The 245,060-nt window shown below is 39.8% G+C and overlaps 6 protein-coding genes and 1 long non-coding RNA gene across 18 annotated transcripts; 6 read left to right on the forward strand and 1 right to left on the reverse strand.

Moving 5' to 3' along the window:
- Nucleotides 1-29,162: 29,162 nt before the first annotated feature.
- Nucleotides 29,163-50,938, forward strand: LOC125246008 (ubiquitin carboxyl-terminal hydrolase 15-like). Of its 6 annotated transcripts, none has more exons than XM_048156845.1 (22): nucleotides 29,163-29,322; nucleotides 29,447-29,574; nucleotides 29,983-30,113; nucleotides 37,894-38,020; nucleotides 38,791-38,936; nucleotides 39,022-39,083; nucleotides 39,210-39,299; nucleotides 40,153-40,300; nucleotides 41,382-41,555; nucleotides 42,074-42,235; nucleotides 43,743-43,967; nucleotides 44,039-44,122; nucleotides 44,195-44,289; nucleotides 44,359-44,547; nucleotides 44,642-44,754; nucleotides 44,852-45,130; nucleotides 45,209-45,279; nucleotides 45,360-45,475; nucleotides 49,382-49,531; nucleotides 49,605-49,708; nucleotides 49,946-50,034; nucleotides 50,128-50,938. In XM_048156845.1, the coding sequence occupies exons 1-22, from the start codon at nucleotides 29,234-29,236 to the stop codon at nucleotides 50,335-50,337; spliced, it is 2,982 nt and encodes a 993-aa protein (XP_048012802.1). In that variant the 5' UTR covers nucleotides 29,163-29,233; the 3' UTR covers nucleotides 50,338-50,938. The 6 variants fall into 6 exon arrangements, with proteins under 6 accessions (XP_048012802.1, XP_048012803.1, XP_048012804.1 ...); XM_048156846.1 differs by having other exon boundaries at nucleotides 44,642-44,730; XM_048156847.1 differs by lacking the exon at nucleotides 39,210-39,299.
- A 149-nt stretch (nucleotides 50,939-51,087) lies between these two features.
- Nucleotides 51,088-103,314, forward strand: LOC125246006. The gene is given in 7 exon segments (XM_048156838.1): nucleotides 51,088-51,353; nucleotides 76,394-76,777; nucleotides 77,007-77,347; nucleotides 78,038-78,130; nucleotides 78,321-79,721; nucleotides 79,724-80,011; nucleotides 98,566-103,314. Coding segments are annotated over 5 exon segments (3,591 nt in total). The 5' UTR covers nucleotides 51,088-51,353; nucleotides 76,394-76,777; nucleotides 77,007-77,280; the 3' UTR covers nucleotides 100,308-103,314.
- Nucleotides 103,315-104,038: 724 nt separating this feature from the next.
- On the forward strand, nucleotides 104,039-115,760 carry LOC125246029. 3 transcript variants are annotated; one of them, XM_048156877.1, is made up of 3 exons: nucleotides 104,039-113,408; nucleotides 113,730-113,839; nucleotides 114,090-115,760. In XM_048156877.1, exon 1 carries the CDS (start codon nucleotides 111,098-111,100, stop codon nucleotides 112,169-112,171), a length of 1,074 nt encoding a protein of 357 aa, XP_048012834.1. In that variant the 5' UTR covers nucleotides 104,039-111,097; the 3' UTR covers nucleotides 112,172-113,408; nucleotides 113,730-113,839; nucleotides 114,090-115,760. The 3 variants fall into 3 exon arrangements, with proteins under 3 accessions (XP_048012834.1, XP_048012833.1, XP_048012832.1); XM_048156876.1 differs by having other exon boundaries at nucleotides 104,039-112,616; nucleotides 112,818-113,839; XM_048156875.1 differs by having other exon boundaries at nucleotides 104,039-113,839.
- A 1,342-nt stretch (nucleotides 115,761-117,102) lies between these two features.
- Nucleotides 117,103-198,091, forward strand: LOC125246012. 2 transcript variants are annotated; one of them, XM_048156854.1, is made up of 4 exons: nucleotides 117,103-117,224; nucleotides 128,729-128,824; nucleotides 186,961-187,509; nucleotides 194,821-198,091. In XM_048156854.1, the coding sequence occupies exons 2-4, from the start codon at nucleotides 128,779-128,781 to the stop codon at nucleotides 196,638-196,640; spliced, it is 2,415 nt and encodes an 804-aa protein (XP_048012811.1). In that variant the 5' UTR covers nucleotides 117,103-117,224; nucleotides 128,729-128,778; the 3' UTR covers nucleotides 196,641-198,091. The 2 variants fall into 2 exon arrangements, with proteins under 2 accessions (XP_048012811.1, XP_048012812.1); XM_048156855.1 differs by having other exon boundaries at nucleotides 194,824-198,091.
- A 10,962-nt stretch (nucleotides 198,092-209,053) lies between these two features.
- On the reverse strand, nucleotides 209,054-211,872 carry LOC125246058. Of its 2 annotated transcripts, none has more exons than XR_007179702.1 (3): nucleotides 211,832-211,872; nucleotides 210,893-210,997; nucleotides 209,054-209,259 (listed from the first exon to the last, which is right to left on the reverse strand). It is a non-coding gene; the product is annotated as an uncharacterized LOC125246058 (long non-coding RNA). The 2 variants fall into 2 exon arrangements; XR_007179703.1 differs by lacking the exon at nucleotides 209,054-209,259 and adding an exon at nucleotides 210,617-210,751.
- A 2,835-nt stretch (nucleotides 211,873-214,707) lies between these two features.
- On the forward strand, nucleotides 214,708-216,848 carry LOC125246025 (piggyBac transposable element-derived protein 2-like). Its single transcript, XM_048156870.1, has 2 exons — nucleotides 214,708-215,085; nucleotides 215,240-216,848. Exon 2 carries the CDS (start codon nucleotides 215,404-215,406, stop codon nucleotides 216,796-216,798), a length of 1,395 nt encoding a protein of 464 aa, XP_048012827.1. The 5' UTR covers nucleotides 214,708-215,085; nucleotides 215,240-215,403; the 3' UTR covers nucleotides 216,799-216,848.
- Nucleotides 216,849-217,576: 728 nt separating this feature from the next.
- LOC125246026 lies at nucleotides 217,577-236,851 on the forward strand. Of its 3 annotated transcripts, none has more exons than XR_007179678.1 (6): nucleotides 217,577-218,098; nucleotides 218,308-218,357; nucleotides 218,628-218,876; nucleotides 218,958-219,086; nucleotides 219,184-219,207; nucleotides 233,200-233,257. XR_007179678.1 is itself a non-coding variant. In XM_048156871.1 (6 exons), exon 6 carries the CDS (start codon nucleotides 234,248-234,250, stop codon nucleotides 235,610-235,612), a length of 1,365 nt encoding a protein of 454 aa, XP_048012828.1. In that variant the 5' UTR covers nucleotides 217,586-218,098; nucleotides 218,308-218,357; nucleotides 218,628-218,876; nucleotides 218,958-219,086; nucleotides 219,184-219,207; nucleotides 233,369-234,247; the 3' UTR covers nucleotides 235,613-236,851. The 3 variants fall into 3 exon arrangements, 2 of the variants coding, with proteins under 2 accessions (XP_048012828.1, XP_048012829.1); XM_048156871.1 differs by lacking the exon at nucleotides 233,200-233,257 and adding an exon at nucleotides 233,369-236,851 and having other exon boundaries at nucleotides 217,586-218,098; XM_048156872.1 differs by lacking the exons at nucleotides 218,308-218,357; nucleotides 233,200-233,257 and adding an exon at nucleotides 233,369-236,851 and having other exon boundaries at nucleotides 217,586-218,098.
- The last annotated feature ends 8,209 nt before the right edge of the window (nucleotides 236,852-245,060 follow it).

Below are 245,060 nucleotides of genomic sequence, written 5' to 3' on the forward strand. Positions count from 1 at the left end.
TGTTTTCAATAAAACACTTTTTGTTTTATGTTTTACGCATGTTTAGCCTGAAGTTTTGTTGCTTCTGATGCTAACAGCAGTTTTTAAAAGACCCGCCGTTTATCAAAGGGAATGACAGATGAACTGTAATATTGATGTTCTCCATCACAGGATAAGAAATCAATCAATCCATTTTCCTTCCATTTCTTCAATTATTTCATTTGCATGTTTACTGCACTTTTGTAAAATGAAAGAGCTCAGTGTTTTCTTCTTCAAGAAACCCATTCTGTTGATTTAGATGAAAAATTCTGGTCAAACCAGTGGGGAGATAAAATACTTTTTTCTCATGGCTCAAATTGGTCAGCAGGTGTTGCTACAGTTTTATATAACTTTCCTGGGAAGAATTTAACAATTGTTAGGTATACCTAATAATTTATGTTTCTGAAATGGATGAAAACTTTTTGATTTTAAGAAATATATATGGATATAATAGTCATAACCAAAACAAAACCCTAATTGATCAGGTTACAAGGGTAGTAAAGGATTTATCTCAGGGGTATCCTACTGCAGACTTTACTTTTGGAGGGGATTTTAATGTGGTGATAGATGAATGGCTTGATAGATGTCCTTCAAAATATCTGAGACATCATTATAATCCCATATTGCTTGAGTTTTGTAATGTGTTTAAACTGATAAATGTATTGCGCACTAAAAACCCTAATACTCAAAGTTTCACTTGGTTTAGGCCAGATGGTTCAAGCAAACCCAGAATAGATTTCAGGTTAGTCTCCGAGTTTAAATCTTGTCTGGAGTCAAGCTCTACAGTTTCTGCTGCACCTCTTACTGACCATTGCCTGAATAAACTTACTCTTAAACCTGATGAATCATATCAGAGGAGAAAAAGATACTGGAAATTTAATTCAAATCTTTTAAATAGTGAACCATTTGGTAAAAAAATTATCGCTACGATTAACAACATAAGTCAAGTCAAGTCAAGTCACCTTTATTTATATAGCGCTTTTTACAATGCAAATTGTATCAAAGCAGCTTTACATTGATAACTGGTACATAATTTTTCAAGAATAGTGTCAAAGCAGGCAGATCAAAGCACTGTTGAATAAATGTCAAGAATACTGTTGAATATCGAATGTCAAGTCAAATGTCAAGTGTCCCCAACTAAGCAAGCCAAAGGCGACAGCAGCAAGGAACCCAAACTCCAACAGGTGACATCAGGTGGCAAACAAGTGGCAAATAGGTGTTAAAATGGAGGAAAAAAAAACCTTGGGAGAAACCAGGCTTAGTCGGGGGGCCAGTTCTCCTCTGGCGAACAGTGCTTTGTTATGAATCAGGTTGCTATCATAAATCTGATAGGATCGCAACATTCAAAGTATATATTCCAGTTCCATCCAGTTGAGGATCGTATTCATCACGCCGGTATGGCCGGTCTGTTGAGGAACTGTGGCACTGGCTGTCGTGTCGATGATGTCTTCACAATGGATGATCTAGTTGACTCGATCTCTGCTGATACTTCAGGGCTGCGTTGTGGTCGTGTCCAGTTGAGGATTGTATTCATCACGCCGGTATGGACGGTTTGTTGAGGAACTGTGGCACTGGCTGTCGTGTTGATGAGGCCTTCACAGTGGATGATCTAGTCGACTCGATCTCTGCTGATACTTCAGGGCTGCGTTGTGGTCGTGTCCAGTTGAGGATTGTATTCATCACGCCGGTATGGACGGTCTGTTGAGGAACTGTGCTACTGGCTGTCATGTTGATGAGGCCTTCACAGTGGATGATCTAGTTGACTCGATCTCTGCTGATGCTTCAGGGCTGCGTTGTGGTCGTGTCAAGGCGCAGGTTCTCGGTCTCATCTGGATACGGCCCGGATCCGGTTTACTACGGTAAACCTCAGGATTAAACAGAAAGACTAATATTAGCGTAGATGCCATTCTTCTTCTGATGTAACGAGTACATCTGGTGTTATAGGAAGTGTTCCCGGTTCCGGCTGACCTAATTTATGCAGCCTAATAATCCTTTAACAGATTTGAAAATATAAATTTATAATGTGTTATGTGTATGCCAGGTTAAAGAGATGCGTTTTTAGTCTAGATTTAAACTGACAGAGTGTGTCTGCATCCCGAACAATGCTAGGAAGATTGTTCCAGAGTTTAGGTGCCAAATAGGAGAAGGATCTACCGCCTGCGGTTGATTTTGATTTTCTAGGTATTATCAGCTGGCCTGAATTCTGAGATCGCAATAAACGTGAAGGACTATAATGCATTAAGAGCTCGCTTAGGTACTGGGGAGCTAAACCATTTAGTGCTTTGTAAGTAATTAGCAAGATTTTAAAATCTATACAATGTTTAACAGGAAGCCAATGCAGTGATGACAGAACTGGGCTAATATGGTCATACTTCCTAGTTCTAGTAAGAACTCTAGCTGCTGCATTTTGTGCATTTAACAAAGCACTGTTCGCCAGAGGAGAACTGGTCCCCCGATTAAGCCTGGTTTCTCCCAAGGTTTTTTTTTTCTTTATTTTAACACCTATTTGCCACTTGTTTGCCACCTGATGTCACCTGTTGGAGTTTGGGTTCCTTGCCGCTGTCGCCTTTGGCTTGCTTAGTTGGGGACACTTGACATTTGATATTCAATAGTATTCTTGACATTTATTCAACAGTGCTTTGATCTGCCTGCATTGACACTATTCTTTGAAGAGCTGCTGTGCAGCAAAAATTATGTACCAGTTATCAATGTAAAGCTGCTTTGATACAATTTGCATTGTAAAAAGCGCTATATAAATAAAGGTGACTTGACTTGACTTGACGGTTCATGGGTTCACTTACTCGCCCTCGTGTGGTTGTGGTGTGTGTTGCCTGTGGTTACTGATTGTGTGGGCGTCACCCACCTGTCTGATTGTGATGTGCTGCCAGCCGTGTCTTGTTCTGTGTTTGCTATATCTCGTGCGTGTCTACATGGTGTCTTTGTCAGTTCGTTGCAAGCTGTCCCGGTGTCATGTTTCTGTGTTCACTTCCTGATTTCCTGGAGTTCTGGACTTTCGTCTTGTGCCCGCATCTGGGTTTGATTATTCCTTGGTTTCTGATACCCGTTGCAGCCCTGCGCCACCCTGTTCATCTGCCTCAGCACGCCATCGCTTCAGCACGTCTCTGTCACTGCAACGACTGTCCATTTGGAGTGAAGTTATTGTACAGCGTATTCTGTCAATAAATACTGTTTTACTTGCACTTGGATCCTCTCTCCGTGTTAATTTCCTGACATTAGATTGCATTAATGAGAAATTGAACAGGTGTTCCTAATAATCCTTTAGGTGAGTGTATATTCATTGCACAATAACAAATAAACCTTTTTTTTTTTAACTCAAACCAAATTTTACCTTTTATACCAAACGACCCATCACCCTTAGTCTTAATACAATCAATCTTTTAACCCACCCTCACATTCCCTTTTGTTCATCCTCATATCCTTTTAATAACTCGTTTTTATACAACTTTTTAAACTGTTTAAAGTTTGTACAATATTTTAACACCTGCTCCAAATTATTCCACAACCTCACCCCACATATAGTGATGCACATACTTTTTAGAGTTGTTCTTATGTTGAGCTTTTTAAAGTTTAATTCATCTCTCAAATTATACCCACCCTGCCTCTCCATAAATTTTTTTTTGTAAATTTTCCAGAAGTAAATTATTTCTTGCTTTAAACATAACTTGTGCTGTCTTAAATTTAACCAGATCAATAAAATGAGTGTATCTGATTTCAAGAATAGTGAATTTGTATGTTCCAGATACCCTACATTATTTATGATTCTGATTGCTCTCTTTTGTAATGTGCATAACGACTGTAGGTTGGTTTTGTAAGTATTTCCCCAGATTTCCACACAATAACTTAAGTATGGCACTATGAGTGTATTATACAGAATATACAATGATTTATTATCCAGAATATATCTTGCTTTATTTAATATTGCTATAGTCTTTACCAATTTCTCTTCAATGTGTTTTATATGTGGTTTCCAGCAGATTTTGTGGTCTAAAATAACAAATAAAGTCTAACACGAGTCTTTCTATACTAATATTATCAACTTCTCAATTCTACTTCAGGTTTAGTATACTTTCCAAATAATAATCTTTGTTTTAGCTATATTTAATGATAATTTATTTACATCAAACCACCCGTTTTAGTTTAATCATTTCTTTTGCGATTGCCTCCAAAAGCTGCTGTAAATTTTCCCCCGAACAGAAAATATTTGTGTCATCAGCAAATAAAATAAATTTTAATATATTTGATACTCTACAAATATTCGTTAATGTACATTATGAAAAGTTTTGGGCCTAGGACCGATCCCTGTGGTACTCCATGTTATGTCCATGCATATAGATTTCTGATCACCGATTTCCACAAATTGCTGCCTGCCTCTCAAATAGCTACTTACCCAGTCCAATCCAACTCCTCTGATTCCATACCTCTCCAATTTCTGTAATAAAATGGCATGATTTATGGTATCAAATGCTTTCTTCAAATCTATGAATATTCCTAACACATATTTTTTTAGTATCTATACAATTTGCAAATTCTTCATTTAATTCCATTAGAGCTAAAGATGTTGATCTGTTTGTCCGGAATCCGTATTGACTTTCCACTAGCAGATTGTGTGTTTCAATAAAATCATCAAGTCTTTCTGTAAACAGTTTTTCTAGGTTTTTGGAGAACTGGGGCAGTACAGAAACAGGCCTGTAATTTATGAAAAGGTGTTTATCCCCTATTTTATATAATGGTATTACTTTTGCTACTTTCATTTTTTTTTGGGAAATTTACTGAGTTGAAAAGACAAGTTAGCGATATGAGTTAAAGTTACTGCAAGTTTCTTCAATTACTTTTTTTTTACTATAATCATATCAATATTCCAGTCCACGGAAGATTTGTTTTTACACTTTCTGTTACAACTTCCTAATTTTGGTCTAGGGTTAGAAGGGGTAACATTGAGACTGTGACCATTGCGTGTGCTGGTGATGGTGGCAAAAGACAAAACGCTACGAAAAACTGCCAATAAATGTAATTTATTTCACAATCAGAGAAAGGGAAAAAGAAGGCGTGAGATAATAAGGATAATAATAAAAATAATGGAAGAGTAACAGAATAGCAAAAGGAAAAATAGAAACAATATTTACATAATCAAAAAAGAAAACAAAAGTAATAAACCGGGGAAAGGACAAAAGAAGGCGCCAAAGAAAAGAAAAGAACAGAACAAAACCAATCTAACTCAGGTTCAAAAACTAACCTGACTAATGAAAAGAAAAATAAGAAAAGCAAGTCTTCAGCGTATTGTAGCTACGCCATAACTTACCTACTCTTTCTACCCAAGCAAAACATACAAAAGTGGTGCTCACTTCTAACTGATGTGTCTAGGAAAGAGGAGGAGGAGAGAGAAAAAGAAAGAAAACACACAGAGGCACAAAACTACCAGGACATAACACTTTCTTACAGTATCTATTATCTCATTCCTTTCCACTGCTCTAAGAAAAATAGAGCTGTTAAACTGAATATATGAAGCAAAGCAAGCTTTTTTCTTAAATATCCACAACACAAACAACAAATTGCTTGTCACTATAGCAACAGTAGACTCTCTGAGCTGGCGCGAGCGAGTGGAGGCGGGACTAATTTTCATATTCATTAATCCTTGTATATTACTTGAGGCAAGGATGTAGAGTTACATTCAAGCTATTTTAAGGCATGAAGACATTTTTTTCACTTGAATTTTTTTTCAAATATGTCATTTTTGTGAATTAAAGATGAGTTTTAAGAGATAAAATAATTGACTACAGGGGGACTTTAATCTGTTTAATTGTTTTACAGGTAGTCATGCTGATGGAGAGCACACAAATGTTTGGAGCAGACACAGCTGCAGGCAGATTGTCCCGCACATCTTCTCCCACTCTTGCTTTCAAGGTTGTGGGGTTCAGGGGTCCATCATCATCATCTTCCTCATCCTCTGGATCTGTCAGGGAGTCTACACAGCCACCACCATCTCCACCCACCACAATCACCAGATCCCAATCACCCGACTTCTAATCACTTACACCTGTCATCAATCACTCACCAGCACCATAAAGCAGCACTTCTCCCCTTCACTCACTGTCAGGTCTCAACCTTACCTGGTCGATACTCACCAGATCCTTGGATTCCCCTCTGCCTTCGCTTAGCGATCGTCATCAACCTCTTCATCTCTGCTCCATGCCCTGGAATAGAGAAAGACTTCAGTCTACAGATAAGACATTATCAAAGACTTTCCATCAATATGTTTGCGTACCTGGATTCTCCTTAGTTTGTGTTTATTTCTGCTGTTTACAATAAACCTGCCATATTACCTTCACTTACCTCTGTGTCCCGTGTATACCTGCTGACAGGATCAACGATGTTCCCATTGAGAAGAGCAGCAGTGAGGGACATGATGGATGAAGGTGTTCACGGTGGTCAGCTGCAGAATGGGCACAGCTGCAAATGCGTGATTGCCACCTGCAATACTGAGAAGTTACTTGTTGCTCCAGTGCAATGGGATATCATGACCGAAATCACGCAAATCAATGCTCAGAATCCGCCACCTCCTGAATGCCCCCAGGACCGCACTTTCATCCCTGGTTCCCTGCGCACTAAACTACTCCACCAAGTTCATGCTGTTCCCAGTTCCGGGCATCCAGGTATCACAGCTACTCAAAAATCGTTTCTGGTGGCCCACAATGTCGGCAGACACCACTCAATTAATTAACAACTGTACAGTATGTCATACCTCCCAACCATCCCGTCAGTTACCAGCTGGTCTCCTTCAACCACTACCCATTCCACAACGCCCTGGTCTCACATTGCCATTGACTTCAACACAGATCTCCCTGGCACAGTCATTAAAACAGTCATTCTCACGGTCATTGATCGATTCTCCAAATCCTGTCGACTCATTTTACTACCAAAATTGCCCACGAATAGTGATACCCTGGTGCTTGTGTCAAAATGATTGATGACGACCTTTGACCTGTATGCTTCACCGACCTCGGATTCAGAATCATAAAAACTCTGATTGCCGTACTTCTGCAACATCTCATCAGCGAAAAGCTAAAGGATGACTGTGAAGGCTGCGCTATAAATCATCCGAGCCAACTGCAACATTCAAACTGTCTGTTTGAACCACCGCCGTACTTCTTCGACGCCCACTTTGACGAGCTGACCCGCAAACTGTTTAAACCTGATCTACGAGCCATCATAGCTTACACCCTACACCGGTCTGGCTTAAAGTCTCATCCTCAGCGGATTCAAGGAACAGCCGGAGCTATTCTGCATGAACTAAAAGACGAACCATTCATCACTGCAAAACTACAAGAAATCAGAGACAAACTTCTGGACAAATCCTGTGAGAAAGTTGTGCACGATCTCTGGCAAGGTTTCTCAATTGTGAATGGAGAGTGAGCAAGACCCCACCTGCCACCATGGGTGCTGTATGTAGCCAAAGGAGCAGAAACTTCTGTTTAAAGGTCATTACAGAAGCCAGATGAATGCGTTATTGGAAAATTTGATCGATGAAGCCCTCGATACGTATGATGATCCTACTTATGAAGATGATGAGGATGATTCCTCCCGCGAAGCAAAATTCAGGAAATACTGTGAACAAATAAGGGGGCTATCTCTTTCATGGGAGGATTTGGGAAACATATGTATTGAAGGGACTGTACCATATTGCGATACAATACAAAATGTTCTGGAAGTGATGACTCAAAGTACCAAATGCTTTCGCATCAATGACATCCTCTGTATCTACACGTATGTAACAGATGTTTGTGTGGAATTGGCTAGATTCCATAATGTTGATTCTGTCACCATCACTGCTATTGTTGAAACAACGGGCAACTATGTCCTAGACCAGGGGTGGGGAACGTTGATCCTGGAGGGCAACCCTGAAAAAAACACTCACCTGCCTGTAACTTTAGTAATCCTGAAGACCTTGATTAGTTTCAGGTGTGTTTAATTAGGGTTGGAGCTAAACTCTGCAGGACAATGGCCCTCCAGGATCAACGTTCCCCACCCCTGTCCTAGACCATGATTGGAAGTCATGCCGTGAATTTCTTTTCTGGCTAGACAATCACTAATCTTTTTTTACATTTTACTGACTTACTTAGAGCATGCGGTCATCTTACATCATTATAGCGGTTTACTTACTGTGTAGAGCATAACGATGTATTCTTATTTAGAGTGTGCTGTCATTATGTAAACCTATTTTCAATTTATTTTGTGTTACCTATGGTATGTTGTCATTATGTAATCCTATTTCAATTTATTACCTATGGTATGATGTCATCATGTAATCCTATGGCATGTTTATGGAAGTAATTTAATGCCAAATGTTTTTGAAATAAAAAGCTTGTTGAATTGCACTAATTGAAAAAAATATGTATTACATTAGCTGTGCTTGCATTTTGATACATTGTATTTTAAGGCTTGAGTTTTTATGGGCTGAAATTCAACATGGTTGTATATTTAAGCTGTGAATATTTCAATTAAAAATATTTCACACATATTTTCATTATTAAAAATTCAATAATTTATTTTCACCTTTCAGATTTCACTTCCAAAATATTCATTATGTTTAAAAATACAACCTATAAAATTCGACTAGCAATTTTCAGTCCATTTTATTTCGCTTTACAAATTCGCTTCCACAAATTCAGTGGTTCAAATTCGACAGAAAATTCAACATTTCACATCCGGGAACTGCAGGAAAAGCAGTAGAGTGCCGATGCATGATCTCTATCTGCTGTTAGTCTTCTTCACCAGCAGGTGTCGCTAGCGGCTGTTTAAGACGAGATCACGGCTAGTAAGTCATCATTCATTCATAAAAACGGTATTTACAGAAATGGAGCAAGCGGTAAGTGAATGTGTGATGATTATCAGAGCCAAGTATAAATGCAGAAAAGCTGATAAAGACACAAAAGCTGCATTTGTGATTAATTCAGTGTCTTTATGGTTACCTGTGTAGGCTACATAAGCAGCTTTCTCTCCAGTGAACGAGATTATAACGTTATTCCCCGATGCTGGTGTACAGATCAAATGTTAAATCTTAGGTAGACATATATTTCTCTCTGTTGTTTAGTTTCCTTAACTTTATATAGCGGCGCTGTGTTGTAATACTAGGGTTTCCCTCATCCGTCATGGATTCAGCTGCCATCAGGACATATAAAAAGCTTAAAAGAGCTTAATGGACTCGTACAGTGATATAAAACACCAAACTCGCACCTCATTTGTGATGTAGGTTATACTATATAGGTTCCAAGAAAGCAGATACTCGCATAAAGTTGTTTTGACGCTGAACGTTTGATATTCCGCAAATTTAGGGACCGTCTCTAAAGTTACAACATTGGTATTCATGTTTCTACCTTCAATAGCGTTTAAAGAGAATGATTTACAGTCACAAAACCAACTGTAAAGTGTTCATCTAGGTCTCAGGTCGAACAGTGATGTGCCCTACTCTCTCTCTCTCTCTCTCTCTCTCTCTCTCTCACACACACACACACACACACACACACCTGAACTCACACAAACTCTTGTAAACGCACATACACATACATATTCAAACACACCCCACTCAAAGTAGCCTACATACACATATCCTTTTTTTTATTTATTTATTTTTTTAGACATTCATCACACAGTTCGTTCTACTTGGTTCATTTTTATTTTCCTGCTCATATATTATCCTGCTTATACAAATTTTACGTTGTTGCTAAAGCATATGAGCAGGAAAAATAAAATTAACAAAGTAGAACAAATTGTGTGATGAAATGTGTAAAAAAAAAGTAAAAAGTATTTTAAGTTGTGTGTGTTTGAATATGTGTGTGTGTGAGAGAGAGAGAGAGAGAGAGAGAGTAGGGCGCATCACTGTTCGACCTGACACCTATGAACACTTTACACAGGGTTCCTACACATTTTCCATTTCAAAATTCCATACTTTTCCAGACTCAAATTTCCAGACCTCCTTCCAAACGATTTTCTGCCATTGGTAAACCTCTGTCTCCTTTTCTATGTTTTCTCTGCTTCATGTTTGTAGTAGGGGTCTTACAGTCTTTTAGTGATTTTTAAATCAGTGTTTGATTGTTGAAATAAAGTTTTGTATTTAGTAATCACGTCTAGGCCCTTCTCTTCTTAAAACTACGTTCCTGTGTGACTTCTGCTGGGGATTAATCTACAAGTACTAATATATTCTCTGTTTAAAAGGTTGGCGTAGTGACTTAGTTTGTTTCCCTTTCTGACCATACCACTCGCTACATAGGCGTAAATATTTAATTTGTTTAACATTCTAATAATTCGACACATTTACTTCATAGACATCCTTCTCTGATTTATCCATTCTGTTCTGTTGTCAGTATTTGTTGGTATCAAAACATTTCTATAGAGTAGCCTACGAGTACGAGTAGCCTACACAAGCGCAGTATCAGTTTCCGTAATATTTTAGAAATTCATAAGTTTATAAACATCTGCAAAGTAAAAAGAGGTGTAAAAGGTGGTGTGTAGGTGGGTCTGGGGGCATCCTCCCCCAGGAGAAGATTTTTGTGATTTTAACATGTAAATGAAGCATTCTGGTGCACTCTGACAAGAACATAAATGGGAAAACCAACATTTGCTTCAAGTAAAAAAAATAAAAATAAATAAAATTAATAATAAATTATTGACAGTAGGACTGAGAATTGACACAAATTTCACAATTGAATGCGATTTTGATTCAGAAGCTTGCTTGATTTTGATTTTGAAAATTTTGATTTTGAAAATTTGATTTTGATTTGATTACCTTCGATTCAATATTGATTCATTTGGGGCCTATCAGGTCAGGTACATGGCAAATTTCCTCAAAGAAAAAAAAAATTCTCTCAACTAATGCTGTAAATTATACAAGGAACCACAGCTGGTACATCATTATAATATTAGATTAAAACTGATTTGCAAGCTACTTTCATATAGGCTAAATTACACATAAGGAAGTTTATATAACTTTTTAATGACAATTATTTTTCTACTCTTTTTTTTTTTATTTAGGCCTAAACATTTAAATGGTGGCTGTCATGAAACAGATTTATACATTTAATATCGAAGCACATGTTAAGTACAAATACAATGAATATGCAATAGCCTATAGTGCATATATTTAGCAAAATGCTCCTCTTGAAGTTCATTTTTGTAGCTGAATAATGAGTTTTTGGACATTGAACGGCTTTTCTGAGGTAGGCTAAATGTGATATTTTTACATGCTGTTTTATTGATGCCTTTCTGCAGTTGAAACAACGATTGATCGATTGCATGTGATACAGATTTCAGTAAGTTGTACTTTATCTTTCAACATACCTTCGGATGTTCAATCATGTTTATTTTGTGCTAAACTAAAGCAGAAGAGATGGTTGGTTCACGAGAGCTACAGCGATCTATCATGCCATAGAGCACCAAGAAAGATCACGACTCACTCCAGTCTATGGGAAAGTAGCCCATTTTCGATTCTTGTGAGAATCCTGAGACACGCACTCGCCCTGAAAAAAACCTCTTCGGATCTACACGATTCACATAAATTATGTATTTTGATTCAAAAGAGCTAATTTCGCTGTAAAGTGTCTAGTTTGCAGGTATAATAAATTAGAAAACTGAATAAAGACAATAGTCTGGAAACACAAATATTTTTCCATACTCTGATTTCTTTTTTCCATACTTTTCCAGACCTGGAAATTACTCAAATCAAATTCCATACTTTTCCATACTTTTCCAAACCACGTAGGAACCCTGTTTACAGCTGGTTTTGTGACTGTAAATCATACTCATCACATGCTATTGAGATTTAAATTATGGCATTTTTTTTGTATGATCCCATACAGTAGTGAAATACATAGCAATATTTACATATTATTTGACAGTTTATTTGGAAACACTTTACAATAAGGTTGATAATGTATTAACTAACGTGAACTATCCATGAGCAATACATTTGTTACTAATGCAGCAGTTCATCGTTCATGTTAGTTCACAGTGCATTAACTAATGTTAACAAATACAACTCTTTATTTTAATAATGTATTAGTAAATGCTGGAATTAATATCATTAACAAAGATTAATAAGTGCTGTAGAAGTGCAGTTCATTGTTAGATCATATTAACTAGTTAATATAAAGTGTTACATTTTATTTTAATAAACATCAAAAATCTAAAAGGTTTGCATTATACCTGAGACCTAGATGAACAACTTTACAGTTGGTTTTGTGACTGTAAATCATTCTCTTTAAACGCTATTGAAGGTAGAAACATGAATACCAATGTTGTAACTTTAGAGACGGTCCCTAAATTTGCGAATATCAAACGTTCAGCGTCAAAACAACTTTATGCGAGTATCTGCTTTCTTGGAACCTATATAGTATAACCTACATCACAAATGAGGTGCGAGTTTGGTGTTTTATATCACTGTACGAGTCCATTAAGCTCTTTTAAGCTTTTTATATGTCCTGATGGCAGCTGAATCCATGACGGATGAGGGAAACCCTAGTATTACAACACAGCGCCGCTATATAAAGTTAAGGAAACTAAACAACAGAGAGAAATATATGTCTACCTAAGATTTAACATTTGATCTGTACACCAGCATCGGGGAATAACGTTATAATCTCGTTCACTGGAGAGAAAGCTGCTTATGTAGCCTACACAGGTAACCATAAAGACACTGAATTAATCACAAATGCAGCTTTTGTGTCTTTATCAGCTTTTCTGCATTTATACTGGCCCTGATAATCATCACACATTCACTTACCGCTTGCTCCATTTGCTGTAAATCCGTTTTTATGAATGAATGATGACTTACTAGCCGTGATCTGGTCTTAAACAGCCTGCTAGCGACACCTGCTGGTGAAGAAGACTAACAGCAGATAGAGATCATGCATCGGCACTCTACTGCTTTTCCTGCAGTTCCCGGATGTGAAATGTTGAATTTTCTGTCGAATTTTAACCACTGAATTTGTGGAAGCGAATTTGTAAAGCGAAATAAAATGGACTGAAAATTGTTAGTCGAATTTTATAGGTTGTATTTTTTAAACAGAATGAATATTTTGAAGTGAAATCTGAAAGGTGAAAATAAATTATTGAATTTTTAATAATGAAAATGTGTGTGAAATATTTTTAATTGAAATATTCACAGCTTAAATATACAACCATGTTGAATTTCGCCCATAAAAATTCAAGCCTTAAAAATAAAATGCATCAAAATGCAAGCACAGCTAATGTAATGCATTTTTTTTTTTTTCAATTAGTGCAATTCAACACGCTTTTTATTTCGAAAACATTTGGCATTAAATTACTTCCATACATGTTGTCATTATGTATCCTGTTTTTAAAAAAAATATTTTTAATAAAAGATTGATTCTCCCCTTTTTCACGTCTTATTCTTTTGTGAGGGTTGAAACGGCAACTTGTCGGAGCTCATGAAAAAAGCTTATTACACACCATCCAACCCCAGCTCTTTGGGTGGTAAAAAGCGATTAAAAGAGTCCGTCTTAAAGGATAGTGGAGTACCTCTAACCGATAAAGAGGTTTCGGATTGGTTGGCCGGGGAGGATGCTTACACATTACACAGAGCCGCTCCTATAAAATACAAACGCAATAGAGTCGTCGTGTACGGAGTGGATACCCAGTTCCAAGCGGATCTCGTTGACATGTCAGCCTATTCCAAAGACAATAACAATAATAAATATCTGCTAACGTGCATCGATGTATTTAGCACGTACGCATGGGCTTGTGTGTTTAAGAATAAGAGCGGGATCGAAGTAACTAAAGTGTTTGAGTCTATACTCCAAGATGGCCGCGTACCTCAGAAATTGCAGACAGACCAGGGAAAGGAATTTTTCAACAAACATTTTCAAGATGTGATGAAAAAGCATGACATTAATCATTTTGCAACGGCTACTGATTTGAAAGCCAGCATCGTTGAACGATTTAATAGAACATTAAAAAGTCGAATGTGGCGATTTTTAACGGCCACAAATTCCCGGCGTTACATAGACGTTTTACAAGATATCACCTCATTTCAAATAAGTAGAAAAAAAGAATGGTCTGTGTCTATAGGGGATGTCCCATAGACTATGCATACCTCATATGATTACATTTTACTGCAGAATTTTGGAGATATGCCACATTATTTGACTTTGGAGGCCTATAAAGACCTCATTTCAAATAAGTATAAAAAACAACAGTCTGTTTCTATAGGGGACGTTCCATACAGTATGCATACTTCATATCAATCCTTTTTACTGCAGCATTATGGAGATATGATACATTATTCAACTTCAAAGGCCTATAAACACCTCATTTCAAATAAGTAGAAAAAACAAACGGTCTGTTTCTATAGGGGACGTCCCATAGAGTATGCATACCTCATATGAGTACATTTTACTGCAGAATTTTGAAGATATACCACATTATTTGAAATTGGAGGTAAAGACCTCATTTCAAATAAGTAGAAAAAACTAATGGTCTCTTTCTATAGGGGACGTTCCAGAGAGTGTGCATACTTCATATGAGTACATTTTACTGCAGCATTTTGGAGATATCCCACATTATTTGAATTCAGAGGCCTATAAAGACCTCATTTCAAATAAGTAGAAAAAACAAACGGTCTGTTTCTATAGGGGACGTCCCATACAGTATGCATACTTCATATGAGTAACATTTTACTGCAGCATTTTGGAGATATCCCACATTATTTGAATTCAGAGGCCTATAAAGACCTCATTTCAAATAAGTAGAAAAAACTAATGGTCTGTGTCTATAGGAGACATCCCATATAGAGCATGCATACCTCATATGAGTACATTTTACTGCAGCATTTTGGAGATATGCCACATTGCTTGACTTCAGGGGCCTATAAACACCTCATTTCAAATAAGTAGAAAAAAATAACGGTCTGTTTCTATAGGGGACGTCCCAAAGAGTATGCATACCTCATATGAGTACATTTTACTGCAGCATTTTGGAGATATGCCACATTATTTGACTTTGGAGGTCTATAAAGGCCTCATTTCAAATAAGTAGAAAAAAAACAATGGTCTGTTTCTATAGGGCATGTCCCATACAGTATGCATACCTCATATCTATCCTTTTTACTGCAGCATTTTGGAGATATGTCACATTATTTGACATCCTGCCGAGGCAGGGGCTGATGCCTTGGGAGTGGAGACTTCACCTCGTGGTGGTGGAGCTCCTGTGGGAGCACTCTGTTTGCATCTCGAGAGATAACACACTGTCCATTGTTTTGCTCCCTCACGTATCTGGCCCCTCTGGGGTTGGATGCAATGGTACAGATATGGCAAAGGCTGCGCCTGTATATAAGTGGAAGAGGTTGTATGTTGGTTATCTCCTTCCACCTTGAAGGTATATGTGGCAGCCATCTCAGCTTATCATACTCCTCTGGATGGTACGTCAGTGGGGAGACACCCGTGGGTTACTCGCTTCCTTTGTGGCACTTTGAGGCTAAGACCTAAGGCACATCAGAGGGTGCTGACTTGGGATTTGGCCATAGTCTTAGAAGGCCTATCCCTTTCTCCATTTGAGCCCATTTGAAGAGGTTCCTGAGAAGTTCCTCACTCTCAAGACTTTCTGCTTGCTATTTCTAAGTTTCTGCTCGCTATTTCGTCTCCAGAATTGGAGACCTTCAAGCTCTGTTGGTTTCTCCCTCCTGCCTGGACTTTACTCCAGGCATGGTTAAAGCCTTCTTGTTTCCTTGGGAAGGTTATGTTCCTAAGGTTCCCACTAATGTGGCAGGCCCTATTATGCTGCAGGCTTCCTGTCATCCTCCTATCCATTTCACACAGACAGGCACTTGGTTTCATGGCGGTGTGGGTATATTGTTCCCTAAAGTGCTTTACGCAGCGCAATGTAAGGACTGAGGATGAACCAGACAAATTAATCATTTAGATGATTATTTCAAAACATAATTCCAGAAACCCAAAAGAATCTAACTTTCGGCTCCAGTCCATCTACAGAACAACCCATGTTACCACCTGACTGACACCCATGCTTCCTGACTGAAGGAGAGGAGACAAACCTTTAAGTCATTTGTAGAAACCAAATGGTCACCACAAAATAAAGAATCTTTGATCTCCAGATCAAAAGAGACAGAGACTATGCAGGCCTGTTTCTCTGAGTGACCTAACTTTACAGAAAAACACACAGAGACTGTTTCTACAACTAAAACAGCATTGAATTGTTCCAAACAATTTGTATCAAACATCTTTCAACTGCATAAATTTTATATCATGTCTACACATGCTACATGTAACCTGTTATGCTTTAGAACAACCACAATTCATGAAAATGTGATAACTTTTGAATGATTGATTGAAAGTATGTCTGGTCTGGTTTGAAAATGAATTTAAATCTCGAATGTATGTTTAAATCATGGCTTGAATGAAATCTGTGTAAAATGTATCATATTCCACATTTAATAGAAATCATGTCTAAATGGTGCTCTCTGGCGAAGCCAGCGATTCCAGAGACCAGAGATAAAGGTTATTTTATGATTGGGGGTGGAGAAAAGCCACCTTTGAAACAAGATGATACCTGATTGGTCAGAACTCCTAACAGAGGTGGGACAAACACATAATAGTCACATCACAAGACAAAGAAGTAGTAACAAAAAAGGTTTCGACTAGACCAGAAGAAAGAAGAAACAAAGAAAAAGACCAGACTGAGCTGAAGACAAAGGACAGACAAGCAGCTCATTAAAGCCATCCAACTTCTTCTCACTTTTCATTTCTTTCACTTAACTTTCTTTTCCGTTGAGAGTCTTGTGTTCTAAGTTTTGCCACAAGGTTTAACCAACGACTTTTGCCACCTCAACTTTAATTCCAGCCACAACAAGAGACTTAATTTCATTTGCTAGCACGCTCGAACGTGATTGGTTTTTACCTAAGCACAATCCGGACCTGAAAAGATTCTGAAACAAATCATTGACTCTGAAAAACCCTTCTCTCCATTTGAAGTCGACAAGCAAGTACCACCAGATTCTAACACTGAACTGGTGCATTAAATTAATGATTCATAGTTCGTTCGGGTCAGGTCTTTTAAAGTGCATATTTTGCTAAAAATCATGCTCATAATTTCAATCTCTCTCAAAACTCTTTTTCTCATTTCCTTTCTTTCTGCAACGTGAATGTTTGCATGTGTTTGCGTGTTTGTGTTAGACTAGTTTGTGTTAGAATAAATAAAGTCTCTTGTAGATTTTAAAAGAAAGTGTCTTGTATTATGTGCTCGAAAATGTAATGTCTGAAACTGTCAATCTTAAAGTTACCACACTCTAATTAGTGTTTTTACAATAGTGGATATTAATATCCGCTACAAGAGCTTATTATGGCCTGAGCAGATGAACGCTGTATGATTCAGTTGCTCGGCTGTAAATTAAATGACTCTTTATAATTCACTATAAATCAATTATTTAATTTGAGCTGAATTTGGCCCTAAAATGAGTTCCCTTGAAAGGGAACATCTCAGGTTACGTATGTAACCATGGTTCCTGAGAGGTAACAGGCGTACCTGTGACCGACTTCGACCTATCAGAAGCTGACTCTGTGTGGTTTAGATGTGCTTTATAGTTTCCTGGTCATGACGTCATCTGCCTATGATGCCATTGGACTGATTTCACATGTGCTTCATGACGCAATCATGCAGAGGCATTCACAAAGCACTTGATGCAGCATCTTGTTCCCTCTCAGGGAACCAAGGTTACATACGTAACCTGAGACGTTTTTTTAGGTCCTATACAAGAGCTGACTATGTATTTTTTTATACTTATAAGGACTTCATAATGTCCTTGAAAAATTGCATATTTCTCCCAAACACCACAGTTAGATTGCTACATGTGAAGTGCGTATATAATGTGAGATGCCCCCTACAGGAATATACCATCCATTTTTTTAGACTGATAGGAAACAGTGATTGACTGGGCATTACTGCCTGACACACCTCCACTGAAACTGACCATTAGTTTTTCTGTTACTTATTAGAAATGGGGACTTTATAGGCATCTGAAGTAGTAAAATGTGATATAGCTCCAAAATGCTGCAGTAGAATGGTTTCATATGTGGTGTGTGTATATAGTACGGGATAAGAACTGGCCATTAGTTTTTTTCTACCTATTAGAAATGATGTTTTTATAGGTGAATAAAGTAGAATAAAGATGCGTGTCTCCAAAACGCTGCAGTAAAATGTGTTGTGCATATAGTAAGGCACATCCCTTATGAGAACTGGGCATTATTTTTTCAACTTATAAGAAATGAGGACTTTATATGCATTTGAAGTAGTAAAATGTGACATATCTCCAAAACGCTGCAGTAAGATGTTTTCATATGTGGTGTGTATTTGGGATGTCTCCTATAGAAAGTGACCTTTATTTTTTTCTACTTATTTGAAATGTGTCACGGTTGCTGATCCGCTCTCTCACCCTGTGGTCTTGTGTACGTGTGTTTTGTCACGTAATCAGTTGTGTGGGCGTCGCCGCTGATTGTCATGATCAGCGGCAGCTGTTTGTCATCATTACCAGCCTATTTAATGCCCTGTCTTTCGTCTCACATTTGTCAGATCGTTGTTTGGAGTGTCTTGTGTGTTTTCCCCCGTGTTCCTCGTGAGTCTTACCTGTGATTGGAGTTCTTCGTGTCTACATGTTCCTGTCTCTTGTTTCCTCGTTGGATTTGATTCACCACGGACCTCATAAGACTCTCACTCACCACGGAACACCACGGATCTTCACCCACCACGGACCAGATTCCACGATCTCCACTCACCTGCTCCACGGCCCATCGAAGTCCCTGCGATCACCACTCTCCTGCTGTCTACCCAAGACTACTTGTGTTTTCCCTGGTGTGAAGCTCAATAAATGAGATATTAACTTGCACTTGCATCTGCCTTATTTTTCTGTGACAGAACGATCTGACCATCATGGATGCAGCAAGTTCAACGGCGCTGACTGAATTCATCAACCACAGTATTTCACGGATGGATCAGCAGCAGGAGAGCATTTCATCCACCGGCCGCGCTGTACAGGCCCTGGTGACGCAGGTGTCCGAGCTCTCCCAGCAGCTACAACAACTACGCAACCCCACTGCGCCACCCGCGCCGTCCGTTCCCCCTTCACCACCGGACCAAGGCGATCACCCAGAGCCTCGACTGCCTGTCCCCCAGCCTTACTCGGGTGAGCCGAACTTCTGTAGAGCCTTTCTTAATCGGTGTTCCATGCATTTCTCTCTCCAGCCTCGCACCTTCGAGAGAGAGGAGACCAAGGTGGCATTCGTGCTCACCCTGCTCACGGGACAGGCAGCCTTATGGGGAACGGCGGTGTGGGAGAATCGGGATCCTTGCTGTTCCTCGTTCCAGGCACTCGCCGCAGAGATGAAGAGGGTCTTCGATCGTGCGGTCGCGGGCAAGGAGGCGGCCCGCCAACTCACGGAACTCAAACAAGGTCATCGCACTGTTGCCGAATACTCGATCGAGTTTCGCACCCTCGCGGCGGAGTGCCGCTGGAACGAGGAGGCGCAGTGGGACGTCTTCCTGCATGGGCTGGCTGACCGTGTCCACAAGGAAATCTACGTCCTGGACCTACCACCGGATCTAAACGGCCTCATCGAACTGGCTCTACGGGTGGATTCCCGACTCAATCGTTTAGCGCGCCTCTCCCGACCACACGGTGGAGCTAGTGGCTCAGAGGTTCGGGCAGTCGGCGGAGGAGACACGGTCAGTCCCGCTCTCGATCCGGAGCCCATGCAGGTTGGGAGGGCTCGGCTTTCCCGGGAGGAGAGAGAAAGGCGGAGGTCCCAAGGACTTTGTATATACTGTGGTGGCTCCGGGCACTTTCTGAATACATGCCCGGTAAAAGGCCGAGCCCGGTAGTAAGTACGAGGCTACTATCGGGTGGGATCTCCGCGGAAAAGTCCTCTCCATCCACTCTCCTTCCGGTAAGACTTAGATGGGCCAATCACTCTGTCACCTGTCAAGCCTTGCTGGATTCCGGAGCAGAAGGAAATTTCATGGACACTCAGTTTGCACGCAGATTTCAATTATCCACTGTTCCACTCACCAAACTGATTACTGTCAACGCACTCAACGGCCAGAACCTTCCTGACATTTCATTCTCCACCAAGAAAATAACCATGATCACCTCTGGCAACCACACCGAACGCATTCAGTTTCTGCTCATGGACTCTCCCCTCGCACCCGTTGTACTTGGACACCCCTGGCTCACGGAACACAATCCCAGGGTGGACTGGCGGCAGCACTCGGTGTTAGAATGGAGCACACATTGTCATGAGTCTTGTCTTGTCTCTGCTGGTTCGTCTGTTTCTGTTTCTGTGTTACAGGAGAAGGCAGCGGATTTGTCAAACGTGCCCGTAGAGTACCTGGACCTGAAGGAAGTGTTCAGTAAGTTCCGTGCTGCTTCTCTCCCTCCACATCGTCCCTATGACTGTGCTATAGAGTTAGTGCCTGGTAAGTCTCCGCCTAAAGGCAAGTTATACTCTCTCTCGGTTCCGGAGAGGGAGGCCATGGAGAAATACATTTCTGATTCTCTAGCAGCGGGGTTCATCCGTCATTCCTCTTCTCCAGCGGGGGCGGGATTCTTTTTTGTGGGGAAGAAGGACGGTTCCTTGCGGCCTTGTATTGATTACCGGGGCTGAACAACATCACGGTAAAGAATACTTATCCTTTGCCGTTGATGTCTTCAGCCTTCGAGAGGCTGCAGGGAGCGTCCATTTTCACGAAATTGGATTTACGTAATGCATATCATTTGGTTCGTATTAGGAAGGGGGATGAATGGAAGACCACCTTTAATACCCCCAGGGGGCACTTTGAATACTTGGTCATGCCCTTCGGGCTGTCCAACTCCCCGGCGGTCTTCCAGGCACTCGTCAATGATGTGTTGAGAGACATGGTAGACCAGTTCATATATGTTTACCTGGAAGACATATTGATTTTCTCCTCGTCTCTCCAGGAACATGTTCAACATGTCAGACGAGTGCTTCAACGACTGTTAGAGAATGGGCTTTTTGTCAAGGCGGAGAAATGCGATTTTCATGCACAGTCTGTTTCCTTCCTAGGGTACATCGTGTCGTCTGAGGGAATTCGCATGGACCCTGACAAGGTTAAGGCTGTGGTGAATTGGCCAAGTCCAGATTCCCGTAAGGCCCTACAGCGGTTTCTGGGGTTTGCCAATTTTTACCGGCGTTTCATTCGCAACTTCAGCCAACTAGCCGCACCTCTGACCACCTTGACCTCCCCCAGGATGACGTTCAGGTGGTCTGACGCAGCCGAGGCTGCGTTTTCCAAACTTAAGAGCCGCTTCGTTTCGGCTCCCATTCTTATTGCCCCTGATTCCTCACGTCAGTTCGTGGTGGAGGTCGACGCGTCAGAGGTGGGGGTAGGTGCAGTTCTGTCCCAGCGTTCTCCTTCAGACGATAAGATGCATCCCTGCGCGTTTTATTCCCATCGTTTGTCTCCAGCCGAACGTAATTATGACATTGGTAACAGAGAGTTGCTGGCGGTCAAGTTAGCGTTGGAAGAGTGGCGACATTGGTTGGAAGGTTCAGGGATTCCTTTCATCGTCTGGACTGATCATAAGATTTTAGAATATATCAGATCTGCTAAAAGACTCAACTCCAGGCAGGCTCGGTGGGCACTTTTTTTCGGACGTTTTGACTTTTCCCTCTCGTACCGCCCGGGTTCTAAGAACATCAAACCCGATTCTTTATCTCGTATTTTTGATCCATCCGAGCGCCCGTCTACTCCCGAGTGCATTCTTCCCGAGACATTAGTGGTCTCCACTCTGACGTGGAGTCGAAGGTCAAATCGGCCTTAGAAGGGGTAACGCCTCCGCCCGGGTGCCCACCGAACCGGTTGTTTGTGCCGGAGGGGTTAAGATCCGACGTTATCAGATGGGGGCACTGTTCCAACGTGGCCTGTCACCCAGGGGTTAATCGCACCAACTCTTTGGTCAAGCAACGATTCTGGTGGCCTGCTATGGCTCGTGACATTCACAGTTTTGTCTTGGCTTGCTCGGTTTGTGCCATTGGTAAGACTTCCAATCGCCCTCCTCATGGGTTACTTCAACCGCTGTTTGTCCCTTCGAGACCCTGGTCCCATATCGCTCTAGATTTTGTTACCGCCCTCCCACCCTCCCAGGGGAACACAGTCGTTTTGACTGTGGTGGACCGGTTCTCGAAGGCGGCTCATTTCATCCCTTTGCCCAAATTACCCTCTGCGAAGGAGACAGCGGTAACTGTCATAGATCACGTCTTCCGGTTACATGGCCTCCCGATGGACGTGGTTTCTGACAGGGGTCCCCAGTTTGTGTCCAAATTTTGGCAAGAATTTTGTAAATTGTTGGGAGCGACTGTCAGTCTGTCCTCAGGGTTTCATCCCCAGAGCAATGGTCAAACCGAGAGAGCCAACCAAGATTTGGAAAGAATGTTGCGATGTGTGGTCTCCAAGAATCCTCCCTCCTGGAGCCAGCAACTCTCTATGATCGAGTACTCACATAATTCGTTACCAGTGTCTTCCACGGGCCTTTCACTGTTCGAGTGTAGCTTAGGTTACCAGCCACCTATTTTTCCCAGTCTGGAATCCGAAGTCGCTGTCCCCTCCGCTCACGCCTTCGTCCAGAGGTGTCACCGCACATGGAGTAGAGCCCGCGAGACTCTTCTCCAGGTGAGGGCGCGCACCAAGGCTAAGACCGATCGCCACCGGTCGAAGCCTCCCGTATACGTCGTGGGTCAAAAAGTGTGGCTTTCAACCAGGAACATTCCTCTCCGCTCCGTTTCTAATAAACTTGCTCCTAAATTTATCGGCCCGTTTCCTGTCACCAAGATCATTAGTCCGGTGGCAGTCCGCCTCAAACTCCCTCCAGCGTACAGGAGAATTCATCCCGCCTTTCATGTTTCCAAAATCAAACCTGTGTTTCATTCACACGTTAATCCGCCTGCTCCGGTTCCCCCACCGCCGCGACTCGTAGACGGGGAACCAACTTATTCGGTTAACCGTATTCTGGACTCGAGAAGGAGGGGACGCGGATTCCAGTACTTGGTGGACTGGGAAGGTTACGGTCCGGAGGAGAGAAGTTGGGTACCTGCTAGGGACATTCTGGATCACTCCCTTATCGATGATTACAATCGACAGGTAGGTGCTCCTGGGAACGCCATGAGGCGTTCCTAGGAGGGAGGGTACTGTCACGGTTGCTGATCCGCTCTCTCACCCTGTGGTCTTGTGTACGTGTGTTTTGTCACGTAATCAGTTGTGTGGGCGTCGCCGCTGATTGTCATGATCAGCGGCAGCTGTTTGTCATCATTACCAGCCTATTTAATGCCCTGTCTTTCCGTCTCACATTTGTCAGATCGTTGTTTGGAGTGTCTCGTGTGTTTTCCCCCGTGTTCCTCGTGAGTCTTACCTGTGATTGGAGTTCTTCGTGTCTACATGTTCCTGTCTCTTGTTTCCTCGTTGGATTTGATTCACCACGGACCTCACAAGACTCTCACTCACCACGGAACACCACGGATCTTCACCCACCACGGACCAGATTCCACGATCTCCACTCACCTGCTCCACGGCCCATCGAAGTCCCTGCGATCACCACTCTCCTGCTGTCTACCCAAGACTACTTGTGTTTTCCCTGGTGTGAAGCTCAATAAATGAGATATTAACTTGCACTTGCATCTGCCTTATTTTTCCGTGACAAAATGAGGACTTTATAGGCCTCCAGAGTAATGTGACATTTCTCCAAAATGCTGCAGTAAAATGGTTCCATATGAGGTATGCATATTGTATGGAACGTCCCCTTTAGAATAGGGAACCCAAAAACGGAATCCGACGGCCTGGGCGAAGGTTAACGCGTGTATGCCTTATCAGTGCCCCTGTGAAGTTCATTTAATTTCACTCGTTTAATCTGACATTTCAAATGATTATTAGTCTTAGGTTGTGTTTCCAATAATAAATTAATCATTGGTTATGTATTAATTTAGATATTTGATTATTCTGGGTATCCCATACTTTAAATTATTCGTTCATCAAGGACCCAATGCCACACAGAGATACTCTTCCCGGGTTTTGCAGTAAACTCATGAACATAAACTCGCCAGTCTGATCTTCGTCAGAGGGTGTAATATGTTAGCTAAACCTTTAGTCAGTTGCCTACTGCTCACTCGAACAAAAGTGCATTTTAATTTAGCCACTTCCATACACCTTACTAAATCAGCGGTAAACTGAAATCAAAAGGTCTTCAGATAAAGTGCCTACTGCTCCTTCATTCATGCACCTTCAGTTTGTTCTACCCTGGACACTGATTTATGGTAACATTAGCCTCCCATAATTTACTGGTAATACTGATATCACAAGAATCCAGAGTAAATCAAATATAACATTTTATTTGTCAGGTAAAAGTGTATCATGCCAATTACACAAATAACCAATTAGAAGCCAATTCAGAAATCATAAATCATAAATAATAACATCAGTTGCTCAAAGATGACTCTTAGAGTAACAATTGCATATACACACAGTTGTGGATTAGTGTTTTTAAGGCACGCACCCATCACTGTATGGGGTTTCTGGCTACAGAATGACTGATTTGCACTTTACCTTATATACACAGACCAGAACAAAAGGGTTGTAATTTTTTTTACTACACCAACATCTGTTTTAGGGGGAGAAGAATGGGTTTTCACAACACCACCCAAAAAGAGGGCTAAATTCTCCTTAGTTTTCAACCTTCTTCATAATACTGACTGCGGTGAAATTGAGACAATTTTACCAACTGCACTGAGACATTTAAAATGATACCAAACATGAAAGGAAAAAAACAATAGATATAACAGATACATTATACATCTTGGAGAACTTTCAGTGACTTGTGTCAGGGCGAAAGGAAGGAGAGCTTGTGTGTGTGTGTGTGTGTGTGTGTATGTGGGTTTCCTGTATACGTGTGAGGACAGTTTAGGGCAAGGCATTGTCCTATGCTATTTCTCTGAGTTGTATTGCTTTATTGCAGAGTGCTTGATCTCAGTTTTTGTCTAAAACTGAAAATCAAGTCTTACAGAACCATTAGTTTTTTTCTACTTATTAGAAATGAGGTTTTTATAAGTGTATAAAATAGAACAATAACAAATAATAGATGTGAGGTATGCATACATCCCTATAAAAGCAGACCATTGTTTTTTTATATATATTTGAAATTAGGTGTTTATAGGACTCTGAAGTCAAATAATATGGCATATTTCCAAAATCCTGCAGTAAAAACAGTTTCATTTGAGGTATGCATACTCTATGGGATGTCCCCTATAGACACAGACCATTCTTTTTTTCTACTTATTTGAAATGAGGTCTTGTCACGTTCGAATCACGGAGACAACAGACAGATCCAAGTGCAGTAGAGTTTAATGGGTAATCCAAAGTCGTATCCAGAAACAGGCAGGGGTCAAAATCCACAAAGCAGTCAAAAACAGAAAACCAGAAAACAAACAAAGAAACGGGTGACCAGAACTGAAAACTCCATGACAAAAGCAGAAACAAACAGGGTATAAATAGACAGACACTGATGAGAGAACTCAAAACAGCTGGGTGCAATGACATGGTGATAATGAGTCCGGGGAGTGCGTTATGGGTAATGTAGTGAATGCAATGGGTGGAAATGAGAGTCCGGGATGGAGTGCCCTCTAGTGGCTGATAGGGCACTCTCACTGGTGATCGTGACATTACCCCCCCTCAAAGGAGCGGCTACCAGATGCTCCACCAGTCCAAAACAAACAAAAACACAAAAACTCAGGAGGGAGGTGGACAGGAGGAGGATCAGGGGGAGGGATGGCGGGCCAGATCCAGGGTCCCCCACTGATAGCCAGGGTGGTGCTGGAGGAACTGACCAGGTTGGTTCCAGCGGTTCTACAGTCCTGGCTGAATGCCAGGGCGGCGCTGGAGGAACTGACCAGGCGGGTTCCCTGGGGTCTGGAGTCCTGGCTGGTTGCCAGGGCGGCACTGGGGGAACTGACCAGGCGGTTTTCGACGGTTCAAACGGCCTGGGCGGTGGCAGCAGGGCAGAAGACTTGGATGGCGGTGGCGGCAGGGCTGGCCAAGGGTGCTTCATGGCCATATCAGGGAGAGCGGACAGCTCGGTGACGGCCTCCGTGGCCGTATCAAGGGGAGCGGACAGCTCAGTAACGGTCTCCGTGGCCGTATCAGGGAGAGCGGAGGACTCAGGGATGGCAGCGGGCTCAGACTGGAACTGCTCTGGGACGGCAACGTGTTCAGACTGGGGCTGCTCAGGGACGGCAACGTGCTCAGGCTGGGGCTGCTCTGGGACGGCAGCGTGCTCAGGCTGGGGCTGCTCTGGGACGGCAGCGTGCTCAGGCTGGGGCTGCTCTGGGACGGCAGCGTGCTCAGGCTGGGGCTGCTCTGGGACGGCAGCGTGCTCAGGCTGGGGCTGCTCTGGGAGCATCCTCCAGGCACGCAAGACTGCCAAAACATAGAACGTGAGGACAGCCCTCTTGGCCATCACCGGACTGACAGGGAGAGCATGCCGCACTGGAGCGGACTCACTGGCTGGAGCGGACTCACTGGCTGGAGCGGACTCTGGAGTGGACTCACTGGCTGGAACGGGCTCACAGGCTGGAGCGGGCTCTGTAGTGGACTCACTGGCTGGAGCGGGCTCTGTAGTGGACTCACTGGCTGGAGCGGGCTCTGTAGTGGACTCACTGGCTGGAGCGGGCTCTGTATGATATTGTATTTATTTCTTGTATTTATGAGGTATGCATACTGTATGGGATATCCCCTAAAGAAACAGACCATTGGTATTTTCTACTTATTTGAAATGAGGTCTTTATAGGCCTAATCAGACAGTAATCCTTATGTAGTAAGACAGTAACACAAATATACATATACATACATACATACATATACATACATATATATATATATATATATATATATATATATATATATATATATATATATATATATATATATATATATATATATATAGGTATACACACAGTACAGTCCAAAGGTTTGGAACCACTAAGATTTTTAATGTTTTTAAAAGAAGTTTCGTCTGCTCACCAAGGCTACATTTATTTAATTAAAAATACAGTAAAAAACAGTAATATTGTGAAATATTATTACAATTTAAAATAACTGTTTTCTATTTAAATATATTTCACAAAGTAATTTATTCCTGTGATGCAAAGCTGAATTTTCAGCATCGTTACTCCAGTCTTCAGTGTCACATGATCCTTCAGAAATCATTCTAATATGCTGATCTGCTGCTCAAGAAACATTTAATGTGTACAATTGTACAAAATATTTGTGTACAATATTTTTTTTCAGGATTATTTGATGAATAGAAAGTTCAAAAGAACAGTGTTTATCTGAAATCTAATCTTTTGTAACATTATAAATGTCTTTACTGCCACTTTTGATTGATTTAATGCATCCTTGCTGAATAAAAGTATTCATTTCTTTAATTTCTTTTCAAAAAAATAAAAATAAAAATTCTTACTGACCCCAAACTTTTGAACGGTAGTGTATAATGCTACAGAAGCTTTGTATTTCAGATAAATGCTGTTCTTTTGAACTTTCTATTCATCAAGGAATCCTGAAAAAAAAAGTACACAACTGTTTTCAACATTGAAAATAATCATAAATGTTTCTTGAGCAGCAGATCAGCATATTAGAATGATTTCTGAAGGATCATGTGACACTGAAGACTGGAGTAACGATGCTGAAAATTCAGCTTTGATCACAGGAATAAATTACTTTGTCAAATATATTCAAATAGAAAACAGTTATTTTAAATTGTAATAATATTTCACAATATTACTGTTTTTACTGTATTTTTAATTAAATAAATGTAGCCTTGGTGAGCAGACGAAACTTCTTTTAAAAACATTAAAAATCTTAGTGGTTCCAAACTTTTGGACTGTACTGTGTATATATATATATATATATATATATATATATATATATATATATATATATATATAGAAAGAAATATTAGAAAGACATTAGAAAGAACAAAAGAAAGAGATATATTAGAAAAAAGAAAGATATAGTAAGAGAAAGAAACATTAGAAAGAAAAAGGAAAGAGATGGATAATCGAAAGAAAAAGGTAGATATATTAGAAAGAAAGAAAGAAAGAAAGAAAGAAAGAAAGAAAGAAAGAAATAGATAGATAGATAGATAGATAGATAGATAGATAGACATGGACAACTCAAGCGCTCTGAAAGCGCGTTCTCTCTCTGCTGTTCCTGAAATTACCGTATTTATAGTAAGGCGCGCACACTTTTTTTTTTTTTTGGCGGCTGGCTTGACCGTGTATTTTCAAACCGCGGCTGGCTTGACCGCAGTCTTTTACTGGGGCAGAAGATGTAGCTATTTTTTGGAAGAAATTTTGTTTATTTTGTTTATTTTGCATCTTTTAAGGATGTATTATTTGGATTATATAACTTTATATAACTTTGGTAAAAATCTAAAAGACAAGTATTTTCTTATAAATCAATTTATTTTTCTTGCCAAGTTGTTTATACATAAGTGTAAATGTTTGTCTCTTAAACCTCTTTTTATTATTTTCTGTCAAGATTTGAAATGTTATTTGGGCAATTTCCTCTTCCAGCAATGTCAAAGCCCTAAAGTCCAATTCGTTGTGCACAAAGTATAATATTTATGCCTTTTTATGATGTTCAAGGAAGAAAAAAAGGGACCCTTCTCTTCTTTTTTTCAGTATAATTTAAGTTATATTACCTCTGACTCATAGGGTTTTTTTGTTTGTTTTTTGTTTTTTGTTTTCTCCATTGTTCATATAATTATTTATTTTCTCGTTTGTTTCCTTACTGTTTTTGTGTTTGCTTAATTCTATTGTTGTTAAATTCTTTGAACTGTAATATTTGTCTTTATATGTCAATTAAAAAGAAAAGAAAAGAAAAACAAACAAAAAAAAGATGTCACTTTAAGATGACGTGTTTCCTCACATAAACACTGTTTAATCGTGTAAGTTTTAATAACACTACATGTTGGAAAGCTCTTCTTTAGGTTCACAATTATTAAATTAAACATTATGCTCACAACGCTCCTCCGGTTCAGAGGCGTCGTGACGTCACACAGATGCGGCGGCGTGCGTGGTGACGCCAGCGGCTCTTCCCAGCATGCAGTGCTCGAGTGAAGATGGCGGAAGGCGGCGCGGCGGATGTGGAGACGCAGAGAGGAGAGATCGCGACGCTCCTGAAGACGCCGCTGCGCAGAGCAGACACCTGGTGAGACGCGCGCGATGATGAGTCGCGTCAGACACGCGCTCTGTGAGGAACACGAGCTGTCATTAGAGATCACGCGAATCAGACGATCGGTCAGTCAGTGTTGATATGATGTCACTTCCTGCAGGTATCTGGTGGACAGTCACTGGTTCAAGCAGTGGAAGAAGTATGTGGGCTTCGACAGCTGGGACAAGTACCAGATGGGTGAGCAGAGCGTGTACCCGGGACCGGTGGACAACCGCGGGCTGCTCAGAGGTGCGTGTCCCTCCCTCCCTAACATAACATCACTCACTCCATCCCTCATGACACTCTGCTCTGTCCTGACAGGGGTCACACACACGCTTCAGCTCTGTCCCGTCTCCATCCCTCCTGACGGGTCACTCAAACACATATCCCATGATATAAACAAACATAAGCACTGCTGATCAGTCATGTGTTCGTGTTCCTGTGGGATAAACGCTGCTGAAGATGTTGGTCCTGGAACACATGAATGACCAAATCCACACAAATACGGGTTTTGCTCTCAGTCATGAGTGTGCTGAATGACCGTGTGATTAGGGGACACGTTGTGTCATCTGGGGGGACACTGCCTCCTAACGCCCCCTCCGGCCTGCTCTGTCCTGACACGGTCTCTAAAGTAGTTCTGCTCTGTCCCGTCTGCAGATGGGGACGCCACGGGCATCAGAGAGCACCTGATCGACGAGCTGGACTACATCCTGCTGCCGGCCGACGGCTGGAGCCGCCTGGTGAGCTGGTACGGCCTGACGGAGGGACAGGAGCCCATCGCCCGCAAGGTACACACACACACACACACACACACACGTTTGTTTTTGTGAATTGTGGGGTCATTCCATAGGCGTAATGGTTTTTATACTGTACAAACCGTATTTTCTCTCCCCCTACACTACCCCTAACCCTAAACCTAACCATCACAGGAAACTGTGCACACTTTTACTTTCTCACAAAAGCTCATTCTGTGTGATTTATAAACCTTTTGAAAAGTGGGGACATGGGGAATGTCCTCATAAGTCACCCTCTCCTTGTAATACCTATGTCATACCCATGTCATTATACACATTTGTGTCCTGATATGTCACAAAAACACACACACACATATGAGAACAGAAAGAACATTTAAATAGGTAAAATTAAGAGAATAAGAAGTAAAATTAAATAAAGTCATACTGGTATATATCTGGAACACAAGACAGATTTGAGATTTGTGCAATATGTATTGTATCTACAGCAGCGAATATATATATTTATGTACATGTACACAATATAAACGAAAATGAAACAGAATTTCACGAGTGTGCCGGCACTTTCCTCGTTTGCGTTGCTTGGAGCGCTTGTATACGATTGCAGCTCCTCCAACTACAATGTCCAGTAAAACGTCTGAATGTTTAAAAGTTATTAGGTGTGTAATTTCTGATGTCTAGGAGTTTGTCCCTAGTAAAGCTGATCGGAAAAAAGTTACTCAAAACACGACAAACAAACAAAAATAACTTAAGTACCAAAGACACTACAAACCGAGGCGGCCATCTTGCTTATACGAGATATAACGAGTCTGTAAAAGCGACTGATCTTACGTGTTCATCATGACATTTAATGATGACGTTTAATGATGGTGTTTAATGATGACGTTTAATGATGACGTTTAATGATGACGTTTAATGATGACGTTTAATGACGGCGTTTAATGATGACGTTTAATGATGACGTTTAATGATGGTGTTTAATGATGACGTTTAATGATGGTGTTTAATGATGACGTTTAATGATGACGTTTAATGATGGCGTTTAATGATGACGTTTAATGATGGTGTTTAATGACGGTGTTTAATGACGTTTAATGATGACGTTTAATGATGGTGTTTAATGATGGTGTTTAATGTTTAATGATGACGTTTAATGGCGTTTAATGATGACGTTTAATGATGGTGTTTAATGATGGTGTTTAATGATGGTGTTTAATGACGACGTTTAATGATGGTGTTTAATGATGTTTAATGTGTTTAATGATGACGGCGTTTAATGACGTTTAATGATGACGTTTAATGATGGTGTTTAATGATGGTGTTTAATGATGACGTTTAATGATGACGTTTAATGATGTTTAATGATGACGTTTAATGACGACGTTTAATGACGGCGTTTAATGACGGCGTTTAATGACGGCGTTTAATGATGGCGTTTAATGATGACGTTTAATGACGACGTTTAATGACGGCGTTTAATGACGGCGTTTAATGACGGCGTTTAATGACGTTTAATGACGGCGTTTAATGACGTTTAATGATGACGTTTAATGATGGTGTTTAATGATGGTGTTTATGACGGTGTTTAATGGTGTTTAATGACGGGTGTTTAATGACGTTTAATGATGGTGTTTAATGACGGCGTTTAATGACGACGTTTAATGGCGTTTAATGATGGTTTAATGACGGCGTTTATGATGTTTAATGACGTTTAATGATGGTGTTTAATGATGGTGTTTAATGATGGGTTTAATGTTTAATGATGGCGTTTAATGATGGCGTTTAATGATGGTGTTTAATGATGGTGTTTAATGATGGCGTTTAATGATGGCGTTTAATGACGACGTTTAATGACGGCGTTTAATGATGGCGTTTAATGATGGCGTTTAATGATGGCGTTTAATTATGGTGTTTAATGATGACGTTTAATGATGGTGTTTAATGATGGTGTTTAATGATGGACGTTTAATGATGACGTTTAATGTTTAATGACGACGTTTAATGACGTTTAATGGCGTTTAATGATGACGTTTAATGATGGTGTTTAATGATGCCGTTTAAATGGTGTTTAATGATGACGTTTAATGATGGTGTTTAATGATGGTGTTTAATGATGGCGTTTAATGACGCCGTTTAATGACGGCGTTTAATGACGACGTTTAATGATGACGTTTAATGATGGTGTTTAATGACGGCGTTTAATGACGACGTTTAATGACGACGTTTAATGATGGACGTTTAATGTTTAATGGACGTTTAATGATGACGTTTAATGATGACGTTTAATGATGGTGTTTAATGATGGTGTTTAATGATGGCGTTTAATGATGGTGTTTAATGACGACGTTTAATGACGGCGTTTAATGATGACGTTTAATGATGGTGTTTAATGATGGCGTTTAATGATGGTGTTTAATGATGACGTTTAATGACGGCGTTTAATGACGGCGTTTAATGACGTTTAATGGACGTTTAATGACGACGTTTAATGACGACGTTTAATGATGACGTTTAATGATGACGTTTAATGACGGCGTTTAATGACGACGTTTAATGACGACGTTTAATGACGACGTTTAATGATGACGTTTAATGATGACGTTTAATGACGACGTTTAATGACGACGTTTAATGACGACGTTTAATGATGACGTTTAATGATGACGTTTAATGATGGTGTTTAATGATGACGTTTAATGACGGCGTTTAATGATGACGTTTAATGATGGTGTTTAATGATGGTGTTTAATGATGACGTTTAATGATGACGTTTAATGATGACGTTTAATGATGGTGTTTAATGATGGTGTTTAATGATGGTGTTTAATGATGACGTTTAATGATGACGTTTAATGATGACGTTTAATGACGGCGTTTAATGACGACGTTTAATGACGGCGTTTAATGACGGCGTTTAATGACGGGGTTTAATGATGGTGTTTAATGATGGTGTTTAATGACGGCGTTTAATGACGGCGTTTAATGATGGCGTTTAATGATGGCGTTTAATGATGGCGTTTAATGATGGACGTTTAATGATGACGTTTAATGACGTTTAATGACGGCGTTTAATGACGGTGTTTAATGACGGTGTTTAATGACGGCGTTTAATGATGACGTTTAATGATGGTGTTTAATGACGGCGTTTAATGACGACGTTTAATGATGACGTTTAATGATGGTGTTTAATGATGGTGTTTAATGACGGTGTTTAATGACGGCGTTTAATGATGGCGTTTAATGACGACGTTTAATGATGGTGTTTAATGACGGCGTTTAATGATGGCGTTTAATGATGGCGTTTAATGATGGCGTTTAATGAAGGCGTTTAATGACGACGTTTAATGATGGTGTTTAATGATGGTGTTTAATGACGGCGTTTAATGAAGGCGTTTAATGATGGCGTTTAATGATGGTGTTTAATGATGCCGTTTAATTATGGTGTTTAATGATGGTGTTTAATGATGGTGTTTAATGATGGTGTTTAATGATGGTGTTTAATGATGGCGTTTAATGATTGTGTTTAATGACGGCGTTTAATGACGACGTTTAATGATGGCGTTTAATGATGGTGTTTAATGATGACGTTTAGTGACGGCGTTTAATGACGGCGTTTAATGACGACGTTTAATGACGACGTTTAATGACGACGTTTAATGATGACGTTTAATGATGACGTTTAATGATGGTGTTTAATGATGACGTTTAATGACGGCGTTTAATGATGACGTTTAATGATGGTGTTTAATGATGGCGTTTAATGATGACGTTTAATGATGGTGTTTAATGATGGTGTTTAATGATGGCGTTTAATGATGACGTTTAATGACGGCGTTTAATGACGGCGTTTAATGATGGTGTTTAATGATGACGTTTAATGACGGCGTTTAATGACGGCGTTTAATGACGACGTTTAATGATGACGTTTAATGACGGCGTTTAATGATGGTGTTTAATGATGGCGTTTAATGACAGCGTTTAATGACGGCGTTTAATGATGGCGTTTAATGATGGCGTTTAATGACAGCGTTTAATGACGGCGTTTAATGATGGTGTTTAATGATGGCGTTTAATGACGGCGTTTAATGATGGCGTTTAATGATGGCGTTTAATGATGACGTTTAATGACAGCGTTTAATGACGGCGTTTAATGATGGCGTTTAATGATGGCGTTTAATGACAGCGTTTAATGACGGCGTTTAATGATGGTGTTTAATGATGGTGTTTAATGATGACAGCGTTTAATGACGGCGTTTAATGATGGTGTTTAATGGTGTTTAACTCTGGAGTCGGGAAACACGCCGGCGCGTTTTGCAGGATTTTTTTCACATTGCAGCAAAAACAGATTTAAAATACTCCGTCATTTTTGTCATAGAAGTAATATATCAATTGAAACTATAGAATATCTTCCTTTATTTGTGTACACTCAGAGTAAAAACAAAAAGTTGTGCTTTTTGTAAAATAAAGAAAACTAACATGATGCGTGATCTCTCGTCTCCCTCTGAACGAAGTCCAATCTGATAGTTCTCAGTAAATGAACTGTAACTTAGTGAATACTAATCACAGAAAAATTAGACTTGTGTCTAAAGAAACGTTGAAATGTCAGGTTTTAAATCGTGCACGTAAAATCGAAAACAAACCTTCTGTGTTTATGTAATCTGTATAAAAAGAGAGCCATGTCAGAAATCCGTGATTCAGCTCATTATCCGCTAATGCGGCCACGCCCACGGAGCCAGCGCTATTCAGACGCAAATTCAGTCAATACATGCATACATCGTCTCAATCGTGTATGTGACGTCATCACAACGTACATTCAGCCAAAGGAAAGCCCACTTCGAAGTAGAGTACGTGCTTTGAACTTGAATCGATCAATAAACAACTGTTTGCGGCGTTGCTTCGGCAATGCATCTGTCAGTCAGTCAACCACCGCAACAACCCCGCTCCCGCTGTAAGCGCACAACTCTCTCTCTCTCACACAAACACACACACACGAGCGTGTACGCTCTGAGTGACATCGTTTCCATCAATGCTTAAGTTCACGCACTCTGTAAACAGCCCCAAAATGGACGAGGAGCAAGACGGAACAAGTGAAGGAGACGCTGAATGAAAATGTATTCGATAATATTTCCAGGGTCACCCCTAAAAACAGCAGGAAACTACTTCACCTTTCTGACACCGCTTGTCTACTGATTGTTTACATTCGAACTATATAGTTATGTTCTTTTGCACTTTAATCTGTTTGAGACATTTGTTTGCTTTATACATTTTGTGTATTACTTCAAAAGTAGGCCACTGTTATATTTGAGGTTCTTTTTTGTTGTATTATAGCTAAAAATACTAATCAACCCAGTAAAGCTTGAAATAATATAATAGTCAGAAAATAATTCATTTTTTTAAACATAAGTTTTTTGAATCTTTATACAAAAAATAAAAGAAGTTTGCATGTGTTTTATGTTTTGTTATAATATGATACACCAGGATTTTATGGCCCATATAGTATGATATGGTTAGAGTATGGAGGGGGAAAACAGCTTCAGAGCCCAAAACTGAGCAAAAATTGCAGTTTGCTGCAGTTATTTATGTAAATCAATGAGATCTGTATAACAGTACAGCAGACTACTTTCATAAAATGCATATAAATATAATTTGTCACTATATCTTTTACAATATGTCTTGGTAAGAAGATATGCTTTACGATGAAAGCTCTATACTTTTTATTGTGGGGGGCAAAACACAATGCAATGCAATGCAAATGCATACAATGATGATTGAATGATGAGAGATGAACAAATAAATGTTCCTCAAAGCCTGTTGTATCATATTTGATATATAAAATATACAAAACCTTCTAAATGACAACCGTGCCCCCATAGTTTCACAAAATCCTTTGGGAAACACTGCAATGTAACATTTCATATATATTTTTTGTTTTATTTGGTGTTACATATGAAATAAAATGTTTGTTATATTTTAAGTTATTATCAGTGTTCTCCTTTTCAAAATTACAGAGCCCAGTGGTTCTTGAGCTCAGAAAAGTAATAAAAATGTTAGAAGAATATTGATTCTGGTGTATTTTCACAAAAAAAAAAATTACACAAGAAATGCTGCAAATATTGCCGCAAATTTTGAGAAATGCCGCAGCAAAATCAGTCATTTTAGGCCGCAGAAATCAGAAAAAAGTCCCGCGAAATTCTGGAGGGACTGATTATCATCTCAAAACTACCACGCTTATCAAAGATTTTAGAGAAGGTGGTTTATTCACAGCTAATGTCATTTTTAAGTCCTGGATAATTAAGAGTCTCACTCTTAAGAGAGTTAATGACCTTCTTATAATCAGAGGTAACGCTGCAGCTCTGATTCTACTGGACTTGAACGCAGCATTTGACACAATAGACCATGTGATTCTTATAAGGCGGTTCTCCCATTTGATTTGGATTTGGTGGGACGGTTTTAGAGTGGTTCAAGTCTGTTGAATAGATCATTCGTAAGTGTGTTTCAACAACAGCGCCTGTCTCTTGTGGGGTTCCTCAGGGCTCTGTTGTTGGCCCTCTTTTATTGTCCTTGTATGTGTTGCTCAGTTTTTAACAAATACGGCATGTCTTAGCATTTGTGTGCTGGTGATACACAGATTGAGAATCCTTTCATTTGAACCTTCAGTATCACAGTAACGTTAGCATCACCTGACTCTCTCATAGTTTCTGTGTTAGCTGAGAGAAGTGTCTTTGTGCTGCACCTGATGTGTGTCTGAATGAACGGATACTGAATATAATCACACGCTGGTGAATGGGAATGAATGGTGAAGTGTGTGTCAGTGAAGAGAGGAGAAGAACAGTTCATGCGGCTGGACTGTGATCAGTTTGACTCTTCTGCTCTGGTTCAGATCAGACCGGCTCGTCCACCGCCCCCCTCTCTCTGTGTGTGTGTGTGTGTGTGTGTGTGCTGAGGGTGTCGGGTGGCTCTGAGCTATTCCTGTGCTGACCGGAGCAGCACATGACCGACTGCCGGACACATGGACTCCAGCATGCAGCAGGTTCGGACACTGCTTCCTCTCTCTTCTGGGCTTTGGGACGAGGTTCGCGCGGGTCCAGGGAAGGTCGCGCCGGCCGAGGGCGGAGAGGGAGGACTCTGGGTGAAGGAAGGAGCGGGCGTCCGGACAGAGAGACGAGCGTGGGGTTTTCCTGCCGCGTTTCAGGCCGCGCGAAATAAATAGTCTGGAATCCTTCAGCTGTTGAGCTTCAGCTGCTGCTAAAATAGACGTTCCTCCGGCTCGCCTGTACCAACAACACGCTGACGTCTGACAAAAACCTCTGATTTATCGCTCTTTTCTGATGTTCTTCATCATGAGTTCCAGTACAAACATCTGAACTTGAGCTCAATGCATCAAAATGATTGAGTCTGAACAAATATCTGTCAGTGGAGCCAGAAAAATCTTGTTTTCTCTTTGAATTAAGTTTGTTTTTCTGATGGGCAGATATTTGTTCTTGTTTTAAGCACAAACTCACTTCATTTTGAAGGTTTTGATGTGTCCAGATTTAAAGAATGTTTAGATATTTGTGCTGGAAAAACCCTGAGGAAGAACATCATGTTTATCAGTGTGACACGCAGAGACGTCACATGATCTGAGGACTCGAGTCCGCTTTATTTCTACAGGCTTAGATTCAGAGCAGCTTCACAGTGATGAACAGGAACATATGATGAAGATGATAGAGTCATTGTTCAGATCAATCTGATCATATCAGCAGTGCAGTCGAACCTGTCATGTGATGCTGATTGTCTCTCGTGTGTGTGTGTGTGTGTGTGTGTGTGTGTTCCTCAGGTGGTGGAGCAGGGCATGTTCGTCAAACACTGTAAGGTGGAAGTCTACCTCACCGAGCTCAAGCTGTGTGAAGACGGAAACATGGACAACATGGTCACCAGACGCTTCAGCAAAGCAGACACTATAGGTACTGAACACAGTCTGAGATCCTGTCCATCATCTGATCCACTGACACAGCGTCTGGTTTCAGTCAGTCACTATCAACTTTATCTTTATCTTTACACTTTATCTTCAAGTCATTTATCATCTAGTTAGTTTAATCTGAAGCTACTGTTGTTCATTCATTGAATATGGAAACATGCTTCAGTTCAGATGTGTGTGTCAGACACTGATCTGGTTTCATTCAGCTGATTGATGATGAATGTGAAGCAGGTCAACAACTCTCTGTGTGATGAAACCTGTGGAATACAGTTAGAATTACTCTAAAATTCAAGATTTCAGGGCAAAAATTGTTATATTTATAGCATGATATAATGCACGAGTGATGTTTCTGTCCCGAATAACACAAGTGCAAATGTGATTCCATACACCAGTTCAAGAAATAACAAGTTAACATTGTGTTATATTTTAGACACAATATTGTCTGTTTTTTAAGGTATAGTTTCAGAAATGTAAGTTTATGTCACCCTCATGTCGTTCCACACCCGTAAGACTTTCGCTCATCTTCAGAACACAAAATAAGATATTTTTGATGATATCTGAGAGATTTCTGTCCCTCCACTGACACTAATAAAACGCTTCATGAAGAGATCCATGTGAATCGAGTGGTTTAGTCCAGCTCTTCTGAAGAGACACGCTCACTTTATATGATGAACAGACTGAATTTAGGCTTTTATTGTGAATGAATGAACTAACCTGTCGTCTCTGATTGAGATCTTTGCTCCTCTGTCCCGACAGACACCATCGAGCGAGAGATGCGGAAGCTGTTCAGTATTCCCGACGAGAAGGAGACGCGACTGTGGAACAAGTACATGAGCAACACGTTCGAGCCGCTCAACAAGCCGGACAGCACCATTCAGGACGCCGGGCTCTATCAGGGACAGGTGAGGCGCTGTCACCTGCTCATAGTCCAGTCACCACAGAGTTCAGGGGTGAAATGTGTGCTTTGAGCGTGTCTTCTGTCCGCAGGTGCTAGTGATCGAACAGAAGAATGAAGACGGCTCGTGGCCTCGCGGCTCTTCGGCGCTCAAGTGAGTCGCTGGGACGTACGGATCGTCACACGGATCATCAGATGCTTTGACACTGGCTTGTTTGCTTGATCTCTTCCCGAGGGTTGCGTCATTTCCTGTAACTCATGCTCTTCTTGTCTTTTGAAGGTCATCTGGTGCTTCCTCTCTCTCTGCTTTACCAAAGATCTGCCCTTCATCTCTCACAAACAATCATAACAGCAGCTTCAGCGGCCGCAAGTAAGCCTGTGGGGGCGGGGCTTATGAGTGGGTGGGACTCAGAGGAGGGGCTTATGAGTGAGTGGGGCTCGGGAGGGGTTAATGGTGGGCGTGGCTTGGGGAGGGGTTGTGAATGGCTAGGCAACGTCGCTCCTGCAGAGTTCACCTCCAACCCTAATCGGACACACCTGAAGATACTCCAGCTCTTCAGGATCACTAAAGCTACAGGCAGGTGAGGTTTCCTCAGGGTTGGAGATGAACTCTGCTGGACAGTGGCTCTTCAGGACTGACATTACCTGGGTTAGGCTAATGAATCAGTTCCAGTGTCATGGGATACCTTCCAGTTTTCTCCATTTCTCTCTTCTGCACTGAATTTCTTGCATCTTTTGGGTCATTATCATGTGGGAACCATCCACTTCCAGCTCTGCTCCAGTTCTCGCAGAGACTCTTTGGTGTAATGTTGTGTTGAGTGTGGGCTCGTTTGGATCCAGACATGCTCGTATTTTACATCATCAGATTGTGATCAAACTGATCCTACTCTCCGGTCACTCTTTTGATCTCTTGGAGGGACCATGACACTAAATCAGGGTAGTTTATATAAGGCGTGGCCTTCCTCTTCAGTTGGTGTGCTTGTTCTTAATGTCAGACCCATGATGTAGTGTTAATGTCATTAATCTGTCGGCGTTGGTGAAGTGAATCCAGACGACACTCTTGTTGTGATGTGTAATATCCGTCAGGGAGCGGACAGCGAGGCGTCTCTCTTCTGCTTTCCCTGCATGTTTTGAGCTGCATGATCCTGGATCATCTGCTGTCACCTGCTGCTGTAGCCGTGTCGGGTCTCTGTCCGTGTTCAACCGTCTGCGTGTGTCCACAGCCTGAAGAACTCCAGCTACGGCCTGCCGTCCTACCCTCCGTACAGCAGCAGCTACGAGTACTCGGATCAGGGCCGGCGCTCCGAGAAGGCAGGCCTCTGCGGCCTCTCCAACCTGGGAAACACCTGCTTCATGAACTCGGCCACACAGGTGACCCTGCCTGACCTCCTCATGTCCTTCCGGTTATAATCCGTGTCAGATGACTGATTTAAAGACAGCCTGAGCACGTATTTCGACAGAATCCAGCTGTGCTTCAGTGTCCATAAGTGCTGGGTAAAAAATATTGATTTCTCGATTTTAATCGATTCTCATTTTTACGAACCGATATCGATTCTTAAATCCCAAGAATCGATTAGTCTAGTCTGTTTTCAGTTGAGCAGAATATGTAGCTCCTCCCATCCAATAAATCACAATAATCTTTGTTACTTTTGATATGAAACAAAGTCTCAGATTTCAAATGACGTCCATCTTATTATGAGATTCAAAAAATAAACACCGTTTTGGCGCTGTTTAATGTGGCGTGACAGATCGCTTTAGCGCCTCAGTTAAAGAGAAGCATGTGATCATCCTCTCCTCCGCTTTAATACCAGTTACAGCGAAATAAATCATGAACATCTGAAGGTATGTTAAAATATACAGTACAACTTACTGAAATCCGTATCATGTCTCGTGTAATCGCTCAATCAGTGCTTCAACCTCGGAAAGACGTCAATAAAACAGCTTCAATGTCACGTGACGTCACATTTACCTCAGAAAAACATATTCAGTGACCATAAACTCATTAGTCAGCTAGAAAAGTGAACTCTAGAGAGCAGCATTCTGATAAATATAGCTATGCACCGTTACATATTCATTATAATGTTCTTCAATATTTAATGCATGTTTGAATAAATCAGTTACGACAGCCGCGATTTAAATGTTTGCATTTCAAAAAAACAAGTATTTCTAAACTTTATTCATAATAAAAACATCATTGAGTGTATTTTAAGTGTTTGTATATAAATAAGTTAATTTAACCTTCAGTATTATTATAGTAGCACCAGCTGACTCTCATGTGTAGTTTACAAGCATTAGTTGAGATTTTTTTTTGCCATGTACTGGAACTGAAATACTACATCCAAAATAATCCAAATCCGAATCGAATCAAAAGCATGTGATTATTAATCGAATTGGAATTCTGAAAACTTGTGTCAATACCCAGCCCTAGTGTCCATTGTTGATTTTGTCGCAGTGCCTGAGTAACGTCCCTCCTCTGACCGAGTTCTTCCTGAAGGACAAGTACCAGGAGGAGCTGAACGAGGACAATCCTCTGGGAATGAAGGGAGAGATCGCCAAGGCCTACGCCGAGCTCATCAAGCAGCTGTGGTCGGGGAAATACAGCTACGTCACGCCTAGACCCTTCAAGGTAAAGATGAGGAGGTGTTCTGACATCCACAGACACAGATGGTAGGGGTTAACCAGCTGATCCATGATCCGTACGGACCAGGCCCCATGCTTCGACACGCATGACATTCACGGGTTGATTGTGTAGAGTGAAACATTTGCACGTTTTGTCTTGTCAGTTTACATATTCAAGCGATTTTAACCAACTCTAGAAGAAGAGGCGAAAGAGAACTGAATTCAGTACTGTAATCTGTGCGATAACTTCATCTAATATGAGACAAGTTCTGCTGTGAAGAAGACAGTTCAGTTCAGTTATATATTGAACACATGTGCATGGATAATCTTACTTAATTATCCAGAGAATAATGATTCATCTTATTTTTGGTACTTGCAGATATTGACACCTGTATTTAATGCAACACTATCACTGACATTTTCTCAGCCATTTCCATTTTCCTCTTTCCCACCTCCATTGTTGGGCTGCTGGATGTTTGTTAAACGTTTGGTTGGATCTCTCGGTGTCTGTGTTTGTGTTTTCAGACTCAGGTGGGGCCGGTTTCGCGCCTCAGTTCTCGGGCTACCAGCAGCAGGACTCTCACGAGCTGCTGGCCTTCCTGCTCGACGGGCCTTCACGAGGACCTGAACCGCATCCGGAAGAAGCCCTACATCCAGCTGAAGGACGCCGACGGCCGACCCGACAAGGTCCATCATCACACACGACACGAGTCAGACGCTAACTAACGCCTGAGCTCACACACGGATACGGCAAGAACACGCTTTCACTGTCCCTTCATGAAGTAGATATTAGAGCACTGATGAACAGAAGCACATCTGAAGTGCAGTTATCAACTCATTCTCAATATAATATCATTATAATATCATTCTGAATATGTCCCGTTTCATCAAGCAGAAATATGAACATACTGTGAGAAATATGGAACATATCGCTCTCTAATATGCCACCACACTGCAAAATATGCTGTTTTTTTCTTGTTTCTAGTCAAAATATCTTACAGTTCTTGAATCAAGAAGCATTTTCTTGACAAGTAAAAATTATTTTCTTGTTTTCAGAAAAAATAAGTCAAAATTGAGTGAGTTTTTCCTGAAAACAAGCAAAATAATCTTATTTCAATCCAAAAATAAACTATATAATCTTGTTTTCAGTTTGGATTAAGATTATTTTGCTTGTTTTCAGGAGAAATAAGTCAGAATTGAGTGAGTTTTTCCTTAAAACAAGTAAAATAATCTTATTTCAAACCAAAAATAAACTATATAATCTTGTTTTCAGTTTGGATTAAGATTATTTTGCTTGTTTTCAGGAGAAATAAGTCAGATTGAGTGAGTTTTTCCTTAAAACAAGTAAAATAATCTTATTTCAAACCAAAAATAAACTATATAATCTTGTTTTCAGTTTGGATTAAGATTATTTTGCTTGTTTTCAGGAGAAATAAGTCAGAATTGAGTGAGTTTTTCCTTAAAACAAGTAAAATAATCTTATTTCAAACCAAAAATAAACTATATAATCTTGTTTTCAGTTTGGATTAAGATTATTTTGCTTGTTTTAAGGAAAAACTCACTTAATTTTGACTTATTGTTCCTTAAAACAAGCGAAATAATCTTATATCAAATAAAAAATATGCGATATAATCTTGTTTTCAGTTTGGATTAAGATTATTTTGCTTGTTTTAAGGAAAAACTCACTCAATTTTGACTTATTTTTCCTGAAAACAAGAAAAGATTTTTACTTGTCAAGAAAATGCTTCTTGATTCAAGAACTTTTAGATATTTTGACTAGAAACAAGACAAAAACTCTAAGTAAGAACAGCATTTTTTGCAGTGTTAATAAGGTTAATAATGATTTAGTAAAATCTGATTACAAAAGTCTAAATTAATCATTGTGGTCGACTGTCTTAAATTAAGTTTTCTCTCATAAACACACCGTCTTGAGTTTATGTAGGCCAAATGTAGGCCGATGTGAAGGCCAAATGCTAAACATTAGCTTTGAAGGCCACTCATCTTAACTTGTGCTGTGGATTAGAAACATTTTTCAAGTGAAAGTAGAAGATAAAATCATTTGTCACTGCAGAAGAAAGTGAAAATTAAAGAGGAAACGACGCAGTCATTATTTACTATATGGATTTCAAACACAGTAAATGTAAAGTTGAGTGATGAGGTGCGCCGGTGACATGTGACCTGTGATCTCCTGCAGGTGGTTGCAGAAGAAGCCTGGGAGAACCACATCAAGAGGAACGACTCCATCATCGTGGACATCTTCCACGGCCTCTTCAAGTCCACGCTGGTCTGTCCCGTGTGCGCCAAGATCTCGGTGACCTTCGACCCCTTCTGCTACCTGACGCTTCCTCTGCCCATGAAGAAGGAGCGGACGCTGGAGGTGTATCTGGTGTGGCTGGACCCTCTGGCCAAACCCACGCAGGTACGTCCGTCAGGATCTTCTGCAGCGCTGCGTGAGCCGTGTTACACATGTGACTGATGTTTGTGTTCCAGTACAAACTGACGGTGCCTAAGGTGGGCTGCATCTCGGACCTGTGCGCGTCGCTCTCGGCACTGTCGGGCGTCCCGGCTCAGAAGGTAACCGCCGTCGGCATGAAGAAGGTATTTCATCTTCTTCACCTCACTCACTGTGTTTCCTCTCCCGTCCAGATGATCGTCACGGACATATACAACCACCGCTTTCACCGGATCTTCGCCGCCAACGAGAACCTGAGCAGCATCATGGAGCGGGACGACATCTATGTGTGAGTGTCATCACTGAGGTCACTGTGAGGTCAGTGCGTGTTTCTGATATCCGTGTCCGTGTGGAGCAGGTTCGAGCTGGCCGTCGACCGGCAGGAGGACACGGATCACGTGGTGATTCCCGTTCATCTGCGGGAGAAATACAAGCAGTCGGGCTTCAACCACACCAGCACGCCGCTGTTCGGCCAGCCCTTCCTGCTCAGCGTGCCGCGCACCATCAGCGAGGACAAGCTCTACAACCTGCTCCTGCTGCGCCTCTGGTGCGTACGGCCGCCCACAATCACACAAGCCTTGGTCTGACGTGATGTTTGTTTGTCATCATGAGCTGCAGGCTGAGAGTTTGTGTCGTTTCAGTCGCTTCGTGCGGCCGGCCGCTGAGGACGAGGAGTCGGAGGAGACGCTCTCGCCCAAACATCACTCCATCAACGGCAGCGCCACCAATGGTATAATGGAGGAGGGGTCGCCTAGTAAGCATGCTGTTTGACACGTTCTCACTAACGAACCTGCGCCGCCCGCCGTGTGTCGACATGTTTAAGAGGTACTGAAGCCTGGCTCGTCCCACAGGTGAGATGGAGACGGACGAGCCGGACGACGAGTCCAGCCAGGACCAGGAGCTGCCCTCGGAGAACGACAACAGCCAGTCGGAGGACTCGGTGGGCGGCGGGGACAACGAGCTGGAGAACGGCGTCCTGCCGGAGAACTGCAGCAAAGGCCCGACGCTCAACGGCCAGAAGAAGCGCCTCTTCACATTCCAGTTCAACAACATGGGGAAGACTGACGCCAACTTCATCAAGGGAGAGGCGCGGCAGATCCGCTTCGACGAGGACCACACCAGACTCAGCGGTGGGAGCCGTGTTGTTGTTGTTGTAGAGAGCGTGTGATTTGACCGTGAGCTGACATGTCTGCCTTGTTCTCCTGCAGATAGATGCTATCTCTCCTTGGACTGGGAGCCAGAAATGAAGAGGAAGCACTTCAATGAATCGGCGGCGGAGGTACGTCATCTCTCATGTTTCCTGTCAGAAGTCATTGGTGTCATGAGACGCTCGTGAATCCTTGACCGTTTCCTCCGCAGGACTTCGAGAAGCACGAGAGTATGGAGTATAAGCCCCAGAAGAAGAGCTTCTACAAGCTGAAGGACTGCATTGAGCTCTTCACCACCAAAGAGAAGCTGGGAGCAGATGACCCGTGGTGAGGCTCAGCTGTTTCTCATCTTAACATCGCTTGAGACACTAATAAACAGAGCAGAGTGAAACGAAGAATACACACTGACAAGAAGCGACACTCAATGTCATGATCCAGTTTCTGCCATTCTGGGGTGAAAGCGAGTGTCAGTCACTAGTTTCTATGGCAATATCAGCTGCTTTGATAAAACAAAATGTACATTAAAGCTGAAATCCAACAACACAGAATAAAATACTATCACTAGTGATCATCAAATCCTTTATACAGTTTATTTTACACACTTTGTGTTTAAGTCTTCCACTTTTTTCACAAAACCTTTGCTCTCTAGAAACCCAGTCAGTTTGGGTTAAAATTCTTTAAAAGGCTTATAAACACTGAATTAATACCGACATATGAAATTAAATTAACTCCCTGAGGTCTGAAAACGCGCCGGCACATTTTGCAGGATTTTTTTCACATTGCAGCAAAACAGACTTAAAATACTCCGTCATTTCTTGTCATAGAGACATAAGTAATATATCAATTGAAACTATAGAATGTCTTCTTTTATTTGTGTACACTCAGAGTAAAAACACAATGTTGTGCTCTTTGTAAAATAAAGAAAACTAACATGATGCGTGATTTCTCCTCTCCCTCTGAACGAAGTCCAATCTGATAGTTCTCAGAAAATGAACTGTAACTTAGTGAATACTAATCACAGAAAAATTAGACTTGTGTCTAAAGAAACGTTGAAATGTCAGGTTTTAAATCGTGCAAGTCAAATCGAAAACAAAAATTCTGTGTTTATGTAATCTGTATGAAAAGAGAGACATGTCAGAAGTCAGTGATTCAGCTCATTATCCACTAATGCGGCCACGCCCACGGAGCCAGCGCTATTCAGACGCAAATTCAGAGGCAATACATGCATTCATCATCTCAATCGTGTATTTATTGTCTTGAAAAGTGTTTATTTGGATGTTAAAGCAATGGTTAGCGATCTCTAGAAGACATGCCGTTAGTTCCTAGTTCCTTTTCTTCTTTATATGAATTTGTGGCCTAAAGGTGTACAGAGCGCCCTCCGGCTGCAAGTATGAATTGAAAAAACAGTATCCAGCACTCATAGTGATGACAATAAATATTACTTCTCAGTATAGAAAATTGACATAAATATATAAGAATCCATCAATATTTCTCCAAATGTGCATGCTTTTAAGCTAAAAGCCTATATGAAATGCCATAGAGGTAACATAACTGTTCAGACACTTATTTACATTTACATTTATTCATTTGGCAGACGCTTTTATCCAAAGCGACTTACAAGTGAGGAATATCACTGTATCACAGAAATACATTATATTTTAAAGAATATAATAGAATACCATTATTTTAAATTGTAATAATATTTCACAGTATTGCTGTTTATGATGAGCTGAGACATTATTACAGAGGTTTTTTTTCACAGCCTACCTGACTGAAAGGCCTCATTAATATGCAAGTCATTTCAGGTCATTACTATGCAATTCTTTTGTCTTCTCAGGTGTAAATGACCCATTATTCATGATGATTCACGCCTCCACGCATACTGTTTCTTGACAAAAAGTGTCTTACAAAAACTAAATCAATATATTGTTTTATATGAAGGAGTAGGCAGCATAATTTTTACATAATTCTGAAGCAAAAACTCTAGTCTACAACCTCCAATACCCAGAAGTCTTGTGAACACAGATTTAATATACTTTTTTTGGCCTTATTTCAGTGACTTAAGTTTTTTGTTTTTTCAATAACCACGCATAAACATTATTCCTTCAAAAACACAAACATGTACATACATGTTCCTCACATATTATTGTAGCCTAGTTTGTGCTGAATACAGTGTAATGACACTTTTGTCATTTATATGTTTATGAACAACTGAAAAAAGCACAAATGTCAGGGCATGTCAAAACTTCTCCAGGCCCCAAATCAGCCTCAGACTCCAGAGGGTTAAGGACATGCATCAGAAAAATTGGGAATGTTGGACAATAAATATATGAATATAACAGCTTGATTTTGCAGTGTTGTCTAATGTCCGTTAAAGCAAAAGTGTCCAAAAGTGTGAATTATGGGATAACGGACACAGCAATGCATCATGTATTATAAGATCATTATGTTTGTAGCGTGATCCATTAAAACGTACAATATATTTCAATTCAGATCTAGATATTATTACTATTACTCCACTAGGTCTGAAATATATTGTTCGCTGCAAACATGATGATCTTAAATGTATTAATTATTCATTTACTATTAATAAATGTGTAAAGTTTCATAAAATGGAAATACTCAATAAAGTAGGCTAACTCAGATGGATGAATGGTTGGACTCCACAACTGGTAAAATAAAACATATAAGACAATACAACATTTACTGTCGGATCATACAATTTACTGGTGACTTCATTTAAAAACTGTTCTACTGCGCTTCTGATTTGGCAGTGAAATTCACCGATTTTGGGTGTGTAAGATGTGAAGGATTCAATGGTCCAGTTAGTATTTTCACCCCATAATGGCGGCCGCGCTACCGGAGCGCCATCTAGTGGCTGTTACCCAAACAGTATCAGAGTGTCGGCTCTTGGGTTGTGAGCTCTTTGGTGAAACCTCCAAACACTAAAAGTGAAGGTGCGGTTACCATTACTGCGGTCATTCCAGTATGAATCCACACAACAGGAGTGTCATGTGATCCAGCCGGTCATGTGATTACAGCATGTTGGCCAACAGAAAGCTGCTTGGTTTGCATTGAATTCTGTGTGAGCTGAGCTTCATTCAGACTGACTTCTGTAGAACAGATCGCATCACTTCCGGTTAATTAAATAAAGAGCCGTTTTACTCGAGGAATGAGCAAAGATGAGCATAACCAGTGTCCCTTTAGTTTTCTTCTCAACAACATCCAGATATTTACATCCAATAAAACATCGACATTAAAAATAACTAGCTAGGTCAGCTGATTACCTTCAAAGTCCATAGATGTCTCTGTCAGTTCGTACTGCGCTTAAAGGATTAGTTCAGTTCAGAATGAAAATGTCCTGATAATTTACTCTCCTCCATGTCATCCAAGATGTTCATGTCTTTCTTTCTTCAGTTGGAAAAGAAATTAAGGTTTTTGAGGAAAACATTCCAGGATTTTTCTCCATATAGTGGACTTCACTGGGGTTCAACGGGTTGAAGGTCCAAATGTCAGTTTCAGTGCAGCTTCAAAGAGCTCTACATGATCCCAGACGAGGAATAAGAGTCTTATCTAGAGAAACCATCGGACATTTACTAAAAAAATACTTTTTAACCACAAATGCTCGTCTTGCACTACTCTGTGATGCTCCACGCATGACGTAATCATGTTGGAAAGGCGAAAAACTCCATCTCATTTTCTCCTCCAACTAACCCTTTTTTTGTAAAGGTTGTTTGACTTAGTCTTTGACGTTCACTTTGTAAACACTGGATCGGTACTTCCGTGACCTTTCCAAAATGATTACGTCATGCGTGGAGCATCACAGAGCAGTTGCAAGACGAGCATTTGTGGTTAAAAAGTATATAATGTTTATTTTTTTTAGAAAATGAGTGATGCTTTCTCTAGATAAGACTCTTATTTTACTATTACACTACTTTAATGGCCGTCTTTATGGGCAATTCTCAAAACGGCCACAAGATGGAGCCATTTATGAGTGAATCTGATATTACAAAACTGATACCCGATTATAGGAAAATGCTGAAACATCAGGAAAAATATTGGTAAAACTGACGATCTCTAATAAAAGCCTGTGCCACACACGTGTGTCTTCATATGATGACAGATCATGATGTTTCTAACACACGTGACATCTAAAGACCTGATCTGAGCCTCCATGATGCCTCTCTCGTCACGTCTTCTACCTGTGTGTGTGTCTGTGTTTGTGTGTTTCAGGTACTGTCCCAACTGCAAGCAGCACCAGCAGGCCACGAAGAAGCTGGACCTGTGGTGTCTGCCGCCGGTGCTGGTGGTCCATCTCAAGCGCTTCTCCTACAGCCGCTACATGAGGGACAAGCTGGACTCGCTGGTGGACTTCCCGCTGCGGTACGTCACGAGCTCGAGCGAGACAGAAGCGTGTGTGTCCGTGTGTAAACACTCTTGCTCTGTTGATCCTCAGGGATCTGGACATGTCGGAGTTCCTCATCAACCCGAACGCGGGGCCCTGCCGCTACGACCTCATCGCTGTGTCCAACCACTACGGAGGCATGGGAGGAGGACACTGTGAGTATCCCGAGCTGATCTGCCTCACCTTCAGGGTGTGACGAGACCGTTAGCTCACGAGAGTGACGACGAGACAGTAATACTCGAGCACTGTCAAAGGTTTAGACACTAACGGGCTGATTTCAGTCTCTTCACACCTTACTGTAGATGATTTATGAGCTCCTACAGCTTCTGATATATAGAAATAACAGTTTCTCTTAGTATTCAGAGCAGAAACTGCACTGTTGGTGATTTCAGATACCGCCTACGCCCAGAACAAGGAGGATCACAAGTGGTACAACTTCGACGACAGCAGCGTGTCTCCAACCGGCGAGGAGCAGATCGTGGTGAGAACCTGTCGGTGACAGTGATGGTGTCTCCAGCGCCCTTCAGTGAGTGTCCATATCTCTCTGAATGATGTTCTCTCTGTGTCTGTTCAGTCCAAAGCGGCGTACGTGCTCTTCTACCAGCGGCAGGACACGGTCAAAGGCACGGGCTACTTCGCTCTGGACCGCGAGGCTCCGGACGAGACGGACGCTCCGCGGGACGACGGCGCCGCGGCTCAGAGCGAGGAGGAGGAGGATCTCAACGACAACGAGCAGGAGGAGGAGCTCGGGCCCCACCGCGACGTGTCCATGAACACCAACTGAGGAGGAGACGCGCCCATCCAAAGCCATATCTGCACCTGACGGCGGCACGAATGTACAGACGGGAAGAGCGTGGGATGGCAGCGCCCGTGCTTTAGTTTGGCATGAAGAGTGAGAGTATCTAGAGGACGCTTGTTTGATCCTGTAAATAACACTAAACAGACGTGTCCACCGCTGACGGCTCGTGTGTTTGGTGTGTCGTGAGAGCGAGTCTGACACGTTTTCTTTCACCTCAGCCTTATCATACTCTCAGACCGATGCACACGTCTCCTGTCCGTAACTCATCCGAGCTCGTCACAGACGCGTGTGTCCTGACGGAGCAGCGTTTCCCGCTCTGCCTTTGGTTTAATGAATGTTCTCGCCTTCGACGGCAGGCTTGGGCTCTATGAATACTGTACATAAGAGTTCACTCTGTGAGTGCACATTTGATAAAGCTATTTATTTATATGGAGATGACCTGAACGTGGCTTTGGTGGAGGACTGGATCATCGGACGTCCTGCATGATACGGGGATGTGGTGTAGCTGCACTCGAGTTCACTGGTTTACATTTGAAATGTGCATGTGTATTTATATACAGACTCCAATAAACTGATAAAGTCTTGAGTCGTGTTGCTCTTTCTTGATCAAGCTCTGTCAGAGGCACTTCCTGTGAACGTGTGTTCATATATAGATCTGCTGCTAATGCAGGGCTTGTAGCAATGTGTTGTCTTCAAAAACAGCATATAAAAATATATATATATATATATATTACTTTTTTACGACTTTTATCTCATAATTCGGACCTTTGGTTCTCAGAATTATGATATATGAGATGAGTTATGAAGTCAGAAGTGTGAGATATAAACTCAGTTCAGTTCTCGTCCAGTTCAGTTGAACAGTAATGAACTAAGCTGTTTTCAGTCCGTCATTAAACAAGAGAAGAAGAAGAAGAATCGAAACTGAAAGTTTGCCTTCATCTTCAGAGAAGACGCCATTTTCAGACTAGCGAAAACCAAAACAGTTTCCATCCTAACTACTGGTGAGTTCAGTAATATCCTTCTCTCATAATAACTTCCATGATGTTGTGGTGTGTGTCTGTATTAGATAATCTCTGTTTTTCCTGACGAGCCCGACTGCGTGTTTGATTATGAGAGGCATTTCCGGTTTGGGGAATTTCCGCTCAAAAAGACTGAAACAAATCATAAATTTGCTCTACAAATAATCCTCATCTGTCAGTTTAACTGAATGAGCTGTAAGATTTCCTTCATGTTTAGACTTTAGGAGAATGATATATAGCGCTGGAAAATCAGATTTATTTCTCTGAATCGGTTGTAGCTTCTGATTGATTCTAGTGAATCGGTTCATCTCAACGGTCCTTCATCTCTGTGCGTAGCTTTGGAAAATCTGATTCGTTCTAGTGAATCGGTTCATTCAGAAGATTCTTAATGAACAGATTGACCGATTCCGAGTCCCTTATGGCATTTCAGATCTTTTTTTTTTTTTTGTAGCAGAATATTTAGTTCATCATGTCTAATTAAATATTCCAATATTAAGTATTCTAGTTTTATTTATGTACTATTATTATTTAGTATAAATGTCTAGTTTAGGCCTATACTAAACTAGCTATATATATATATATATATCAGGGGCGTTTCCTCCGAGTAGGCGAGAGAGGCAGTGCCTCTTCAAAAAAAAATAGGATAAGAAAATAATCCATATTACATATAAAACAACACAAATATTACAAATTATGACATTAAAAAGAGCGCAAGTCACTCATATTTCTTAAGGAACACTGCCCAACATGCTGCCCCACGTGAAGTTACAGCAGGAGTCATGTCTCCCTTTGCTCTCATAGAAAACCATAGAAAATCATCAGACCATCAGATCATCAGGAGTGCGGTGGGTTTTGTGGGGGGTAATTGAGAATGAATGGGGGAAAGTCACGTGAGAGGAGGCAATGTCTCCATCGTTCTATGATTGGATGTAATTGGTTATGATTGGATATGATTGGTTTGTGCGATAAATCCCGCCTCTCGTTGACTTGCTCGTTCCGTGCGTCAGTTTGACTGAACAAATAATTGAAAAGTAAGTAAGACAGATCACCGAGTTAGATATCACTGCTTTATGTCACCTCAAAATCAAACTTGAAATGGACTGAAAGCATGATGACTGCGGGGGTTTTTAGTGCAATCAGCTTGGTGAAATTAAAAATACAATTCGTGTGTGTGACAGACGGTGTTTACGGAGCATGACTGATGATCCAACATAGCCTAAGATGAAAAACATCAATACACAAATAAAATATATTGTTTAAATCATTATTGCCTTCAGTTATTATTTTGGAATGAATGTAGTAATGCTTAAAACACTAACTTGATGAGATTGACTTGAGATTTTGATAAATAGAACATTTATTACAATACATTGTTACTGTAAAATTACAAAATAGAATTGTCTTTGGTTTCTCTTTTTCATTTTTGATGTAATGTAAAGTAGGGTTGTGCCGATGGACGATATCATTTTGACCGACATCACGATGGAGAGACACCATCGTGATGCCACGCCCCCGCCCCGCCCTTTTTATTCCCCTCACGTGCAACCTATTGGAAAGCCCGATGAGTCATTAGTTGGGAAATAAAATAACCCTTTCGCACGTAAGTTTAAAATATTCTGGCTGACCCCCCAGCGTGAGTTTTTCAAGGCGACCGTTATTTAGAACGTATCACTTTATTGTTTCCATGGTGATGCGTCAAGATGGACGACGCGACGCCGCTTCCTTCCATTGTATTGAACTGAAGCCAAAATGGGCCGATGAATGGGCGCCGACACGTTACGCAATACGTCAGAAAAAAAAAAGTTTGGAGCCTGGGCATGCGCAGAAGGAATCGTCAGTGGAGCCGGAGGCGGAGGCGCGATATCAAACTCGTGCCCAGACGCGCGTCATCATTCATGTATTTTAAATAGACTATAAAAATTATACACAATTTAAAATTCTACCTATAAAATAATAGGCTATTATGTTTCTAGAGCAATAATATTTTTGAAACAGCAAATTCAGTAGATAAACTCAATATAATATGCCACTAGAAACAACTCTAAATCGTCAGAAACGGTCCTGCCATTTTAAATCAAGTTCAACTAACGTTACAGGAGATCGATTGCTATAATTAGAGTAAGCTATCATTAGTTTTGTCCTGCTAATTATTATTTTATACCCATAAAAATAATTAGTAACTGCCAGATAACGATCACCTGCTTTTTCCTGTCATGGATAATGTTAGGCGTGTTATCTTAACTAATAACATTTATTAATTAGCTTATAACGCCCACATTTAATGTGACTGAGAAAAGTTCAGTGATACAGTTTACTGCTGAACAACTCATTTTGTTGGTGTTAAATAACAAAGAAATCGAAAATTAACAGTTAGTTATACATCTTCAATCTCCCCTCGAAGCTCCGACAGTCCTCAGACAAGCTGTCAATCAACTTCGAATCACGACGACACGCCCCGTTTTTATAGCATCAAATTGCTAGCTAAATTCTAAATCATCACAAAAACGAACAATTGAATATATATCAGCGTGATAACAACTACCTTAAATGACCAGAACCATCTTTCAGAAAGTTTTATTTGAAGCAGAATTTATTTTTAAGTTTTCACTGAAGTCTCATTCGACTGCATTGAGAGGGCGGGGTTTATGACCTGTACTGCATCCAGCCTCCAGGGGGCGATCAAAGAGCCCGCAGTTCGGTTATTTTCCGCGAACCGGTTCTTTCAGAGAGTTCGATTCAATAAACTGGTTGAAAAAAACGGTTCTTTTACGCTCCGACGTAATGACGTCATCCGCGATGACGTCGTCTATCGCGGGCCGGGATGAAAAAAACTTAACACATTCAAATATATAAAGTCAGTAATCATAACATCAGTCAACTAAAACATTATAATCTGAAGCGTTTCTTACAATTTAGTTTTGCATCTAAAGCATCCAAACACATGACATATACAGGCAGTGATGTGCAAACAAAGTTTTACAGTTATAAAGTAAATAAATTAGTCTTCATCAGAGCAGAAACCATGATCCTCTTACATTACAATTTATTTGTAATTAAATAAACTTATGTTTCACCAGAGTCCTCTCATAGCATCAGTTGTCATAGTTAACCGGTGCTGTGATCATTACTGTTCGGTAGCTTCAGATCACACGCTGAATCACGCATGCGCAGTATCATCAGCTCACCGGTTCTCAAATCGGACACGTCCGAAAGAAGCGGTTCTCGGTTGTGTACTGATGATCCGAAAACCGTTGCAACCGGTTCTTGACTCGAGAACGAGATTGAGATTCGAGAACTGCGAGAGCGATTCAAAAGGAGTCGCTTGTTTGCTCTTGCTGTAGTTATCTTTATATCACCTTGTTTAGAAATTAAATAAACTGTCCATGGATTATTTATGAAATAAATAAATGTTTCCAATCTTTAAAAAAAATTAACTTGAAAGCACAACTGCACAACTTTCACTATATTGCTTTTTAAATAACATTAATATAGAAAAATACATTTGTACAACTATTTCTGAACATTAGTTTGATCTGTGTACAAAATATTATGTTCATGTTGGCATGTAGTTTATTATGTACAGTATTATGTACAGTATTTTATGCTATTAATCTGCTATGGTGTATTTGGAAAAGCACAATAAACGTTTTGTATTTTGAATTAAGTCATAAACATATTTACAGTATGTTTTATATTAACACACTGTCCGATGTTCAACAAAACTTGACTAACGTGCTTTTCATTCTCTTGAAAAATTGCACATATGTGCAGTATCATCAGCACCGGTTCTCAAATCGGACATGTCCGAAAGAAGCGGTTCTCGGTTGTGTACTGATGATCCGAAAACCGCTGCAACCGGTTCTTGACTCGAGAACGAGAGGCCGTGTATGTTCGTTCGTGTGCGCCGCGCATGCTCACTCATATCAGCTGCTCTGCAGCTCGTGCCCGTCATCATCAGTTCTCTCTTCACAGCAGGTTAAGTCACTGTACTGCTGGAGTAACTGAATAACTCCGGGATGTTGGTTTATTTCGGAAGGTAGTGTCAGGCACGTCAAAAAGTGAGTAACTTTAGTAATTTGTGGATTCGTGTTTGCTAACTGGAGATGTTTGGAACGATTCAGACCGATTTGGTGAACTGGTTCAACCGGTTCACTGAAAAGAACCGGTTAAAAAGAACGATTCGTTTGCAAACTGGACATCACTACTTTTCAGGACGTATGAGACACACCCGGTCATGTCACACACCGCAGCGCTGTATGACTGATGATCTGCTTTTATTTCAGTTTTCCTTTTTTATTCAAAATATTCACTAATTTGTTAACTATAACATGAAATATCTGATATTCCGATTGTCAAATATGTGAAAGTGGATGTGTTTTGCTGTTTAAACAACTTTATAATGATTGCGTTAGTTGAGCTATACACATTATGGGCGTCGCCATGTTAGTTTGTGCCACAGGTTCTGTTGGATTCACAACATCTTATATGTATTTAAACATCCAAAAACCTAAAATAAACATTATGTGGTTGAAAACACTGCATATTTGTGATATATGAAAAGTGCTGCGCGCGTCCATCTCTGGTTTAGAGATGGACGCGCACATTTGAATTTGGCAATTGATCACGTGATGCACTGCACTGAACGTTCTAATCACACCGGTGTGATTGTACGCGTCAAAGGGATAAATAAAGTAATAAAGTAAAATAATGAATAATAATTATATAATAACGAAAAATTAAAATACACCCCCCACCCCCGACGATATCATCGTCCATCACGATGTTTTACTGTAAACATCGTCAACTGCCAATTTAGGGGACATCGCCCAACCCTAATGTAAAGTAATGTTCATTTAACAAGGAAGATGTGTCAATGTTAAGAGTAATGCACATGAATTTACATTGATTCATATAAAAAATGTGCCTCCTCATTTCAGAACACCACTGCACGCCACTGAGATATATATATATATATATATATATATATATATATATATATATATAATTATCAAGACAGAAATTGTTTTTCTTAATCCTTGGATCAATCATTCAAACCTATTTTTTTTTAAATAATTAATTCAGAATAATTAAATATTTTTAAATAGACTGCAGCAATTATCATTTTGTCAGACTCTATAGTATCTTATATTATTTTGTTTAGTTGTCTAAAAAAGATCCAGAATATAATCCAGAATTGTGCAGAGGTGGGTAGAGTATCCAAAAACTGTACTCAAGTAAAAGTACAAGTACTTATAGAAATATTTACTCAAAGTAAAAGTGAAAAGTTATAATCAGAGTAAAAAAGTATCCAATGAAAAAACGTAAAAGTAAATGTTACGAAGTAAATGTAGTAACAAAGTACGTTTTTTTCGTTACATTTACTTGAGTATTTTTTGGGAAAATTTGTACTTTTTAGAGTAGATTTAAATGTGGGTACTTTTACTTTAACTTGAGTACATTTGTAATGAAAAATCTGTACTTTTACTTCGCTACGTTTGGCAAAGTTCCTCTCGTTACTTTATTTTAAATAGCCTACTGTACATGTTAAGAAATGCGCGTGCAACAGTGCATGTGCAAGCAGAAAAGAAGAGTCCACTAGGTGGCAATGCACACAGTACTGAGCACAATGTGCAGTCGTCGAAGAAGAGTGTGTGAAGAGAGATTCAAATACAAGACGAGTAAACTCAGAAGCATGCCTTCAGTCATGTCTGCATATCTTACAAAGTATACTAAACCAAGGATGAGTTCTCCTCTTATAGAGACAGCAAGTTGTTCAATCTTGGAGTCTATTATATCCCCAATATCAGATTTGATTGAGCGTATTTCAGAGCACAGAGAGGAGATTGGGCTAAGAACCGTGTCCTGAGTATTTTCAGCCTGTGCGTCTTCTGTAGCAGAGTCCGAGGTGGAGGTGGGCACAGGCGCGGCCTGATCCGCTGGTTTACAAGGCTTGGCTGGAATATACCAAATTGTCAATACGGGTAAATCAATTATAACTCAAAACTTGGTTCCTTTCCTAACAATAAGTGGTTATTAAAGATGTTCTGAACGAATTCTACTGGATTTGGTGCGGAGCTATCTTAGAACACATGCTACCCACTCATGATGAAACCGGAAGTCCCACAACTGGATTTTTTGAAGTGAAAGAGAATTTTACTTGCCTAACCAGATAAGTAGCTTGATTAAAATGTCAATAACAACCAATACATTAGAATGATTAATTTAGCTTAAGTGGCGATTGATAGTGGATAGTAATGTAGGGGGCGCCGCTAGCCATTTTGGGCCCTATGAAAGAATTTAAGGTTGGGGCCCCTACCACACCCATTCTACACTAAACATACAAACCAACCTAGCTATCCAAAATCTTTGTCTGCAACTTAATAATGCTGACCTATTACTTTTGCCATTGCTTTTGACCACTAGGAATCAGTGTTTAGTCAGAGACCTCCCATGGCTGTAGCTAGCAGATGATTTATTATGCAAATATAAATGAAATAGAAAAATACAATACATATATTCATAGAAAATGCAATATTCTTAAAACCAATTGTTTAGTCAAAAATTCAAGAAGGTCCATATTTTAAAGCTCTTTCTAACCTGTACTCGTTCTTAAAGTAACATAGTTCTTGTAATTGTTAACTATAGCATTTGTTACAATAAGGATATAATTACAGGTAAGACCATTGATGGCTCCTCATTGACCATTTTTTCTTTTTTTTTTCTTTTTATAGCATTTGTTATGAAAAATAGCAACACAGTTAGAAACTATAGCTACAACATCCCACAGTTGTAATATAAACCTTTAGTGAAAAATCTATTCCCTTAACAGATTATCTATTATAAATTCTAGTAAAAAAAAAAAAAAAAACTAGTCAAAATTTGCCAAGATAAATACAATAGAACATGATAAATTCTAGTAAATGTGGTCATCATGAGTTTAAAAAGCTTGCAGGATGATATTTTCCCCTCTTTTTAGTCATTTTAGTGGCTGTTTTAGATCATGTTCGACTTTCTCAGCAGCGTTTTACTACATTCTCAATAGAATTCAAATGTGTGGCACATTTTATGATCAGCGTGGCATAGGAACGGCTTGTGCGAATCTTAACACTTTTGGAGCATGCTTGTGAACGTGCCTGCAGTGATTCACATGCCACTCATGCAGAATTAAACAACTGGGCTTCAGTCGCAGTCAGACTGCGGCGACAATTGATCCTCAGTTCGTACAGCTTATAAAAGCTCAGATCGTGCAATGTATTCAATTAATTAATAGTCAGATGATTCTTTGTTTCGGTGTGGGTGCTCAGAGTACCGGCAACATGTGAGAAGTGCCAGTATGCAAAAAAAGTAAGGGTATGCTACTGATTAAAATAGGGAAGTAACGGTGCATACCGGCGCACTGTTACTACTGTGACCGAGCGTTCGTGCAGGGTTCGCCTAAAAATACTTGGAAATAAGAAAACAATAAACGACAGTCGTCCGAACTTTCTTTTACTTTATTCTCTGCCACACATGTATATTCACCTGAAAAACCTGCGGCACTCCAGTACCCAAAAAGTGCGCATGCCCCAAACCTATATACGGCAAGCCCCGAGGGGAAAAATACTTTGCACACACAAATACACAACGAGCGCCAGAACATACAGAATTAATACATCATGACAGAATCAAATAAAATCACAAATTTAAAATCAAAGTTACATACGTCCCCCCCTCACAAAATAAACGTCCCCGTTTATGTATCAGAATAACAACATTCACAGTCATAAACAATAAACAGCTGTGAACAATGAAACAGAGTACAAAGCACTTTTGTCTTTTCCCTTGTTTTCCCAGCAATAACATGCTCAGCAATAGAACAAATTCTCATTCACAGAGAAAAGCAGCCCTTCAATACAAAACAAAATCATTTAAATGACTAGGAGGTCTACGAACCCTCCCAGTTCTACTCATGTCTGGTACAGACCCCTTAACTGAACACGGTGGGTCAGACAGCACACTCAGATCCACCTGTGGAGGAACACACACCTCTCCACCAGAAACTCCTGACTCCAGGGAAAGAGACTCGGGCTGTGAGTCCTGAGCATCAGACAGTGTCCGGTTCTGTGACAGAGGAGACACAGGCAATGTGTAAGGCCGCAACCTATTATAGTGTACTACCTGCACCCTTTCACCAGAGTCAAAAGGATTTTCAATCCTGTAAGTCAGTCCTTGTTCCCCACCTGAGTCCATGACCTGTGCAATTTTATAAGGTCCCTTCCAGTGGGGTGCCAGCTTCATGCGGCTCTCCACTGGGTTGTGGAGCCACACCATGGCACCTACATCATAAGGCTGGTGACGTAAGCCAACATCATGGTATAGTTTTTGACGGTCGTGAGCTGCGTCACCGTGCATCCTTGCACTGCTAAAGGCAGAGTTCAGTTTAGTCAGCAACGAGGAAACAAACTCAGCATGAGATGCTGACATCTGAGAGTCAAGAGCACGAGTGGGTAACAGTACATCAGCAGGGACTCGTGCTTCCCGACCGTGGGTCAAGAAGTAAGGTGTGAAACGAGTGGTGGAGTGAGTCGTTGTGTTGTAAGCAAAAGCCACATGCTTCACATAATCATCCCATTCCCCTCTATAGGTCAAAAGAGTCTTAGCTAGTTGATCAATCAAAGTCCGATTAAAGCGCTCAACCATACCATCCGACTTCGGATTATAGGAAGTGGTGCGTGTCTTTTTAATGTTCAGCAGATGACAGAGATTCTGAACCACCTCTGCCTCAAACTGACGACCCTGGTCCGAATGTAATGTCTCTGGAACGCCGTGAATCAGAACATAGTCCTCAAACAGACAACGAGCCACTGTCTGTGCTGACTGATTATGCAAAGCATACAAATTGACAAATTTTGTGAAATAGTCCTCGACAACCAGCACATACCGGTTGCCTTTTGAAGTCACAGGCAGCTCTAATATGTCCATAGCCACTCTTTCAAATGGCCGCACTGACTGGGACCCACCCATAGGTGCACATTGTGTTGGAATCGGACCGCGTTGTGTTTGACATGCTTTGCACTGCTCACACCATGCTTTGATGTCCCTGTGCATGGAAGGCCAGTAACAAAATTGTCTTCGCACGTTCCCACACACGTTCAGAAGAGAAATGGGCAAAAGCTGGGGGCCCCTTCCAGCTGCAAAAGAATATCAGATATTAAAGCAGAGGGAACAACCATTTGGACTACAGGGCTACTTGTGAGGGGACAGAAAACTGTGCGGCATAACAGTCCATCTCTGATAGAGAGACGGTTAAATTCCGTCCAAAGCTTCCGTAAACTACTGAGAAGCCCCTTGTAATTTTCTCCTGGATGGTCTTTGAGATTGCATCACCCAACTCAAAACAGTCTCAATATCGGGGTCAGCCTGCTGCATTGCCCTAATATCTGATAAGCTGTGAGACAAAGCATTCACGGAAGACATACTGTCTGAATTGTCAAGTGAGTCCTCAACAGTCGCATCTCCTGCCGAATCAGTGACTTGAGATGAACATTGAATGTAGTCTTTTTGATTAGAACTCACCACATTCACTTCCAGTACCCCCACAACACTGGCCTCTGCCTCGCTAGGGCCAGGTGTATCAGGGCGGCGAGAAAGCGCATCAGCATTCTTGTGCTGTTTTCCATCTTTGTGCACAATGACCACAATTCAATGGATCAAGCTCCAGAATCCATCTCCCTCTTCTTCCTGTTGGATCATCATCAATGGACAAACGCCGAAGTGCTAAGAGTGGTCGATGGTCTGTGATAATGGTAAACGAGGCAAGTCCAATGTAATGCTTGAATTCCCTCACTGCCCACACAATAGCCCACAACTCACGATCGAATGTGGACCAACGTTTCTGAGTGGAATTCAATGCCCGGCTGGCGTACGCGACCACATGCTCGAGTCCATCTCTGTCCTGGGCGAGAACTGCACCAACGGCCAAGTTGGATGCATCAGTGTAGATTTTAAATGGCACGCTGAAGTCAGGCAATATTACCACAGGATCGGATGACAACACATTCTTCAAAAGGTTAAATGATTTGTCGCACTCAGCTGTCCACAGAAAGGGCACGTTTTTCCCAACAAGTTGATTTAGTGGAGCAGCGAGTTTAGAGAAATCCTTGACGAAACGTCTGTAATAGGAACACAGTCCCACAAAGGCTCTCACCTCAGAAGGAGAACGGGGAATAGGCCAGTTTAAGACTTTCTCCGTGTTCTTTGGATCAGGCTGAAGACCTTTTTGAGAAACGACATGGCCCAGAAAGACCACGTGATCTCTGGCAAAGTGACATTTGCTTGGATTCAGTCTCAAACCAGCAGATTGGATTCTCAAAAACACCTCTTTCAGACTTGACAGGTGCTCTTCAAATGTTTTGCTATAAATCAAAATGTCATCGAGATATACCATGCAGATGTGCCACGGGAGCCCCCTGAGGACCAGCTCCATCAAACGTTGAAATGTGGCGGGGGCGTTGGATAGGCCCATCGGCATGGACCGCCACTGATAGAGGCCCTGTCCTGTCGTAAAGGCTGTCTTTTCACGGTCCTCCTCAGCAACTTCCACCTGCCAGTAACCGTTAGAGAAATCTAGTGTGCTGAACCACACTGCGCCTGCTAACGCGTCCAGTGTGTCATCCACACGGGGTAGAGGATGAGAGTCTTTAATAGTCACACTGTTTAAGTGTCTGTAGTCTACACAAAAACGCCATGTGCCACACTTCTTTTTCACCAAAACAACTGGTGACGCCCAGGGACTACAGCTCTCCTCAATGACGCCATCCGCTAACAGGCCAGCCACTTGTTTCTCTATTTCAGCACGTTTTTCAGGGGATGCACGATATGCACGCTGTTTGATGGGAGTCTGCTCACCAGTTCTAATGTGATGTTTCACTAGCGTACATCTACCAGAATTCCGTTTGGAGGAGCTGAAGATGTCATTGAATTCCAACAGCAATGCTGAAAGCGCAGCTCTCTCAGATTCAGAAATAGGTGACTCATCCAGTGACATTGGAGGCGTCACACCAGAAATGGTTGCTGTAGTTATATCAGCTGGAACATGAAACAGCTGAACATCAGAGTCATCAACTGAGTAAAACTCACCCAGGTGCATACCTTGTTTCAATGAAATGTCCTGTCCAGTAGGATTCAAAATCCGAGCTTTGGTCAGTCCATTGTGAACCGTGGCCACTGTGTGAGCAACCACTAGGCCGGAAGAATCTGCCACATTGGGTTCCAGATAGCCAACAAAGTCACTCGCCAAAAGGGCTGCATTGGGTGAACACACTTTAACTGCCACAACTGACTCACTGAGGGGTGGCAAGTTCATAGCGGTGGCCAGCGACACGTTACAGCACATCGGAATGAAATCTTTGCTGGTAAGGAGAGGAACTGAAATGTCCCACAGTTGTAGCTTAGCATGGCTGAGATCCATCAAAGCATGATTTTTTAACAGAAAATCCCAGCCCAGCAACACAGTCTGTGTGGTTTCTCTTAGCACATGAAATACATGCTGCCACGACTCAGCACCCAGCTGAAATGTTATAGTGATGGTGCCCAGTGTATCTAGCATTTGACCATTCACAGCACGGGCTGACACATAGTCTTTTTTCAGTGGACGATTACGAAGTGTTGGAACTGACATACGGAAGCCGCAACATCAGCTAAAATCCGTTTCCCGGCCCATTGCGGCGCTCTGCTCCGCCAGGAGACATGAAACGCACACCCCGCTTTCTGGAGTCATTCTCATAGCTGTTCCATCTGCGAGGACTGGGGCTAGGGCTGCGTTTAGCAGGGGACCGAGCAGAGTATGAGTCTTTATAACTACGATCATCCATACCTGATGTGTGCTCATCATGCTGTTGGAAATATTTTTTCTCAGGTGAACGACCCCTCCGCGCGGCAAAGACACGTGACTGGCATCCACGACCCCCGCAGACACACTGGCACATTCCACTAGACTGAGAGCGATCTCCACTCCACTCATCCATAGCTCTAGGACTCGCTCTTGCTTTCAGTCTTTGGTTTTCGTCACCCAAGCGCATCAGTTCCATCCTCATGTCTCTCATTTCTTCTGTTAATCTATCCATTGCTCTGTATAACCCTCCATTATCAGTCACAGAGTGAACAGCAGCCACTGCTCCTCCATCATTATTACCGTAGGCAGCATTAACAGGCATGTAATCAGTCTTTATCGAGTCTCTGGCATTTTCACACCGACCTGCGATTATCACTGCCTCCTCCAAATCAGTTGCTCCTTGTTCATGACATTTAGCCCTGAGCACAGGATCCAGACCAGCCAAGAAACGACGAAACTTTTCTTCTCTTTGGGCCTTGTCGCCATACTCGGGAAAAGCCTCGTCCACTAATCTGCTGATCTCTGCCGCATACACTTCCAAACTTTCGCGCGGAGCACGAGGGCGGGCTGATAAACTGGCTCGGAAGCGATCCATAAACTGCCTCTGCCCGAAAGCCTCTTTTAGTCTTTCCTTCACAGTTTTATAATCACCCTGAACAGTAGCAGGAAGACTGTCCCACAAAAGAAATGCCGCGCCGGCCAAACGTGTTGGCAGAATCCTCACCAGCTCATAATTAACTGACGCAGCGCCGTCTCCCTCTGTGATCGCTCTGACTGCGACCTCAAACTGCCGCGTCCAGCACAGAAAGCTCTGCTTCTCATCACCGGAGAACGGCGGCGGTAGCTCGATTTTCACGTGTCTGTTGATCTTGTCGCGGTCCCGTCTCGAATAAAAATCATTCTCGTCTTTAAACCACATGATGGCCGCGTTGAACCCGCGCGTGTTAACTTGGCTAAGAACTTGTAACTGCAAACTAACTAGTTAAACACACGCCGTAACACTGAGCCACGTAAAGCAAATAAAACAAAAAAAAACCGCTGCCACCAATGTGACCGAGCGTTCGTGCAGGGTTCGCCTAAAAATACTTGGAAATAAGAAAACAATAAACGACAGTCGTCCGAACTTTCTTTTACTTTATTCTCTGCCACACATGTATATTCACCTGAAAAACCCGCGGCACTCCAGTACCCAAAAAGTGCGCATGCCCCAAACCTATATACGGCAAGCCCCGAGGGGAAAAATACTTTGCACACACAAATACACAACGAGCGCCAGAACATACAGAATTAATACATCATGACAGAGTCAAATAAAATCTGTTACACTACTAATAAAACCGATCTATGGGGGCCTCAAAAGTGCATGGCCCCTTATAATCGTCCTAATTTATCAAATGTAAGAATTTGAAATAAAAGATGAAACATAAATTTAATTAGATTGGGAAGAAAATGCTCTTTATAAAGGTAGAATCTATAGAATGATTTTGATCAGCATTTTAGTGATCATAGCAGAGGGCTCTCTCAACTATATTATATTTTACAGTTTGTCAACTGATACGATTTTGTAGTCTTTGCATACACATGCACCCCTCGAAAGCCTGAAACCACAGAGCCCCCCCCCACATAACAAATCCCAATTTAACCCGTCAAAGATGTTTTTATAAATATGAGCGCTGGCGTGGATTTAAGTGATTTAAGATCAAATCTGTGCGTACGCATGATTTATAAATGAGGCTCTCTGTTTCTGTCTATCCCCTTACAAGACAGACTTGTATCTGTTAAAGGATTGTTTCACTTTCAAATTAAATTTTCCTGATAATTTACTCATCCCCGTCTTTCTTTCTTCAGTGGAAAAGAAATGAAGGTTTTTGAGGAAAACATTCCGGGATTTTTTCTCCATATAGTGGACTTCACTGGGTTCAACGGGTTGAAGGTCCAAATGTCAGTTTCAATGCAGCTTCAAAGAGCTCTACATGATCCCAGACGAGGAATAAGAGTCTAATCTAGAGAAACCATCGCACATTTTATACATTTTAACCAGAAATGCTCATCTTGAACTAGCTCTCTTCTTCTTCTCTATTAGAATTCCAGCAGTGTAGACACTGCTAAGCGTATTACTGCCCTCCACAGGTCAACGTTTTGAACTCATTTTTATATGCAATATGCTAGTATATAACAATTAGTTCAAACTTTGACCTGTGGAGGGCAGTAATACGCTTAGCAGTGTCTACACTGCTGGAATTCTAATAGAGAAGAAGAAGAGAGCTAGTTCAAAATGAGCATTTCTGGTTAAAATGTATACATATTTTATTATTTTTTTTTAGAAAATAAATGATTGTTTCTCTAGATAAGGCCATTATTTCTCGTCTGGGATTGCATAGAACAATTTGAAGCTGCAGTGAAGCTAATTTTGACCTTCAACTGTTTGGTGCCCATTGAAGTCCACTATATGGAAAAAAATCCTGGAATACTTTAATCAAAAACTTTAATTTCTTTTCGACTGAAGAAAGAAAGACATGGACATCTTGGATGACATGGGGGTGAGTAAATTATCAGGAAAAGTTTATTTAAAAGTGGTCTAATCCTTTAAAACTAAGGGACGTCACTTGTAACGTCTATGCTTTAAAACTGGACTCACTGTTCATAAAGGTTTGTATGCAGATCACATGCTCAATTACAAGAATGCTCTCTTTACGCTAAATCTGATTACTATTCTACTATAATTAGGTCAGATGAATGGAACACTAGACCCTGTTTACTACAGTAAATAACATCTTACAGCCTCCTGATACCCTTCCTTCACACCTATATTCTAGTGATTTATGTAGCAAATTTATGACCTTTTTTATAACTAAAATTGACAATATCCATCAACAATTGACTCTTCAGTATAACATAGCATGTGATCTATTGTATCTGCCTTCCCATGACTTTCTTCTTTTTTCATTTCATAGTTTTGAACTTTCGACTGTTGATGAAATATTAGGTCTTATCCGACAATCTAAGTCTTCCACCTGTCAGTTGGATCCAGTCTCTACTCATTTGGTCATAGCCTGTTTATCCTTATCTGATATAGTAACCAATACTATATAGTATCTCACAGAAGTGAGTACACCCCTCACATTTCTGTAAATATTTTATTATATCTTTTCACGTGACAACACTGAATAAATGACACTTTGCTACACTGTAAAGTAGTGAGTGTACAGCTTGTATAACTGTAAATTTGCTGTCCCCTCTAAATAACTGAACAGACAGTCATTAAAGTCTAAACCGCTGGCCACAAAAGTGAGTACACCCCTAAGTGAAAATGTCCAAATCGGGCCCAATTAGCCATTTTCTCTCCCCGGTGTCATGTGACTCGTTAGTGTAACAAGGTCTCAGGTGTGAATGGGGAGCAGGTGTGTTAAATTTGGTGTTATCGCTCTCACTCTCTCATACTGGTCACTGGAAGTTCAACATGGCACCTCATGGCAAAGAACTCTCTGAGGATCTGAAAAAAGAAATTGTTGCTCTACATAAAGATGGCGTAGGCTCTATAAAGATTGCCAAGACCCTGAAACTGAGCTGCAGCACGGTGGCCAAGACCATACAGCAATTTAACAGGACAGGATCCACTCAGAACAGGCCTCGCCATGGTCGACCAAAGAAGTTGAGTGCACATGCTCAGCATCATATCCAGAGGTTGTGTTTAGGAAATAGATGTATGAGTGCTGCCAGCACTGTTGCAGAGGTTGAAGGGGTGGGGGGTCAGCCTGTCAGTGCTCAGACCATACGCCGCACACTGCATCAGAAGTCCCAGAAGGAATCCTCTTCTAAAGATGATGCACAAGAAAGACCGCAAACAGTTTGCTGAAGACAAGCAGACTAAGGAACCATGTCCTGTGGCCTTATGAGACCAAGATAAACTTATTTGGTTCAGATGGTGTCAAGCGTGTGTGGCGGCAACCAGGTGAGGAGTACAAAGACAAGTGTGTCTTGCCTACTGTCAAGCATGGTGATGGGAGTGTCATGGTCTGGGGCTGCATGAGTGCTGCCGGCACTGGGGAGCTACAGTTCATTGAGGGAACCATGAATGCCAACATGTACTATGACATACTGAAGCAGAGCATGATCCCCTCCCTTCGGAGACTGGGCCACAGGACCCCAAATACACCTCTAGATGATCACTGCCTTGCTAAAGAAGCTGAGGGTAAAGATGATGGACTGGACAACCATGTCTCCAGACCTAAACCCTATTGAGCATCTGTGGGGCATCCTCAAACAGAAGGTGGACGGAAAAAACGGAAAGCTCTGTGATGTCATGGAGGAGTGGAAGAGGACTCCAGTGGCAACCTGTGAAGCTCTGGTGAACTCCATGCCCAAGAGGGTTAAGGCAGTGCTGGAAAATAATGGTGGCCAGACAAAATATTGACACTTTGGGCCAAAACCGGGCGCCGACCCTAATAATTTTTCCAACTTTCGCCCAATTTCCAACCTACCTTTTCTTTCAAAAATCTTGTAAAAGCTTGTTGCATCTAAGATTCATGCTCACCTTTTAAAAAAATAGCCTGTTTGAAAAATTCCAGTCTGGTTTTCGCCCATTGCATTGTACAGAGACTGCCATGGTAAAAGTTGTCAACGATCTTCTAATGGCAGCTGAATCTGGACTCTTACTTGATCTAAGTGTGGCCTTGAATAGTATTTCCCATCAAGTTATTTTAGATAGATTATTTTCTATAGGTATCACTGGTGTTCCTCTCACCTGGTTTAGATCTTATCTCTCCGGGCGCACTCAATTTGTCAAGCTTAAAAATGTTAAAAATATGTTACCATTAGTGTTCCTCAAGGCCTCTTTTATTTATCATTTACTTATTACCTGTTGTGTATATTTTCAGGAAATATGGCATTAGTTTTCATTTTTGAACCTTTTCAGTCAGGATTTCGCTCTTCACATAGCACTGAAACTGCTCTTTGTGTGGTTAATGAAATTTTTTCTTGTCCATGGATTCTGGGTTAATAAACATCCTGATTCTTCTCAATCTAAGCTTTGCATTTGACACAGTCTACCATGAAATACTCATCTCTCACCTTTCTGATATCAGTATCACTGGTTCAGCTCTTTCCTGGCTCATTTCCTACATCAGCGACAGAAAATATTATATCGCCATACAAGGGAATAAATCTGCCATTGCTCCGGTCTCACAGGTGTTCCTCAAGGTTCAGTTCTGGGTCCACTTCTGTTTATCATTTATATTTCTACACTTGGCGACATCATACGCATGCATGGACTTCAATTTCATTGCTATGCTGATGACATTCAAATCTACCTTACCACCAGCTCTGATAGGCTATCCCTGCCTGACTCACTTACTGCATGCATCAGGGATATCAAGCATTGGATGTCCTTGAATTTTCTTTAACTAAATAATAACAAAACTGAAATATTGATGATTGGCTCTGCTACCTCAGTCAAAAGGATGGACCTGTCCTTTGAAATTGACGGGGTTCATGTTAAGCCTTCTTCATCTGTCCGTAATCTTGGTGTCTTATTTGACTCATCTCTATCTTTTGCCTCTCATATTTCCTGTCATTAAAAACTCTTTTTTTTCCATCTTCGTAATATTGCACTCTAGCTGATGCTGAAATCTTAAATTATGCATTGATCACATCACGTCTGGATTATTGCAATGCTCTATTTCTTGGTCTGCCTAAAAAAACTCATAGCAAGGTTCCAGTATGTTTAAAACTCAGCAGCAAGAGTTCTCACCTCTACCAAGCGTTCTGCTCACATTACTCCTCTACTGCATGATCTTCACTGGCTACCTGTGGCATCACATATTCACTTTAAGATATTCTAACATTTAAGACATTAAATGGTCTTGCACCTCCATATCTGTCTGACCTACTCTACTCCTACTCTCCTGCCCGGTCCCTCAGATCATCTGAGCTTGGTCTTTTGTCCATTCCTCGTTTTCGGCTGTCCACTGTTGGTGGTAGGTCATTTAGTGTTAATGCTCCTAAATTATGGAATTCGCTACCCCTTACATTTCGTAATATATCATCTTTGCCTACTTTCAAAACTCAGCTAAAAACTTTTAGCTATATATTTTTTGGATATTATGGCTAAATCTGGCCTTATGTGTTTGTATTGTGGATGTGGATGTGCAAATATATTGTATAGCACTATGTGAAGTGACCTTGAGCTATGGAAAGGCCCTATATAAATAAAACTTCTTCTTCTTGTAATGCGGATGACACCCTTTATTTGTCATCCAAGCCAAATTCTACTTTTCTGTCTTCCTCTTTCTTGGATTGTTTAGAAGAGATTAAATCCTGGTTTTCGCACAAATTTCTCAAGTTGAATACTGATAAAACAGAGGTTGTTCTTGTTAGCACTAAATCCAGTTTGTCAGAATCCAATAGCTTTTCACTTTCCATTAATAATTCTATAATCTCTCCATCTTCTCAGGTTAAGAGTCTGGGTGTCGTCCTTGATAGTACTTTGTCCTTTGAAACGCATGCAAACAATATTACTCGGTCTGCATATTTACCGTAAAGGTGTAGCCCAGGGTCCTCTGGTTATCTTAATGCACCCCTGCCCACGCCATCAGGTGCACCCTTACCATGGGCTTTCTCAGAGAAACTCCAGGTCACCCCCTCGAACCCCAAAATAAAGGGCAGTTTGGTCGGGAGATCGAAGTTGTGCTTATTCCTATACTGGGTAACAGGCCCATCACTCATGAAGTGGATGGTTGTAAGAGTGGGCTTTTGCTCCTTCAACTTCTTTAAAATTGGCTCAATGTGTGCCCAATAGGGGTGCGACAAAATATCGATATGCCGGTATATCGTGATATTTCCGGCCGCGAGACGTTATCGATACTCTGGCGCCAAGTTTTTTTAGACATACGAAAGATTTAAATTAATGTTTCTACATTGCGGCTGTTTACCACTTTGGCTTGTGGTGGTGCTTCCCAGATTGCGGATAGTGGTCAGGTGTAATTCACAGTGAAGAAGAAATGGCGTAATGGCGGACCAACAACAAATCAAAAATGCACCCGCGTGTTTTAAATCAAAAGTTTGGGCCCACTTTGGATTTCGTAGTGACGATACGAAAAAGCTCACTAAAGACTACGTAATCTGCAAGAACTGTCTCAGAAAAATAAAATACAACGGCAACACAACCAACCTGCATTCCCACCTCGTGCGCTATCATCCCGAAATGTGTGGGAAGACAACGAAGAACAACACTACGGCTACAGCGAATCAGCCAACGCTGGATGACATTTGTAAGGCAAAGCTTCCTTTTTCGTCGCCAAGGGCCAATAGCATTACAAATTCCATTGCCACGTTTATTTGTAAGGACCTTCGTCCTTACAGTGTGATGGAAAATGAAGGTTTTCGCCGAATGCTGAAAATACTGGAACCAAGATACGAAATCCTGAGTAGAAAGTATTTTACCGAAACGGCAGTTCCAGCGCTGTACAAAGAGACCAGAGAAAAGGTTGCACTCGAATCTTCTGAGAGAGTTGCCCTCACCTGCGACTCGTGGACGTCCAGGGCCACGGAGTCCTACGTGACAATTACTGTTCATTTTATTGACGAAAAGTGGGAGATGAATGCTTACGTTCTTCAAACAAGGGCAATGCATGATAGCCACACCGGCGCTCATATGGCAGAAGTGTTGCAGCGGGCCGCAGAGGAATGGAGTCTAACAGAAAAAGATCCTGTAGTTGTTACAGACAATGCAACCAACATGACTTTGGCTGTCGAGCTGACAGGATTCCAGTACATACGATGTTTTGCACACATACTGAACCTTGTGTTACAGCGTGCTTTAAAGCTACCTGCTGTAGCTCAACTGCTAGCGAAGATTCGGAGGATTTCTGTGTTCTTCCATTGGAGCACCAAAGCAGTGGGAGCACTGAAGAGGAACCAGACAATGTTGGACCTTCCACAGCACAAGTTGATAACAGATGTTGCAGTACGCTGGAATAGTGCATATGAGATGCTCTCCCGTTTTCTCGAGCAGCAACCTGCCATCTGTGCTGCCCTCTTATCCCCTGAGGTAAGCTGGTTATTATAACTTTATTTATTGTTACTATTAAAGTGCCTTCCCTAGTGAAAAAAAATATGCTAAGTATATTTGCAGCCAGACTAATTATCAGTATATTTCAAGTGTGTTAATGATTAGTTCATTTAAAGTGTGCTATTTTGAAACAACTAATTTTGTACTAAGTATATTTTAGTTGTAATTAAGTTGTATAAAAACAAAACTTTAAGTACACTTCAATATCACTAATCAAGCATATAATTAGTCCCTACACAGACATATACTTAAGGTGTACTAAGTATACTTGAAGTTGTTCCAATTTAGCACACAAAAGTACACTAAATATACTTAATTTGTGTTATAAGTTTACTTTATTTGTGTTATAAATATACTTTGTGGTATAAGTATACTTTATTTGTGTTATAAGTACACTTTATTTGTGATTTAAGTACATTACAAAATAATTACGAGTGTCTTCCCAACACACAAGCAATATACAATGAATATATTATTTTACAGGTAATAGTATATACTGTATAGATAGATAGATAGAAATCTTTATTGTCACTGTACAGCTGTACAACGAAATTTAGTTATTTAAGTGCACCCACATACAAATAATAAACGTAAATAAGTAATAAATAATATATATTCTTTATGTTGAATAAACTTTCTTGCATATGTAATGTAACATTATGCTAGGTGGCATTTAGAGCTTGTACAGCAATTGGAAAAAAAACTGTTTTTGAGTCGGTTTGTCCTTGTTCTGATGGATCTATACCGCCTGCCTGAAGGAAGCAGACTGAAAAGAGAGTGACCTGGGTGAGATGTATCCTTTATAATGCTGTAAACTCTCTTGAGGCAACGAGAACTGTGTAGATCCTCCAAGGTTGGGAGGCGGCACCCAATGATTTTCTCAGCGGTCCTGGTGACCCTTTGAAGCTGTTTTTTGCATGCCACAGTGCAGCTGGAAAACCACACACAGAGGCAGTAAGTGAGAATGCTCTCTATGGTGGAGCGGTAGAAAGATACCAGCCGACTCTGAATGATGTTGTTCTTCCTAAGGACCCTCAGAAAGTAGAGTCTCTGCTGTGCTTTCTTCACTAATTCTGTGGTGTTCATGCCCCATGTTAAGTCCTTTTCAATATGAACTCCCAGGAAACGAAAGGCTGTTACCCTCTCAACACTGTCCCCGCCAATGAATATGGGATGTATGTCCGTTTTTTTCCTCCTAAAATCAATAACTAACTCCTTTGTCTTTGACGTGTTCAGGAGCAGGTTGTTGTCTCTGCACCACACTGACAGCTGCTTCACATCATCCCGGTAGGCTGACTCATCACCCCCTGAGATGAGCCCCACTACTGTAGTGTCGTCAGCAAATTTGACGAAGATGTTGCTGGAATGGAAAGGTGTGCAGTCATATGTATAGAGGGTATAGAGCAGGGGCTCAACACACAGCCCTGAGGGGAGCCAGTGCTGAGACTAAGAGCTGTAGAGATGTGGGGGCCTGCTCTGACCCTCTGTATGCGTCCTGTCAGGAAGTCCTTAATCCAAAGACATATGGAGTTAGGCAGACCCAGGTCCAACAGTTTACCCACTAATCTGTGGGGGAGGATGGTGTTGAACGCAGAGCTGTAGTCCACAAAGAGGAGCCGAGCGTAGTTCCCCCGCTGCTCCAGATGTGTCAACACAGTGTGAAGAGCTACAGCTACTGCATCCTCTGTGCACCTATTTGCCCTATAGGCATACTGATGTGGATCAAAGTTGGGGGGCAAAAATGATAAAATGTGTCTCCTCACCAACTTTTCGAAGCACTTCATTACCACAGGGGTAAGTGCTACTGGCCGGTAATCATTGAAGCTGGTAATGGATGATCTTTTGGGCAGTGGGACTATAATGGAGGATTTCAAGCAGGGTGGTACAACAGCCAGGGATAAGGATTTGTTAAAAATTGTAGTGAAGATCCCAGCCAACTGGTCTGCACAATCCTTCAGAACACGTCCGGGGATACCGTCAGGACCCGCCGCTTTCCTGGGGTTAATGGCTCTCAACGTGCGCTTCACCTCATACTCCTCCACAGAGAGGGTGGATTTGAAGTTGTTGTGGGCCATCGGGTGCTGTGTGGCTGTATTGTTTAATTCCACCTCAAAGCGGGCAAAGAAGAGGTTCAGCTCCTCTGCCAGCGAGGCGTCACCCTCAGCAGCTCCATGGCCAGACCTGAAGTTGGTGAGATACTGAACTGCCTGCCACACCTGCCTGCTGTTTTTACTATCCAGATGGTCATCAATCCTCTTCCTATAGTCCGCTTTGGCTCTTCTGATGCCTCTCTTCAAATTGGCTCGGGCTGTGCTGTAAAAAGCCCTGTCGCCAGACCTGAAGGCGTTGTTTCTCTCCTTCAGCAGCCGCTGGACCTCCCTGGTCATCCAGGGTTTCCGATTGGGATAGACCCGGATGTATTTATCCACTGTGACAATGTCTGTGCAGTTCTTTATATAACACAAGACAGTGTCTGTAAACACTTCAAGGTCCTGGTGTTCAAAGATATCCCAGTTGGTTCTGTCAAAGCAATCCTGCAGCTGTTGAGAGGCTCCAACTGGCCAGGTTTTGACAGTCCTGGTGGTGGTAAGAGCAGTTTTCCTGAGAGGGGTGTATGCCGGGATTAAGAGCAGGGACATATGGTCAGACTGACCCAGATGTGGTAATGGTCTAGCTCTATAGCCCAGTTTTATATTTGTGTAGACCTTGTCCAGTATATTAGCTCCTCTGGTAGCACACTTTACATGCTGATGAAATTTCGGGAGCACTGCTTTAAAATCTGCATGATTGAAATCCCCTGCAATTATGTGCACGGCGTCTGGAAACATGCTCTGCTGTAAACTAATGTTGCTGTACAAGTGTCCGAGAGCCGAGTTAGCATTAGCATCCGGTGGAATGTACACAGCAGTTATCATGACCACAGTAAACTCCCTTGGTAGGTAAAAGGGTCTGCATTTAACAGTCACACACTCCAAGTCTGGGGAGCAATGACTGACTACAGTCTCTATGTTAGTGCACCAGTTGTTATTAATGTACACACAAAGTCCCCCTCCCCTGCCCTTACCGGAGTCACTGGTCCTATCATGACGTTGTACCGTGTAGCCTGTTAGCTCGATAGCAGAGTCCGGAATGGATGAATGTAACCAGGTTTCAGTAACAAGTAAAATGCAACTGTCCCTACTGGCAAAGTTCGTAGCAGCCAGCAGTCTCAATTCATCCATTTTATTTACGACGGATCTTGCGTTGGTGAGGAAAAGGCTGGGAAGTGGTGGTTTATATGGCTGCTTACGTAGCCTCGCTAGCACGCCGGCCCTGCAGCCTCGTCTTTGCCTCCTCTCTCGCCGCCGCCTCCGCCTCCTTCCCGCGGGGATGACAGTCCACGGAGAGCCGGGACTCCTCGCTATATCCACCGGTATGTTGTGTGAGCTGAGAAACTCTGCTGTGATGCTACTCTCGCTCAAAACTCCTATCTTTAGGAGATCATGCCGGTCATAGACATTGTTTGCCCAACAAAATGTATTGTGAATGAGAAGCACATAACCCACTAATAAAACAAAAAACCGAAACAAAACAAAACACCGAAAGTGAAAGCACTGAGCCGCAGTGTCTATGCGCGCCGCCATCTTAGATTATCTTCTCAGTATGCTCAGTACCTTTGGCTTATTCCAAATATTAAACATTACACACTTTGCAGTCAATTACAATACACTTTGTTATTACTTATGCTCTATATAATAAAGTCAACATTTGAAGTGGATGTCATCAATGTCCTAAAACCTTCTTCTTAGGACAACTTTGCTGAACTTTGATCCACTTCAAATGTTGACTACTGTACTTTGAATTACATAATCTCACACAATACAGTATTATAATTGTGCTGCTATTTAAATACAGTTTAACAAATTTTCAATGCAACAAAGTTGAATGCATTTGTTTTCAAGGCCATTAAAATAAATAAAATGTAACAACATCACTAATGAAGAGACATATTTCATTGACAAATCCAATGGTTTTTATTTAAACATAACATAGATTCAGCAAAACTTACCATGTTTTTCATTAAAGAAAAAAATAACTGAACTGGTCAGAATCCCCAAGGTTGAGCGATGTATTGCGCTTTCAGTGTTTAATTAAATAAATTATACATTGCGACAATATACTTCACCTGAGTGACTGAGCGAGGGGATTCAGGCGAGGACCGTGACGTCAGCAGCTCTGATTGGCTGAAGGCAGTGAGCAACAAAATCTGATTGGTCACAGATCAAGTTGAAGAGACATTTGAATTCCGATAAGTTCAACCACTCAACATATTTTTTTGCATTACTTGTGCTGCTGGTGTGTTGTTCAATATAGATTTGTGTGTACGATTGTAAAATGATTCTGCCAGTGTTAACTTAATAAACATTTTTACTCATATTTGGAAATTGTATAGGCTACACTGCATAATTAAATGGGGTTATAATGCATTAGCCATTCTGAAATAAATAAGCACAAGTAATATAATGAATTCCAATGAATAAGTAAACTTAAAAAATATACTCAAATTTAACATTAGATACACCACAACTTCAGGATATTAAATAATGTATTTTTTAAATATACTTTCAGTGCATTGTTACAATGATCATTTTCAGCACACAGTTAAAGTATACCTCAGATATATTTTTATAAAGTGCAAATAAATACACTTTTAAAAAATAAACTGAACTTACACTTCATGTATTTTTTGCTAAAATATATTTTTTAGAAAATATACTAAAGTACAATTATATTAGTGTGTTAAAAGTTGTATTGTGAAAATATGATGCTAATATACTTTTTATATATTTAATGATAGTACATTTTTTGTTAGTATATTTGCAATGTGTTATAGAAAAAGGAAATATATTTGAAATACAATAAAGTATACTTTTTTTTCACTAGGGTTAACCAAGATTCAATTTTTTGTGAATTGTATTGGTTTCATTTCATTTTTGATGTCGCTAATGTGTTATGTCCTGTTATTTAAGGTTTAAGAAAAGTTTCTTATGAATTATTAAATACATCTTTTAATTAATGTTGCACTCTGCTGTTTTTTAAAAGGTGAGAAAGAGTGTCTCTGACATCTGCACCTTGAATGAGATGGAAATATCAAATGCTGAAGATGTCGTACAACCCCTTAAGCCTATGCTGGTGGCAACAAATATCATGTGTGAGGAGAGGACCCCAACAGTTTCTATCATTGCTCCGCTTCACACCCAACTATTGAGTGACATGAGCAGCACTGCTAAGGACTCCCCTCTTATCAAAGAGTTAAAGAATGCCATCTACCAAGACCTCTCAAAGAGATACAGTTCTTCAGAGGAGAAAAGCAACCTCTACATTTCGTCAGCCTTAGACCCGAGGTTTAAATCTCTGCTCTTCCTATCACCAGAGGACATGCATGAGACATTTACCAAAGTGGTGTCAAAGGCAGCTGCTCTTAAGGTAAATTCATTTATTAATCATAGATGATCCTTTAAATGTTCAGTTCAAGTTTTATACTTCAAAACCATGAAATTACTGCTAAAATATACACCATGTATTTTATTTAGTAAATATTTTTATTTTATAAAATATTTTTAGCTATTTAAATGTAAAACTATATAATTTTGACTGCTGAGCATTTTTTTTTTAAATAATAATGCAACAGGTGTCCCACTGTTTTTTCTTTCAGGAGTCTGCAGACTTGATGGACAAAAGATTTCAGAGCACTCCTCCTCCTGACCAGGAAGGAATGTATGCTGCTGTTGATTAAATGATAGACTACAGTGATCCTGGAAAAGATATTTCCACTGCACACTGCCCAAAGTGGAGGAAATCTGCGCTTGCTGATCTCCTTGGGCAGACGTTCAACAGCAGTAATACTAGTACGTCCATGCCTTCAGCTGCCACCATAGCTGAACAAGAGATGAAGCGATACCAAGAGGCTCCAGCTTTACCACGGACAGATGATCCATTGCAATGGTGGAAATCTCAGGTTCATGGGTACCCTCTCCTCTCCAAGCTGGCACAAAGGTATTTGTGTGTCCCGGGGACAAGTGTATCAGCAGAACGAATGTTCTCAACTGCCGGGGACATCATCAGGTCTCAGAGGAGTCTGTTCAGTTCTGAGCATGTTGATCAGTTGTTGTTTTTGAAGAAAAACATGATTATCTGATTCCCACCTTAATCTACCTTAATCTAAATGCATGCTTTTGCATTAAGGTCTAAGCATTAAAATGTTTACATAAAATAAGTTGTTTTCAGAATCAGAAGTTGATGTACAGAAAAGTTTACAGTTGCATTGTGTACATGTTCAAAGAATATACGTTAATAAATTAAATACATAATCTTATAACTTTCTGATGCATTTTTTTCTTAATTTACAGATATCGTGATATATAGTGGATGATTTTCTTACAATATATCGTCTGTCACAGAATCGCTGGTGTGATATATCGTTATCGTGGGCAAAATATTGTGACAGTATCATATCATGCATTAACCTGTGATTCCCACACAGCTCTTTCATCATGATGTAGGCTGTCTGAGATTGTGGCTTATGATTGGCTCCCATCTGAATTAGATTATATTTTAAGGTTTTTTAAAACAATGTGAGAACTTAATGAAATCAGTAACAAGCAAAAAGAATTTTAGAATGATGAGTAGTCATTATTAAACTTCATATGTATAAATATCCCCATTGTTCATTGTTATTTACTGCAGTCATGGCATCAAAACCCATTGAAGTGGCAGCTCTGGGAAGACCTCTGTATCCTGGTATGCTGTATGACTGCCGCAGTGATACCTTCATTCCAGGTGCTGTAAAATGCTTTTTATTCCATTTTTCATCCAAATGTGAATCAACAAAACAGTACATGTGTGGTCATTTTGAGACATAAGCACACAAATATTAAATTATTAGTCTTATAGATACAACATCAGAATGTTACCTTCAACAGTACATTGTGTCCTCATGTGTAACTGTTGAAGCCATTTCTCATTTCAGGTGTTACTCTGTGGGATAAGAAATCATTGAGTGAAGATTTGGACAGGCGTTTACAGCTCATGACAGATTTGAAGTTCAGTAGCTCCGACTCTCTCTCTAGTAAGTCCAGTGTCCTGGATGTAAGTGCTTCCCTGAAGGCCAGCTTCTTGGGAGGGCTGGTGGAGGTGGGAGGATCTGCCAAGTTTCTGCATGACACCAAATCCTCAAATCAACAGTCCAGAGTTACAATGTATTACAAAGAAACCACAAGATTTGAACAGCTCACCATGACTCATCTGGGCCAGATCACCTACCCTCAGGTGTTTGAGCAGAAAACTGCAACTCATGTGGTCACGGCTGTACTATACGGAGCTCAGGCTGTCATGGTGTTTGATCGGACATTTTCAGAAGAGGAAAACAAGCAGGAGATTGAGGGAGAACTGAATATCATGGTCAAGAAGATTCCTCTATTTTCCATTGAGGGAAAGGGAGATGTAGATATGACAGATGGGGATAAGAAAGTGACTGAGAGAATCTCCTGCACATTTTATGGTGACTTCCGCCTTGAGCAGAGCCCCACCACTTACATGGAGGCCCTGGAGGTGTACAAGACGCTCCCCACTATCCTGAAGGAGAATCCACAGAATGCAGTTCCAGTAAAAGTCTGGCTCTATCCTCTCTCTCTTCTGGATTCAAAAGCAGCTCAGTTGGAGAGAGGAATCACCACACGTCTGGTTTCCAACACTGAAGATATAATAGAGGGGCTGTTTGAGGCAGAGAGGACATGCAACGATCTCTCTGGAGAAAAACTGGTAAATGTTTTCAGAGACGTCAAAGAGAGGCTGCGCTTATTTCAGGGCTCTCTTAACATTTACAAAATGGTGTTCCTAAAGGCAGTGGCCAAGGTCTTGCCTGCTATACGAGGAGGAGGGATGGACGAGAAGTCGCTGGAAGACATCCTGAAGATCCACTACAGCTCCCCTTTTAATGCTGACATGCTTAACCAGTGGTTAGATGATGCCAAGTCTGAACTTAACCTCTTAAGTTCTCACACCATAATGCTGGAGGGAATCAAAATTGAAGACTCAAACCATCTCAACACCATCCTGCTTAATTCTGATATTGATGTTGTGGTGTGCCTTACCTTCACATCTCTGAAGTATGACCTCTATCCTTCAATCCTGAAGGAGTTTCTGGAATCTGACAAGTTTAAAGAGCTAGATGGGGAACAAAACATGGTTTCTGTGGCAAATGTCAAAAAGTGGTCCAACGATCCTGATGTTGTCTCAAAGATGAGAGAGAACTTGCATCTTTTCAAAAGTTTTTCAGAGGCTAACAATGATGAAAAGAGATACAGATTCATTATTTCTGCCATCTCCGATCCATCCAGTCCAGGCTCCTCCATCTATCTGTATGAAAAGGGAAGCTGACAGACACACAGTTCCAGCCCGTGTCGAAGCCTCCCCCACCAGAAGTGAAGGAAATGAAGGAGCGCAGTGTGTCCCTGAAACTGCAGAAGTCCCCGACTGGAGAAACTGTGCAGTACAGAGTGGAGTACCAGCAGGTGAAAGAGGAAGAGTGGCTTGTCAAAAACACACCTGATGAAGACTTTACTCTGACTGGATTGGAGTTAGGAAAGCAGTACTTGATCCGCTACAGGATTGTGGGTAAAGTGGGAGTGAGTGAAGCCAGTAACACTATCGGCCCCATAAGTAAGTGTCGTATTTTACATTAATCTTTATCTTTTTTAAATATATATATATATATATATATATATATATATATATATATATATATATAATTTTCTTCATTCACACAGTAACAGTTTGTATTGACAAAGTCTCAGTTACAAAGGTAACCCTCGTTCCCTGAAGGAGGGAACGGAGACATACGTCGGACAGACCGACGAATAGGAATCTCGCTAGAGAGGCCAATCTACTTCGAGTGTAACTAAACAAGCCAATGCACATTGGCATGCAATCATAAGCATCAGCTGCTCGCCTCGCAGCGCGGGTATATAATGAGCAGCAGGTGCGTTGCATCTTCAGCTTTTCGCTGAGGAGCCGAACAGATCAGGCAGCAGCATCAGCGGGGTACAGCGACTGTGGCGACGGGATGTACGTCTCCGTTCCCTCCTTCAGGGAACGAGGGTTACCTTTGTAACTGAGACTTTCCCATTCAGTCTGTCACGTTCAACGTACGTCGGACAGACCGACGAATAGGAATCCCTACCAAAGCTGCCCCCTTCCAGCGCTCTGTAGTAAGCCACCTGAATCCCCTTGTCTGAGAACGGTGGGACAGGGCTAACACAGAGAGTGTCGATCACTTCTGTTCCCCAAAACCCACTCAGTGAGACTATTGGATAACACTGGGAAAGCGTACCCTTTTGCTGGGAAGCCACATCCTTCCCGGAAGGAGTTATGTGGATAAGTACATATGGACTAACCCTGTAAGGCTGTACTACATATGGAAGAACTGGGGTGACTCCAACCCGATGAGAGGTGGGTTCTCCCAGAGGGAAAGACACGGGCTTCGCTTAGGAGCAACCATGGAACTAGACATATGGGATCCCTATAGGGTCACACATATGGTACCCAGCCTAAACCCGGTTCTCGAGGATACAACGGAGTATAGGCCTGGCGCCAGACGCTCCGCCACATCGGCTGCCGAAGGGAGATCAGAGGACTCTCCGTGCCTCTGACCTGAGGTGAGAACACGGGAGGAGACCGGCTCGACACGAAGGCTATAGTATCTAGCGAACGTGTTAGGTGTCGCCCAGCCCGCAGCTCTACAAATGTCTGTCAGTGAGGCGCCACGAGCCAGCGCCCAGGAGGATGCAACACCTCTCGTGGAGTGAGCATGCAACCTGAGTGGGCAGGGCACGCCTTGAGCTTGGTAAGCCAAGGCGATGGCGTCCACTATCCAGTGGGCCATCCTCTGCTTGGAGACAGCCTTTCCCTTCTGCTGGCCTCCATAACAGACAAAGAGCTGGTCTGAGGTCCTGAAGCTTTTGGTTCTGTCTATGTACAAGGCAAGGCAAGGCAAGGCAATTTTATTTGTATAGCACATTTCATACACAATGGTAATTCAAAGTGCGGTAACACTTTATAATAACGTTCAGTTATAAGTCATTTATGAATTATTAGTTAATGATTAACAAATCATTTACAAAACATGAATATACATTTATAAATGATTTTTAAGTGATATACTAATATTTTATGAATGTTTTATAAATTCAGTTATAAGTCATTTATAAATTATTTGTTAATTATGAACAAATCATTTACAAAACATGGCTATACATTCATAAATGATTAATAAGTTGTAGGGAAAACACCCTAGGAAGTAAAATTAGCTCAAATGAATAAAGAGTTGTTTAGATTACGACCGAGCAACTGATTCGTCCAGCGTTCATTTGCTCGAGCCGTAATAAGCTCTTGTAACGGATATAAATATCCAACAATCGTGAAAACACTGATTAGAGCACGGTAACTTGAAATCGACAGTTTAAGATATTAAATCATAAAGCACATAATACAAGACACTTTCTTTTAAAATCTACAAGAGATTTTATTTATTCTAACACAAACTAATCTAACACAAAGGCACGCACATACACACACACACACACACACACATTCATACGCGTTGCAGTAAGAAGGAAATGAGAGAGAAAGATATCTCTCTTTTGAAAGAGAGAGAGAGAGAGAGGGAGAGAGAGAGTGATCTGATTAACCGAATTCCTATCAATGCATTTCAAAGACCAGAACGAGCCATGAATCATTCGTTTAAATGCACCAGTTCAGTTTTCATCTGGAGGTACTTGCTTGCGTTGACTTAAAGGTGAATTTCCCTCGTCGTGCAGAGGAGGGTTTCCCAAGTCGATGATTGGTCCAGATCAGGTCCGTGTGGGACAATGAAACGAAGTCTCTTTGTCGCTGGAGTTGAAGCGGCAAAAGTCGTTGGTTGAACTTTGCGGCGAAACTTAGCACACAAGACTTTCAGCGGTAAAGGAAAATTAAGTAAAGAAAAGAAAAGTGAGTGAAGGTTGGATGGCTTGAATGAGCGGCTTGTCTGTTCTTCTTGTCACTCCATTGTTCTTGGTACTTGTCTTGGCTTCTTTTCCCAGAACAGAACCAACTCCCTGTTCGTTTACTAACCAACTTCTCCCCTTCACTATCTTGCAATATGATCATTTAAACTTAGTTGTTTGTCACCCCTCTGAGGAGTCCTGGCCAATCAGACATTGTCCTGTTTCAAGCGGGCCTTCCTCTGCCCCCAATAAAACATAAGTGTTACATCCTGTTTCTGCTTCAGCAGAGAGTGCCATTTTAACCTAATTTCTATTAAATGGAATACAATACATTTTAAACAGATTTCATTCAAGTCAGGATATAGGAAAGGGGGAAAGAATCAAATTAAGTCCAAATAAGGCATACTTTCAGTCATTCAGTCAAGAGTTAACACATTTACATGAATTGTGAGTGTTCTAAAGCCTAACTGTTTACAGGTAGTACTTGTGGACACATAATGCAAAATGTATGTAGTTAAAAGATGTTTGATAAGTCCGTTAAAATTGTTGGAACAATTTTGAGGCAGATTTATTTGTTCAACAGTCTCTTTGGCTTTCCTGTGAAGTAAGGAAACAAAAGGGTCTGGATTGTCTCTCTGTCTTCTTGGGTGACCCTTTGGTATGTCGCTTCTTCTACTATCAGGAAGCATTTGTCGTAAAAGTAATCAGCCTGGCTTTATCTGCAGACGGGCCGGAGCCGGAACCTCAATTCTGAATTAGAATTATGTTTTGAAAGAATCATCTGAATGATTCATTTGTCTGTTCGTCCACAGTTCCTACAAAGTGATATGTTAACATTTTATGAATGTTTTATTATTTCAGTTATGAGACACTTATAAGTTATTAGTTAATGATGAATGAATCATTTACAAAACATTACAATATACATTCATAAATGATTAATACGTGTTATGCTAACAATTTACAAATGTTGTAAGTTATCTCAATTAAATAAATCAAACAGATCATTAGTAGATGGTTTATAAGTTATTAGTTAAGACATTATCACTTATAATAACTGAATTATTGGTAACACTTTATAATAACGTTCAGTTATAAGTCATTTATGAATTATTAGTTAATGATTAACAAGTGTTATGCTAACAATTTACAAATGTGTTGTAAGTTATCTTAAATAAATCAAACAGATCATTAGTAGATAGTTTATAAGTTATTAGTCAAGACATTATTTATCGCTTATAATAACTGAAGTATTTATGACAAAATTGTTTTAGTATCATTATCTGAATAAACAATTGTTAATCATGAACAAATGAAGAACAAACCATTAGTAAATGCTCAGTATATGATTTATTGATGAAGTTGTAAGCTGGTCTGTGTTCAAAAGCACAAACATGCAGGTATGCTAAAGCACTATTTTTAAGAAGAGTAATTTATTTGTTCTGAAGTGGATAAACATTTATAAATGCCTTACAGTCAGGTGATTCCAGTGGATTATATTAAATCCTTTCACTCATCCGCACAGACTTGTGTTCTGTGTGGAGTGTGTGGGGTCTAGTGATGAAGACAACCTCTGATCCAGATTTACCTTCCACTGAAGCTCACATCAGGTGCACAGAGTTAAACACTCCATGTGTGTCAGAGAAGACAGCTGTCTATACCCTCACCAGTCAGCACTTACACTGCAGTACACACTACAAAGTGTTCAAGACCTGTTATAGATGATGTGTAAACACATGAATAAATCATTTACAAAGCTTTCTGCATCCCCTATTCTAAAGTGTAAACTATTCTTCACTTGTAAATGTGTTATGTATCATTTATAGACCTTTCTTACCTGTTACAAATTATTTGTACATGCATACAAGTCATTTATAACACTTTCTGCATACCCTATTATAAAGTGTAAACTACTCATCACTTATAAATTTGTTACACATCATTTGTACACATTTCTTTCCTGTTACAAATTATTTGTATATGTATACAAGTCATTTATAACACTTTCTGCATACCCTATTCTAAAGTGTAAACTATTCATCACTTATAAATGTGTTACACATCATTTGCAGATGTTCCTGTTACATTATCATCTCACTCCATCACTTTACCCAAGCCTAAAATTTACATTATTTAAAAAATAAAAAAATAAAAAAATCAACACTCTGCCACCGTTTAACCAGCACTTAATCATTTAATTTTTATCTTGCTTTTCATGGAACAGCTCCTCACCATAACATGAAAACGCACCATAAACTGATAATAAACGTAGTCCATTATTTTGTGCATTATTTTCAAGTCTTCAGAAGTTGTACGATGCCATCGTGTGAGGAAAAGATTCTTATAACGTAATATAACCATTATACATTAATAATCGTATTAATCCGCCGTTTCATAACTTTCAAATTAAAATTGGCGCGTCTAACAAGACAACACAGGTTTGCGGCAGCAACGTCAAACCTCGCTCACATGTGATTTGCGACTACCATAGAGTGTTTGCGACATGCCGAATTTGAGTTGCTGTGTTGAGTTAGATCAGCACGACGCTTAAAAGGATGGAAATGCAGATCAGAGGAATGTTTGCACCGATTAAACACTTTAATTTCATTCTGTTACTCACACAAAATTATGATTTGCTGTCATTTCGCTGGTAATGTAGCACATGCGTCGTTTTGTCTGTTCTGTATACTGCTTTTTGTAATGTTTTAAATAAATTATTGTGACTAACGTAAAGTTACATTTATCTGCCTGTTACACTAACGTTACGTATATTGTCAAAATGGTTATGCTTAAGGTAATAGGGTGGAGTAGGGAGCTTAAAATTATACTTTTTATACAACAGTATATCAACTAAGATAACAGTCACTGTAAATATATCTGTATTGCGTTTTTATTTTTGTGAAGTGGCGGTCATGTTTAGGTATAAGGGGTGAGTTAGGGGCTCAAAGTAAAATATAGTATATAGTAATAGCAAAATATATTTGCATAAAATATCATAATTTTTATATAAAAATATATAATTTAAATATCAGGATTCGTATAGATTTTTATATCCTGTAACTGAAAGATATACTTTGCATATGGCAAATAAATGGTAAATTTACAAATTGCAGTTTGTAAATAATTTATAAAGAAGGTCTGCAAATGATATGTAAGATATTTATAAGTGATGAATAGTTTACACTTTAGAATAGGGGATGCAGAAAGCATTATAAATGACTTGTATACATATACAAATAATTTGTAACAGGTAAGAAAGGTCTACAAATAATATGTAAGACATTTATAAGTGATGAATAGTTTACACTTTAGGGTATGCAGAAAGTGTTATAAATGACTTGTATACATATACAAATAATTTATAACAGGTAAGAAAGGTCTATAAATTATATGCAACACATTTACAAGTGAAGAATAGTTCACTTTAGAATAGGGAACATCATCTATAACAGGTGTTGAACACTTTGTAGTGTGTAGTGCAGTGTAATTGCTGACTGGTGAGGGTATAGACAGCTGTCTTCTCTAACACACATGGAGTGTTTAACTCTGTGCACCTGATGTGAGCTTCAGTGGAAGGTAAATCCGGATCAGAGGATGACTTCATCACTAGACCCCACACACTCCACACAGAACACAAGTCTGTGCGGATGAGTGAAAGGATTTAATATAATCCACTGGAATCACCTGACTGTAAGGCATTTATAAATGTTTATCCACTTCAAAACAAATAAATTACTCTTCTTAATAATAGTGCTTTAGCATACCAGCATGTTTGTGCTTTGGAACACAGACCAGCTTACAACTTCATCAATAAATCATATACTGATCATTTACTAATGATAATTTAATAATAATCATTAACTAATCACTGATCATTAACTAATAAATTATAAATGACTTATAGCCAAATTAATAAAACATTCATAAAATGTTAGTATATCACTTATTAATCATATATGAATGTATATTCATGTTTTGTAAATGATTTGTTGAACATTATCTAATAATTTATAAATGACCTATAACGGAATTAATAAAACATTCATAAAATATTAACATATCACTTATCAATCATTTATAAACATATAATCATGTTTTGTAAATGATTAGTTCACCATTAACTAATAATTTACAAGTGACTTATAACTGAACGTTATTATAAAGTGTTACCGTAGCATTAAAGCGTAAAGCAGTGTTGTCGGATCGAAAACGTAGAAGTGACTTAGTTTTTCTGAATGAGCAGCAGAACAATCGAGCATGAATATAATGTGTTTAATATATGAAACTACTAATACAAACATCAAAATATACACAGAGGATATACATATATACAAAAGCAAAAGGAGGACTTGAAAGTTTGTTTCGCCGGAGATGGTTGTCCCGAAAGAAGATGAGCACGTGATGGAAGCGTGCACAAGAGGGCGATGGACAATTCAGAGACAATCGAGAGACAAAGCAAAAATGCTTGTGCTCGTCTTTTATGGACAAACAAGCCAACACGCCTCCTTGGGTGAAACACCCAATGATATAGGTGCAATATTGGCGGGCAAACATTTTCTTTGTCTTGTCTTGCGGCTCGATTTGCATAATTTATGAAGTGGTAGATCAGAGTACATTTTTCTTCGAAGTACCATTAAAAATAGAATAATGCATTTTACAGTAATGTGACCTACATTGTTGAATAAGGCATAAAGAGAGCTTTACAAAGAAACCAAACTTGTCAGGTGGCAAAAACATAAAAGGGGAGGTACAGTTTATACTCTAATTTTATTGTTTAGAATGAAACTAACATCACTACAGTCATAGCTAAGCTTATACACTAGGGATACATACATGCCCTTGAAATACAACGACGGGTAAACTTTGGCACAGTCATATTTTGTACATACAATCTTCATGCGTGTTTGTGTGTGTCTGTGTGTGTGTGTGTGTGTGTGTGTGGTGTGTATTGGGATTTGGCTGGTCTGGCCTGTGGCCACATGGCTTGCAGTAATTCGATCCGAGTTGACCATGATCGTTTGAAGTCACAAGGGAGATGTTCAGGAATCTATCGAAATAGCCATAAAACGTGTCCGGTGATCTGTTAGTGTCCGCCAGGTTGGAGCCAATGCGAGATTTACAAACTAAAGTTCAATGAGTTGAGGCTTAAACACAGTTCATGGTGGGCCTGCTAAATTTTGATCCTGTGCAGACCTTACAAAACTCACTTGACACTAGATGCACCATAACCAAGTTTACAAAGCGTGACTTTTTTTTTTTTTTTGCTGTTAGACAACGAGTCCAACTCCGTCATATATATGCCATTTAATATCTGCATTTCCCTTTTGAAGGGAACTTCAACTCTGCGTTCAGTCACGCTTTGGGGAACGTCACACGTGAGCTGATGTCTGAAAGCCAAGTATCAAAAAACTCCAATCATATTGGCCGGCGACAGCCTATGACATCATCATAGCATGACCCGGAAGTATATAAGGAGCACCTAGAGAACCAGTCAGTATCTTTTCGTCTTTCGGAACTGTTCTGTCTGATCACGATTGTATCGACTCCGGTAGGGTTTTTTATATATGCCTTACAAACGCTCAAGAGAGTATGTTCATCCGTGTCCCAGGTTTTGACACTTGATATACACATTTCTGGGCATTTTCTGTCTGGAGAGGAGTGCACATAGACGGTGCTTGAGGGTGCTGTCTGTGTGTATTTCTGTTATTTACTGTGAGCGTCTCCCTATCGGGACACTCCGTTCTCATTTGGCACTCTTCTTGAGGGAAGAGGTGTCCGCATCTGTGCCTGGTGATTCTGGGCCCCCGTTTGTGCTGAGGCAAAATGGCGGCTGCAATCATAGGGCTCGCAGGTGAGCTCGTTGGGAAGTTTGAGAAAGTTGTATTCTCTCTCAGCTCCCCCGGGGCTGATGAGGATGAGTTGTTGGATGACGATGACGTCCGTGTTTGACGTCATTGCGTCTGGCAGCGAGCGCTCCTCTGGCTGCTGTGTATGCGGAGCTGCTGGTGTTTTTGGGACACGCTTCTGGCAGGCTGCAGCTGCCGTGAGAGCGTGTTAAGAAAGGGGCCGTGCGGTTCCTTTCTGTCCATGAATGCTGCAGCTCCTATAAACTTTCCATTCCTTCCTGATCTCCACGTTTGAGATTGGGAGGGCATGGAAAAACCCCTAGCCATTCAGATTTGTATCTGAGCCCAGACAGACGGGAGGAGGAAGAAGCGAGAGTGAGATGGGTGATCGATTGTAAACACCGCTGCGTTTGTAATCGATCCCCCAGCTACATAAGGGACTTTTTTTTAATCTACCCTCTCTTCTTCTTCTTTCACCTCCTATATTTTCTTTTTTTTTTCTTTAACCTTTATTTAATCAGGTGAGTCAATTGAGAACCAGTACTCATTTACAATGACAATTATATATAAGTGTAGTCAGAAAAAGTATGGGGTTTTTGGGCAAACTGAAGTTGATAGAATGATATATTGTGCAGGCCCCAAAATGGCCGCCTCTTAGCCACCTATTGTTTAGAGTAGCTTCTCATCTCATCACATGTTCTAGAGTAGTTTGAGTTAGCACTCGTCACTTCAGTTAGTATGTATGTTTAGGTCGGTCTTTATCGACCACCTGACATTGTTTGCTTGTGAGCTTCGCTTTCTTTCTCTTTTCCATGAGATTTGGAGGTGAAGCCCAGGCTTCACTAGGCTTGTGGCCCTGTAAGAAGGCCCGTAGCTTAGTGGCTAGGCTAGAGCTAGATTAGTTGTGTTATATGTTAACCCTATGTATACTATCCCTTGTCAGGTGGTATAGTTTCTAGTTCTGGCCTCCTCCCGAGGGAGTTGTTAGGCCATATGCCCATTGTCCCCTTGTTTATGTAGGTGCAATTGTTGAGTTTAACAGCTAGGTTGTAGACTGTTTTTAGACTTCCTGATGCTGTTTTTCTCAGGTGGTAGGCCCTTATCTTTGTGTAGATAAGTTATGCAGGTGTATGCTAGGCCCCACTTTCTAGAACTTTTCATGCTATGGAAAATATTTTTTCCTCTGAGCCACTTGATTTTCTTAATCAAGTTTGAGTTGACGGTGCTAGCTTTTTAACCTTCGTCCTCTAGGGCTTAGTACAGATTTGAGAATCTGTGTGGAGAAAATGTTTATCCTCATTGGAAACAGCATGTATGTCAAAGCATTACGTTTGCTTTGAGTTCTAGACTTTTGCCCTACATTTGTATGTGAGCTTAGTTTGCTCACATAGTTTACACTGCCACAGGCTTTTGCTATGTGTCCGTTTGAGGTAGTAGGCCATATAGGCCTCCCTTAGACCATGTTGGCATTATTTGGATCCCTTTAGTCACATATGATTTAGGGTACATTGCCTGTTGGAATGTGTAGCCTAGCTCAGTTTCAGTTAGCTTCCCACAGCTATTGTTGGGTTAGAGCTGGTTCCCTGTAGCTTGGTTCCTTTTATTTCACGAGCTGAAGCCACGTGTCATTGGAATGGTAGGTCCCAACAGGCCTCCTTTCTAGTTCACATGTTGGCACAGTTTGTGTTTTTATTCTGCAAACAGGCTGAACGCCACTTGTTGCTGAGATTGTAGGCCCCACAAGGCCTCCTTTTTAGCTCACTTGTTGGCAGGATGTCTGGGAATCCAAGAACCCATACCACCATCGGCCACACCCCACCTCTGTTGAGTAGGCCTTAAGCAGGCCTCTCGTGGAGTATGGCGGCATAATATGCATTCCTTCTCTCAGTATTATACATGAAAGGTTTTCCATTGAATGCATGGCCTGTTGGTTGGTATGGTCTTGGTCTGGCGGATGCCATGTGTTTACTAGGGTAGGCCCTAATTAGGCCTCCTTTTAGTTTACATGTTGGCACAGTTTGTGTTTATATGGACAAACGGGCTGAACGCCACATGTGGCTGAACTTGGAGGCCCCATAAGGCCTCCTTTTTAGCTGACATACTGGCAGGATGCTTGTGAATCCAATACTATCATCGGCCATGCCCCACCTCTGTTGAGTAGGCCTTAAGCAGGCCTCTCATGGAGTATGGTGGCGTAATATGCATTTCCTTTTAGAAACTAAATCTTTGAATGCATGGCCTGATGGTTGGTATGGATATGGTCGCCACTTGCTGATGCCACGTGTTTACTAAGGTAGGCCCTATGGGCTTCCCGTGTAGCATATTGGAGTTCAGTTATGTACTTCTCTTGCTTTGAGAGTAAAAAGGTGCTTTTTCCGAGTACTCTTCTGAGTGGTTGACCTCTCAGGGGTGAGTTTTTGTGGGAAAACCTTACTGAGGTTTGGTTTTAACTACATCAGCCTCCTTGAGTCTGGGTTTCTACTCTAGTTGGGCTAAATAGCTACCTAGTATCTAGGTTGGTTCTATTTTTTGCTCCTAGAACCCTAATGGCCACCAGAATAACGCCGTTTGTCATAAAGGTATTTTTAGAACCTTTTTTGAACATACTAGCGTATGTTGTAGTGTAATCCTCTTACTAGAGAGCTATCAGTATCCTACTGAATACACTTCTGGTTGGCCAGGGCCACGAGCTGATGCCACGTGTCTGCTGAGGTCATCGGCCCGTCAAAGGCCTTCCTTAGTGCGTGTTGGTGTACGTTGTACTCCTCTTGCTTTAAAGAGAAAAAAGGTTCTTTTACCAAGTACACTGCTTGTTGGATTGTGTTAGGTGGATTGTCATGTGGGCACTTTACAGTTTAACTACTGTTACTAAGTCATATGTCCTGCTTCCAGCAAGACAGGGGTTCAAGGTGGCCCTCACAGGCCACAATTGAATGTCCTTCTAATATGACAAAATGCTTTCCATGTGTGAGTCATGCTCCATATAGCGGTATTATCATAAGGTAGGCCCCTTCTGGCCTCCATGATTATGTGCCCACAGTATGGTCTACCTGTTAGGATGAGCTTTGTACTTCCCTGCTAGGGTTGTCGGTGTAATAGTGCTTAGCTCCCTAAGCTGATCATGGGTGGTAGGCAGGGTTCTAAATTAACTTTTTTGATCACCAGCCAATGTGGCTGGTAACTTTAGGAAGTCAGAATTTCCACTAGCCAAATTTTTTTCCAGTGAAAATAAGAGAAATTATGAGTGCCACTGAATGCATTTTTATCATTTTATTAACATTGTTGGCATGAAAAACACATATAAAGTACAATGCATACAACAAAATATGCACAGAAAGTGCAAACATTTCATCTATCTATCATTTGAATCACATCATGGTCCTTTACTGTCTCAACTTTAAAATTATTAGTTCCCACCATGAAATTGCTCGTTTTGTTTTTTCTTTCGCGTACATGGCATGCGGCAATCCTGACAAAACATGACGACATTTTCGTGATCAAACACAAGCCATTCACGACCCGTCAGCCATTTGGCATTAAATTTTCTTTTCTTCGTTTCTCTGTCGATATCCTCATCCCCTGCCTCGTTCCTCTTCTTGCCCCCAGAAATCTGTCCCAACCACCGCCGCATTTAGTTTAATCTTAACTTTTTCCTTTACTAGCTAACTCCTTCCTCTTTCAGTCTATGCTCCTGCTCTGGCTCCGTTCGTTCTTCTTCTTCCTTGTGTTTTCTGATGGACGCTCCGTTCGTTTCCATGGTTTCTTGTGCTGGTTTCACTGCAAACTGCGCACAGCCAATGGGCATATGAAACGTCATCGCGTAGCATTACGGCACAGTGTTCATGGGAAATGTAGGAAGTGCTGCCAGGGGGAATGACAGAGAACAGAGCCTCATGCATCACCGGCCAACCTGGCTAGTAAGTTTTTATTAACACAAATGAATTTTAACCCGCATTTGGCGGGTTGGCGGGTGTTAATTTAGAACCCTGGTTGTAGGCCTCCATGAGGCCTCCTCCTGAGGTTCAGCCCCAGGCTGGTTTGTGCTCCCCTCTATCAGGGTTCTCTAGCACACAGCCTCCTCAGTGCAAATAATCAAAGCGCTGAGTAGATCCTAGGATGAGCGGATTATACTCCCCTCAGTACGAGGGTTTATAACACTCAGCTGAGTTCTGCTCTCCAGGATGCCCATCTCTACGTGGCCACTAGACTAACGCCGTATGTCTTACAGATATTAGGCACTCTGGGCCACCTTTTGAACATACTGGTGTAGTGTACTTCTCTCACTGAGAGAGTGTTTTATTGAGTACATTTCTGGTTGGCCAGGGCCCCAGGTGATAATTTAACCTTGTTATGGTTGGTTGTCCTTCCTGGTGCTTAAAACACTGCCACGAGCTGATGCCACGTGTCTGCTGAGGTCATAGGCCTGTCTTTGGGGCCTTCCTTAGTGCGTGATGGCGTATGTTGTACTCCTCTTGCTTTAACACTCTGAGGTCTGAGGTATCGCCGGTGATACCACCGTGTTTTTTTCTTACCAGTGTGAAAGAGACTCAAAATACTCTGTCAATGTTGCACATACAATTAAGAGTTATATACCATTTTAATCTGTTGAATATCTTCTTTTATTTGTGTACACTCAGAGTAAAAACAAAATGTTGTGCTTTTTGTAAAATAAAGAAAACTAACATGATGTGTGATCTGTCATCTCCCTCTGAACGAAGTCCAATCTGATAATTCTCAGAAAATGAACTCTAACTTAGTGAATACTAATGACACAAAAATGAGACTTATGTCTAAAAAACGTTGAAATGTCAGGTTTTAAATCGTGTAAGTCAAATCTAAAACAAATATTCTCTGTTTATGTAATCTGTATGAAAAAAGAGCCATATCAGAAGTCCGTGATTCAGCTCATTATCCGCTAATGCGGCCACGCCCACGGAGCCAGCGCTATTCTGACGCAAATTCAGTCAATACATGCATTCATCGTCTCAATCGTGTATTTATTGTCTTCTATGTTTATGAACAACTGAAAAAAGCACAAATGTCAGGGCATGTCAAAACTTCTCCAGGGCCCCGAAAATCCTCAGACCCCAGAGGGTTAAAGAGTAAAAAGGGTTCCTTTTACCAAGTGCACTGCTTGTTGGATTGTGTTAGGTGGACTGTTATGTGGGCACTTCACAGTCTCATTTTGCTGTATACTGAAGTCATGTTTCTTGCTTCCAGCAAGATAGGTGTTCAAGGTGGCCTTCGCAGGCCACAATTGAATGTCCTTCTAATATGACAAAATGCTTTCCATGTGTGAGTCATGCTCCATATAGCGGTATTATCATAAGGTAGGCCCCTTCTGGCCTCCATGATTATGTGCCCACAGTATGGTCTACCTGTTAGGATGAGCTTTGTACTTCCCTGCTAGGGTTGTCGGTGTAATAGTGCTTAGCTCCCTAAGCTGATCATGGGTGGTAGGCAGGGTTCTAAATTAACTTTTTTGATCACCAGCCAATGTGGCTGGTAACTTTAGGAAGTCAGAATTTCCACTAGCCAAATTTTTTTCCAGTGAAAATAAGAGAAATTATGAGTGCCACTGAATGCATTTTTATCATTTATTAACATTGTTGGCATGAAAAACACATATAAAGTACAATGCATACAACAAAATATGCACAGAAAGTGCAAACATTTCATCTATCTATCATTTGAATCACATCATGGTCCTTTACTGTCTCAACTTTAAAATTATTAGTTCCCACCATGAAATTGCTCGTTTTGTTTTTTCTTTCGCGTACATGGCATGCGGCAATCCTGACAAAACATGACGACATTTTCGTGATCAAACACAAGCCATTCACGACCCGTCAGCCATTTGGCATTAAATTTTCTTTTCTTCGTTTCTCTGTCGATATCCTCATCCCCTGCCTCGTTCCTCTTCTTGCCCCCAGAAATCTGTCCCAACCACCGCCGCATTTAGTTTAATCTTAACTTTTTCCTTTACTAGCTAACTCCTTCCTCTTTCAGTCTATGCTCCCTGCTCTGGCTCCGTTCGTTCTTCTTCTTCCTTGTGTTTTCTGATGGACGCTCCGTTCGTTTCCATGGTTTCTTGTGCTGGTTTCACTGCAAACTGCGCACAGCCAATGGGCATATGAAACGTCATCGCGTAGCATTACGGCACAGTGTTCATGGGAAATGTAGGAAGTGCTGCCAGGGGGAATGACAGAGAACAGAGCCTCATGCATCACCGGCCAACCTGGCTAGTAAGTTTTTATTAACACAAATGAATTTTAACCCGCATTTGGCGGGTTGGCGGGTGTTAATTTAGAACCCTGGTTGTAGGCCTCCATGAGGCCTCCTCCTGAGGTTCAGCCCCAGGCTGGTTTGTGCTCCCCTCTATCAGGGTTCTCTAGCACACAGCCTCCTCAGTGCAAATAATCAAAGCGCTGAGTAGATCCTAGGATGAGCGGATTATACTCCCCTCAGTACGAGGGTTTATAACACTCAGCTGAGTTCTGCTCTCCAGGATGCCCATCTCTACGTGGCCACTAGACTAACGCCGTATGTCTTACAGATATTAGGCACTCTGGGCCACCTTTTGAACATACTGGTGTAGTGTACTTCTCTCACTGAGAGAGTGTTTTATTGAGTACATTTCTGGTTGGCCAGGGCCCCAGGTGATAATTTAACCTTGTTATGGTTGGTTGTCCTTCCTGGTGCTTAAAACACTGCCACGAGCTGATGCCACGTGTCTGCTGAGGTCATAGGCCTGTCTTTGGGGCCTTCCTTAGTGCGTGATGGCGTATGTTGTACTCCTCTTGCTTTAACACTCTGAGGTCTGAGGTATCGCCGGTGATACCACCGTGTTTTTTTCTTACCAGTGTGAAAGAGACTCAAAATACTCTGTCAATGTTGCACATACAATTAAGAGTTATATACCATTTTAATCTGTTGAATATCTTCTTTTATTTGTGTACACTCAGAGTAAAAACAAAATGTTGTGCTTTTTGTAAAATAAAGAAAACTAACATGATGTGTGATCTGTCATCTCCCTCTGAACGAAGTCCAATCTGATAATTCTCAGAAAATGAACTCTAACTTAGTGAATACTAATGACACAAAAATGAGACTTATGTCTAAAAAACGTTGAAATGTCAGGTTTTAAATCGTGTAAGTCAAATCTAAAACAAATATTCTCTGTTTATGTAATCTGTATGAAAAAAGAGCCATATCAGAAGTCCGTGATTCAGCTCATTATCCGCTAATGCGGCCACGCCCACGGAGCCAGCGCTATTCTGACGCAAATTCAGTCAATACATGCATTCATCGTCTCAATCGTGTATTTATTGTCTTCTATGTTTATGAACAACTGAAAAAAGCACAAATGTCAGGGCATGTCAAAACTTCTCCAGGGCCCCGAAAATCCTCAGACCCCAGAGGGTTAAAGAGTAAAAAGGGTTCCTTTTACCAAGTGCACTGCTTGTTGGATTGTGTTAGGTGGACTGTTATGTGGGCACTTCACAGTCTCATTTTGCTGTATACTGAAGTCATGTTTCTTGCTTCCAGCAAGATAGGTGTTCAAGGTGGCCTTCGCAGGCCACCACTGAATGTCCTACTGTTGTGACAAAGTACTCTAGCTTATGTGAGTCTTACTCCACATAGAACTACTATCATGATGTAGGCCCTTTCTGGTCTCCATGATTATGTGCCCACAGTATGGTCTACCTGTTAGGTTGAGCTTTGTACTTCCCTGCTAGGGTTGTCTGTGTGATAGTGCTTATCTCCCTAAGCTGATCATTGGTTGAAGGCTTCCATGAAGCCTCCCATTGAGGATCAGCCCCAGGCTGGTTTGTGCTCCCCTGTATCAGGGTTCTTTAGCACACAGCCTCCTCAGTGCAAATAATCAAGCGCTGAGTAGATCCTAGGATGAGCGGATTATACTCCCCTCAATACGAGGGTTCATAGCACTCAGCTGAGTTCTGCTCTCCAGGTGCCCATCTCTACGCGTGGGTCTGAGTTGCTTACTGCCCTTCTTGCAGTCGCTCTTACCTGCTCTCTTCTCTGAAGAATGTGTTATGGAGATTCTGTACTCAGACAGGGTTGGCTAAGACCAACTTTGTCCTACATCAGACCAGGTCGGCCTCCCTGGTGGCATTGGGGGTGACTTCGTTCCCCTCTAGCTCCTTTCGGTTCCCTGGCCACATTCCCTTTAAGGGACCACTTTTCCTCAGAAAAGTTGGTCCCAGATGCCTTGAGCGGCCTTAGTAGGCTTTCTACGGAAGGCCTCTTTGAGGCTCAGCTTGGGCTGTTGGCCGTAGGGAATGCTGTCACTGACAGCCTTTGTGTGACCCAAGGGTGAGTTGCTATCTGGCATTTAATTCAAAACTGCTTGATGTTTGTCTAGCCATCTTTTGGCATGCACTCTCCTTAAGCATGGCGGCGTGGGTATATCGTTCCCCATAGCGTGATTGAACGCAGAGTTGAAGTTCCCTTCGAAAGGGAACGTCTCAGGTTACGTATGTAACCATAGTTCCCTGAGAACAGGGAACGAGACTCTGCGTTGCCCTGCCATGCTTCGGGGCTGCCTGCTGAACAATCCCTCAAGACGATAAGGTACTGACTGGTTCTCTAGGCACTCCTTATATACTTCCGGGTCACGCTATGATGATGTCATAGGCTGTCGCCGGCATTTGATTGGAGTTTTTTGATACTTGGCTTTCAGACATCAGCTCACGTGTGACGTTCCCCAAAGCGTGACTGAACACAGAGTCTCGTTCCCTGTTCTCAGGGAACCATGGTTACATACATAACCTGAGATGTTTTATCTTCTTTAACTTTTTATTAATATCATAAATATGTTTATTTGCACTACCGTTCAGCACAAGCACCACATACTATCAGGGAGTGAAAATCTAATTTTCTTGATTTTTTGCAAGCTTACGAATAGCTGCCAATACAACCTCATTCCCATTTCCACTAGATTCAGCGCATTTAGATTTGTTTGCAGCTGGCTTCTGAGGAGTATCCAAGAGGGATGCAATAACAACCTCATTGTCAAAATTCGGACATGTGTCAAACCACTGTGATTCCGTATCTTTCTGAAGTTTCAATCCCGAGCTACTCGAGGCTGATGCTGAATCCTCAAACTGATCGGCTGTGTCAGACACGTTAGAAGACATGGGTTCAAGCCAAAGTTGTTTAACTTTCTTTTTGCCTCTTTTTCCCATACATAAAGATGTCAAGGCGAAGTTATATACTTTTTCACTTAATTTTTACAACAGATCATTACAACATGATAACAAAGTATGTAGCATTTCTTTACCGTTTTTAAGGACATATATCTTAATTTATACATTAAATAAGCTACCATTGTTCAGAGATTCTGAAATGAACACCTGCGGTTGAGCAGTGGTGGCGTCTGCGATTTGTTAGTCTTGAAAATGAACGCCTTTGCATTGACACAGTTAACCAGTTTACACGCGCCTGCAGAAATATACATTTGATTACATTTTGGAGAACAGACGAAAGAAGATCCGTCAATGTGTATTTGATCATTGTTTGTGTTCAGAGGTTATGAGCGCGAGCACATGTAAAGAATTTTCTCTCTTCTTTCAAATGTATCTGTATATGTTATTATTATACAAAGTAAAGGACATGCAATGATATTCGGGTTACAGATGCCAGAAATAATGCTTGTCTATATAATAATGCGTGTTTGTTGCAAAGATATCTAATTATGATAATAATTAAAATCTTAATAATAACATGCTATTGTATTGATATATATATATATATATATATATATATATAGTTACAAAGTAACTAGTAACGAGCTACTTGAGTAGATTTTCATTGGATACTTTTTTACTCTTACTCAAGTAACTACTAGGATTATTACTTTCACTTTTACTTTGAGTAAATATTTCTATAAGTACTTGTACTTTTACTTGAGTACAGTTTTTGGATACTCTACCCACCTCTGCACATCACAAACATCACTACATAATGTATTAGTAAAAAATCATTTTTAACTAGATTTAAAAAAAAAAAATTAAGAAAAACATAAATGCTGTTAGAAGGTTGAAAAATTGGTTGAAAATTAAGGAAGTTATGGTGTTCACAAGCAATTATAACCAGGTTTGTGCATTATAAATCACAGGTGTACTCAATTTTGTTTCAGTGATCACAGGTTTTCTAACTTTTGTGCTAGTGATCAAATGTGTGTTAGCTTTTGTTGCACTTTCTACCTGTCAATTATGAAATAATTCAATTATTACAATTATTAATAGGTGATACAATTTTGAATCATTTGACATTTAAGTGAAACAGAGTTGTACTAATTTATTTTGTATACTGTTTTTATAAATGGACACAAACAATTATTTCCTTTTCCTTTAACCAGCAGAGTTGGAAAAAAGCAAAACCATGGGAAAAGACCACAGTGATGGAAAGAGCTTAAGGGTTACACATGATATAAAGAACAACTGGAGCAGTAAAATGGCTGATGGAAGCAATGAAAACCTGCCCATGTTTAAACTTCTCCTGTCTGAAACATGGAAGAACAGAGATGGATTCTGCAGAAGAAGCACGTTTGGGAAAGAAAACGTCACAAAAGAGAACAAGACCATCATGATGATCGGAGCCACGGGTTCAGGAAAAACCACTCTAATTAACAGCATGATCAACTACATTCTGGGAGTGAAATGGGAAGATGACTTCCGGTTTGTGCTGATAGATGAAGGGAAGCAGAAATCCCAGGCTGAAAGTCAGACTTCAGAGATCACGGCATATCAAATCAATCACATGTATGGTTTCCAGGTCCCTTATTCTCTGACCATAGTGGACACACCAGGATTCGGTGATACCAGAGGAATCTCACATGACCAGAAGATCACAAAGCAGATTCAGGAGTTCTTCTCTAATCCAGGAGGGATCGACCGCATTGATGCCGTGTGTTTTGTAGTCCAGGCTTCACTTGCCCGTCTGTCACACACACAGAAATACATCTTTGACTCCATTCTCTCCATATTTGGGAAGGATATTGCTGAAAACATCCTTGTGCTGGTCACCTTTGCAGATGGGAAAACACCTCCTGTTCTCGAGGCCATCAAAGTCTCTGGCGTGCCCTGCTCCACCAATGAGTCTGGAGAGCCTCTTCACTTCAAGTTCAACAACTCTGCTGTGTTTGCTAACAATAATCAGTCTGCAGGGGATGAGGATGAGGACTCTGACTGTGAAAACTTTGACCAAATGTTCTGGAAGATGGGATTTTCTAGCATGAAAAAATTCTTCACATCCCTTAACACGATGGAAACCAAGAGCTTGTCTCTGACACAGGAGGTCCTGAAAGAGCGACAGCAGCTGGAAGTACTTGTGGAAGGCCTTCAGCCCCAAATCAATGCTGGTCTGACAAAACTGGATGAAATCAAGAAGACAAGAGCAGCTCTGGAGCAGCACAAGGCTGAGATGGAGGCAAACAAGGATTTTGAGTATGAAGTAGAAGTAACTGTCCCAAAAGAGATCAGAAACAACACTGGCTACTACTTATCCAATTGCCAGAAGTGTCACTTCACATGTCATGAAACATGCCAAATTGCAAATGACAGTGAAAGATATAAGTGCAATGCCATGAAAGATGGAAAGTGTACGGTGTGTCCAGGAAAGTGTGCTTGGAATGTGCACTTCAATCAGAAATACAGATGGACTTATGTCACAGAAAAGAGAAAGGAAACCTATAAGGATTTAAAAAAGCGATATGAGGCTGCACATGGACAGGTCATGTCAAAAGAAAACATCTTTGAAGAACTTGAAAATGAGTTTCAGGTTGTTCAGTCAGGTGTGACCAGAGTAATTCAAAGATCTCAAAAGTCCTTGGAGCGACTGCAGGAAATCGCCCTCAAGCCCAATCCTCTGTCCACCCCTGACTACATTGATCTGATGATTGAGTCTGAGAAACAAGAAGCCAAGCCTGGGTTTAAAGATCGCATTCAGTCTTTGATGGCTGTCAGGAAGAAGGCAGAGATCATCAGTAAGTTTTCCACAGGAGAAGTGCTTCCAGAGGATTGGAAACAGTACAAACCTGCAACAAGAAAAAAAGCTTTCTATGATCCAAGAACCTGGTTCAGTTGGCCCAGTAATCACTAAAGCAATAAACCAAAACATGTGGTTCTGTGGTAAGATGCTCTGAATGCATTTTTTATTATACTTACACACACTTTAATACTTTAAAAATACTTTTATGGTGTAGATTCCTGTATTATTTAGCCTATTTTTGTCAGTCTTTTTATTGTCATTTAGTAATACATACAAAGACTCCCATCCCCACAGAACAAGCTTTCACTGCATGTTAAAACATAGTAAATAAAATAAATAAATAAAATCCACATAAATATACATTTATATACATACATATACACATACATACATACACATCAAAATAAATAAATAAATACAAATAAATTAGCAACTAAATAAATAAAATCAGTGTGTGTTAACAGAGGGTAGGCTAATAACAAAAATTGATCAAGACATAATTAACTTGGGATCCATGTTATATATCCAAGTCAAGACCGGCTGCCAAGCAACATTGAATTTACAGCTATTGCCTTTTACTGAGAAACAAATTTTTTCCAGTGTCAAATAGTGCGTAAGATCTCTAATCCATTGTGCAAAGGTAGGTGGATACTTATCTTTCCATTTTATAAGTCTTCTTGCTAAAAGGGTGGCAAAGGCCATCACACGTTTAGCACTGTTGTGTAGTCTAATACCATATTTTGGCACTCCAAAAAATTGATTTCCAAAAGCCTGTAAATTTTGAGCATGACCAAAACACATGCGAAAGACTGGCTTGTTCCATTCTACACATATCACATATTGCATCTACTTTTGATGTGAATTTGGCTGGCTTCACCTTAGACCAGTGCAATCTATAAACAATTTTGAATTGAATGATTTTGTCGCATACAAATTGAAGGAGAATGTATCCTATGTATAGCATCTTGCCAAGACTCCTCTGTCATTTGCACTTCAAGCTTATCTTTCCAATGTTTTTTCAGTGAGATCATAAAAACTTGATTATCTGAATTCAGTACTGAATAAACTGTTCCAATAATCTTCTCAGCATATGGTTTAAGTTCTAGTATAGTTTCTAAAGTAGATTTAGGTGGTGGTAATGGATATGTTTTTGAGCATGATGACAAAAAACTGTGTAATTGCCAAATCCATACATTTAAAATTATGGATTATTTAAAATTTAAAATTATTTAAAATTATACATTTTTTATACAAATGGCCAAGATGGCGCCGGTGTTTGTGGCTTGCCGTCTGCTTCTCAGTTTGTTTGTCTTCACTCTGTCTGCTGTTTTGTGTTCCTCTGCTACGAGCTTGCCAACTCTGTTACAGTACGATCGTCAAACTTTGTTGGAGATTAGATCTTCGATGGGAAAGTTATATACCGTTTTGCCGAGCGGATTTGATGCCCATCTTCCTCCTGCTCGGTGTCAGTCGCCGTCCTGTTTCTGCCGGCTACCCTTTATTCCTCGCTGGAAAAATCGCCGAAGAAGACGCGGAACTCGTGGTGGCTTTTTGGTCAAGTTAAAGGCAAGTTTATTTTCGCGGCAGTTGCCGTTTCAACGCTATTCCTCTGATGGATTCTTTGAAGGGAAAGGATTGCTCTATAACTTTGCGCTCTATGGAAATACCATATCAATGGATTACTCCTGTGCTCCCTGCTACTTGCAGTGATTCTCCCGCTGTCCCGTCTTCCTAAATTTCGCTCACGGAGAGTGAATTTGCAAAATCTACGTTCCCTGCAGTACGAATCGGGTGAGCAGAAACCATTAGCAAAGTTAAAGTTTGCTCTGATAAATGTGCGGTCACTCGCAAGCAAAACTTTCATTCTCAAGGATTTTTTCGACACTCAGAACTTAGACATCTTATTTCTAACAGAGACCTGGTTAAATACTGGTGACTTAAGTTCATTCTCGGAGTTGCTACCATCTAAGTGTGGTTTTTTGAACTCCCCGCGGGCCTCTGGTCGTGGAGGTGGTTTGGCAACTATTTTTAAGAGCAGCTTGAACTGTCGGACTCTGAACACCACGTATTATGCTAGTTTTGAGCTGCTGTTGTTTCAGTTGAATTCCTCAATACTCTGTGCTGTGATATATCGTCCTCCAAAATTCAACAAGGATTTTATACAGGATTTTACAGACTTCTTGGGCGATATGTGTTTAAAATATGACAAACTTTTATTAGTGGGGGACTTCAATGTGCATGTCTGTTGTTCATCAAATCCACTGGCTAAAGACTTTTTGGATTTAATTGACTCTTTTAACTTTGTTCAACATGTTCAGGGTCCTACCCATGAAAAAGGCCACACCTTGGACTTAATTTTATCTCTGGGCCTGTCTGTTGGGGATATTGAAATTCAAAATGCAGTCTTTTCAGACCATATGTTTATTTGTAGTAGCATTTCTACATCATGTGTCACTCAGTCTATTTAGTTCTCCAGGTCGTCAGTTTCGTCATGTAACTCCAGCTACCACTGAGAGGTTTAAGACCTTATTTTCTGCATCAGACATTTTTGCTACTCTTGAAGGCTTTTGTGATGTTACTGCAGCCTTTGATAAATTTAATTCTACATGCTCCTCTATCTTAAACTCCATCGCCCCATTAAGGGCTAAGAGTGCTAAGACCAAATCTGATCCTTGGTTAACTGAGCATATATGTAATTTAAGACGAGCTTGTAGGAGAGCAGAGCGTAGGTGGAAGAAGGATAAGTTACAGGTGTCGTACACCATTTTAAAGGATGCCTTAGTTACCTATCAGAATGCTGTAAAATCTGCTAAAATGAATTACTTTGATGGGCTAATCTCAAGATATCATGGAAATTCAAGAGTATTGTTTAATACAATTAATTCTGTACTTAATCCTTCTGCCACTGGTTCTGCTCTTCCTGCTACAGCGTGTGATGACTTGTTGAATTTCTTTGTTCAGAAAGTTACTGATATTAGAATGCAGATTGTGCCTGTTTCTTTTAATTCTTTATCTATCTCTTGCCCATCAGTAATATTTAATCAATTTTCTCCTCTTTCACTTCAGTCGTTATCAAAGATAATTGGCCAGTTGAAATCTACAAATTGTTGTCATGATGCCATTCCTGTCAAAAATTATTAAAGAGACTTTTGAGATTATTGGCCCAAGCCTATTGACATTAATAAATAAAAGTCTTACAGCAGGAGTAGTTCCTTTCTAGTTTTAAGCATGCCATTGTAAGAACCCCTTTTAAAAAAATCAAATTTAGATCCAAGTGTTTTTGCAAACTATCGTCCCATTTCTAAATTAACCTTTTCTGTCTAAGGTCTTAGAGAAGGCTGTTTTAAATCAATTACAGGCCTTCTTAGTCAATAATGATATTTTTGAAAAGTTTCAATCCGGATTTAAAACAAACCACAGTACAGAAACAGCTTTGCTCAAAGTATTAAATGATATTTTGACTTCAGTTGATTCTGGTGATTCGGTGATTTTAATCTTATTAGATCTAAGGGCAGCATTTGATACTATTGACCACAATATTCTTATTAGTCTTTTAGAAAAGACTGTGGGTATCCGAGACACAGCTCTTGAGTGGTTCAGATCTTTTCTTTCTGATAGGACTTTTTCAGTTAACATCAGTCAATCCTATTCAAAATCTGCTCCTCTGAATTGTGGTGTTCCTCAGGGTTCAATCCTTGGTCCGGTCTTGTTTCTGCTGTATGTGCTGCCCTTAGGTTCTATTTTTAAAAAGCATGGAGTTTCCTTTCATTGTTTTTGCTGATGATACTCAGGTGTATCTACCTCTACAGAAACACGACAAGACAATAATTTGCATCCTTTACTGAATTGTTTGCATGAAGTTAAACTTTGGATGAGCGCAAACTTTTTAAGTTTAAATGAAAGCAAGACAGAGATAATTTGGTTCGGAAAATCTGAGCCTCAAGGCCTTTCCGGTCTGGGGAACCTGGCTCCGTTCAATAAAGCGGTAGTTGAAAATCTTGGGGTTCAGTTTGACGTCTCTCTGAAATTTGACAAACAGATCAGCTCGGTGGTCAAGTCTTGTTATTTCCAACTGAGATTACTATCTAAGGTTAAACCATTTTTGTCATCTAGCAATCTTGAAAAGCTTATCCATGCTTTTATTTTTGTAAGATTGGACTACTGTAATTCCTTGTATGCAGGTGTGAGCCAATTACTGTTAACCCATTTGCAGTTGGTGCAAAATGCCTCTACTAGATTACTGAAGGGTGTTCGTAAACATCAACATATAACACCTATTTTAGCTACTTTACATTGGCTTCCAATTCACTACAGAGTTGATTTTAAATTACTTATTTTAGTTTATAAAGTTCTACATAATTTGGCTCCATCTTATTTAAGTGATCTTCTGCATCTGCATAAACCTCAAAGGAACCTAAGGTCATCAAACCAGATGATTCTAGATGTTCCTAGAACTAGATTAAAAATGAGTGGTGACCGGGCATTTTCAGTAGTGGCTCCGACGCGCTGGAATAGCTTGCCTCTGTATCTTAGACTTTTACCTACATTAGGTTCTTTTAAAAGAAACCTGAAATTGTATTTATTGGAGTTGGCATTTGGCTCAACGCCTTGAGTGAACTAAGTGGGTATCTTTTTTTGCCTATGTTGTTTGTTTTATTTTGCTTTTCTATTTCTCCTTGTGCTGTTGGTCTCCTCTTTCTAATTATTATTGTACAGCACATTGGTCAACCTGGTGTTGTTTTAATTGTGCTTTATAAATAAAACAAACAAACAAACAAACAAACAAATTGATTTGTTGTACAGAATGAGCTGAATATGTCATGTATCACAAATGATCAGATTGTATCAGAATGCTGTTTTGGGATGATGTAATTTTACTGTCACTGAGCGTTTAATCGATTCTGCTTTATAGATTTTGTATCTTTTTCACTTTCAAATATATGATCTTTTTCTAAATGTATTAAAAACATTGACATTGTCAAGTACAATTCAGTTTCAAATCAACATATCTATTTCAGCAAAATACAGTTAACTTGGAAGGAGAACAAAATTCTGAATTCAACACAATAAATTCTCGTTTTCACATTCAGTTGTCTCTCTGTGTTTTTATTCTATTCATCAGTTTCTTTAGAATCAGTAGAATCTCGAAGTATGCATCAAATAAGGTTTTCAGATATTTTCCTTTTGTTAATATTAGTAACACAGTTACAATAACTGTGAGAATAAAGTGAATTCCATTAAGGATTATTTTCCATTCTAAATTCAGTTTCACATGGCCGAACTGCAAAATTCACATGTGCTGGTTCTTTCTTGTTCGCTGATCAAGCAGTATCATGGGCACTTCATATTAATGTTTTCATATTAACAAGTTTCTTGTGTTCATATATATACAGCTGGCACTAATGTAATGGATCTAGCAGTGCTTGAACATATAAATGTTTTTAAAAAGGGTTTGAACACTAATCAAAATGACCTGCATTTGGCTTATAATTGTCTCTGTCACCAAACTGTGTAGTTTCATTTACGTGACTCACATTCATCACAGTTCGTGTATTCGCGAGGAATCGAACCTTGGCCTCGTGGTGTTCGTCCCATGCTTTAGTGCTTTTAAGGGATAATTCACCCAAAAATAAAAATTCAGTCATTATTTACTCACATTGGTGTTGTTGTTCCAATGCCATATGAAAGGAGAAATAAAAAAAATGTCCTGCTTGCTCTCATACATATAATGACAGTGAAGAAGCTTCAGGCTTACAGTTTTTTACAGCAGGACCCATTTCTCAATATTTTCAAAACTCTTCACACAGTTATCCTCACTAACTTTCAACTTGGCACAGCAGTGAATCCGAGAAAAAGCACAAGTTGTGAGAAATCAAGTTTACCAAAAACATGACATGAAATACAATCCATGTTCTTTCTTCTCTGATGTGAATATATGCGTTCACATCTGATAAACGGAGTTCTGGTCTGGTGATGTTCAACTCAGTGAAGAAAGAACAGGGATACTTTTATCCTTTTTTGGGATTTCTAGGCATTGTATTTCATGTAGTGTACTTATTAATCTTGATTTCTCACAGCTTGTGTGTTTTTCTGTGAGTGGGAGTGAACTGTGACGCTGATAAGAGTCTCATGGGCAGGATTTTCATGAAAAAATACATCAGATTTCAGTTTGTTTTTCACCAAACCCTATCATAAACCCCAGAACACCTGGAATATACGCATGTGTCGCATGGGGTCATTCTGTGATACTTTTACATCATTTTTAAAAATCTTGAGCCCGAGCGGGACACTTAATAAATTCTCCTTTTGTGCTCCATAAAAGACAGAAGGGTGTACAGCATTAGATCAACAGCAGGGTGAGTAAATGATGCCTGAATTTTCATTTTAGGGTGAATTGTCCCTTTAAGAGCCTTGTTGGGAAGAGGAGGAAAATTAAAATCTTCCGATGGACCATGATACAGAAAGCCACAGAACTTAAAGTTACTCAAAATGGTAATACGACCGTAGTTATTTCCAGACACCACAGCAGATTTTACATTGTTAGAAAAGAAAAACAAGGAAAAGGAGTATATTTCACATAGTGTACAGGCATATGTTAATGGGTATTAGAGTTACGTTTAGATCTACACAGATTCTTCAAAGAGGACAGACAATAAACATAGCAAGTGGATAGAGAAGACCATTGATATCAGTTGTTCAGACTTGAGTTCATCATTGGATACTTTACAATACAGTCACTCAGACATTTTGATAGAAATACAGCAAACATTATACAGAATTCAATTGATGGGACTTACAGTAGTGTTTTAATGGACAAAGAAGAAACAGTGGAACTGTCAGAAACATGAGGCTGAAAGAAGGATTCTGACTGAAAATATCACAAAAAGATATTCTTAAGAATTTAAATCATCACTTTAACCATTGTTCTACCACACAAACGTGACTTAAACTAACTCGTTAGCTAGCTTGTAAAAATGTAATTGTGAGAAATAAAATTACATCTTTCTCTCTTCTGACTGCCGTTTTCAATCACTCTCTATTCATTCCTTCTTAATGGAAGGAACAGAAGATAAAACACTGTTGTTGAGTTTTATATATATATATAAAATATATATAAAACCCTTCTACCCAGGCCCTACTCGGTCCGCTCTGCGCAGGCCTCGAACCCGTTCTAACAAGGAGGCTAAAGGCTGTGTTGAAAAGGCCCAGTATTTTCCATACTATTTACCGACGCCATCCTTTAAATCTATTCAACATGGTCCATGTCCAGAGCCAGTGAAATGACAGAGTCTGATCCTGATGTCCGCAGCAGACGGGTACCAAGGCCCCCACATCACTTGGTGGATTACGAGGTAGAATACAGAGGCTTCCACCACACATACCCACCTGTTTCCAGACTGCAACTCGCGCACCACAGAGAATCAGAAATGCAAGGTGTACTTTATCAGAGGGAGCTACGGAGATGACACCCCTTACCCGATGGCAGGAGTTGGAGCAGGAGGAAGAAATTACTGGAGAACCATATGCAGGCAAAGATGCTTAAGCAGCGATTCAGCAGCTCAGAGAAGAGAATCAGCAACTGCATAAAACCATTAGAGATGTTACCATGTTACGTCCCCCTTTTGTCTAGGGGTGGTGGGAGAGTAACATATAGAAATAAAAAGTAATAAAGATATGTCCCTTCAAAAACACAGGGCAAAAATGAGAGAGAGTTGGTTCAGTCTGCACTCCCAGAACTCACACGAACACAAAATATCTCTTCAAAAGGTTTATTTAACATAAAGTCTCTTATAACAATCAAGAATAAGGCAAAAATAATAAGGATAACTAACAAGACGCTTCTAGCTTTGGGAGGGGGTTAAAGCCAAAATAACAAACAAAAGGAGTAAGCTAACTGGAGTAAGGGAGTCTAAATAACCTATCAAAACAAAACATCAAAATAAACAACAAATCTGTTACCTGACTGCCTCACTAACCGAAAACAGGGGTTAGTAAAAACAAAAGGGCACCCACCTCCCTACTGCGTCTGCAACATTGATAATGGGGCAATTACACACTGCCACAACAGCAGATACAACAGATGTCTCTTCAAGGAGCTTTCACAACAGCAAATACAACAGGTTTCTCTTAAAGAAGCTTTCACACCGGCAAATACAACAGGTTTCTCTTAAAGAAGCTTTCACACCGGCAAATACAACAGGTTTCTCTTAAAGAAGCTTTCACAACAGCCAAGACAACAAAAGTTCTGGGAGGGAAGACAGGCCACACTCTCTCTGGGGAACAGCCAGCTCCCTCGGTGTAAATGCAAGCTCCTCTCCATACTCTAACAAGGAACAGGTGGCATCAATTGGGCTCCTGCAAGAGGACAGGGAGGAACAGAGGAAATAGGGGAAAAAAACTACACTTCCCAGCAGGCTGTTGGGCATCAGAGAGACAGTGTCACATACACATTCACAGAATTACAAAACAATAAACGATATACGTCCTGGGACGTAACAGACACAAGATAGAAATGGTTGAAACAGCCTCATCTCAGAGTCCCGTCCCTCGGCCCTGTACCAAATCACCGTGTGAGGCCTCTGCAACTCAGACTAAACTTAGACCCATACCAGCTCCATGATCCCACAAGTCCATTGCAGATTGCAGTAGACAGGCTGCTAAAGAGACTGATAATACAGAAGCACGCTATGAATCCCCCAAGTCTGTAGATGATAAACAGGTTAGTACCTCTGCCATTTCAGATGACCTGTGTAGAATGAGTCTCAAGTCACCACCAGAGGGCAAGCCACTATCGCTCAAGTTCCCCTAGCCATCCTCAGTCAAAGCGTTTGACCCAGTCTTATCCAGCACGCAGCCCAGAATGCTACACAAACTATGCCCTACATCAGCAATGGCTGCCTTATCGTGCCCCCTCACCTGTTCTTAGTTTTAGAGAACAGCCAGACTACACCATAAGGCCTTATCATCCACCCAGAGACTTTATCCCTGATGGCCGCATGCCTCCTAATAGAGAGAGCATCTATAGAGGTCCTACACCCTCTATTCCTGACTTTACAGCAGAGGACCCAAGGCAGTTTGCAAGGCTGAAGATATCGCTCAAGAATTTGCTGTCACATGATGCCAAGGAACAGTTCAAATACCAGATTCTGATAGAGCATCTGAAATTTGAGGAGGCCCTTCTAATCGCGGACTCCTATAGTAACTGCCGTTATCCCTATACATACACCATGCAATCACTGTCTGAGCACTATGAACAGCCCCACCAGCTGGCATTAGGGAGAATTGCAGAACTGATGGGTGGCCCTAACATTTGTAGCGAAGATACCCAGGCATTCAGGAGGTTTGCCCTCAGAGTCAGAGCATTGGTGGGGATGCTTGATCAGTTGGGTGACAAAGGAAGCATTGAGTTACAGTGTGGTTCACATGTAGCCAGACTCATGTCTAAACTGCCTCACGATCTTAGAGCCAATTTCAAAAGGTAGGTTCACCCTCTCAGAAACCCCATACCAAACCTGCTTGATTTCTCACACTGGCTTGAGTTTGAACTGCAGGTTCAGCCCACAGATAGTAGAGTTAGTATAGGTGAGATGAAGGGACATGGTGCTTTGCAGAAAGAGGCCCAGCGACCACGCAGACACCCTCTACAGGCAGCTGCCATTTTGCACAGTGCAGAGCAGTTCACAAGCATTACAGCTGCCATTAACTCAGAGAAAGAAACCACTGGCAGGTCTGTGTACTGTCACTACTGTAACAATAAACAGCACTTCCTCAACCAGTGTAGTAATTTTGCACAGTTAACAAATGAGTTGAAAACTAACTGGATTAAGTTGAACGAGATGCTGGAGGTGTGGACGGAAACATCAGGCAGCCCAGTGCCAATTGAAAGTCACATGTAAGGTTTGCACAGGAAAGCACTTAACAGCCCTGCATGACATAAATAGCAGGTCCATGGTGACAAAGAACTTTGAAGTTCAAAAAGAAAGTCAATACCTGGACCGTCCAGTAGGGGGTAGCCAAGTTCTCCTGAAACTCAGCAAGGTGCTATTACATCATGGCAAACATACTTTGATGACCTATGCCACTTTGGATGATGGTTCGGAGCGTACCATCTTACTTCATGATGCAGCACAGCAACTCCAACTCAATGGGCAGCCAGAGAATCTCTCCTTGAGAACGGTCAGACACGGCACTCAAGTCATTTCAGGCGCCAAGGTGTTCTTCACACTTTCCCCTGCCTTTCAGCCCAATAAGAGATTCAAGATAAGGGGTGCATTCACTGCAGAACATTTAGGCTTAGCCAAACATTCACATCCAGTGCCAGCTCTATAGGAGAAATTCAAGCATCTCAAAGGTCTGCCTCTTCAAGGCTTTTCTCAAGTGCAACCACTGTTACTCATTGGCTCTGATCACCACCACTTGATTGCCCCTATAGAGCCAGTGCATTTCAGACCACCAGGTGGGCCAGCTGGTGTTAAAACTAGGTTAGGCTGGACACTGCAAGGGCCTGCAAATGTAGTTCAGCACCAGTTACCAGCACAGCAGTGTCTTTTCACATCCGTTGCCTCCCCAGCATCAGAGCTCCTGCAACATGATGAAAGACTCTGGCAGTTAGACACTTTACCTTACCGTAATGAGAAAGTGGTGACATGGTCATGATGTTATCAAGAGGCCATAGATATGCTTGAGGCCAAGACGGTAAGGGTGAATGTAGATGGAGTGCTCAGGTATGCTACACCCCTCTTGCGCAAAAAAGAGATGCCCAAGCTGACAGCACCGAAGGAGGCAGTCCTCCCCCACCTCAGAGGTTTGGAAAAGCAACTTAGTAAAGATCTAGAGTGGCACCTAAATGTCAGTTGTCTATACCGAGATTAGAACTATGTGCAGCACTCACAGGGGCCCAGATGGCAAGGCTTCTAGAAAGAGAACTCACCCTGGCCATTCAGCAGCTGACCTTATGGAGTGACTCTAAAACAGTGCTGACATGGATTCAGTCAGAATCCTGCAGATACAAAGTGTTTGTGGGCACGAGAGTTGCCGAAATTCAGGAGCTGACTTCTCCTCAGGCATGGCGGTATGTTAAGTTTGAAGACAACCCTGCAGAGGACATCACTCATGGTAAATCACTCTGGCAGCTCTCTCAGCCTTCTAGATGGAACCAAGGGCCAAACTTTCTTTGGCAGGACCCAAAATCCTGGCCCAATAACCCAGTGGAGCCAGCCACAGAGAGCACAGAAGAAGAGAAAAAGGTGAGCTTCTGTGGTCTTACTACAATAGATCTTTCTAAGACTATGCAAGACTTCTCTCAGTTTCACAGTTTCATAGAACTGGTTGAGAAAAGAGTACTAGAACAGTATGAACAAACGAAACAGTCAGGAGATTTATCTGCTTCAGACTATGCAACAGCTGAGATCTCTCTTCTAAAGGAAGCACAAGCGACATGCTTCCCTGCTGAAATTGAGGCATTAACGGCTGGCAAACCCTTGCCTTCTAACAGCCGGTTACTCACACTTGCCCCAGAGCTTGAGAAGTCTACTGACTTCATAAGAGTAGGTGGCCGTCTGCGTCACAGTGATTTGCTTGACCAAGAGACTGCTCACCCCATAATCCTTGGACCCAAACACCCCCTTAGTCAACTTTTAATCCAGCATTTTGATGAAAAAAAATTACATCACCCGGGGCCAGAAAGAGTATTTGCTGAGATACGACGCCGATACTGGATTCTGAGAGGCCGAGAGGCTGTACGTCGACATCAACAAAAGTGCAGTGAGTGCAGAAAATGGCTTGGGAAATCTGAAATCCCACGTATGGCTGATTTGCCACCTGCCCGTCTTCACCTCTACCAACCTGCATTCTATTCAACTGGTGTTGACTGTTTTGGGCCTTTCACAATTAAAATAGGACGGCGCAATGAGAAACAATGGGGAATTATTTTTAAATGTATGACCACTAGAGCAGTATATATATTGAAGTGCTGACCAACATCGGCTCAGATTTTTTCCTCATGGCATTATGCCGATTCATTGCACACAGAGGAAAACTCCATGAACTCTTTTCGGACCAGGGGACTAATTTCAGAGGAGGTGAACAAGAATTGTCAGAAGCATTCACAGCCCTACAGCCCACCCTGCAGAGCCAACTTGCAACGCAGCAAATCCAGTTTCACTTTAATCCCCCAGGAGCTCCCCACTTCGGTGGTATATGGGAAAGAGAAATCAGGTAGCTGAAAGCTGCACTCAACCAGACTCTTGGAGCACAACATGTGTCTGAGGAAGTGCTGACTTCAGTCCTTGTAGAAATCGAAGGAATCCTGAACTCTAAACCCTTAGGGTATGTGTCTTCAGATGTGGCAGATGTTGATCCTATCACTCCAAAGATCATTCTCATGGGGCGGCTGGACTCCGACTTTGTCACGGTTCGCAGGTCTGTGGATTCTTCCTTGTCTTTGTGTGTGTGTGTGTGTGTGTGTGTGGGTGTGATCACCGGGATTGCTGGGCAACTCATTGTTGCTGATTAGCGATTAGCCTCAGCTGGTGCTGATCAGCTATGCTTTATATTGAGTGTGTGTTTGTTCATTCACTGTCGGATTGTTGTTGTTGTTATTCACTCTTGTTCCTTGTCTAGTGTTTCCTGTTCTCCCGTGTGCCGTGCTCCAGTGTTCCTGCTGTGTTTTGGACTACCTGTCATTGTGGATGTTACTGCCTGTCGTTTGTGGATTTCCCCGCTGTTGTGGATTGTACTGCCTGTCGTTTGTGGATCACATTGTCACTGCACTTCTGTCTCGGATTTCATTTGTCCACCCCTTGTAGTCCCTGCGCTACCAAGGACACCTTCAGCACCCACGATCTGCCTTGTTCACTGCTGTTGTTCACGTTATCTTCCTTAATAAATATTTATACTGAATTCCGAGTCATTTAGCCTGACATACTTACCACAAGTTGTATACCCCAAGTCAGAACTGCTGAGCAGGAAGCGCTGGAGACACAGTCAGATCCTCGCTGATCATTTCTGGGCACACTTCATAAAGCAGTATCTACCTGAATTACAAACCCGTTCAAAGTGGATGACTGAACTGGAACAGTGGTGATGATAGTTGACCAGCAACTTCCCAGGGCACTTTGGCCAGTGGGTAAGGTCATAGACACATTACCAGGAGCTGATGGTCAAATCAGAACTGCTGAAGTGCAAGTGGGTGATCATAAATATGTTAGACCAGTAAGTAAGCTAATCCGTTTGCCAGTATTACCAAATGATGACAAAGACTCTTAAGCCTTTTCTGTATTGAATTTACTATGTGTATTGGGGCGGCTGTTGGAAAGGGCCAGTATTTTCCATACTTTTTACTGATTTGATCTTGATATGTGATTGACAGATTAGTTTGGCCCGCCTATAAGAAGGACGACATTTTAGTTCTTACAGCTCTGTCAACTGCTTGCTATAAAGTTGCTTTCATTGTGTGTGCGTTCAAAAGAAGTTAGTGTGTTGTTTATATATCTTATGCTTCTATGATTCTAACATCTTGTTTCTTGTCTTTAGTGTGAGAATTTGAGTTTTAAGCTGTTACCGGTCCATTTTATCATAACCGCGTCATCTTCATAAGTGCGCGAGTCCGGATCCAGCCATCTATAGCGCGCACATTTAATACAGTGAGTTTGTGTATTGCATTATGATTATTAAGATATTAATATGTTAATCAGAATATAGGGTTTTTGCTTGTGAATAACCCTTTCAGTCAGTATTGTTTGGCATGTTTATGGCTGTCGTTTCTACTTATGCGCCGTTAAATAATGGCGCTCTGTCTAATTGTTTTATTTAAATATTTACTGCTGCTGATCTTATGTATAGTGTATTTATTTCAGTTGTGATTTATTATGTATATTTCTTTATTTATTTTAGACACCACACACGTGCCATATGTATGTGAGAGCGTGCATAATAAACGGAGCTTCAGTTGAGCACCGACCTCTGGCTTTGTGCGTTCTTACCGACGCCCCCTGGTGATCACAAATTAAAATAACAATGCCAGTACAGTCCTTTAAAAGCTATTCAACAGGCTGCAACCTCTAACGTCAGTCGCTAGAGCATCTCTTGAGATCAGAGGAGTGAGGTTTACTCACACAGCGACTACTCTCCTCCTGACTACCAGGGGAAAAAAGTTTTGTTTATCTTTTATGTCATTACATTGTTTAGAGCATATGAAACAAAATGGAAAAATAAAGTTTTTGAAAAAATGTCCTCTGTAGTGGACACCAGGACTCCAGGACTCATCAAATTAAATAAGACATGAATAGACATGGAAAGGTAAAAACAATGGGATTTTTTTAAAATCACCAAACAATTTTTGGGTTTCAGGATCTTTTATACCAAACGTTGTATAAAGATGATTCTCAACTATGTTCTGAAAGATTTAACAGATATACCATTTTGCTTTATGCAATAGGTGTGTAAAATGGATATAATTTTTTTTTTTTTTTTTTTTTTTTTTTTTTCCCATTATATACAATGTATCTACACACTGTATGTAATTTGCATATTAATGTGTTCTTGGAGCAACATGTAATGGGAAAAGAATGTTATAATGGGAGTAATAATTGGCAAGATTTTCATAATATCTAATATTTCACAAGAATGTCTATTTTAGTGAGTGTGCACGCTTTCACTGTGTGATTTAATCTATTGAAATGCATTCAGAATACCCCCATGATTCAAGATAAAAAATGCCCCATTGTTTACTACATTGTTTATATATAGAAAATTGAATATAGGTATACGAATAGTGCTGTTTTTCTCCAAGTATCAGTATGTTTAGAAATGTGATAGCTATTTATACAACAATAAACAAGAAGTTAATTAGAGACTTACGTTTTACCCCATAATACCTGTTTTTGGTATATTTCTTCAACGAAAGTAGTTCCAAACAAAGACCACCACAGTTTTGAGTCTCTGAGCAACACGCAACAGTGAATGAATCAGCTGTTTGAACGAGTTGAATGAATCGGTTGAATCTCAATGACTCCCACATTAAGGCTATCCTCAAACTCAGGCAAATGTTTAGTTTCTGAATGAATCAGGTGTTTGAATGAATCGGTGTAATCTCAGTGATTAACTCATTAACAGTGACTTGCTGTCACCTTCTGGCAGTTTTTTAAATTTTTAGTTAAAGTGATGCTGGTCTTTGTATAAATATAAAAGTTATATTAAATATAAAAGTTGTGATACTGTTTTTTGAAACCCTGGATAAAAATGCACATTTTTAAAACTGATTTTGTGGATGTTCATTAAATAGTTATTAAATAGTGATTGTGTGCTCCACATTTTCAATGTATCAAGTGAAATGAGTTAAGTGTACTGGTGCAGCCCTCCACAACCACCCCATTTTCTCATGTGGCCCCTTGGGAAAATGAATTGCCCACCCTGATGTAAGTCCCGGTGTCCTCTACTGAAGACATGTATGAAATCAATGTCCTGTTTCATAACAGAAAGTCATATTTTGATTTGAAACCCCATAACATTTTCCTGAGATGTTGATTTATAACAAACAATTTGAAAATTATTCAGATGTAAACAGTGTAATTATAATTAGTTATAGTTACTAGTTACTTCTCACAAATAGTAACGGAGTTAGTAACTGAGTTACATCATTAGAAAAGTAACTAATTACCAGGGAAAGTAACTATTGCGTTACTTAAAAAAATTAAAATATGTCAAATAACTTGAATGCCCCCAATATTAAATATAAGTCTAAGAATAAATAATTCTTGATCTGACTCTGACTCGTTTCTCTGTACTGTCATTAAAGAAAACGTAGTTTCATATTTATGTTTAAATAGTCCTATGTTATGTTTTAAATTCATTTACTTGATTATGAAAAGTGAACAGCATGAGTAAGATGCATCATAAGATGCGCAATATATCGGGAGTCATGGGGTGGGTCAGACATGATTTTGACCACTTCATTAAGTTTTGTTATGTAGAAAGCCTTTCTTTAAAGTGAATTTCGTTTTGTAAAAATTGTATCTTAATTTTAATTAATGTTTCATCAACCAATTGCCTGGATTTAATAAATAAGAAGCAAATATAGCAGACAATTTAATCATGGCAGGCGTGGGCGCGATCACTGCATGGCTCGTGAACTGGAGCGCGTCTTATTGGCTAAATGAACCGAAACTCAGCGGCTGCTTGCCTCGCAGACATGAGAAATATATCTATAGAAAGCTTGACATATCTACTTTAAAACGAAATAATTAAAAACGAAAAGAGTCTACTCTGATTGTGTAATCCGAATGAAATGTGCATTTTCTCTCCAGTATGCGGAGATGATTAGAGTCAGTAATGTCAACTTCATCTTCGCAGCGACACTGATTCAGAAAACATTACTTTATTAATAAACAATTAAAATGTCTCATTGCTGTTTTTTGTCATATTCATAATCATTACTTTTGCCGGTTCTTTATGGCAAGCGTTATGTGTGCGCTATAGCCTATTACGCTCATTATTATGGTTTATTCTCTCCAGTATTTAAGAAATTAAATTAATATAAATGTGATTAGTCAACTAAAAGCTTTAATGAATAACTACTAGTCGACTAGAACAACTTATTTCACATATTATCGATCCAGCATGTCACAAAGGGTGTTCTGGTTTGAGCTCGCGGTCCGCTCGCATGCTGACACACACACACACACACGCACACACACACACACACACACACACACACACACACACACACAGAGCATCGTTCATTATTATCAGTTTAAAATTATAATTGTGTATGACTAACTGCAGCACACATCAGAGAAAAAATCTTTGCAGGTCCTATGAGAGAGAGCTGGATGAAAACCACTTCAGTGAGCTCTATAAGGTCTCAGGTCTATATATATATGACGACTTTCGCTTCTGAGAAACCCGGAAATGTGAAAAGGGTCGTTAAACAAGAGAAGAAGAATCGAAACTGAAAGTGTGCCTTCATCTTCAGAGAAGACGCCATTTTCAGACCACCGAAAACCAAAACGGTTTCCATCATAACTATTGGTAAGTTCAGTAATATCCTTCTCATAATAACTTCCATGATGTTGTGATGTGTGTCTGTATTAGATAATCTCTGTTTTTCCTGACGAGCCCGACTGTGTGTTTGATTATGGGAGGCATTTCCGGTTTGGGGAATTTCCACTCAAAAAGACTGAAACAAATCAATAGTTTGCGCTACTAATAATCTGTAACGCTATTTTAATGTGACGTCACATTGTATGACAATCTGTGGCTCTTTTCAGTCGCTGCGTTCTGTTCCCCCTGATTATTTTCTGTTTTCTTTTGTATCTCGATGCGTTTGTGGTTGTTCTCCCCATTTAATTTCCTATATATTCGACTAATAATTCACTGAATGCCCTGAGAATCTCTCATTTATATCTCCTCAAATCCTCACATCTCTTTCCAGGTTTGTTTTCACACAGATGCTTTAAATGTAATTGTCTTTCACCTCTAAACATATTAGCAGTTTTTACTGGAATGTTTTTCTAAAGCAGGTAGATATGATAATGCGGGACCCAATGCAACAGAGTGCGGCGCGGGACTAGATTTGATTGGCGGGTGCGGGCGGTTAAGTACTTTGGGTTGCGGGAGAATAAAACGATAGAAATATCTCAAAATAAAATGTCTAAAAACAAAATAACAAATAAATGTTGGTTCATCTATTGCACAAAAGCAACAAGAACAAGTAAAACAAAATAAAACCTATAAAACCTATGTTTTTGCGCCACCTGATGGTGATTTCATGAACAAGCGTCACATGTGACTGTTGCACTTCTGATGATGCATGAAATACAGATGGAGGGAGGAAGTGAAAAGCAGAATGGACGAGGTGGGGGAAAGTCCTTAATGTACTGGTTTAGACACAATTACAAGAGAGGTATAAACAGAAAATCACATGATTCTATTTCTTACGTTATAAAGAGGAGCGATTTTTCTACTGAATTGGACTATAAGCAATTTTTCCAAGTTTTTCCCTTAAGTATGAGACTTAAAGGGATAGTTCACCCAAAAATGAAAATTCTGTCATCATTTACTCACACTCAGATTGTTCCAAACCTGTATGAATTTCTTTGTTCTGTTGAACACAAAGGAAGATATTTTGAAGAATGTGGGACACTGAACAGTTCTGGGTCACCATCATACCTGTCAACATATGGGTACCATAATCCAGGAGACCGGGGGTGGGGGGTGGTTTGGGTAAATACATTACACTGAAGGTCATAATGGCCAGTGTGCCTCTCTGTGGGGTGAAAAAGGTGACACTAAAACTAAATAATTGGAGGGGGGTCTGGGGGAATCATTTTTGTGATTTTAACATGTAAACAAAGCATTCTGGTGCACTCTGACAAGAAAATAAATGGGAAAACAACATTTGATTCAAGTTAAAAAAAATATATATATATAAATATACACTACCGTTCAAAAATTTAGGATCGGTAAGATTTTTAATGTTTTTAAAATAAGTTTCATCTGCTCACCAAGGCTGCATTTATTTAATTAAAATTACAGTAAAAACAGTAATATTGTGAAATATTATTACAATTTAAAATAACTGTTTTCTATTTGAATATATTTTACAAAGTAATTTTGTTACAATATAGCCAGACGGAGACAGCAGGTAAAAGTTAAGGTGGTTTATTTGACACAAACAGAGTGGATTCAGAAGACAGGTGAGTAAAAGGCAATGGTAGTTGAGATGAATGAATGGATGATAATACTGTCCTTTGTATTTGCAGGAAGATCACTGGAGAATACTGAAGATGATGCTGGCGGAAGACACTCACACACAGACTTGGAGCACAGGAGGGAACACGGAGACACTGGAGACAGGTAGATATCGACTGGAGTCCTTGAGGTAAGCATAGAGGTAAGTATCCTGTAATGCGAATGAGACCGGACAATGTGACTGTGTGTGTGAGTGTCTTAAGTAGTGCTGGTGATGAGCGTGATGATGAGATGCAGGTGACAGTGATTAGTACTCAGGGGAAGGTGCTCGCTGTGATTGGTGGGTGCTGGAGCCTGGCGTGTCTGTTACAGTACCCCCCCTCCACGGCCGCTCCTGAGGGCCGAGGACCCCGACGTCGTGGTCGTCTTCCTCTTCCACGAGGGGCAGGTCTGTTGGGATGAGCAGCGTGGAATGTGTCTAGCAGGTTGGGGTCAAGGATGTCGTTACGTGGAACCCAGGAATGTTCCTCTGGACCATAGCCCTCCCAATCCATGAGATATTCGAGCTGACCACCACGGCGCCGGGAGTCCAGGAGCTCTCACACCTCGTAGGCAGCTCCATCCTCCAGTATGAGTGGAAGGGGGGGCTTATCCTCGGTCACACCAGGCTCTGTGGAGGAAACAGAAGGGTGGTGAGGTTTTAACAAAGACACATGGAATGTGGGGTGAATGCGGTACTCAGGTGGTAACTGGAGTTTGTAGGTGACCGGGTTGACCTGCTCGAGGATGGTGAATTGGCCAATGAACCTGGGACTCAGCTTACGGCATGGGAGGCGCATGCGGATATCTCTGGTGGACAGCCAAACCTTCTGTCCTGGCTGGTAGATGGGAGCTTCGGAGCGACGACGGTCTGCAGTAATCCTGCGCCTCCGCAGAGCACGTTGTAGTTGATGGTGGGCTGAGTCCCAGATCCTCTCGCTTTCTTGGAACCAGTAATCCACCGATGGTACATCAGATGGTTCCCCGGTCCAGGGGAACAGTGGGGGTTGGTAGCCGAGTACGCACTGGAAGGGTGGGAGTCCAGTTGTCGGTTGGCGCAGGGAGTTTTGCGAGTACTCGGCCCAACCCAGGTACTGGTTCCAAGAGTCCTGGTGGCCGTGACAGAAGGTATGGAGGAAGCAACCGATCTCCTGGATTTTCCGTTCCGTCTGCCTGTTCGATTGTGGATGGTATCCCGACGATAGGCTGACGGTCACACCTAGGAGTGAAAAGAAGGCTTTCCATACACGGGAGATAAACTGTGGACCTCTGTCAGATACAACGTCTTCGGGGATACCGTAGTATCGAAACACATTGTTGAACATTATTTCAGCGGTTTCCATAGCTGTGGGAAGTCCTTTCAGAGGGATAAGACGACAGAACTTTGAGAATCTGTTCACTACGACAAGTATGCAGGTACATCCACTGGAGGCTGGGAGATCTGTGACGAAGTCCACTCCTAGGTGTGACCATGGTCGATTTGGAACGGGCAGAGGTAAGAGCTTGCCTGATGGTAGAGTGAGGAGTGAGCTGAGTGAATGAGTGGAGTGCGCCGTGTCCTGATGATATACTGCAAGCCCGGTGGACAACCCGGCGGAGTGGCGGTGGAGGCATTGGAAGAGGGAAGGATCTCGTTAGACCAGGTGATCGGATTGACGAATAACTTCTCTGGTAGAATGGTTACAGGTTCTTCAGGGTTTTCCTCGGGAGCATGGAGTCTTGAGAGAGCGTCAGCTTTAACGTTCTTGGAACCGGGTCGATAGGAGATCGTGAAGTTAAAGCGAGTAAAAAAGAGGGCCCAGCGGGCCTGTCTAGGGTTCAGTCTCTTGGCTGCTCGGAGGTACTCGAGGTTCTTATGGTCAGTGAGGACCAAAAATGGATGTCTGGCTCCTTCTAGCCAATGCCTCCACTCCTCTAGGGCCAGTTTGACAGCGAGGAGTTCGCGGTTGCCGATGTCGTAGTTCACCTCCGCCGGGTTGAGCTTGCGGGAGAAGGCACATGGATGGAGTCGGCTCGGATTCCCCTGCTGCTGTGACAGTACCGCTCCTACTCCGGTGGTAGAAGTGTCTACTTCCACAATGAAAGGTTTCTTGGGGTCAGGATGCACCAGGAGCGGAACGGTGGTGAAGGCAGTCTTGAGTGAGTTGAAAGCTTCTGTGGCTGCAGGAGTCCAGGATAATGATTTGGGTTTGTTTCGGAGGAGGCTTGTTAGAGGGCAGGTAATGACGCTGTAATTATGGATAAAACGTAGATAGAAATTGGCGAAGCCGAGGAATCTTTGGAGTTCCTTCACAGTTGACAGTGTTGGCCAGTCTCTGATCGTCCATCCGGATGCCACTGTGATCGATGTGATATCCAAGGAACTGCACTGAGGTCTGATGGAAGGAACATTTCTCGGCTTTGAGGTAGAGCTGGAAGTCTCTCAGGCGTTGCAGGACCTCCGCAACGTGTCGGCGATGGTTGGCCATGCTCCAGGAGTAGATCAAGATGTCGTCGATGTAGACCAGTACAAACTTGTGGAGAAACTCCCGGAGAACCTCGTGGATGAAATCCTGGAATACGGAGGAGGCGTTGACCAGGCCATACGGCATCACGAGGTATTCATAGTGGCCAGTGGGCGTGACGAAGGCGGTCTTCCACTCGCCCCCCCTCGCGTATCCGGATAAGGTTGTATGTGCTGCGGAGGTCCAACTTGGTGAACACAGTGGCACCACGGAGATGTTCCAGGGCCGCTGGGACGAGAGGAAGGGGGTACCTGAACTTGACAGTGACTGCATTGAGAGAACGGTAATCAATACATGGACGCAAGCCTCCATCCTTCTTCGCCACGAAAAAGAAGCTGGAAGCAGCAGGGGAAGTGGAAGGTCTGATGTATCCTTGAGCCAAAGCCTCCTCGATGTACTCCACCATGGCCTTCTCCTCCGGGATGGAAAGAGGGTAGATCTTACCCCTTGGCACTGACGCACCCGGAAGCAGGTCGATGGCACAATCCCATGGCCGGTGTGGTGGCAGCTTGGAGGCTCTCTTGGGGCAGAAGACATTAGGCAGCAGTAACATTGTGGAATATCCACGGAACGTTTCTCTAATGGACTTTCAATGGAAGTGGCACAGACAGGAAGAGACTTGGAACTTGAGAATCTTGGAACAGGTAACAGAGAAACACTGAGGAAAACAGGTGTCGCCCCACTTCAGGACTTCCCCATTCTTCCACGAGAGGATGGGGTTATGCTGCTCTAACCACGGGCGCCCTAGTATCACGTCAGCGGTGGAACCCTCCAGAACCAGCAATTGAATGTCTTCGACATGCAGTAATCCAACTTGCAGATGCAGCAATTCAGTCTGACGGCTGACATGTCTTCTACTCACAGGTTTCCCAGTTATTGAGTGGATCTGGAAGATTGACGGCGTGGTCTTGGTTTTGAGTCCGAGCTGACGGCAGAGGGCGCCGGAGATAAAGTTTCCCGCGGAACCAGAGTCAATGAGGGCGGACGCTGGAATGGAAATATCAGCAGCAGTAAGTGTTACATTTGTGGTGAGTGGCTTACAGGTAGGGTTATTGGATACAAAGACACTCACCAGAGAACGTGGAGGATGGGTTGGGCATGAGGAGAGTACATGCCCAGGAGATCCACAATATAAACATAAATGGTTGCTCATCCTCCTCTGCTGTTCAGCAGGTGAAAGCCGTGTGGAATCCACTTGCATGGGTTCGTGGGCTGGTTCTGGGGTGCTGACGGATTCTGGCCAGCAGAGGATGTCTGTGAGCTGCAACTGACCCTGGTGCTCGTCGAGACACGACTGCATACGAGTGGCGAAACGGATTGACAGCTGGATGAATCATTCTAGGCCGATGTTATCCTCGTATGCAGCGAGATGCAACCGCACTCGAGGATCCAATCCCTGACGATAAGTAGTGAGTAACGCTTGTTCATTCCAGCCACTTCTGGCAGCAAGGGTTCTGAATAGAAGAGCATATTCGTTAACAGGCATTTTTCCTTGTTTTAAATGATAAAGTCTCTCACCAATGGAAGAATCCCAGGAAGGTTTTCCGAATACTTCTCTGAAGTGTTCAACGAAATCAACATACTTCTGTGTGACTGGAGTTTTTGTGACCAAATGGAATCGGCCCACTGCAGAGCTTTCCCAGAAAGTTGTGAGATCAAATACGCTACCTTAGACTGTTCCGTTGGGAACAAGTGCGGTTGCATCTCCAGGGTCAGCGAGCATTGGAGGAGGAATCCGTTGCAATCCTCCGCCGAACCAGAGTAGGGCGCTGGTTTGGCCATGGGACTGGCGTAAACTGGCGGTGAAGAAGAGGTGGCGGTGGATGCGGAAGTGATGACTGGTGCTGGAGCAGGTGACTGTACTGGTGAAGGCGCTGGTTGTGGAGATGGTAGATGAAAAGTGCGACGAAAGGCGTCCACTAAATCCTGGAATGGATCGGTTGAACTCATGTTTGTGTTCCGCTGTTATGGTCCGGTCTTCTGTTACAATATAGCCAGACGGAGACAGCAGGTAAAAGTTCAGGTGGGTTATTTGACACAAACAGAGTGGATTCAGAAGACAGGTGAGTAAATGGCAATGGTAGTTGAGATGAATGAATGAATGGATGATAATACTGTCCTTTGTATTTGCAGGAAGATCACTGGAGAATACTGAAGATGATGCTGTCGAAAGACACTCACACACAGACTTGGAGCACAGGAGGGAACACAGAGACACTGGAGACAGGTAGATATCGACTGGAGTCCTTGAGGTAAGCATAGAGGTAAGTATCCTGTAATGCGATGTGACTGTGTGTGTGAGTGTCTTGAGTAGTGCTGGTGATGAGCGTGATGATGAGATGCAGGTGACGGTGATTAGTACTCAGGGGAAGGTGCTCGCTATGATTGGTGGGTGCTGGAGCCTGGCATGTCTGTTACAAATTTATTCTTATGTTGGCAAAGCTGAATTTTTAGCATCATTACTCCAGTCTTCAGTGTCACATGATCCTTCAGAAATCATTCTAATATACTGATTTACTGCTCAAGAAACATTTAATGTGTACAATTGTACAAAATATTTGTGTACAATATTTTTTTTCAGGATTCTTTGATGAATAGAAAGTTCAAAAGAACATTGTTTATCTGAAATCTAATCTTTTGTAACATTATAAATGTCTTTACTGCCACTTTTGATTGATTTAATGCATCCTTGCTGAATAAAAGTATTAATTTCTTTAATTTCTTTCCAAAAAAATAAAAATAAAAATTCTTACTGACCCCAAACTTTGGAACAGTATTTTATAATGTTACAAAAGCTTTGTATTTCAGATAAATGCTGTTCTTTTGAACTTTTTATTCATCAAGGAATCCTGAAAAAAAAGTACACAACTGTTTTCAACATTGAAAATAATCATAAATGTTTCTTGAGCAGCAAATCAGCATATTAGAATGATTTCTGAAGGATCATGTGACACTGAAGACTGGAGTAACGATGCTGAAAATTCAGCTTTGATCACAGGAATAAATTACTTTGTAAAATATATTCAAATAGAAAACAGTTATTTTAAATTGTAATAATATTTCACTTGGTGAGCAGATGAAACTTTTTTTAAAAACATTAAAAATCTTACAGATCCCAAACTTTTGAACGGTAGTATACACATATATATATATATATATATATATATATATATATATATATATATATATATATATACATGGGTGACATTTAACTCTCAAGTTTGGGGGGGCAAGAAAAAAAATCATGAGTAGGCCTACCTCCCTCAGCAGAAATTTTAAGCAAACGAGTATAAAAACAACAGCATACCTTAGTGAAGGGCTAAACGGCGTCCACCATGTACGGCTGCGGCATCAAAGTGATGAACTGTTTTATTCAAATCCACATGAATGGACCGTTCAGTGTTCAGTACTGCAATGTCCGAGAGTCTCTCCTGTCTTATGGTGTTTCTCATGTATGTTTTCAGCAGGAAAAATTTCTTTCACATGATGCGGTGTTCATCGGAACCGTCAAGAATAACTTAAAGAGGTTGCCAACATTTACTAGATTGTGGACTAGCTTTGACTCTCTGAACAGTGACAATCGTTGTTCAAAACTTGTTTCTCCAGTTGACATGTTGTTGAAAAGTGCCAGTTCTGCATTCGTGATGACAAAAAAACAGTTTGTCATAGTGATGACAAATAAATGTCAGGTCATCTTCGGTGTCTGTATTAGAGCTGAGGATGTGGTTGAGTGCAATCAAAGTGTTAATGTCATTTTCCTGAAATCGCTCACGGATCTCGTTAATAGTGTTGTTCAGTACGCCGAAATGCAATTCTTTGTAATTGTCCTGAGTTGAGGCTGAATTCGGTCCAGGTACCGTCGCTTTGGTTGTTCTCCTCCATGGACGTTGCGGGCCGCGGTAGTTGTTCTTATCGCACAACTCGACTGTGAACTTCCAAAGCTGCTGAAAGTAGTGATCAGTTCTCATTGCTAAAAGAGCAGAGATTGTGGAAGATGCTAGGCTTTTTACACCAGCATAATGTAAGGTGGATGACTGTAGCGCTTTGGACAGTACATTGCACTGTATGAAAACTCGTCGCATCAAAATGCAAGGAAAAAACTGAAAAACAGTCACTGATGTCAGCAGACTACCTGCCTGTCCCCCGACTCGCACATCGTTTTCAGAAATTTCACTAAGAGTGTCAACGATTGTCTCAAAATGATCAAGTACGGCCTTGAGAGCCTCTGCGCGGCAGCTCCATCTTGTGTCACTAAGAGATTTCATTGTGGTAGATGTACCTGAAAATTCAGTGCTCCGTTCTCGCAAAGACTCAAAAACAGCATGTCGTTTTGCTGACCCCTCGATGAAGTTATAGAGAGATTGAACATTGGTCAGCATGTGCCTCACAGCTGTATTGATGCGACAGACATCCACAATGCAGAGGTTGAGGATATGCGAGTGACAATGGACATACATCGCCAGTGGGTTTTCGGTTAAAATGCGTGTAGCTACACCACGGTAGGTTCCTCGCATACTCGCCGCACCATCGTAACATTGCACTCTCAAGTTGCAGATATCAAGATCAAAGCTGGTCAGTACGTTCTTTAAAAGAAGGGCCAAAGATTCACCATCTGTTCTGTCAGTCCGATAAAATCCGATGAATGATTCATGGATACCGAGGTCTCTGTCGACAGATCTTAAAACCACTGCAACTTGCTCATGCCTACTTATGTCTTGCGTTTCGTCTGCAATAAGGGCAAAAATCCTGGCTTCATGCACTCACTGTATAATGTCAGTTTTAACCTGACCGGCCATTATATTGATCACCTCATTCTGGTGCTGGCTATGAACATAATTTAAAAAATCTCTCTCTCTTTTTGTACAGCCGGTTAATTAGTTGGTTATCAGTGGCCCTTAAATCCATCAACTGTAAGAAATTTCCCCGATTTTCTGATTCGTCCGTTTCGTCGTGACCACGTAGAGCAATACCGGAGCGACAACAGAAGAGCAAAGTCTCACATATTTTTTTCAGATATTCTCTGTTCTCATCCACTCTCTTTGCGTGTTCACTGCTGATTTGCGTGGCTACGCTTCCTGTTTTAAGTGTCTGTTGATGACTCTTTATTTTTAACCCAGCAGAAATGTGCATGCTGCTTTTCTGATGTTCACAGAATTTTTCAGTGGCCTTTTTCCAGTTGGCAAATCCAGTCACTTGAAATGTGTCCGTCTTGGACTCATTGCTAGCAACGATCAAAAAGCACGATCAATGGTGGGACTATATTCAAGCCATTCATAAATCCCATACCATTCTTTTCTGAACTTTCTACCGTCTATTGGTTGATATGGCCCAATGTCAATAAAGCTTGCAGACGTTTTGGGTCCGTGAACTGGATCTGAGGTCTGAGGAGGCCTGACTAACCACTCCAAATTTCTGCGGAGCTGACGGCTCACATCGGGAATTCTCAATCTCATCCTCGGGATGAATGACACTTGTCTGCTCAGTTACCTGTCCTCCATCAGCAGTTTTTGTTTTCTTGGAGAAATAATTATCCAGTGTATTGGGACGCTTAGCCATTTTGCCGATTTCTAATCATTCTAACGACTATTCTAAAGTAACCTATTGCTCCTATTTTGTTCTGCTGCCCCCTATCAACACGGAGAAGTACATATAAATGCATATTAAGCAATTTTCAAAAAAAGAAACTCCGTGTCCATGACTACAATAAATTGATGGCGATATGGGAGGGGGGCACTTGCCCCCCTTGCCCCCCCCTAATGTCGCCCATGTATATATATATATATATATATATATATATATATATATATATATAGACACTAGGGCTGGGTATTGACACAAATTTCACATTTGGATTCGATTTCTATTAAGGAGCTTGAGATTTGATTTTGATTTTATTACCTTCGATTCAATATTGATGAATTTGGGGCCCATAAGGTACAGTACATGGCAAATTTCCTCAAAGAAAAAAACTCTCAACTAATGCTGTAAACTATACAGGGAACCACAGCTGCTACATCATTATAATATTAAATGTTAAAATTAATCAATTTGTAAGCTATATAAAGAACATAAAGAAGTATTAAAAACAACGTTATAATACATTTTTAATGACTAAATTATGTTTCTACTCATTTTATAGCCAATATAAACATTTAAATGGTGGCTGTCATAAAACAGATATATTCAAACAGGCATTCATTATTGAAGCACATGTTAAGTACAAATATAAGGAATATGCAATAGCCTGTAGTGCATATATGTAGAAAAATGCTCCTCTCTAAGTTCATTTCTGTAGCCGATTAACAAGATTTTGGACACTGAATGGCTTTTCTGAGGTAAATGGGATGGTAAATGTGACATTTTTCAAAGTCTGTTTTATTGGCGTCTTTCCACAGTTGAAACACTCTTTGAGCGATTACATGAGACATGATACAGATTCCGGTATGGTGTACTGTGTCTTTCAACATACCTTCAGAGGTTCATTCATGTTTATTTCATGTTGTAACTAGTAAAGTGGAAGAGATGATCGGTTCGTGAATGCCTGAACTGATGGCGCTGTCACGCGGCACAAAACGCCAGGAAAGATTGCGACAGAGACGTGATGTCTATGATCTCACTCCAGTTTATGGGAAAGATAGGCCATTTTCAATTCTTGTGAGGTTTATTGTGATGCTTGCCTTGATTGGAATAACCTTGGAATATATTTAATCTGATTATTCATATAACGAGGTTTGGGCCATACAAATTATGGGAGTTTTCCAGGAGAAATAGCAAAAAGGGAGGGAGACGGGAGATGGGTGTGAAATACAGGAGACTCCCGGCAAAAACGGGAGTGTTGACAAGTATAGGCACCATTGACTTCCATAGTATTTTTTTCTACTATGGAAGTCAGTGGTGCCCCAAAGCAGCCTGGTTGCAAACTTTCTTTAAAAGATCTTCTTTTGAGTTCAGCGGAACAAAGAAATTCATACAGGTTTGGAACAACTTGAGGGTGAGTAAATGATGACAGAATTTTCATTTTTGGGTCAACTATCCCTTTAAAACTGTGTGGCTGCAAGTCATTTCTTGTGTTTCTGCTCATCTTTTCTCTTTTTTCTGTCTTGTTGTTCCTTTTTCCTTCAGTGATTCTTAACACGTAATTATTAATATTGTTGCGTTTTACTCTCTGCAGTGTGATTTTATAAACACTAAGGGTTTTGGCATCAAAATGCCAGTGTATTTATGCATTTTAAAATGACATTTTTTCATCATGTGAAAAAAGAAAGCTTTATTTAAAGAAATCAATTTAATCTCCCAAAGGAAAAGGAACAGATCCCAGGAGTCAGAGCAGCTGAAGATTAAAGAAAAAGATGGATGAGAAACGGAACATCATCATGTCCAGCGGAGAGAGCAGAGGTGAGATACACACACATCCAGAATTATGTCTAAAAAACAACTATTTTTTAAATATCTAAGTAGTTATTTTACAGCTAACTGCATACACACGTTTTTAGATTCGTGAGGTCTGGGCGATCATTTATTTCAGATAATCCTTCTGACATTTGACTCTGGCTCCGGAGTGGTTAAAAATGAAATGTAATTCGATTTGGTATTTATAAAATCAATTAAAGAGCCATTGGCTCCTATAAGATTAAATAGATGCAAAATTATTATTATTTTTTAATTAACATGTTTTAATTAAAAAACAATCACTTAATTTCAGTCATCCTGTCATTCTGTCTTTACACCAGCCCTCCTTATACAGCATTAGCATCTTGTGGCTGTCCTAGGAACTTAGATTCACTTGAAGTGGGAACTGAACATCTTTTCCAACCTGAGAACTACATACAGTCACAAAAAGTTATTTAGACAGAATCTGAGATGATGTCATAGACCATAATTATGTCAGCATCAGAGGCCATTGAGTTTAGTTTGGCCTCCTCATCAATGCATCCTATAAATGTTGTCATATTTGTCTTCATCAGTAACATCTGAGAGGTACATTTTTAGCTCTTTAGCTTTCATTCTTTATGATCATCGGTTCATTCATGTTTATTTGGTGCTGTTACTAGTAGTAAAGAGGAAGAGATGATCGGTTCACATGCTGCTTGAACTGAGGCACTGCAGTGACACATTGAAGAGCCACAAAAAGCCTCAGAGCTCAGCCCAGAGAGAATTGCAGTACCCATGGGCGACATTGGGGTGGGAGGTAGGTGGGTGTTGGGGGGGTCATATTTTTCCCAATGTGAGCCATCAGCTACAGTCACTACAATTTGGAGCAGTTAAGGCCCGGGTAAACTTCATTCACCAAGTTCCCCTCAGTCTCGCGCACAGTTGAGCATGATACTCCTTTGCCCGTGAGCGTGTGAACCTTTCAAAGATACTCCTTTGCTCGTGAGCGCAGAAAGACATGTTCAGCGCATGCACACACGCACCGTCGTCACAAACATTTGCCTGCATGTGGCCACTGTTCAGAGAGTCAAAGCTAGTCCACAGTCTAGTAAATGTTTCTTGCTTGCACCGACTGAAAACACACAAGAAACATCATGAGACAGGAAAGACTCGGACATTGCAGTACTGAACACTGAATGGTCCATGCATGTGGATTTGGATAAAACAGTTAATCGATTTTTACTTTCAGTTTCTGTAGTGAAATAATTGACAAAGTTTGCACATTGTTTTGTGTGATATCCACTGGCTCGCCTTCATAAAACGGAAATATTTTCAATATTGCGACGTGGGATGTATCACCACTTACTCACAAAATGATGGACACGGATTCACATATCGTCTGCGTCATTTCCCGTGAAAATAAAATTAAGTGATTAAATAAATGAGTAAATAAACAACAAGCAAGCTTAAACTTGTTTGCTTAAGTTTTGTACCTGCAAAAATAAATGTATATATAAACATTGTGTTTAAATCATGTAAGTCAAATCAAAAACAAATATTCTCTGTTTATGTAATCTGAATGAAAAGAGACACATGTCAGACGCCCGTGATTCAGCTCATTATCCGCTAATGCGGCCACACCCACGGAACGAGTGCTATTCAGAGGCAAATACTGAGGCAATGCATGCATACATCGTCTCAATCGTGTATTTATTATCTTCAAAAGTGTTTATCTGCATGTTATAGCCATGATTATAGCGATCTCTGGAAGCCTCAGTTAGTTCCTGGAATGTCACATGGTATGCCTGTTCTTCATTAGGAGGCATTTGTGGACTAAATGTGCACAGAGCGCCCTCCGGCTGCAAGTATGAGTTGAAAACACAGTTTCCAGCACTCATATTGATGACAATAAATATTAAATAAATATAACTCCTCTGTATAGAAAATTGACATAAACATGAGAATTCATCAATATTTCTCCACATGTGCATGCTTTTAAGCTAAAAGCTATATTTAAAGCTAAATAACCACACAAATATGGAACGACGGTCAAAAACTCTATCGCTTCGTCACTTGCTTACTATCCACTAACCCGGATATGACATCTTAATTACGTCATCAGTTATCAGGGACATAACAAAAGCATATATAATTATAGTATAAACGTTCTTAATCTTACAAGTACAATAAGTAATAGTCTAACAAAAAAGGGAACCCCTTGTGTTAAGACATGTATGGCTTAATATAATGTAAATGATGTCTCTTACTGAAATATGTAGTAGAAAACCCATGAAAGATTTACGTTATTTACAAAATCCATGGAATATTTGGACCGATATGGACAATGGGGGCACCATTTTGTTTAAGTGCATTCTACGTCAATGACGTCAAACAGTTGCTCTCGGTGAGCTACTGACTCTACCCTGTTGATATTTTTACCACAACACGACTCAGAATATAATGTACGATGCAATATTGTGCAGCTTTTGGATGTAATTTTCAGTCGATGGTCAACAAGAGAAGTGATACAATTCTTCACTGCTTTACTAGCGATAAGAAGAGGAGAAAAGAATGGGAAGATGTGAAGAATGTGGACGAATAAAACTTCCTAAAGAACCACGTCTTTGTTCTCTCCACTTTAGCCCTTATGCCTTTGAGGCTTTTAGAAGTCCACAGCTGAAAGAGTTTACAGTTGCTGATGAATATAAGCATAGAATTTAACCAAATGCCGCAGACTGCCTCAAAGCATGTGTGTGCTATGGTGCGTGGGATATTTGTGATAGCGTAAAACAGCAGCATCTGTGTGTAATGCATTCAGGTTACATATCAGACTATTTTTACACGTCAATCATACAACAGTAGTTTGAATAGTGACAGAGACATTACACTTCTTCAGTGCATTGTTTTCATCCTCACTAATTTTGCACTCTGGCTCAAATTGAACAGGCTGATCGGGTTTTTAAGGGAGCCCCACTATTTCAAAACACTGCTTCATGAAGCTTCGAAGCTTAACAAATCATTTGTTACAAATCAGTGGTTTGGAACGTGTATCAAACTGCCAAAGTCATGTGAACTATTGAAGTTCCCTTTCAGTCGGTCATGTTCGACGTACGTCAGTAATGACTGACGAATTGGGACATCGCCAGAGAGCCCTATCAGCTTCGAGTGAACTAAAATAAGCCAATGGAATTGGCATGCGATATTTGCATAATGCGCACCGCCCCTGCCAGGTGGTATAAAAAGGGAAGCAGATGCAATCGCACTCTGTTTTTCGCTCGGAGCCAACCTGTGTGTTCCTGCTATTAGACTGAGAGTGACTTCTCAAGCCTTTGAAGAGCTTTCGTTCGACAGTGCTGCCGTTATGGCACCTTACAGTAAGGTCAGGAGCTTTCCCAGAGTGAGCTTCTCGAGCTATTTATACAGCTCTCAGCTGCTGTTTTCACAGCATTATTTGCCCCGTTTGGTTTGTGATTTGGGCCGTTTCCTCTGTGTATGTGACTCAGGGAGTGAAAAGTGTACTTGCAGTCACATTGCGGCTGTTCCCTGTGTGCTTCACAAAGAACAAGAACAAGAGCTTCTAAAAGAGCTTCACAGATGGACACTGCATCTTTTTAAAGATGTTATTCTGTCTGTGCGTTTCTGGAGGCGTTTGTTTCCTATCCTCACTGCTTAGCATGCTGAGACTGTGTTGTGGGTGGTTTGTATTCTCTTGTGTGAGCATCCCCACGTCGCCGCGTTGTTCGTCTTGCCTTTCTCGTAAAGGCTTGAGTGCTCAGCGCGCTGTGTGCCGTCAAGCTGCCGGCTGACAGCGCCATGGCAACTCAGCCCGTTGTTCGGTGCTCTAGATGCGTGGTCGAGACTTGAGTGCCTCAAATGGGGTGGAGTCCCCTCACCTATTCCCCGATCTATTTTGTTTTTCTGAATAAGAAAAGTGCTACTTTAGTGAATAAGCCAGGGTGACCAGAGGATTACAGTGGGGCAATACCCGCCGAGCCATTCTCCGTGGGCCCCCCACTCCTCTAGTGCATCGCAAACATGTTGTGACTGTGTTTGTGGGTGGTTTATGTTTTGTAACAACATGGCCACGTTGGCGCTCAGCGCGCCGTGTGTCGTCCAGTTAGACAGCCACGTTCACTGTCCCACATGGCTGGTAGCTTCTGGGTGGATTGCTGATCCTTCTCATGGGGGACCTAGCATCTTAGTCAGGGCTCCAGCAGAGGATCAGATGTCGACTGCTACATTGGAGAGAGGGTTGTTAGGCTCTGGAAATGAAGATGAGGCTGAGCGTCCCATGGTTGTGATGTGTGCTCATGCTGAATCAGATTCAGTTAACGACCATGCTTTCCTGGGCCCTTGGGGGCGTAGTGCGACGCATACTCGCCTTGCCCCGCCCCCTGTCTTTAGCCCGGACGTGCATGAAAAACTTGGCAGTTTGGAAGCCTTTTTTGGTGCCAAATATAGAACGTCAAAAGGGCCATAATCTGCATTAAAAGTTTTTTCTCTCTCACTACCCTCTGTGGTGGAGTGGCAGTGCTATGGGTACACCACCTCTGCCCTGCATGTGTCTTAGCCCATGGAAAGTCTGCAGAAGGTCAAAGCAACTCATTGCAAATGGGTAGTTCTGAGTCGGGGTTGAGCTACGCATGATGCAAGTCGTAGTGCAGGCCCCTGGCCAGACAATGTCCACCATGGTGGTCCAGAAACACCCCTGGCTAGCCTTGCAGAGGTGTGAGTTGTCATCAAAGTATGCTTTCTCGATGCTCTGATCTCACAAGCTGGCTTAAAACCCAGCCCGCTCAGTCTGCAGCCAAGCCAGTTGGCTAGCGAGAAGCGGTCCTGGAAAAATGGGTGACATGGAGCTGAGGTAAACAGTTCTTTCGGGAGACGATGCTCCCCCGGAGGAGGGCCGGGTGGAGAATTTTGGTTCCGTTCTGTTTCGCCGCTGGCTCTCCGGACTCCAGCGGTACCCACGAAGTAGAACTGTTTCCCAATCCTCCAGGTCCCAAGAGGGCACGTCTGGCAGTATGTGAGGCCCCGCCTCGCCACTCTCAGCCCCCTCTCACTTCGCCAGCAGGTCTTATTGTGTTGGTCGAGGCCACCTCCCATGTGCTGTCTCCCACAGACACTGCCACCTTGCAGAGTCTGACCCCACTTCAGGCTGCTATGCTGTCCGAGTCGGGTCCCAGCACTCTACTTCGCTGCCCCATGCCCGGTACCTCTGTGGTGCATTTGGTTCCGTTGGCTCGGTGTCTGGAAGCCTGGCTAGCGCTTCCCAGCCCATCCCGCTGGCTCATTTGTACCATCAGACTCGGCTATGCGATTCAGTTCGCCCGGCGTCCCCCGGTGTTCAGGAGTGTCCATTACACTTGTGTGTCCCTGGACAATGCACCTGTTCTCCGGGCGGAGATTGCTGTCCTCCTGGCGAAGGATGCAAACGAGCCGGTCCCTCCAGCTGATATGGAGTCAGGGGTTTACAGCCCCTACTTCATTGTACTCAAGAAGGGCGGTGGGCTACGGCCAATCCTGGATCTGTGTGTCCTGAATCGGTCCCCTTACAGGTTGCCGTTCAAAATGCTTACGCAGAAACACATTTTCGAATGCATTCGTCCTCAGGATTGGTTTGCAGCGGTCGACCTGAAGGATGTGTACTTTCATGTCTCTGTTCTGCCTCGACACAGACCCCTTCTATGGTTTGCGTTTGAGGGTCGGGCATATCAGTACAAAGTCCTACTCTTCGGGCTGGCCCTGTCGCCCCACATCTTTACGAAGGTTGCGGAGGCGGCCATTGTTCTGCTCAAGGAACAGGGCGTTCGCATCCTCAACTACCTCGACGACTGGCTCATCCTGGCCAGCTCACAGGAGCAGTTGTGCGAACACAGGGACATGGTGTTAGCTCACCTCAGCCGGTTGGGTCTTCGGGTCAACTGGGACGAGCAAACTCGCCCCCGGGCAGAGGATCTCTTATCTCAGTATGGAACTGGGCTCGGTCGCCCAGACAGCGCACCTCACCAAGGAGTGCGTCCAGTCAGTGTTGAACTGCCTGAGTACACTCAAGTGCAGGACAGCGGCCCCACTGAAACTTTTTCAGAGGCTCCTGGGGCATATGGCATCCGCAGCCGCAGTCAGGCTGCTCGGATTGCTTCATATGAGGCCGCTTCAACACTGGCTCCACGGCCGGGTCCTGAGATGGGCGTGGCGGCGTGGCAGTGTGGTACGTTCCGTGTCCCCGTAACACTGAACTGCCGTCGCACTAGTGTTAATTTCATCAGACGAGACGAGACGAAATATGTTCGTCAACGTCCTTTTTTTTCATGACTAAGACGAGACGATGACAAGACTGCACCACTGTCCAAAAACGCTGACTAAGACTAAATTAACATGCATTATTGTTGACGAAAAAAGACGAGACAAAAATGTTTTGTATAAAATAAAAACTAAGATAAAATCTCTCTTCATTTTCATCTACAATCGTCTCTGCTTTTTCATCAGCTGTTACGCCTTTAAAATATTCAGAACGAGTTCGCGGCTTCGCGCTGTTGCTCAAGTTAAGCCTCGTTGAAGCCTTGTTTACACTGCGTGCGTGTGCGGCTCGTTACGGCTCCGGCAAGGTGTTGTTCCGTCCTCTGCGCGATGTCAACTCAAACAAAGAAATTTCAAGTTTTTCAACTTCGAATCTCTTGTCGTCAGTTTCTAGTGATGTAAAATATGAGCGGGAGTTTACACAGGGTGATTATTTTGACTTTGTTTTGTATTTGAGCTTTGCGTCTTGGAGGCGAGGTGCCTATCTTTAGCAAAGCGGCACGTCGAGCCGCTTCTGGGACGCTTCTCGGACGCTTCTCAAACGCACCGCGGCGCGGCTGGTGTAAACACAAGCATTGACTAGAGTGGCCGTGTATCAGCTCCGCTAGCCGCGTCGCAGCTGTAACGAGCCGCACACGCGTTCAGTGTAAACGAGGCTTTACAGGTTTGTTTGTTTGTTTGTTTTATTTGGATCCCCATTAGCTTCAGCATAAGCTAAAAGCTATTCTTCCTGGGTCCTATAATCTACCATGTGACAATACAATTTATGATATACACCATACACACCATACGTACAAGACATTACACTACATTGAAACAACATATTATACAGTAAAAAAAAAAAAAAAAAAAAACACCGCTCCGAATAGATCTATATCAAAAATAATATAATTAAGAACCCTATAACAGTATCTCCTTAAATTAAATTTATATTAACTGTATATGTTTCTTTGAAGATAATATTTCTTAAGTGATTTTTTGAAACCATACAGAGTGTTTTGTTGTTTAATAGTATTTGGAAGAGAGTTCCATTCACACATTGCTCTATACCTTACTGAACGTTGAATTGATTTGGTTTTTACTATAGGTAAAATAAAACTACATCCTACTGCCTGCCTCGTTAGATAATGATGTATATCTGTACTAAAGGATAGTTTTACATATAGAATAAAAGGTGTTTTGTTTGTTATAACATTATATAAAAATACCATTAGTGAATACACCAATCTATTTTTTACTTTAAACCATGAGAGGCTTTCATGCATTTTGTCAACATTTGATCTAAACCCACATGAGAGAGCCAGACGTGCAGCTTTATTCTGAATAACTTGTAGTTTTTTTATATTAGTTGATGAAGTATTGGACCAAACCACAGAGCAGTAATCAAGGTGTGAGAAAAACAATGCATAAAGTACTTGTTTAACAATCTGTGGTGTAAAATATTTTGCACATCTTTTAATAACAGCCAAAGTATTGCCCATTTTAGTTAACAATTTCTGAACATGTTTGTCCCAACACAATCTACTATCAATCATCACTCCCAATAGTTTGGCCTCTTCTTTTTGCTCAATTGAATTTTGCTCTATGCTAAGTTCAAGCTTCGGTTTGAAAAGTAAAGAAAAAGGAGTTCCAACCACAAAACTGGTAGTTTTGGATACATTGAGAATCAATCTGTTATTCCTTATCCAGTTCACCACTAACTGTAGTTTTCCTCTCCTCCATATCCTTATACCAATCATCAACCATCTGAGTCAAAGCAGTGGCTGTTGAGTGTTTTCCTCTATATGCATGCTGAAAAGTTGTAATTAAATCATTATTCATAAAATAAGACTGAATCTGTTCATAAACAATTCTTTCCATTATTTTACCGAGAATTGGTAATAAACTTATTGGTCTACTGTTTGGCCCAGAGAAAGGCATTTTCTTATTTTTCGGTATTGGCACAACTTTACATATTTTCCATGCTTGTAGACATATATTATTCGTAAAACACAAATTAATTATATGAGCAATAATGGGAGCAATGATTGAGACTATTGGCTTCAGCAACTTATGATCAAGGAAATCAACACCAGGTGGTTTGTTTTTACAATTCATCAGAAGTAATTCCACTTTAAAACCACTGACACTCTTAAATTTAAAGCTACATGTTTTACCTTCCATCATTTTATTTATTAATATATTTGATAAATCTGTCTTGTATGGCTGTGTAGTATTTTTAAGCTTATTTATTTTATTTATGAAATAATCATTAAGATGATTCGCTATATCACTTGATTTAGTAAAAAATTCACCTTCATATTCTAAATAAGCTGGAGTTGATTTATTATTACCTCTTAATATATTATTTAGTGTATTCCATAATTGTTTACTATCGTGTTTTATTTCTATAATTTTCTTATATAGTACAATTTCTTTTTCTTCTTATTTACCTTAGTTACAAAATTTCTAAGTTTACGATATACTTGCCAGTCCGATTTAAATTTGGATATAATTGCTGCTTGTTTAGCTAAATCTCTCTCTTTCATAAAATCTTTTAATTCTTGATCCAACCACGGAGTGTTGACATTTCGAACAGTAAACTTTTTTATTGGTGCATGGTTTTCTACAATAATCATTAAGGTTTTATCAAAAATCTGAAATGCCTTCTCTGGATCTTTCTGTAGAATTACCTCTGACCAATTTGTATTTCTAACATCATCTTCATATTGTAATTGATTGAATCTTCTAAATGACCTTTTCATTATTACTTTTGGACCCGATTTTGGAACTTTTGTTTTCCTTACAATTGCAATAAGATTGTGGTCGCTAAAACCAACTGGTACTGATACACAATTTGAGCAAACTTGTAGTCTATTTATAAACATGTGGTCAATACAGGAAGCAGATCGAGTACCATTATTTTTCAAACATATTCTAGTCGGTTTGTTAATTACCTGTGATAATCCACATGCTATTGCTGTGCTCATTAATTTGATTTTTTTAGGACAGTCAGAAGAATTCCAATCTATGTTAAAGTCACCAATTAAATAAGTTTCCATATTCATACTATTAACATGATCTAACATATCACATATTTTATCTAAATATTCACTATTAGCATTTGGAGGTCTATAACAACACCCTATGAGTAATGGCTTAAGATATTTCAGACTAACTTTTAACCAAATTATTTCAATACCAGAATACATTAAATCTGGCATCACTTGGACAGGTATATGATGTTGAATATAGATTGCCACTCCTCCTCCATATATATTCCTATCATTCCTAAAAATTCTATATCCATCAATCATTAAATTTGCATCATCAAATTTATGATTTAAGGTCTCATACGCCTGTGGCTGCAAAACGGATCTGCTGAACACACAACACCCAAAGCGAACACGAGTGACGAGCGACGACGACATGCTAGCTTTTGAATTGTGTTGGTTAAAATAAAATACTCTTCAGAACAGGTTAATCATTTGTGAATGTGTCTCCTAAATCAGAAATTGAAAACCAGACACGTTTAACATTTGCATTCATCAAAAATCTTTCAACAAGTGTATTTTGTCAAGTAATTATGACATTTAACCAATGTTTGAGATATGTGAAACACTTTTTTTACTGACATGTTTATCAGTAATAATCTCAGTAGTAATGTGTTATTTTTAAAAAAAAGACTACAATTTTTTGACTAAAACTAGACTAAAATTAAAATTAAAAGACTTTTAGTCGACTAAGACTTGACTAAGATACCTTGAGTTTTCTTTTGACTAAAACTAGACTAAAATGACGAGACGTTTAGTCGACTAAAACTTGACTAACAAAAAAAGATATGTGAATGACTAAATATGACTAAAACTAACAAGGACATTTGGCACAAGACTAAGACTAAGACTAAATTAAAAATAGGTGACGAAATTAACACTACGTCGCACCCTCACTCAGTGGTTGGACCCTTCGTTTATGCGGGCAGGAGTTCCCCTCGAACAAGTGTCCAGGCATGCTGTGGTCTACACAGATGCTTCTGCCACAGTGTGGGGAGCCACATACAAAGGGGAAGGCAGTATAAGGTCTGTGGATGGGGCCTCAACTGCATTGGCATATCAATTGCCTTGAGTTGCTAGCAGTACGTCTTGCACTGGGCCGCTTCAAGGAGCTGTTGACAGACAAGCACGTACTGGTCCGTTTGGACAGCACTGCAGCCATTGCATACATTAACCATCAGGGTGGTCTACGCTCCCGCCGCATGTCGCAACTCGCCCACCATGGAGTCAGAAGCATCTGAGGTCGCTTCATGCCTTTCATGTCCCAGGTGTGCTCGACCCTGCTTGGCGAACCCTGTCGAGTTCCACCGCCTCCCCTTGCGGCTTGGACATTGCGGAGTGTCTGATGCCAGGCCAAATCTCTGTTGAGGTTTGGCTGGGTGCCATATGTCACGACCCCTCCACGTGAGTGGTCCCATATGTGTATTGTCCATGGTCAACTCCCCACAGTGAGTTTGTGTCTTTCCCTTAGCAGAGCCAGCTCTGCCATCACCTGTCAGATGAGTCTCCCCCTATCTCTAGGCTGGAGCCATCCCAGGGACTCCATATGCGTACTGCCCATGGCCAGTCCATATGTGTATATCCACGTAAATTCCTCCTCTGTAGGGTAGGTGGTGGCCTCCGTAGCGTCCCCTACGGGTTCGCTTTCCCAGTATTGTCTAAGTATTACTGTAGTGGGTCTTGCGGAACAGCAGTAGACTCTCTCAGTGTAAGCTCGCCCCTTGTCCACCCCCCAGGTGCGCCGGGTGGCTAGAGCTTACGCTGGGCACTGGAAGGGGTCAGTAACTGTGGCGTTTTATTTGGGATCCCAATTCGTCGGTCACTACTGAATTACGTCGAACGTGACCAACTGAAACGGAACGTCTCGGTTACATATGTAACCCTCGTTCCCTGAAGGAGGGAACGGAGACGTACGTCCCGTAGCCACAGTTCCTGTGCCTTCGCTGTAGTGCAGACTCAAGGTTGTCTCCTCAGCGAAAAACAGAGTGCGATTGCATCTGCTTCCCTATTTATACCACCTGGCGGGGGCGGTGCGCATTATGCAAATATCGCACGCCAATTTCATTGGCTTGTTTTAGTTCACTCGAAGCTGATAGGGCTCTCTGGCGATATCCCAATTCGTCGGTCACTATTGACGTACGTCTCCATTACCTCCTTCAGGGAACGAGGGTCACATATGTAACTGAGACGTTTCAAAACACTTATGACATAACGAAGCCTCGTTTACTGAAATCATGTGATTTTGGCACTCTGAATCAAAAATATCTTAATCTGTTTTCTAAAGATGAACGAAGGTCTTACGGGTGTGGAACGACCTGAGGGTGTGTAATTAATGACAGAAATTTCATTTTTGGGTGAACTAACTCTTTAAGACTTGTATGCGTTACTAGATTACCGTTGCCCCAAAGTATTGTTACATCAATAGCAGTATACAGTATAACAGTATACAGATGAAAAAGCATCAAAGGCATCAGGGCTAAAGTGGAGAGAACAAAGACGCAGTCCTTTAGGACCTTTATTCGTCCACATTCTTCACATCTTCCCATTCTTTTCTCCTCTTCTTATCGCTAGTAAAGCAGTGAAGAATTGCATCGCTTCTCTTGTTGACCATCGACTGAAAATTACATCCAAAAGCTGCACAATATTGCATCGTATATTATATTCTGAGTTGTGTTGCAGTAAAAACAGCAATAGGACAGTGTCAGTAGCTCACCGAGAGCATCCATTTGACATCATTGACGTAGAATGCACTGTGCCCCTAAACAAAATGGCACCCCCCATTGTCCAAATCGGTCCAAATATTACATGGATTTTGTTACATTACACTGATCTTTAACCCTCAGGGGTCTGAGGCTGATTTGGGGCCTGGAGAAGTTTTGACATGCCCTGACATTTGTGCTTTTTTCAGTTGTTCATAAACATATTAATGGAAAAAGTGTCATTACACTGTATTCAGCACAAACTAGGCTACAATAATATGTAAGGAACATGTATGTACATGTTTGTATTTTTGAAGGAATAACGTTTATGCGTGGTTATTGAAAAAACAAAAAACTTAAGTCACTGAAATAAAGCCAAAAAATATATATTAAATCTGTGTTCACAAGACTTCTGGGTATTGGAAGTTGTAGACTAGAGTTTTTGCTTCAAAATTATGTAAAAATTATTTCTACTCCTTCATATAAAACAATAGAGAGATTTAAATTTTCTAAAACATCTTTGGTCAAGAAACACAGTATGCGTGGAGGCGTGAATAATCATGAATAATGGATGATTCTCACCTGAGAAGACAAAAGAATCAGATAAAGAGCTCTAATGACCTGCATATTAATGAGCTCTTTCAGTCAGGTAGGCTGTGAAAAAACTCTGTTGATCATGTCTCAGCTCATCATAATGTAAATCAAACATACAGAAAAAACAGCAATACTGTGAAATATTATTACAATTTAAAATAATGGTATTCTATTATTAAAATATAATGCATTTCTATGATACAAAGTGTCTGAACAGTTATGTTACCTCTATGGCATTTCATATAGGCTTTTAGCTTAAAAGCATGCACATTTGGAGAAATATTGATGGATTCTCGTGTTTATGTCAATTTTCTATACAGAGGAGTAATATTTATTCAATATTTATTGTCATCACTATGAACGCTGGATACTGTTTTTAATTCATACTTGCAGCCGGAGGGCGCTCTGTGCACTTTTAGTCCACAAATGCCAATGCTAAAGAAGAATAGGCAATCCAGGAAATAACTGAACTAACAGAGGCCAGAGATCGCTAACTATGGCACTTTTCAAGACAATAAATACACGATTGAGACAATGAATGCATGTATTGACTGAATTTGCGTCTGAATAGCGCTGGCTCCGTGGGTGTGGCCGCATTAGCGGATAATGAGCTGAATCACGGACTTCTGACATGGCTCTCTTTTCATACAGATTACATAAACACAGAATTTTTGTTTTCGATTTGACTTGTACGATTTAAAACCTGACATTTCAACGTTTCTTCAGACAAATGTGTCATTTTTTTTGTCATTAGTATTCATAAGTTACAGTTCATTTTCTGAGAACTATCAGATTGGAGTTTGTTCAGAGGGAGACGAGAGATCATGCATCATGTTTGTTTTCTTTATTTTACAAAAAGCACAACATTTTGTTTTTACTCTGAGTGTACACAAATAAAAGAAGATATTCCACAGATTAAAATGGTGTATAGCTCTTAATTGTATGTGCAACATTGACGGAGTATTTTGAGTCTCTTTCACACTAGTTAGAAAAAAACCGCGGTGATCACGCCGGCGTGACCGCCGACCCGAGGGAGTTACATTTACATTTACATTTACATTTATTCATTTGGCAGACGCTTTTATCCAAAGCGACTTACAAGTGAGGAATACAACAAGCGAGTCGTCATGACGAGGCAAATAGACAAGAAGTGCTCATAATACAAGTTATAGGCAGTGCTCAGATTATCCTAAGCTACAATAGAGAGGAAGTGAAAGGATAGGTATAAGAATTTTTTTTTTTTTTTTTTTTTTTAAGATGAGGTTAAGTGCTCACGAAAGAGATGGGTTTTCAGCTGTCTTTTGAATATTGGCAGGGATTCCGCATTCCGGATGAAGGCAGGAAGATCATTCCACCAGCAAGGGACAGTGAATGAGAATGTTCTGGAAAGTGATTTCGTGCCTCTCTGTGATGGTACCACAAGCCTTCGCTCCTTTAATGAGCGCAGGTTTCTGGTAGGAGTGCAGACTCGTAAGAGTGAGTGGAAGTAGGAGGGTACTGAGCCTGTGGTGGATCTGTAAGCAAGCGTCAACGCCTTGAATTTGATGCGAGCAGCAAGTGGTAGCCAGTGAAGAGAGATGAAGAGAGGCGTGACGTGGGCTCTTTTTGGCTCGTTGAAGACGAGCCGTGCTGCTGCGTTCTGAATCATTTGTAGAGGCTTGATTGTGCATGATGGCAGTCCAGCCAGAAGAGCATTGCAGTAATCAAGCCTAGAAATGACCAGAGCCTGGACCAGAAGTTGTGTTGCATGTTCTGTTAGAAAGGGCCTGATTTTCCTGATGTTGTAAAGTGCAAATCTGCATGACCGAGCTGTCTTTGCAATGTGGTCTTTGAAGGTCAGTTGGTCATCAAGGATTACTCCAAGATTTCTGGCCAAATTTGATGGGGTAATTGAGGATGTGCCTAGCTGGATGCTGAAATCGTGATTTAGAGTCGGATTGGCAGGGAAGACGAGAAGCTCAGTCTTAGCCAGGTTGAGCTGTAGATGATGTTCTTTCATCCATGCCGAGATGTCCGCCAGACAGCTTGAGATTCGTGCAGCTACTGTGGGATCGTCTGGATGGAATGAAAGGAAGAGTTGTGTGTCATCAGCATAGCAATGGTAGGAGAAACCATGTGCCTGAATGATGGGACCAAGTGATGTAGTGTAAATGGAGAAGAGGAGGGGTCCAAGAACTGAAGCCTGAGGAACACCCGTGGTCAGTTGATGAGCTTTGGATACCTCCCCTCTCCAGGCAACCCTGAAAGACCTTCCTGTGAGATAGGATTCAAACCAGAGAAGTGGAGTACCTGTGATGCCCAGTGACGAGAGGGTGGACAGGAGGATCTGATGATTCACCGTGTCAAAGGCAGCAGAGAGATCGAGCAGAATGAGAACTGATGATTTGGAATCAGCCTTTGCAATCCGCAGGGATTCAGTGACCGACAGCAGTGCCGTCTCAGTCGAGTGGCCACTCTTGAAACCAGATTGATTGACATCCAATTGGTTGCTCTGTGAGAGGAAGGATGACACCTGGTTGAAAACAACTCGTTCAAGTGTTTTTCCTATGAATGGTAGGAGAGAAACAGGTCTGTAGCTGTCTACAAGAGACGTGTTTAATGTGGGTTTCTTAAGCAGTGGGGTTACCCGAGCCTGCTTGAATGTGTTAGGGAAAGTGCCAGTGTGGAGAGATGTGTTGATGATGTGTGTCAGTGCTGGTAAAAGTGTGGGAGCAATAGATTGTAGAAGGTGTGAGGGGATGGGATCTAGAGGGCAGGTGGTGGGATGATTGGAGAGGAGAAGTTTGGATACTTGTGTCTCAGTGAGGGAGGAGAATGAAGAGAGGAGGTGTGTGGCTGTGTGTGTGGTTGGTCTGAGTTCCTGTGTGTGTGGAGCGGAGAACTGACTGCTGATGGTAGATGTTTTGTCAGTGAAAAATGTTAAATTATCAGCAGTAAGGGATGAGGTGGGTGGTGGTGGAGGGGGACAGAGGAGAGAGTTGAATGTTTTGAAAAGTGTACGTGTGTTTGAAGCGCTGTTGATTTTGTTGTGGAAATAGGAGGATTTAGCAGCATGAATTTCAGCAGAAAAGGATGAGAGCAGAGACTGATAGCTACATAGGTCAAATTGGTCTTTTGATTTGTGCCACTTCCTCTCTGCAGCCCTGAGTTTGGTCCGATGTTCACGAAGAACATCAGATAACCAGGGATTAGAGGGAGTGGCACGTGCAGGCCTGGATGACAGAGGACAGATACTATCTAGAGAAGAAGTTAATGTGGAACATAAAGTGTCTGTTGCTGTATTCACATCCAGAGATGAGAATTGTGAGGGTGAGGGAAGGGAGGATGACACGACAGAGGAAAGATGAGAAGAAGAAAGAGAGCGCAGGTTTCGTCTGAAGGTAACTGGTAGCGGGGTTGGTGGTGAACAAATGGGGAGTTGAAGATTAAAAGTAATGAAAAAATGATCAGAAAAGTGCAGAGGTTTTACCAGAATGTTGTCGGTGATGCAGTTGCGTGTGTAAATGAGATCAAGCTGGTTGCCAGATTTGTGTGTACTTGTGGTGATGAGCCGATTAAGATCGAATGAGGCTAGAAGAGAGTGGAAGTCTGAAGCATAAGGCTTCTCTAGATGAATGTTGAAATCGCCAAAAACTACAAGTGGGCTACCATCCTCTGGGAATGAGGACAGCAGCATGTCCAGTTCCTCTACAAAGGTACCCAGTTGGCCTGGGGGGCGATAAATTACTACGATATGAATTTTGACAGGAATTGAGATTGTAATAGCATGAAACTCAAATGAATTGTAGTTGCACAGAGAGGAATGAGTCGAGTATTTCCAATTGTCAGAAATGAGAAAACCTGTGCCCCCACCCCTCCCAGACTGGCGAGGGGTATGAGAGAAAGTGAAGTTGTTAGAGAGAGCAGCAGGGGTTGCTGAGTCCTCTGGATGAATCCAGGTCTCAGTCAAGCCCAAGATATTAAGAGAAGAATTAGTAGCAAAGGCTGGAATGAAGTCAGCTTTGTTAACTGCTGACTGACAATTCCATAGACCCACAGAGACAGAGAGAGGAGTGTTAGTGTTAGAAGAGGAGTAAATAGGGCGCAGGTTAGAAGCATTGCGCTGCCTTTTACGTGGGTTAGTGGAGCGTTGCCGAGAGACAACAGGAATGAGTTGAAAGCACATGCTGAGGAAGAAGAAAAAGTGTGAAAGGAGGGAAGAAACTTAAGTGCCTACCGGTTTCGTTGCTCGGTGGAGTCGCGCAGGTAGAGTCGCAGGTCTTTACCCGAGTCGGTCTTCACACGAGAAGGCTGAACGCTCCCGCTGACGCTTCCGCGACAGCACGCACACACAATTAATATACTGCTTATTAACACGTGATTGAAATGAGCTAGGCCCGCCTTGCAAATCAGCACTGCAAAAGCCTAAACCCGTGAATGGCTGAAAACCGAAACTAACTAAAGCTTAAGTGCGGGCAATAACACCAATAAAGTCTGCAAACGCGGCGGCTGTTATTCTAAACAAGTACAATTAAAATACAATTATAGTCGAGGTAGGAAATAGGACAAACACAGATACGAATTAAATCCTTCCTAGCAGCAAATAATAAACGAAGCAACTGACCCAGAACAGATATTAAGCAAAACACTTACGCGCTCTTGTGTCCGTCACCACTGCCAGCTCGCTAGTCCTGGGTTAGTTAATGGGTTTTCTACTACATATGTCTTATAAGAGACATCATTTACATTATATTAAGCCATACAAGTCTTAATACCAGGGGTTCCCTTTAAATACTATCAGATGTGTAATGTGTATTATGGCTCTAACATTCCGGCCCATAATTGTATAGGAGGAACACCATATCAATTACCATTTACTTAAGAGGAGCCATAAAACTGAGAATAATTCCTTCATTTTTCTTTTGTTTCCTGTTTAAACAAAGCTTAGTGATAGGTCTTTCTAACGTATTGGTTTTTGTTTGCACTATCACACGTCTTACTGTTCCATTTGAGTCTGGCATGGTCTTTATGATCCTGCCCATCATCCATGAGTTTCATCCATCAGTGGCTTCAACTTCATATAAAATCGTCTGAAGACCTTTATCATCGAAGTTTTGCTGCTTTAACACAGACGCAAGTACTTTCCTGAGTACGAATTTGCCTTTCCCACACACCTCCATGGTGGGATGCTGCAGGTGGGTTAAAAATCCACTGAATGCCTTTTTGACTCATGGCATCTTGTATTTTGTTTTGATTTAGAGTTTTTATTGCTTCTTGCAATTTCTTGTCAGCACTGATAAAGTTGGTTCCATGGTCTGAGCGCATAATAGCAACTTGTCCTCTCTGTGTCTAATGAATGAGCCACTTCAATATGAATTGCTCTAACTGTCAGACAAGTAAAAATAACGACATATCTTTTTACTAGACTACGGCCTCGTTTGACTTCCATGGGTCCAAAAAAATAAACGCCTACATTAGTAAAAGGAGGCTTGTTTGCTATGACACGATCCTCAGGCAGATCTGCCATTTTCTGTATTACAAGTCTGGCATTCAGACGTTTACATTTTGAGCACTGTGATATGACCTTTCTAATTTTGGAATCAGGTACTTTTGTCTCAGTCTTGCAAGCATGTGGTTCGTATGTCCAAGTTCTTGATGAATATGTTAGAGAATCAAATTGGCAATGCGCAAGTCTTTAGACAAAATAACTGGATGTTTGGCCTCTTCTGACAAAGCAGATTTATTCAATCTACCTCCTACTTTCAATACTCCATCTATAAGAATGGGATCCAGTTTGTAGATAGAACTACTCTTTTTAACTGGAGCTTTATTCTTTTGTAAAGTTGCAATTTCATCTGCATACTTTCCTTTTTGAGTGAAACGAATGAGTTCCATCTCAACTCTCTCTAGTTCGTCCACAGTAAGAGCATTACTCCACCACGCTTCTTTGTGTTTTTGCTTCTTTTGGTTGAGGAGAAGGTTGCGTTTACCAGGGTTACTTTCACTCTGATGTATTGCATCCTTTAATTCCTTTCTGTTTTTTTGCTTGCATAGCAGCAAGTCTTTTAACCCCTTAAGCCCGAAGTGTCCCACCAGCGGGTCACCACCCCCTGCGAAAAAATTCATAATCAAATTACTAAGCAACCACTGACAGGAATAACACAAAATAGGTACAGTATCATTTTAAAGCTTAGAAACTCTGCTTTTTAATGCATCCAACCATTTTGTTCAACTCTAAACGAGTACTGAGTCATCACTCTAAAACGGAGTGTACCACCCGAGGGCTAGCTATAAAAAAAAATAATAATCATATTTTTCAAAACTCCTGCCTAGATAATCACAAAATAAGTGTCATTTGAAAGCTTAGAGTCTGAACTTTACAATGAATGTCAACAGGAGTTGATCAACAATTTGAGTACTGCTGAGTTTTTTGCTGAAAATCATAATTTATTAAATTTATTTTTTTACTACGTACTCCAATGTGTCAAAAGCATCATACAGCTCAGATAGTCATGTGCTATATGTCATTTGAAAGGACTCACGGAGTAGAATACAACAAGTATAATTATTTTGGGCTTTGACTAAACTTGAACAAGTTTTTGTATGTGACGCCTTGCAAGACCCATATGTAAATAATAAACCAATGCATCATTTATGTCACGTTTTGGCTTGTAACATCAAGAAACATGCTCCGATTGTGGAAATTAGACATCATTATTTACAGCAGATTCGCACTATTAAAGAGTGCAACATTAGCATAATCCAACAAGATGATCACAAGATATTGAGCATGCAATTACGACGCATAAAACCCCACAGGCACACAGATGCTAACTAAAACTAAAAAGTAGCTATCGCTTGGCATTTCTGCTTATAACTTCATGAAACATGCATAGATTGTAGAAAATGGCACAACATTAATTACAGTGAATTCTCCCGATTGAAGTGAGTCCAAGATCAAAATAATCCAATACGCCAATCATAAATTACTTCACGTGAAAGAGCATTTTAAAAATGGCCATCAGGGGGCACCAGTGGATAAACAAAAAGGCTACCTTGGTTCCAAATGCTGTAAATTTTGATTTGTTCATGCGATCACCACAAAATTTGATCCAGATACAGCTCACATATAGGAGCTCACATTTAACATCACCAAAAAAGAACCCACTACCTTATTTCCTTCATGAGATATTCCATTTTAAATGAGAAAGATGTACATTTTCCCTTTTTTCCACATTTCCACATTTTTTGCTGTTTATTTACAGTTTCTCGGCATGAGAATGTCCAAATTAAAAAAATATATATATATTTAGAAATGTAAAAAGTTTCCTTTCAAACGATACCAACCTTTTGACTCTCCTTGCTATAGTTTTGGAGTAACAAGTCTTTACTTTTTGGTGTCACTCAGAAAAAAAAAACTCTGAAAATACCCTCAGGGCCATTGCGAGGTATGGTCTGACAGAGCCTGCCAGCCTCTTCAAACGTGGTAACCCACATGTTTCTACGAAATCCTTGTTAGGAGCTATATTTTGTCAAAGTTTGTCACAAAGTTAAGTCTATGGGATTTTTTGGCCGAAAATAAGTATGCAAGAGAACACTAATGATGCTTTGCCAGAGGCAAGCACCATTAATACTAAACTTAGCATATCAGTAAGTTGGCTTTTTCAAGCCAACTTAATAATGTGATGTTTAAGTAGAATATAAGTATGTTGGCTTTCCCAAGCCAACATAATAACTAGAAGATACAATTCGTAAACAAACTTTGGTGTTGGCTTGGCAATGCCTCGATGGGCAGCCTGAGGCAAAAGAACCAACACACGTCTGTTCAGGTGGTCTTGAGCTGGCCACGCCACAAAGAAAGAAAGAAAGAAAGAAAGAAAGAGAAAGAAAGAAAGAAAAAGAATTTCTTGAATTTCTATTTATTATTTTCTGATCAGTCAAATATAGTGGCTTACCAGTATAACTTTAATTAACCTACCAATAAATAATAACTGTAATTTATGTTGTTATTATTTCAAGGTTTATTTAAACATTTTGTCATAAAAAAAAAAAAAAAAATCCAAACATGGAAAATAATGATTAAAATAGTAATATATCAGTAATAAAAATATACAAATATGCATGCTGTTTTCACCGTCACTGTTTGGGACAACAGCATATGCTTACACGTGAGTTTTGAAATGTTTTCTTCATTCAAAAGATTAAAGTAGGCTATCTGCTTCAATACATATCTTTGAAGGAACAGTTCAACTCACTGCCACTTTAAGAGTCACGGCTGCTTTAAGAGGCGTGGCTTGCCTCGTCATCTCTCTGAATGTGTGTGTGTGTGTGTGTGTGTGTGTGTGTGTGTAACATATCAGGCGATTCACTAACCTGTTCAATAAACTGTGTAAAACATGCAGTCACCCGATCAATACTGAGATTCTAGACTAGATGGTATAAAGATATAATGAATCTTGACAAACTGAGGATGGTCTCGTGTCTCTCTCTCTCATCTGTCTCGACACGACAAGCCTCTTTAATGCACAAATCTTTGCACAGATGCCACACATCAACACAGTAACAGTCATACACATAAACATTCAAACAAAGAAACTGTTTGATGCGTTCTTGTGCTCGCTTGAATGAGAGTCGGCATGTATTTTGGACATGATGAAGCGAGAATGGACGAGCTTCATTAGAGACGCGACCCTTGTGAAAAAAAAGTGCACTTTAGTATACTTTTATAAAGTGTACTTATTGCACAAATAATATACTTAAAAAGAACACACTTAAGTGTGAATTAAATGTAATGTTTTCATCGCTTAAGTGCATTCTATTTGTAATTAATTTCAAATATATCACAGATTAAGTTCATATTAAATGCAATAAGTTGAACTTTTGAGTGATTTTTTTGAACAACTTAAATAGTACTTTAATACAACTTTATGATAACCTTCATAATTATGTCTAGTATGTTTAAAATATAGTTGAAGTGCACTGTTCAATGTACTGACAAGCAATTAATGTGAACTAAAATATATTTTAATATCAGTTATTAATACACTTAAGTGTGAATTAAATGTAATGTTTTCAGCCGCTTAAGTGCATTCTATTTGTAATTAATTTTAAATATATCACAGATTAAGTTCATATTAAATGCAATTAGTTGAATTTCTGAGCAATTTTTTTAAAACTACTTAAGTGCGACTTTAATACAATTTTTGATGTACTTTGAAATATGGTAAAAGCGTACTTCCGAATGTACTGACAAGCAATTAATGTGAACAAAAATATACTTCAATGTAATTTACATGTACACTGTTATATCATTTAATACATTTGTAATTACATTACTTACATACTTTATTTAATTTAATACATTTGTTATTACATTATTTGTAGTTACATATAATAATGAAGTTACAATTTAGTATATTTCAAAATATTACAATCAACACAAATGCAAATTGAAACCCTCGACATTTATTGACAAAACAATCTATAAAAAAAACACAAAAACCTTTTTGTTGATGCACAAGAAAAACCCAAGAAACACTATACAAACACAAACAATTACAACACTTTAACTCTCATATAGAAAGAGTCTGGAGGACAGAGAGGCGTATATGCACTATCATTTTCTCCCTCACATACAAAGGTACCTAAAGCTTAACCTACCCATCACTTTCTGCATTTTTACATTTTCAGAAAAAATCATTCGGTATGATCTAAGATGATAAATAAGATACAAACAAAAATGTATACAAACAAAATGTAAAGAAAAGAAAAGATTCAAAACTTTGGGTAACACTTTATAATAACTTTTTATTAGTTAACTATTTTAGTTAACATGAACTATGAATGAAAAATACTTTAAAGCATTTATTAATCCTGGTTAATATTCATTTTAACATTTACTTATGCATGATTAAAATCAAAAGTTACATATGTTAATAGATAATGCACTGTAAACTAACATGAACAATGACTATACATTTTATTAACTAACTTGAAAAAACTATATTTTTTATTACCTAATGTTAACAAAAGATGAATAAATACTGTAAAAAAGTTAATGCACATAGTTAGATCATGTTGTCTAATATATTAATTGAGGTTAACAAATGAGACCTTATTGTAAAGTGTTATCGAACCTAGTTACTTACAAGCTCTGAAACCTTTACTAGCATCAAACATTAAACAGGACCAAAAGGTTTCTTCTAAAATCTTTCTCCAGCATTACAGTGAATGTAATTTTGAAAAGAAAACAAAACAAAACAAAACAAAAAACTTGACAAATTCCAAAGGCACAAAAACAAGAAACCAAAATTGTCTATCACCAACTTTTTTGAAGTTGTAGGAAAAAGTGCTGTTTATGTCAATGTCCCAGAAGCTCTCCATCGGCAGAAAACCTCAAATGTCCATGAAGCTGCGCACCATCTCTACACAGTATGCGTAAATGGACATGTTCCAAAGAGGCAGGAAAGTAAAAAAAATAATACCTTGAGGAAAAAGATAAACAGAAGGAAAACAATTGTTTGTAAACAGAGTCAGTCCATAATTATAATTGGCTCAATTGAATGAAAGCAATAGATATAGAGATATAGTTGCACTCCAAAGTTTATATACACCTTTGTAGGTTTGAAAATAATCAAAAATGAACAAAGACATTTGATGTCCTTTTCCACCACCCTCCTAGACCCATTTGGTATTCCTAAAGGCAAAGAGTTGCTGATAGTGATTGAAGCCAAGATGTGTACTGTGTAACGATCATCTCCTCCACTTTAATACCAGTTACAGTGTGAAATAAATATGAATGAACATCTGAAGGTATGTTACAAGATACAGTACAACTGATCCATAACATGTCACATTTAATCGCTCAGATCAGTGTTTCAACCGTGGAAAGACGTCAATAAAACAGCTTGTAAACAATGTCATGTAACGTCACATTTACTTCAGAAAAATCATATTCAGCATAAACTCGTTAGTCAGCTATAGAGAGGAGCATTCTGCTAATTATATGCACCATGCTACGTTCATTATAATTTTATTTTAAATTTTTATTTTATTTATAATTAATTTATGTATTTAATGCATGTTTGAATAAATCATTTATAACAGCCATGATTTAAATGTTTATATTTCAAAAAACGAATTGGAGTAGAAATATTATTATATAATTCTAAAGTTAGTATTATAACTTTATTATAAAAAAAAACTATTTATTGTAATTTAAGTGTTTGTATGTAAATAAGTTAATTTTAACCTTCAATATTATAGTAATATAGTACCAAGTGACTCCCTCGTCTAGTTTATAGCATTAGTTGAGAGATTTTTTTTCCTCAAGAAAATTTGTCATTAACTGTATCTGATATACATCCAAAATAATCGATATTGAATCGAAATCGAATCGCAAGCTTGTGAATAGAAATCTAATCGAATCGTGAAAATTGTCAATACCCAGCCCTACTGAATACTGTTAGACTTAGCTGAAAAATATAAAGCACTATTTATTTCATTTGTATCTTTGTTCTATATTTATCTATGCTTATAATTTGTTCATTATTTTCTATGTGCATTCACTCAAATCAACCCAATCCTCCTAGAATGATTACTTCTTTCCAAATAGAGCTATTTAAGTCATCTGGTGAATTTTTTTCATATCGCAATATATATTGCAGAAAATTTTTTTTTGGCCAATATTGTGCAGCCCTAAACCAAATATTATTAAACTATTTCAATTATAAATTATGTGCTAACCAGTTTTGATTCGGTATTAACTTTGATGTGCGATGATCATAATGCTCTCCCACATATTTTGCTATTATAACTGAACTTATTTCCGTTGTTGGTATAAGTGGCAGTGGGTGGTAATAGCAAGATGGTAGAAAACTATAAGTTTCTTGTCTGATAACGTTTCTTTAGTCATTCGGCCATCCTGCAGCCTAAACCACTGTAGGCAAATCACCCTAACACCTTGCAGTATCTGCAAAATAATTTTAACAATAAGAGGGATCATAAAAATTGGCATGTTGTCTTTTTATTTAGTACTTCCCTGATGAAGCAGTTCATTCTGCAAGGTGTAAGTAAACTTTTGACCGCAACTGCATCACCTAAGATGAATTACCTCAGTCATCAGGACAACACTGTAGTAGAATCCTGGGAGAACATCCTTCACATTTCCCACAAACACCAGGATTCCAGTGACCACACCATCTTCACTGACACTGGCCTTTAAACATAGAGGACATTTTTATAAACGTTATTATTCCTACTTTACAGGGAATTAAACATAACTTTATCAATTACACAAATATAGATAAATAACCCAAGACCCAAGCAAATTGAGGGGTTTTGCTTTGAAAATAATGATATAATATCATTATAAATATATACTGATGAGATGGGGATTTGTAAGTGCACATGTGAGAATGTATAACTTGCAAATAGAAAAGATTCAAAGCATTTAAAAGCTATAAGGATAGTTGATGGCAGTGTTTAGCTTGTAATGTGTGATCAGGGTGTGCTGGCTGAATTAATGGCAGAATTAATGACAAAACTTGTAACATCACCTCATCAATACGGGTCTTTGATTCCACACAGCTTGCACTGTATCTCCATTGACAGATCTGTACTGATCCTACAAAATGAATATATAACTAGATAAGCACAAAAATATTACATATTACAAACACAAACAGTAATTGAACACCTCACTTTTTAAAAGCAAAAAGAAAAATAGATTATAAGCAGTATTTCTAGAGGGGGTGATATATTGAACATTACTGGTGGTTATAATAGCGATTAAATGGATTAAATGTAAATGTCTTTGAATGTTACAAGATCAGATCTTTGAATTTAGTTCTGCAAATTTAACCTTAAGTCATTTAAAATGATTTAAAAAGTCAGAGTTCAATTAAAATATTTTCAGCAACCAAATTCTTTGAACACGCCCACACACGCGATCACATTCATATAAGAAATTATTATAATGCAATCATAAATAAATTATAGTAAACATGAATAATTCACCTCCATATTGCGATTAAACTAACGTTAATTAATGGCAATAAGAACTGTTATGTTACGGTGAAAAAATAAAAATGAAGAGCGCATATATCAAGATACTTACTTGCTTCTTTATTTGTAGTACATAACGTCTCATCTGTAGTCATCCAAACGTGCACTCCTTTGTTTTCTTCTTCTTTGATCAGCAAAGTTGCCTCGCGCATCGTGATCACAGAAAGATGGCTGAAAGTGCATTTTTCAAACTTTTTTTTTTTTTTTTTTTTTTTTTTTTATTATTGCATTGCTAAGAACATTCGTAAACAATGCCAGGGGGTAAATACAATTGAGAGTACAATTGCGTGTTACAAAATCAGGAAAATGCCATACAGATGACACAATGAGACAGTTTTAAGGCTTTGGAGTTGCTGGATGTAAAAAGAGTATCCATGTAGGATTCAAGTTCCTTAGAAAAAATAAAAAAGTAAGGCTTAGCACCCTGAAATTTACATTTATGTAAGAAAAATTTCGCTAGAAAAATAAACAAATTTATCAAAAAATATTGGTCCTTCACATCTTTATCAAAGTTGTGCAAACCAAATAAAACGTCTTTATACAATAAAGAAAAACTTTGTGATAAAAATGTGCGTACAAAAATACAGAAATCCTTCCAGAACAAATTTGTATATGAGCATTCCCAGAAGAGATGAGAAATAGATTCGTCTACAGCACCACAAAAGGAACATAAAGAATCAATATCAGGAAACATTTTTTTTAAGTAAAGCTTTACAGGATAAAAAGATGAAGTAATTTGTAGGACACATCCTTAACCTTATTGGTTATTAAATATTTAGATGACAAAGTCCACACTTTCTTCCATGGGATATTAACAAATTGGCCATTCCAGTAGGACATAATATAAGGGAGAGAAGCAATCTCGTTCTGAAACAACTGTCTAATTCTCCTATTCCGAGCAGAAGGGTTGGATAAGAAACAGACATTTCCAATCATTGTATCAAAAGGATGAGCAACTGACAAAGAAATGTGAGATCTAGCTGAGTCTCTGAGAAGAGTTATTGCTCCAAGAGGAATAGCATCCATTACTATAGAAAAATCTCGTGGAGTAACAGGTATGTTATATTTGTTCAAAAATTCTGAATATGAATACAAGTGTCCATCAGCATTAATTAATTGAGAGACCAAATAAAATTATTATTCACCCAATCTGGAAAAAACAATGACTTATTTTTTATAAAGAATATCACAATTATTCCAAATAAAGTACCGGTGAGGACTAAAATTGTGTTTATAAATTAGGTGCCAGGCCAAAAGTGCTTGTTTATGAAAATTAGATAATTTAAGAGGCAATTTAGTGATGTTGTCATTACACAACAATAAGAAAGGGAGACCTCCCACCTTAGAGAAAACAAAATTAGGAAGAATATTCCAGAATGAAACAGGGTTTGTTAAATACTGTTTTAACCAATTTATCTTGAAAGTATTATTTAAGGAAGTAAAATCTAGAAAGTTTAGACCACCACATTCATAATTATTAATAACCACAGACTTTTTAACATAATGCTTTTTAACTTATGCTTCCACAGAAAATCAAATAGCATTCTGTCAATATCTGCACATGTAGATTTATCCACATATAAGGAGAGAGCAGGATAAGTCACTCTTGAGATACCCTCAGCTTTAACAATAAGATTTCGTCCTCTAAGAGATAAATCTCTCTGTAACCATGAATTGAATTTCCTTTTAGCTTTCACAATAATTGGGTCAAAGTTCAGTCTGCATCTGACTTTATTATCCTTACATATGGATACACCTAGATAGGTCACCTGTGACTTAACTGGAATACCATAAAGGGAGGAAGAAGAAAAGGCTTTAATAGCTAAAAGCTCACATTTATTAAGATTTAAATTTAAACCAGAAGCTTTAGAGAAAATATGTATGTTATGTATGGCAATTGGAATCTGTGATTCATCTTTTAAAATAGGGTAGTGTCGTCAGCTAGCTGACTAATAAGTATATGTTTGTTGTTAATAGTAATGCCTTGCAGCTGACTACTCAAAGAGAGGAGGATAGAAGTTGTGCAGCCACAAGAAATAAATAAGGGGATACAGGGCAACCCTGACGAACTCCTCTTGATAACTGAAATCTGTGCGAAGTACCCGACTTAAGGTTGATGGAACAGTTGGCATTATTATAAAGAGTTCTAATAAATTTGCAGAATGGATCACCAAACCCAAGCTTCTTAAGAGATAAAAAATAAACTCGTGTTCAAGAGAGTCAAAAGCTTTGTAAAAATCTACAAAAAGAATAAAGCTATCATCATTAACTAATTCGCTATAATCTAATAAATCCAGAACAAGTCAGATATTGTTTGATATATGCCTTTTTGGTATAAATCCTGATTGAGTCTCATCGATAACTGAATTTAGAACACACTTGAGTCTTTTGGCCAAAGCCCAAGCTAAAATTTTATAATCATTATTAAGGAGACAAATAGGTCGCCAATTATCTATCAGAGTAATATCTTTTTAGGTTTAGGTATCAGAGTTAAAAGCCCTTGGGTCAAACTAGAAGGCAAAGTTTCTGACTGAATACTCTCCAAAAACATCTCTAGCAGGAATGGTGCCAATTCTTCAGCAAAGCATTTGTAGAACTCGGCCGTAAGGCCATCGGTTCCAGGAGATTTGTTATTTTTAAGGCCCTCAATCCCCTCAATTACTTCAGTGATGGTTAAGGTTTCATCACAAGCAAGCTGCTCATCTTTTGAAATCGATTTAACCTCCTTTAATGATTGAAGGAAAAGAAGGGCTGAATCCTTGCAATAATTGGATTTATAAAGTTCTGAATAGAAATTACTACAAAAACATGCTATTTCCTTAGAATTATCTGACAAAATTCCATTAATTTGCAATGAACTAATGGTAAGATTCCTAGAGTTGTGTTTTTCCATTCTAAAGAAATAAGCAGAGCTCTGTTCTCCTTGTTCTAGCCATCTCCTTCTTGAGCGGACATAGGAACCTTCAGCCTTGTATTAATAAATACTGTCTAATTTAAGTTGGAGCTCTGCCAGTTCTGTAAGTTCAGTTTCTGACAAGCCATCCTGAGTTTTGCTCTGAAGTGTTAAGATCTTTGATATGACCAACTTCTCTTCATGCTTCCTCTGTTTTGCCAGATCGCTACTAAAATGCCTAATGCACATTCCTACTTCATATTTTAGCAGCTCCCAATTTAGGCCAAATTTTTTGTCAGAAGAGGCTTTCACCCAGTAGTATCGAATCAGAAAGGAAATTCTTTTTTTTAATTTGTCATGTTTAAGTAGAGAGGAGTTCATTTTCCAATAAGAGATTCTAGAACCTATATTTGAGTGACCTAAGGAAAGAGGAGTAGAAAGAAGAATAGTGTGGTGATCCGTTAAGGGAGAAGGAAGGATACTAACTGAAACATTATAATGATGTTTAAAAGAATGCGGTACAAGCCAATAATCTAAACGAGAAAGTCTTGAGCGATTCTTGTTGCCCCATGTATAAGATTTAGCATTTGGGAACTTCTCCCTCCAAATATCAATTAAATCAAACTTCTCCATGAACATTTTCAGTTTTGAATTAGTAGAAGTAGATTGCCTAGGAGGAAATCTATCAAGATTGCTATCAGGAGTGATGTTAAAATCTCCACCAATACAAATTACAGCATCAGGAAATGTATTAAGCCATAACAGAATTTTGTCTCCTAACTCTTCAAATAGCAGGTCATTTTCCCGAGAGGTATTATACCATAAATGTTTATCAATAACGCAAAAATATTATTAATACTAATTACCAATAACAGATAATGCCCCTTAGGATCTAAATAACTCTGTAACACTGAACCTGCAAAATGGTTTTTCATTATCATAACTGTCACGGAGACGAACCCCGTGATCCCCTCTGCTGGCCAGCAGAGGGCTCCATCTCCGGAATACTGACATTCATGCATCCACTCACTCACTTACACTGACGCGCACTACATTTCCCATCAGCCCCATACCTTGGACTCTGATCATCCGCCAGCTGCAGCTGGTTAGGACTACCATTTAAGCTGCCAGTTCACACAGACTGACGCGAAGTCTTGATCATTGCCCCGGCTGTCATTACTAAGCGTTATTTCCCAGTTTGCCTTCCTGTTGCCATTCTTGTCTGTTTACCGTTTACTGTCTCTCCGCTGCCTGCCTATTGACCCCCGCCTGTTTACCTGGACTGTGATACTTGCCTGTTACCCTGACTTCCTGCCTGTCTCTGACCACGATATTGTCTGTTCTCCGTTGCTCTTGTTTGCTGTTTCTGACCATCGCCTGTACGACCCTGTATACTTCATTAAAGCTTGCAAATGGATCCTATGTCGAGTGATCACTCACAACAATAACACCAGCGGAATGCTCTGACCCATGAGACATCCAAACCTCGTTGCCCCCATTGTCTTTTCCAAAAAGTAATGTCATTGGAAACAGAGTGAGACTCCTGGAAAAAAACAAAAGTCAGTTTTGAAAGACTTAACATACAAAAACAACGCTTTACGCTTTACATTATCACGCAACCCCCTGGCATTGAGAGAAACAATCGAAATAGACATTCAAAAGAATAAAGGATGATAGAACAGAAAGAAGAACAGTAGTAGAACCCTTAAGGGATAAAAGTGCATTGGTAGCTGACTAACAGTCAAACGAATCCAATCTTCGGCATTAACTCAGTCAATCAAATTAGTGAAATTTTAAAATGAAAGATTACACCCACTAAAACCAACCAGTTTTACCATGCTTAAGGTGGATGAATTTCAGATCCATCAACAAAGGCACGACCTCCCACGAAGTGAGCCCTCTTTCCCTCCTTTCGAGCCTTGTCTACAGCAGGCCAAAGCAGCTGTCTTCTTTCCCGATCAGACGCGATGAGGTCCTCAGTGAAGCGCAGTTGATTGGCACGAAGAAACTCCGACGTCCTCGCTGCCCTCCACACTCCGTCCCTTGTCACTCGCGAAGAAAATTGAATAATGATGGGTCGCGGTCGTGAACTATTCTGCAGCCTCCTTCCCACGCGATGAACTGTGTCGATTTTGTCGGCAAGGCTGCTTCCTCCCTCAGGGAATGTGGATTCACAGATACGGACGCTCTCCGCTCTTACATCCTCTCTTTCCTTCTCAGTTACACTGTGTAAACGTAAATTCCAACGACAGGAATATCTTTCCAGGTCAGTGAGACGTTGTTCACAGAATACCATCTTCTTCTCTTCAGCGTTCAATCTTGTTTCAACATGACTGACTTTGCCTTTAATGTCGTTTAATTCAGCACATACGAAATCCACTGTTTTTTTTAATCCTTCGATTTTTAAAGCATTTTCACTCACCATTTTCTCTATGGTGTCAGAACGAGTGTTAATTAGATTGGAGAGCGTTGAGACAACAGAGGAATTATCATCATCTGCCTTGCCCTTTTTGGGTGGAGGTTTTGCTGGGCTATCTGGAAGCGGGGCCATCTTGGACTCCCCCCCCGATGTTTTTTCCACTGTCTGTGCATTTTTCAAACTCTGGTGAAGTAGTGCGCCGTCATGACGTAGTATTTTGGCGCATGCGCATTAAACAAAAAGTTTATAGGCTATAATACGTGCATGATTTAATTTCTGTTCAAATTGTAGTTTTTCTAGTTCATTGTTGTAGTTCGACTGTACGTTTAGAGAACTTGACTCATTCACCTAACTAAAAGTCAATCATTTTTACAGTTTAGTCTGATTAAAATTATTAATGTATTTTAACTGAATATTAATTCAAATTAATTTTGTTTAGATTTGTTAAATCTTTGCTTGCAACTAATGCAATTAAATGTGTTTAAGACACATATGTAAAGTACAACACTATTGCATTAAGTATCACAAATTCAGGACTCCACAAATGACATTTTATGTCAAATATTACGTAGAAATCTGACACTAATTGAGTTTAGAGCAGGAGCTGGTGATAAAATTTCAACAATAAGTTGTACTGGATTATACTGTATAAGCAAGTGTATTGAAATCAAAATCAAAATAAGTACACTTATTTAAAACACTATAAAGTCATAATTAAGTAAAAATTAAGTGCATTTTTTAAAAAGTGCACTTAAGTGTGTTTAGAAATATTGTCATGAAATTGTACTTTCTTTAAGTAAAACTTAATTAGACATTGTTCTAAAATGCATTTTTAAAATGTGCACTTAAGCGTGTTAGTAAATATTGTCATTAAAGTGTACTTTCTTTAAGTACAACTTAATTAGACATTAATACAAAGTGCATTTATAAAAAGTGCACTTAAGCATGTTAATAAATATTGTCATTAAAGTGTACTTTCTTTAAGTAAAACTTAATTAGAGATTATTAAAAAGTGCATTTTTTAAAAAGTGCACTTTAGCATATTTAGAAATATTGTCATTAAAGTGTACTTTCTGTAAGTAAAATTTAATTAGACATTATTACAAAGTGCATTTTTAAAAAGTGCACTTAAGCGTGTTAATAAATATTGTCATTAAAGTGTACTTTCTTTAAGTACAAATTAATTAGACATTATTACAAAGTTCATTTTTAAAAAGTGCACTTAAGCATGTTAATAAATATTGTCATTAAAGTGTACTTTCTTTAAGTACAAATTAATTAGACATTATTACAAAGTGCATTTTTAAAAAGTGCACTTAAGCATGTTAATAAATGTTGTCATTAAAGTGTACTTTCTGTAAGTAAAACTTAATTTGACATTATTACAAAGTTCATTTTTAAAAAGTGCACTTAAGCATGTTAATAAATATTGTCATTAAAGTGTACTTTCTTTAAGTACAAATTGATTAGACATTATTACAAAGTGCATTTTTAAAAAGTGCATGTTAATAAATATTGTCATTAAAGTGTTCTTTCTTTAAGTACAAATTAATTAGACATTATTACAAAGTGCGTTTTTAAAAGTGCACTTAAGCATGTTAATAAATATTGTCATTAAAGTGTCATTTCTTTAAGTACAACTTAATTAGACATTATTACAAAGTGCATTTTTAAAAAGTGCACTTAAGCATGTTAATAAATATTGTCATTAAAGTGTACTTTCTTTAAGTACAAATTAATTAGACATTATTACAAAGTGCATTTTTAAAAAGTGCACTTAAGCATGTTAATAAATAGTGTCATTAAAGTGTAATTTCTTTAAGTACAACTTAATTAGACATTATTACAAAGTTCATTTTTAAAAAGTGCACTTAAGTGTGTTGATAAATATTGTCATTAAAGTATATTCTTTTTAAGTACAATTAAGTGGCCTTTAATTTTAATTATATTATATTATCTGCAAGTGCACTTTTTAAAAAGTATACTTTTAAGATTTGAAGTACACAAAAAGTACACTTTCAATACAATTAAGTGCACTTCTTTTTCACAAGGGGAGCCATCTGTGTGTCACTCAAAACCTCATCCAAAATCTAAATGTACCTCTTTAATGCGTTATTGAGATAGAATCTTGTCGAATCTTGTTTTATTTAGCAAGGTTAAAAAACACATGCAAATGACAAACATAGTGTTGCAGTGGGCACCCGTGTTGAGAGACGGGCACTTGCAGCTCGTTCTGCATTTGCTAAATGTAATTGGTTAATGTGTTCCTTTGCTTGTATATTATACAGTCGTTAGAATACACTGTAAAAACTTTCCCCGTAAATTTACAGTAAAATACTGCAGCTGTGGTTTCAGCCATTTACTGTAATTTTACGGTTTCAACACCTTTTTTCATTTTATAGCTGCGCTGTAATTTCAAAGTAAAATACTGGCAGCTGTGGTTCCAGCCATTTACCGTAATTCAACAGTACCAATACTGTTGTTCATTTTACAGCTTTACTGTAATATTTCAGTTCAGTACTGGCAGCTGTGGTTCCAGCCATTTAGCGTAATGCTACCATTTTAATACTGTTTTTCATTGTACTTGCAGCAATGGTTACAGCTATAATGCTACAATATAGAAAAATTAAAACAATACATAAACAATACATAATTAACACATCTCTAGTATCTGTAGTATATAATGCATCCAGACATGTCAAACTATTTTTCATTAGATGGAGAGAAAATAAATAAAGAAGAAATAGATTATGGTGCATCATTTGCTATTTATTAAAACAGGCAAAAAATAGGCATTGACAAATTGACTGAAACTGACCCAAACTGATTATCAACATAAATACAAACAATAAGTTAAAGGGTTAGTTCATTCCAAAATTAAAATTCTGCCATTAATTACTCACCCTCATGTTGTTCCACACCCCCAAGGATTTTGTTCATTTCCAGAACACAAATGAAGATCTTTTTGATGGCAGAATGCTGTCAGATTTTCGTCTATTGACTGCCTTTGTAACTACCACTTTGATGCTTCAAAAACTTCATAAAGAGATCGGAAAACTAATCCATATGAATCGAGCGGTTTAGACCAAATTTCTTAAGAGAATCGATCGCTTGTTATGATGGAAAGATTTAATTTAAGCTACACAATACACAACCAAGGAGCATTACTGTTACACTTAACAACGATACATACATGCCACAGTTAAAAAGCTGTTACAGGGTGAGAAAAAAAACAAAAACCAATGCACAAACAGTACATTCTTACAAGTCCGTACATTGCATTTAAGTTCAATAAAACAAAACTGTGTACCACACCCACATATGAAATACATTTTTCCCTTTTTTTCATAACAATCAACCTTTGAACATTTGTATATAAACAACAAGTGACAATCAAAACCATTTGTTCATCTTCCCTCACTTAACTTCAAACTTATGTGTATGATATGGGTTAGTCCACCTATTGACTGTCCAGTCAGAAGTAATTTTGGGTTTCTGTCTCGGTCTCAAGTTATAAAGGTCCGTACCCCGGAACAGGTCTCGTGTCAGAGTACTCTGTGTCAGCAAAAGCAGCACTGTCAAGTGTCTGTTCAGGTAAGCTTTCTGAGGAAAAATCCTCGGGGAGTTTGGTTAACCAGTCTCCAGCAACACTTAAGTCAGTATCATCAGACTCTCCAGCACAGTTTTGGATAGGGCCACCTTCATCCAATGATTGTACATCATCGCAATTATCAGAGAGTTTTTTTATTGGACAGAGCAGTATTCCAAGAGTGAAAGGGCTGAAGGTTCACCACGTGAAACACACCAACATCCTCTCCAGTATCGACTTTTTCCAGTCTGTAATTAACATCAGATAGTACTTTTGAGACCCTGTATGGACCAGAGTATACTGGAGCCAGCTTGGCTGTAAAGTTTGCTATTGCATCAGACTTTGGGTGTGTTTTCACTTTAACCAGATCATCCACAACATAATTAACCGAAGGCCGTTTTTGGTCATAGTACCGTTTCCTGCATTTATGTCCTTCCTCTAGAGCTATTCTGGCATGATCATGAGCATCCCGTAAGCTCTCAAGTTCTCCGGGTAGGTCACATCCGGGTCATCCATTCCATCAACATTTGGTTGTGTGACCAAATCAAGTGGAGTCTCAAGCTCACGTCCATATAACAGCATTGATGGTGACAGGCCTGTGCTCTCATGTGGTGCGGTACAAAGAGCGAAACATATCTGAGGTATGTATCTGTCCCATGAGGTGTGTTTGTCCCCCACATATGCACGAATGGCAGTTTTCAAGGTACAGTTCACCCTTTCCGTAGCGTTTGTCTGTGGGTGGTACGCCATAGTCAACCTGTGTTCTGTACCCAGGGTGGCCACCACAGACTCGAAGAGGTTACTCACAAATGGCGTGCCACGGTCTGAAATCAGGTAAGACGGTGCACCGTGTCTGGCAAAGATTTTGCTCAGGAATTTACTTGCAGCAACTTGCGCTGTCGCTGTTCTGACTGCATTTATTTCTACCCACTTTGAGAAGTAGTCGACAAATACAAGAATGTACTCATTTCCATTCTGCGTCCGAGGGAGAGGGCCCACAAAGTCTACTCCAGTGTATTCCCAAGGCCTTTGCGGTTTGATTGGGACCATCAGACCCGCTGGTTTCTTTTGACTTGGCTTTGTCAACTGACACACTGAACATGAGGTAACATATCTCTTTACATCCTCTGCCATTTTTGGCCAGAAGAACCTAAACTTTAGCCTGGTCAATGTTTTAGTAATTCCGAGGTGTCCAGCTGTAGGGTGGTCATGGTAGTATTTTAACACAGTACCTCTGATGGAGGTAGGCACGTAAAATTTGAGCTGTTTCATTGGATGTAGTCCAGACGTCACTTTGGAGTCTCTGACATACCATCCTGAATGACATACTTTTCATCCACATCCTCTTTTCCAGAACTCTTGAGCACACATAAAAGATCACTGACCACTGGGTCATTTTCTTGTAATTGCCTCAACTGTGCTTTGTCTGTCATCACGACTCAGGACAGGCTACAGAGATCCATCCCCCCAATAAATGCATAATCTGGCAGAATGTCTATTGGGGTAGCCTCGCATTGAATTGGGTTGCGGGACAAAGCGTCTGGGACCTTGTTTTGAACACCTGGGTTATGAACAATACTAAAATCAAAGTCCTGCAGGCGTAAAGACCATCTGTGTGTATGAAGAATGGCCGTGTGAAATTTGGAAAACACAAGATTGGTGCTGATGTGAGACACTTTGTCAAGAAATCCATAGCAGCCTGGCAACTTTCATCCCAGCAGAACGGCATTTCTTTCCTGGTGAGACGGAAAAGTGGTTCAGCTTTACTCGCATAGCCAAGTATAAAGCATTGATAATAGCCCGTAAGGCCAAGGAATCCTCTGACATCCTTTGTCTTTTGGCCTTCTGAACTCAGTAACCGCCTTTACTTTTGCTGGGTCTGGGGATATACCCTCTGGTGTGACACGGTAGCCAAGGAATATGAGCTCACTTAGACAGAACTGACATTTGCTCAGCTTCAGAGAGAGACCTGCTAGCTGTAATCTCAACAGAACCTCACAAAGGTCTTCAAGATGAAATAGGTCACAGTGAGAGATAAACGCAGTTTTTGGTCTAGACTTTTCCTCAACGGACACTTGCCAATACCCTCGAGATAGATCCAGAGTGGTAATAAATTTCCCTCGGGACAGAAAGTCGAATGATTCATCCACCCGGGGTAGAGGATATGAATCTTTCTGTGTGAGCTGATTTAGACCCCTGTAATCGACACAGAATCTGGGTTCTCCACAAGGTTTCTTTACGATCACTACCGACGCAGCCCACGGGCTTGATGAGGGTTCAATAATTCCTTCCTCCAGCATTTGCTTGATTTGGCCCTCAATTATCTGCTTTTTCTCAGGGGGAAGTATGGTAAGGTGGCAAATGTACAGGTTTCACACCACCGGTGTCGATCATGTGATCCGCCATTGACGTATGGCCCAAGTGACCATCAAACATGCACCAAAAATCTTCCACAAGGGCAAGGAACTGAGCTTTTTGTTCCTGTCCTAAGCATGCCTCTTCAGTTCTTCAGTTCTTCAGTTCTTCATTTTCCCTCTTAAGTCAGATTTTTGGATTTCCATGAACATCATGCACCCTACCCCTGGCATCTCCATCCATTCACTTGCTAGCTCACATGGTTCTGGTGCAATAGTGTCACATAAAGTTACAGTCCTGGATGGAATATGAATGTTGACTGCAGCTCTTAACATGAAATCCATCCCTAAGATAAGTGGTGAAGCAAGATCAGGGATAATAACAAATCTATGGTAAAAACATTTTCCTTGGAATCCAATATTCAGCCAAATGACACCGGTTGGGCTGCAAGTTGCTGTGTTAGCTAATTTGGGCGATAACCAAGGGTGCACTTTTTCAGAGCTTCCTAGCATGCCAGAAATAATATCAGTCCGAATCGCGGATAGGGAAGCACCTGTATCGAGAGCTGCATCAACCGCTTTGCTGTAGAGGTTTACTTTGACAATGAATGGTGTGTTCTAGAATGAAAGAAGCCGGGTCTTCCACATGACCCAGGACGAGTGGCTCAAGTGTGGACATTGGAGAATGTTGGGGCACATTTATCTTCTGGAGGGAGGATTGCCCCTGTAAAATGTCCTCCCTCCCCTGAACTTTCCCTTCTGTTGTACGAATTTGTTTTCCTGCTTCCTCTGACTACGACCTGGTGTTCCAAATCCTGTTTGAAAGTTCTGCTTTTCAACAACCGGGAATACATTTGCTTGTGCTGCAAAGCTGCAGTTTGGACAATTTCGGGAGGTGAAACCAGGTTCAGAACATTTGAAGCAGTAAATTTCACGTGCTTGTTCTGTCATTGGTAGCGGGGGCTCATTATGGCTGTTTGGGCCAAGAACAGAATGGAGCTCATGTGCCCGCATCAGGAGATCGACGACTGACGTGATCTGTGTACCATAAATTGTGACTCTGTATCGCTCTAATGCAAATTTACAAATCAGTTCAATTTGATCTTGTTCTGTCGGTGGAGACTTTAATTTTTTGAATTCGCTCAATAGGTGCGCCACAAATGTTGGAAAAGGCTCATCAGGTGCCTAAACACACTCTAGGATTCCTCTCAAGATGCGTTCCTGATTGTCTGATGGAAGAAACACACTTTTAAAAAGGGTGCGGAATTGTGTCCAGGCTGTGATGTGTTTACTCAATACTGAAAACCATTTCCTGGGTTCTTTGGCTAGGAAGCGAGGTAATTCGAGAAGAATCTGGGCATCACTCAGCCCCAACAAGGTTCTATATACATCCACAAGCTGAAGCCACTCCTCAGGCTGAACTTTTCCATCCCCTCCGAACACAGGGGGCTCAAGTTTTGACTGATTCAAGACTGAGGCTAGCACTCTAGTTGTACTATTTAACAGTAAAGAAGTTTGAGAAAAGTCTTCTGCCTTTTCAGGCGCTACACTGCAATCAAAGGCTGTCGCCGAAAGTTTTGGCACGTGAACAGCTTGGGCCTGGGCATATGGAGTGGAAGAGGCCATTGGAACATTACATGCTAGTAAGGGGTTTGAAGCCGTTGTGTACATGTTTTGACCGTAATCATCAATAATACCTCTTTGCAGATCAAGGGGCTCCTTTAAGCATTTACGCAACACTGCTACTTCTGTTCTTAGCGACTCAACCTGTGTCTCCAGGCAGACAGTCGGCTTTGGTGCTCTCCTCCTGGGCTCAGACTCAAAAGGTGAAGTCAGATCAGTCATATCTGTCAAACCATGCATATATTTAACCATTGTATTCAATATAGGCAATATATAATCAGCGTGGTATGTAGTAAATGTGGCAAAACAGTAAATTATGCAGTTTTTAACAAAAGTCAACAACTGTCACTTTAAACTCAGAGCATCAAAAAAAAAAAAATCAACAGTAGAAACAAAATTCAACCACATGACATAAGTTTTTTTTTTTTTTCACAAAGGGATCTCAAAACTACACGTATATATGTGGACTTTCATGGCAAACCTGCTTTACAGTTCTGATGACACTGTGAATATGGAATTCCAGTTCGAATCCTGGTAAGATTCAGATGAATCAGTCACTACGTGAACCGCCAACCAAGATATTCAGTGTATTCTGTAGTCTGTGTTCAAACCTGAATGAATCTTTTCAGTTGAAACTCTTGAACGGTTTTGTTTAATCGTTGGTGAACCAATGACTCCTCTCACGGTCCGAAACGGATCACACATACCAGAATGAATCTCACGCTCCGAAATGAATCACACGTGCCAGAATCAATCTCACATCTCCTTGCACAAATTGTACATGTGCTTCTCGGAGCTTCAGTGTGTCCAAAAATGTCAGTCAAATCCAAATCGAACGATAATATCTTCGAGCAGCACATCCAACGGGCCGATCCGAGTCCAGAGGCAAAATGTTTGGGCGCCACTTGTAACTCTTTATACAGAGAGAGAGACCGGATAGCTGGACCGAATGGTTGCAGCCAAGTGCAAGCAAAACTCACGTAGGCTATCTGATGTTTCACATGAGGTTTATTATCAGCACCGTTGCCACGAACACATGGGGCAGTTTGCAACACTTCACTGACAACTGCGTTACTTAACAAAACAAAAGAAATAAACAGCAAAGAGCAACAGAGATAGATAATGCACACATGCGATGCTCACAGTTCGCGCTCCATCTATATACTGCCCACTCATCAGCGAGTGAGAGAGAGTGCGTTCCGCCTTAAAGGAACAGTACCTAATTCCACTTGTTACAAAGCGATCGATTCTCTTCAGAAAATTTTGACTAAACCGCTTGATTCATATGGATTAGTTTTCCGATCTCTTTATGAAGTTTTTGAAGCGTCAAAGTGGAAGTTACAAAGGCAGTCAATGGACGAAAATCTGACAGCATTCTGTCATCAAAAATATCTTAATTTGTGTTCTGAAGATGAACGAAGGTCTTACGGGTGTGGAACAACATGAGGGTGAGTAATTAATGACAATTTTAATTTTGGGGTGAACTAACCCTTTAAGAAAAGAGAAAACAGCACTTGCTTTAACCAACACAAATCCTTTACAGTTTTTTTTAATTGCTTTGGTGCAATTTTCACAAGTAACTTGTCAATTTTCAAAACTCTTAGTACTAATATCACAACAGATCATCAAAAGTGCACTTTTTTCAAACATTTCAGCATATTTTCAATTGTGTTAGTACAATACACAAAATCAGAAAGTATCCTTTACACAACACAAAATAAGTGTTTCATCTATATAAATGTTTCATTCACAGTAACTGCCTTTCATAATGCTATTACTATCAAACTTTTGATTTGCATCTCTTCTCGTTCAGTTTAATACATTTGTCTATTATTAAATCCAACTGAACTTAATGGTTAATCAATGAATCATTTGGTACACCTATAGATTTCTATAGATATTGATTTTATAGGCATAGTTTTATAGAACATATTTGCAATTTACGTTATGGATAACCAAATGTAACAAATTCTTTTCACATTATAAGCAATTTATCTCAGATTTACCTAGATGATAACCACAATTTTCAAAGTGTGTGTGTGTATGCGTGTGTGTTTGTGGTCCTGATAAACACTGCATTGTGAACCAAATGTCCCCATGAGGAAAACAGCTTATAAATCTTTTGAAATAACATTTTTATAAAATGTAAAAATGCAGAAGGTTTTCTGTGATAGGTAGGTTTATGGGTAGGGATAGAATATAGCATTTATAAAGTAAAAATCATTATGTCTATGGAAAGTCCCCATAAAACATGGCAAACCAACATCATTTTACATTATAGAATGCCATGTGATGCTGTAAAAAGAGGCATTACCATGGCAGAGACTGACACATTACTGTAACTCACCCTTCATCAGTAAAGATCAACTACAGTATAGATTCAGTCATGCGGTACAGTGGGAACATTTGCTGTATTGCCAGCACACTCTGTTCTACACAAAACCTCATGACTGTGTCATACTTTATCAAACCTTTTGATAGCATACTGAATAGATATTATTACAAACATTATGGATTTTTATGTCAATTATGTAATTTAGATAATGTAAGTGTTTTTTCTAATGTGGCATCTGTAGCCTGTGATAACTATGATAATGATAATTATTTCAGCATAAAGGGTGATTTGAAACATGTATCTTGCATTGTTTGCTGTTGGATGAACTGATTGTTAAAAGTACTAAACTGAAAGTAGATCATACTGTTGTGTTTCGGTGATTAAACCAAATGTTTCCATTACATATTACAATGATCTTGTGTTTGAAACAATGATTATGTGGACTGAAAACATGTGCAACTGACTGAAAGCATTCCATCAAGTTTTGAAAGAATGACTAGCTGCGTTACAAGTGTGATCAGTTTGGATTTTTGTACTAAGAGTTTTGAAAATGTACACCTTACTTGTGAAAATAGTACCAAAGCGAATAAAAAAAACTGTAAAGAATTTGTTCAAAAATTAAATTATAATTTTTTCATTTACCCTGATGCTATCCCAGATATGCACAACTGCCTTTCTTCAGCAGAACACAAACATTTTTAGAAAGAAATTTGAGATCTGTAGATGCATATCATGAAAATACAAGACTGGAATCATTTGGAAAGTCCAAATGTAATGAATGCACAACCTGATCAATTAATGTCTTGTGTAGCAAAACAACAGGTGTAAAAATTATCAAATAAAGCGAAACAAAAAAAGCTCTTCCTGTCTGCACCAATTCATTGCATAGCTGTGTAACAAGTATGTTGACATGTTGAACTAGATCTGGCAAAAGGGTCTGATGAAACTGGTCAACACGCCTAGGTCTGAGAAGAACATATTAAGAAAATATTAGTGACTCTATATTGCACATGGAAAAAGATAGTTATTAACACTGCACACTTTTTAATTAAACAGAAAATGAATTGTTTAGTTGTATGTTTTTTTAAGCATAATTAGAAACTTGTTAACTACATAAAAGAGGGTGAATGTTTGTTACAGTAGAAAAAAAAACAAGACAAAATATCGTCTGTGACGAACATAGTGTTACACAGTCTTCTGAAGTCCTCGCAGGAGTTGGCACCGTCTCTTCATAGGTGTTGGTCATCTGAGGTCTTCTTAAGAGGCTGGATCCAAACTGAAGCTGATGTCCTCTCTAGTCACCTTGATGGGTGTCCCGAGGCAAAACCGAAAAGCAAATGGAGAATAATTAGCGTAGCTGCTGTTCATAACATTAAGCAAGATATGAGATGCATTACGTGAATGCTTGGCTAAAGAGATGTGTCTTTAATTATCAGGAAGGCTATTCCAGAGTTTAGGAGCCAAATGTGAAAACGCTCTCCCTCCTTTAGTGGACTTAGCTATCCTAGGTACAACCAGAAATCCAGAGTTTTGTGATCTTAAAGAGCGTGAAGGATTGTAGGGCGATAGAAGATCGGTTAAGTACACAGGAGCTAAACCATTTAGAGCCTTATAGGTCATTAGCAATACTTTATAATCGATACGGAACTTAATGGGTAACCAGTGTAGAGATGATAAGATTGGTGTTATATGATCATATTTTCTTGACCTGGTAAGAACTCTAGCAGCTGCATTTTGTACTAATTGTAGCTTGTTTATTGATGAAGCAGGACAACCAGCTAATAATGCATTACAGTAATCTAGTCGAGACATCATGAAAGCATGAACTAACTTTTCTGCATCAGAAATAGATAACATATTCCGTATTTTAGCAATGTTTCTGAGGTGGAAGAAGGCTGTTTTTGTAACATATGAAATATGATTTTCAAAGGACAAGTTGCTGTCTAATATAACACCCAGGTCTTTAACTGTCGAGGATGGAGTAACAGTACATCCTTCTAAATGCAGATTGTAGTCTGAGAGATTCTGTGTACAGGTTTTTGGTCCAATAACTAATACTTCAGTCTTATCTGAATTTAATAGAAGAAAATTACTGGTCATCCAAAGTTTTACTTCTTTAATACATTCTGTCAGATTGGATAATTTAGAGATTTCATCTTGTGTTGAAATATATAACTGAGTATCATCGGCATAGCAGTGGAAACTAATTCCATGTTTTCTTATAATATTGCCGAGTGGCAGCATGTAGATTGAAAATAGCAGAGGGCCTAACACCGATCCTTGCGGCACTCCATAGTTTATTATAGTTATCTTAGATTTTTCCCCGTTTATATAAACAAAATTGTGTCGGTCTGATAGGTACGACCTAAACCACCGTAATGCCTGGCCCTGAATACCAGTGTAATTTTGTAGTCGATCTAGGAGTATTTTATGATCTATAGTGTCAAACGCAGCACTGAGATCAAGTAACACTAGTATTGAGACACAGCCTTGGTCAGAAGCTAGAAGTAAGTCGTTTGTAATTTTAACGAGTGCAGTTTCTGTGCTATGATGAGATCTGAATCCTGACTGAAATTTTTCATAGATAGCGTTTTTTTGCAAGAAGGAGCATAATTGGACCGACACCACTTTTTCTAGTATTTTAGACATAAATGGAAGATTTGAAATGGGTCTGTAATTTGCTAATACATTTGGATCTAATTGTGGTTTCTTAATGAGAGGCTTAATAACTGCTAGCTTGAACGGTCGTGGGACGTGACCTAGAGATAAAGACGAGTTGATAATATTGAGAAGAGGCTCTTCTGCTACAGGTAACAGTTCTTTCAGTAGTTTAGTGGGTATTGGATCTAATAAACATGTTGTTGGTTTAGACGCAGTGATAAGTTTATTTAGCTCTTCCTGTCCTATAGTTGTAAAGCACTGCAACTGTTCTTGAGGGGCGATAATTGAGGCTGAATCATAAAAATCTGTTAAAGGTTGTACATTTACAATTGTATTTCTGATGCTTTCGATTTTCTCAGTAAAGAAATTCATAAAGTCATCACTACTAAACTGCAATGAAATGTTTTGTTCTGGTGATGTCTGTTTATTTGTTAACCCTCTATGGTACAGTGTTGCCTCCAGGCAACATGATCTATTTTAGTTTGTTTTTAATAAAATAAGCCACCACTTGATTGATCAAGCATATCTCAGGGCAGAATAACTCAAATACTAATCAATAAAAGTGCAAAAAAGACCAAAACATGACCAACAGGGGTCCATTTTGTGTCCTGTTTCAGCACATGTGCACGTCACATGACTCCATATTTTCTCCATTGAAAAGTGCTTTTTTCACTTGTATGTAACCATTTAATAACCCACAAAAAATATGAGTCAACTTTAAGAACTTTACATTATATATCATCAAATGTTTTAGAGAAAATAACAAAAAACTGTGTGTTTCTCCTCAAGGCAACATTATACCATAATGGAATCGCATAAGACCATACAGCCATAATAGGTTTCAATACAAATGTATCATATTTGTAAGGAAAAAAGTTAGAATTATCTAAATTTGTTGGCATTTTCACATGATTTTGTAATGCACTTGTAAAAATACTAATTCACACACTATATCTGCATATATTATGATCTGCACATTTTCTATAGCACTTCAGAAACATATAAAACACAGATAGCACTGGCAGTTGATGAGGGTGATGATGAGGAAGATGAAATCATAGTGACAATCCATCAGGGAGAGAGTGAGGATGAAGATGGATATGATAACTTGATATAATAACATAAAGATATGATGGTTTGGTAATATTTGTGTTCCACTATGGTACAATGTTGCCTGAAGGCAACAGCTGGATATAAAATGTTACTTTTTATTAAATATGAAACTTTTAATACATTAAAACTAGATAAATTTGTTTGTTTAAGTGTCTAGTTAAAGAAATTGATATTTTCAATAAATATATTTATTTTTTCTACATGAAAATGCCAAATGTTTAAATTTTTCCACTGTGGTACAATGTTGCCTCGAGGCAACAAACTTATAAAAATTAAATAAATTTAAAAATTATGAAAATGTTTATTGATATTGTTAAAGTGTCCAATTTTAAGCAGGAAAAACAACACAAATAATTTTTTCCTCATTGATATCATATTGCATACCATAGAGGGTTAATCTGGCCACTGTACTAAACAAGAACCGTGGATTGTTTTGGTTATTCTCTATGAGTTTGCGGAGATGCTCGGCTCTGGCTGCTTTTAGAGTCTTTCTATAGCGGGACGAACTTTCTTTCCACGCGATTCTGAAGACCTCTAAACAAGTTTGTCTCCATTTGCGTTCTAGATTACGAGTTTCTCTTTTCATAGCGCGAGTAATACTGTTGTACCATGGTACAGTATTTTTCTCTCTAACCTTTTTAAATCTCATCGGTGCAACAGTATCTAATGTACTAGTGAAAATGGTGCACATACTGCTAGTCATTTTCTCGAGATCATTTGTGTGTTTAGGTACGAGGTATGAGCAGCTGAGACAGATCAGGCAGATTATTTGTGAATTTATCTATAGTTGTCGGGAGAATTGTTTTATCTAGTCCAGTGTTTCCCAAACTGGGGTATGCGTACCCCTGGGGGTACGTGAGGTGACAAAAGGGGGTACGCGAACAAAATGCTGAGTAGTTCATTTAATTCTACATTAAAATAATATTAAAATCGAGTATGTATTTCTAACTGCCAAAATGTTGTAAATCCAGTACATTTAATCAAATTACCTCATCATCTGCAGTCAAAAATGACTGTATCCACACAAGCAGCATGCATATGATAGATTGCGTGCGGAATATACTGCCTTAAATCGTGCTAAATTACTGTCGTTCTCGACAATGCACCTTTGTAAAAGTGGGGATTTAGCACTTACTCGCATGAAGAACAAATATAGACACAGATAGTGGATTCATTTCGATTTAAGACTCAAACTTTCTCTGGTACAAACAGACCTTGTGTGAGTTCTTGTATTTAATGATGATAACGAGCAAGAATGCAATTGTTCCCAAATATCCACATGACTGCAAACGTGACATTATTATACAACAGGTCAAAAAATAAAACGTACATTTTAAACAGTACTGTCAGTATTTACTCTATTTTGCAATGAAATAATAATGAAAACCACAGCAGAACTACAACACGTCTGTGTTTTGCGAACAATTCTGCGGCTTTGAACGAATTGTGAGAGTCAATGATTCAATGATTCATTCACAGCCACTTGCTTCATTACAGAATGAATGACTCAATGACTCACTCATAAAAACAGTGACTTGCTGCCACCTACTGGCGGTTTTAGTTTAATATTTAAAAGTTTTACTTAGTTTTACCATCATTGCATATTTCTCTATTGAACATTTTTATTTAAAACATTATTTATTTTATAAAGTTATTCATAAAGATAAAAAAAAATCAATTTAGGGGGCAAATATTGTCGCTTAATGGTAAAGGTGTGACTGCAGTCGAAGTGGAAGAGAGGGGGTACACAGAAGGATGGGAATCCCTTCAGGGGGTACTCCACGCTAAAAAGTTTGGGAACCACTGATCTAGTCGCTATCGTGGCGCAATTTGACAAATATCATCAGTATGCAGTACGCATGTTACAAGGTAGTGATCAGAGACGTCATCACTTTGCGGTAGAATTTTTATATCGGTTGGATTGATTCCATGTGATATAATTAAATCTAGAGTATGATTAAAATGGTGAGTGGGTCCAGTGACGTTTTGTTTGACCCCAAATGAGTTTAGTAAATCAGTAAACGCAGCCCCTAACGTATCATTTGTATTGTCTACATGAATGTTAAATTCTCCAACAATCAGCGCTTTATCGACGTTGACCAATAGGTCTAAGAGAAAGTCTGCAAACTCTTTTAGGAAATCAGCATAAGGCCCTGGAGGTCTATAAACGGTAGCCAAAGCAAGAGATAGTAGCGACTTTTTACTTATATCTGAGAGTGTAACATTTAGCATAAGAATTTCAAATGAATTAAATCTGTAGTTTGTTTTCTGAGTAACGTTAAGATTATCTCTATAGATTGTTGCTACACCACCGCCTCGGCCAATCAGGCGGCATTTGTTTTTATAACGGTAGCCAGGTGGACAAGACTCATTAAGACCGAAATAATCATTTGGTTTAAGCCATGTTTCAGTAAGGCAAATTAAATCAAGACTATTATCTGTGATCATTTCATTTATAATAACCGCCTTAGGTGTCAGTGATCTAATGTTTAGTAGCCCTAGTTTTAGAGATTGTTTTTGTTCAGTAATTTTGCGAATTTCTGGTTTGATCACGATCAGATTTTTTCTAGATCCTTTATTTTTATTGTTAAACCTCACTATTCGGGGAATAGACACAGTTTCTATAGACTGTACTACACTCACATTTCTATCAATGAAGTGGGCAGAACACAGACTGTGATTTGAGGTTTGACTCACTAGTCATATGGTGCGAAGCGTCTTGGAGATGTTCTCCGACAGAAGATCAGCTCCGATGCTGCTGGGGTGCAGGCCATCCGCACGGAAGAGCCTAGGACGCTCCCAGAAAAGACATCGAGAACACGAGCACCAGGAAAACAGTGATTGCGCACCTTACCTTTGGTTGTGGTAGCGTGGACGTGGCGGACGATTGAGTCTCTGATGACCACGGTGTTGCGTTCCACCTCGCAAAGAGGGGAGAAGCGGTTCCGTGTCGAGACCTCAAAGATCGGGGGCGGCGGAGGAGGAGAGGTCCTGGACTGAGGCCTTGACCTCAAAAGTGCATCCAAACTCTAAATGTAACTGTTTAATGCGTTCTTGTGATCAAATCTTGTCTAATCGCTTGAATGTTTTATTTATCAAGGTTAAAAAACACATGCAAATGATGAACATAGTAAGGACGCATTGCAGTGGGCACTCGTGTTGAGAGACTGGCACTCGCGGCTCCATCTGTCATCAAAACAGCTTGCATTTACTAAATGTAACTCTTTAATGTGTTCCTGTGCTTGTACATTGTACAGTCACTAGAATTGTTCAAACTTGTAAGCCTTAACTCTTTCCCCACCAGCATTTTTTTTTAAAGTTGCCAGCCACCGCCAGGGTTTTTGACGATTTTCGCTAAACTTTAATGGCCCACAGAATATTTTCTTCTATGAATATATGAACATGCTACACATCAAAATAAAAATCTGAGCCTCTGCTTTTAAACAAAAAAAAACTATTTTATATTATCTTCATTTTTTCTTTTATTATTGCCACCTGAACATAAATAGGCTTTGTCAAAAACACAACATTCTGGACAAAATGCTGAAAAAAAGGCATTTTTTAACAAGTGCATTTTCAAGCAGAATACATTCAGATGTTGTTTCCATCATATATAAAACCTTCCAAAATAAATGACAATTATAAATAAATCTAAAATATATTAAATTTAAGCACTGTAATTTGCTTTTGAGTGGTACACAGAGTAACATTTCCCAGGATGTAAGGGGATGCCACAACGTTTGCAGTAGAACGAGGTCTCCTTCTGCAACCCCTTACGTACACAAACTCTGCATCCTCTGGTTGGGTGTTGCTTTTTGGTCCCCAGCAGCACCATGTTGATGTACTTGACGCATCCAGCCTCTGCCTCGCTGTGTTCTACCTGTAAATAATTATACGAATATTTGGAATTACTTTTAATAAAAAGACATAGATACACACACATACAGTGGCAAGAAAAAGTATGTGAACCCCTTGCAGAATCTGTGAAAATGAGAATTATTTTAATCAAATAAGAGAGATCATACAAAATGCATGTTATTTTTTGTTTAGTACTGTCCTGAGTAAGATATTTTACATAAAAGATGTTTGCATTTAGCTCACAAGACAAAACAATAGCTGAATGTATTAAAATAACCCCATTCATAAGTATGTGAAGCATTGATTCTCAATACTGTGTGTGGTTACCTGATGATCCACGACTGTTTGTGTGTTTTGTGATGGTTGTTCATGAGTCTCTTGTTTGTCCTGAGCAGTTAAACTGAGCTCTGTTCTTCAGAAAAATCCTATACCTTATATATTTCCCATACATTGACTAGACTGTGGCGGCCCGCCACATTCTAATTTGTCCCGCCACAGTCTCAAAATGAAACGGAAATTAGGTTTGTCGCCATATTTAAATAGCCGTCTGATAATTGCGCTCTTTTATATGGCAAAATTGGGAGTCATAGAGCAAAATAAGTAGACTACCACCAATTAAGGTTTCGTGCACTATATTCAAGGTCATCTGAAGCCATTCCATAGCCTCATGTGAGGGACAGAAGAATATGTACATCGATAAGTTCACGGTCAGAAACTCGTCTTCCCTCCGCTGCAGCTGTCAATCATTCTCTGTTCAGCACTCAAACAGCGCGTCGCGTTCGGTAACGACAGTCAGCACGGTAAAACTCTCCAATATGATATATTCCCATTATAATACTTGATATATGTAGATAAAGGGCTGTGGATTTGCATAAAACGACTTTATCTTGCTGGAGTTTATTTCTGTTTCTGAACGATGTCATCATACTGGCTACATACAGGGTGTCTGTTAGATCGCACAACACAAGGACTATGAATTCGCGTCACACGCACGATAACTGGAATTTAAAAAAGTGAGAAGAAACATATGATTAATAAACTGTTAGATACAGTCAGATATACACAGGGATTATTTTTGTACCGTGAACTTTTCAATGCACAGCACAACTGCGAATTGTAACTTCATATTGCTTCAAGCACATCATTCTGCTCCCGGGATGTGCGTTTTTTTTTTGCTGTTGTTTTGAAGCTTTTCATATTATCATGGTTTTGCACACTGAAAGATTATTAATAGCCTATTTTGTTCTGTCGTATCTATCATATATTGTTGCCCCATTAAAAAGCTGCACAATACATTTAAAATAAGCGTCTTTTAATCTTACATTAATATAAATGCATATAATTATTTACATCTAATATAAATCTTTTTTTTTTGTTTTTTTTCATTTCATAAGAATACAAATAGTAATTTTAAACTTTTTATTAACCTTTGGATTTATAAAATTACTGTGCAAAGTTTTTTTTTTTTTCCCCAAGAATTAGGCTAGAATACTTTTTGCTGCTGAATTATATACTCACCTAGTTTACCTACTTATTTATTTATTGGTCAGCTTATGATTATATATTTTTATTCATTTGTTATTTTTCTCTCTATAATGAAGTGGTGTGTTTAGTGCATTCTGGATTGGTTAACAAATCAAAGAGTGACCATTAGTTCCACAAATACAGATGCAGGCTCCCACTAATAAATTAATTCAACAAAGGTAACCTCTTTTGCTACATATTTTTAATGGTTTAAATGTGTACTCTACATGTTTGACCACTTATGAACTATCATTTAGCCTACTATATGTTGTGTACATGACTAATGTGCCCTACTATCACCAATAAATAAATTACTTTTAAAGCACAAAATTGTTTACAAGAGAACAAATTTCTGCATTACATTACTCAAGTTTAGTAACTTAATCTAAATCATTTGGAATACTCTAATATATTAACAAAAATATATAGGCTTATCAGCAGTTTGTTAGACATAACCTATGTGTTGGTAAAGAATTTCAATATCTTGATACACAAATTATGAAAATATTTGTTTCTTTTAACATCACATCCATATATAATTACTGTTGATATATCATTCCTAAAATATATTTGTTAAGATGTGCATCGGAGGGATAACAAAATATTAAATAACAACAATAAAATATTGTTAATAATATAGGTTGTTTTTATAGGTTGTTAGAGTCTAATTGACATAGTGGTTTAAATTATGTTTTAAGTTTATTGACTATTCTTCAGCATTCAACACTGTCATCCCTCAAAGTTTGTGTGACAAGCTCCTCCTCCTGGGATTGACACCATCCCTCTGCAGCTGGGTGCTGAGTTTCCTCTCAGACCAGCCCCAGTCTGTCCGTACTGGGAATACAACATCAGCCACAAGATCTGTCAGCATTGGTTGCCCCCAAGGTTGTGTCTCCAGCCCCCTGCTCTATACTCTCTTTACCCATGACCGTGTGGCATCTCATCAATACACCAGCATTATTAAATTTGCTGATGACACCACAGTCATTGGGCTGATCACCGGTGGAGAGGAGACAGAGTACAGGGCAGAGGTGGCATCACTCGAGGTCTGGTGTAGGGAAAACAAGCTCCATTTACACATCAACAAGACCAAGGAGATGATTGTCGACCCAAGGAAGAGGAGAGTGCAGCACACACCCATCTACATAGGAGAGACGGAGGTAGAGAGGGTAACAACTTTCAAACTCCTTGGAATCTACATCAGTGAGGATCTCACCTGGTCACAAAACACAACACAACTTATCAAGAAAGCCCATACAAGACTCTACTTTTTAAGAAAGCTCAAGAAATTTGGCATGAGAACCAAAATCTTGAGTAACTTCTATAGAAGTACAATGGAGAGTATTGTTACCAGCTCCATCATTGTGTGGTTTGGAGGAGAGAAAGGCGCTCCAGCGTGTGATTAAAACTGCACAGAACATCTGTGGAGCGGCCTTCCCTTCTCTAGAGGACTCCTATAAGAGTCGAGTCATCAGGAGGGTCCAGAACATCGGACACACCCTCAAAACTCGCTGTTTGCACTACTCCCCTCTGGGAGGCGCTACAGAAGCATCAGGTCGAGAACAACATGGCTCACCAATAGTTTTTTCCCACAAGCCATAAGATTCTTAAATAATCAGCGACTGCAACTAGTGCAATTGTGTTTATGCACTGTATGGTCTTCTGTCTTTTAGTATAGGTAACTATACCATTATTGTCTATAATATTATTGTATTGTAAAAGGGAACAAGCAAGTAAGAATTTCATTGCATAGTTTAAACTTGTTTAACTGTGTATATGACAATAAATTTCTTTGAATCTTTGAAATTCGTGAATAATTCATTCACAATATTTGTGTAAACAAAAACAAACGACTCATTAAAAAGATCGGCTCAAAAGAACAATTTATTCATGAATTGGATCATGAACTCGCATAAATGCGCTATAGCCTACCTGAACATTTTGAATGAATTATTAAGATTTAGAGTTTTCTGTAAAGTAACACAAAGCCATTGGCTTTATAAAACATTATTTAATGCATGATTAATTGGATGTTAATTCTTTGTGGATTTTGTGTTATTTTTCAAAGACGTAAGTTGCTTAAAATTCTTAAATATTAAACGTAGGCTAATGATAACCATACAAAGCTCAACATATGAGTAAATAGGAAAATAAGGAATAAATAAGGAAAATAACATTTTCAAAGACCAAGAACAGCTTAGGCCTACCTCAAGATACTTTTTCAGATTAGATGTTGAAGCCGATAGAATTTTTGTTGCAGGAAGACATATCTTGCATTGCACTGTGACTTTATGTCCTTTTAATGTTTATAAGTAAAACTGTCTTTGAATTTCCCCTAGAGAAATGCATTACGCACTGTTTTCCCATCCATTATTTTTGTGCGATTGCATGTCTGCCCTCTGCAGGTTGCTAACTGAACAGGCTGTGCATGTTTTTTTTTTTAGAGAACCATCAACAATTGCCTCATTGCTTAAAAATCCTCAAACAGCTTACGTTAACATTAAATGAAATAAATGACATTAAAATTAAAAGTCAAGTCAAGTCAAGTCACCCTTATTTATATAGCGCTTTTTACAATGCAGATTGTGTCAAAGCAGCTTTACATTGATAATTGGTATATAATTTTCCTTTTAAAGAATAGTGTCAATGCAGGCAGATCAAAAGCACTGTTGAATAAATGTCAAGAATACTATTGAATATCAAATGTCAAGTCAAATTAAATTAAATTAGGGCTGCACGATTAATCGTATTTTATCACGATAACGATATCTGCTTCTCCCGATTGATTTTAAATAATCGTCACGATATTGGCCCGCTCTATGAAAATGAACATAATTTGGAAATATTGGAAGTAATATTAGGAGTTTCGCTGTTTTGTCTTTTGAAGTTCCTAAAGGTTTTACCAGTTTTCATAATGTTGATCAGCTAAAAATGATTTTTCTTTGCTTTACAAATTTGCCGGGCAATTTGAATCTGGTTTGTCTTATTGCAAACGAATTTTGTTGCTTTAAAATCTAATGTGAATACATATTACAAAGCGCTCACCAAAACCATGTTTTGTATTGATTTACCATCTAACGAAGTTATTAAGTCTTTGTGCCACCTACAGGCCTTTTGGGTGAATTGTAGGTTGGTAAAGAACTTGCAAAATAGCCATAATTACATTACTCTTTTTGATAGAATAAACGTAATTAATAATCGTGATTATAATTTTGAGGAAACTGTGGCACTGGCTGTCGTGTCGATGATGTCTTCACAATGGATGATCTAGTCGACTCGATCTCTGCTGATACTTCAGGGCTGCGTTGTGGTCGTATCAGGGCGCCGGTCCTCGGTCTCATCTGGATACGGCCCGAATCCGGTTGACTACGGTAAACCTCGGGATAAACAGAAAGACTAATATTAGCGTAGATGCCATTCTTCTTCTGATGTAACGAGTACATCTGGTGTTATAGGAAGTGTTCCCGGTTCCGGCTGACCTAATTTATGCAGCCTAATAATCCTTTAACGGATTTGAGAATATAAATTGATAATGTGTTATGTGTATGCCAGGTTAAAGAGATGCGTTTTTAGTCTAGATTTAAACTGACAGAGTGTGTCTGCATCCCGAACAATGCTAGGAAGATTGTTCCAGAGTTTGGGTGCCAAATAGGAGAAGGATCTACCACCTGCGGTTGATTTTGATATTCTAGGTATTATCAGCTGGCCTGAATTCTGAGATCGCAATAAACGTGAAGGACTATAATGCATTAAGAGCTCACTTAGGTACTGGGGGGCTAAACCATTTAGTGCTTTGTAAGTAATTAGCAAGATTTTAAAATCTATACGATGTTTAACAGGAAGCCAATGCAGTGACGACAGAACTGGGCTAATATGGTCATACTTCCTAGTTCTAGTAAGAACTCTAGCTGCTGCATTTTGTACGAGCTGTAGTTTATTTATCAAGCGGGAGGAACAACCACCCAGTAGAGCGTTACAGTAATCTAGCCTTGAGGTCATGAACGCATGAACTAACTGTTCTGCATTCTTCATTGAGAGCATATGTTGTAGTTTAGATATATTTTTAAGATGGAAGAAAGCGGTTTTACAGATGCTAGTAACATGGCCTTCAAATGAAAGATTGGTATCAAAGACCACAACCAGGTTCCTAGCTGACGACGAAGACTTAACAGAGCAGCCATCAAGTGTTAGACAATATTCTAGGTTATTACGTGAAGAAGTTTTCAGTCCAAAAATTAGAATCTCTGTTTTTTCTGAATTTAGTAGTAGGAAATTACTGGTCATCCAGTTTTTTATATCAGCTACACATTCTGTTAATTTTGTGAATTGGTAAGTTTCGTCAGGGCGCGAAGAAATATAGAGCTGAGTATCATCAGCGTAACAATGAAAACTAACACCATGCTTCCTAATGATATCTCCCAAGGGTAGCATGTACAGAGTGAAAAGCAACGGTCCTAGTACTGAGCCTTGCGGTACTCCATATTTAACTTGTGATTGATATGACATCTCATCGTTTACTACTACAAACTGATAACGGTCAGATAAGTATGATTTGAACCATGCCAATGCAATTCCACTAATGCCAACATAGTTTTCAAGTCTATTTAAGAGAATATTGTGATCAATAGTGTCAAATGCAGCACTAAGATCCAGTAACACTAATAGAGAGATACAACCACGATCTGATGATAAGAGCAAATCATTAGTAACTCTAATGAGAGCAGTCTCAGTACTATGGTACGGTCTAAATCCTGACTGGAAATCCTCACAGATATTATTTCTTTCTAAAAAGGAACATAGTTGTGATGAAACTGCCTTTTCTAGTATTTTTGACAGAAAAGTAAGATTTGAGATTGGCCTATAATTGACTAATTCTTTAGGATCTAGTTGTGGTTTTTTAATAATAGGTTTAATAATAGCCAGCTTAAAAGTTTTTGGTACGTATCCTAATGACAAAGATGAATTAACAATATTAAGAAGGGGATCTATGACTTCTGGAAGCATCTCTTTCAATAGCTTAGTTGGTATAGGGTCTAACATACATGTTGTTGATTTTGATGATTTAACAAGTTTAGACAATTCTTCCTCTCCTAAAGCAGTAAATGAAATGAATTTTTCCTCAGGGACACTACAATGCAAGGTCTGACACGATACTGTAGTAGACGGTTGCATGGTTATAATTTTCTCTCTAATATCATCAATCTTGCAAGTAAAGAAGTTCATAAAGTCATTACTGCTGTGCTCTTTGGAAACATCATTGAAGCTTTATTTCTTGTTAATTTAGCCACTGTATCAAATAAATACCTAGGGTTGTGTTTATTTTCTTCTAAGAGTATTGAAAAATAGGCAGATCTAGCAGTTTTTAAGGCCTTTCTGTACTCAATCATTTTCTCTCTCCACGAAATGCGAAATACTTCTAGTTTTGTTTTCTTCCAGCTACGCTCCATTTTTCTGGCTGCAGTTTTTAGGGCCCGAGTGTGCTCATTGTACCATGGCATTGGATTAAATTCCTTAATCTTTTTTAAACGCAAAGGAGCAACTGAATCTAATGTGCTGGAAAAGACAGAGGCAATAGTTTCTGTTGCAACATCGAGGTCTTCTAAGCTGTCTGGTATGCTAAGGCGATGAAACTGATCAGGAAGATTATTTATAAAGCGATCTTTAGTGGTAGAAGTGATGGTTCTACCATATTTATGGCGGGGAGGCAGTTTAGCCGCTTTCACCAAATGTAATATACACGAGACTAGATAATGATCTGAGATGTCGTCACTCTGCTGCAGAATTTCAACGGCATCAATATCGATTCCATGTGACAATATTAGATCTAAAGTATGATTACGACAATGAGTGGGTCCCGACACGTGTTGTCTAACACCAATAGAGTTTAGAATATCTGTAAATGCCAATCCCAATGAGTCTTTTTTATTATCTACATGGATATTAAAATCACCAACAACAAGGACTTTATCTGCAGCTAGTACTAACTCTGATAGAAAATCAGCAAATTCTGTAATAAAGTCTGTATGGTGTCCTGGTGGTAAGTACTTTGGTAAAGTAATTACCAAAAGTAATTACTTTGGTAATCTAAAATACTTTTTGAATGTAACTGTAATTTGATTACCATCTATTTAAAATCTAACTGTAACAAAATACAGTTACTCAAATTTTGTATTTTAAATACGTAACGTCGTTACATGTATTTCGTTACTCCCCAGCCCTGATTATTTGTCATCACTAGGGCCAAGGTCTGTGTCAAGTTTGTTGCTTGTAGCATTAAAGCTCTAGAAAGAGTAGCAGTAGGAAAATTTAGTCTCAGAAGAAAAAAAATAAGATGTTTAAGTAGAATATCAATATGTTGGCTTTCCCAAGCCGAATTTCGAACTTTGATGTTGGCTTGAGAAAGCCTTGATGGGCACTGCCACAAATGAAAAAATAAATAAATAAATTCTTGTATTTCTATTTTTGATTTTCTGATTAGTCAAATATATTGGCTTACCAATATAACCTTAATTAACCTACCAATAAATAATAACTGTAATTTATGATGTAATTTATACTATTTCAATGTTTATTTAAATATTTTGTCATAATAATTACAAATAATAAATATAGCTGCAAGCAGCAATTACGGGGCCAAGCACAAAAACGGCACAAGAAGCCAGCCAACAGGGATGGGAGCATCAGACCAACAGCAGCAGTGAGCAATTAAAGACCTATTAAGATCATTTTATGCAAATTAATGTGGTATGGTCAGAGTAAGGTGACAATGACACTTGCAAAGTTTGGTGTCAGTATGTCAAAGCATTGCAGAGATACAGCTTCAAGAGTCATTTTTGCATCATGCCTCATATTTGTTGCTCCGGTGTACGAAAACGGTTTGACATATTGACTTGAAATCCATAACTTTTTGTCTGCATGGTCTGAAAATGATACGGTTCGATTTTGGTGAAAATCGGAGCAACGGTCTAGGAGGAGTTCGAAAAAGTAGGTTTTTAAAAAAAAACAATATGGCGGACAGGAAGTTCAGCTGACTATGGCAAATTTGATATCTATGTTCTCAGCATGACCCAAGGAATCTACTGAGACCAGTTTCATTACAATCGGTAAATATAGTCAAAAGTTATTAGCATTTTTGTAAATTTTGTTATAACTTTTGACCACAAGGTGGCGCAGTGCTGAAACTTCTCAGGCTCCTTCAGGGCATTGTCTTGATGACCCATACCGAGTTTCGTAACGATATGCTAATGCGTTCGTAAAATACAGCATTTTAGCACAAAATTCAAAATGGCCAAAATTCAGAATGGCCAAACCAAAATTTGATATCATTTGACTCAGCATGATGCCCCGAATCCAACGAGACCACATTCATGATTTTTGGACAAACCTATCAGAAGTTATAAGCAAAAATATCAATTTTTAATATCTCCGGACCAGTAGGTGGCGCTGTGCCGAAACACTGCAAGATGCCTCAGGTCATGCTTGTTATAACATGTCGGAAGTTTGGTCTGAATATGATAAAGCGTTGCGGAGATACAGCCTCACTTCTATTTTCGCAAGCACTACGTACAATTCGTTTGTGTGTTTTTCGAAATTGGTTTGAGGAATCAACTTGAATTCCATAACTTTTTGTCGGCATGGTCTGAAGATGATCTGGTTCAATTTTCATGAAAATCGGAGTAACGGCCTAGGAGGACTTCGAAAAAGTAGGTTTTACTGAAAATTCAAAATGGTGGAAAAATTTTGTCACACATAAACATAAGTGCAAATTTGGACAGCTGGTGGCGCTAGAGGGATTGAGTTAGAGACTACAAATTTGCTATGGACAAAGGTCAGACTGTCCTCTAACTGTGTGCCAAATTTCACAACTTTCCCGCAAGCGGTTCTATGGGCTGCCATAGACTTCAAGAGCGGAAGAAGAAGAAGAAGAAGAAGAAGAAGAATCGAAAATAAAAAGAACGCCAACAGATACAATAGGTGCCTAAGCACCTTCGGTGCTTGGCCCCTAATAAAAAGAAATCTAACGATTACAATAGGTGCCTAAGCACCTTCGGTGCTTGGCCCCTAATAATAAAATCCCAACATGGAAAATAATGCATAACATCATGTTTGTTGTGTGTTTCAGTGAGTGATCTGAGGATTGTTCTTCTGGGTAGGAGTGTGTCAGAGAACAGCCGAGTGGGAAACTTCATCTTAGGAAGAGAAGCGTTTGACAGTGGATCAGAGCCGTACACTGAGAGAATCAGAGGAAAACACATGACCGTCATCAACATGCCTCTGCTGCTCCAGTCAAATCTCATGACACAGGGAGTGAAGGAGTGTGTGTCTCTGTCTGCTCCAGGACCTCATGTGATCGTTCTGGTCCTCAAACCTGATGAGTGTTCAAGAGAAGAGAAAGTGTGTGTGGAGATGGTGCTTAACTGTTTCTCTGACAGTGTGTTTGAACACACCCTGGTGCTCACGACTCAAGAGCCAGACCGTGCTGAGCCGACTGAAGTCAGTGACGTCATGAAGGAAATCATTCACAAGTGTTTGAACAGACACTACAGACTGGGGAGAAACAGCACCTCTGCTGACCTTAGAGCCACATTTGAGGACATTGTTCAAGGGAACGATGGACGTTACTTGACTTGTAACAGATATGATGATTTTGCTACAAAAGCCACAGAAGGGGGTGAGTGAACAACATGTTTGAGTAAATGTGATCTTTATTTGTAAATAAACATTTTATGCTGCAATCACATCATGTTGCATCAAGTTATCAGCATACTGGTTTGCATGTAAACACATGTCTATATTAAACTAGATTAATGAAAGCCAGGGGTCTGTTCTTCATACCTTGCTTAATAGATCTGAGGTGATCTGACAGATGCCAGACTGATCGCTGGCCAATTCGGTTCTTCAAACGAATTTGCAGATTTGATTAAAATATCTGGATTAATTTGTCTGAGATTACTGTGTTCTTGTGTTCACTGGAACAGGCAGATATATTGAAACTCGAAACCATGATCAACAATGCAGCAACTGGGCGGCAGCAAAATAGCAACATAATGCCGTCATATTAAAAAAGAACATGATGAAAACTTGAATTTCTGGACCATTATAAGGAAACAGCCAAGCTACAAATGTCATAAATGTTATAATAGATATAAATGTTATAATGAAATATACTATTTGTTGCGTGATTCCCAATTATTTCCCTTATTTCCTGATTTCTATTATTTGTACAGGCTTTACATTTTTATTTCAATTTTGTAATTAGAAATTCATTTATTCCGAATTAATAGCGCCCCATACCGTATAACAGTGAGAACACAGAAAGTCAGAAATTTCTGCAAATGGTGGGGAAAGAGTTTAAATAAAGTGTAACCATAAATGCTAATCATATTAGAATGATTTCTAAAGGATCATGTGACACTGAAGACTGGAGTAATGATGCTGAAAATTCAGCTTTGATCAGTAATGTTACACTTTACTATATATTCACATAGAAAACAGCTGTTTTACACTGTAATAATATTTCACAATTTGTACTGTATTTTTGAAATGCAGCATTGGTGAGCAGAAGAGACTCTTTCAAATAATATAGGGGCTTTCACTCCACATAGTTATAGGAACTTGGTAATAGGAACTAGCCACCAGGGTGCCTCTAGAACTATTTCCCCCTAATTTTGTCATAGATGAAATCTAAAGGGAACTCACACCGCGTCCTAGAACGCTACTGGGGAACGCCCTCACGTGACCAGTGTCTGAAACAATCTGTATATTGTCGACAATCCTATTGGCCGGTGACAGCCTATTATGTAATGCAGGTGTAACCGTCTTCAGGGACTGTTTGTTTGTAGCGATCTGTTCAAGGTAAGACATTCTCTACTATGGCTGAGAAACATTTCAAGTGGTGTGCTGATCCGTGTCCTAGATATTTGACACCGGAGGACACACATGACTTGTGCGTTCATTGTCTGGGCGAAGAGCATGGACGCTCTGTTCTCGAGGGAGCAGTTTGCGTGCATTGTGAGCGTATTCTTATGAGGACGCTCCGCTCTTGTCTGTCCATTTTCATGGGGGAAGAAGGACAGACACCTGTGCCTGGCAGCTCAAACCCCTCTCGTGCTGACGCAGAGAGGCAGCTTAAGTCGTGGGGTTCTCAGGTGGAACTCGCCGAACGATTCGGTGATTCCGTGGTTCGCGGGAGTGATCTGCTCGAGGAAGATGCTATTTCTCATGCATCCTCTGGTTCAGCAGATAGTGCTCTTTTGGCTCCGAGCCAAGATGAAGAGCAGTCGATGGCCGAGGTTGGCAGTGAAAGTGTGAGATCTGAGCCGACTCGGCCATCCTGCCCTGCGTATGAGGAGCTTCTCAACGTGATGGGGCGCGCGTCTGATAGAGAGAAACGGTTTGTGGTAGATTAAACGAATATTTTCTTTCTGGCCACTGTCGTGCAGCCCCTGTGAGCTTTCCTTTCCTTCCCGTTATCCATTCTGAGATCGAGAAAGCATGGAAGAACCCATATTCAGCCCGCATTCATCGGCATGGGCATGCGATTTATGCCAATGTTGAAGGATTGCGTGAGCATGGATATGTGGTGATGCCTCCCATTGACGAGACATTTGCAAACTATCTCGTCAGTGTGGGGCATCATCTCTTAAAGCTCCGGCTCTGCCTAACAGACCGCTTAAAACGACTTCGCGTCTGAACGGCAGGGCATACGCGCCGGCGGTGTAGGGCATCGGTCGACAGAACGTACCAATGACTTCATCAACATGACCAAACAAAGCTTCATTTGAGAGATTCATTAGCTGACCCCCAAAATCCCCAGGGGGCACTGGATAGCTCCTAATTCCAGCTAGTCAGCATTAAGAGAAGTGGTAACTGACATAAGAACAGAAAATATCTGTTCTGAGGCCTTCCTGATCACATTAAATCTACCAATTCTCTTACAAAATCTCTTGTATTATCAACGGACCAGGATAAGACCAATCAACGGATTTAAGACCAATGGGTTTAAGACCAATACCCCTTTTGTATCAAACAAATGGAACAGGAAACATTAATTAATGGACCTAAAACACAACGGATCCACACAGACATCCCCCAATTAGGAACCCCTGTTGACCCAGTCACTCGTGACTCCGGTCACTGTTTAAACTCTGCTTACAGACTCAATCTTGAATCTCAAAAGGACAACTGTCGATCATTGAAAGTATTAACTATATCCAGAATAACCCATGCTATGATGTGATTACTAACATACTGTCACAGAAATGCCAGGCTCCCTCCAATCACAGCGCACTCCCTCGCCGGAATACTAACCACCGTCACCTGCACCTCATCAGCACACTCATTACGAGCACTACTTAAGACACACTCACACACAGTCACATTGTCCGGTCTCGTTTGCATCTAAGAACTTACCTGAATGCTTACCTCAAGGACTCCTCTTGCTACTTACCTGTACTCCATGTACCCAAGCTCTACTCCTCGTCTTCGATCTGGTGTGAAGTGTTGTCTGAAGTCATCTACTCCATTCAGAAAGTATCATTCTCCATTGTCACTCTGCAATCACAAAAGGACTGTGTCATTCTCCATATCATTCATCAGTCACAAACTTGCAACTGTTTACTCACCTGTTGTCCTCCTGATACTCTGCTTGTGTTCAATAAACATCCTGTTATCCTATCTTCTGTCTCTCGACTGGTACTATTGTAACACATGTTGGATTCGATGCATTATATGCTTGTATTCCTGTATGAATTTTCTTTCTCTTGTAATCATTGTTTTAATTAGGTCAGTCTAGTAATATGTGTGTAAGAAGTGTGTCATGTTTGAGTTCTGCATACAGGATTTATAATTCTCTTTAATTATGTGTGCATAAAACATTGAAATTCGGTATCAGGAAGACATTAGGAAACTTTATAAAGTCACCAACATCACAGGATTATGTTCCGCGGATATCACGCGATGTGATCAATAGACAATAGACGGGGCGTGCCTAAGCTCCGTAGCAACGTCTCATTGGAGGATCGCATCTGAGGACGGAGCGAACTTTCTCCTTTAAAATGATGCTGTCCAAACAAGCTGGTCGTTGAAGCACAGTAGTTGAAGAACCGCTACTTTGACCATGGCTGAAAAGTTGTTTGGGTTATGCTGAAAAGAAGAAGTTGAAGATACTTTGACCGTGGCTGAACTTTACACCTAAAGCGCCACAGCTGCTTTGTCCCATGGCTGATTTTTCCATCTAACAGTCGCTGACTATCTTCATCCATGAGCCACACAGCTGATACTTCTCACCCAACAGCCGTCGAAATCCAGAACTCCGAAACACTCCGTGAACTATCTGACCAAAGTCTCCCAAGAAGAGAGCCGCTCAAGCCAGACGCTCAGAACAGCGCGTTTCACCAGCCGGCAACTTCCTTCAAAGCTTCCACGCTACCCAACGCCGGGCTTCCCTGAGAAGACGTCACCGCAAAACAGCCAATCCGAGTTGGGATTCCGCTCAACAAGAGCCACAAAACACCCACCTACCTCAGCTGTCAGAGTGAACGCAGGTACAAGCAACACTTCTCTCTCTCTCTCTTGTTGGAAACTGGTGAAACTCCTTTAAACCGAAAGAATCAAGCCAAAGCTCTGCTTTTGTGATTTTCCTCAGGTTACGATTTCAGTTAGTACTGAACTTGGGACTTTTCATAGCTCATATCAACTCCACGAATGTGTGTGCATGTATGTATGTGTGTGTGTGTGTGTTTAGCCTTAGTTTCTTGTAATCATTAGAAGTAGTCAATAAAGCTTGTTTTGATTTTCACATATATGAGTGTCTTGTGCTGTGTATCAAATTACTGCCTTAAACTTAAAGATCAAGTTACCTCTTGCTTATAATAATCATAATAAAATATTGTTACTGTTGGCCACAGGAAAATATTTTATCCAGAATTGGTAAAATACTTTAACCTCAAATTTTCGCTGGACGAATAATTGATGAAGTGTTAAATATTAATTCTGAATCATTTACAGTGAATCAATTACAGTTGATTTGATTCTTATTCCCTGTAACTTAATTACCCCTCTTTATAATTAATTGAGCTAATAAATATGCAAAGTCCTACAGCGGGTCAGGTTGGTGCTTCACTGCATACCATGACAGTGCTTCAAGCTTACCAGGCTGACCTGCTGAAAGATTTAGACCAGGGTCAGGGTCTTTCACCTAAAGTGGTAGCTGAGTTGTGCCGCACTACAGATCTGGCTCTTCGTGCCACTAAGCAGAGTGCTGCCGCGATCCGTAGATCGATGGCGGCAATGGTGGCAACAGAGAGACACCTGTGGGTGAACCTGGCGGATATCGAGGAGAGAGAAGGGTTTTCTCCTTTATGCCCCGGTCTTGCCCTCTGAACTTTTTGGCACTACCATCGAGGCGGTGGTGGGAAAGTTCAAAGAGGCGAGGGCGCTCTCAGCAGTATTTGAATCATGTATACCGCGCCGGTCTGAATCTACGCCCAGACAGCTGGGGGGACCTGGCCCGTCCTGGTCTGAGGACCATAGACAGGGCCAGAAATCTAGCGTCGCCGCTCGGGCCCCTCCACAGAGGAGGAGTAGGTCGCAGAGAAGGAGAGAAGCTAGGAAGATGAAGCAGGATCTGAGAGAAGTTATACAGCGCAGGCGTTCTGAACGCCAGTGAGTATTTCTTTCTTTCTGAGGGTTTGCACTCCACCCTCTCCTCTTCTTCAGTCCCTCTGTACCCTTTGTCCACACAGGCGCTTTTACATCGGTCCTGAGGCTGGGCCGATGATGAGTATGTTCCCTGAGCTGGAACTTTTCTGACGGTCCGGACCAGGTTCGAAGAGAAGTGCAGCCTTTTAGACTGCATGAGTATGGCAGGCCACTTTTTTTGTAGGTCGCTTCTAATTATTTGAGCCGTTGCTTTTGCATTGTCCTCAAAGCTCCCTGCTTAAGGCTTTTTGGGGGACAGTTTTATATATATATATATATATATATATATATATATATATGTGTATATTTTAGTTAGGGTTTATTTTTAAGGGGCTTTTACTAGGATCCTGAAGCCCCCTTTTAAGTGAAGGTTAGTTGTGACACATTTTATAATTCCTACTCTCATGATCTTGATTTGTAGGTTTTATTGGGTTTTTTTCAGAACGAAGCTATTTATGTGGCAAGCCATTTTTATGGTTATCACATTTTCTGGAGTCACCTCTCTGGTTGAACTCCAGCAAAGTTCACGATTCAAGTAACAGGCAAGTAAAAGATTTGGCCTCCTTGCTAACCTTCCCTTAGGTTGTAGTGAAGTGGTTTCCTCTCGTTTTGAGAGTCTAGGCGATATGGTGAAACCTTCCGCTCCCCTGGGCTCCAGCCTCTGTGGTAGGTTCTGTTTTTTTTTTTTTTTTGCCCCAGGGTGGGAGCTCTTTGTTCTGTGTTGGTCCTCATACAGACTTCCCGCTGTGTTGTATGAGCCAGGCTCTTAGCTCTGTAAAGTACAGACTAATTGGAGCTGGTTCTCTGGTCTGTGTTTGGTTGTAGGCTCCTTTCTGAGCCTCCCAGCCATCTGCTTAGCTGGGTTGGCCTCCCTGATGGCTCCAGGGGTTGACGTTTGTCCCCCTGAAAGTGACAGGCCAAAGCTCAGCTCGAGCTTTCTGGCCTAACTCCCTTAAAGGAACCACTTTTGTTAGATGCTGGTGCCATGCTTTGAGCGGCCTTGGTGAGTTATGCCCTCTCTTTAGAGTGCTCCCTTTGAGTTGAGTGCTTGGCTCTTAGCCTCGTTTTCTCAGCCATATGGCATGCACTCCTCTCAGCATGGCGGTGTGGGTATTTCGTTCCTCAGTAGCGTTCTAGGGTGCAGTGCGAGTTCCCTTTCGAATGGGAACGTCTCAGGTTACGACTGTAACCTTGGTTCCTTGAGAACAGGGAACGAGACACTACGTCTCTTTGCCGTGCCTCTATTGTGCCTGCTGTCAGTCCATTCAGATGATAAGCAGATGACTTGTTCTCCAAGTGCCCCTTTTATACTTCCTGGTTACACTTGCATTACGTCATAGGCTGTCGCCGCCCAGTAGGATTGTTGAGATTGGACAGATTGTTTTAGACACCGGTCACGTGAGGGCATTCCCCAGTAGCGTTCTAGGATGCAGTGTCTTGTTCCTTGTTCTTAGGGAACCTGAAAAGTTTACAGTTGTAACCTGAGAAGTTTTGCATGCTTTCAGCCAATCAAAGTATAATTTAGTCCCTCAAAAGGCGTTCTTAGAACTAAAATCATTCAAAAGATTTAATTTGGCTTTTGGTCACATTTAATATTTCGATTTTCTAAACATTAAAAATCTCTGGCATGATTTTATCATCATTTCTGGAACTCTTTCAGAAAAACAGCTTAATATGCAAACAGTATAACATACATTTAAAACATGTCCCCCTGTTTGCACAAACAAGGCTTTGTAAAATGGCTTTGAACAAGTGGTTTCTTCAGAAGAATACAGCGTTTATTAACAATCTGCAACACACTACCCAGTCTACATGCTTGACTCTCCACATGTACTCTTGACACGCCCCTTATACTTCTTATCTCCCAAAGTTAAAGTAACAGTATTGAAATGATAAACAATATTATATCACATGACAGGCATAAGCTAGTCCCAGACTAAAATGCATGTTTGAGTTGTTTTAACTGAAAGTAACTTGCGCTGACATATCTTAAAATACGTCAGAGCCATTGTTTTGTCTCAAGATGAACACCAGTAATGCTTTTCTTTTTCTAGGGCACATTTATAAAAGCTACTTAAATGCCTTAATTGAACTATACCTAATCCTAGCTTTAAGCCATGTCTGTGAAACCAGGGTGTCATGATATGTTTAAAGATTAGGCTGTTCACACAAATTAAATTTTGTCTAGGTACAGTGCAGCCTTACAGAGTGTGAATACCAATTAATTATGCTATATTGATAACTGGATGTTCAAATTATTATTTTCTTTTTTTTTTTTCAGCAGCACAGGTGGAAACAGGTCAGGAAAAGACAAATAGACCGTGCCAGTCTGCTTTTAACGACAATGAGAAATCATCAAGAGAAAACACAAGCAGCAAAAACATGGGAAATGACCACAGTGATGGAAAGGGCTTAAGGGTTGCACATGATATAAAGAACAGCTGGAGCATAAAAATAGCTGATGGAAACAATGAAAACCTGCCCATGTTTAAACTTCTCCTGTCTGAAACATGGAAAAACAGAGATGGATTCTGCAGAAGAAGCACGTTTGGGAAAGAAAACGTCACAAAAGAGAACAAGACCATCATGATGATCGGAGCCACAGGTGCAGGAAAATCCACTCTAATTAACAGCATGATCAACTACATTCTGGGAGTGAAATGGGAAGATGACTTCCGGTTTGTGCTGATAGATGAAGGGAAGCAGAAATCCCAGGCTGAAAGTCAGACTTCAGCAATAACGGCATATCAAATCAATCACATGGACGACTTCAAGGTCCCTTATTCTCTGACCATAGTGGACACACCAGGATTCGGTGATACCAGAGGAATCTCACATGACCAGAAGATCACAAAGCAGATTCAGGAGTTCTTCTCAGCCCGTGGAGGGATCGACCGCATTGATGCCGTGTGTTTTGTAGTCCAGGCTTCACTTGCCCGTCTGTCACACACACAGAAATACATCTTTGACTCCATTCTTTCCATATTTGGGAAGGATATTTCTGGAAACATCCTTGTGCTGGTCACCTTTGCAGATGGGAAAACACCTCCCGTTCTCGAGGCCATCAAAGTCTCTGGCGTGCCCTGCTCCACCAATGAGTCTGGAGAGCCTCTTCACTTCAAGTTCAACAACTCTGCTGTGTTTGCTAACAATAATCAGTCTGCAGGGGATGAGGATGAGGACTCTGACTGTGAAAACTTTGACCAAATGTTCTGGAAGATGGGATTTTCTAGCATGAAAAAATTCTTCACATCCCTTAACACGATGGAAACCAAGAGCTTGTCTCTGACACAGGAGGTCCTGAAAGAGCGACAGCAGCTGGAAGTGCTTGTGGAAGGCCTTCAGCCCCAAATCAATGCTGGTCTGTCAAAACTGGATGAAATCAAAAAGACAAGAGCAGCTCTGGAGCAGCACAAGGCTGAGATGGAGGCAAACAAGAATTTTGAGTATGAAGTAGAAGTAACTGTCCCAAAAGAGATCAGAAACAACACTGGCTACTACTTATCCAATTGCCAGAAGTGTCACTTCACATGTCATGAAACATGCCAAATTGCAAATGACAGTGAAAGATATAAGTGCAATGCCATGAAAGATGGAAAGTGTACGGTGTGTCCAGGAAAGTGTGCTTGGAATGTGCACTTCAATCAGAAATACAGATGGACTTATGTCACAGAAAAGAGAAAGGAAACCTATAAGGATTTAAAAAAGCGATATGAGGCTGCACATGGACAGGTCATGTCAAAAGAAAACATCTTTGAAGAACTTGAAAATGAGTTTCAGGTTGTTCAGTCAGGTGTGACCAGAGTAATTCAAAGATCTCAAAAGTCCTTGGAGCGACTGCAGGAAATCGCCCTCAAGCCCAATCCTCTGTCCACCCCTGACTACATTGATCTGATGATTGAGTCCGAGAAACATGAACGCAAGCCTGGGTTTAAAGATCGCATTCAGTCTTTGATGGCTGTCAGGAAGAAGGCAGAGATCATCAGTAAGTTTTCCACAGGAGAAGTGCTTCCAGAGGATTGGAAACAGTACAAACCTGCAACAAGAAAAAAAGCTTTCTATGATCCAAGAACCTGGTTCAGTTGGCCCAGTAATCACTAAAGTAATTAACCAAAACATGTGGTTCTGTGGTAAGATGCTCTGAATGCATTTTTATTATACTTACACACACTTTAATACTTTAAAAATACTTTTATGGTGTAGATTCCTGTATTATTTAGCCTATTTTTGTCAGTCTTTTTATTGTCATTTAGTAATACATACAAAGACTCCCATCCCCACAGAACAAGCTTTCACTGCATGTTAAAACATAGTAAATAAAATAAATAAATAAAATCCACATAAATATACATTTATATACATACATATACACATACATACATACACATCAAATTAAATAAAATAAATACAAATAAATGAACAACTAAATAAATAAAATCAGTGTGTGTTAACAGAGGGTAGGCTAATAACAAAAATTGATCAAGACATAATTAACTTGGGATCCATGTTATATATCCAAGTCAAGACCGGCTGCCAAGCAACATTGAATTTACAGCTATTGCCTTTTACTGAGAAACAAATTTTTTCCAGTGTCAAATAGTGCGTAAGATCTCTAATCCATTGTGCAAAGGTAGGTGGATACTTATCTTTCCATTTTATAAGTCTTCTTGCTAAAAGGGTGGCAAAGGCCATCACACGTTTAGCACTGTTGTGTAGTCTAATACCATATTTTGGCACTCCAAATATAGCCGTGATAGGAGAGGGTTCAGTTGGTGTCTGGAGTACTACTGAGAAAAAACAAAAAATTGATTTCCAAAAGCCTGTAAATTTTGAGCATGACCAAAACACATGCGAAAGACTGGCTTGTTCCATTCTACACATATCACATATTGCATCTACTTTTGATGTGAATTTGGCTGGCTTCACCTTAGACCAGTGCAATCTATAAACAATTTTGAATTGAATGATTTTGTCGCATACAAATTGAAGGAGAATGTATCCTATGTATAGCATCTTGCCAAGACTCCTCTGTCATTTGCACTTCAAGCTTATCTTTCCAATGTTTTTTCAGTGAGATCATAAAAACTTGATTATCTGAATTCAGTACTGAATAAACTGTTCCAATAATCTTCTCAGCATATGGTTTAAGTTCTAGTATAGTTTCTAAAGTAGATTTAGGTGGTGGTAATGGATATGTTTTTGAGCATGATGACAAAAAACTGTGTAATTGCCAAATCCATACATTTAAAATTGATTTGTTGTACAGAATGAGCTGAATATGTCATGTATCACAAATGATCAGATTGTATCAGAATGCTGTTTTGGGATGATGTAATTTTACTGTCACTGAGCGTTTAATTGATTCTGCTTTATAGATTTTGTATCTTATTCACTTTCAAATATATGATCTTTTTCTAAATGTATTAAAAACATTGACATTGTCAAGTACAATTCAGTTTCAAATCAACATATCTATTTCAGCAAAATACAGTTAACTTGGAAGGAGAACAAAATTCTGAATTCAACACAATAAATTCTCGTTTTCACATTCAGTTGTCTCTCTGTGTTTTTATTCTATTCATCAGTTTCTTTAGAATCAGTATTTAGTATTACATTTACATAATACTGTCTCGAAGTATGCATCAAATAAGGTTTTCAGATATTTTCCTTTTGTTAATATTAGTAACACAGTTACAATAACTGTGAGAATAAAGTGAATTCCATTAAGGATTATTTTCCATTCTAAATTCAGTTTCACATGGCCGAACTGCAAAATTCACATGTGCTGGTTCTTTCTTGTTCGCTGATCAAGCAGTATCATGGGCACTTCATATTAATGTTTTCATATTAACAAGTTTCTTGTGTTCATATATATACAGCTGGCACTAATGTAATGGATCTAGCAGTGCTTGAACATATAAATGTTTTTAAAAAGGGTTTGAACACTAATCAAAATGACCTGCATTTGGCTTATAATTGTCTCTGTCACCAAACTGTGTAGTTTCATTTACGTGACTCACATTCATCACAGTTCGTGTATTCGCGAGGAATCGAACCCTTGGCCTCGTGGTGTTCGTCCCATGCTTTAGTGCTTTTAAGGGATAATTCACCCAAAAATAAAAATTCAGTCATTATTTACTCACATTGGTGTTGTTGTTCCAATGCCATATGAAAGGAGAAATAAAAAAATGTCCTGCTTGCTCTCATACATATAATGACAGTGAAGAAGCTTCAGGCTTACAGTTTTTTACAGCAGGACCCATTTCTCAATATTTTCAAAACTCTTCACACAGTTATCCTCACTAACTTTCAACTTGGCACAGCAGTGAATCCGAGAAAAAGCACAAGTTGTGAGAAATCAAGTTTACCAAAAACATGACATGAAATACAATCCATGTTCTTTCTTCTCTGATGTGAATATATGCGTTCACATCTGATAAACGGAGTTCTGGTCTGGTGATGTTCAACTCAGTGAAGAAAGAACAGGGATACTTTTATCCTTTTTTGGGATTTCTAGGCATTGTATTTCATGTAGTGTACTTATTAATCTTGATTTCTCACAGCTTGTGTGTTTTTCTGTGAGTGGGAGTGAACTGTGACGCTGATAAGAGTCTCATGAACGCAGTCGAGCACAGAAGACCAATGACCAAGGGCAGGATTTTCATGAAAAAATACATCAGATTTCAGTTTGTTTTTCACCAAACCCTATCATAAACCCCAAAACACCTGGAATATACGCATGTGTCGCATGGGGTCATTCTGTGATACTTTTACATCATTTTTAAAAATCTTGAGCCCGAGCGGGACACTTAATAAATTCTCCTTTTGTGCTCCATAAAAGACAGAAGGGTGTACAGCATTAGATCAACAGCAGGGTGAGTAAATGATGCCTGAATTTTCATTTTAGGGTGAATTGTCCCTTTAAGAGCCTTGTTGGGAAGAGGAGGAAAATTAAAATCTTCCGATGGACCATGATACAGAAAGCCACAGAACTTAAAGTTACTCAAAATGGTAATACGACCGTAGTCATTTCCAGACGCCACAGCAGATTTTACATTGTTAGAAAAGAAAAACAAGGAAAAGGAGTATATTTCACATAGTGTACAGGCATATGTTAATGGGTATTAGAGTTACGTTTAGATCTACACAGATTCTTCAAAGAGGACAGACAATAAACATAGCAAGTGGATAGAGAAGACCATTGATATCAGTTGTTCAGACTTGAGTTCATCACTGGCTACTTTACAATACAGTCACTCAGACATTTTGATAGAAATACAGCAAACATTATATAGAATTCAATTGATGGGACTTACAGTACTGTTTTTATGGACAAAGAAGAAACAGTGGAACTGTCAGAAACATGAGGCTGAAAGAAGGATTCTGACTGAAAATATCACACAAATGCTGTTTAAACTAGTAGTGTCACAGAGACAAACTGAAGACCCACGTCCGGTGAGTGGTGACAATACAGTTTTTCAATCTGACATGTGTGTTTCTGTTCCCATTACTTTGCAATGTGATCATCTAAAGTTCAACACTCACGCTTTGCTGGATTCAGGAGCAGCGGGTAACTCTGTGTCACAACAGTTCATTCAACAGAATCATATTCCCATAATCACGTGCTCTTCTTCCCTCACAGTGGAAGCGATAGACGGTCACCCGCTGGGCACAGGAAACGTGAAAGCCATCACCAAACCGCTCACCATGCAAATTGGTCTGTTTCACACCGAGAGAATTCAATTCCACGTTTTACCTACATCTACATCCTCTGTCATCCTGGGGCTCCCTTGGCTACGCACTCATAATCCACAAATCTGCTGGAGAGAAGGTCAGATAACTCATTGGAATGAACAATGTCAGCCTAAATGCCTGTGTCATACTCCTTCGTTACCTGTCAGAATTGTTCAAACCAAGATAACTGCCGAAACTGCTGAGACCCAGGCATCCCTATCGAGTATCAAGATCTGGCTGTTGCTTTCAGCAAGGTGCGTGCTTCCCAGTTACCTCCACACCGCTCATATGACTGTGCTATTGATCTGCTTCCAGGAACAACACCACCCAAGGGCCGCATCTTTCCATTATCACAACCAGAATCCGACGCGATGAAGAAATACATTGAGGAGGAGCTTGAGAAGGGATTTATATGCCCATCTACTTCACCTACCTCAGCGGGCTTCTTCTTCTTGGGAAAAAAGGATGGTGGTCTGCGACCTTGTATTGACTACCGTGGATTGAATGAAATAAATGTCAAGTTTCGATATCCACTTCCCCTCATTCCTGCTGGTCTGGAGCAATTACGTACAGCCAAGTACTTTACTAAACTGGACCATCGCAGCACTTACAACTTGATCCGCATCCGGGAAGGAGATGAATGGAAGACTGCGTTCTCCACTGCTAATGGACACTACGAATATCTTGTTATGCCCTTCAGCCTGGTCAATAGTCCGTCAATATTCCAAGCCTTCATCAATGATCTATTCCGTGACATGTTAAATAAGTTCGTGATTGTTTATATTGATGACAACCTGATCAATATCAACGTCAGTCTCACCTCCGGCAAACATCATATTTTCAGGTCAAAATGAAGCTCTACATTCACAACCATTCACTCTTGCTGAAAAACCAAACTTTGCCCTCAGACATCACACACAAGCCCTCAAAAACACACACACTACAACATAGTCTAACACACTGGTGAGATCAATTCAAAACAATACTACAAAAACCAAAACCAAAAAGCAGTAATAAGTTGTGCTGCTTGTGGTTCTCCCCCTCACTGAACTTTTCACATGATGAACACATGTATACATTTGCACATTTTTTATTCCTTAATGTACTGTACAGTACAATACACCAAACAACAACAACAAAAAATATTCTGCCACAAATAATCACATCTTTGGTCTGGGACAGGCCAGAGAATCTCGTCAACATCACAGGCTGTACTGGCCCTATTCAGGCAGCGGGGGGAAAATCCTCTTGCATGCCTGATCCACCCCTGGAACACATCAACTGAAATGTCTAGTCAGGCTTCTTCCATTCCATCGTCTCTGTGTCCAATAAAAATACAAGTAATGATTACTGTAACTGTAACATCATTTTTAAAAAATTTAAGCAGACAGAAACTTTATTTGTATGTAAGGCGATTTGATGCATGTGTTGTAACAGCGTTCAACACTCAGAAGTTACAGTAGAGTACACTGAGGTACATCTAACTGTTTCCCTCCCTGAAGATTCTTATGATCGAGGCGACAGTGAAGCATCTTAACCCTCTGGAGTCTGAGGCTGATTTGGGGCTTGGAGAAGTTTTGACATGCCCTGACATTTGTGCTTTTTTCATTTGTTCATAAACACATTAATGACACAAGTGTCATTACACTGTATTCAGCACAAACTAGGCTACCATAATACGTGAGGAACATGTATGTACATGTTTGTGTTTTTGAAGGAATAATGTTTATGCGTGGTTATTGAAAAAACAAAAAACTTAAGTCACTGAAATAAAGCCAAAAAAAGTATATTAAATCTGTGTTCACAAGACTTCTGGGTATTGGAGGTTGTAGACTAGAGTTTTTGCTTCAGAATTATGTAAAAATTATGCTGCCTACTCCTTCATATAAAACAATATATTGATTTAGTTTTTGTAAGACACTTTTTGTCAAGAAACACAGTATGCGTCACTGCATGAAAAGTGGGATTTTCGTCCCCGTAAACGGCCGGAAAGCTCCCTAATTTTCGACAATTAATGACAGTTTACAGCCTGTGAACATCACGTTCGTCTTTGCCACATATTGACGGAAACGAACCATGACGTATGTGGAGCTCGCGCTGAGGCGCTAATGGCTCTAATTAGCATATGAATAGCAGCGCCCGCGCCTTGCCAGAGAATGGCTTGAATTTCCTCACTCAGTATTGGTTGAAACTACTACATTTAAACAAGAAAAATCACTTGTGATTGGTTGGCAGATCTGTTACTATTGGTCACCCTGGGTCATTATAAATTTAAATCCCAAAATTATAATAATTATATATATATATATAAAATATATTTACATATAACTATTTAATTTTATATATTCATATGCTATGCTATTATGTTGTATATTCATGTCATTGTTATCCTATGGACTACACTATTACCACCATCAAGGACATGAATTTATTGAGGAAAGGAAAATTTGCCAGGGACGTGCTGTTTATTCAAAGAAAGAGCTTTATTAGCACAAACACAAACACACAACCATGTACAAAACGTAGGAGATCTGCCCACACAACAAATGGGAAGCTCACGAGAAGCCCAAAATCCTTTTTCCGCTTCGGAGCTGTTGGTAACTAGAGGTCGCACAATCCATCCAGACACCCCGCCAACGATGCCGTCTTCCTCATCAGACATCAGGTCTATGGTAGCGCACTTCCAAAGGCCCACCTCATCCTCAGCTAGCACACTCTCCCTGCGTTCCATTCGAAAGGGCTCATCCCTATGCCCTAATCCCTTCAGAGGGTTTACCCTCCGGAGTGAGAGCTTCGAAGGGATGAAGGGTGTAGGAGTCAAAAAAACTCTTCATTTGGAACGCACTTCTGCGTCATCTTAACGAGACAATCAAGGAGGAGTAGATTGTGCAAGCTGCACCTTTTGTTTAACGTTACCATATATGTGTCCTACTGAGCATTAACATGTTTCATGGAGCGGAAGATATGGTGACTAGTTGCCTATAAGTATTGTAATGATGCAAAAAGTCAAACTTCAGAGGCATGTCATCAATGACCTTTATTGGAATGTAAATGTACATCCAAGCTTAACTGCAGGTATCTGTGAGGGCAACGGACAAGAAAAATGTGGGTAGTTTTGGTGTACCCAGGGCAGGCTTAGTAACAATCAGGGCTTGACATTAACACTCGCCAACCTGCCAAATGCAGGTAGATTTCAGCTGTTTCAGTTCACACCGCACCGACAAACGCCAACAAACTCCAACAAACGTCTGTTGGTCTGACCTGTTCACGAACCGTTGCCATGACGATGAGGCAAGTCCCCAGCAAAGACAGCTGTTTGATCGCGCCCGCGCCTCACGCACACACAACAAAGTATTGGAAACGTGACATCGCAGCTTGTTCATTATAAAAAATAAAATACAGTTTAAAAAAAAACATATGAAAGGTACAATAGTCCGTAGTGCAATCCGTGCCATTCAGCAAGAGCACTGCTCCACTTCACCGAAAGAGAGAGGTATAACACCATGAGAGCAATGCAGGTTTACCTTCAGTTTTGTTTTAAATTAATTTGTTTGGGCTTGTTTAGCTACACATAAATAAAAAGAGTGAAAAAAAGTTTAAAAACCGGTGTATACGCTAATTTATTCAAACGTCTCTACCGAACTACCTAGCTTAATTTGCAGAGGACGAGGAGAAAGCACTCGTTTGATAGCCTAAATGAGCCAGTAGTAGAGAAATAATAACTTTTAAGAAATAATCTTTTTTTAGTAACGACCCCCAACACTGTCCTCCACCTCGCTGAAGTGTGATGATTTGTGACATGTGCAGGTGCGATGGATCGTATACAAACCAATAGGGTGTCGGAATGGTATATGTTTATACTTCTCATCCAACCACAATCAAATTCACTCTATCCGGATGGCGCGATTTATCTGGATAGTTTTTTTTTCAAGCCGGAATGAAAACAAACCGAAATGAAATAGGAGTAACGTTAACGAGCCTATTTTTAAAATGTAAGGAGTAGAAAGTACAGATAATTGCGTGAAAATGTAAGGAGTAGAAGTAAAAAGTCGGCTGAAAAATAATTACTCCAGTAAAGTATAGATACCCAAAATTTCTACTTAAGTAAGGTAACGAAGTATTTGTACTTCGTTACTTGACACCTCTGATGTTTGTAAGTTACCTGAAGCTTCTGCATACTGTCTCGTAATATGTCTTACAGGCAGCTGGAAAACAATTAAATGAGAGTGATATGAATAAAAAACAACGTGTAAAAGAACTTAAACAATAAAAACAATAAAGGAGAAAATAGTAAAAGTTACTTACACTTGTGCTACTTAAAAAAAGCTTTGCTTTTAGGCTACTTTTAGCTTAGATAGCAGTCTTAGCGCAATCTTAGGATTGTGTACCCGTCTTCTCTTCTTAGAGTTAGTATCTTCCACACAGTTTTTCGACTCCAAAGCAGCCAACCTATCTTCTATGGACAGCAACCTGGAGTTTACTAAAGTGAACTGCTCATTTACATCGGCAGCAAACTGATAGCATTCAGCAGTTTCTTCTCGCCGGTGTTATGGATCAACTGGGTATCATGTTAACTGGGGGCGCGCGCGAGCACGCAGATAGTTTTACCTGGATTTCCAGCAGATGTTAGACGGCGACAGATTCGTCACATGCGATATTCCACGGATTATAGATTTAAAAACGTATGTTTCACCAGTTGTATACATTGCGATGCGTAATAAAGCACCTTGATTTCACAGTGTTCGTTCCTGCGTTTTTGGAGCACAAACCACGCCCACGTTAACATGGGACACTAGTTTCAATGAATGTCAAACTTGTCAACGAAATTAAGTAAAGTATAAATATTTATTTTCAACAATAGTGTATCATATTGTGTCTGCAGTGTGCTGCCATGTTTTCTAAACACAAATTACAACAGACAGATTAAGCTAAAATTAGCAGTAGGCTACCTAAAGCAAACATGAATTGCAAAGTCCTTAATGTTTTTATTAACAAGTCTTGTTAATTTATATGTTGCTTACTATTGTTCATAATCAAATATTTATTTTATGAACGAATACATATATTAAGGGGAAAAAAACAGACACTTTGGCTTGTGTTTGTTCTAGGTGATTTTACTGATTTTGTTGATTTTATTTTCTGAGATCTCTTGCTTAGGTTTCAAGTACATTCTGTATCCTAAAACAACCATGTTTCATTCTGGATTCATGACTGATTTAAACTCAACATTTGCTTTGGCTTAGGAATTATAAAAACTTGACTTTGTGCAGGCTTGTATCATACTCTGCTCCAGAGTCATATCCATCAATAGACTGGAAGTAGCAGATGGATACCTGCAGACATTTCTCTCAAAATTAGTCGATTTTGAGAGAATTTGCATTTGCATTTGTATAGCTCACAGCATTTTCATTTACATGTTAAAGCCTCCCCTGGAATTAGAGGAAGGGGGGTCATGGGGGGACAACTGCCAAGCAAGGCCCACGTCAATTTCTGACAATTCACTGCAGTTTTCGGTGTTGCCTGCAAATTGCCATGTGCAGTCGTAAACCTGAACTTCCACGACAATCTACAGTGCCGCTTACTGACGAAAATCCCACTTTTCATGCAGTGCGTGGAGGCGTGAATCATCATGAATAATGGGTCATTTACTCCTGAGAAGACAAAAGAATCACATAATAATGACCTGAAATGACTTGCATATTAATGAGGCCTTTCAGTCAGGTAGGCTGTGAAAAAACCCTCTGTAATCATGTCTCAGCTCAATTTAAAATAATGGTATTCTATTATATTCTTTAAAATATAATGTATTTCTGTGATGCAAAGTGTCTGAACAATTATGTTACCTCTATGGCATTTCATATAGGCTTTTAGCTTAAAAGCATGCACATTTGAAGAAATATTGATGGATTCTTATATCGTTAGCCTCATAGCATAATTGCCTAAGTCATTTTTGGCCAAATTGTGATATCTGCCTTTGAAATATGATATGGGCAATTATGCTATGAGGCTAACGATATATTTATGTCAAATTTCTATACAGAGGAGTAATATTTATTCAGGATTTATTGTCATTACTATGAGTGCTGGATACTGTGTTTTCAATTCATACTTGCAGCCGGAGGGCAGGCTTTAGGCCACAAATCCATATAAAGAAGAAGAAGAACCAGAAACTAACTGCATGTCTTCTAGAGCTCGCAAACCATAGCTTTAACATCCAGATAAACACTTTTCAAGACAATAAATACACGATTGAGACGATGTATGCATGTATTGACTGAATTTGCGTCTGAATAGCGCTGGCTCCGTGGGCGTGGCCGCATTAGCAGATAATGAGCTGAATCACCGGCATCTGACATGGCTGTCTTTTCATACAGATTACATAAACACAGAGGCCCGGTTTCACAGACAGGGCTTAGGCTAAGCCAGGATTAGGCATTATTTCAATTAGGGTATTTAAGTTGCTTTTATAATCATACCCTAGAAAAAAACATTACTGATGTGTATCTTGAGACAAAACAATGGCACTGACAAATTTTAAGACATGTCAGTGCAAGTTGCTGTCAGTTAAAACAGCTCAAACATGCATTTTAGTCTAGGACTAGCTTATGCCTTGTCTGTGAAACTGGGGGAGAATGTTTGTTTTCGATTTGACTTACACGATTTAAAACCTGACATTTCAACGTCATAAGTTAAATTTTTTTGTGATTAGTATTCACTAAGTTACAGTTCATTTTCTGAGAACTATCAGATTGGACTTTGTTCAGAGGGAGACGAGAGATCACGCATCATGTTAGTTTTCTCTATTTTGCAAAAAGCACAACATTTTGTTTTTACTCTGAGTGTACACAAATAAAAGAAGATATTCCACAGATTAAAATGGTGTATAACTCTTAATTGTATGTGCAACATTGACGGAATATTTTGAGTCTCTTTCACACTGGTAAGAAAAAAAACGTGGTGGTATCGCCGGCGATACCTCAGAGTGTTAAGTTTGGCTGAACTCATTGCCCAGTCTCCCTCATAGTCATACCATGGACAAGGACATGGTCAACTAGTGGCATGAATTTCATCTGAGACTCCTCATCCTCCTCTTTCTCCTCCTTCACCTCTTCCTCCACTCCTTACTGCTCTTGCTCATCCTCTTCCTCCTCCTCCTCTTCTCTGGTGTCCTCGACCTTTTCAATCACCCCTTGTGAAAAAAAAGTGCACTTTAGTATACTTTTATAAAGTGTACTTATTGCACAAATAATATACTTAAAAAGAACACAATTAAGTGTGAATTAAATGTAATGTTTTCATCGCTTAAGTGCATTCTATTTGTAATTAATTTCAAATATATCACAGATTAAGTTCATATTAAATGCAATAAGTTGAACTTTTGAGTGATTTTTTTGAACAACTTAAATAGTACTTTAATACAACTTTATGATAACCTTCATAATTATGTCTAGTATGTTTAAAATATAGTTGAAGTGCACTGTTCAATGTACTGACAAGCAATTAATGTGAACTAAAATATATTTTAATATCAGTTATTAATACACTTAAGTGTGAATTAAACGTAATGTTTTCAGCCGCTTAAGTGCATTCTATTTGTAATTAATTTTAAATATATCACAGATTAAGTTCATATTAAATGCAATTAGTTGAATTTCTGAGTGATTTTTTAAAACTACTTAAGTGCGACTTTAATACAATTTTTTATGTACTTTGAAATATGGTAAAAGCGTACTTCCGAATGTACTGACAAGCAATTAATGTGAACTAAAATATACTTTAATGTAATTTACATGTACACTGTTACATCATTTAATACATTTGTAATTACATTATTTACATACTTTATTTAATTTAATACATTTGTTATTACATTATTTGTAGTTACATATAATAATGAAGTTACAATTTAGTATATTTCAAAATATTACAATCAACACAAATGCAAATTGAAACCCTCGACATTTATTGACAAAACAATCTATAAAAAAAAACACAAAAACCTTTTTGTTGATGCACAAGAAAAACCCAAGAAACACTATACAAACACAAACAATTACAACACTTTAACTCTCATTTAGAAAGAGTCTGGAGGACAGAGAGGCGTATATGCACTATCATTTTCTCCCTCACATACAAAGTACCTAAAGCTTAACCTACCCATCACTTTCTGCATTTTTACATTTTCAGATAAAATCATTCGGTATGATCTATAAGATGATAAATAAGATACAAACAAAAATGTATACAAACAAAATGTAAAGAAAAGAAAAGATTCAAAACTTTGGGTAACACTTTATAATAACTTTTTATTAGTTAACTATTTTAGTTAACATGAACTATGAATGAAAAATACTTCAAAGCATTTATTAATCCTGGTTAATATTCATTTTAACATTTACTTATGCATGATTAAAATCAAAAGTTACATATGTTAATAGATAATGCACTGTAAACTAACATGAACAATGACTATACATTTTATTAACTAACTTGAAAAAACTATATTTTATTACCTAATGTTAACAAAAGATGAATAAATACTGTAAAAAAGTTAATGCACATAGTTAGATCATGTTGTCTAATATATTAATTGAGGTTAACAAATGAGACCTTATTGTAAAGTGTTATCGAACCTAGTTACTTACAAGCTCTGAAACCTTTACTAGCATCAAACATTAAACAGGACCAAAAGGTTTCTTCTAAAATCTTTCTCCAGCATTACAGTGAATGTAATTTTGAAAAGAAAAACAAAACAAAACAAAACAAAACAAAATTGACGAATTCCAAAGGCACAAAAACAAGAAACCAAAATTGTCTATCACCAACTTTTTTGAAGTTGTAGGAAAAAGTGCTGTTTATGTCAATGTCCCAGAAGCTCTCCATCGGCAGAAAACCTCAAATGTCCATGAAGCTGCGCACCATCTCTACACAGTATGCGTAAATGGACATGTTCCAAAGAGGCAGGAAAGTAAAAAAAAAAAAATACCTTGAGGAAAAAGATAAACAGAAGGAAAACAATTGTTTGTAAACAGAGTCAGTCCATAATTATAATTGGCTCAATTGAATGAAAGCAATAGATATAGAGATATAGTTGCACTCCAAAGTTTATATACACCTTTGTAGGTTTGAAAATAATCAAAAATGAACAAAGACATTTGATGTCCTTTTCCACCACCCTCCTAGACCCATTTGGTATTCCTAAAGGCAAAGAGTTGCTGATAGTTATTGAAGCCAAGATGTGTACTGTGTAACGATCATCTCCTCCACTTTAATACCAGTTACAGTGTGAAACAAATATGAATGAACATCTGAAGGTATGTTACAAGATACAGTACAACTGATCCATAACATGTCACATTTAATCGCTCAGATCAGTGTTTCAACCGTGGAAAGACGTCAATAAAACAGCTTGTAAACAATGTCACGTGACGTCACATTTACTTCAGAAAAATCATATTCAGCATAAACTCGTTAGTCAGCTATAGAGAGGAGCATTCTGCTAATTATATGCACCACGTTACATATTCATTATAATTTTATTTTAAATATTTATTTTATTTATAATTAATTTATGTATTTAATGCATGTTTGAATAAATCATTTATAACAGCCATGATTTAAATGTTTATATTTCAAAAATGAATTGGAGTAGAAATATTATTATATAATTCTAAAGTTAGTATTATAACTTTATTATAAAAAAACTATTTATTGTAATTTAAGTGTTTGTATGTAAATAAGTTAATTTTAACCTTCAATATTATAGTAATATAGTACCAAGTGACTCCCTCGTCTAGTTTATAGCATTAGTTGAGAGATTTTTTTTCCTCAAGAAAATTTGTCATTAACTGTATCTGATATACATCCAAAATAATCGATATTGAATCGAAATCGAATTGCAAGCTTGTGAATAGAAATCTAATCGAATCGTGAAAATTGTCAATACCCAGCCCTACTGAATACTGTTAGACTTAGCTGAAAAATATAAAGCACTATTTATTTCATTTGTATCTTTGTTCTATATTTATCTATGCTTATAATTTGTTCATTATTTTCTATGTGCATTCACTCACCTACAAAATCAACCCAATCCTCCTAGAATGATTACTTCTTTCCAAATAGAGCTATTTAAGTCATCTGGTGAATTTTTTTCATATCGCAATATATATTGCAGAATTTTTTTTTTGGCCAATATTGTGCAGCCCTAAACCAAATATTATTAAACTATTTCAATTATAAATTATGTGCTAACCAGTTTTGATTCGGTATTAACTTTGATGTGCGATGATCATAATGCTCTCCCACATATTTTGCTATTATAACTGCACTTATTTCCGTTGTTGGTATAAGTGGCAGTGGGTGGTAATAGCAAGATGGTAGAAAACCATAAGTTTCTTGTCTGATAACGTTTCTTTAGTCATTCGGCCATCCTGCAGCCTAAACCACTGTAGGCAAATCACCCTAACACCTTGCAGTATCTGCAAAATAATTTTAACAATAAAAGGGATCATAAAAATTTGCATGTTGTCTTTTTATTTAGTACTTCCCTGATGAAGCAGTTCATTCTGCAAGGTGTAAGTAAACTTTTGACCGCAACTGCATCACCTAAGATGAATTACCTCAGTCATCAGGACAACACTGTAGTAGAATCCTGGGAGAAGCTCCTTCACATTTCCCACAAACACCAGGATTCCAGTGACCACACCATCTTCACTGACACTGGCCTTTCAAAATAGAGGACATTTTTATAAATGTTATTATTCCTACTTTACAGGGAATTAAACATAACTTTATCAATTACACAAATATAGATAAATAACCCAAGACCCAAGCAAATTGAGCGGGCGTTCACACAGAATGCGTTTTTTTCAGGCTCAGCACCTCCTACTTTCACTCACTCTTACGAGTCTACACTCCTACCAGAAACCTGCGCTCATTAAAGGAGCGAAGGCTTGTGGTACCATCACAGAGAGGCACGAAATCACTCTCCAGAACATTCTCGTTCACTGTTCCTTGCTGGTGGAATGATCTTCCTGTCTTCATCCGGAATGCAGAATCCCTGGCAATATTCAAAAGACAGCTGAAAACCCATCTCTTTCGGGAGCACTTAACCTCATCTTAAAAAACAAAAAAACAAAAAACGTCTTATTCCTATCCTTTCACTTCCTCTAATCCCTCTCTATTGTATCTTAGGATAATCTGAGCACTGCCTATAACTTGTATTATGAGCACTTCTTGTCTATTTGCCTCGTCAGGATGACTCGCTTGTTGTATTCCTCACTTGTAAGTCGCTTTGGATAAAAGCGTCTGCCAAATGAATAAATGTAAATGTAAATGTTTTGCTTTGAAAATAATGATATAATATCATTATAAATATATACTGATGAGATGGGGATTTGTAAGTGCACAGGTGAGAATGTATTACTTGCAAATAGAAAAGATTCAAAGCATTTAAAAGCTATAAGGACAGTTGATGGCAGTGTTTTAGCTTGTAGTGTGTGATCAGGGTGTGCTGGCTGAATTAATGGCTGAATTCATGGAAAAACTTGTAACATCACCTCATCAATACGGGTCTTTGATTCCACACAGCTTGCATTGACAGATCTGTACTGATCCTACAAAATGAATATATAACTAGATAAGCACAAAAATATTACATATTACAAACACAAACAGTAATTGAACACCTCACTTTTTAAAAGCAAAAAGAAAAATAGATTATAAGCAGTATTTCTAGAGGGGGTGATATATTGAACATTACTGGTGGTTATAATAGCGATTAAATGGATTAAATGTAAATGTCTTTGAATGTTACAAGATCAGATCTTTGAATTTAGTTCTGCAAATTTAACCTTAAGTAATTTAAAATGATTTAAAAAGTCAGAGTACAATTAAAATATTTTCAGCAACCAAATTCTTTGAACACGCCCACACACGCGATCACATTCATATAAGAAATTATTATAATGCAATCATAAATAAATTATAGTAAACATGATTAATTCACCTCCATATTGCGATTAAACTAACGTTAATTAATGGCAATAAGAACTGCTATGTTACGGTGAAAAAATAAAAAACAAATGAGCATATATCAAGATACTTACTTGCTTCTTTATTTGTAGTACATAACGTCTCATCTGTAGTCATCCAAACGTGCGCTCCTTTGTTTTCTCCTTTGATCAGCAGAGTTGCCTCGCGCATCGCGATCACAGAAAGATGGCTGAAAGTGCATTTTTCAAACTCTGGTGAAGTAGTGCGCCGTCATGACGTAGTATTTTGGCGCATGCGTATTAACCCTCTATGGCATGGTGTTGCCCTCAGGCAACAAACTACCTTTTTGGACCTCACACTGCCCCTTTAATTTTTTTTAATTAAAAAAAAATGTATAATATCACCTGACATGTCTGTCCAATCAAATAAGGGACTAAAGTGGTTGTAGCCTTTTGTTTGGGGGTGGGGAAGTCCTTTCCGGAAGCAAAGTCGCATGGGACACAGTGCCACCAATTGGTAAGTTCAATTTCACTTTTTAACATGTTTAAAATTAAATAACTTTATATAAAAAAAATATATGTATGTGCATCAGTATGTAAAGAAGTATGTTTGATTGTTTAAAGACACATTTTGATTTTATTTATATACTAAAACTGTGTTTTTTTGTTTGTTGCCTCAGGGCAACACTGTGCAGTTAGACCACTTTTTTTCGGGCAATATGCTAAATTGGGGAGATGTGATCGGATGCAAAATTAGGACCAAATGGTGCATTCAAGTCCTCCTGGGAAGCTCTGTGAATGCATCATATATGTGCAATTTATGTTATTAGGGGCCAAGCACCGAAGGTGCTTAGGCACCTATTGTTATTGTTGGCGTTCCGTACGCTTATTATTCTTCTTCTTCTTCTTCTTCCGCTCTTGAAGTCTATGGCAGCCCATAGAACCGCTTGCGGGAAAGTTGTGAAATTTGGCACACAGTTAGAGGACAGAATGACCTTTGTCCATAGCAAATTTGGAGTCTCTAACTCAATCCCTCTAGCGCCACCAGCTGTCCAAAGTTGCACTTATGTTTATGCTAATAACTTTTGAACCATAAGGGCTAGAAACAAAATTCTTTTTTCCTATGATTCCTTGGGTCAAGACGAATCGATTGCATCATATGACGTCATTTTCCGTCATGAAAATTTTTCCGCCATTTTGAATTTTCTGAAAAACCTACTTTTTCGAACTCCTCCTAGGCCGTTAGTCCGATTTTCATGAAAATTGAACCAGATCATCTTCAGACCATGCTGAAAAAAAGTTATGGAATTCAAGTCGATTGCTCAAACCGTTTTCGAAAAACACACGAACGAATTGTACGTAGCGCTTGCGAAAATAGAAGTAAGGCTGTATCTCTGCAACACTTTATCATATTCAGACCAAACTTGGTACATGTCTTCACAAGCATGACCTTAGGCACCATGCAGTGTTTCGGCTCAGCGCCACCTACTGGTGCGGAGATATGAAAAATGGATATTTTTGCTTATAACTTCTGATGGGTTTGTCCAAAAATCATAAATTTGGTCTTGTTGGATTCGGGGTATCATGCCGAGTCAAATGATATCCAATTTTCCCATATCGGACATTTTGGCCGTCGGCTATTTTGAATTTCGTGCTAAAATGCTGTATTTTACGAACGCATTAGCGTATCGTTACGAAACTCGGTATGGGTCCCCAGCACAATACCCTGAAGGAGCCTGAGAAGTTTCAGCACTGCGCCACCTTGTGGTCAAAAGTTATAACAAAATTTACAGAAATGCTAATAACTTTTGACTATATTGACCGATTGTAATGGAACTTGTCTCAGTAGATTCCTTGGTTCATGCTGAGAACATAGATATCAAATTTGCCATAGTCAACTGAACTTCCTGTCTGCCATATTGTTTTTCTTTAAAAACCTACTTTTTCGAACTCCTCCTAGACCTCTGCTCCGATTTTCACCAAAATTGAACCGTCTCATCTTCAGACCATGCCGACAAAAAGTTATGGATTTCAAGTCGATAAGTCAAACTGTTTTCGTATACCGGAGCAAAGAATTTGAGATATGCTGCAAAAATTACTCTTGAAGCTGTATCTCTACAATGCTTTAACATATTCAGACCAAACTTGGTACGTGTCATCACAAGCATGACCTGAGGCAAGATACAGTGTTTCGGCGCAGCGCCACCTACTGGAGTGGAGATATGAAAAATGGTTATTTTTGCTTATAACTTCTGATGGGTTTGACCAAAATTCACAAATTTGGTATGGGTCATCAGGACAATGCCCTGAAGGAGCCTGAGAAGTTTCGGACCAGCGCCACCTTGTGGTCAAAAGTTATAACAAAATTGACAAAAATGCTAATAACTTTTTTTTCTAATTGCTCACTGCTGCTGTTGGTCTGATGCTCCCAGCCATGTTGGCTGGCTTCTTGTGCTGTTTTTGTGCTTGGCCCCGTAATTGCTGCTTGCAGCTATATTTATTATTATTATTATTATTATTATTATGTTGCCACAGAGATGATGGTGCCTATCATCTCATAATCTGGCTAAATGAGTAGTGTTTTCTGGCAAACTTTATCTCTCTTCTTTATTAACAGTACACATAATGTGTACAAATTACATTGAACAGTCAGCATTAAGATATGCATTTTTCATGATCAATGTTTTTACTATCTACTGATACTTACAGGAAATGGACACAAGACAATTTTATGGGCGGAAGGAACATGATCGAGCAGTTAGGGTCATTCCTTCTGACAGTGAGGTGAAGACACCATGAAGACTGGATCCCTGAATCAGGTTTGAGAGACAGTTTGGAGGTCAGGGGTCAGTTAGGGGTCAGTCAGCAAAGTATCATGTGTGTGTGTGTGCGTACGTGTGTGTGTTTGTTTGCATGCATGTCATTGTATGATGAAAGGTATATGACAAACATGCTTCCTGCTGTCTTTTTTAGGAGAATGCCTGTCTCTTGACAATGACACAGAGTCTGAGGATGAAGATGAAGATGATGTAGAAGAGGTTGATGTTCCACGCCTACCCCGATGGAGAACACCTCACAATGCACACTTCAATGCTTGCCCAGAATGGCAGGACCTGCTTCCAAGATCTGATGATATCATGTCCCCCCTCCAGTACTTCAAGCAGTTTTTCTCTGAAGACATTCTGGAAGTTATTGTAGAGCAGTCAAATCTGTATGCGATACAATGTGATGCAAACAAGCCGCTTAACCTCACCATAAAAGAATTGGAGCAGTTCCTGGGGATTGTGGTGTACATGTCATTGTTTGGTTTACCAGGCACCCGCATGTTTTGGAACAAAGCCTGCAGAGTATCCCAAGTAGCTGACACCATGACACTGAATAGATGGGAGGCCATCAAAAAACACCTGCACTTCAATAACAATGAAGAGAGACAGGAGGATAATAATGATCCACTCCACAAGATCCGACCACTGGTTACTCATCTAACCTCAAAACTGACATCAATCCCAATGAGTGAGAAGCTGGCTGTTGATGAGCAGATGGTCCCATTCAAGGGAAGAAACAGACTGAAGCAATATCTGCCATCAAAACCAAAGAAATGGGGCTACAAGATTCTGGTCTTGGCTGGCTCTGATGGTGTCCCGTACAACTTGGAAATCTACACAGGGAGAGTTGTACAACCCCCTGAGCTAGCAGATGTGGGCGCAAGTGGCAACGTTGTCCTCCGCCTGGCCCAGCCTATACCCAAGCATAAGAACTACAAGGTTTTTTTTGACAACTGGTTTACGAGTGTCCCTCTTGTGCTTACACTGGCTCAGCAGGGAATTCACTGCACTGGTACTGTTCGTGGCAACAGACTACCAGGTGTCAACTTGATGTGTGATGCTGAGCTGAAAAGAGCAGGACGTGGATCTTTTGAACAGAAGATGGCCATGGTGAGAGAAACCACCTTGTATGCTGTAAAGTGGTACGATAATCGCTCAGTGACCCTTCTCAGTGATTACACTGGAGCCCACCCAGTCACCGAGGTTGACAGGTGGGATCGCAAGCAAAAGATGATCACCAAAGTCCCCTGCCCTGCTGTGGTGAAAGAATACAACAAGAATATGGGTGGGGTGGATCTTCTTGACTCACTGCTTGCACTGTATCGGATCAAAATAAGATCAAAGAAGTGGTACCACCGGCTGGTGTTCCACCTTCTGGATATGATCATCGTGACCACATGGCTGCTCTACCGAAGAGATTGTGAAGGTACTGGCATGAGAAAGAATGAACATATGAAGCTGTATACCTTCAAATCCTACATTGCTGAAGCCCTATGCAAAAGTGGAAAGAGCCTGGAGCGCAAGAAAGGTCGCCCCTGTTCCACAATTGCTGGTGAGTATGAGGAAAAGAGGAGAAAAGGACCCGCTGCTCCAATTCCAGTCCCTGATGTGCGCCTGGATGCCACAGCCCACTGGATGATTATGGCTGAAATTCAAAAGAAATACATTTCTGGTGTATTAATGCACACAGTATATATTAAAGACTAAGCACATTTAAAATACATTTACAAATGTCATTTTGAACAACACACTTAAATTGAAACTAAAATAAATTATTTTTTCATGTGCTTTAGCATATTAGTCAATACATCAAAATAAGTACACTTATTTAAAACACTATAAAGTCATAATTAAGTAAAAATTAAGTGCATTTTTTAAAAAGTGCACTTAAGTGTGTTTAGAAATATTGTCATGAAATTGTACTTTCTTTAAGTAAAACTTAATTAGACATTGTTCTAAAATGCATTTTTAAAATGTGCACTTAAGCGTGTTAGTAAATATTGTCATTAAAGTGTACTTTCTTTAAGTACAACTTAATTAGACATTAATACAAAGTGCATTTTTAAAAAGTGCACTTAAGCATGTTAATAAATATTGTCATTAAAGTGTACTTTCTTTAAGTAAAACTTAATTAGAGATTATTAAAAAGTGCATTTTTTAAAAAGTGCACTTTAGCATATTTAGAAATATTGTCATTAAAGTGTACTTTCTTTAAGTACAAATTGATTAGACATTATTACAAAGTGCATTTTTAAAAAGTGCACTTAAGCATGTTAATAAATATTGTCATTAAAGTGTACTTTCTTTAAGTACAACTTAATTAGACATTATTACAAAGTTCATTTTTAAAATGTGCACTTAAGTGTGTTGATAAATATTGTCATTAAAGTATATTCTTTTTAAGTACAATTAAGTGGCCTTTAATTTTAATTATATGATATTATCTGCAAGTGCACTTTTTAAAAAGTATACTTTTAAGATTTGAAGTACACAAAAAGTACACTTTCAATACAATTAAGTGCACTTCTTTTTCACAAGGGAGTGTATGTCGACTCCATAATGTTAGGATGCACACATCATTGTTCTGCTGCTGTTTTCCCCCAATAAATTTATAAAAGTTAACTTTTATTCAGCAAGGAAATGCATAATAAAAGTATTAATTTCATTAATTAAAATTGTAAGTAAAGACATTTACAGCGTTACAAAAGGTTACTTTTTCAAAGAATGATTTGGCAATACTGTGATTTCTGTGCCAGTCACCAGTGTTTGTGGAAATAGATGAAGCTGCATGTGCAGATGAGAAAATAAGTCATGTAACAACAACAGATGTTATCTCGGGTATTTTCTGAACTTGCTTCATCTGGTATTTTGAAGCAGAAGTGGGTGTTATTTTGTGATACATCTTCCACACGTACTGTTCGCTTCCACACGATTACAGAAGAAACCACACGTGTGTATCGCCATCATTCAGGCCGTGTTGGAGCACACTTACCCTGAGGAGAGACAGGTAAGGGCCGTGTCTGATCATGACGTTCATCACGACTGAATGAATGGAAGACAGTGAGTGTCAGACACATTCACTAGAGTTACAGATGTGTTTCTAATCTGACACAGAATGAGCAGCAGACGGGTCGTGACATTGAGGTTAATTCGACATTATGATTGCAGGTGTCATAATAACCTGTTCATTTGTGTGTGTTGTGTTTCTGTGCTCAGGATGTTGTTGGTCTCTCCTCTGCCTGGACCGTGTCACGCTGCATTGACGAGTACGTTTAGTGTATTTGTTACTGACGCCATGTAGTATGTCTTGAAGTACATGTTTATCATAATGAATTTTGAAGAGAAATAGTTCATTGCTGGTCACTAAAAGCTCAAAGCCTGAGCTACGACACAGGATTAGGTGTTTAACTGGATTATAACGGCAGGTTATATTCTGGATATCAGGTCATGAACTGGAATTGTTTGGTTGTTCAGTGCTCAGGCCTGTTTATTGATGGGTTTTCATTTGAAACTGGACATATTTATATCATTTCTAGAAAATGTTGCTCTTGGAGCCAGCGCTGTCCAATCTTCCACATGGCAAATGGAGCTGTAGATGGAAACAGAGATGCAGATGAAATGTTGTGCACTCGTACTTCACTTCACAATGACCCTTGATGGAGAGAGGACCTGAAGAAGGTCTACCAGATCAGAAGGATCATCATCACTAATGCTGGATTGGAGACGAGTGGCACTGAGATCCGCATCGGCAACGGATTGACAAACAACGGCAACAACAATCAGCTGTAAGGATCGCTCTTTCTCTCTTGAATTCTCACACTATTCACTCAATTGACAAGGCTTACAAAATGTCTTTTGGGCTGCAGTGGTCTGGTCCGTCCCACCTGGAGGCACGAGAACATGTGACTTTAGGCCTGCGGAGGGGCAATACGTCAACATTTTCCTCCATGGGATGAACAGAGCTCTCAGTCTGTGTGAGGTTGAGGCTTTTGCAGGTAAAAGACGGGAGAGAGAAGAAACATCTGTGATTTAGTTTGTTTCTGTATATATTAAAGAGTGAATAACACTTATTACTGTCATTTTAATTAACAGAATATGATCCCACTTGTGCTCCAGGTGAGTGTATATCTAACTTTGAAACTGCTTTTAGTAACACACACACACACACACATATATATATATATATATATATATATATATATATATATATATATATATATATATATATTCTTAAAAATATTTCAGAGATGTCAAAGCAGTCCAAAAGCCAATACTCCAGAGGTTTGCTCATGGATTTAAGAACAACAAAAGGAAATATGTTCTTTTAAATTTTCTTTGTTTTACTTTTTTTTCAAGGGAAACAGAATATAATAATACACTCGAGTCAGTATATGGTTATTGTGTTCATATTGTTTCACATGTTTATGTTGAGAAAAACAATAATATCCACAGGCTCGGGTGAGAAAACGAGCTGCAGACGTTACAGAAACACAAAGATAACGATAACGGTGTGCTAAGCTAAGTTTCTAACAGCAGCACTTTGTTTTCTGTTCGTAAATATATCTCCCTCGACGAAACTTAAAGTAAGCATTTTGAGATCATTTCACTATCAGATAAGTTATCTTTTCAGCTCAGTCATGTCTTCTTTTATTTGTGTACACTCAGAGTAAAAACACAATGTTGTGCTTTTTGTAAAATAAAGAAAACTAACATGATGCGTGATTTCTCCTCTCCCTCTGAACGAAGTCCAATCTGATAGTTCTCAGAAAATGAACTGCAACTTATGAATACTAATGACAAAAAAAAAATGACACTAAAGAAACGTTGAAATGTCAGGTTTTAAATCGTGCAAGTCAAATCGAAAACAAACATTCTGTGTTTATGTAATCTGTATGAAAAGAGAGCCATGTCAGAAGTCTGTGATTCAGCTCATTACCCGCTAATGCGGCCACGCCCACGGAGCCAGCGCTATTCAGACGCAAATTCAGAGGCAATACAGGCATACATCGTCTCAATCGTGTATTTATTGTCTTGAAAAGTGTTTATTTGGATGTTAAAGCAATGGTTAGCGATCTCTAGAAGACATGCCGTTAGTTCCTAGTTCCTTTTCTTCTTTATATGAATTTGTGCCCTAAAGAAGTACAGAGAGCGCCCTCCGGCTGCAAGTATGAATTGAAAACACCATTCCTGAAATGTCCTCTTCTTCTTTAGAATAATTTGTGGACTAAATGTGCACAGAGAGCGCCCTCCGGCTGCAAGTATGAATTGAAAAAACAGTATCCAGCACTCATAGTGATGACAATAAATATTACTTCTCAGTATAGAAAATTGACATAAATATATAAGAATCCATCAATATTTCTCCAAATTTTAAGCTAAAAGCCTATATGAAATGCCATAGAGGTAACATAATTGTTCAGACACTTTGCATCACAGAAATACATTATATTTTAAAGAATATAATAGAATACCATTATTTTAAATTGTAATAATATTTCACAGTATTGCTGTTTATGATGAGCTGAGACATTATTACAGAGGGTTTTTTTCACAGCCTACCTGACTGAAAGGCCTCATTAATATGCAAGTCATTTCATAAGGTCATTATTATGTGATTCTTTTGTCTTCTCAGGTGTAAATGACCCATTATTCATGATGATTCACGCCTCCACACATACTGTGTTTCTTGACAAAAAGTGTCTTACAAAAACTAAATCAATATATTATTTTATATGAAGGAGTAGGCAGCATAATTTTTTACATAATTCTGAAGCAAAAACTCTAGTCTACAACCTCCAATACCCAAAAGTCTTATGAACACAGATTTAATATACTTTTTTTGGCCTTATTTCAGTGACTTAAGTTTTTTGTTTTTTCAATAATCACGCATAAACGTTATTCCTTCAAAAACACAAACATGTACATACATGTTCCTCACATATTATTGTAGCCTAGTTTGTGCTGAATACAGTGTAATGACACTTTTGTCATTAATATGTTTATGAACAACTGAAAAAAGCACAAATGTCAGGGCATGTCAAAACTTCTCCAGGCCCCAAATCAGCCTCAGATTCCAGAGGGTTAATATTACACACAGATAATGAGCAGCTCTTACAGTCTGAACTTGATGGACTGAAATATAAAGAAATGCAGTCAGTGCTTAAGTCGAGCAGTTCAGTGAAATGATCAATATATTCACAGACTCCAGCTTCCCGGATCAATAACTCTTGAGCTAAACCATGTTAAAACACAAATTCAGCTTCTTCCAATCACAGTAACCTCGACAACGAGCTACAACAACACAATTTCCCTCAAATGTGCTTCATAATGTTCAGAAAGTAAAAAAAAAAGATGGACTTCCTCCCATTGTGATGAACTGAACGAAAAACAGACAGGAACAGCGCGAGAGCTCGTGTTAAATCCCGCCTCTTGTTGATGTATTTGACTGAACAAATGATGGTGTCAATGAGAAGACTAATTGAAAAGTAAACAGATCACATAGTTAGATATATTACTGCTTTATGTCACGTCAAAATCAAACTTGAAATGGACTGAAAACATGATTTTTAGTGCAGTCAGCTGGTGAAATTAAAATACATCTTGGTGTCTGTGACAGACGGTGTTTACGGATCATGACTGATGATCCAACATAGCCTAAGATGAAAAACATCAATACACAAATAAAATATATAGTTTAAATCATTATTTCCTTTAGTTATTATTTTGGAATGAATGTAGAAATGCTTAAAACACTAACTTGATGAGATTGACTTTATTTTGATAAATAGAGCATTTATTACAATACATTGATACTGTAAAATGACTAAATAGAATTGTCTTTGGTTTCTCTTTTTCTTTTTTGATGTAATGTAAAGTAATGTTCATTTAACAAGGAAGATGTGTCAATGTTAAGAGTAATGCACATGAATTCAGAAATAAATAGAAATGTGCCTCATTTCAGATCATCACTGATTATGGTGTAATTTCATCATTTATTTGTGTTAAATTATGTTAATGTGTTAAGGATTTTGAGTTAATGTTGACAGCCCTACTTTATTCACATGGTTACTGATTTGGAGCGCACACAGATTAGTGTCGTATCAGTTTCTATTTGTTTCTGTTTGAGTTTGAGTTTGCTGGAGATGAGTGGCATTGATCTGCAGACGAGAGAGTCAGAAGCGTTGTCCCGGGGTGACAGAAATCGCTTACTAACATATAGTTCAATGATTTGGTGTTTCCTGAAGCCATCGTTCAAACGAACTTCTGCAAACTGCATCACAAACTTGTGAGGTTGAGCAACAGCTCTCGAGGTGTGGTTAGAAGTGTAGTTTCCTGTTTTCATGACATATGGATGTTGTTCTGAGCAAAAACTGACATTAAGTGCAATGTATATATTTTATTCTGAACACACGTTATATTTGAGTGATTTGCTCTGAGATCATACATGTCACATGTTTTAAGATGTCTGTAAAGAGCACATTTAGAGAAAACACATTATTAGAGGCTTCGTCATGACAACAACTAATTAAATATGTCTTTAAATATGACTGAGAATTAGCATTCTTATGGAAATATGATCATATTCTGTCATTATTATCATTTAAATCAGATTCATTTTCAGATTGTTTGTTATAAATCAGCATCTCAGGAAAATGTTATGGGGTTTCAAATCAAAATATGACTACATTAATATGCAAATTAGATACATTCTATTGAATGGGAAAATCCATTTTGACTATTTTACCCACATATTGCATTAAGTCAAATGGTATATCAATTAATTCCATTATATCTTTCATAACATAGTTGAGAATCATCTTTATACAAAGTTTGGTTAAAAACAATCCTGAAGCCTAAAAATTAATTGGCGATTTAAAAAAAGTCCCATTGTTTTTGCCTATACGTGTCATTTCATGTCATGTTATATTTTAAACTTTTCAAAAATGTTATTTTTTAATTTGGTTCTTATGCTTTAAACAATATAATGACGTGAAAAAAAAAAACATTTAGTTGTCAAGAGATTTGAAACACCATTTTTGAAGAGAGCTCATGTGCGTATGTGATCTGTAACAACGATCCTATGATTGAATCTGGAAATAAAGCAAAATAACTGAGAATTAGTCCTCAGATGCTACATAGGTCTAATTTATAGCAGAAAAATCTAGCATTAACTCGGTCTCAAATGGATTCATTTAAAGAAGTTATTACTAGGGATGGGCATTTTTCCAAAATAATGTATTCGAGTATTTGGGCTCGTAAAAAAAACGAATTTAAATTATTTAAATGACGTTAAATGACAAAGATGTTATTTTATTATATTCATGAAGATTTTGTCACCATTTCTGAACAAGCTTACGATTAGGCAATATACACAACAAGATTAAATTATATCTTAAGGTTTTCTTTTAGTTCAAAGCACTAAAGAATATGTGCAAACAGAAAATATAAATAACAAAAGCACTTAAGCTCAAGCAGCGAACGGGGAAACACTAATAAAGCAGTTATCGTTCATAATACACTGGAGTCAGTATATGTTTATCGTGTTCATGTTGAGAAAAACAATAATATCCACAGGCTCGGGTGAGAAAACGAGCTGCAGACGTTACAGAAACACAAAGATAACGATAACGGTGCGCTAAGCTAAGTTTCTAACAGCAGCACTTTGTTTTCTGTTCGTAAATATATCTCCCTCCATGAAACTTAAAGTAAGCATTTTGAGATCATTTTGCTATCAGATAAGTTATCTTTTCAGCTCAGTCAGGCTAATGGACAGCTGTGTTTCCTCATTCGACGAGTGTTTAGATTTCATGTGTTTTCTCAATATGGTGCTGATATTATGATGACTCGCTTTCATTCATTTGATCAAAAGTAATTCCATTGTGTAAGATCATTTTCATCTCATTCCAAACTTCGCGAGGCAGACGACAACATTATGTGACGATCAAATGAAATAAACTTGTTAAACACGCTCCACAGCGCCACCTGGTGCATTAGTTATAACTAAAACTATTAGTGCTCAGGATTGATCGTGGATTCACTGCATTTACGGCCAGCAAAGCAACATAGTAAAATTAGAATAGTATTTTTATTTTTCCAATATTAATTACAGATTGAATATGTTTTCTCCATATGTTTTTCTTACTACATTCTCAATAGAATTCAAATGGGTTTCACATTTTATCATAGGAACGTCTCGCGCAAATCTTTTGGAGCGCGCTGGTGAACGCGCCTGCGGTGATTCACGCACGATGCGCCACTCATGCTTATAAAAGCTCAGAATGCACGATTTATACAATTAATGATATATAATCTTTACCTTGAGGCCTGAACACCCCGTTATGTTTTGGAAATAATCCTCATATCTCTAAGGCAGTGGTTCCCAAAGTGGGGGTCGGGAGATGATTTACAGAAATCAAAAAAAAAATTTTTGATTTTATTTGATGATTAGAAATAGTAGATTTTATCAATAACTGTAACAAAATAATAAAAGTAGTAGTTAAATTAAAAACAAAGCATGCAAATAAAAAAAGCCATCAACCTTTCGACTTTCCTACCCCTCGACCATGACTCCTGAGGCGATAATACGACATGTTATCAACAGCATCAGTGCAGCAGGTCAGTTCACAGCACCATGTTAAACATTCTGACATGTGCACGTCGGTAATTCTTTTAGCTTTGGATATTATTTTAGTCGAAATAAACGTTGGTTAATAATGACCATAGACAACGCAGGGAGGCCAGCGGAGGAGAGCGGAGAAGCACCACCGTCATGCCTTTGCAGTTCATATGCAGCACGCGCTACTGTGCTTTCACATATATAACTGATCCGTGGCTGTTTATCACAAACACAACATTTGCTCATTTTTATTTCAAATCCAAAACTTGTTACTGAACATAGCTTTTCAGCATTGCGATTCTCTTTGTACACACTGTATTTCGTAGATCTCACCTATAAACGCACTACATTTAAACGTTTTATTCAATTCATTACTTTACATAGAGTAGTACTTTTGATTTATATACGTTGCTCATGCCAGTGGCAAAACATTTGTGATCTAAAGTATATTGCTGTTAAGGATGTTGACCAATTTGACTACGCCACCCCCATTTTTCTGGGATAGGGGACCCTAACAATTATTTAAACACAGGCAGTTCAAATAAATGAACCAGAAGCCAGAGTACAAATTGGTTAAACTTTATTAGAAAGGCAATCACAATCCTTCTCACATATAATATTGTTTAAATAATCTGGTCAGCAGCAATATTGATATTAAAATGTAAATTTAAAATAAATAAATAAATAAATCAGAAAACATTAAACAAAGAGAAAATATACAAAACAAATCAGGATTAAGTCAAATCAACTAAATATCACACAACACACACATAACAAATTATAATAATGAAATAAAGTCAACCGAATTGAAAATTATCAAACAATATAAGAAACAATGAATATGATACTCAAGGTAGAGCAAATCAAACTTGAATCATAACTGGATAACCACCATGTGGGAGGAAACAAAACAACCAAAATGAATCAAGAGAACTCAAACCACACGTGAAACACACAAACCAAAATCAAACAAACCAAAATAAGACCTCCCATACAGTAGTACACCAATCAATAAAACAAAATTGTACAACAAAATAAATAGAAAAATCACTGAAATTTATAATGACATGAAACACCCCCCCCCCCCCAAAAAAAAAAACTTAAATATAAACAAAATAAAAACAAACAAACAAATAAACCTTACATTTTAACGGGAAAGAAACGATGGTGTTAAACCCAAAGAAGGATTTATAACCTGTAATTAACCCTCTGGAGTCTGAGGCTGATTTGGGGCCTGGAGAAGTTTTGACATGCCCTGACATTTGTGCTTTTTTCAGTTGTTCATAAACATATTAATGACAAAAGTGTCATTACACTGTATTCAGCACAAACTAGGTTACCATAATATGTGAGGAACATGTATGTACATGTTTGTATTTTTGAAGGAATAACGTTTATGCGTGGTTATTGAAAAAACAAAAAACTTAAGTCACTGAAATAAGGTCAAAAAAAGTATATTAAATCTGTGTTCACAAGACTTCTGGGTATTGGAGGTTGTAGACTAGAGTTTTTGCTTCAAAATGATGTAAAAATAATGCTGCCTACTCCTTCATATAAAACAATATATTGATTTAGTTTTTGTAAGACACTTTTTGTCAAGAAACACAGTATGTGTGGAGGCGTGAATCATCATGAATAATGGGTCATTTACACCTGAGAAGACAAAAGAATCACATAATAATGACCTGAAATGACTTGCATATTAATGAGGCCTTTCAGTCAGGTAGGCTGTGAAAAAACCCTCTGTAATCATGTCTCAGCTCATCATAAACAGCAATACTGTGAAATATTATTACAATTTAAAATAATGGTATTCTATTATATTCTTTGAAATATAATGTATTTCTGTGATGCAAAGTGTCTGAACAATTATGTTACCTCTATGGCATTTCATATAGGCTTTTAGCTTAAAAGCATGCACATTTGGAGAAATATTGATGGATTCTTATGTTTATGTCAATTTTCTATACAGAGGAGTAATATTTATTGTCATCACTATGAACGCTGGATACTGTTTTCAATTCATACTTGCAGCCAGAGGGCGCTCTGTACACCTTTAGGCCACAAGTTCATATAAAGAAGAACAGGAACCAGGAACTAACGGCATGTCTTCTAGAGATCGCTAACCATGGCTTTAACATCCAGATAAACACTTTTCAAGACAATAAATACACGATTGAGACAATGCATACAAGTATTGCCTCTGAATTTGCGTCTGAATAGCGCTGGCTCCGTGGGCGTGGCCGCATTAGCGGATAATGAGCTGAATCACAGACTTCTGACATGGCTCTCTTTTCATACAGATTACATAAACACAGAATTTTTGTTTTCAATTTGACTTGCACGATTTAAAACCTGACATTTCAACGTTTCTTTAGACATAAGTGTCATTTTTTTTGTCATTAGTATTCATAAGTTACAGTTCATTTTCTGAGAACTATCAGATTGGACTTCGTTCAGAGGGAGACGAGAGATCACACAATGTTGTGCTTTTTGTAAAATAAAGAAAATTTACATGATGCGTTTTTACTCTGAGTGTACACAAATAAAAGAAGACATTCTATAGTTTCAATTGATAAATTACTTATGTCTCTATGACAAGAAATGACGGAGTATTTTAAGTCTGTTTTGCTGCAATGTGAAAAAAATCCTGCAAAACGCGCCGGCGCGTTAACCCGACTCCAGAGAGTTAAAACTATTTCACATTTTTATTACACAAAATCATCATGTTACATTAAAACAACCATATGAAATACTCACGTACCTTCTAAAAGTATGCTATGGCTCGCTTTGTTACGTCTCAGTCAACAGTCTCGTTAAAGGGCAGAAGTAGATTGCAACAGTCTATTCTGTATGATTGTCCGTGGATTCTGGCATTCGTAACTCAGTATAAACATGAAGCGATCCTAAAAGGATACATACTAGATTTATAGCACCGCATTTCATATCAATTCTACCAGAAAGACTCAGGAGCAAAATAACTTATGATTTAAACACAATTTATTAACAACCAGAAAGTTATACAACGAGATAAAGTTCTTTGGCGTAGGCCCCGTCCGTAGCACGCATCCAAATGGTTGTAGGCTCGGCGTATCCTGCCCGGAATGAAGGCAGGGGCGAAGCCGACCCCCAAAGGATGGTAAATAGATATCACAACTGGACGGAGCCTACCCCCCCAAAAGAGGTGAGAGGAATATATACGCACCAGTGATGAGTCTTGCAGATCCTGAAACAGAGATAATAATAATTAGGCATGAAGGATTTAGAAAGAATATCACATAAAGAAAAAGGCCATAATAAGCCACATAAACACGACAGCCTTGAACGGCGACAATGGCCACGTTAGACCACATGGACACAAGCCTTGAGCGGCGACGACGGCCACGTTAGGCCACATAGAGACAAGCCTTGAGCGGCGATGACGGCCACATAGACACAAGCCTTGAGCGGCGACGACGGCCACGTTAGGCCACATAGACACGAGCCTTGAGCGGCGACGACGGCCACGTTAGGCCACATAGACACGAGCCTTGAGCGGCGATGACGGCCACGTTAGGCCACATAGACACGAGCCTTGAGCGGCGACGACGGCCACGTTAGGCCAGTAGACATGAAGCCTTGAGCGGCGATGGCGGACATGGTAGCCACTCATACACTAAATCCTTGAATAGTAGAATGACCGTGAAAGGCCGACAGATGCAATAATCATAAGCAGCAACATTTTGAGACACCATATAAAAACAGAGACGAAGCCACAAGAGTCATTGAAGATTAGACAAAAAGACGAGAGCGATTGAGATTAGTAATGATAACATAGCACCAACACCACCGCCAGTATATGCAAATTTTACTTAAAACATAATAAGAGAAGGAGAAAGAACAAGAAAACAAGCAACATAGAGACAAGGCCGCGATCGGCCACACGACCACACGACCACGAAGGGCCACACAGAGACAAGGCCGCGATCGGCCACACGACCACGATGGGCCACACAGAGACAAGGCCGCGATCGGCCACACGACCACGATGGGCCACACAGAGGCAAGGCCGCGATCGGCCACACGACCACGAAGGCCACACAGAGACAAAGCCGCATTTGGCCACACGACCACGAAAGGCCACAAAGAGACAAGGCCGCGATCGGCCACATGACCACGATAGGCCACATAGAGACGAGGCCACGATAGGCCACATAGAGACGAGGCCATAATAGGCCACATAGAGACGAGGCCACGATAGGCCACATAGAGACAAGGCCACGATAGGCCGCATGGAGACAAGGCTGCAATAAGTCTCAGAAAATTCATAAGGTTATAGAAGCTGAAAATAGTATGAAGAAATACGGCAAACATACACTACCACAAGTATTTGCGTGAAATTACTAAGAGAAGGAGAAAGAACAAGAAAGGGAGATAACATGGAGACAAGGCTGTGATGAGCCCCAGCAAATCATAAGCTATAGAAGCTGAAATTGGCATGGTGAAAATACGAAAACATACCACCACCAGTATTTGCATGAAATTAACACGTGATGAGAGAAGGATAAAGAACAAGAAAGGGAGATAACAAGCAACATAGAGACAAGGCCACAATAGGCCACATGGAGACAAGGCCACGATAGGCCACATGGAGACAAGGCTACGATAGACCACACGAAGGCAAGGCCACGATAGGCCACACGAAGGCGAGGCCACGATAGGCCACATAAAGACAAGGCTGCGATCGGCCACATGGAGACAAGGCCGCGTTAGAAAATACGTTAAAGCTATAGAAGCTAAACATACGGAAGCAATGATGAAAACGAGAAACATACCACCACCACCAGTATTTGCAGAAAATTACTGATTGTAATGAGCATTTGAGTTGAGCATTGAGCACACAGCAGTCCTCTTCATCTGCTGTTAGGAAAATTTCTAAACCATGCTAGTGGCTTGACGGAACTTAGCCAACAGGACTCCATCTAGCAGTCAGAACCTGCCGAGAGAACCCCCAAAAGAAAGTTAACTAGATATGCATAACAGATAGGTATGAGAATACTAAATTACGTAGATACAGATGAAGACTGAGAAAACCTTGTCATAATGCTATTGAAGAAAGGAAAACGCATACTTGGTAATGCTTTATTAGCTAACCTTAGCTAGCTATGAACTCTGCAAAAGCTAGCAAACCTTGGCAAAAGGATAATGCAATGATTGTTGTTCAGTACCTCGGTGAAGAGAAAAACTAAAGAGCCCTGCACAGGAGATGGGGCGTGATAAGCACAAGCAAAATGCTTATAACCAGGCAGGGGCAGAGTACTGAACGCAATAATCAGATGTTTGAAATGCGGTAGGCAGCACGATCGCGATGAAGACATCCACAATAGTCACGTCACGGAAATTGCAGTGATTAGACCAAGTTGCATGCGTTCAGGTCCTGAAGATGAGCACACTATTTTCTGTGAACACCAAAATGTGTGTACCATCTATTTGTGTTTGTATGGGCACGCGCGGGTTATGTCAAAAGTCCTTGTGCATACAGCGCTTATTGCTTAGGTAACGAACACAGAAAACTGATGTGCTAATTGTAGGGGATCAGCGCAATGCGAGATCGAACTGATGAAATGTTAGAATATCGTCAGGATATTATAATTTGATCTAGCTTACAGTCAACAGACTAAAACACAGAACCGCATAAACTTTAAACACGCTCAAATGCAGATTAGTATGATAGTATGACGCTAGACCAAGTAAAACATATCTGCTTTATCTCACGATTTTAATTTGACAAATAAACTGACAAGTATGAGTAATATTTCAGCACTGGAAGTATTTTGGTAGAATGAATCATCTTATCCTTTATACCCTGGGATTCGCTTGGCACTGATATCCGTCTCTCATTACGATCACACCCACAATTTCACACTGACATAGATTTTAGTTTTATGCGGTGAAGACAATGCAGTGTTATTTACATTTAATTTATTCATTCATTTCCTGAACTTAAATACTCACCTGAAAATATAAACACTATTACTACATTTAAAAGGTGCAATAAGTAATATTTTTTGCTGTAAATAACCGAAAACCACTAGTCCAGTGTTATATTTTAGTTTTCTTGAGTACTTACAATATCCCAATGTTTCCAACTATATTTAAATTGTGAAAAAATTACAGTTTTAACCAAGGCTCCGGGACGTGTGAGGAGTCGCCTGTCAATGGCATCATACCCGCATTAACCTCGGTTTCCGGTTTTAATTTGTAGTAACCATGGAAACACCAAGACGCTTAAAAATATTACACATTTTAATAGACAAGGGAACAACTGTTTTGATATATCTATAGACTAAAAACAATTGATGTTAAATAGCTCAACATGATTAGTCATTGTTTAAATCTAATATCCTTGATTTTGGTGAGTACTATGACTCAGAGAAAAGCACTATTTTTGTCAAGTAGCTAACGTAGCATAATCAGATGCAGCTTTATTTTTATTAACAGTAATACAGCATTTTCTCCATGATACAATACGTTTTAAAATGAATTTATCATGCATGCCGTTTATCAACACGAAACATCCAGCAATGATATTCAATAAAATTGATCCATCATACTGCAGTGTGTAACAAGTGTCTCATAGCAGCCACCGAGTGAACGCACTCAGTAATGTTATAACATCATTTTCAACACACTAAAATTATAATAAACAGAGCTATGTTACCTCATACTCATGACCGGAAAAGCGGAAGAAGCGCCGGCGACTCTGTCATAATAAAAGTCCCGCTGCTCGTGAGGCGTGTGTTGCGCAATCGCTCCCGCGGCCTCATTCAGTTCCCACAACATTTGGTCCTGCTCTGCTTCAAACTACAATAACGTTAATATTCACATCCATGAACATAATTCTTCCTGAGTCCTATCCCTATTCTTTTGCACCGACCGTTAAGGTGGAGACCACATGTCCCAAGATTCTTACATGCCATACAGCAGCCCAGTCGTTCTAGAATTACTATTAAATTCCAAAGAATTATTTGAGTAAACTGATGATTTTATGACGAATTGCAATATTCGATAATACAGTGTCTCGATATATAATACAATGTCTCGTTAGAAAGATCTAGACTACATTACAATGTAATGATGTGGGTGTGTTGCTTTAAGGTTTAAACCGCAATGGGGTTTTCCGAGCCTTGCAACGATATCCGGATATGGTATGCCATTCTTTGTTTTTGTCCTAAACGAATGGTACTTGAAATATGTGGATGATCATTACAACGTGCTATAGGCTATACAATACGTACAAGCAATGTTTAAGGAGCGCTCTGACTAACAAATGCGTGCGCTTGCATAACTGATTATGAATGTGAAAAGAGAGCAGAAGACGATTCTTCGCCCAATAGACACCAAGGTGCATAACACGATGAAAATACTTATCACTGAGATGAAATGGCTAATCCGTAGTGAAGAGGCGAGGATGATGAAGATTGCAGCCGTGACTAACCCTTTGATGATATTGCTGAGACGAAATTCGAAAACAAAAGAAATCCGTGAAGGGAGAACCTGCATGCTTCTGAAATTAACGGAAATCTTTCTCCTATTGCCGTAACAGCTCAAACATTCGAAATGATAGGCTGACATGGACTCAATGACACTGTAGTTACCCCGTCTAAAATTAACATTTTTACATGGAGTAGTAAATCAATATACGCAAACATTTTGTATCTAAAACCCTAATCTTGGGTTTTAGATTGAATATCTGTGATTTAATGGATAACGACGAGACAGGCTGGATTTTAAACGAGCTATGCACCGACGTGAGAGATTGGCGTCAGCATCTGCGAACTCAGATAAGTGTAAGTGCCGATGCTTTATACCAAGGTGTTCCATAATGATTGGTTAGATCTGATCTAATGAATGACGTAACATTAGAGTCTTCCCGGCAGAACTTACGCTAGAGCTTACATTTACAACTCGTCAATGAACTTGACCATACACTCATGTTGAAACAGTCTCATTAAATGGCAGAAGTGGATTGCAACAGTCTATTCTGTATGATTGTCCATGGATTCTGGCACTCGTAACTCAGTATAGGCACAAAGCAATCCTAAAAAAACACATACTAAATTTATAGCACCGCATTTCATATCAATTACAACTCGTCAATGAACTTGACCATACGTTCACAGTGAGTAGCTGAACCGGACGCGGACTCGCAGAGTTGCACGCACACAGCGTCTTCAAATCAACAGGTCATCAACATACAAACAATCTGTGGAATTACAAATTTAAGAATCTGTTTAAGATCTGCGGATCCTACATCCTGACCATTTGGCAGGACAAGCTTAAGATACAGCAGTGCTTTTGTCTCTATGATAATGTAAAGGTATGGGTGATACTGTCAGACTGATTGGATTAGCACCTATGCATTTGAATGACACAGTTATGCGGATTAGATCATGGCTGGGAAATGTAGGCAATGATCTGATTCCTGTACTGCATTTGCATCCTTTGTTTAGATTGTCCACACCTCTACTCTATGTATCCCTCCCCCTTGAATGTATATGAACTACCAAGTCACTGCCTTAGTTAGATTTTGGATGACCACAGCGACGCACAGCGTGTTTCTCAATAAAGAGTAACTTCTGCTTCAAGAGATCCCAAAGTCTCCTGGTCTATGCTTCTGAGATTTCCAACAGTTTTGGTGCCGTGACCCGGATAGAGCTTCTCACCTCAATCCAGATTGGAACTTCAAGCACAACAAAGATCTGATCCAAAAGAAGATCCAGGCTGAATTTTCCTGTGCACCCAAGGGTTGGTGAGTGATACTCTATCCAAAAGAACCATTAAGACCAGTACAAATGTGTTATCCTCTGCGCCGTCAGAGAAGAGTTAACAGACAGCTGTAGGGTTTGGTTAACTAAGTTATCCTCTAAAAATGTTCTTTTAGAGATGAAGTTTATCCTCTGTTCAGGCAGGGAAGATTAGCATTAAGTGCTAATATTGGTAACCTCTGTTCAGGCAGGGAAGATTGGCATCATGTGCTAATATTGGTTTATCCTCTGTAAAGTTAGGGAAGTTTTATCCTCTGCTTTATAAGGGAAGGTTGTTTATCCTCTGTTTAGGCAGGGAAGATTAGCATTAAGTGCTAATATTGGTAACCTCTGTTCAGGCAGGGAAGATTGGCATCACGTGCTAATATTGGTTTATCCTCTGTAAAGTTAGGAAAGTTTTATCCTCTGCTTTATAAGGGAATGTTGTTTATCCTCTGTTTAATCAGGGAAGGTGCTGTGTTAACAGAATAGCCATCCTCTACTTTGCTAGAGAAGAAGGTTCATTCTCTGTTAATTCAGGGAAGGTTACAATTGTTACAGTGTGCTAGCAAGTTGGTTCTACTCTGCTCACCAGAGAAGGTTGAATACATTACGATGTGTATTAACTAGGTTAACCTCTGCTCTGTCAGGGAAGTGTTGAAGTGAATTGTTGTGCCAGAAAGACATTACAAAATGTTGAGAAAGAACGTTAGACTAATTTCAACAACTGAGAAAGGTGGACTAGCTACGAGTTATGAGTTACGAGTACTATGAGTTCAAATCATTGTTTGGAAAGCACATGGACTCAATAGTGACTGAGTTAGTCAGACTGGATTTGACAAAGAAATTTGGGATTCATCCAGAAAAAGTTTGGTCCATTGAAGAATGCAAAAAGGTACTTGGTGCTTGTATTCGGAAGAAAAATATGAAGGGTATTATCTGCTGCCACAGAGAATTTACTCTATCCATTGCACAAGACCAAATTCAACGTATTGCTAAGTTAGAAGAGCAGAACAAACAGTTGCACACTAGAGTGTCTCGTCTCACTCAGAAGTTGGGCCTTAACAAAGCCTCAACCAAATGTGACTCAAAAGATGAAGAGTCAGATGAAAGCTATCCTGACTTACAGTCTTTCTGTAGACTAGAGGGCAACAGCAATACTGGATTGATGGATAAAGATGTAAATGCAGTTGAAGTGTGTGGAGCGAGACAAAAGGCTCAGAGTAGGGCAAAATGGGTTGACAAAGTTCCATCTGTAACCCCCATACTGCAGTTACAAGCAGTCAGTACTGCTATAGGTCCTGAAGACATAGAAAGAATTGCTGAGAATTTGCCATCAGCGCATAGAAATTTTTCTGAGTTTAGGACAGAGTTGTCCAGAACAATTAAGCTCTATGATATGTCCCTAGCTGAAGTCACACAGCTAATGTCACAAATCCTGAAAGAGTCAGAATTCAATGATTTTGAAAGTGCTGTAAATAATTCTGAGTTTCAGCATTCCAGCAAAGGCGAATTGAGAGAAGGAGTTCTGAGAGTGTTACAGAACCTTGTTGGACCAAAAGTAGACTGGTCAAAGATCACTAGTTGTGTACAGAAGAAGGATGAAACTGTAAGTGAGTACACAAAAAGATTTTGTCAGTCAGCGGCAGCATACAGTGGAATAGTTGACACTCCAGAGAAGGTGTTAGAGGATAATGGACCACTGGTCCGCATGTGGTTTGATGGGCTTTCATCAGAATACAGAAATGCATTGCCTTTCTTAGACCTCACATGGTCCAATGGAACCCTGCAAAACAACTTGGATATGTTAGCTATTTGGGAAAGAGACTCTGATGTCAAGACAAGAGTAAAGATTGCAGCAGCATCCTTTAAGGTCAACACAGAGAATCGACAGAAACGTAAATGTCCTAAGAGAGAAGGCAGTTGTCATTACTGTGGTAAACCTGGACATTGGATGAAAGAGTGTAGGAAAAACAAAAAGACTTTTAAAGAAATGAACAGCTTTACTCAGCTCCTACTCAGTCTACTTGCTACATTGAAACTGCCCCCTCCCCTCTTCTCCAAACTCTTGGAGCAGCAGCTTGCTGACATCCTAACCATTTGGGCTGTGAGTGCTTAATTTCCCCAGTAACCTACAAGAAAGCTGAAAGACTCATTCTGAACAAAAGAAAGTTGACTATCACTTCCACCATTCGGGGACACGGGTTAAGTACACTCACAGCCTTAAATGTTATGCTACAGCACACTCCATTCACTTGTCCATCCTCAATGGGTTATGATGTCTACTATGACTGATGTTTCAATGGAAGATGGAGATGTAGCACAGTAAAGATTGCAAATTAACTACAGGGAGAGAATAGGACACACAGACCAGTGAGGAGCCCAGGGAAGAACCGAAGTGCATAAGGTCTCGGGGGCTAACCCTGTGGTGAAGACTTCCTCATAGGTTTCCCCATCTCAGTTTATCCCCACCTTACTGGTCTATAGGTGTCAAATTGATTAAGACTAAGTTAAGAAAAAGAAGAACAAAACCACTATACGATCACTAGAAGTTTATGATGATCAGAGTTAGACAGAAAAACTATACGATCATCAGAGGTCTAACGTACTAAAGTCTATGCATGAATACTGCTGGTCTGCTGTCTCTTTGTTTTCTTGTGTGCAGGTATGTGTATATGCCATGACGTCTCAAGCAGCACCTGGTGTAAAGCATCACCTCAGATAACCATGAACAACCTTCATGATGACGGAGTCATCAGAGCAACTCGGAGTTGCACAACGACAAAGAATCATCTTGGGACAAACATGGAAATGGACTCTACAGGGAACAGACTCCACAGCTATTCAGGCGCCATGGACTTTTAGGACTTCCACGCTTATGCTACATGGTTTTTCTGTGTCATCATGTAGTTAATACAACATGTTACCACCCTGCGTTGTATATGTGTGTCAACAGTATACTCAAGTTAAAGAACAACACTTATGTAAATGTTGGACACGACACAGAATAAGATGTATGTGCCTGTAACTGTTACAAGTTGCATGACTGCAAGATGGGACTTATGTTAACAAACATATGTTATAGAAGGGATTTAAGAAGGTTTAAATTTGTATTATGTGAGAGTTATTAGAACTCTCAAAGGGGCAACTGTGGAATTACAAATTTAAGAATCTGTTTAAGATCTGCGGATCCTACATCCTATCCATTTGGAAGGACAAGCTTAAGATACAGCAGTGCTTTTGTCTCTATGATAATGTAAAGGTATGGGTGATACTGTCAGACTGATTGGATTAGCACCTATGCATTTGAATGACACAGTTATGCGGATTAGATCATGGCTGGGAAATGTAGGCAATGATCTGATTCCTGTACTGCATTTGCATCCTTTGTTTAGATTGTCCACACCTCTACTCTATGTATCCCTCCCCCTTGAATGTATATGAACTACCAAGTCACTGCCTTAGTTAGATTTTGGATGACCACAGCGACGCACAGCGTGTTTCTCAATAAAGAGTAACTACTGCTTCAAGAGATCCCAAAGTCTCCTGGTCTATGCTTCTGAGATTTCCAACAAATCCTAAAAACACATTAGCGGGCATATTAGACGTTTCTCATTAAAATCTACTCCTATAAATAAGAACCCCGTTTACTCACACTGAATTGTTGAGAGCAGTAGCCCCACACACACTCGTTCATCAGCGGAGAACGAGAACAAACGTTGTTTCACTGAAACGCGCGAGACTTTTAAAGTAACCTGCCCTATCACATCACCTGCCCCTTAAAGGCATAACATACTCATTCCGGTTACATCCACCCCCTCTTTCAAAAGTCACCATCCCGGTGACAACACTCATCACACCCATCCTAATTCTAAAAAGGTCTAAAAACGGCATATAGGGAACTTACTGAAGCTGAATTTGGGGGGACTTGCTCTTGTGGGGATCGCACCGGCCTTGGAAGATTAAATGGATTTGAATGTTGGCCAGCCCTCGTTCTAACCGACCGGCGTAGACCGATTTCTGGTTCCAAACTGGTTCAGGAAAGTCAGGGGAATCCACTGCCCGCTCCACTGGACACTGGAAATCTAGGGGGTCAATGACTTGTTCAATTAAACACTGGTCCAACTCCTGCTCTCCCAAATCTTCCCTAGCTACTGCTGCTGGTGGACCTCCCTCCTGGGCTACCTGTAAAACCACAGTCTCCTCCTCCGACATTGCTTCCTCCTCAGATAATTGCCTCTGATGACCATACTCTAACAGGAGTCCTGCCGGAGAACAATTTGCCTCAACTTCGCATCTATCAGAGGGTGCATACCCATCAGGAAGCTCTCGCAAATCCGAACGGTGAACATTCTTTGTGTGCACTGCTGAATCTTGTTGTCTTACTTTATAAACAGTGCCTACCCCATCCAAGCATTCTACTACCTCATACACCTTGGAGTCCCACACATCTTGAATCTTATGTCGGCCTGGGAAGTGATTCTTACAGAGAACCAGGGTACCTACCGGCAGAATAGACACCGACTCGGGATAATGGCGTGCTCGCTGAGCTGCTGCCACTCCCAGCTGTTCCCTAGCCTTAACATACACCAAAGCCAAGTGGTCCCGATGACTCACCACCCAGTCTTGAGCCGTCGCTGGGATACTCTCTTCCTCCATCCCTAAAAGGGCATCCACAGGAAGCCTTGGCTTCTGGCCAAACATAAGATCATAGGGGGAATAACCAGTAGATTGATGTGCAGAGGTATTATAGGCAAAGAGTAACTGTGGTAAAAACTGTGGCCATACCCTTTTCTTTTCAATGGGCAGAGTACGCAATAGATCGTGCAAAGTGTGATTAAACCTTTCACACTGCCCATTTCCCTCCGGATGGTATGCTGTGGTCCTACTCTTCTGAACCCCGTACAGGTGGCACAGTCGCTTAAGCAATTCTCCTTCAAAATTTCGCCCCTGATCTGCATGGATACGTTTTGGCACCCCATAAACATAGAACCACCTCTCAGTCAGAATACGGGCTACAGTGCTAGGCTTCTGATCTCACGTTGGGTAAGCTTGAGTAAACTTAGAAAACACGTCAGTGACTACAAGCACATTCTCATATCCATTACTTGCCCGTTCTAAAAGCTTAAAGTCAATAGCGAGAATTTCCAAGGGCCGCAAAGCCATCAAATGCCCCATAGTTGTCCGAACTTTGGGGCGTAGGGCCTTGGAGACCACACAGCGCTCACATTTGATGCACCATTGTTCAACATCGTGCCGCAGACTAGGCCAGAAGCATCTCTCCCTCACCAAAGTAGTTGTCCTCTCTATACCTTGATGACCATGATGGTCATGAAGACCCTCCAAAACTTCCTTCTTTAAGACCCCAGGCAATATAACTTGAAGCTCTGTGGGATGCTGATCTCCTGGAGCACCAAAGGGTCCTAAAATCTGGAACACGCAGATGAGGTCCTGGTGTAGGTGCAGAAGGTCCTTAACAATCTGGAACACGCAGACGAAGGTACCTTGGAGTGAAGGTTTGCTCTCCTGAGCTTAACCTTGTTGCAGATGTCGTCACTGTAAACTCTGGAAACTCTGAATGTAGTGTTTGTTAATGTCTCTTTCCTCACAAGCTGGAGACTTAGAACATAGTCGTCTCTGTTGCTGCCTCACAAGCTGTAGGCTCAGATCACGGGATCTGTTGTTGTCTCTTCTGGATGGACCAGAGGCTCAGAACGGTGTTGTATCTGCTCTGTCTTTCCCCTTTGACGGGCAGACTCAGAACGGTGTATCTGTTGTGTCTATCCTCGTGCAGGACAAACTCAGAACGGCGTATCTGTTGTGTCTCAGCTTCACAAGCCGGGACTCAGAAAAATATTCAATTCAATTCACATTTATTTGTATAGCGCTTTTCACGATACATATCATTTCAAAGCAGCTTTACAGAGAATGCATGTCAACATTACAATTTAAAGAATGCAGTTAGCAAATAATGTAATAATTTAGGCAATTAATTTACAATCACTGTTAGCAGTTTAACTGAACGTAGAAGCAATGAGCTCCTGTAAAATGAATTACATTAACAATGATTAGGATATAGAAATTGTGTAATGTGCATGTTGATCCAGATGATTGCGTCTTCTGAAGTCCTCACAGGAGTTGGCGCGCAATATCTGTTAATGTCTCACTCCATACAAAGTTGAGACCCAGAACCGTGTATCTGTTAATGTCTATCCCCTTTGACGGACAGACTCAGAACAAGGAGTGTCTGTTGAAAGGGTACCTTTATCCCTTTCCGATGAGGAGGAGATTGCATTTTGGCGCTTCTCCATTCGAGTGCTGTGATTGGCTGCTGGCATCAGAGGGGACACACAAAGTGTGGCCCACCCTTCTCTCCCTGTGGAACTCATTTGCATACAGCACAAAGTTGGAAGTCTTTACAGTGTCTTTAAAGTTTACCAATGCATTTCTCACTTTCCAAACCACCTCCAGAATACCTTTGGCAATATTCTAAACAAATGGAGACTAAACATGATGGAAAAAGATTGAACTGTCATTCAATTGTACATTAACAGCTGGATTTGTATCAGATGTTGCACTACAAATAGCTGTCACTGAGAATACTTATTTATGTGAATAAGTATGAAATGGATGTGTAGTTTGCATCAGTTCTAAGGTTTTCAAACATAGTTTTGAATGGATTTGGATGGATCTTTGTGATCTCTCTTTGTTTCACCATTGCTGCTAAGATCCGAGGATTTTTTATGGCAGTCTCTGGCCAACCTTAGGAAGTAGTGTCTAGATGGGTGAAGGGCAGTAAACTGCCTGTGGACCAATGAGAAGTCCTGTCCTTCCCAGGCTTGGTACAAGAGGTCTTCTTCTTGCCCTCTAAGAGAGGTCTGGATGTTGTCCTTACATCTTTATCTGATGGCGTTGGTGTTTGTTTGTGTTAGTCCACCAAGATCCAATCAAAATGTTGCAAACCTTTGTCCGCTGTTACGGACAGAGAGGGGCCGGCCATAAACTGGGCCCTAGAATGTGCTGTTCACTACAGCTTGCATATCTGCCTTATCATGGAAAGGCACAGCTGCTATTTCTGAGGTTAAGGTAAAGGTTAGGAGCAGATCTTGGACACTAAACTGATGAAGAGCACCTGAGGCAAGGTTATGCCAGGAACAGCCTCCCTGACGCTATTAGGAGCTGAACTCTATGGGCAGACGGGAGAGTGCATCCGCATTGCGGATTGGATGTACCAGGACGATATTTTAACTCAAAGTCAAACAAAGCCAACTCGGACACCCAACGCTGCTCTACAGCAGCCAATTTTGCAGTCTGCAGATAACTCAAGGGGTTGTTGTCTGTAAATACCACAAATTTAGCACCCAACAAATATTCCCGAAATTCTCTCGGAGATGGCCCACTTAAGGGCCAAGAGCTCCAGTTTCATTGAACTGTAATTTGACATGTTCCTTTCCGCAGGGCGCAAACCACGACTGGCATAAGCAATAGGCCTCCGCTGACCCTCCTGTTCTTGGGACAATACTGCGCCAAGACCACCCTGACTAGCGTCTATCTCCAACACAAATGGCTTAGAGAAATCGGCATAGCCTAACACTGGGGCCTCTACTAACAACCTCTTCAAAGCCACAAAGGCATTCTCCAAAACGTCTGTCCATCGTCCTTCCAACAGAGTATTAGTGCCTGAACCTCGCTTCTTTCCCTTACCCTGGAGCTCTCCCACTAATCTGTGTAGAGGTGCTGCATATCGGGCAAACCCCTTTACAAACCTTCGATAGTATGATGCAAAACCCAAAAAAGAGCGCAACTCCAAAAGGTTGCGGGGTCGTTTCCAGTTGGCTACAGCACTAATTTTTTCTGGGTCGGTAGACACTCCATGGGAGGAGATGATGTGGCCAAGTACTTAAACTCCCTTTGGAAAAAATGACATTTTTGAATTTTCAGCTTCAGATTATTCTGTTGAAGACGCCCCAAGACCATCTCCAACCATTGAAGATGTTGTTCAAAGGAACCAGAAAAGATGACAATGTCATCTAAATATAACAAAAGAGACTGGAAGCGTTGATCACCGAAAATCCTCTCCATAAGCCTCTGGAAAGTGCCGGGTGCATTGCACAATCCGAAAGGCATATGATTGTGTTCGAAGAGGCCAAACGGAGTGCAGAAAGCAGTCTTCTCTTTATCTCGTTCGACCACCGAAACTTGGCTATATCCACTAGCCAAGTCAAGAGTAGAAAACCACCTAGCCCCTGCCAATGCATCAATTGACTCCTCAATCCTTGGAAGTGGATAAGCATCTTTCCGTGTTTTAGCGTTGAGTTGGCGGTAATCGACGCAAAGACGTATGCTGCCATCTTTTTTTTGTACCACCACAATAGGCGAAGAGTAGGGACTACAACTCGGCCGGACTATACCCTGTTCAAGCAGCTCGCTAATATGAGTTTTGACTTGCTCATACTGAGAGGGGGGCAACCGACAATAACGTTGGCGAACAGGAACATTATCTAAAACTGGTATTTCATGTTGAACTAGATGAGTACACCCCAAGTCCCCCTCACTCTTACTAAACACAGAGCTAAAACGGGTCAAAAGGCATTTAGCCTGTTGTGACTCTGCCGCAGACACGAGGGCCATGACACATCAATTGGGTCTAATGATGGCCCACTGCCTGCCCCCATGACCTGATTACAATTCACAAATTCCTGACTAACCACTCTCTCCTCAGATTCGGTGTCCAAAGCTGACTGTAGATCAACCCTATACAACTGGCCTAGAAAAGTTTTTGGCCTGAGCCATTGATCTTTCTCCCCCAGATTTACTACAGGGACATGAACTACACCTCGCTCTACAGGTAGAAGACACTTTGAAATAAGGATATTCGCAGGTAGTACACTTTCCTCACCTATTGGAGGTTCCAAGAGCACAGAGGTAATAACACGAGCCATACCTTGACAACCAGTTGTAGGAACCCATTGAAGCGAGCCTGCTGGCACTCGTATGGCCGATCCTGCTCTTACAACTGCCTTCCCAAACAATCCAGATTCAGCAGTGAGAGCCAAACTTTGGCACTCTAAGAGAGCCCGTTTCCACTCCCTTCCTGCTTGCCTAACTGTAGGGGAGGAAAACAAACTCTCTTCATATTGAAAAAAAAGTTCTTGATAGCAACAGTTCAAAATATTCATGCCCAAAAGACCTGGGACTGCAAGCTTTTGTTGCCGTGTAAGGGGATCTAGCGGATCTCTCATAATTAGTAACCCCATTTTAGGGAGAGTTTTACCCAAAACCTCAATTTCTAGCTCCAAATAGCCACAATAAGGAATGTCCACCCCATTAGCAGCCTTCAACCGCAGCCAGCTACAAGGTTTCAAACCTTCCCTAATATGCATAGGAAATGCTGACTCAAAGAAGCTCTCTGTGACCATTGACACCATAGATCCAGTGTCCAGTAAGCAAGGAGTTTTCACACCCCCAAAAGAAACTTCCACTATAGGGCACTGTCCAATAAGTTGAGCCAAATCTTCTTCCAATAACCCTTTAGAGCCAGGAGAACCCCCCTCTGATGCCAGGCTCCCAACACCAGAGGGTGCTAGTTTCCCGATTGCACTGGAGTATCCTGTGCAAGTGTTTGACTTTGCACCTGCGTTAACTGTCCCCGACCAGTTCCTGCCCCTTCCCTCAGATTCACTTGCATGCCTGCCAAGTCAGATCTACAAAACCTTGCAATATGACCGGCTTTATTGCAACGCATACAGATTGGCTTACCATCGGCTTGAAAACGGGCAGCCCCCGGACGGGAGCCAACAGCACCCCCTACAGTATTTGATGGACTTATACTCAAGTGCTTCAAAATAGCATCTAGCTGCACCTGTTGTTTACGGAGACAATCTTTTAGTTCACCCAATTCATTAGTAAATTCAGGGGAGTGAGAATTAGATCTATACGTACCCACTACCTGAACATCTGCAGCACAAGAGTGAGCTCGTGGTCTCACACCGGGGGCTTCTCCCTCATCAGCCCACCGTATGGCTTCAGAACGAACCTCCAGAAAGGATATCTCGGGATTTAACCTCACCTGCCGTTTCAACTCCCTACGAAGGGTATTATCACGCATATGTTCAATGAACTGGTCACGTAGTGTGTGGTCTGGGTTACAAATACCTGGCAAATTCTTGTGTTTCATTGCCTCCATTAGAGCCATGAGGGCATGCGAGTATTCACGCAGCGTCTCTCCCTCCAGCTGGCGGCGTTGGAAAAACTGCTTCTGCAAACCAACCAAAGACTGAGAACAACCATACATATCAAGTAAAATTGTAAAGATTTTTTCAGGATCATCCCTATCACTAGAGGGGCGAAATTTTACTTCAGCCTTAGCTTCTCCATCTAAAAGATCATAAACAAACAACGCTTTCTCAGCTACTGGGACTGGACGAACTATCAAAGACCTACGTACTTCTTCTACCCAATCTTCTACTGTCAGCAAGTCAATAGATCTTTTCCCAGAAAACCTGGGACATTTCCTTTCACGTGGAACATACACATAACGTTCAGATGCAGATGTATTAACAAACGAACGGGCATCAACATCACGCCTAGGGCTAACAGCTTGTGTCTCACCACCAGCATTAGCAGGCCTCCTAAAGAGTTCTTCCCGAAGTTGCTGGTTATCAGCCTGCAATTGTTGTACCATTTCAGATAAAACTTTAAGTTGTTCTTCCATTATACAATGTCACTCACACAAAAAAGAAAAGAAAAAAACAAAAACAGGACAATTAAAAAAACAGCCGATGAAAGATAATCAACTTGCGACAAGATGACGAAGTCTTTGATCTGTTGCAACCACCGTTTCTTTCCCACCACACCAAATACACACCTTAAAATAAAACCCTTTGCACTCAGGCTTCTTTAAATGTGACCCTGCCGACTACGCCAAAATGTGACCTAGAATATATGGCTATTAAAAATGTCGACCAATTTGACTACGCCACCCCCACTTTTCTTGGGTAGGGGACCCAATTATATTTTTAAACAGGCAGTTCAAATAAATGAACCAGAAACCAGAGTGCAAAAAAAGGGTTACACTTTATTAAAAAGGCAATCACGATCTTTCTCACATATAGTAATTAAATTAATCTAATCTGCAGCAATATTGATATTAAAGATGTAAAGTTGAAAAACAAATAAGTCAAAACAAAAAAACATTAAACAATATACAAAACAAATCAGGATCGATCAAATCAACTGAATATCACACAAAAAATGAAAATACAATAAATGAATAAAGTTAACCAAATTAGAAATTAGCAGATGATATAAAAAACAACAATTATAGTACCCACAATAAAACAAATGAAATCAACTTGAATCATAACTGGATAACCACCATATGGGAGGAAACGCAAACCCAAAAAATGAATCAAAAAAATATCAAACCATACGTGAAACACACAAACCAAATATCACACAAACCAAAGTAAGTCCTCCCATACAGTAGTACACCAATCAATAAAACAAAATTGTACAACAAAATATACAAAAAAAGTCACTGAAAATTATAATAACACAAAACCCCC

The sequence above is a fragment of the Megalobrama amblycephala genome, linkage group LG14 (genome assembly GCF_018812025.1).
Source record: "Megalobrama amblycephala isolate DHTTF-2021 linkage group LG14, ASM1881202v1, whole genome shotgun sequence".
NCBI lineage: Eukaryota > Metazoa > Chordata > Actinopteri > Cypriniformes > Xenocyprididae > Megalobrama > Megalobrama amblycephala.

Excerpts from the sequence above, each read along its gene's own strand:
- LOC125246008 (XM_048156845.1), top strand. The coding sequence starts at position 29,234 with ATGGCGGAAGGCGGCGCGGCGGATGTGGAGACGCAGAGAGGAGAGATC. Across the intron at positions 29,575-29,982 it reads CAACCGCGGGCTGCTCAGAG|ATGGGGACGCCACGGGCATC; the intron begins GTGCGTGTCCCT and ends TCCCGTCTGCAG. Across the intron at positions 30,114-37,893 it reads AGGAGCCCATCGCCCGCAAG|GTGGTGGAGCAGGGCATGTT; the intron begins GTACACACACAC and ends TGTGTTCCTCAG.
- LOC125246029 (XM_048156875.1), top strand. The coding sequence starts at position 111,098 with ATGGCAAGGCTTCTAGAAAGAGAACTCACCCTGGCCATTCAGCAGCTG.
- LOC125246012 (XM_048156854.1), top strand. The coding sequence starts at position 128,779 with ATGGATGAGAAACGGAACATCATCATGTCCAGCGGAGAGAGCAGAG. Across the intron at positions 128,825-186,960 it reads GTCCAGCGGAGAGAGCAGAG|TGAGTGATCTGAGGATTGTT; the intron begins GTGAGATACACA and ends TGTGTGTTTCAG. Across the intron at positions 187,510-194,820 it reads TACAAAAGCCACAGAAGGGG|CAGCACAGGTGGAAACAGGT; the intron begins GTGAGTGAACAA and ends TTTTTTTTTCAG.
- LOC125246025 (XM_048156870.1), top strand. The coding sequence starts at position 215,404 with ATGTCCCCCCTCCAGTACTTCAAGCAGTTTTTCTCTGAAGACATTCTG.
- LOC125246026 (XM_048156871.1), top strand. The coding sequence starts at position 234,248 with ATGAGTTACGAGTACTATGAGTTCAAATCATTGTTTGGAAAGCACATG.